This window comes from Cetorhinus maximus, chromosome 10, assembly GCF_964194155.1.
Source record: "Cetorhinus maximus chromosome 10, sCetMax3.hap1.1, whole genome shotgun sequence".
NCBI classification, from domain to species: domain Eukaryota; kingdom Metazoa; phylum Chordata; class Chondrichthyes; order Lamniformes; family Cetorhinidae; genus Cetorhinus; species Cetorhinus maximus.
The window spans coordinates 79,921,115-80,209,472 of record NC_135888.1 but is presented as its reverse complement, the minus strand read 5'-3'; the positions used below and the strand labels follow the sequence as shown (position 1 = coordinate 80,209,472).

Below are 288,358 nucleotides of genomic sequence, written 5' to 3'. Positions count from 1 at the left end.
AACCAAACACCTTTGTGCATTGCCCTATTGCCTGTCTTCTGCATGCCTTTGCCTGTCCTAATGTTCCTACCCAGCGCTACCCCAATGGCTACAGCCTGGCTTCAGGAACTTTTATTGGAGAAACTGCAGGTGGCCTTGGAGGGCAAGCTTGGGCAACTCTGGCCCTAGAAATCCTGGTTTTGGACTGCGCCACCTTGGCATGGATGGTCCAGTTTGAGTTGGTTGGCTGACAGGCAACAGCAGGAGCACTGGCAGAGTGGCAGTGGTGGGAGGATGAATGCTGCCATCCTAAGAAATGACAAGTTTGTGCTCCATAAAGCCACCGCCACTCCCTGGGCAACAGCTCAGCAATTCTAGTCATCTGCTAGAAAACGGATTGCTGGACTGTGGAAAGACCCTGTAAGCCCCTTTGCACTCTGATATCTACAACCATGGTGAGAGCAGTTTGAGCCTGCAGGGCAGCAAGCTGACCTTGCATGACATCACCTGAGATTCCACTCCAGGAACCAGGTATCACATGGCTGCCACTTGTGCTGCAATGGAAGTTGAGGCATTGACCACCAGACGATCCATCATGATCAGGTCCATCATGTGCTAATGGACTGGGCCACCACTTCCATTCTCAGAGTCCCATGCAAGTTGGTGCTGGACTCCTCCATGCTCCTTGACAGTGGCAGCAGGCTTTCTGACAGGCCTGCCAATGCACCAAGTCTTTCAGTGTGCCCCCTCACCTTGCTTTTTTCTGTTGCATCGAAGTCCTGATGCTGAGTCCTCTGCAGCAGAACTTGTGTGTGCTCTCGCCTTCCAGCAGGCTGGCACTTGCCCCCTGCATGCCAGCCATTCCCCATGACTCACCATGTGCAGATTTCACCTCAAAGTCATCCTCTGAAGTACACGCAGTGTCTGTATCTGAGCTGGTGGCTGTGAGTGTCAGAGTGATTGATAATGTTTCTTCACCATCAGTCTCGTCTTTCCCTATCACTTCTTGCTCCTGCACAGCTGTCTGACCAGGTTGCCGTTCTTGGGTATCTGAACAGTGAAAGGATATGATTGTGGCAAGGGAAGAGGGGAAAAGCTAAAGTTATGTCCTTAAACAATCTGCAGTTTGTAAATCAGAAGAGATTGTGTGAATTGGGATGTGAGAGGGTGAATTAAGTTTGACAATACTGTCATCTTTAATAGCTTCAGTACAACACTAGTCTTAGTCATGGCCATTCCAGCAATGACCAGCGCCATGAAGCCTGAAAATACTTGTAAGTTATCAAGTACCCTTGAAAATTATTCTTCTGTTGCTGTTTATGAGAGCAGTTCCATTCAAGGCAGAAGGATATGAATCATCGCTATGTAATCAGTCCCATGTATTGATGTTTGTGTCTACATCTGGCTGCCAGTTAGCCCAGAATCTGTCTTCACTTATCTAGAAGATCCATTTTTAATGGGAATTTTCATGGTCTGATGAGTCCAGTTATTCTGTTGCAATATCCAGTAATGCCTAGGGAGAAAACTCTTTTTTCCCCGCTTACATCTTTTCCAATGTTAGCAAAAGTCCCCTGAGTTCTGATTTTATTCCCATTCACTTTTGCTAGATTGCACAATTGTGTTTACAGGGAGGAGGAGAGAAATGGGTGTCATAAGTAATTGTTCTTCTACTTTCATTAATAAGTAAAGCCATTTGTGTTTTTATCAGGCATATTTATTGTGTTAGAAAATATAACTAGATACACAATCATACCTAATTTACAAATGGGATAATTTGAAGGTGGAAGTTTCTGTGCAGGAACAGCTCTTATCGAAGTCACAAATGTGTGACTGTGACAAAGGTAAAGTTTCCCTCCTCATCCTTCTCGATCTGTCTGCAGCCTTTGATTTGTTGACCACCCTATCCTCTTCCAACACCTCTCCACTGTTGTCCAGCTGGGTGGGACTGCTCTCACCTGATTCCATTCTCATCTATCCCAACATAGCCAGAGAATCACTTGCAATGGCTACTCTTCCTGCTCTTGCACTGTTACCTCTGGTATCCCCTAAGAACCTATCTTAGCTCCCTCCTATTTCAACCTAGATGCTGTCCCTTGGCAACACCATCTGAAAACAGTGTTAGTTTTCGCATGTATGCTGACGACACCCAGCTCTACCTCACCACCACCTCTCTCGACTCATCCCTTGTTGCTAAATTTTCAGACTGCTTATCCAATATCCATTTTAGATGAGCAGAAATTTCCTCCAATTAAATTTTGTGAAGTCTGAAGCCATTGCTGTTAGTCCCCGCTGCAAACTCAGTTCCCTAGCTACCAGCTCCATCCCTCTCCCTGACAACAGTATGAGATTAAAGCAGTCTGTTTGCAACTTGGTGTCACACTTAATGCGGAGATGCGTTTCTGACAACATATTCATGTCTCACTATGATCGCCTGTTTCCATCACCATAGCAATGCCCAACTTCACCCCATCTCAGCTCATCTGCTGCTGAAATCCTGAAAGCCTTTGTTATCTCTATACTCAGTTATTCCAACATATTCCTGGCTGGTCTTGTTCTACCTTCTGTAAGCTTGAGATCATTCAAAACTCTACTGCCCATGTCTTAATTTGCAGCAGGTTCTGTTCCACTATCACCCCTGTGCTGACTCACCTACATTGACTCCCGGTCAAGCAACATCTTGACTTTAAAATTCTCATTCTTGTTTTCAAATCCCTCCAAGGCGTACAGTGAGGGGAAGATAGAAAGGCTCCAAGCCTCAGGTTTGAAGAGACAAAAGCTACAGAAAGCAGATTTAAAGCGAGAACAGCTTGCAAGAGGCAAGAAGGTCCAAAGAGATGCCTGAAGGTCTGTAACTCTTTGCTATGGGCATGTGATGCAGTGGTCACACCTGGTGTACTGTTAACGCTGAATCAGCGAGAGAGAGAGTATGTGGGAGATAGCCTGAGTGCATGTGGTGACCCAGGGGAGAGGAACATCAGAAGGAGAGTTCAAAACCCTGGAGGTGAACCCTTGTGGAAGGTGTCTGAGCGAAAACGTCAGTTTGGGAGAAGATTCCAAGGAATCTTGGAGAGTGGAGATTGGAAACTCTTGTGTGAAAGACGGAGTGCAGTGAGACTAGTTGGCTCACGGTATGTTAAGCGTCTGGGGGGAGTTGAGGAGAGACTGATAGCATCTGGTTGAGGTGGCAACTGTCATTTGGTTTCAGAGTGTGGTGTGTCTGACCACAGGGTGCCTATTGGTTTACATGGGCTGGATATTTACTGTGAATATTAAAGTATAGGATAGCTTTTTAGTTTGTGTTGTCCTTACAAATCTGTATATATCTGTAAAGATATAGTTGTGGGTGAATGAGTATTATAATATAGTTCATCTTTACTTGTTTAATAAATGTTTATGCTTTTCATTAGCTGACTCCAGTGAATTTGTTCAGTAGCTATTCTCCACGTATCTAAACAAACAAATAAAAGTTAGGATCTATCAGCTGGGATCCGCCCTGGGATCAGGCTTGTCCAGTGGTAATGTCAGCTGGAGATCATAACAAAGTGGGGGCTCTTGCAGGGTTTCGAAATGTGGACAGCGGGTGATTGGATGCGGAATAATAATTGATTTGGGATTATCATTATAAGGTGGGATTGGAAATCCTTGAACATTGATGTGATCTGTGAATCCTTTTAACGAGTACATAGAAGTAAAGAGGTGCTGAATGTAGGAATTGGAGTTGCTGTCAGGTATAATATATGGGTTGGAATTCGAAATGGCTTTGGAAGTTGCTAAGATTTTTCTACAGATGGAAAATGTAACTATGACTGGTTTACAGAAATTAACCAAGAATATCGATGGATAAATTGGAGTTAGGATTACCTGAGGGGGCAAGGAAAGCATATATCATTGGGATAATAGCACAGCATTTAAAATTGGAAGGGGTACTAGGGAGGCCACATTCTCCAAGGAGTGAGTCACAGCTGGAGGTTGTGAGACTTCAGTTACAAATGAAGAAGCTTGAACTTGAAAAAGCAGTGGAAATGAAATAAAGTTGAACTAGAGGCAAAAGAAAAAGAAAAGGAAAGAGAAAGGGAAGAAAAGGAAAAAGAGGGAGTGTTTCAAAGAGAAATGGAAATGCAAAAACTCGACCTCCAGAGGGCAAAGTTAGCAATGAAGGAAAGAGAGAAGGAAGGAAGAAGGTCTGATGAAAAGGCTGGACCTTTAAAAAGAGACCTCAGAGACTGCGGAAAGTTCTGATGATGAAAAATCTTCAATCTTAAACCTAGTAGTGGGATGTTTAAGTTTGCGCAAGCTCTTCCAATATTTGAGGAAAGGGATGTAGAGGCGTTATTTATTTTGTTTGAAAAGGTAGCTAGACAAATGAAGTGGTTAAAAGAAATCTGGACATTACTATTGCAGAGTAGGTTGGTAGATAGAGCTCATGAGGCTAATGCTTCACTTTCAGAAGAGATATCGGTAGAGTATGATGCAGTGAAAAAGGCTATTCTGAATGCACATGAATTAGTCCCTGAGGCATACAGGCAGGAATTTCAGAATATAAGGAAACAGCCTGGGCAGACCTATATTGAGATTGAGAGGTTAAAGCAAAGCAATTTTGACCATTGGACATGGGCATTAAAGGTAGAGACGATGAATGAAGTTCTTGGGGAAATAACTCTCTTGGAAGAATTTAAAGATTCACTTCCCCTTGTAGTCAGAACCCATTTTGAAGACCAGAATGTTAAAACAGCTAGACAGGCAGCGGAGATGGCTGACAATTATGAACTGGCCCATAAATCTACACTCTTTATCCATAATCCCCATGAACCCAAGAAGGATAGACACTGTGAAGGTGAAAGGAAGGCAAGTAGCCAGTGAAGAGGAGGCACAGTTGGGAATTCTCAGGAAATTTCTCCTCAGACCAGAAAATAAGATACTGAGGGTGACAGTAACATTCAAAAGCCTAAGTGCTTTCATTGTAACAAGATGGGACATGTTAGGGCAGATTGCTGGAGATTAAATGGTCAGCCTATCGCAGTAGTAGGGATGCCTAAGGAATCATCAGGAAAAGTTGTGTCAACTGTAACAATGGTACAGGTGAAACATGTTCCCTCAGAACATACAGGAAAGGAGGATATGGTTCAGGATAGCCCAAAGAATTCTTCTTTGAATACTAATGAAAGAAGTCAGACTCTTAGAGGGCCTTTTGTGTCAAAGGGAGAAGTATTCCCTTACTCCTCCAGCAAAATAAGTAAACAGATTAAAATTTTGAGAGATACAGGGGCAGGTCAATCATTGATGGTGGTTGATGGTGCAATTTGTGTTCCAGGTAGTTTTATGAAACAAAAAGTATTAATAAGAGGTGTTAATAGAAATTATGAACCTGTTTCTTTGTGTAAAGTTAACTTACAGAGTCACTTTGTAAATAGAATTGTTACAGTAGGAATTATTTCTAAATTACCTATTGAAGGGGTAGATTTTATTATAGATAGTGATTTGGCTAATGGAGTCAGTAACGTGGTAATGACTGTACTACAGCAGGCAGCTGATCATGCTGATATTAACAAACTTCAGAAAAATACTGTGCCAAAAAAAGGTGCTTATTGCAGATAACAAGAAATTGAAGGAAAACCTGATTAATGTAGAGAACCAACTTTCATGTATAAAAGAAGAGTTTGCTAATGAAAGAAGAGAATTGGTGAGAACAATTGAGAGCCAGTCACAAAGGGCAGAGTTTTTCAGTTGGCGGGCAGGCTCAGCGGGAGCGAATGAGGGCAGTCGGGAACCTAACCACCGCCTGTAATCGGCTTTGCACTGCGATTTTACGCGGGCAGCCAATTAAGGCCTGCCTAGTGTACTTCATGGCCCCCGAGATCAGCGGGAATGGGCGGGTGGCGGCAGGAGGCCAATGTACGCCAGGTCCAATGGCAACCCAGCGGCCTATTCAAAAATGGCGCAGGCAGCCATCCTAAGGCTGCCATTGATTTCAGTCATCTGCAATGAACAACATCGTCAGAGAGCAGGCCAGGTGGGAGGGCAGGTCGGCAGGGCATTCAGCCCCGAGGTTTTCCGATGAGTGCCTCGCTGCCCTCCTCAAGGAGGTGGCAGCCCGCTGGGATATCCTTGTCCCAAGGGATGGGAGGAGGTGGCCTCCCCACAAATAACTAAACGTGCCTGGGAGGAGGTGGCATCGCGGGTCAGCTCCCAAAATATGGTGAGAGGCACATGGGTGCAGTGCCGCAAGCGGTTTAATGACTTCCGGCGATCGGGAAGGGTGAGTACTGTGTTGGCATGGGTCACTTAGCACAGAAGTTAGGTTGCACCCTCACCCTCATCCCCACCCTGCACCTCAGAATTTTGTATTTTCTTATTCATTCACGGGATGTGGGCTTCACTGGCTGGGCCAGCATTCATTACCCATCCCTAATTGCCCGTGAGTAGGTGGTGAGCTGTCTTCTTGAATCGTTGCAGTCCATGTGCTGTTAGGGGGCGAGATCCAAGATTTGGACCCAGTGACAGTGAAGGAATGGCAATAAATTTACAAGTCAGAACGCTGAGTGACTTGGAGGGGAACTTCCAGGTGGCGGTGTTCCCATCTATCTGCAGCCTTTGTCCTTCTAGGTGGTAGTGGTCATGGGTTTGGAAGAGTGTGAGTGGCAAATGTCAATGAGGCAGCATCTGGGCAAGGGGGTGAGCCCTGGCTGCTTGGAATGAGTGTGTTGCAGCTCCAGGGTCATGAATCGGATGAGCCCTGCAAGGTTTTCCTCAGGTGGGGTTGGCCAGGCTACAATGGCAATGCAGGTACTGGGTGGACTAATCAATGCTCCTCTCTCCTTTCAGGAGAAGACAGCACACAGTAATGCAGAGAGGCTGCGGACTGGCAGAGGGCAGCCCCACCTTCTCATCATGACCGGATATCAGCAGGAGCAATGGAGCTGGAGAGGCGCCATGCGCCCAGGTCAACCGGCCGCGGTGAGGTTGAGGTGCCAGTGGGAGGTAAGAGTGCCGTGCACTGATCACAATGTCTGTCATTGTAACCATTCCACTGTTGACTGTATATTGATTTCAGCCTCCAACATGGAATCCCCATTGATAATGGAAGGAGGAGTACATCCTGATCCAGGTGTCAGGCATGCACATCAACAGTGTAACTACTTCAACTAATCCAATGTCCTTGTTCTTCCTTTCAGTCTCACCAGAGCACATCCGCACTCAGGAGGCTGAGGGGCCGCCGCTGACCCCTGAGGGCACAGAAGATATGAATGCACCAGCGTCACGCCCTCTCAGCCAGGCAGGCACCAACACAGATACCAGCACCTCAGTGGGAATAAAATCGTCGGCTAGTATCTCGATGCACAACGGTGAGGGCACTTCACACTTGCTTGAGGTGCAGGCAGAGGCAGAGAGTGCCCAGGGCACTGGCAGTCGGAGGACTGCTGGGGACCAGGAACATGCTCAGTCGGTGACTGATGATGTGCCTCTGGAGTTGTCCCTGAGGCAGCAGATGCTGGAAGTCCAGCAGGGTGTGCGGGAGGATCTGGTGGAGATACATGAGGGAATGCGTGCCATGATCTCAGTTATGGAAGAGCCCTTGCGGAGCATGAGCAATGCAATGACCTTCATGGCCGAGCGCATTGCCTCCTCCATGGAAAGAGTGGCAACTCTCATGGAGAGGCTCCTCCAGGAGAACAATCAGGTCTTCCTGGGATTCCGTTCAGATCTGCAAGCCCTCACAGCGGCAATGACCTCAGGTGGTCAGTGTCAGTACTGGAGATGGATTGGGCATCCAGTATCCCACCATTCATCAATGGTGAGCAGGAAGGTCCAATGTGACCTGATGTTGGCGCACGAGTTGTCGTCACTGCAGGCTCCTCTCAGGGCGCTCCGGATGAGGGTAGCATCTCCTCCGCCCCTCTGCCAGTGACCGTGACATCCAATGAGGTTGCTGCGGCAGGGGAGATGCCAGCCGTGCCACTAGTCGCTCCCTCCCAGGCAGGGCCAGCACAGGCGCTACAGGCCAGAGAAAACCCGCCAAGGTCATCAAGGCCAACAGGACAGCAGAGTGAGCAGACTGTCTCCAATGCCTGAGGGTGGAGGGGGGAGCACCTAGACGTAGCACCCACAAACATAAATGTAAAGGACCTTAAGCACAACACGGGTTTATCTCTAGCGGTTTTCTTTTGCCCCACTTTTAAGTTACTGTTAAGTTGGTGTGAGGTTGAATACCTTTTCATTTTGTTTGATTTCTGTGTGCCAAGCTGCAATGCATTAAATGTGTTTGCTCTCAACAAGCCTCTGGGTGCTTCATTAGTTCTGCAGGTGAAGGGGAACCCATGGGGAAGAATTTTTCCCCTGTTGGGGGGGTAGTGCAGGAGCGGGCGCGGGCAGGCGCGCCTCCGATTGGCACCCCTGATTGGGGGCGTGCCACCATTTTACGCGGACGGGCCAATTAAGGCCCACCCAGCTATGGGCTCCCTGTGCGGGCGGTGGGGGGGGTCCCCTCAGCCAGGAGTGAGCTCTTTCGTACATGCACACAAAAAAGCGCATTCATCTCCCTAAGGCTAAGTGCTGCCTCACGGAGATCAGCGCCAAATTTAAAAATGGTGAATGTACAAAAACAAAATTTCCCTGACATGTCCCCTCATGTGACACTGTCACGTGAGTTGGGACATGTCCATCATTTTAAATCAAACATTTATTAAAATTTTTAAAACCCTCATGAAACCTCATCCCGCCGGTGGATGAGGTTTCATGCTTTTTCTGAAGCCCGCCAGGGCTCCCGGTCTGCCCGCCAACCCTAAGGTTGGACGGGCAGGTCCATTAATGATGTTAATGAGTTTGTCAATGGCCTCAATTGGCCATTGACAGGTTGGCAGGCGCACAGCTGATTCGGCTACACCCCCACCGACCTGAAAATTGAAATGACGCGGGGTGACATCGGGAGTTCCGCCTGATGTCATCCCGCATCGGCGAGCGGGCCCTGCCCCCCACTCACCAACCTAAAGATCTCGGCCATGATGTTCTGAGTGACTTGTTTGTCATAGAGCTTTATTGAAATGGCACATAGTGCATGTTGTTGACCAAGCAAATGTTGCTCTCAGTTATCAAGTATGGAGCCCGCAGCCCTGGCGTGTGTTGGTGGTTCACCTTTGGTAGGCTAGCTGAAGGAGCATTGGGTCAAAGTCTCCCAGGTGTCCCTGCCTCCCTGGAGGTTGCCCAGATCAGCATCTATCCCCTCAGCGTTCTCTTGAGCGTGCTCATCCTTGGCCTCACTACTGGACTCATCATCTGCTGTAAGAGCAGCTGCATCAACATCTTCTTCCTCCACTGCGTCCCCCCCTTTCCAGCGCCAGATTGTGGAGAGCGCAGCATTCAACGACTATCAGCGACACACGATCTGGGGGATACCAGAGTGCGCCCTTGAACGGTCCAGGCATCAGAAGCACATCTTGAGGAGACCGATGGTTCACTCTACCACAGCCCTTGTGGAGGCGTGGCTCCTATTGTACCGCTGCTCAGCTTCTGTTCTTGGATGGCGGAGAGGCGTCATGAGCCACCTTCTGAAGGGATATGCCTTGTCACCCAGCAGCCATCCATCAAGCCGGGCTGGAGCACTGAAGAGCCCCGGCACCTGGGAGTGTCTGAGGATGTAGGCGTCGTGGGAGCTGCCTTGGTACCTTGCACAGACTTGTAGAATCTGCATCCTATGGTCAAACACTATCTGCATGTTCATGGAGTGGAAGCCCTTCCTGTTGACGAAGGCACTGGGCTCACCCACTGGCGCCTTGATGGCCACATGTGTGCAGTCGATTGCACCCTGGGAGCGGGAGAACCCAGCAATCGCTGCAAAGCCTCTAACTCGCTCTGCCTGGCTGGCTTCATCCATGCGATAGTGAATGAAAGTCAATGAATGCCTGAACAGAGCGTCTGTCATCAGCTTGACACAACTGTGGACAGCTGATTGGGAGACTCCACAAAGATCACCCACCAACCCCTGGAAAGAGCTGGAGGCATGGAAGCTGAGGACCACCGTGACCTTCAGCGCCACTGGCATGGGATGTCCACCCACACAATTGGAACTGATCTCAGGGCCAATCATCTGACAGGTGGAGGTCACTGTCTCCCTTGAGAGATGGAGCTTCCTTCAGCACCGTACCTCGGACATATTGAGGTAGCTGCATCGCCGCCTGTAAACCCTGGCAGCAGCATAGTGGCATCTTCTGTGGCCCCTTCCACCTTGGACTTCTTGTTGGTCCTGCGCCTGTCCTCCCACAGGTGGCTCCCCTGGAGGCTGAATAGGGGAACCTGGCCTCCTCCCCATTCTGGCCCTATCTTCCCCCTCAGAGGAGGTGCCCCCAGCGGAGACCACAATCCCCATTCCAGGGCAAGGGAAGGCTGTCTGATACCTGAAAGGCCCCAAGTGTTATCACTCCTCCAGAGTCCTGAACTGAAGCCTGTTATTTCTGTCAAAGCAGCTCTGAAGCAAAATGAAGTTGTTCAGTTCACACAAGCAAGTAGCAGTAAATAAGAAACAAAAGTTCTAACAGCTCACATTAGCGAGCCCACTCACCCCTCTTATCCTGCCCATGGATGAAGTTTATGAAAATGTGACTTACCCGCCTACCTGTTGCGTCCATGCAACATCCTGAAAATCGCACGAGCTGCGCAAAATCTCTGTCAATTGTTACCTCAAGGGCCTTAATTGGCCCATTAATTAATGGTAGGCGTGTTTCCGAACTCATAGCGCGCCCACCTTCCGAAATATCGCGATGGTGCGCGGTGACGTCGGGACGCACACCCAACCTCATCCTGCGTCATTTTACGCACATATGTGTCGAGCCCACCCCCACATGACAACTTTAAAATCCTGCCCAAAAAGTAGAACACTTGACTGAGAACTTGAAATGTCTAAACGATAAACTTGTAGAAACAAATTTAACAAATGCCAATTAAAATTTGATGAACTTCAAGCATCACTAGTTACTATGAAATATCAGGGGAAAATGCCTTGATCAGGAAAAGGAATTGTTGGTAAATCAGGATAATTGTTTGCAAGCAGAATTAAAAACCAAAACTAACGAACTGTTAGAACTTTGTTGTGGAGAAAATGAAGGAGAGGATATGTGATATCGAGTGTCACAGTTGGAAAGTTGTTCCTGTTAATAAAAACTCTTTGCTGGATGGTGATCCAGCTGAGCAAAGAACTGATCCAAGTAACATTACTAATGTATCAACCTCAGTAATGAACAATATGAAAACGACTAATGTGCCTGCAGAATTGGAAATCAAGAATTGCCAATAAAATGGACTGAAAGTACAAAATGACTCTTCCAAGTAAATGGCCAGAGAGATGGATTTACAAGTGCTTGCTGGTGCTAATATACAAATACAGCAGTTGGAATCCAGGCAAGTGGACAGTTTGCAAAAGACCTTTCAATACCTGGAAAAGAGTGGAACGATACAGTTTGTGGATTATGCAAAAGAATTGAAGGATTGGAAGTCACTATGAAACTCCACAGGGAGAATATAATTGACGTTGCTCAAAGAGAAGTGGAAAAGATCTGTTCGAAATGGGATCTGGAGAAACAACAAGATCATAAGTGTAAAGATCAAACCAAGCAAGAATACAAAACCCTTTTGTGTGAGCACAAGAAGTATCTCAATAGCATCTTTGAAATGGTGAAAAGAGATTTTGACCAGAGAAGAAATGAGATGTTAACCCAGAAAAATGCCTTTTTGATTTTGCTATGTTGAAATGAGAATTTACCACATTTGAGTTTGGAAAATGAACTTGAGGGTTGAATTATGCCTACAGCTAATGAAAAGGATGATTGGGCTGTAGACTTAAGTGAAACATTCTTTGCTGAGTTAAAGACTGGGAATAAGAGGAAAAAGAATCATAAGGGCTGAGTTATGATGATGCTATTATGTACAAATTCTACTAATCTTGTCACATTTATTGACTTTGTTTAATTACATTTTTGTAATTGTACAACATGATGTGTAATTGTGAAACAAGATTGAAAATTTATTTGTATAGTATGTAATAAGCTATTGTTAGGATTTTATGATATTAAGTTTATGTGAGGCATAGGTAAGGCCATTGCAGAGAAACCTTCGTTCTTTCCTCCAAAGGGATGGTGTTAGGAAATAGAGATAGTTTAAGTAAGTTATATTTGTATTTTTTGAGTGTTAGGAATGAGTTTTAGCTTTAATGTTTATGTTTGATTTGTATTTCTCTGTCTGTATGTTAAGAAAAGGTCAAATTGAATTTTAGTTTCACATTTAAAAGGTGCCTGCATTTCTAATGAGGCTTTTAGTTGCAGCTAAGGTAAACAAACAAGGGTGGAAGAATTCGGCTGTGGCCTTGCAATAGGGTTCCAGAGAGGCAGGTCCCTCCCACAGAGACACACAAAAAAGCTAGAAACAGCAGTTTGTTTTGGAAGCTGTTGGAGTTCAGCTGGATTTGAAGATAGCTGCCAGAGAAGCAGCCTAGGGGGGGGGACAGATAGCAAGCCCCAAGCCAAAGAAAAACCCCAAGAATCCAGGGGAGTGAAACAGCGGAAAGCCCCAAGAAGACCTTCTCGTCGAAGAAAGGATAAGAACCTGGAAAAGGTCCTGGTAAGTGAAGTTAAGATTGAGGGGAAGAGGGAAAGGCCCCAAACTTCAGATTTAAAGAGACAAAAGCTGCAGAAAGCAGCTTTAAAGTGAGAACAGCTTGCAAGAGGCAAGAAGGTCCAAAGCGATGACTGAAGTCTGTAACTCTTTGCTATGGGCATGTGATGCACTGATCACACCTGGTGTACTTTTAATGCTGAGTCAGTGAGAGAGAGTGTGTGGAAGAGTGCATGTGGTGACCTAGGGGAGAGGAACATCGGGAGGAGAGTTTGAAACCCTGGAGGTGATCCCTTGCAGAAGGCACCAATGAGAAAGCGTTGGCTTGAGAAGATTCCAAAGCAAGGTCTTGGAGAGTTGAGATTGGAAGCCCTCGTGTGAAAGACAGAGTTCGGTGAGACCGGTTGGTTCACAGTGTAATAAGCGTCTGGGGGGTAGTTGAGGAGAGATCGATAGCATCTGTTTGAGGTGGCATCTGTCACTTGGTTTCAAAGTGTGGCGTGTTTGACCACAGGGTGCCTATTGGTTTACATAAACTGTGTATTTACTGTAAACATTAAAGTATAGGACAGCTTTTTAGCTTGTGTTATCCTTACAAATCTGTATATATCTGTGAAGGTATAGTTGTGGGTGAATGAGTATTGTAATATAGTTCAACTATTTTTGTTTAATAAATGCTTTACGATTTTGTTAGAAATTCATTAGCTGACTCTTGTGACTCTGTTCAGTAGCCCCTCTCCATGTATCTAGACAAACAAATAAAAGTTAGGATCTATCAGCTGAATTCCGTCCTGGAGTCAGGTTTGTCCAGTGGTAACCTCAGCTGGGGATCGTAACAGTGCTCCTTTAAAAATGAAGTTCCACATCATTGAACAAAGTGTAACCTTTTCATGGATTTTACAGCGAGACGAGGTAAGAGTGGTAGTTCTTGTCAGTTCAATGCTTTCAAATTGGTTACCTTCTCGGGGGGGCGGGTGGGGTGGGGGGGCGTGGAGGGGGGTGGCGCAACCATGCACTCCGGAAAATTATGGAATCACTTGCAGCAACTTCTGGATTTCCGGGTTATTCTGCCCATATGCAGACTCCGGAATTTTCTGTCAGTTTCAGAGGAGTAATGACATTGAACGCTGACAGATTCCCCATCATTATCAGTGGAAAATCCAAGCCATTTACTTTCCAAGCCATTGCAGGTACTCCAGGTACTTTTTTAATGCAAGCTGCCTTTGAGAAAACAAAAGCAATATTCCACAGGTGCTTGGAAATCTGAACTGAAAACAGGAAATGCTGGAAATATTCAGCAGGTCTGGTAGCATCTGTGAAGAGAGAAACAGAGTTAGCATTCCAGGTTGATAACCTTTCATCAGAACTCTTTCATCAGAGGCCTTTGAATATGCATTACAGATATTTACTATCTTTTCAAATACCACAACGAATTTTCGCTTCATATACAGCTATGTCTCTTTAAAGTTTCCAATCGTCCCTTGTCAGAAGCTCTTTAAGAGTTTGCATTGAGATATGATTTCCCTCCTCCACGCCATTCCTGCAACAGCATGTATACAACTCCTGACCCAACAAAGGTCAGGAACAATTTATTAAAAATAAAGCTGACTCTGAAATTTCCTACATGGTCGCTTCTAATTGAGACAGATTTTTATCTTGCTGGTAGACAAGACATGTGGTTTCAGCAATGGGCAACAAGCTGCAACACTGGGCAGTAAGTTGAAAATATACCCCATTGTCTCCCACCAGGTCTGAGCAAGGACACAAAATGGCTCCTGCTAGGTTACACACAAACACTTTAAAGGTAAAGTATTCTTTCTTCTCCTCCCCTTGTAGATTGTCAAATGGTAGAAGGTGAAGCATGTTGGCCTAAATTGATTCTTACTCATTCAAAGTTATAAAGGGACAGTCCTGTGCACATGGTGTCCTTCAGTTACCCTTATTCACATTTGAATTGCTGTTTGTAGAGAGCCAGGGAGCAATCCAACTCCCCCTATGAATATTTTGCAAATAGTGACCATAATATGATTGAAGTTGATTTGAGGTTTGAGAGTGAAAAACTGAGAGATACAAATCAGGTTTGAGATTTAAGGAGGGTAAACTTTGAAGGCATGAGAGATAAATGCACCAGAGGAAACTGGGCTTAGCCCAGATAAACCTACAAGCAGTGGGAACAAAGAACAAAGAAAATTACTGCACAGGAACAGGCCCTTTGGCCCTCCAAGCCTGCGCCGATCATATTGCCCATCAACTAAAACATTTTGCACTTCCGGGGTCCGTATCCCTCTATTCCCATCCTATTCATGTATTTGTCAAGCTGCCTCTTAAACACCACTATCATACCTGCTTCCACCACCTCCTCTGGCAGTGAATTCCAGACACTCACTACCCTCTGTGTAAAAAACTTGCCCCGCACAGCTCCTCTATAGCTTTCTCCTCTCACCTTAAATCTATGTCCCCTAGTAATTGACTCTTCCACCCTGGGAAAAAGCCTCTGATGATCTACTCTGTCCATGCCACTCATAATTTTGTAAACTTCTATCAAGTCGCCCCTCAATCTCCGTCGCTCTAGTGAGAACAATCCAAGTTTCTCCAACCTCTCCTCATAGCTAATAACCTCCAGACCAGGCAGCATCCTGGTAAACCTCCTCTGCACCCTCTCCAATGCCTCCATATCCTTCTGGTAACGTGGCGACCAGAATTGCACGCAATATTCCAAGTGTGGCCTAACCAAGGTTCTATACAGCTGCAGCATGACTTCCCAGCTTTTATACTAATACCCCTGCCAATGAAGGCAAGTATGCCAAATGCCTTCTGGACTACCTTATCCACCTGCGTTGCCACTTTCAGTGACCTGTGGACCTGTACACCCAGATCCCTCTGCCCGTCGATGCACTTAAGGGTTCTGCCATTTACTGTATAATTCCTGCCTGTATTAGACCTTCCAAAATGCATTACCTCACATTTGTCTGGATTAAACTCCATCTGCCATTTCTCCGCCCAAGTCTCCAACCCATCTATATCCTGTTGTATCCTTTGACAATCCTCTTCACTATCTGCAACTCCTCCAACCTTAGTGTCGTCTGCAAACTTACTAATTAGCCCAGTTACATTTTCCTCCAAATCATTTATGTATACTACAAACAGCAAAGGTCCAGCACTGATCCCTGCGGAACTCCACTAGTCACAGCTCTCCATTCAGAAAAGCACCCTTCCACTGCTACTTCTTCTATGACCAAGCCAATTCTGTATCCATCTTGCCAGCTCACCTCTGATCTCATGCGATTTTACCTTCTGTATCAGTCTGCCATGAGGAACCTTGTCAAAGGCCTTACTGAAATCCATGTATATAACATCCACTGCCCTTCCATCGTCGATCATCTTTGTCACTTCCTCAAAAAACTCGATCAAGTTAGTGAGACATGACCTCCCCTTCACAAAACCATGCTGCCTCTCACTAATACACCCATTTGCTTCCAAATGGTAGTAAATCCTGTCACGAAGAATCTTCTCCAATAATTTCCCTACCACTGACGTAAGGCTCACCAGCCTATAATTTCCTGGATTATCCCTGCTACCCTTCTTAAACAATGGAACAACATTGGCCATTCCTCTGGGACCTCACCAGTAGCCAGTGAGGATACAAAGATTTCTGTCAAGGCCCCAGCAATCTCCTCCCTTGCCTCCCTCAGTACTCTGGGGTAGATCCCATCTGGCCCTGGGGACTTATCCACCTTAATATTCTTCAAATACACATTCAAAGTAGTTTTTGGAATAATACAAAGCCCAGTCCATAACCCTGAAGAGCAAATGCTCCACTCATGCAGGTAAGCAGCCATGGTCAACAAATCAGCTCAGAGACAATATCAAACTAAAAGAAAAGGCTTGCACGTATGTATAGGAAAATGGAAATCCAACAGACTGAGACAGCTAGGAAAAGCAACAATGGGTTACAAAGAAAGTAATTAAAGATGCAAAACTGAAGTGTGGAAAAAATAGCAAAGAATATTAAAGCTAACAGTAAAAGCTTTTATTAATGTATTAAGAGAAAGACAGTGGTAAGGCGGAATGTGGCCCATTGAGGACAAACGCAGGTTGGACTTCAATGGATAATAAGGAAATGGCAGACTTGTGGAAGAATACATTGAATCTTTTTTCCCAGCAGAGAAAGAGGACAAAATGCCATTGGTCCAAGGAGCCTAAGAATATGTCATGGCTAGAAACTTTTTAAAATTCATTTACGGGATGAGAGCTTCGCTGACTAAGCAAGCATTTATTGCCCATCTCTAATTGCCCTTGAGAAGGTGGTGGTGAGCTGCCTTCTTGAACCGTTGGATTCCATGTGGTATAGGTATACCCACAGTGCTGTTATGAAGGGAGTTCCAGGATTTTGACCCAGCAACAGTGAAGGAACAGCGATATATTTCCAAGTCAAAATGGTGAGTGGCTTGGATGGGAACTTCCAGGTGGTGATGCTCCCATCTATCTGCTGCCCTTGTCCTTCTAGATGGTAGTGGTCGTGGGTTTGGAAGGTGCTCCCTAAGGAGCCTTGTTGAGTTCCTGCAGTGCATTCGTAGATGGTGCACATTGCTGCTACTGAGCGTTGGTGATGGAGGGAGTGAATGTTTGTGGAAGGGGTGCCAATCAAATGGGTTGCCTTATCTTGGGTGCTGTCAAGCTTCTTGAGTGTTGTTGGAGCTGCACTCATCCAGGCAAGTGGAGAGTATTCTTTCACAGTCCTGACTTGTGCCTTGTAGATGGTGGACAGGCTTTGGGGAGTCAGGAGGTGAGTTACTCACTGCAGAATTCCTAGCCTCTGACCTGCTCTTGTAGCCACTGTATTTATATAGCTAGTCCAGTTCAATTTCTGGTCAATGGTAATCCCCGGGATGTTGATAGTTGGGGATTTAGTGATGTTAATGCCATTGAATGTCAAGGGGTGATGGCTAGATTCTCTCTTATTGAAGATGGTCATTGCCTGCCACTTGTGTGGTGCAAATGTTACTTGCCACTTGTCAGCCCAAGCCTTGATATTGCCCAGATCTTGCTGCATTTGGACATGGACCGCTTTAGTGTCTGAGGAGTTGCGTATGGTGCTGAACATTATGCAATCATTAGCGAACATCCCTACTTCTGTCTTTATGATGGAAGGAAGGTCATTGATGAAGTAGCTGAAGATGGTTGGGCCCAGGGCACTACCCTGAGGAACTCCTGCAGTGATGTCCTGCAGCTGAGATGACTAACCTCCAACAACCACAACCATTTTCCTTTGTGCTAGGTATGACTCCAAACAACGGAGAGTTTTCTCCCTGATTCCCATTGACTCCAGTCTTGCTTGGGCTCCTTGATGCCACATTCATTGAAATGCTGCCTTGATGTCAAGGGCAGTCACTCTCAACCTACCTCTGGAGTCCAGCTCTTTTGTCCATGTTTGTACCAAGACTGTAATGAGGACAGGAGCTGAGTGGCCCTGGCAGAACCCAAACTGAGCGTCAGTGAGCAGGTTATTGCTAAGCAGGTGCCACCCAATAGCACTGTTAATGACCCCTTCCATCACTTTACTGATGATCAAGAGTAGATGATGGGGCGGTAATTGGCCGGGTTGGGTTTGTCCTGCTTTTTGTGTACAGGACATACCTGGATTTAGAATAAGTTTTGGAAATGGTAACGCCGAAAACTTAAGATAGGCAAATCTGCAGGACCTGTCAGATCCCATCCTTGGCTGTTAACATAAATGGATGAGGAAATTACAGATTTGTTAGTCATCATTTTCAAAGAAGTCTGGATTTGGGAATTGTGTTTTTGGATTGAAAATTTGGGGAAATTACAGACCTGTCAGTTTAAGGTCAGTTGTGGACAAGTTACAGGAAGCTATTATTAGGGACAGAGAAATTGTGCATTTGCTCATAAAAGACAGTCAGCATGGATTTGTGAAGGGTTGGATTTTTTGGGGAAGTCATTAATCTTGTGTCTAGAGGAGCATGGATGTCTCTATATGGACTTACAGAAGATATTTGATATAGTCCACAGAAAGAGATTATCAAGGAAAATAAAATTACACAGAACTAGAGGGAACTTTGTGATTTGGATTGGAAATTGTTTAGGAGACAGGAGACAGATAGTGCAGGTAAAGGGAATGTTCTGTGATTAACCAGATGTGACAAGTGGTGTTCCCCATGAATCTGTACTTTGAATCCAAAAAAAAAACGAGACTGAATATGTTCTAAGTGGAGAGAAGCTATGAACTTCGGAGGAGCAAAGGGATATGGCATTTCAGGTACACAGATCTTAAAAGTAATCAAAAAGACCAGGGGAATGTACCTGACGGGGACTGGAATACAAATGAAGGAAGTTATGCTTCAGTTGTATAAAGCCTTCAGTCAGAGTCAATCTAGTAATGTCTTCAATTTAGGGCACCTCCAATTAGGAAGGATATATTGGCCTTGCAAGAGTACAGTAGATTCACCAGAATGATATCTGAATTAAAAGGCTCAGTTATGAGGAAAGGTTGCATAAGTTTGGCTTGGACTCCCTTAAGCTTAACCCGTTGAGGACGATCTAAGTTGAGGCGTTATAAATTAAACAAGCATTTGATAGAGGAGATTTAGAGAAGTTATTTACTCTGCTGAGGAACCCAGAGCAAGGGGGCACAAAATTAGTGTTATGCCATTCAGGAGTGAAATCAAGAAGCATTTTTTTCCACACAAAGGCTAGTGGTAACCTTGCTCTATCCCAAAATGCTGTGGGTGCTGGGTCAAGTGAAATATTCAAACTGTGATCGAAAGTGAAATTTTCAAGACTGTAATTGGTCTCTGTTACCTAAAGATATAAAGGAATATCAATCAAAGGTGAGTAAAAGAATGATGGAACAGGTCTGAGGGGCTGAATGACCTACTACTGCTTTTATATTCCTATGGCATGAGGTTTTACACCATTAACACCATGAATGTGGATTGCTGCTTTCAGTCTTTCAGCCAAGCACTCTTATCCATGGGGAATAATACCATAGTGTGACATAGGGAGAAATCCACATAAAAGATACCTTTCACCAACAATTTAAATAACACAAGGAGAGACATGAATAACATTTTGAATGCCTCCATTGTAACAGCTGAGACTCTGGAGTTTCTTTGTTAAGTTTCTTACCTGACACGAGGTGGCTCTCTCCTAACCTGATCTGAAGTTCAAGGCCTCGATTCAAGTGAATACAGCTACCACCGTGGATGTGCAGCCCTTGCCCATAAATGACATACCGAGCTGAATTTTCAGGCCCACCAACATTGGGAACTGAGGTGGACAGGGCCCAAAGATTACAAGACCAGCTGGCCCACAGGGCAGGCAGCCAATCTGGTTCATTAAGAGTCTTGCTAAAGGTAAGCTTAGGAAACCGACTGGGATTTTCCAGTCAACTGCCAGTTTACCGATGCAATGGGTGGCAGATCAATTGCTTGGAGGTCGGCACCAAGCAGCAGGCTGGAGTGCCAGCATTTCAGGCAGGCCTATAAGCCTTCCCTGCCTGCCAAAGGCAGCTCAGTAGAGGTGCTCCCTCTTCCCCATCGCATGGTGTCCTGGCTTAAAGCCTCTAGCCCTCCAGCTTTGAGAGCCCAGCCACTGCCCTTAATTGGAGGGAGAACCTGTTGCCATAGCAATTAAGGGGGCGGCATGGTCAAAATTCCAGGTCAGTGACTCTTTCCCCAGGAATGGTTTCAGGACCCAGAAATAGCCCCAACTCCTGAAGTGAAAATTGAGCCCTCCATTGTGTGATTGAGCAGAGAAGAAGGTCCAAAATTAACAGTGACCCTGACTTTGCAGTCAGTAACAAGTGAACTGCATTAGCCTTTCATTACATTTATACTTACCCATGGACTTTCTGTGGGCTTTTGCACTGGAACTTTCTGCTATTAGAAAGTTAGAAAAGCATGGCACCTTATACTGGGGTCTGGGATGTGTATGAACAGGGAAAGAAATGCTATGTCTCCTTAAGCAATCAGGTTGAAGAATCCTTACTGGAACATGCATGGAATTAAATTGGATAACCCTTGAAAAAAGGGACAGGGGTCATGATGCCCATCGATTACACTGTAAGCAAGATGCCAACCTCATGCTGCCTGCTCATTCCCACTTCTGTATGCAGTTTTCCATGTGCAGTCGATGGGCTGCTCATACCAGCAGGGAGCCCAATGTCATTAGCGCCCAGCACTATTTAAAGCTAGCATGTCCTTCTTAAAGGGGTCGGTATATTGTATCTGCTAATTGTGCTGAGACCATTCTAAATATTGGGCTATGGAAGAATCAACATTGGCTGACCATGGTAGAGATCATGCACTAAGGTTTTGGGACACTGCACTGGACGTCTTGATGGAAGATTTGGAAATAAGGATTCTCAGGGGCACTGGATGCCCTCCGGACACATGATTAGAAATCAGTGGGGAGATTTTTCTTTCATTATCATGGTGAAGGGTGTCATAGTAATGAAAGAAAAACACTGAATTGCGCCCGGAAATATTGGACTTTAATAAATGAAACCTGAGTTTTTAAAATGCACACAAGCCACTGGCTGGAATACTTCAGGGTGACTCCCGAAGAGGTAATGGAACCCCACCCTGTTGCGAGACAAGGTACTTCTAAAGACATCCAGAAACTAATTGCTCCCTCCGGTAGAGACAATGGGACATAATGAGAGATGAATATCATCTCATCAAGAAATCCTGTGGGCAATGCCCAGACAGATTTCTGAATTCACTTCCCACTTGGAATATACAAAGAAGGGTTTAAAGTGAACTGAAAAGCTGCACCGGTGTCTGTCAGTGGGTGTATATATGCACTTACTTCAAGATAAATTCTTACTTTTAACCTGTAAAACCATATGTGCATGTGCTTTATCCTTTCTTGCCTTTGGTAGTTAATAAATTTAACCTTTTACCTTTAACTGAAGAAAGTCTGATCAAGTTGGCTCCTTCAAAACCAGAACAACTGGGTCTGGGAAAAAGGTATCAGTGAAAGGGATCCATCTTAGATTAAATCTTGTTGTGACCAACAGAAGGGGGTGGCGCTGAATAAGGACAGGGGGCCAGTTCATCCCTCCTCATCCAGGGCATAACAATTTCGGGGTGTCCCAGCCAGACGGTGACATATTGAGGGATCTCGTCAGGGTCAACAATTTTGGGGAACCTCACCCGAGGCTGAGTCGTAACAAGGGTGGCAGGTGGGTAGGGTGACAGGCGAGTGAGATGGCTGAGGTGGGTGAGTGACTAGGTGGATCGAGGGTGTAGTCGGGTTGGGGGTATAGTTCGGTGGTGGGGATAGTCAGGTTTGGTCAGGGGTTGGGATAGTCAGGTAGTTGGGATTAGAATAGTCGGGAGGGATATTCAGGTCTGGTCAGGTCGAGTTGGGTTGGAGGGGTTGGTCCGGGAATCAGGGGTGTAATCAGGGGGTCGGGGTGGGGAGCAGTTAGGTCAGGTCAGAGGGATAGTCAGGTCGGGTCGGGTGATGGGGTAGTCGAGAGGGGTGGGGTCGAGGGTGTAGTCAGGAGTCAGGGGTAGTCAGCGGTTCGAGAGGGGAGTTGGGAGGTCAGAGTAAGTGACTGGAGCGGGGGGTGAGGGTCGGGGTTGGGGGGTGGGTGGGGGTGGGGGTACGGGGGGCTGTTCTGTAGTTACCAAGGATTTTAGACTAAGATTTTTCTGTCTAACGTTTCCTGGGTAATTATCCAGTCATTGAAGCTGTCCAAAGTCTCCAACTCTAACTCAAGGTCGGAGATTTTTGCAGAGGGCCCCGGGGAACAGGGGAATTGCCCGTCAGAAGTTCAAGAAAACAATGAAGATGAAGGGAAACCATCAGCTCAGACACTGACATTGCGCATAAACAGAGAGTCAGATAGAGGCAGGACCACCATCAGTTATCTGCACTCCTTAATCTTAGTAGATGCTTCATCAGACATCTTTCAGCACATCAAGTGGGACATACTGGAAGCAACTTGAAGCTGCTCCAAAGTGCATTCATGGAGCATTCAATAAACATTCATCCTCTCTCCCTACAGCATGCCAAATTCGCTGTCACCGGCTGCCTGCACTAAACCACTCATCCAATGTCAATGGCTTCCTCCTCTATGGGCATCGATATTACCAAGCTGGACATTTCACCCCCGAATGATTCTTCTGGCAGACATTGTGTGATCTTTTCCCCTGCAATGTGAGGATGAGGAGCTACAGTTAACCTTCCATTTATCCATCATAATCCACAATCAGAGGTGATGACCCTTTCATTGCGCTGGCCCAGAGTTTACATTGCTATCCTCCCAAGTATACACATAGCTTTGATCCCTTCTATCGGGTGAGAATTGGCACTGGACTTACATATCCTCGGTGTACCTATACCCATTTTGAGGCCCTCCTGCTCAGAGGGATGCCACCCCTTGAAGACACTGGCTGATTGCTTGGCTTTGCATCTTACTCACCTTGCCAGACCTCAGAAGGTCATTGAAGCTCTTCCTGCGCTGGATCTAAGACCTACTAACCACACTGCGACTCCTAACCTCTCCGACGACCTCCATCCTCCTTTGTTTGCCAGGCAGGCCTCCTCCACCCACACTCTGGAAACAACATGTTTCTACTGGCTTGGCAGCCCCACAGCATCACCTCTAGGGAGGCATCGGAGAACCTTGGAACCACCGTGCCACAACATACTGCCATCATATTGACCTGAATACCTGTTCCCTCAGGCTTGGCACTCTCTGGTTGCATTCACTTTGAAGGCTGATGGGTTCCCTTAATGGTGCCCACAACTTCCAGTGCCAGTCTGCTGATCACAGCCACCATCCGTAATCGGACAGGTATCACGACTAATTGGTCACCTACCGTATAATGCTGATGTGCCTTCCAACCCTCAGCGGGGTCAAGACCCAAAAATGGTCTCAATGTCAAGGTGCCAATGAACTTAGGAAAATCCAGCCCATTGAGCACTAAAGCCAAGAAATTATGTTAAACTTATATTGAACATTATTTCCACCCCAGCTGGAGTATTGTGTCCATTTCTGGGCACCAGACTTTTTGAAAGGATGTGAAGGCCTTGGAGAGGCCCCCAAAGAGATTTACTAAAATGGTTCCAGGGATGAGAGATTATGGTTATGTGGATAAACTGTAGAAGTTGGGGTTGACCTCCTTCGAACAGAGACGACTGAGAAGATTTTAAAAATTAAAATTACTGTAAATCGTGGCATACAAGTCCAGTCAGCATATAAGTGACCCCATTTTATCAGGCCCCAAAAATCAAGTTTTTGCATATACTCAACGTATAAGTCGACCCTCCCCCGCCCCCCCATTCGCTCACCACCCCCCTTTTCAGCCACCACATGCTATACTCACTTTAGTAGTCAGCCTTAATTTTTCACCCCACAAATGCATGTTTTACTTACCGATACTTTGTAACTCAGGCAACACGGGTTGTTACAAAGATGTGCAGGAGCTTAAGACGCACTCTTTATGCCAATTGGTGATAATATTTATGAATGGCAACCACCTACATCCACACCAGCTTTTCACTCAGCATATAAATTGACCCCTGTTTAGGGAGGGATTTTTCGGCAATTCAAAGGCCGACATCTACAGTATGGAAGGATTTGGATAGGAGAAATAAAGGGAAACTGTTTCCATTGGCTGAAGGGTTGATAGCCAGAGGGCATAGATTTAAGAAGATTAGCAAAAGAGCCAGAGCGAGATGAGAAAAATTGTCTTTGCACAATGAATGGTTAGGATTTGGAATGCACTACCTGATAAGGTGATGGATTGAGAGTCAAGTCAAGCCCTCCAAAGGGAATTGGATAAATACTGGAAGGAGAAAAGGTTGCAGGGTTATAGAAAAAGAGCAAAGGAATGGGACAAACTGGGTTGCTGTATGAAAGAACCAGCACAGGCTTGATGGGCTGAATGGCTTCCTTCTGTGCTGTACTATTTAATGATGCTATATGTGCATGCTGGAAGTTGCTATCCAATTTACATGTAATAAGGGTGAGCACTGCCAGTCTCACTGCAAAAACTGGGTCAATATGTTCTATCGGGTAATAGATAACTTGCATAACATGGGCAGGGGTTCTGGGAAGTAACTTGAACTGATAATATTCCCCTGTTTATCTTTCCCCCTTGAAGAAAGCGGGAAAATAAATGACAGGAAATGTTACATGTGTGATCTGAATTGCTCAAGATGCAGGAACATGATGTTGGCCGTGGGATCAAATTCCCTTATCAGATTTAATGACGACAATTAAACCTGACACACATTCTCTCATCAGTGAGGAATCCTTCAGATTGTACATAACTTGTACTTCCAAAAAACTACAGGGATAACTCAGTGGTGTCTCATTGCCACTTTTTTATATACACACATCATTATTTTACAATATACTTTTGGGAAAGGGAGGACAAATGGAAACATTTTATGCTCGAGTAAAGGACTGTCCATAATTGTCATCCCTTACTCAATCGGCTAATAACCCAAGCAGCTCAGATCGAGGTATTTCTTGTTGCAATCAGTCATGTGCGTGAACTTCTAATAACCCTGCTGTCTGCATTGACCCTCACAAACTGATTCATAGAAACTGTCTGGCATGTGACTGAGACTTGCTCAAAATGTTTACAAAAACTACTGAATCCACAACCATAATGAGCTTGACCCGCAAGACCCAGCTTCAAGGGAGAAACAGAATAGACCACATCCTATCATATGAGGAAAGTTTTTGCTTTACTAGAGGTCACAGATGAAGCAAACCATCATTAAAATGAAACCTCAGCGAAAGGGGCTCAATACTTTGTGGGTCCCCATAGGTCTAGAGGGATTTTTATTTGCCTGTCTTTGATTCTGCTTCATCACCAATCAACTGGAGTTCTACCTTCCTGTCTGCCCACTTCCATCTGGTTTACAGAAACTTTATATGTTTGCTGGGGACTTGGTAGTGGTGGGTTATTACACCAACTGCAAACAATCACAGTTAGTATTTTTAAGACTGACATGATATATGTTTAAGAAAAAAAAAATCAGGACCATCAGGAAAGGACAGGGAAGTGGGAGTAATTGGATAGATCTTTCAAAGTGCCAGCACAGACTCAATGGGCTGAATGGTTCCTTCTGCACTGTAGGATTTTCCGACATCTGATGCACAGTCAGATGTTCACATAGTTTTTCTTTAAGTCCTCCCATCCAAGAGTATAACAAAGATATCGATTGAAAAGTATATGTTCCAACCATCTGAGGTATGTTTTATTTCTATTTAAAAAAGCAAAGACAATTTGCTTAAAAGATATTTAGGCCATATAGTTTTATCAACAGGCATTTCCTCATGTCTTCTCTCCATCAGCACAACTTGGTCTGTGTAGGCCCCAATGAATCAGGAGAGACGCTTTCCCTATACCTCATTCTATAGTTTCCTCCCTTTCTTCATCATTCTCCTCTTTATAACAGAAGAATAGAGGGTTTTCCATTGTAAAATCCATGGACAGATTTCAACGAAACCCCACTGGCAGATTTGCAGGCAGGGGGCCGTAAATTTACCTGGGTGACCTTCCTGCAGCCCTTCCGCCTGTCCACAACCTGTCCTCACTTTTATGGGGGTGGCAAGGCCCAGGGCAGCCTTGCCTATGTTTGACCTGGAAGTTTCCTTGCCCTTATTTGACCCAGTGCCATGAGACTTCATGGTCCACACCCTCCCAACTGCTCACCACTTTGCCGCCACCTCAGGTGAGTCTGTCCTGCTAGTGGAATAGGACAAAGCCAGGGATGGTAATGGAAGAGTTCAGGACATTGGCTGAAAGGCATGTGAGTATGACTGTGTCAGGCTGTTGCTTGACTATTCTGTGGGACAACTCTCCCAATTTTGATACATCACCAGATGTAAGTGAAAAGGACTTTGCAGGAATTGAATGGTTGGAGCTTGTCTTTGTTGTGTCCAGTGTCTAGGTCCATGCCTGGTGGTATTCTGATTTTATCCTAATCAACTTTTCCATAGCGGGTTGTTACCACTGAGTGGCTTGTTAGGCTATTTTAGTGGGTAGCTAAGAGTCAACCTCATTGTTGTGCATCCAGAGTCACATGTAGGCCAGACTATGTAAGGACGGCAGATTTCCTTCCCTAAAGGATGTTAGTAAGCCAGATAGGTTTTTACAACAATCTGGTAGTTTAGTGATGACCATTACTAATATTAGCTATTTTTAAAGAAATATGGATTAATTTAATTAATTAAATGTAAATTCCACAATTGCCAGGGTGGGATTTGACCTCATATCTTCAGAGCATTACTCCAGACATCTAGATTGCAAACCTAGTAACACGACCACCATGCTGCTATTCACAAACTGAAGTACATTTTGGACAATCTTAATTTACTCCTGCTGAGCAAGCAATATCAAATACAGTACAAAAGCAAGGAAACCATGATGGACTTTATGAAATACCGGCTCTGCCTCAATTGGGATGTTGTGCCCAAGCCAGGGCACCATGTTGTAGGAAGGATGTGAAGGCTTTGGAGAGAGTGCAGAAAAGATTTGCAAGAATGGTTGGCTCAGTTGGCTGATGTGGATCAAATTGGTGTCAACAGCATAGGGTTCAATCCCTGTTCTGGCTACGGGGGATTAGGGACCTGCTTCCTTGCCCCAGATCTCAGCTCTGTCAGTTGGATCCCCACTTCGGCAGAAAACCGAAGAAAAGATTTGAGTAACCAGAGAAGAAAGAATGTGTGAGGGATGTTATTAACCTTCAGCTTGATTACCTTCTGTCTCACCATTTATGTTCTCAATCTGAAAGCTCTAAAGTATGGCTACATATTGACATTGTAACCCCTGCCATTCAGTCTGTTTCTTTTTGCTACATGCTGCAAGTTTGTTACCTATCTACATACACACTCTCCAGCCTCCCTGTTGGTAAACTGTGGGAAGAATTAGCAAGCTGATTATCAACCTGTTGAATCACATCATGAACCCTTCCATTGTGATAGCCCTGGAGTGGGACTTGAACTCAGAACATAGGCAGGGGCACTACATGCTGAGCCACATGGCCTGCTAGCATACTGCACCATTGAGAAAGTGAAAATATCAGCGATACACATGACATCCAAGTACCTATGCTGCAGTTTATAGTGCTTGTGAGCAGCTATGATTTGATAGAAGGATATTGTCAGGAAAGGCCTTTTAAAACAGTCGCTGTGCCAACAGTTTCAGCAATGAGCTACAGCTGGAATTTGTGACCTTCAACAATAAGGGCAGCACAGTAAGCATTCAAAGGATTGTGAGGTTGGCTTTTCCATCAGAAAGCAATGTGTCATCAGGAAATGATCTTGCCAGAAATACTTGGCCGTTTTCTTTGATATAAAGTAGTGGTGGGTCAGTTTTTACCTTAGCTGTTTCCTTCAGGCCTGAAAATATTTTGTCTATTTGTTGTCAGTGTCTCTGATGTGTGTGCACACTTCATAACCCATAACACTAATATAACCCACATACCTTAATATCCACATACAACATGATATACATAATTTCCAATACTAGTCTTTCCCCTCCCAAATTCATTTACTCTGTTTAATTCTCATTACTCTATATTCCAGTATAACATAGCACACTATGCTTGATACTCACTAATATGCTATCCACTATATCATGTTATGATGCAGCAAATGATGTGTGACAGGTGGAACAAATTCACAAGAGAAACTTGACCACGCGATCACAATGATTTTGCAATTTGTATTTTATTTTGAGAGGCATGTCCTGAATTCAGTAGTAATAAGTCTAACAAGACTCTAGAGATTTTTTTTACAAAAGAAAATATTTCAAGCACATACATAGGTCCATAAATACTACTATGATAACTCATAAAACCCCTAATTAATTTGGCTTCCAGTTAGACCCCTGTTAAGGTAACAGTAAAAAATAGATTTAAATAGATCCAGGCAAGTCAAACACAATACCCTGGACAGTAAGATTCAAAGTGGCTTTTCCCAGCTTCAGTTTCTGTAGACAACAGCTTCATGCACAACTGCTGGATGCTCTTCACACTTCTGGTAGATATTACAATGCCTTTCCCCTCTGACAGATAGCCTCTTCTCCTTTACACATGTTTCTCCCTTTTAATGCAAATTCCATTGTTCCCATATGTCTTTGGAACTTTACCTTTCCAATAATATAAATCTTTTCATAGTGCTAATACTATCAGTAACCTTTGGGACACAGACACACACACAGGAACAATCCAAACCCCACTATGAGCATACTTTTACAATAAATCACAATAATATTATGAGAACTATTATACTCTCATGAGAGCCCCCTCCTCATGAGGAAATGAACCGCCATAATTTAAAAGGTGGTATGCATCAACAGAAGTCATTTCAGTTCAGCTCAGTCCTGTAATTATTTTGCTTGTCAGTTTTTGAAATGTTGCAGGTGCATTTTTCATGCCAAATGGTATGTCCTTAAACTGATATAGTCCATCTGGCATCACAAAAGCCGATATCTCCTTTACTCTCTCTGATAATGGTGCTTGCCAATATCTTCTCAGCAAGTCAATCTTTCTGATAAACTTTGATTGTCCAAGCTTCTCAATACAATCTTCCAACTGTGGTTTTGACCCACCAATTTCTCATGAATAATTTTCAGTGGTCCCCTTACCTCATGACCATAGGCTAATTCAAAAGGACTAAATCCAGTCAATACATTCGGGGCATCCTAATAGCAAATAACAAGAATGGAATTCCCTCATCCCAATCCTGTGAACAGTCCTTACAATACATCCTGATCATAGTTTTTAAAGTTTAATGCCATCTTTCCAAAGCCCCTTGTGATTCAAGATGGTAAGCTGTTGACTTAAACTGTTTTATCCCCAAACTGTTCATTACTTCCTTAAACAGCTGTGACATGAAAATTGAACCCTGATCTGATTGTATTTCTCTTGGTAAACCATATCTTGTAAAAGATTTAGTTAACTCTTCCACAATTCTCTTTGTTGTAATATTTCTCAAAGGCATTTTTCTGTAACTATACTAACTGCCTTGAGCTAAATACCTCAGCTGCATTATCCTCCAATCTTTCTTCCTAAACAATCTTATCAAAGACAGTGACAGCTATTTGAATTTCAACGCCTTCTCCCTGCCTTTTAACTTCCTCTCCTTCCTGTTTCAACCTGTGAGCTTGTGATCTTGTTACCACACAATCTGGAACAATCCAGGATACCCTTTCTGTAACATTTCTGTTGAAAACACCCCTATAGGCTGTGCAACTACCATAGGCATCACCCACATCTGTGACCTAGCTATTTCATTACCTAAAATAAATTGAACCCCTGCAATGGGCAATTTTTCCACTACTCCAGCAATCATCTCACCTGTTTTCCACTTACTCTTTAAATGTACCTTCCACAATGGAATAGGTTTAGCATCTCCATGAATCCCACTTATTATCACCTGTTCCTGCAATACACCCTCTGAACAACAAATATCACAATCCCACAACATTAAGGATTGACTGGCCCCCATGTATCTTAAAATTTTAATATTTTTGCCTAGTCCGCCCTGTACAGATGGAAAGACTTTCGCTTCACAGACAAAATCTTTAAACATTTCCGTAACCTGTTTCTCAGAACTCCCTTGGGTAAATTGTGAACACATTCCCACTTCAATGACCTATCACTGCTCCTTCCTGTTTTACCTCTACTCAAACCACTGTTTTTTCCTGTGCCTGAACCTCAGATCCCACAGTACTTTTACTTCCAGAACTTCTCTGCTACCCATTAATTCCAACAGATTTTCCCTGAAATTTCCAAAACACTGACTTTGTGTGCCCAAATTTATTACATTGGAAACAGCTCAATTTTCGAGTGTCACTTCTACCCTCAGCACCTTCCTTTTTAGTCTGAGAAAAACCTTCCTGGGAATTTCCACCTGCTCCTTCTCTTCCCTGACTACCCACCTTCCTTTCACCTTCCCACTTTCTATCCTTCTCTGATTTAAAAGGGTGATGGGAAAAAGGTTTAGATCTATGAACTAATTCATAATCATCAGCTATTTATTCTGTTTGTCATACCGTTTTAACCCTCTGTTCCTCCACATGAGTTCTCACTACCGAAGGAATTGAATCTTTAAATTCTTCCAAAAGAATTATTTCTCTAAGAGTTGCATATGGTGTCTCTATCTTTAATGCCTGCATTCAGTGGTCAAAATAACTTTGTTTTACTCTCTCAAACTCAATGTAAGTTTGCTCAGGCTGTTTTCTCATATTCCTAAATTTCTGCCTGTATGCTTCAGGAACCAACTCATACGCAGTCAAAATAGCCTTTTTCATAATCCACTGACATTTCTTCTGACAGTAAAGCATAAACCTCATGTGCTCTACTCACTTACCTAGATTATAACAACAATGTCTAGTTTTCTTATGGCCATTTAATCTGTTTAGTTATCTTCTCAAATGAAATAAAGAACGCCTCCACATCTCTTTCTTCAAACTTCAGTAGAGCTTGCACAAACTTAAACATCTCCCCACTGGGTTTTAGGTTAAAGGTTTCTTCATCATCAGAATTTTCCTCAGCATCTGAGGTCTCTTTTTTAAAGTCCAGCTTTTTAAGCTGATATGCTCTTTTTCTTTCCTTCTTTCTTCCTTCCTTTCCTAATCTCGCCTTTCAAATTCCTATTCCTTTCTTTTCTCTCTCTCCTGCCTTTCTGCCAGTTCCCTTAGGAATGCCCTTTCTCTTTCCTTCTCTTTTTCTTCTGCCTCTAGTTCAAATTTTTTAATTTCCTTTTCATATTCAAGTTGTTTCATTTGCAACTGGATCTTAACCAACTCGATTGACTCACCTCCTGGAGAACGTGATCTCTTCCAGTTTTAAATGTTGCGCAATTATCTCAACAATTCCCACTTTCTTTGCCCCTACAGGAAACTCAAATGCAATTTATCCACCAACTCTGCTAACTTAGATACTCTTTGTAACCCCATCAGAGTTATAGCTTCTACTCCCAAAAAAGTTTTAACCATGGATACAGCAATTTTTGCATTCTCACCACTTTAAAAATCCCTCACACCAAATCCTGAATTCAAAGTGCTTCTTGTACTCATAACCTTAAGATTCACCAACTCCAAACCAATCAAGGAATTTCAAACATCCCACAAAGAGACCCCAATTTTATATGGCAAGGCAGATGATGTGTGCCGGGTGGGTCAAGTCCATAAGGGAAGTTTGCTCACGTGGTCACAATGATTTTGCAATTTGTATTTTATTTCGAGAGGTGTCCCCTAAATTCAGTGGTAGTGGGCAGAATTTTCTGCCTGTTGGGCGGGCAGGCCCAATCCAATCTCCAGCGGGCGGGGAGCCGATCCCCGCCAGCGAAATGGGCCGCACCGCCATTTTACGGGGGTGGGCCCACCCTGCATGACATCCGGCGGGAAGCACTATGCTTGGGGGGGATTCCCTAAAAGTGAGAGTGCACTCTTCCGCTCATGCGCACGAAAGAGCGCACATCTCCCTGAGGCTGCACTTAGCCTCAGGGAGATCACCTGGACTTTGAAAAATATTAAAAATAGAAAAAAATCCCTTACATGTCCCCCTCATGTGACAATGTCACATGAGTTGGGATACGTTCATAATTTACACGATAACTTTATTAAAATTTTTTAAACCCTGCATGAAATCTCATCCTGCCGCTGGATGAGGTTTCATGTTTTCTCTATTTGCCACCGGGGCTCCTGGCCTGCCCGCCAACCTTAAGGTTGGATGGGCAGGTCCTTTAATTGTTTAAATGATCCTGTCAATGACCTCAATTGGCCATTGACAGGTCAGCGGGCCCACAGCTGATTTTGCCGCACGCCCGCCTTCCTGAAAATTTAAATGGGGCAAGATGATGTCGGGGGTTCCGCCCAACGTCATTCCGTGTCATTTTATGTGTCGGCGAGTGGGCCCCACCCCCTGCTCGCCGACAGCAAAGCTCTGCCCAGTAAGCCAACCAAGAATCTGGAGATTTTTTTTACAAAACTAAATTAAACATTTATTAACAAAGAAAAGATTTCAAGCACATACATAAGTCCACAAATTACTACTATAATAACTTTTAAAACCCCTAATTAATTTGACTTCCAGTTAGACCCTCATTAAAGTAATGGTAAAAAAAAAGATTTAAACAGATTCAGGCAGATTCAACACAATACCTTAGACAGTAGGATTCAAAGTGGCTTTTCCCAGCTTCAATTTCTGTAGCCAGCAGCTTAATGCACAACTACCAGAGGCTTATCACACCTCTAGTAGATCTTACAATGTCTTTCCCCTCTGACACATAGCTTCTTTTCCTTTATCCACGTTTCTCCCTTTTAAGGCAAATTCCATTGTTCCCATATGTCTGTGGATCTTTACTTTTCTCATAACATAAATCTTTTCATGGTGTTAATACTATCAGTAGCCTTTGGGAAAAATAAACACACTGCTAGGCCTAGCTTCTCTGGCTAGGTGTAACATCCTACCATCTCTTTGAAATTCAAACTGCCCTGATTTATCTAAAAATGCAAATTCTCCTCACTTCACCTTCTAAAACTTCAGCCATGTTTACGTATTAGCATTTCAAACCTTGCTTCTTTTTCATACGTCAAAGCCTCCAGACCAGCTGCCTCCAATTCAATTAAATCTCACACACACACACACACACACACACAGAGAAACTATCCAAACCCCACCATTAACCTATGACAATAAATCACAATAATATTATGAGAATTATTATACTTTCATAATGATCATTACATTCTATTTTTAATCATCACAAAGTGACAATCAACAATCATTGGCAGGCTGGTACAGAAGGTAAAGTCGCATGGGATCAGAGGTGAGCTGGCAAGATGGATATAGAATTGGCTTGGTCATAGAAGACAGAGGGTAGCAGTGGAAGGGCGCTTTTCTGAATGGAGAGCTGTGACTAGTGGAATTCCGTAGGGATCAGTACTGGGACCTTTGCTGTTTGTGATATACATAAATGATTTGGAGGAAAATGTAACTGGGCTAATTAGTAAGTTTGCAGACGATACTAAGGTTGGAGGAGTTGCAGATAGTGAAGAGGATTGTCAAAAGATACAACTGGATATAGATCGGTTGGGGACTTGGGCGGAGAAACGGCAGATGGAGTTTAATCCAGACAAATGCGAGGTAATGCATTTTGGAAGGTCTAATACAGGCAGGAATTACACAGTAAATGGCAGAGCTCTTAAGTGCATCAACGGGCAGAGGGATCTGGGTATACAGGTCCACAGATCACTGAAAGTGGCAACGCAGGTGGATAAGGTAGTCAGGAAGGCGTATGGCATGCTTGCCTTCATCGGCAGGGGTATTGAGTATAAAAGCTGGGAAGTCATGCTGCAGCTGTATAGAACCTTGGTTAGGCCACACTTGGAATATTGCGTGCAATTTTGGTCACCAAATTACCAGAAGGATATGGAGGCGTTGGAGAGGGTGCAGAGGAGGTTTACCAGGATGCTGCCTGGTCTGGAGGTTAGAAGCGATGAGGAGAGGCTGGAGAAACTCGGATTGTTCTCACTAGAGCGACGGAGATTGAGGGGCGACTTGATAGAAGTTTACAAAATTATGAGTGGCATGGACAGGGTAGATAGTCAGAAGCTTTTTCCCAGGGTGGAAGAGTCAATTACTAGGGGACATAGATTTGAGGTGAGAGGAGAAAACTATAAAGGAGATGTGCGGGGCAAGTTTTTTACACCGAGGGTAGTGAGTGTCTGGAATTCGCTGCCAGAGGAGGTGGTGGAAGCAGGTACGATAGTGGTGTTTAAGAGGCAGCTTGACAAATACATGAATAGGATGGGAATAGAGGGATATGGACCCCGGAAGTGCAAAATGTTTTAGTTGACGGGCAATATGATTGGCGCAGGCTTGGAGGGCCAAAGGGCCTGTTCCTGTGCTGTACTTTTCTTTGTTCTTTGTTCTAATACCCATTCCATATTAGTTTTCCTCCTCAATTCCTGCCATGTAATTTACCTATGTGGGCTGGCAAGAAACACATATCCCATTATTTAATGTCCCATTCTGTATCGTTTGCGGTACTGTAAATTATATAAGCCTTAATAATTGATCAAATCTGGCATCTGATTACCGCTCAATTGTTTCAAGGCTTACTTTCCACCCGAGGCTGATTAGACACACTGAGTTAAACTTGAATGACTGCTCAACATCAAGGTCATATACCCAAATGACGGAGAAAACTGCACATGCGTGGGCGAATGCAATGCGAGGTGACTGCCCGCATGCACATGTGCACAGGTGTCTTCAAGTCGGCATTAGGAAATACAACGTAAGAATAAATGGGTCCTGCATTGCTCCCAAACCAGAAATTTCCCTATGACTAGCAGGCCTGCTACTGGGAACTTGCTTGAATGAATAATGAGACAGGAAGCCAAAAATTAGTGTGGTAATGGTAGCACTGAACTCAAGCAGGCATAAAGCCCACTGTGCATTGTTCCCAGCCCTTGTTTTTTGTAATTGCCATTTCCAGAAATTATGTTCTCGACTGCATCTTTGCACAGCTCAACTCTGCATGCAATCCAACAGTATTAACTTATCTTTCCTGCTCATTATTAGCCTCCCATTAAAGAACTTCCACAAGCTCTCATATGTGTTAACCATATTCCATAGCCTCGCTTTATCAATCCAAGGTCATAAACACCAAAACGCAAAAGGATTTTAAAAAAAGAACTCAAAAAGAGAACTAAAAGAGAATTGTTAAACTCAAAGGGCTCTTCCCAAAAGCATTGTAAAAACACCAAACCAAAATATAAAACACAGTGTGAGCAGCACCCTTGGGGGGTGGGAATCACATTGTGTCATTGCGGTTGGGGAGAAGGAATAACGCACAGAGCTATGGAATCAACCTATCAAAATTATGCCTTCCGCATAATGGTCTGTCTACTCTAAGCATGGACTCTGCACCATATGAAAGTGAATTTCTAAATAGTCATTCACTGATCCTCAAGCAAAACTGCCTAACATTGACCCAACCCCACATCTCCTCTATCAAACATTTGCCTCCTTCCATCACAACTATCCTTTTAGTCTAAGGGCGGAATTTTATGTTCCCTGCCAGCGGGTTTGTGGGCAGGGTGATGGTAGGGTGGTAAAATTCTTTGGATGGCCCTCCCAATAGACTCTTGCCCGCCCTGACCTCTCTGCAATTTCACGGTGGGACGGGTGAGGAGGCTGCCCCCCACCACCCTTGCCCCAATGAGGCCTTCAAGTGGCCAATTAAAGGCCATTTAAGGGCCGTTTCCCACCAAGCCTCAATTTTCAGGCTGAGGGGTGAAAGTCCCGCCTCAAGCCAACTGACGTTCGTTTGAGTATTAAATGGCTGCGGGGCAACCAGTATTGGTGGCAAAGTATTCACCGCCAGCTCCTCTGATGGCAGGAAGGGAAACTCTGCCATTCAAAAAATCCTGGCCTATTACTGGGCTAACATTCTAATCCCATTTACCACCTTGATTACATATAAGGGATTTGGAACCAAGGCGGGTAATTGCAGTTCAGATACAGATCAACCACAATCTAATTGAACAGCAGGGCATGCTCAAGGGCTGAATGGCCTGCTCCATTTGGCATTAGTTTGTGGCTATACAAATAGGCACTGCTGTATATTGAAAGGAATGGCTGGAGTTCTCTCAGCTCCCTGATGCAAATTCTAAAAACATGAGGAAGTAAACAGTACTTCTTGGCTATAATTCAGGAATAAAAAGCTTCCTTTCTTCAACTTGAACAGCGAGTAGGTGTTAAGATCAACCCATTTGCCATGAGCACAGGATTCAGTCTTGTTTTCAATATGATGGGCTCTGAAACTAGATGTTCCAGGAGTAGAAGGAGTCCAGATCAGGAATAGGGGATTAGTTTTTTATCAGCTCTAAAGGAAACCTGAGTCAAATTCAAACCACAAAACTGCTTATTTGTTCCACTGTGTCATTGGCAAATATAACATGGCTCATATCCTGGGTTGTCTTTAATTACAAAACAGAACAGAAGTAAAAATTTAAAAAACAAAAATAGAGCAGGTTTTTATTGTTGAAAAGATCACAGAATGAACAGGTCTGAGAGTTAACAGGGCTGAGAGTGAGCAAGGCTCAGAGTGAGCAGGGCTCAGAGTGAGCAGAGCTCAGAGTCAACAGAGCTCCGAGTGAACAGGGCTGAGAGTGAGCACGACTCAGAATGGGCAGGGCTCAGAGTGAACAGAGCTCAGAGTAAGCACGGCTCAGAGTGAAGGGGGCTCAGAGTGAACAGGACTCAGAGTGAGTATGACTCAGAGTAAGCATGACTCAGAGTGAACTAGGCTCAGAGTGAACAAGGCTCAGAGTAAGCGGGGCTCAGAGTGAACAGAGCTCAGAGTGAACAGGGCTCAGAGTGAACACAGCTTAGAGTGAACAGGACTCAGAGTAAGCATGGCTCAGAGTGAAGAGGGCTCAGAGTGAACAGAGCTCAGAATGAACAGGACTCAGAGTGAACAGGGCTGAGAGTGAGCACGATTCAGAGTGAACAGCTCTCAGAGTGAACAGGGCTCAGAGTGAACAGGACTCAGATTGAACAGGGCTTAGAGTGAACAGAGCTCAGTGTGAAAAGGACTCAGAGTGAACAGGGCTGAGAGTGAGCACGATTCAGAGTGAACAGCACTCAGAGTGAACAGCGCTCAGAGTGAACAGGGCTCAGAGTGAACAGGGCTCAGAGTGAACAGGAATCAGAGTGAACAGGGCTCAGAGTGAACAGGGCTCAGAGTGAACAGGGCTCAGAGTGAACAGGAATGAGAGTGAACAGGGCTCAGAGTGAACAGGGCTCAGAGTGAACAGGAATCAGAGTGAACAGGGCTCAGAGTGAACAGGAATCAGAGTGAACAGGACTCAGAGTGAACAGGAATCAAAGTAAGCACGGCTCAGAGTGAAGAGGGCTCAGAGTGAACAGGACACAGATTGAACAGGGCTTAGAGTGAACAGAGCTCAGTGTGAAAAGGACTCAGAGTGAACAGGGCTGAGAGTGAGCACGATTCAGAGTGAACAGCACTCAGTGAACAGGGCTCAGAGTGAACAGGACTCAGAGTGAGCACAACTGAGATTGAACAGGGCTCAGAGTGAACAGGTCTCAAAGTTAACAGGGCTCAGTGAACAGAGCTCAGAGTGAACAGAGTTCAGAGTGAATAGGGCTCAACGTGCATCATGCAGAGGATAATTTGTCCTTGTGTTAAAATGCTCAATGCTTTCATAAAAAGAACAGGAAAAGAGGATACTTTGTTATCGACATGTCAAAATTCCACATGGACTGTTACATTATCCCCTTGTCCAGACTAATCATCTTAGCTTCCTTTGTGTTTTTTTTTAGCCCTAAATGGCTCCCGGTTTGCTTCCTTTGTGTTGCTGTTATTAAATTAGAACCGCGGTAATCACACTCAGGTTCTGCTAATTACATATCCCACAGTTACCAGGCTCTGGGGCCATTGTTGTAGCAGAGAGAAGCATGAAGATAAAGATCTCACTGGAGGCATCGAGCTGCGTTAGGCTGGCTCATTTGTGTAACTGAACAACTACCTCTATGTCTGTGAGCCCCAGTGCCAAAAATGGGTTGCTTTTTCTGCCTGAAAGTTAAAATCTACCCGAGTGCCATTGTTTATCAGTATATGCAATACTATTATATATGGAAAGATGACAGCTCGCCTAATAAGGAGAAGCAGTGGCATTAAAGCACTGTGAGGTGCAGATAAATAGAACCTTTTCAACCAAACATATCTGGTGGATTGATATTCTGGAAATATGAGATCACACAAGCTGAAAATTCTTCTTCGCCCGAACTTACCTTGTGAAATCGTTAGAAATCAGCATTAAAATAAAAACAACAATATCAGAGAACGTAATATCACTGACTTACAACTCATTCAAAACAAAGGCAAAAAGGTTAAGGCAATTTGTTTTATATTTTACCTTTTCTGTTTACTCAGGTGATAACTATCAGGCTTTGGAAATTAAACGTTTGTATTTTTTGTTTGTGTCAAGTGCTTCCAAGTTACAGGGCAGCATCACAGTTTAGCATGAATGCCCAAAGCAGTAGCAACCTCAGATGTTGGAAGGGTTTCCAAATTCTCAGATGCATTCTGCAAGCTCCTTTTTAACAAACGTCGTCATCGTTAAACAAAAATGTGGTCACTGGGGGCAGAAAGCTCCATAAGAGGGTGGTACAGGCTGCATAGTGGTAGATGGCAGGGGCAGTCAGTTCCACACTCACCAACCTACACAGTTCCAGAAGAAATTCAGTGATCTCACAAGGTTAACTGAGGTAAGTCTGGATACTGTTGCCAACACTTTATTTGAAATGACACTGCCAACTCACATTGCCTACCACAGAGGTTACAGCTAGTCTTCAAGGGTGCATGAACTAAAGGAGCACTGCACTTCTGCATCTCATAGGCATGGGGGAGCTCACCTGTGTAATTCAAGTGCCCTTAATAGTCTTTATTTCCTTCCAAATGGAAAAAAATCACCTTTTGCAGCTGTCGGAGGCAAAGCTAGGAGACATCAATATCAAACTGCCATTAATAAATCCAGTAGGAAATTCAGGAGAAATGACTTTACCCAGAGAGGGGGAAAAGTGGAAGTCGCTACCACAAGACATAGTTGAGATGAACAGTATAGATGCATTTAAGAGGAAGCTAGATAACCACATGGGAGAGAAAGAGTTATCAGGTAATGTTGATAGGATTAAATAAGGAGGAGTGGAGGGGATGGGAACTCATGTACAGCATAAACACCAGAATGGATTTTGAGCAGAAAGGATGGGCAGGATCATCCCAGATTTGCACTAAGTGCAGTAGCGGGCAGGTAAAATGACATTTTACCCGTCAGCCGCGATGGCGACTTTTCATACCGTTATGTTCCATACCCGCTGCATTACTTATGTATTCCTAGGAAACATGCCGTTTCCATGGCAGACAGGCTCTCATTTGCCCGCCACGCCATCATTTCATCTCTTCATCACACTGGGCACCATATGTAAAGTCCATCTCAGTGCTTCCAGCCCACGACTGCTGCAGGGAAGATGTCCACAAAAGGCAAAAAGTCTGCAACCCCCAGGTTTAGCGACACATCACTGGAACACCTTTTGGATGCCGTGGAGGCCCGCCACGATGTCCTCTACCCCCACTCTGGCTGCAGGATGGGCAGCAGCGTGACCAACCCGGCTTGGGAGGCAGTGGCAGCGCTGTGGTCAACACCAAAGCCCTTCAAAAGAGGACAGCCACCCAGTACCCTGCTTATACTCTCTCCATCTCTATTCATGCAGGACAAGCTGGAACGCAACAAGAGGGAGAGATCACAAACCGGTGGAAGAATGCCTGAAATCAAGGTCCTCAGAGACTTTGAAAACAGAGCCATCCTGCCTGCCGGCGAGGATCTGGACCGGTTCTGTGCTGACGGTGAGGTCGGCGGAGCTCTACCAAGTGAGGATCCAGCAGTGCAACATCCATCAGATTGTGATGGGTCATGCTTCACAGGCCACTTCCTTGTACTGATTATCTCTCCTTGCTTCCGCAGGCACATCTGGGAAACAGCCAACAGAGTCCACAACCCAGGGCCTCCATTCAAGCCCCAAAGAAGCCTCTGAAAAGGAATCTGATCCTTGAAGTCCCGTCACAGCATTCACCCACACCCTCCACCTACGCAGACCTCGGTGGGAGCTAGCTTTACAGTAGCCTCAGGATCACGATCTGGTGAGCACATCGCAATGTCTGATCCACAGCAGGCGGCGGCAGGGACTTCCCAGGTGTCTGGCACTCGGAGGACTGCTGGAGGCCAGAAATTTGCCGAGACCAGGTCAGATGAGGACCCTCTGGACTCAGTCATGACACTGTTGTTGGAACTGCAAAGGCAAGTTCGGGAATACCAAGAAGGGATGTCCGCTGCACTCCTCAGATTGCAAGGCATGATGGGAGAGTCCATCCACATTCAGGCTGAGGTGATAGGGCCAACATGCCAACAGACTGAGGGCAACACTGTCAGGATGGCGGCCGCCATGGAGGCCTTGGTCCAGAATGTCGCTCCTGCACTGCCACACGGGCTCAACTCCATCACTGATGCCATAGTTGGCCTCCAACAGTGCGTATGCGAGAGGGGTGTGGGGCAGCTTGATCTCACTGCAGCTACCCCTACTCCTCAAGAAGTCAGCCCTTGGGCACCCAAAGGGAGGAGGATTAGCAGGTGTCCCCCACCCTGCCCCCTCCTCCTCCCCCCCCCCGGTCCATTCATCCAGGTGACTAGGGGGTGTCCGGCCCATCCGAATCTCCTCTTCCTGTGACCTCAGCAACTCCATTTCCACAGGCCAAATAGGGTGCCACTGCCACTCAGCAGGATCCCAAAAGCAGGCCAGGGCCCTCCAAGTCTCGGCCCTCCAGAAGACACCCGCCAAAGTCATCACAGACAGGGTGTCGCAGACAGCAGGCTGCCTCCACCTCCGCTGTGGATGTCCAGAGAGCACCAAGACGTAGCACCAGCATTAGGAAAGTTAAGACCATAAGATGTAGGAGCAGAAGTAGGCATTCAGCCCATCAAGTCTACTCTGCCATTCAATGAGATCATGGCTGGTCTGATAATCCTCAACTCTACTTTCCTGCCTAACCCTTGATTCCCTTCCTGATTAAAAATCTGTCTACCTCAGCCTTGAATATACTTAATGATCCAGCCTCTACAGCCCTCTGTGGTAAAGAATTCCACAGATTGACTACCCTCTGAGAGAAGAAATTCCTCCTCATCTCTGTATTAAATGGGTGGCCCCCTAACTCTGTGATTGTTGCCGTCTGGTCCTAGACTCTCCCACAAAGGAAAACAACATCTCAGCATCTATCCTGTCAAGCCCCCTAAGAATCTTATATGTTTCAATAAGGTCGCCTCTCATTCTTCTAAACTCCAATGAGTACAGGCCCAACATTCTAACCTCTCCTCATAAGAAAAGCCCTCCATACCCGAGATCAACCTAGCGAACCTTATCTGGACTGCCTCCAATGCCAATATATCTTTCCTTAAATAAGGGAACAAAAATTGTTCACAGTATTCTAGGTGTGGCCTAACTAGTGCCTTGTGTAGTTTTAGCAAGGCTTCCCTATTTTTATACTCCATTCCCTTTGAAATAAAGGCCAACATCCCATTTGCCTTCCCTATTACCTGCTGAACTTGTATGCTAGCTTTTTGTGATTCATGCACGAGGGCCCCCAAACCCCTCTGTACTGTAGCTTTCTGCAGTCTTTCTCCATTTAAATAATACTCAGTTCCTCTATTCTTCTTGCCAAAATGCTTAACCTTACATTTTCCCACATTATATTCCATCTGCCAAGTTTTCGCCCACCCACTTAACCTGTCTATATCCCTCTGTAGACTTTTTGTGTCATCCTCACCACTTGCCTTCCCACCTATTGTTGTGACATCCGCAAGCTTAACGATAGCACATTCACTTCCCTCATCCAAGTCATTAATATATATTATAAATAATTGAGGCCCCAGCACTGATCCCTGTGGCACTCCATTAGTTACGGGTTGCCATCTTGAAAATGCCCCCCTTGTCCCAACTCTCTGTCTTCTATTAGTTAGCCAACCCTGTATTCATGTTAATATATTACCCCCAACACCATGGGCTCTTATCTTATTAAGTAGCCTTATGTGCGATGTCTTATCATTTGGAAATCCAAATATATTGTTTCCCCTTTATCTACCCTGCTTGTTACCTCCTCAAAGAATTCTAATAAATTTTTCAGGCATGATTTTCCCTACATGAAGCCATGCTGACTCTGCTTGATTAGATTATGCATTTCTAAATGCTGTGCTATTACATCTTTTATAATACGCTCGAACATTTTCCCAATGATGGATGTTAAGCTAACTGGCCTACAGTTACGTGATTTTTGTCTCCCTTTTTGAAGAAGGATGTTACATTGGCAATTTTCCAATCTTCTGGAACTTTTACAGAATCTAAGGATTCTTGGACGATTATTACCAGTGCATCCACTATCTCTGTAGTTACTTCCTTTAATATCCTAGAATGCAACTCATCAGACCCAGGGGACTTATTGGCCCTTAGCCTCATTAGTTTGCTGAGTACTTTTGCTCTAGTGATAGTTATTGTATTTATTTCCAATCCCCACCCCCCCACCCCCCCAACCCCCAACCGACTTTTGTCCTTTGATTGTTTAGTATTTTTGGAATGCTATTAGTGTCTTCTGCCGTGAAGACTGAGGCACAGTATTTATTCAACTCCTCTACCATTTCCTGGTTCCCCATAATTATTTCCCTAGCCTCATTCTCTAAGGGGCCTATGTTCACTTTGGCCTCTCTCTTCTTTTTCTATATCTTTAAAGAAGCTCTTACTGTCCATTTTTATATTACTTGCTAGTTTACTATCAAAGTTTATTTTCTACCTCTTTATTATATCGTTTGGTCATCTTTTGTTGGTTTTTATAACTTTCCCAATCCTTTGGCTTACCACTAATCTTTTCCACATTGCATGTTTTTTCTTTCAATTTGATACTATCCTTAACTTCCTTGGTTAACCATGGTTGGTTTATCCCCTTCCTATAATCCTTCTTCCTCACTAGGATATATCTTTGTCGTGAGTCTTGAACTATTTTCTTAAATATCTGCCATTGTTCATCAACAGTCTTTTCTGCTAAACTCCTTTCCCAGTCCACTCCAGCCAACTCTGCCCTCATTCCTTTGTAATTACCCTTATTTAAGTTTAGCACAGTTGTTTCTGACCCAAGTTTCTCACTCTCAAACTGAATGGTAAATTATACTATGCTAAGAAGATCTAGCTGCACAGCCTGGACACAAGTGTTAATCACTTGTACATACAGTTCACCATTGTCAATAAACTCCCAAGAATGTCTCCCTGCCTATGGCTCCTTGTTCTGATGAGCAGTATTCTTGTCACTCACATGTGAAATCTTTCTGCACAAGATAAAGGCAGGTATCTCAGTCCAGGGCCTCTTCCCTGTGCTTTGTGCAGCCTTCAGACCAAAGTGATGTTCAGCTTCACACTCCTTGGACACATTACTGATGCCTGCACCTCGACCGTCCTTGTCATTGCTGCCAGAATGTAGTGGGCAAGCGTCACAGAGTTCCGTCATTCTCTCTGTGTGCTCTCAGCACCTTTAAGTTGGGGCTGGCCCCCAACTCTTTAGCATCTGTGACCACTAACGCTGTGCTCCTGAAGGGCTCAGGTGCTTGTAAAGTTTCAAGGCTGCGTCTCTATGATATAACCCTGATCACAGAGCGCAAGCATGCTGCCCTCGGCCAGACAGGAGTCAGACATTCTCAGAGGCCATGTGAAGATCTATGAAGTGTCCTCACTGCATGTCGTCATCATCCTCCTGCAATCGAGTGACTATTAGGGCCTCCATGGCATCTCCATGATAGGAGCATTATTACAGAGGGTGTTCGCATTGCCATAAGCCAGACTGGAGCCAAATGTTCATTGATCCAATGTGAGGATCTACGGGGTCACCTCACTGCATGTCGTCATCATCCTCCACAAATCTAGCAGCTATGAGGGCCTCCTGAGCACGCCTGCCTCGTCTGGCCAGTGTGAGAGCCTCATCCCCATCATCGCCGCCCTTGAGGATCTCCTCACCCTCATCCCCATCGGCATCCTGCTCATCCGAGGAGACCTTCGGCTTTTCCATCTCCTCCTCTGCCAGCTCCTCTCCCCGTTGCAGTGCCAGGTTGTAAAGAGCGCAGCAGTTGACGACAATGTGTGACACCCTCTGTGGACTATATTGCAGGGCTCCACCAGACCGATCCAGACACCAGAACATCATTTTCAGCATCCCAATGGTCTGTTCCACCAAGTTACAAGTTACAGCCTGAGCCTTGTTATACCTTCGCTCTGCTGCAGTCTGAGATTGCCACATGGGTGTCATCAGCCACGTCCTCTGTGGGTAGCCCTTGTCCCCGAGGAGCCATTCCTGCTGCTTCTGTGGACCCTGGAAGACTTCAGGGATCTGTAACTGATTGAGAATGTAGGAGCCGTGCATACTCTCTGGAAAGGTGCGCACATTTGCAGGATGCATTTCTGGTGGTCGCACACCAGCTGCACATTCAGCAAATGGAATCCCTTGCAGCTGATGTAACTGACTGCTTTTTGTGACAGAAAGCTGAGCACCACATGAGTGCAGTCGATGGCACCCTGTGCCTGTGAGAAACCTGAGATCTGGGCGAATCCAATCACTCTTGCTGTCATGGACCCAGGAGAAATGAACGAAGTTGTGTGCCCTCGTGAAGATGGCATTCATGACCTCATGGATGTATTTGTGGGTGGAGGCTTGTGATAGCCCACAGAGGTCACCTGTGGGGCCCTGAAAGGAGCCACTGTCATAGAAATTGAGTGCTGCAGTCACTTTCACGGCCACTCGCAGTGGATGCCCTCCATGTCCATGTGGTACCAAATCCTGCAGCAGGTGGCAAATGCGACCGACCAGTTCCCTGGACATGCGCAGCCTTCGGCAACACTGGTTCTCAGTCATCTGCAGGAATGAATGGTGGCGTCTATAGACCCTGGGTATTGTTAAGCACTAACCAGCAACAGCTCGCTATGGCCCTTCAGTGGCGTGTGCAGGAGCCCCAGCGAGCCCTTCTTTCGGAGGGTGCTGCTCCTCCCTATGCACAGCCAGGCGCTTCTGTCGCTCTCTCCTCTGTCGTCTCTGTTCTCTGTACACCATAAGGCATACAGCTGTTCACCAGGCTCCATGATCCTGGTGCACTCCTCCTGCAGGATGAAAGAGAGAAACACGTGGATTAGCAGGGGTGCACCAGAACCTGTCCTGGTTAAATGTGAAGGCCCCTTAACACATTGCGGAGAGTGCTGGCCACCACTTGGATGGCCAGAGTTTAATGCGCTGCATGGCTGCCCAAAACCCCACCCTCCTCCGCCCCATTCCACCTGACTGATTGGCGGCAGCTTTGTCCACTGGACTGCATGCTGTGTTCTCAGTTCAGGCACAAGCATTCTCCTAACCCGCACTGCAAGGCTGCGCTGTTAGCTTGAACCATGGGGGAGACTGGTCCAAACCGGGATGATGACATTGCAAGGGGCTGTGAGAGCCTCCACCAGTGACTGCTCCATGTCCAGCTTTAGCAAGGAGATTGTATAATATGCCCAGCCATCCAACTGTCTTGCAGTCCACTAAAATGCTCATTGGTTTGCAGTCTGTGCCCGAAGGGTGAAAAGCTCTGGAGCACTTGGTGGCACTGTGATGCCTCTGCATTGCTTGAGTGGGCAGAGAAGCTACAAGCCCGACTCCAACCATATCAATGTGGCTGCACCTGAACTGTCTCAGTTGCAGAGGAATGGTCAGTTTATATAAGGTGTCCCTATTGCATGGCCACTTCCCTTGCCCATCCTACCCCTCACCCCGAATGCTTGTGTGCTACATTCAACCGCAGGGAAGACCTAACCCCCACACCCCCCACCAACGCGCCTCAAACTTGAAGTCCAACAGGCGGCCCTGGCGAGCGCTGCACAATGTCAGTGTGCACTCACCTCCGAGTTCTCCTCAAAGTGCAGCCTGCCAAGTGCAGGTCTTTTATATGCTGTTGTGAAACTTGTCGGCGTGCTTTCCCACCGACGTGTGCGGCCGACCCAGCAAAGCGGGGAGACGATTCCAGCGGGCTGGCCTGAAAATGATATGCTGATGCACTACAATAAGGTTCCCGACGTCCAATGGCGGGAAACACGACCCATTATTGGTGGGCTGAGCGGACAGTCACAAATTGGTTTCATGCCATCATGAAACAATCGTGCCATATTGTCCACTCACACCACTGAACACGCATGACGCTGGTGGACACGGAAAATCCTGGCCACTGTTTCTGTGCTATACATTCTGGTAGTTCTACACGAAACCACGAGAGCCAAAGAAATAAAATGGTGAAAGACCAGTGAAGCTGCAAACCCTGAGTGCACCTCAAGAGGAGGGAGTGCACATCCTGGGCAAGCAGGTGAGGTGGCAATGGAAGGTTAATAAAAATAAAAATAATAAAAACTGGAAAATGTTGATCAGAAGTAGTCTTAGCATTATGAAATTTCTCAAAGTATTGCAAAACCCTTATGCTCAGCACTATGTCTTCAAGGGCAAAATGTCACAGAGAGTAGCAAAGCAAACTTTTACATGGTTCATATCATAGGGAGTGCCACGCAGGAAGAGGTCAGCCACAATGATGAGCCACTTCCACTGGGGAATTAACGCCAGAACCACAGTCTCAACTGCTCTCATTTCCCCGCCAACTCCAGCATAGCATTTTACAAACACCAGCACAGAGGCATCCATTTGGATGGAAGTAGCTACTGAATCTGAACTCTGTCATTGGGTTAAACACTAGGAGCAGGATTTTCCCTGCGGGCTTCCAAAAGTTGCTATCAGATTCAAATGGGAGTCAAAAGCCTGCACTGTGTGGGAAACATTCAGTCATGTGATTCTCCCTGAATTAGCCAATAAGTGACCAGAGGGGATGCTTGCCATTCAATTTAGGACAGTGGACAGTCTCTCAAAGTAGGAGGGCCAATAGGAGGCCCTCCAGCACTGAAGAAGCAGAAGCTGCCCTAGGTAAGTGAGGATGATGACGTTCCAAGATGGAGTTGTCCTCTCTCCAGCTTTTTGAAATTTCAAGTAAAGAAAAGCCCTAGCAGCTAGGTCACCATTGTTGGGGGGGGGGGGGGCGGGGGAATGCTCATCCACAGGACGGCCTGCAACTGCAGCTAAAGCCAGGCAGGCAGGGAGAGTCTCGAAGCCTGCGTGGAGCACTGGCACCTTGGTCTGCTGCTAGAAGGCCACCTCCAAACAGCTACGCTGTTCACCAGCAACAGGCCTTAATAGGCCATTAATTAGGTCAATATGGCTACCTGGGACACTGCTATTCTACATGGAGGGTGTGGAAAGAATCATTCTGTACTCAGGAGCCTAGAGGCTCTGTCTTGAAAAGAGCTAGCAAGAATCCATCTTATGCAGTGGCAGATGAAATAATTTCCACAAATATGGTTGCGATGATGTATATAAGTGGGAAGAATCTACCGCTCACATTGCAAAACAGCATGGAGTTTTCCCACAATCTTCAGAACATGTCAGAGACTGTCAAAAGCCTGGGAGATTTCTGCCTCATCAAGATGACAAGAACAGCCTCTAAGGGCAGTGATAGTTGCTGAAGTGGCAGCGAACAGTGTCGTTGTGACTGTTTTGAACTGGGATTCTTTCATAAAGCTTTGAAAGACCATAGCTGGAAGTATTCATTCTGTACTGACACTGATCAGTGGTGGCTCTGAGCCTGTGTTCAATGCCAGTGGCCTGCAAGGTCTGGGTGCAAAGGTCACTATTTGTTCAGTAGAACCTGCTGTCTTAAGGCTTCTCTACAAAGAGGAAGCTTCAAACATGGGGCCAGCAATCTCTTCACTGCAACAGTGAACCTTCCTTCCCTACTGTTAAATGCAAGATCTGTTCAAGGTGCACTCCTGCGCTGGGTGAGCACTGGGACTTTCAAAATGGCCTGAACCCATAAATATAGGGCAATCAGGGATGTGAGACCTGATATTGGGCCTGTGTGATCTAACATCAGCTGTGTCAGGGCTACATTAGCCTTGTGTCAGATCCTTCAGTGTCCGTGCTGTCATTGTAGAGAGCATCAGTAATGTGGGCTGAATTGAGGACTGCTAGTGAGGTCAGAAATGGCAGCTGTTAACAGGATTGGGTGATGCTTTACCTGAAGGACAATAAAGTACATAGATCCCAGAGAGTAAACAAGAAGTAGGATCATTTACAAACAATGCAGTGTTTTCCTTACATTTAGGTAAGTAAGCTGCATTTCCAAACTTTTAATGCTTTTCAGCTGTGTTCACCTACTTGTTAAACTGGCTGGGGAGTGTGAATCTGACTATGGGTGCAAGGTGAAACTTTACACATTTTGTTGCTAGTTTTAATAAAAGAAACAAAACTGAAGAGTTGGATCATCTGCTTTACTGTCGTCCTCTTCTCCTATCTCCTCAGATCCTTTAGCCAAGTGGTCAAGCAGGCTACTCCTTCCCAAGTACATGCCAGGACTGACCCCTACCAAGTTGGCTGCTAACATGTGTGGTGCAGATTCTCTTTCCCCAACAGGGAATGACTCCCATTAGTCTAATGTCTACATGGCATGATATGGAATTCCCCATTTGTGGGGCATTAACTGAAGCAAGCAGCATGGAAAGAAATAGTTCCCTTGTACCTTTTCTTAATGTGCTGCAGGGAAGAGATAATTCTGTCACAACTAAGCCTCTGTGTTAATGAATCTCCCACCAGGGAGATTTTTTGCATGAATTGAAAGCATTACTCACTATCAGGAGATGTTTATTAGCAAATAGTTCAACAGGAGTCTGCTTTCAATTAACGAAATGACTGCTGATTACTACTGAATGGTATTCTTACACCCATCAATGGTAAGTGTCACATTGGTCTGACTAAACCATCAATTTGATCAGTGTCATTTGGAGAAAACTTTAACAGGTTAATCCCCCTGCTGTAGATATCTGATCAGAAACCATTTTGTCAAGTACCCCTTTGTTGCATCACCCCAGTCAACAGAGGATTTATTTATAACTTACTGCCCTGTAAACATCAATGTGCATAGAGTAATTACATTCTCAAGTGTGCTTATATAGTCACTTGCTTGGTCAGCTGCCTTTGTGTTGGACTGTGGTAAGTCTGTTCATTCACCATCAGAATACATTTCAACCCCCAACAGGCACTTCAAAAAGATCTGAGGATAATACAATATTTTCTCCATTGGATTCAGCTCATATTGATGGTTCAGTCACTTTTATTGCAGTTTAACAATTTTTTACCAAACAATGTGTAATTCACAGAACCCATGAGGGCGCTAAGTTTTATTACCTTGCAACTCAAGAATTATAGCTTCCTTTTTGATACATGAGCACGATGGTATTATTCAATCCACATTTGGCATTATTTTTGATTTCCATTGAAAGGTATTTATATTTTCTCTCTTTTATAACATTAGTATGAATTTCATACTCCTTGAAAAATCACAATATCCTATTAGTGCTGGAGTTATACAAAGCTAGCCATTTAAACTTTACATGAGCTCCTGTGAAGTAAATACAGCTAACAAACTTCTAACTTAGACAGAAACATATACTCTATAATCATAGGGTCTTATATCCAGGCTGTAGAAACATGCAGTGTTACTCCCATTGCAGTGGATCTTCCTGAGAAAGGGCATTTCTCTTCAAAGTCATTTTGCCTACAGCTGTGGTGCATGAACTATCATGATTTGTGTCATAATGAGATATGTGACTCAAAGTAATATGAAGATAATTCAAGAACAGTATAGCTTTAGTCAAGAAGCAACACTGAATTGGTCCAATTATTTTTGAGCCTTGGAAAAAGCAGTGTCTAATGATATACAACATACCAGGAATCACAACACCCACCACATTCTCCTGTCACCCCTCAATGATAGAGATTACCACCTAGCCAAACCAATTTATACAGGTTAAATCTAATGGTCTGCCAGTTTTGCAGACTGAATAATGCATAGAAGTTCTAAGGTGCCACAAGATTCTCTGATAATCAGTCCACACGAGTTTAAAAAATAATTTTATTATCTTGGTAACTGATAGGAATTATGGATGGAAATGGCTTTTTAAAGCTCTTCCTGATGCACTCCTGCCTGTGAATGTAAAGGGTTTGCCAATAATAATCATGGAGTTCAGATCAATAGTCAGAACTACAAATTCAAGCATCTGAGTGATTTTTGTCTGGAGAGTTCTTTTGTATTACAGTCACTCCTTTGAAAACAACAAACAAACTCAAAGTATATCGGAGGATAAATTCCTTGAAGTGAGGCCCAACCATAGGTTCTTTCTGCATGGGATCATTGATCATAAAATTGACCCTATTGTGTTAAGCTACCTATCACAAGCCATGATCCATTGGATTAAATTCTGTGAGATGGGTGTTAATGTCTAGGTATTACGATCTTCCTGCAAACAATCTACTTCAGCAATCAGAATGATTAATTTATCAATTTAATTTTTTTTAAATCAAGATACGTTAACATTTCTGACATACCTAACATAGGTTACCTGCCTAATTCTTCCAAGACACATTGGTGCTGGCTTATAAATCATATCAGTACAGATCAAGCACATTTTTACTGACTCCCCTTCTATCAGCAGTACAATGCTAGACCCCTAATTCCAAAATAACATTCAAAGGCTTTCAGCAGTAAAACAATCTGATGGTGGTGTTATCATTGCTGATCAGCGTTTTTGCTTTCCTAGCCCCTATCGTCCTTCTTATGACTGCTTGCAGCTATCTCTGGGAGCTTCAATGGAATCTAAAGCGAGACAAGAACTGGGAGCTCCCTCTCCCTCGGGGATCCATGGGGCTTCCAATTGTCGGTGAAACATTCCACTGGCTCCTGCAGGTATGCCTGCTTTCTCATTATACTAAGGAAGGATAGGGTAGAAAAATAAACTGTTTGTTGTTTGAGGTAAGTGTTTGTTTATTTTATTTTCTGTCTTTTTTCATAGTTCAGTCGATGTCCCAATTTGTGCCAGTGCTGCTGTTAGCAGTAAGGCTGGGGTGACTTGTATTCTACCTTCACTCGTCCCCTGTGAGGAAAGTCCTAAAAGGGAACAATTCACTGGGAGCTCCCTTTCCATCCAGGATCCATAAAGTCCTGCATTTGAATTCTAACATTGTTGAATCTGGAAAAACATCTGCCCCAAATGCATAATGCTTCACTCACTTGGTACTATGGTGCTGGCTCTCCCTTCCTATAAATGGACAATGTATGTGAAGTGCATTAGGAAGGTTCTGGGAGACATGATAAGGTGCCATGTAAATGCAAATCTTTCTTATAAGAATTTACATCATGACACAAGTTACGTATAGAACCGGATGCTGAGTCACAGACAAACAATACAGCGTTCAGTGGGGTCATGGATTCTTGTAAATACTGAACTATTTCTTGTTAAGTTCTGTTGCAATCTATGGAAAAATTAAGTAGAAACACACGGTAAATTATACTTTGAGAAGACATATGCTCTGAGACACGTTCTCCGGCTGCAGAAAATGAGTGAAACCTAACATTATTCTGATGTTTACAATGTCATCTTCTGAAGATGTAATGATTTAATAAAGCTTTTCTGAATATTTTCCAGTCGCTGGATAAATGTGAAAATAAGTTAAAATGTTTTGGCAGCTCCAGCTGCAACTTCAATTATATGTCAGTTGTTTAGATTTATTTATTATCCTTCCCTTTTTTCCCTCGTGCTCCCAACTATTCTTTTATCAACTCTCCCTATGCAACGAACGTTTCCTTCTACATTTGAGCTTCATATCTGAATTAATCTGTCAAAAGCGTCAGGAGTATTTCGTAGCTCCCACATAGCAGCCTTATTTTATAACTCATTTGCAAGAGTGGAGTGCCATCTTCAGATAATCACCGGGAAATTGACCTACCTTCAGACTTCTCAATCTCTCAATTTTTTCAAGATGATCACATCATCAGAGCAGACTCCTTTCCCCCCCTCGTGTTCCTAGAATGAGTGAGGAGTTGGAGAACGTGAATGAGAGAAGTGGAGGGGGTTGGGGGATGGGGGGGAGAGGGGCGGTGGTGGTGGGTGGTGGGGGGGGTGTTGGGGAAGAAATGATGCTTTGAGCACACTCATGTTAAATACCAAACCTCTGAGTATACTTTGATGCCTCTATATATTCAGATTATTTGTTAGTTTCACTTCAGACTTTACAGTTGTGTCCAGTGTGATGCAGCATCGCAAGACACCTAAACCTACAAATTGGTGTATTTGTCCAGTTTTGTTAGTTCTGTAGAGTACAGATCTGCTACGTTCACTGAATTTTTTTTGTTGAAACATTTGAGGATGGCCCTGATGGTGGTGTTATCATTGCTGATCAGCGTTTTTGCTTTCCTAGCCCCTATCGTCCTTCTTATGACTGCTTGCATCTATCTCTGGGAGCTTCGATGGAATCTAAAGCGAGACAAGAACTGGGAGCTCCCTCTCCCTCCAGGATCCATGGGGCTTCCAATTGTCGGTGAAACATTCCACTGGTTCCTGCAGGTATGCCTGCTTTCTCGTTATACTATGTAATACTTGAAGGATAGAGTAGAAAAATAAACTGTTTGTTGTTTGAGGTAAGCGTTTGTTTCTTTTATTTTATTTTCTGACTTTTTTATAGTTCAGTCCATGTCCCAATTGGTGCCAGTGTTCCTGTTAACAGTAAGGCCTGGGTGACTTGTATTCTACCTTCACTCGTCCCCTGTGAGGAAGGAAACAATTCACTGCAATCTATGAATTTATAGCTTTTACATATCTCAGTGTCAGGTATTATACGCACATAGAAAGACTTACATTTGTATAGTTCCCAAAGCACAATGAAGTATTTTTGAAGTATAGTCACTGTTATGAAAGTAGGAAACACAACAGCCAATTTATATGCAGCAAGGTCACAACAAACAGCATTGAAATAACAAGCAGATAATTTGTTTTAGTGATGTATGCTGAAGGATAAATATTGGCAGAACACCAGGGAGAATTTTCCCACTCCTCTTTGAAATAGTGCATTGGATTTTTTTCATGTCTGTCAAAAGGCATCTTGGTTTAATTTCACATCTGAAAGACAGCACCTCTGAACACAGCACTCCCTCAGTGCTGGACTGGAGTGTCAGCCAAGGTCTTAGGCTCAGGACTTGAACCCACAACCTTCTGACTCAGAGATGAGAGTGCTAACAGTGAGCCACAGCTGACATACCATTTATTTTAATCCAGTGCTGCACAGCTCAAGTTCATCTCATGTCAACTCCTGCACAAATGAAGTGCACAAGGGCAACAATACTCATTCAATGGGTGCAGCACAGCTTGAGTGTGCTTTATTAACTCCCAGAAACACATTGCGAAAGAGGTTGCAGAGCAATGTGCTTGTCGGGGTTAGACACTACTGGAAAGGACTAAGCTGCATTTATCAGGAAATTGCTAGGAAGCTGGCTGTATCGGGGTGTGCACAGAAAGAAAATCAAAGTGAGAGAAAGATGTATTTGGTCAGTTGTAATCTGGAAAAGACTGGCTAACACTTCACTTAAAATTAAAAGGCCGGGGTGGGGAGAAATGAGGGATGAACATCAAGCTACAGATATACTAGTTAATTTCACAAAGGGTAGCAAATGAGTTAATATTCTATAACAAATGCCAACACCAGAACAAAGAAGACATGCAAAACTCATAATGAGAGAAGAAACAGAACATTTTCAAAGATAGCACAATCAGTTTGTCTGGAACTTATTATGCAACATTTCAGCTTCAATAAATTCTTTATGAAAAACATATTTGAATTTCTTAAACAAAACAATGTGTTCATGTGACATTTCTCCAACAATTGTTTTAAAGGACATAACATCTGAATTAAAATAAATGGATTAAGGCCTCTGTTAAAATAGCAAACATGTGAGCATGTTAAAGATTCATACACCAAAATGCCAGACAGACACATCTAGGCTTCAGTCTTCTAGAACTGTATTGCCCGGTGAGCAAGAAGAAAGCTGCATTTTCCTGATTAAAACATACAAGGTCAGATTGTGTTATTAATGCACTGAATGTAAAGGATTGCCTGGGCACGGTGAATAAAGAAAGATGATGTAGGAGAGAAACATACACGGATAATGAAACCTGCCCGATTTTCAATCCAGTGCTGTGTCTTTTCTGTAATGAGAACATCTGGATGTTCAAGATTTACATTTTGTCACGTGTTGTTGGAGGTTCACATTATGCATAGGCATCCTAGGTAGTTTGGACATCTCTGGAGGACCTGTTCTATGAGTCTACATTGCCCTCCTTCACACTTTTTGTCATTATTCCTTCACTCTCTCCTTCTCCCTCTTTCTTACCACCTTGGCCTTTCTCTCTGTTAGAATTAGAGGGTGTCAGTGGTCAAATCTATTTGACCCCATCCTCACCAATCTACTGACATGGATGCATCTGTCCATTACAATGTTGTTAGGAGTGACCACCTCAAAGTTCTTGTGGAGATGAAATCTCATTTTCACATTGAGGACACACTGCATCATTTCATCTTGCATTATCATGTGCTAAGTGGGATAGATTCATAACAGAACTAGCAGCTCAAACTTGGCACCCATGAAGTGCTGTGGGCCATAAGCCACAGCAGAATTGTATTTGACCACATTTCTAGCCTCATGGCCTGCCATATCCATCATCCTACCATTACGATTAAGCCATGGTACCAACATTGCTTCAATGAAGACTGCAGGAGGGCATGCCAGGAGAGCACCAGGCATACATAAAATTAGGTGCCAACCTGATGAAGCTATAACAAATGACTACATGCATGCTAAACTGTTGAAGCAGCGTGCAGTTGACAGATAAAAGCAATTCCAATGGATAAGACCAGAGCTCTGGAATCCTACCACATCCAGTCATGAATTATGCAACTAATAGGAAGAGGAGGAGGCTTCACAAATATCCCCATCTTCACAAGAGTGCAAAAGACAAGACTGAAGCATTTGGAACCAACTTCATTCAGAAGTGGCAAGTGGATGATTGATCGCGGCCTCCTGCTGAGGTCCCCAGCACACAGATGCAAATTTTCAGCCAATTCAACTCACTCCACATGAAATCAAGAAAAGGCTGAAGGCACTGGATACACCAAAGATTATGGGCCCCCAACAACATTCCATCTGTAGCCCTGAAGACTTGTGGTCTAAAACTAGTCTTGCCCCTAGCCAACCTCCTCCAAGAGGAGGCGGTGGCATAGTGGCATAGTGGTATTGTGGTGTTGTCACTGGACTGGTATTCCAGAGACCCAGGGTAATGCTCTGGGGACCCAGGTTCGAATGTGGTGAAATGTTAATTCAAAAAAAAATCTAGATTTAAAAGTCTAATTATGACCATTACGATTGCCATAAAAACCCATCTGGTTCACTAATGCCCTTTAGGGAAAGGAAATCTGCCGTCCTCATCTGGTCTGGCCCACATGTGACTCCAGATCTGCAGTAATGTGGCTGACCCTTAAATGCCTTCTGAAATGACCTAGCAAGCCACTCAGTTGTATGAGACCACTGCAAAGTCAGCACTGTGGTTGTACCTACAGCAGTTCAAGAAGGCAGCTCACCACCACCTTCGCAAGGGTAATTGGGGATGGGCAATAAAGGCTGGCCTAGCCAGCGACACCCACACATTGATATGTTTCACAACTATACATAAGTGAGGTGCACCTGGAAGGCTGTCCTTCACTCAGGACTTCGAGGTTTGTTTGCCTACCTTGCTTCAGTCAGCATTCGCAGTCATCAATACCAGGCTTCACAGGCAGCATCACATCACTTTTAGAGGGGGGTCATGGGCAGGCCTCTATCTACCAGACCTGCCATAAGGTGAGGATGGCTTTTCAATGGCTGCAGGGCGAGGACTTGCTTGGGGAAGTGGGAGAAGTGGCCTCAGGCAAGAGAAAAGGCTGCAGGGTGAGGACTTGCTTGGGGAAGGGGGAGAAGTGGCCTCAGGCAAGAGAAAAGGCTGCAGGGTGAGGGCTGTACTGGGGAAAGGGGGGATATCCCAGGATGTGATGTTGAGCTGGGCAAGTGGCTTCATGATGGTGAGGGTTGGGGATGCAGTCTCCAGAGGAGATGAGGCCAGATGGAGATATGAGGTTATGTGTAAGAGTGTGAGTGTTGATGTGTGGTGAGCTGGCAGTGGAGTGAGATGCCAGTGAATGTGTGATGGCCTTGTGACTGTGTGAGTTTAGAGCGATGAGATGGCTACCTTACCGTAGCGGCACAGATGAGATCATTCAACCTCTTTCTGCATTGGATGGCCAACATATTCTGTGCAGCATTGGCACTGACCACCACTGCCACCACCTCCCAAGCTGGAGTGGTGAGACTGCTGGAATTCCTGGGCCAGAGTGGGGGTGGAGGACATCACGGCAGGCCCCCAAAAAGCATTCCAGTGATGGGCCACTGAAATTTCCTTGGCTTTCAGAGCCATGTCTTCACTGGAGCAGTCCTGGGATTCAAGCATTGAGAACTGTGTGGGGAGCTGCAATTTAGATATGGCATCCCGAGTGAGGAAATGATGAGATAACGGCATGGTGGGCAATTCAGGGCCCGCCTGCTAGCGAGACAGCCTGCTCCCTGTGGCTGCATAATTAATGAGTCTGGAAGCGGACAATGCGGCATGAAAACCCACCATTGTGGCCGAATGGTAAAATTTTATTTTTCATGCCCACTACCAGACTTAGTGCAATCCTGGGATGATTCCGTCCTGTGGTTATAAAACCAGGTCAGAGGCTGGGAACTCAATGGTGAGTAACTTTACTCCCGACTCCCCAAATCCTGTCCACCATTTACAAGGCACAAGTCAGGAGTGCAGTGAAATACTCTCCACTTGCCTGGATGAATGCAGCTCCAACAACATCAAGAAAATCAACACCATCCAGGACAAAGCAGCGCACTTGACCAGCACCCCATCCACCACCTTCAACATTCACCCCCTCTGTCCCGATGCACAGTGGTGGCATTGTGTACCATCTACAAGATGCACTGTTGCATCTCCCCAAGTTTCCATCAATAGCACCTTCCAAAGCTACTTCAATGAACAAGGGCAGCCGATGCATGGGAACATCAGCACCTACAAGTTCCCATCCACATCACACACTATCCTGACTAGGAAATATATCGCCGTTCATTCACTGTCACTGGGTCAAAATCCTGGAACTCCCTCCCTCACTGCACTGTGGGTAGTACCTACACCACATGGACTGTGACGATTCAAGGAGGCAGTTCACGTTCTCAAGGGCAATTAGGGATAGGTAATAAATGCTATCCTTGTGAGCGATGCCCACATTTCATGAACAAATGAAAAAGCGCCATTTTGGATAATACATTTGTTAAATAAAGTAGAAATTTGACAGTTAGAAAGAAGTAAAGTAATCTTCACTGCATACGCTTTTTATTATACTGTATGTAAAATTTTCCCCTACTCGTTACAGGGCTCTAATTTCCATGCCTCCAGAAGGAAACAACATGGTAATGTGTTCAAGACACACTTGGTTGGGCGGCCGGTGGTGCGCGTCACTGGTGCGGAACATTTGCATCGGCTGCTGCTTGAAGAGCACAATTTGGTTGGTGCCAACTGGCCACAGAGTGTCCAAGCCATCCTGGGGCCCACCAGCCTGGCAAACTCCATTGGGGACATCCACCAGCACAAAAGAAAGGTACTGATTCCACTAGGAAACTTCAAACCTCCAACTGTTTCTCTCAGAAAGGGCAAAGATTTTCAAGTGAAATATGCAAGCAAAGATTTTGCGTTTAAATGCCAAACGAATTGAAACAAATTTACTTCATGCTTCTGAGTCAAATAATTTATAGTCTGACTTTTGACTGTAACTACGTAAGCGTTTGCATTTCTTCCAAGCGAAATGACGTTTATCATGCAGATATGTTGTAGACTCATTCCACAACATTGTGTCCATTACAGCTGAACCAAAAATGTAATTAACCTGGGGTAGGGGCATAAGCTGTAGCATTCAGCAGTTCCCTTGCTTGAGGCTAGAAAGCTATGACTACTTCTAAGTAAGGGAAGGGTTACTCATTCATTGGTATTTATATGTCAAAAAAAGGGCACAGAAGTGTGTTGTAAATACTGTCGGTAAAATTTCAATGTAAATATTCTAAATAAAGGCTTTATGTCCCTCTTCTATTATCTGAAGGGGCTACTCTTCAATTTCTAGTTGCACCAGTCCCACATTCCTGAGCTTTGGTGACCCAGTGTGGGCGTGGAGGGGTGGGGAGGGAGGGCGTGGAGGGGGGAGAGAGGGGGGACAGTGGGAAGATTGGGAGACCTCTTCATCAGATTGTTCCTGGGCCTGGTCAAAGTGACCATTAGCAGGTCCAGGCGGGAGATGGTCAAGGGGGTTGTTCACCTCAACTGCCTGCCTCTCTTCCGTGGCTACGTCCATGCCCAGGTGTCCTGGGAGAGGAAACACATGATGTCTACTGGTGCGCTTGAGCTTTTCCTTTAACAGTGTGGGCAACAGGGTGACTGGAGTGCATCATCAGCACCGGGAATGTTATTTTATTTTGATTTGTTAAGTTTCCTTTAAAGTTTTGGGTTTTTGTTTCAGTGAGGTAGCGGTGTCCCTTTCAAATGGGTCCCCTAGTTTGTCTTAACTGGCAACCTCTAAGTTGCTTCAAAAGAGGTATAAAGTTTTTATCAACCTGCCCATCATACATTCAAATATTCACCTCATAACACCTTCAGTCAACAATATCTGAGCAAAAACATTTTCAAAGTTTTACCAGCCACCGTTAAATTCACAATGTTTTGCGCGGCATCCCAGTTCCTCCAAATGTAAATGCAGAATATGGCATGATCCTGAGCAATGAGATCATGAAATCCCAACTCTTTCTGTGGCCTATGTTAGGGCAGCAGAGGCAGTGTTACAGTCAATATTAGCACCAATCAGCCGCTGAAAGGTGTATGCATGCGGAGGTCAATGTGAGGGCAGATTCAGGCTCCATTGTGATACGACTACTTTGGGTAGACTGCAGGTACTCATTCCCCTGGCTACACAAGTGCCAGGCCATGACCATCTCCAACGAGAGAGGCTCTAACCATCTCACCTAGACATTCAATAACGTTACTCTTACTAAATGTCAAAACATCAACATCTTGGTGGTCAACTTTATCCAGAAAATTAACTGCTGTCACTTCTTGAACCAAACCCCAGAAAGACTGACTAAAGAAAAGAAGGAGGGGGAATTGTTCTGTGATTTTCAACATTTTGTGTTGTAATTGTACTTCTACCCCTTGGCTTAAGGATTTTCCCAGTAACCTGTTGTCTTGTATATGTATACCTGAAAGTCAGAAGAAAATAGAGAGAGGATAACATTTAAAGTATATTGATCCAAGGTGCCTATAAAATATTTAGAATATTTTGTTTTCCCTGACTTGAATTTGACCCTTTAATTTTCTGATTGTCCATTTTGATTTTCCCAAACTCTGTCACATTTAATTATATTGTGTAGTTTTTAAATGTTTAGCTTTCTAAAGCTAGTTGCTTTTTATGTAAAAGTGGAATACTGCAAATGCTGGAGGCAACATCTGTGGAGAAAGAGGGTTGACTAAAGGTGATTAACCTGAAATGTTAACTCTGTTTCTTGATCCATAACTGCTTTTTAAACCTTCCAATCAATATATAACATGTACGGATGAAAGCAGGAATAGAACTCTGCAGCTGGCGCCAAAGAGGTTTGCCTGTAGAAGCAAGACTATACATTGTATTACAATGATCTCCTCATGGAGAATAAGGTGCTTTTTTGTGCTGTTAATAAGCCTTTTAGGGGTTGCACTAACAGATATTAGAGAGTCATCTTATGGTTATCCATAGGGTTCGTGTACATGAATCCATTATAAAAATATATTTTGCAGTGTTTGAGAATGGTGCATTCACGATGAAAGTTGTGGATTCATTTCTTTCATCTCATGTCAAGCAGCTGATGTTCATAGGAATCTTTATTCATTTGGGGGGAAAATGCAGACAATGGATAAATAAATACAAATGTGAAAATGTCTAATTCTATGAAATTTATTATTTAAAATCTGATCTATAAGGCACACCTTCCCATCTCCTTGTATTTTATTTACTGGTGCAACATATAGGATTTATACAATATTGGTGACTGTCGAATATGCAGCAACTTATGTATTGGATTTTACTGTAATTGCTAGACTCCAGTCTGCTGAAAGTTCCTCAATCTAAACCCTGTCCCTTCAACATCATTTCTGTTCCTCAACAGGTCTATGCAAAGGTTTTCAGCCATTCTGCTTTAGAGAGTTACATGCCACGAATCAAGCAGGTGGTGGCAGAGACAGTGAGGGACTGGTGTGCCAGGGAACGCCCTGTCACAGTGTACCCAGAGACTAAGCAGCTCATGTTCCGAATAGCTGTGGCGGTTCTGCTGGGATCCTTGCCAGACGAGGAGGAGGTGATCAACTTGTTCACTATCTTTGAGCAACTTACCAAAAACATTTTCTCGCTGCCCCTGGACGTCCCAGGCAGTGGCTACAGAAAGGTACGCTTAATTCTTGCCATCCAACATATTCTCCCACAAATTGAGCAATGTTGCTGAAGGGCCTCTTAAATACTGATGCAGCTTCACAGGGTTCTCACTGTAATGGCAACTGTAAAATAGCTCTGTGCCAGGGTAAAATTTTGAGCAGAGCTTCAGGGGTATGTCGTTCTCCAGTTATCCAATGAGCCTTCCCCTCTTTCTCCTTGCAGGGAATTGTTTGGCACCTTCTCTGATGGTACGACTGAGAGCTGGAAGTCACCTTATGTGTTCCCCACTTCCTATTGTAGCCTGTTGGAATGATAACTCACAATCCCTCTTGTACATGTCAATTATCAATTGGCAAATGCCAATTTTCTGAGGCCAATTAGAGAGTTCCAAGCTCTGACGGACTGGGAAATTCAAGTTTCCTTAAAGTGTGGCAGTAACACATTGTGTAAATGCTCAAGCACTTACTTTATCACTGCAACATCAACTTTGTATTATAAAATTAAACATGTAAAACCCAATCTCTAACTCCAGCTTCAGTTCTACTACCGTCCATAATAACAGCACTCATTCCAGTTCTGGAATCTTGCACATCCCAAGTTTTCATCACTTCAAAATCACTTAACATAATGTACCTTGTTCTATCTATTGTACAGCCTTTTTCTTTAAGAAAAATGTTTAAAGTACTTCCTTCCTTGGTTTCTACTGTCTCCAGGTCCCACTGTTCATTTTGGAGGTGAGACGCACATCGCAAAAATTAGCTCTGGAGCAATGGCTCTCAAATTGTGGCCCCTGGATCACTGGTGGTCACAAAAGACCTCCAGGTAGTCCATGGGCTGGTCCAAAATGCAAGTTTCTGGCGTGCAATGCCATAACTGAGGCCATACGAGAGAACAAGCCAGAACCCCTACCCCACCATTCTCGTGACGTCATACAACCATCATAAGTGCAGGTCACAACAATGAAGTTTTATAAAGCAAGATTTATATTACTGTTGATTTTCTTTGAGTAAGGTAAGTATTAGTTTCTCAGAAAAAGATTATCACAATGATCTTAAAACAAATATATGTTTAAAATGGATAAGTCACTGGGTCCTGATGATTTGCATCGCAGGTTGCTGAAAAAAATGAGTGGAGGTAAGGGAAGATTTTGCCATAATCTTCCAACCTTCCATGGATACAGGGGAGATGCCAACAGATTGTAGAGTGAGAAATATGACACTCTTATACAAGGAAGGATGTGACGACCAGGAGTGTAGTGCCAAATTTTGAGGTGGAGGAGCTCTAAGAAAATGCATTGGCCATATCATATCTAAATCTACTATTGCATTGTTTTCCTATGTATTAATCATTTGAGCCCCCAAACATCAGTAAAACTATGCTTTTTAAGTGAAAAATACTTTGAACTTTGTGTTATTTTGAATCATGTGATTTCATTGTACAACAGTTTAATTATTTAATTCGAGTCGATTAAAAACATGAATTACAGAAAACTTTATTTACTCCTGTCTGGGGAATGGTATATAAAGGGACACTGCTTTTCTTGATTTATATTAATAACCTAGACTTGGGTGTATGGGACATAATTTCAAAATTTGAAGATGATGCAAGTCTTAGGAGTATTATGAACCGTGAAGAGGATAGTGATAGACTTCAAGAGGACATGGCCAGGCACGTGGCAGATGAAATTCAATATAGAGAAGTGTGAATCTTTTCACAAAGTCCCACATAAGAGGTTAGTGTGCACAATTAAAGCACATGGGTTTGGGGGAAATCTATTGGCATGGATTGAGAATTGGTTAGCAGACAGGAAACAGAGAGTAGGAATAAATGGATCCTATTTGGAGTGGCAGACGGTGACTAGTGGGGTACTGCAGGGATCAGTGCTTGGGCCCCAGCCCAAGCTCCCTTATCTTTTCCCCTCCCCCAATCACCCATTTCCTTTCCCCCATCAAAGTTGACCATCCCCCTCAGCATTAGCTTCCACCTCCCCTCTGTGACCTACCAGCCACAACCCTTTTCCTTCGGGGATGTCTAGGCAAATGTGCACACTCACTTCCTTCCCAAAAATCCCACCCCCATCCACGTTCACCTCCTCCTTCTTCCCACCCCCAGGGTCCGTGTCTACCTCTGAGTCCCCAACAATGACCCTCATCGTCCCTTCTAATGCCACCTTCGAACTCTCACCCTCCCACCCTACCGCCTCACTCTGCCCTCGGTCATTCTCACCATTCCCTCATACCATGCCCACTTTCAGTTCACTCCCCAGTAGGTAGACATCTATCAGACCCCTCCTTTGCATGTTCAGCTGCACATCCCCTGCCTCCAGACCCCTTACCACCTCCAGACCCCTTCCCCCCTCGCACCCCTTCCCCCCCCGGAACCCCTTCCCCATCTTAGTCCTCCCACCCCCCCGGACTCCTCCCTGCTTAGCCCTTTCCCCCTCCTGACTCCTTCCTCTAGCCTCACTTCTTCCTCCAGCCTTACTCTTTCCCCATTCCTGACTCCCTCAGGCACACTTACTTCTTCCTCCAACTTTACTCCTTCCCCCTCCCTGACTCCTTCCTCCCCCTCAACTCCCTCCCCTGTCCGCACTTCTTCATCCCCTGGACTCCCTCCCCTCTCCGCACTCCTTCCGTTACACCTTCCACCCCGTTACACCTTCCACTCTCCCTTACACCTACCTCCCCAGTTGCCACCTTCTCCCCCATTACCCTCTCCTCCTCCCGTACTCCTTCCCCCCGCTCGCAAACTCTCTCCTGAAACCTTCATTCCCTCCCCCCCCACCAACCTCATCCTCCACAACACCTCTTCCTGTCCCAGCCAATCCTAGACATTCCTCCCCAATCCCCTCAACTGCCATCCGTTGTGAGCATCAACGGTGACTTCCCACCTTCCATGAGCTGCTTCGCAGTGGAGCCATGCCCATGAGGATCCACCCAGCATGCCATGCACGTTCCTCCAGGATCCCATTGCTGTTTAGCTCCAGCATTTTCTGCTCCTCAAATGTCCGCAGTATGAGCAATGCCCTGGTTGTAAGTCCTGAATTCTGCACGTCACAGTTGTCAAGATGTGTTCTACACCGACATGTTTTCCAGCCGACGTGGTCAGACGATCCAGCGGGAGGTGGGATGATGAGTCTGGCAGGCTGGCCTTATAACGATATGCTGATGTGTTAGAATGAGGTTCCCGACGTCCGATGGTGGAGAACACAGCCCACCATCGGCAGACTGAGCGGGTGATCACAAACTGGTTTCACGCCATCATGAAACTGATCGCGCCATATTGTCCGTCCACACCAGCATACACACCTGGCGCCAGCGGGCACGGAAAATCTCAGCATATGTTTCTATGGCCTGAACTTTGCGCTTGTCTGGCGTGCGTGATCGAGCACAGAAGTGGATGGGAAACCGTCCCCCAACCCCAGTCAGCCTCTGATCGCGATTTCATGCTGGCTGACCAATTAACAGCCAGCCAACGTGAAACATGGCCAGAGAAAGGCTCAGCACTGCCAGTGGGGATGGGAAGAGGGTGGGCAATGATGTCACCACGGGTGAGCACTTCCAGTGAGCTCCCTGAAGGCAGACCGCTACCTCAGGGAGCTGCAGACCTCCAAATAATAAAAGAAAGCACAAAAAAGCTGCAAAAAGATATCCATGCAGCACAATCAAGCACCTGGTAACATATATCATGAAAATGCTGTCCCCAAATATTTCTTTTTATTTTAAATCCTAACGGAGATTTCATCCCGCCCTTGAATGAGGTTTCATCAAAAATGTAAAGCCCACCCAGCCGATTGGCCCATCTGCCTGACCGGAATGTTGGATGGGCCACGAAAAATCGCTGACAATTTGGCCGTTAATGAGCTTAATTGTTGGCGGACGCTCTTCCGACTTTTGCACGCGCCTGCCGAACGCAATATCGCGCGAGTGCACAATGACATTGGGACGCTCGCCCGACGTCATCTCGCACAATTTAACGTCCATTCGGGTTGGGTGCGCACCCACCCGCAAGACATAAAATTCTGGCCTATGTTTCTATGTTTAAGTGATACATTTTTGTTAGCAGAATGAGGAAAGGTGACATAAAATAAAGGGTACAGTTCTGAAGGAAAAGAAGGAGCAGAGGGGCCTGGGTGTATACGTGCATAAATCATTGAAGGTGGCAGGGCAGGTTGAGAAAGCAGTTCATAAATTATACTGAACCCTGGGCTTTATAAATAGGGGCACAGGGTACAAAAACAAGTAAGTTATGAACCTTCATAAAACACTGGCTCAGCCTCAACAGGAAGGATATGAAGGTTTTTGAAAGGGTGCGGGCAAGATTTACGAGAATGGTTCCGAGGATGAGAAGCTTCCATTATGTGGATGGATTGGCAAAGCTGGGACTGTTCTCCTTGGAGAAGAGAAGGTTGAGAAGAGGTTTGTTGGACGTGTTCAAAATCATGAGGTGTTTGGCGAGCGTAAATGGAGAGAAACTGTTCCCATCGGCAGAAGGTCGAGGACCTGAAGGTGATTAACAAAAGAACCAGAGGCGACATGAGAAAAATTCTTAATGCAACAAATGGTTTGAATCTGGAATGCACTGCCTGAGCATGTGATGGAGACATATTTGATTAGGGTTTTTAGAAGGAAACTGGATAATTATCTGAAGAGAAAAGATTTTACAGGACTACAGGGAAAAGATGGAGGAGTGGGCCTAGCTGAGTTGCTGTTGCAGAGAACTGACACAGAGACAATGTGCCAAATGGCCTCCTTCTGTGCTGTAACCATTCTATGATTCTGGTATAGACACATTCAAGGAACTTGATCAACACAAGTGGAAGAAAGAAGCTGAAGGTTACCCTGATAGTGTAATCAAGAAGGGTGGAAGGAGGCTTGTGTGGAACGTAAACACCAACATAGATGGGGTGAGCCAAATGTTTCTGTGCTGTAAATTCCATGTAAGACTCCCGCAGGGAATACATACACTATACTGCATTTCATATCCTCAGGCCATCACAGCCAAGGAATTAATGTTCAATAGCCGAATGCAGCAGGGTGTTTGGGGATATTGATGCTGTTTTAGATCCAGGGAACCTTGAGCTTCAACAACTGTGAAACGCCTGTTTATGAGAAAGCTCTGCACAGGGAGTTGTAAGGTCTGTATTTTTTTACAGTCAGGAGGGTTACTGCTGTTGCTGCACATTGACTCAGAGACATTCAGCAGAAGCAATGTGAGGCCCTGGACTCTGAGCCAGCCTTCATTCCGCCACCTCTTAACCTCCCAGGCTCTGGATTCACAGCCACACTGCGAGCTCCTGACATTCCGGTCAACCCTCAACATCCAGCCTGAACTCAAACTCCAGGGGTAGGATTTTCAGCTCAGCATGCCCAAGCGTGAAATAGCGCACGATGACGTCAGGCGAGTGTCCCAATGTCGTCACGCACTTGCACGATATCTTGGTCAGTGGGCATGCACGAGAGGTGGCAAGGTGGGGAAGGTAGCACAGAACCAAAGCAATGAGAAATTTAAGCATGACATACACAGTAAAGCTAACACAGTGTAGGTGACACGGTATATGTGCAAAATTTCGGCGGTGGACCCTGTTGGGCTCTGGGAGCCATTGTTTTAGAGACTGGTCCATTATCTTTCCAAGTGCAGGGGGGAGATATAATCACCTGTAAGCACGTAGATCATATTAATGCCAGGGAGAAATTCAACAATTAACTGATCAACCTGTGATTAACGTTGAACCGTCGACTTCTGAGGTGTGTGATCAACCTAGAACAGACATTCCAGCTGTTTCAGAAGAGTTGCCAAATCATGAACTGCCCAGTTCCGAGGATGTGTCTCGCAGTGCAGCTCCAGATCCTGTCAATCCTGTTCAGGAACCTCCAGTGGTAGAGCTACACCGCTCTAGCCGTGTACGAAGAGAACCTCAAAGAATGATTCACAATCACCTGAAATTGTATATATATGTTTGTTGGATGTTCAAATGTGTTTTGTAAAGAGTAATTGTAAAAAAAACTAAAGGGGGAGGAAATGTAACTGCATGTATTGTCCCTCTCTCCTGTCAATCGCAGGTCATGTGATGTACTGCAAGGGTTTCAACCAGTGAGCTTTTAGCGTGGGCAGTCCAGGGGGTGGCGGCTTTTGGAGGAGAGATCAGGTCTAGGTGTAAGCACTCCGAGATGTCTCCATAATAAAGTTTTGCATTTTATTCACGAAACCTGTCTGCTCCATCTCATCACAGTGGTGTTGGATTTTGACAAGGAGGTCAGATGAGTTGTTTGGCCTGTGCTGACTGTCCGTGCGAGCCTAGCAAAGAGGGTCAGAGTGAAGGTGTAAAAATTATGAGTGGAGACATGGAGAAAGTGAGAAATTTCAAACGTAAGGTTGGATGGGCAGCGAAAAATTCAAATTAATTAATTGATTAATGTGCTTAATAGCCCTCTTAATTGTCAGCGGGTGCACTGCCTACTCACGTGCACACCCACCAACCGAAATATCGCATGAATGTGCGATGGCATCGGGATACTTGCCCAACGTCATCGCACACTATTTCACGTTCCGGCATGTCAGGCACGCGCCTGCATACCGAGCTAAAAATCCTGCCCATAAAATTCTCTGGTGCCACATAGAATTGAAACTAATAATGAAAATCACGTTATTTTTACGCTGCATGGGAACACCTTCCACCTGCAAGTCCCCCTCCAAGTTGCTCACCAACTTGAAGTGCAAATATATCCTCGTTCCTTCACAGTCGCTGGGTCAAAATCCCGGAACTCCCTTCCTAACAGCACTGTGGGTGTAGCTATAATGACATGGACTGCAGCAGTTCAAGAAGGCAGCTCACCACCACCTTCTCAAGGACAATTAGGGATGGACAATAAATGCTGCCAGCAATGCCCACATCCTGTGGATGAATGAATACATTTTTAAAATGATAATTCTAGAAAGCAAAGCCTCTGTTTGATATACTGGGTACCAGTCAATGACTGGTGGCAGTCAATGACTAAGAACATAACAGACTACCCAGCTGGAGAACAGAGCTCCAGAGGGCTGTGGAGCCTCAGGCATTGAGTATGTTCAAGACTGAGATTGATAGATTCCTACATATTAAAAGCACCAAGGGATTTTTAAAAATCATTCATAGGATGTGGGCATCACTGGCTAGACCAGCATTTACTGCCCATTCCTAATTGTCCTCATTCAGAGGGCATTTTAAGTGTCAACCACATTGCTGTGGATCTGGAGTCACATGTAGGCCACACCAGATTTCCTTCCCTAAAGGGGATTAGTGAACCAGATGGGTTTTTACAACAAACAGCAGTGGTTTAATAGACATCATCAGACTTATAATTCAAATTGCACCATCTGCTGTGGTGGGATTTGAACCCAGGCCCCCAGAGCATTGGCCCTGGGTCCCTGGTCCAGTGACAATACCACTAGGTCACAATGGGGACAGTGCAGGAAAATGATGTTGAAGTGGAAGATCAACCATTGAATGGGGAAGTATGCTCTAGAGTTGAATGGCCTACTCCTGCTCCTATTTCTTATGTTCTTTGAAAACAGAAAGAACGGGAAGTAAAAATGTGAAAATTCACAAAGTGTTCTCTTCCTCCAGGGTATACGAGCTCGGGACAGGCTGCATGAGTACTTTGAAAAGACCATTCAGGATATGCTTCAGTCTAGTCCTGAATATTCAACTGCCCTTGGCATCCTAATAAAGAGCAGCAAAGATCGCGGGACGATGATGACCATGCAGGAATTGAAGGTAGCAATTAATGAACTTACAGACCAAAGCGGAGCTGGCTTTTTTCAGGGGTAGTGGAGGAGATTTTCACCCCATCAAGTTCAGCTTTCCAGCAGTAGGAAATAAACCTTTTGCACCCAGTGTCAGAGTTAAGAAGGCCCGAGTTAAGCCTGACACAGGGATTACACATAGGATAAATGTATCTTCCCTTCTACCTTCAAACAAACTCCCACCCAACTCCTGCTATCCCTTTCAGCCATATGTGATTTTCATAAAAATAAGTGAAACTCAAACCAACGACAGTTCAGATTTGACTCAGTTTAATTTATCTGTGAAAGTGAGGGGTATTTGAATGGCGTGTTGAATCAGCCCTCTGCTCGGGTTTGCTTCCAATAAAGTGAACGGGATGGATGCAGGTCTCACTCAGACAAATGCCTTAACTGCAGCAGTCTAGTGACATCTATTGGCATAAAATCAGTGATGTGAGCATTCGAAAACAAAATCTCTGATGCATTCCTGCTAAAATAAATGGCAGCTGTAACTATTAAAAAACAGAAGTGCTCCCATTGATACGCCACAATTTCATAGGGGTCAGCTGCCCTCTTAGTACTGAAAAACCTGATCCCTTCATTGCAGGAGGCCATGGTGGAGCTGATGTTTGCTGCTTATGCCACCACTGCCAGTGCCTGCACTTCTCTCATCCTGCAGCTGACGAAGAACCCGGCTGTCCTTGATAAGTTGAGGGTGGAAATCCAGACCAATGGATTCTGGCCTGAAAGCACCACAAAGGAGAACTTGCTGCATCTAAGCGATATCACCCATCTGCGGTACCTGGACGGTGTAATAAAGGAGGTGCTGAGGCTGCTGCCGCCTGTATCTGGAGTATATCGGATGGCGCTCCAGACCTTCGAGCTGGGCGTAAGTTAGTTTATCTTAAATTTAATTCTATTTCCTATTTAACTACCAGACGACATCGGTTTGGGAAACGCACTGATATTCATCTGAAGACTCTCCTGTGAAGTGCCTTGGTTCATTTTACTATGTTAAAGGCGCTGCACAAATGCAAGTTGTTGTTGGTCGGCACGGATGATTGAAGCAGGAATTCAAGTACAACTCTATTTAATGAGCATTTCAAAAAGTTGGAATGGTAATTCTGTACCAATTCCCTCGTTTCTCGGCAGAGAGGGTATGAAAGAAACACTGCCACAGTCTGCCCATGTTCTAGCCAGTGCCAGAGAACAGGGCCAGGTTAATTGATCCTTTGAGCTTCTTGCTTTTCGTTCACTCACCATCCGCCAGTAGCCTGAGGAAAGACATTAATTCTGTATGAAGAGCTGTACCAGTGGACCAAAATGCTACCATCCCATTAACTCACTTGGTACCTCCATAATCCTTCTTCATTATTTTTCATCAATGTGTCACAATCTTGTAAAGTATGTCCAGTTCACACGAGAGTCACTAAAGTAAGCTGAATGCATTGGTCAGAATTCACTATTCCTTGGTTTAGCACCCAGTTTCCATTGCTTACTGGGAGTTGTAGCTAATTCAAATTCTGAATTTGCTGGTGAAGAGGAAAAGTACAGAATCATACTGGGGCTGAGAAAGTTAAATTACGAGAAAAAGTTATATAAACTTAGCTTGTGTTCACCTTGAGTATAAAGTATCAAGGTGTTTAAAATGTTAAAAGGTTTTGATAGAGTAGATAAAAATAAACTACATTGTCTGATGAGGGAAGCAAGAGCAAGAGCCCCCTCCAAAGCTCCCCAGCATCAGAGTTGCCAGTTTTCAGCCAATTCGATTCACTCCACATCATATCAGGAAACGGCTGAAGGCACTGGTAATACTGCAAAGGCTATAGGCCCTGTCAATATTCCAGCAATATGACTGAAGACTTGTGCTCCAGAACTTGCCATGCCCCTAGCTAAGCTATTCCAGTACAGCAACAACACTGGCATATACCCGGCAATGTGGAAAATTGCCCAGGTATGTCCTGCACACAAAAAACAGGACAAATCCAACCTGGCCAATTAGCGCCCCATCAGTCTATTCTCAATCATCAGTAATGGAAGGGGTGATAAACAGTGCATTCAAGAGGGTTCTGCCAGGGCCAGTCTGCTCCTGACCTCATTATAGCCTTGGTTCAAACATGGACAAAAGAGCTGAACTCCCGTGGTGAGGTGAGAGTGATTGCCCTTCACATCAAGGCATCATTTGACCGAGTGTGGCATCAAGGAGCCCTAGCAAAACTGGAGTCAATGGAAATCAGGGGAAGACCCTCTGCTGGTTGGAGTCATACCTATCACAAAGGCAGATGGTTGTGGTTGTTGGAGGTCTGTCATCTCAGCTCCAGGACATAATGCAGGAGTTCCCCAGGGTAGTGTCCTCGGCCAAACCATCTTCAGCTACTTCATCAATGACCTTCCTTCCATCATAAGGTCAGAAATGGGGATGTTCGCTGATGGTTGTACAATGTTCAACAACATTCTCAACTCCTCAGATACTGAAGCAGTCCATGTCCAAATGCAGCAAGACCTGAACAATATCCAAGCTTGGGCTGACACATGGCAAGTAACATTTGCATCACACAAGTGCCAGACAATGACCATCTCCAACCAGAGAGAATCTAACTATCACCCCTTGTTGTTCAATGGCATTACCATCACTGAATCCCCCACTATCAACATCCTGGGAGTTACCATTGACCAGAAACTAAACTGGACTAGCCATATAAATACTGTGGCTACAAGAGCAGGTCAGAGGCTAAGAATCCTGTGGCGAGTCACTCATCTCCTGACTCCAAAGCCTGTCCACCATCTACATGGCACAAGCCAGGAGTGTGATGGAATACTCCCCACTTGCCTGGATGAGTGCAGCTCCCACAACACTCAAGAAGCTGGACACCATCCAGGACAAAGCAGCCTCTTTGATTGGCACCCCATCCACAAACATTCACTCCCCCCACCACTGATGCACAGCGGCAGCAGTGTGTACCATCTACAAAAGGCATGACAGGAACTCACCAAGGCTCCTTAGACAGCACATTCCATCTAGAAGGACAAGGGCAGCAGATAGATGGAAACACCAATAGCTGGAAGTCCCCCTCCAAGTCACTCATCATCCTGACTTGGAAATGTATCACCGTTCCTTCACTGTCGCTGGGTCAAAATCCTGGAACTCCCTCCCTAACAGCACCATGGGTGTACCTAAACCACTTGGGCTGCAGTTGTTCAAGAATGCAACTCACCACCCACTTCTCAAAGGCAATTAGAGATGGGCAATAAATGCTGGCATAGCCAGCGACGCCCACATCCCATAAATTAATTTTTAAAAAGGGAAACATAATGTTAAAATTAAAGTTAGGCTATTTAATAGAGAAATCAGAAAACTCTTTTTCACACAAAAGTTACTTACCTGTAAGTTTCTGTACAAAAGGCTCTGGGCGCTAGAACAATTGGTGCTTTCTAGACTGATTTTTGTTAGGAAAGGGTATCGAGGAATTTGCAGATAAATTAAGTAAAAGTACAGATCAGCCATGATCTAAGTGAATGGTAGAGCAACTCAAAGTGTTGGATAATCTATTGCTGTTCCTATGGCTCTATGTTCCTAGGAAGAAAGTTTTGTTTTTAACCGGCATATATCCAGCTAGCCTGTATATGATGTGTGTGTGAGTGCATGTATGTGTCTGTGTGTGTGTGTGTGTGTTTGTGTCTGTGTGTCCGTGTGTGTGTGTGTATGTGTGTGCACGCATCTGTGTGTCTGTGTTTGTGTGTATGTGCACATCTGTTTTTTTTATGTGTGTGTGCATCTGTTTGTGCGTGTGTATGTGTCTGGGTTTGTGTGTGTATGTTTCTGTGTGAGTGTGTTTATGTGTGTGTGTGTGTTTCTGTGTGTCTGTGCCCGTTATACCATCACACAACACCTGGAGAAATTGACCTTTTTATTCCACAGTTAGGCCCATATGTTTTTTGGCTGCAGTCACCTCTGGTTTCTACTATTGAATGTAGAATCATGTGATGTCAATTTTAAATTGCATGATTTTACTACAAAAAGGATTCTATGAACAAAATGGACAAAGATGTGTTTATGTGTGAGAGAAAGAAATGGTCAAATATATAATCATGCCAATATTTTATTTCTGACAGGGCTTTCAGATCCCCAAAGGATGGAGTGTGATGTACAGCATCCGAGACACACATGACACTGCCCCTATATTTCAACATCCCGAAGTATTTGATCCCGACAGATTTACCAATGATCAAATGAAGGAAAAGAACGCACGTTTTCAGTACCTTCCATTTGGAGGAGGTGTTAGACGCTGCATTGGCAAAGAGCTCGCCAAACTCATCCTCAAAATTCTTGCTATTGAGTTGGCCAGAATCAGTCATTGGGAACTAGCGACCAAAACTTTCCCAAAGATGTTGCTGGTGCCAGTTGTTCACCCAGCTGATGGACTAAAAGTGCAGTTTTCAGCTCAGCTTTGCAGCAAGAGTAGAGTTGCTGAGGTTAGTTTGGAATAGATAAACTCACAATCAAAACTGAGAAATATTTATCTTAAGTTGCGGTTGATCATTTATAATCCAATAATATGATAATTAATACACTGTTATTTTAATGGCTCAACTTTCTATCAACATTTTTCAATTCCAGTAGGATTCAGAGATGTAGAATTGGTTGATTCAGAGCACATTTTTGATGATGTGCTGCTCATATAAAATTACTGCCATGGATCACACTTCATCGTCATGGAATTTATATGAGAAAGACATGAAACACTTGTTTTTGTGGGGGAGAAAAGCTTTTACTTTGGACCCAGTGTCAGCATTGAGCACTTCCAGGTCAGAAGCAGCCCAAGTTAAATGCAGAGTACACTTTCTCAAGACTGTGTGTTAACACATTCAGAAGGGTACTTTATTGTACAGAGTGATTTTTGGATTTTAGACATTATCCAGTCTCATAAATTGAAAATGTTAATTTAGTGCCGAATTACAAACGGTATCATGCTGTAGATCCTGAGCCCCACACTAAGAACTAGGTTAAGATATTCCAAATTGATTCCAGGTCAGACCCTGGAAACCAATCGAGAAAAACGATGTTTATCTCATTAGGCTAGATTAGATCCACCATCCTACCTAACCAATTCTTTCATCCTTTTACACGAGCTGTTTAATGCCCTCACTAACAGCAATGTTGCCTATGTCTCAATCAGTGGAGTTAGTCAAGAAGAATTAAAAATTATTAAAACCTTGCTTCAACTCACATCCCAGAGTTGAACATTGTACTATGGTGATTGTGCCTGTCTCCTTTTCTTACACGTGTGAATATCAGAAATTTTTCATGCTAGGAAGTTACAGAACTGTTCTTGAACATTTCATTTGGCACTGTAGAGCAGAGTAATTTAATAAGTGTTCAGTTATATAGGATTATTGATGTTTGATTATGCTCAGTACCCAGGTTGCCTGTGGCAGACAGATGTTACCTGTTGGTCTGTCTTTGAATAGATTGTCTACTTTTATCTATTTGTGATGCTAATTTATTTGTATAACCTTAAGAAGATTAAACCTTTTGTATGTACAAGATTCTTGTCTCATTACTTGGTTAGCGGGTCTTTAACCATATAAAATTGAAATAAAAACTAGACAACAATGAAAGATAAAATAAGGAAAATGTATTTCTCCAATCTAGCTCACTTCCCCCCCAGGTCCACATTACTAAAATCTGTATGAATTATCTTCATCTCTGCCTGAGTTGGGGTCATACTTGTTCATCCTGTTTATCGACATTGGAGCAAAAACTCAAAGGTCTTCCTCATCCACTAAGTGTAGTAACACAGCAGAATGCAAAAAAATGAACATCTTGTAAGGGACATTGGTAAAGTTCATTCAACAAGTCTAAATGAAAAATTATCCTGATAATGCAAATCTTTCTTTTCCATACAGCAAAGAGACATGTTTACAAATGAATCGATAGAAAAGCACTGGCACTATCATATTTCCTAATTTATGCAGTAGTCAAGTAAAGCTTGACAGTATGTATATCATACACTCTGTATGTACAGTGCCCAGTGTATCCTCATATAGCCTCTGCACAACTAATACCCCCATATTCCTTCTATGCTCTTCATATATTCTTGTGTGCCCTCCATACACCTCGCATGCAATCCATACACCTTTGTGCCCTCATAAACCTTGCGCACACACCTTGGATCCCCAAAACCTTCATGTGCTTCATACACCCAGTACTTACTCACATTGCCCCCATGTACCCTCGTATTCCATCATGCACCTCATCTACTCAGACACCCTCATTCAGCCAGTACACCCACTATACATCCTCTTTATACCCTGTAAACCCTTGCACACTTACCATAGACTCTGTAGTTCCCCATGCATCTTCCATGCTCCATGTAGTCACTCATACAGCCCCCAGGCACCCCATATACACCTCCTACATACTTTGACACTCTCCATAAAACCAATATATCCTTGTACAGCCTGTACAGACTGTAGTGCTGAAGACCTATGGTCCAGAACTAGCCATACCCCAAACTAAATTATTCTGGCATAGCTACAAGATTAGCTTCTCCCTATCAATGTGGAAAATAACCCAGGCCTGTCCTGTCTATAGGACAAATCCAACCCAGCTAATTACTGTGCTACAGCTTACTCCCAATCATCACCAATGTGATGAAAGTTGTTATCAGCAGTGCCATCAAGCAGCACTTATTGACTGATAACCTCACAAAGGTTTGAGGATCACTTGATCACCAGGATCACTTGATTCTAGACCTCATTAGAACCGTGGGCCAAAGCACACAAGAGCTGAATTCCAGCGGTGATGTGACAGTGACTGTCCTTAACATCAAGACAGTATTTGACTAAGTGTGCCACCAAGGAGCCCTGGTAAAAGTGGAGGAAATCCTCTACAACATCACAGAATCACAGTGCAGAAGAGGCCCTTCAGCCCATCGAGTCTGCACCGACACATGAGAAACACCTGACCTACCTACCTAATCCCATTCACCAGCACTTGGCCCATAGCCTTGAATGTTATGACGTGCCAAGTGCTCATCCAGGTACTTTTTAAAGTATGTGAGGCAACCCGCCTCCACCACCCTCCCAGGCAATGCATTCCAGACCATCACCACCCTCTGGGTAAAAAAGTTTTTCCTCACATCCCCCCTAAACTTCTTGCCCCTCACCTTGAGCTTATGCCTCCTCGTGACTGACCCCTCAACTAAGGGGAACAGCTGCTCCCTATCCACCCTGTCCATGCCCCTCATAAACTTGTACACCTCGATCAGGTCGCCCCTCAGTCTTCTCTGTTCCAACGAAAACAACCCAAGTCTATCCAACCTCTCTTCATAACTTAAATGTTTCATCCCAGGCAACATCCTGGTGAATTTCCTCTGCACCCCCTCCAGTGCAATCACATCCTTTCTAAAATGTGGCGACCAGAACTGCACACAGTACTCCAGCTGTGGCCTCACTAAGGTTCGATACAACTCCAACATGACCTCCTTACTTTTGTAATCTATGCCTTGACTGATAAAGGCAAGTATCCCATATTCCTTTTTCACCACACCACTAACATGCCCCTCTGTCTTCAGAGATCTATGGAAACACACGCCAAGGTCCCTTTGTTCCTCAGAACTTACTATTGTCATGCCGTTCATTGAATACTTTCTAGTCAAATTACTCCTTCCAAAGTGTATCATCTCACACTTTTCAGGGTTAAGTTCCATCTGCCACATATCTGCCCATTTGACCATCCTGTCTATATCTTCCTGTAGCCCAAGACAGTCAACCTCACTGTTAACCACCTGGCCAATCTTTGTGTCATCCACAAATTTACTAATCCTACCCCCCACATAGTCATCTATGTCGTTTATACAAACGACAAATAATAGGGGACCGAGCACAGATCCCTGTGATACGCCACTGGACACTAGCTTCCAGTCACTAAAGCAGCCTTTTGTCATCACCCTCTGTCTCCTACAACTAAGCCAATTTTGAATCCACCTTATCAAATTACCCAGTATCCCATGTGAATTTGCCTTCTTTATAAGTCTCCCATGTGGGACCTTGTCAAAGGCTTTGCTGAACTCCATATAAATTACATCAACTGCACTACCCTCATCTACACACCTGGTCACCTCCTCAAAAAATTCAATCAAATTTGTTAGGCATGACCTCCCTCTCACAAAGCCATGCTGATTATCCCTGATCAAACCTTGTCTCTCCAAGTGGAGATAGATGCTTTGCTTCAGAACTTTCTCCAATAGTTTCCCTACCACTGATGTGAGACTCATTGGCCTGTAGTTCCCTGGCTTATCTCTACAACCCTTCTTCAATAGCGGAACCACATTAGCCATTCTCCAATCCTCTGGCACCTCCCAGAGAAGAATTAAAAATTTGGGTCAAAGCCCTTGCGATCTCCTTCCTTGGCTCCCTCAGCAGTCTGGGGAACAAATCATCTGGACCTGGAGATTTGTCCACTTTTAAGCCTGCCAACACCTCCAATACCTTGTCACTCTCTATATCAATTTGCTTAAGAACCTCGTAGTCTCTCTCCCTGAGTTTGATATCTTCATCCTCATTCTCTTGGGTGAAGACGGATGTGAAGTATTCATTAAACACTCTAGCGATGTCCTCTGGCTCCACCCATAGATTGCCCCCTTGGTCCCTTTTGGGCCCTACTCTTTCCCTGGTTATCCTCTTCCCATTGATATACTTATAGAATATCTTGGGATTTTCCCTACTTTTACCAGCCAGAGCTTTCTCATATCCCCTCTTTGCTCTCCTAATTGCCTTTTTAAGCTCCACCCTGCACTTTCTGTACTAATGCTCTGCTGATTTCCTTTCCTTGTACCTGCTAAAAGCCTCTCTTTTCCTTCTTATTGTAACCTGAATATCTCTGGTCATCCATGGTTCTCTAGGCTTGTTACTCCTTCTAATCATCCTAGAGGGAACATGTTGAGCCTGTACCCTCCCTATTTCCTTTTTGAACACCCCCCACTGTTCCTCTGTAGATTTCCCCATGAGTAACTGTTCCCAGTCTACCTTGGCCAGATCCTGCTTTATTTTACTAAAATCCACTCTCCCCCAATCTAAAAAATTTTTTTGGAACTTGCCGATTTCTTTGACCATAACAAACTTAAACTGTACCATGTTGTGGTCGCTATCGCTAAAATGCTCGCCCACCACCACCTCAGCCACCTGTCCGGCTTCATTCCCCAGAATTAGGTCCAGCACTGCGCCATCCCTTGTTGGACCCTCTGCATATTGACCTAAAAGGTTCTCCTGTACACATTTCAAGAAATCCACTCCATCCAAGCCCTTAGCACTATGCCTATCGCAATTAATGTTGGGAAAGTTGAAATCACCTAATATAATTACCCTATTGTTATTGTTTTTACACACCTCCACAAATTGTGCACATATTTGCTCTTCAATTTCCCGCTGACTATCTGGGGGTCTATAATAAACACCTAACAATGTGGCTGCCCCTTTTTCATTCTTAAGCTCTACCCACAAAGCTTCATTCGATGCCTCCTCCAAGATATCATCTCTCCTTACTGCAGTAACTGACTCCTTAACTAATAATGCAATGCCTCCTCCTCTTTTACCCTCTCCCCTCTCTTGTCTGAAGATTCTATATCCCGGAATGTTAAGCTGCCAATCCTGCCCTTCCCTCAACCACGTCTCAGTGATGGCTACTCTATCACAATTCCACGTGTCAATCCTCACCCTTAACTCATCCGTTTTACCTCTGTTACTCCTGGCATTAAAGTAGAGGCCATCCAGCCTTGCCTTTCTCCCTTGAAGCTTAATGCAGCTGTATTCCCTCTGACTTGATTGTTCTACTGTATTATGATGTGTCCCTATTCTGCTAACACTCTGTGTCCCCTCCCCACGCCGAATTAGTTTAAACTCCTCCCAACAGCACTAGCAAACCCGCCCACAAGGATGTTAGTCCCTCTCTGGTTCAGATGTAGACCGTCCTGCTTGTACAGGTCCCACCTTCCCCAGAAATGGTCCCAGTCATCCAGGAATCTAAAACCCTCCCTCCTGCACCAACTCTTAAGCCACGTATTCATCTGCACTATCCTCCTATTTCTGAGCTCGCTAGCATGTGGCACTGGGAGTAATCCAGAGATTACAACCCGAGAGGTCTTGCTTTTTAGTCAACTGCCTAACTCCCTGAATTCTTGATGCAAGACCTCCCCCTCTTTCTACCTATGTCGTTGGTACCAACATGTACCATTACCTCTGCCTTATCACCCTTCCCCTTCAGGATGCCCTGCAGCCATTCAGTGACATCCCGGACCCTGGCACCAGGGAGGCAACATACTATCCTGGAGTCGCGTTGACGGCCACAGTAGCGCCTATCTGTTCCCCTGACTATAGAATCCCTATTACTATTGCTCTTCCTCCCTTACTCCCCTCCTGTACAGACAGGCTGCTTGTGGTGCCAGAAGCTTGGCTTTGTCCGCTCTCCCTGGAGGAATCAGCGCCCTCATCAGCCTCCAAAATGGAATACCGATTTGCGAGCGGAACCCCAGGGGACTCCTGAACTACCTGCCTGTCTCTCTTGGACTGCCTGGTGGTCAGCCATTCCCTTCCTTCCTCAAGTCCCTTCATCTTCGGTGTGACCACCTCTCTAAACGTGCTATCCACGATGCTCTCAGACTCGCGGATGCTCCACAGTGTCCCCAGCTGCCGTTCCAGCTCTGAAACCCGAGCTCCAGGAGCTGCAGCTGGACACACTTCCTGCACACATGCTGGTCCCGGGCACCGAAAATATCCCCGGCTTCCCACATGGAGCACGAGGAGCACACCACGGCTTTGAGCGCTCCTGCCATGACTTATCCCTTTAAATTAAACCTTTTATCAATTACTCTAGGGCCCTTCTTTCCTGATCCTCGTTACTGTAGAATATACAAACTGTAAACCACAAAAATACATTAAACTATAAGCGATTAAGGTAGTGAATACCTTACCCACTACGTACCAGTGATTCCTTTCCCTTGTAACCTCTCCTGCTGCAGCATGCTCTGAAGATTTAAGAGGTTGGATAGCAAGGAAAAATTGCAAAGAGCACCTCGCCCCCTATGCATCAATTCCCGCTTTGCACCAAATTGCCAATACCCACTCTGGCTGTGCCCCACTCAGGATGTGCTCTCTCTCCTGTTTGTGTTTAAGCAATAATGAGAAGAGTGATTGTCAAAAGTGTGCACATTGGCAGTTTTGTATGTTTGGTTCATAAATGAATGCTGGACAGCTTGATTGGCACCCCTTCCACAAACATTCGCTCTCTCCACCACTGACACACAGTAGCAGCAGTGTGTACCATCTACAAGATGCACTGCAGGAACTCACCAAGGCTCCTTAAACAGTACCTTCCAAACCCACAACCACTACCATCTAGAAGGACAAGGGCAGCAGATAGATAAGATCTCATCCAAGCTACTCACCATCCCGACTTGGAAACATATCGCCATTCCTTCACTGTCGCTGGGTGAAAATCCTAAAACTCCCTCCCTAACAGCACTGTGGGTGTACCTACAGCACATGGACTGAAGCAGTTCAAGAAGGAAGTTCACAACTACCTTCTCAAGGGCAACTAGGGATCTGCAATAAATGCTGGCCTAGCCAGTGAAATCCACATCCCGTAAATAAATACAAAAAAAATTTAAGACCTAGAAGAGGAGGTGGGGGGGCGGGGGGGATGCGGTTGTTGGGAGGAGTGGCATGGGTGTAGTGGCAATGTGAGGATCATTAGAGAAATACTGTCCCTGGGTATAACGGATGGAGCAAAGGTCTTCTCCCACCTGAAAATATTACACAGGATTAACAAAAGTGTTGAAGTCTCTATTTTTAATTGAAGCACAGCCTGTGGAAATATCCAGGTTCTTTTGAGATTAAGGAGAATAATAACATTTAAAAATACGGCAAATATAAGTCATTGCAACAGAGTGGAATGTAATGCCTTCCCTTAATGGAGGTTGGTGGAGGATTAAGTCAAGTGAACAGCCTTCCCACCAACAGAGGCCCTTATGTGGACAATTAATGCCCAATAAAGGGCTTCATCCCACTGTCGTTGATATTCACCAATGAGGGGATTCGCCATGCGGGAAGCCCGGTTTTCTGATGGGGGGGCCCCATGTACAAAGACAGTCAGTGCCACCCCCTTGTCCTTACTGCTGAACACCACCCCCCCCACCCCTCCCCCCACCACCCCCTCCCCACCATCCGGCAATTCCTCACAACCCCCCCCACCGCATCATACACCTGTGGCCTGGATCCCTCAGTGTCCCTGGGCCTTGAGTGGGCACATTATTGGCAGTAGCCACTGCCTCCCCGACAGCGCTACCAAGTAATGCACAGCTGCTGGCCTCTGAATGGCCAGCAGCTCTCGGCAGACAAGATTTCTACATGGGGCCTTTGATCATGGACATGGAAGGCCCACCGCTGCCCAGTTAAGTGCCTGATTGGGGCATTTAATTCTGTGGCTTTCCTGAAAGTAGGCAACCCAGGGCTCTTGCCAGCGTTCCAGTCACCTACGTTAAATTACGCCCACAAAGACAAAACCAAGTGCAGGGCATGAGGATAGAGGGACAGGGGAAACATGGAGCCAGGCACACAGATGTAACTGAGGTCTCCTTTAAAACAAAGGTTCTGTTATCAATCGTACATAATAACTGGATTTAATCACTCTTAACTAGTTATATTGAAAGAGCAATTCTGGGAAGGAGGGTGGGTAAGAAGTATATTTGTACAATGGACAATATCCTGTTGGGTGCTGACTTAATACAGTTTCGAATCATATCAGACACACAGCTAACTTGTTATGTTCTTGGATTTCCTGACATTATTAATAAACGGAGAAACTAGTGGCAATTTAAGATGTCTAAAAATGGAATATTTTGCAGAAGTAGAGTCTTGCATGAGATGATTTAAGGTCAAGAAACCAAGTGCCTCACTCCTACAACAACAGCTTGCATTTATATGCCACCATTAATGTAGTAAAAAGAACGAAGCAGGGACAAACAAATTGCGGCTTTTATTTTGATAGGCAATGATAAATTTAAGCTTACAGCATAATTGTTCAGAGAGCACCCATTTGTTTACGTCCATGGAAAATGTTTGTGCCACCTCTTTGTTTAACTTCATTACTTTCAGAGGAATTGTAGGAATGGAACTGTTCTTCTGCCAGATTAGCAATGTTGTTGCCTCTTATTTAAATGCCCCAGAAAGATGACACTGGATTTCCCAGAGAAACAAATTTTCATGTACACACTTGTTTTCAGGAGGCACAATTAATAGAAAGAAATTAGAAACAGAAAATTTATAGCAGAGAAGGCCATTTCAGATCACCGGGTCCATTCCAGCCAAAGGAGACTTATCCAGCCTGATCCCACCTTCCCACTCTTGGGCCATAGCCCTGTAGGTTACAACTCATTAAACTACATTTTAAATGTGATGAGGGTTTCTGTCTCTGCCACCTTTTCAAGCAGTCAGTGCCACACATCTGCCACTCTCTGGTTGGAAAAATTTCTTCTCAACTTTCACCACCCCTCAATCTTTCTACCAATTACTTTAAATCTATGGCCCCTGGTTATCATTTTTGCTAAGGAAAGTTGATCCTTTCTAGCTAGGCCTCTCATGATTTTAAACCCCTCAACTAAATCTCCCCTCCACCTCCTCTGTTCCCCAGAAAACAACCAAAGTATCAAATCTTACCTCATAGCGTAAATTCTCCAATCCTGGCAACAACCTCATAAATCTGTTCTGTACCCTTTCTAGTGTGATCACAGTCTTCCTATACGGCAGAATTCTTTCTCTCATCGGACAGGCACAGCGGGTGGGCCCAGGAGCAGTTGCAAAGCCGACTGCCAACCACGATCGGCCCCTGGCATGGATTTCTTGCTGACTGGCCAATTAACGGCCAGCCAGTGTGAAACGCGTGCTGCAGTGCTCAGCGCTGCCAGAATGGGGGGGTGGGTAGAGAAGGAGGAGTGTGAGCGACCGGAAGGTTGGGAGGGCAGCGAAAATTTTCATTTAATTTGAAGGGTTCTCAAAATTCCCACATTTTTCATATCATCAACAAGGATAGGACTTTTGGACTTTTACCAGAAACCAGACAACGAGAGGAGACAGAATACGTTTTCTTCCCTTTAAAACAATCAACCCAGAGAAAGGCACAAAACTAAAGCCCATCAAAATCTTGCATAAATAATCGCTACTAACTACTAAGGCAGGAAGACAACAATCAATGCAATTATGCAAACCCATCAATACTCCACACATACAATGGCTTTCAGTTCAAGACTAGTTACAGGAGCAGGAAGACAATGATAAACATCATGCAAGCCCATTAAAAACAACAAGACAACAATCACCTGAAAAGGCCCACCAAATTCAAACAAAGAACTAACCTTGATTTGGATTGAGATAAGAAATTTGGAAAAAAAACAGTGTAACTGGGCCCACATACAAAGGTAAAGGGGACACAGGAGGGTGAGCAGAGTTTAAGCAGGGAGCTGAGCCAAGCAGAGGAAGGAGATCTGGAGGTTTGCAGGCCCGCAGGCAACATCACGGTGAGGGCCACGGGGTGGCAGGCTCAACCAAAGACAACAAGGCCACAACCGCAGCCCTCCACGAAGCTGGACCACCCACAACTGCGCCCTCCACCCAACTAAAGAACCTTTGCAGATTCCACAGACCAGGACCACATGGGAATGGCAGGCCCCAGAGTACACAAAGAGCGTACCCCAAAACTGCATCCGGCTTACCTGGCTGGATTTCGAACTGTCAAGGAACCCTGGTTGGTGAGCATGATCCCTGACCTCTCCTAGTTCAACTTAGTTAGATTTTGTGGGTGGAACAAGGGTAAGGGGATTAGTAGCGTGATTTTCTGTCGTTATGCCGTGTGTTCCCCATTCTTAACTAAGTGTACTTTGTAAGTCTGTATAATCTCAGTGTAATCCTAATGTTATAAGTTCATTTGTGACTTCAATAAACACAGTCTTTTTCTTGCACCAAAACCAGTTGTCTGCTGCACTTTGTCACAACCCCCAAATAAGTCTAGAACCCAGGGAGTGGGAGCGATTCGGACCGCTCAGAAGTCAGAGGTGAAGCTGACACACACACCACCACCCCCTACACATTAGAACTTTAAAGGCTTTAATAGGCCTTTTAATTGTCAGCGGACACTCTGCCAATTCCCACGTGCACCCACCAACTGAAATATCATGTGCGTGCACGATGACATCAGGACGCTCGCCCAAAATCATCGCACGTCATTTTACGCTCGTTCCAGTCGAGTGCGCCCCCATCCAACAAGCACATCCTGCCCATAATGTCGTAACAGGAACTGTATCTTGTACTCTAGCTGTGGCCTAAGTAGTGTTTTATACAGTTCAAATATAACCTCCCCGTTCTTACATCCTATGCCTCAGCTAATAAAAGAAACTATCCCGAAAACTTTCTTCACCACCTTATCTAACTAACCTGCTCCTGCTTTTGCTTCAGCTTTAGTTGTGTTGGCATCACAGACCACTATTCTGCCAACATTTATACAGGTAGCACTAGCTGAGTCAGGCGTGACCTGCTGAGATGGTCGCCCTGATAATGAAACATTTCTAAATGGAAATAATCCAAAGATGGGCCTTGAAGATTTCCAGTGAATGGGGCTGCGACTATTTCTTTTGGCAGCTTGTTCCATTGTGGGATTGTCCTCGAGAAAAAAGATTGTTGATACACTGCTTTGGAAACCAATGGCGCTTGTAAGTTTTTGTGGATGGCTAGCTCGTGTTTTGTCATTGCCGGAGGACACCAGGTACTTGTTTCTGTCAATCCCCACCAGTTCATCCTTTGGAGTCATAGAATCATAGAGTCATAGAGGTCTACAGCACAATAAAAGGCCCTTTGGCCCATCAAGCCTGTGCCGGTCAAACAAGTACCTAACTCATCTAATCCCATTTTCCAGTACTAAGCCCATAGCCTTGTATGCCATGGCATCGCAAGTGCACATCCAAATATTGCAGTGAATTGCTACAAAACTGAGATTTCCCTAATGCGTAAACCATGTAGTCATCTGCAAATAGTCGCACCCTGTTTTTTAACTTATTGGGAAGCTTGTTTTCTCTTCAGGGATCTGTGGAGATGCACCACATTTAATCCCCCTTGCCCTCCGCCTGACCACAAACCTTCCCTTTTCTACTTCTCATCCTTCCCCTTTTGACTTCCTAAAAACCTATTAGATTTCTAACTTTTCTCAGTTCTGGTGAGAGGTCATTGGCTTTAAATGTTAACTCTGCTTCTATCTCTACAGATGTTGCCAGACATACTGAGTATTTCCAGCATTTTCTGTTTTTATTTCAGATTTCCAGCATCTGCAGTACTTTTGCTTTTGCATGTGATTCAGGTGCCTGGGTAGATCTGGGGCATCCTTCAGTATGCACCAGCAAGAGTATCCAGAATGGCTGTCATCTGCTGTGCCTTGCACAACATCGTGCTCCTAAGAGCTGCAGGAGGAGGAAGGTGGATGATTGCTCTGCATCCTCGAACATAAGAAATAGGAGCAGGAGTGGGCCATTCAGCCCCTCAAGTCTGCCCCACCATTCAATAAGATCATGGCTGATGTGCCCCAGGCCTCCACTCCTCTCATGCCAGCTCCTCATAGCCCTCAATTCCCCAATATTTCAAAAATCTATCTACCTCCTCTTTAAATATTTTCAGTGATCTAGCCTCCACAACTCTCTGGGGTAGAGAATTCCAGACATTCACTACCCTCTGAGAAAAGAAATTCCTTCACATCTCAGTTTTAAATGAGTTCCCCCTTATTCTGTAACTATGTCCCCTAGTTTGAGATTCCTCCACTAGTGGAACAACTTCTCAATATCTACCCTGTCAAGCCCCCTCAGAATCTTGTATGTTTCAATAAAATCACCCCTCATTCTTCTAAACTCTAATGAATAAAGGCCTAACCTGTTCCGCCGTTCTTGATAAGTCAACCCCTTCATCCCAGGAATCAGCCTAGTGAATCTCTTTTGAACTGCCTCCAATGCCAGTATATCCTTTCTTAAATACAGGGACCAAAACTGTACACAATACTCCAGGTGCAGCCTCACCAACACCCTGTACAGTTGTAACAAGAAAGGAGGAGGAAGAATAGGAAGAGGGGGAGCAGGATGAGGAGGAGCCAGATGGGGCCAGGGTGCTTGCAGCAGCTCTCCTGGCTGCCAGAAAAGCCCGGGGCAAACTCATCTGGGCACGGTTCAGATAACCTGAGTGTGTGAAGCTTTCTGGCACAGCAATGCTGAACCCGCTGCCCCTCCCCACAACACAAATCATTCCCACGGTCAGAGATCCCTCCATCTCATTCACACCCTTTGCATGTCTTCCATTCTAGTTAGACCATTCTCCTGATGGCTCATATCCATTTGGAAAGTGGGAGGCAACAATGGAGAAGAATGGATGATGGAAACTTGAAATAAAGCGCTTACTTCACCTACATTTTGTAATACGTTAATGTACAGATTTGTATAATCATCCAAGTGAATCCCCTTGTGCAAATAAGAAGTATTTTCTTTTTCCGATTACTTCTACATGATGCTATGCTTGTGGTTTCAGCAGAGCTAGAGGAACGCTGTCGTTCCCCTGCTGTGATATCTGTAGCTGACTTACTCTGGGTTTGAGCAATGCTGCCCCATCCGTACCTTTCCAGGGGCAAACTTGGTCATCGGAACAGGAGGAAGCAGGTGGGGCTCCCACTTCCATCTGCCCTTTCTCCATCTTCCCTCTCATGGCCCACCCACACTTTCCTGCTGGCCAAGATCTGGAGGCCGCTCGAATGAGATGCTGAAAGACTACGGCAAGGCTTTCCTCCATCCTGTTTAAGCTGCTGGCCGGCCAGACTGGGGAGATCATTGGTGAGGGCCAGTGTGCAGCCAGCTGTCTGACGCCTCTGATGTTCCATGTGGGTGACCACTCCTTCTGTGGAGGTGGTTACCAGCGCAAAAACCTGAGACATCATGGTATTCATGGTGCTGACTGGTCCTCTGATTGCTCTGTAGTGGTGCACATTGCCCCTGGAAATGCTGAGAACCTCACACATTGTCCGCTGCTTAGCATCTGCATCCATCTGAGCAGAGCTTGGAGGGGTCCTGTACCCTCTGATAGGGACTGTCCACAGCTGCTCCTGTCTCCAACACCTGTTCTTGCTCATTTGGCGATGTGTGCCTCACCATGTGACAACCTAAATATCTCTCTTGATGGCCCTACCAAGGTGTGTAGAGTATGCGCATGAGTTGCAATGTGCTTCCTCAGAGTACGTAACCTCCTTGGCCTCTTTGGCATCCCCGTACTCCAGCTCCTATGTCACACCTGATGGATCTGTGACAGATAGGACACGAATTAGAGCTGGCATGGGGCAAGTGTAAAATGTTAGTATTGTCAGACGTTCATATTTCAGTCAGTGGTGACAGCAATTTGACATTTGGGATGGGTATGAGCCAAGTGACAGTGTCATTTCTAATTCTGTCACCAATTATCTCAGAGGCCCATCTCTCCAGCGTCAATGGCCAGGCACTCTGTCCCTCTGCCAAGGCCTCCTCCATGCCAGTGGTGAGGGTGACAATGACCGGCTCTGTGCCTCTGCCTGGAGTTGTGCACTCTCTTCTTCTGTAATCAGAAAAAGCAGAGTTAGGAGTGTGGGAAATGGATTGTGTGGAGAGAAGGAATGACAACATTTGTGGAGGATGACTGGAAGGGATGGGTGCGAGGTGGACATAGTTGAGGTTGAGTGTGCGTGCCAAGTGTTCAGATGGGGACTTAAGTCACTGAAAGCTAATGTGCAGGTGCAGCAAGCAATTAGGAAGGCAAATGGTATGTTAGCCTTTATTTTCTGGTCCAGCTGATGTCAGGCATTTCCGGTGGTGTGAGAGGACAATATGGCAAGAAGGCCAGTTTGCGATCGTCTGCTCAGCATGTCGATGATGGGCCGCATTTCCCGGGAACTTCATTGTAATACATCAGCATGTTATTATAAGGCCACCCCGCTGGAATCATCCCTCCCTGCTGGATCATCCGCCCATGTCAGCATCACAACAGCATATAAAAGGCGTGCACTTGGCAGGCTGCACTTTGAGAGGAACTGGGAGGTGAGTGCACAGTAACGTTGCACAGTGCTTACCCAGGTCGCCTGTTGGACTTCAAGGTTGAGGTGCATTGGGGGGTGCACAAGGGCTGCCCTGTGGTTGAGGCAGCTTGTGGGTGGGGGCAAGGGCTGCCCTGTGGTTGAAGGTAATGCACAAGCACGTGCGGGGTGGCGGGGGGGAGTGAAGCGAGTGAAGTATTAGGGAAACCTTGTATAAAGTGACCATTCCTCTGCAGCTGAGACAGTTCAGGTGCAGCCACATTCATATGATTGGAGTTGGGCCTCTAGCTTTCCTGCCCACTCAAGCAACGTAGAGGCATCACAGTGCCACCAAGTGCTCTGGAGCCCTTCACCTCTTGGGTATAGACTGCAAATTAATGAACCGTTTTAGTGGGCTGCAGATCAGTTGGACAACTGGGCGTGTCGTACAATCTCCTTGCTAAAGCTGGCTGTGGAGCAGTCACTGGTGGGGGCGCTCACAGCCCTTTGCAAGGTCATCATCCCGGTTTGGACCAATCTCCCCATGATTCAAGTTAACAGTGCAGCCTTGCAGAGAGCTGAGGGCACAGCATGTAGTCCAATGGGCAGGCTGCTGCCAATCAGTCAGGCAGAGTGGGGCGGAGGTGGGTGGGGTTTCGGGCAACCATGTAGCGCGCTAAACTCTGGCCATCAAAGTGGTGGCCAGCACTCTCCGAGATGTGTTAAGTGGCCTTCGGACTTAACCAAGAGAGGTTCTTCATCTACCCAAGCGAACCCACGCATCTCTCTTTCATCCTGCAGGAGGAGTACATCAGGAACATGGAGCCTGGTGACCCAGCTATATGCCTCATGGCTTACAGAAAGCGGAGACGATGGAGAAGAGAGCGACTGAGGCGCCTGGCTGCACAAGGGGAGGAGCAGCGCCCTCAAGAAGAAGGGGTGGCTGGGGTTCCCACACACACTGCTGAAGAGCCACAGCGAGCCATTGTTGGTCGGTGCCTAGCTAGACCAGGGTCTATGGACACCACCTTTCATTCCTGAAGATGACCAAAGCCAGAGTCTCTGAAGACTGCGTATGTCTAAGGGACTGGTCGCTCACATCTGCCACCTGCTGCAGTATTTGACGACACGGGGAGATGGAAGGCATCCACTGCCCGTGGCTGTGAAAGTGACTGCAGCACTCAATTTCTACCCCAGTGGCTCCTTTCAGGGCTCCACAGGTGGCCTCTGGGGGTTATCACAAGCCTCTACCCACAAATGCATCCATGAGGTCACAGATGCCACCTTCATGAGGGCACACAACTTTGTGCATTTCGCCCGGGACCAGGACAGCCAGGATACAAGAGCGATTGGATTTGCCCAGGTCTCAAGTTTCCCACAGGTGCAGGGTGCCATCGACTGCACTCACGTGGCGCTTAGATCTCCATTGCAACAAGCGGTCATTGGTGTCAACAGCAAGGGCTTCCATTCGCAAATGTGCAGCTGATGTGCAACCACCACAAACGCATCCTGCAGGTCTGCACGTGGTTTCCAGGGAGTGTCCACGACTCCTACATCCTCAGTCGATCACAGATCCCTGATGTCTTCCAGCGTCCACAGAGGCTACAGGTGTGGCTCCTCGGGGACGAGGACGTGGCTGATGACACCCGTGCAGCAGCCTCAAACGGCAGCAGAGCGAAGGTACAATGAGGTTCTTGCTGCAACTCGCAACTTGGTGGAGCAGACCATTGGGATGTTGAAAATGAGGTTCTGGTGCCTGGTGCCAGGTGGAGCCCTGCGAAACAGTCCACAGAAAGTGTCACACATCGTTGTCACCTGCTGCATCCTTTACAACCTGGCATTGCAACTGGGGAAGTAGCTGGCTGAGGAGGAGATGGAGGAGCTGGAGGTCTCCTCCGATGAGGAGGACATCGACGATGATAAGGGTGAGGAGGCCCTCGGACTGGCCAGAGGAGGCAGGTGCATTCCGGAGGCCCTCATAGCTGCTAGGTTTGTGGAGGATGATGATGACATGCAGTGAGGAGACACCATGGATCCTCACATTGCATCTATGAATGTTTGACTCCACTCTGGCTAATGGCAGCGCACAAAGCCTCTGTGATAATGTGCCTGTCGTGGAGGTGGATTTGAGGCCCTAAGAGTGCCTTGCAATCTGAGGAGTGCAGCGGATATCCCTTCCTGATGTTCCCAAGCTTGCCTTTGCAGTTCCAACAACTGAGACATGACCGAGTCCAGAGGCTCGTCATCTGACACAGACTCAGCAAACTTCTGGCCTTCAGCAATCTTCCCGAGTGCCGGGGATCTGGGAAGTCTCTGCTGCTGTGGATTGGAAAGTGCAATGTGCTCACCAGATTGTGACCCCAAGGCTACTCTAAAGCTAGGTCCCACGACGTGTGTGTCTCTGCACTGGTGGAGGGTGTGAGTGAGAGCTGTGATGGGACTTCAAGGAGGGTTTCAGCGGATTCCTCCTCCGAGCTTCCCTAAGGGTTTGATTGGAGGCTCTGGGTCATGGACTCTATCGGCTATTTGGCAGATGTGCCTGTGAAAGCAAGGAGAGATAATTAGTGCATGGCAGTGGCCTGTGAATCAGGACACATCACTCACGGCATGGTTGTCTGATCGATGTTGCACTGCTGGATCCTCACTTGGTAGAGCATCGCCACCCTCACCATCAGCACAGGAACAGTCCAGATCCTGGCCCAGACTTTGATTTCAGGCATTCCTCCACCAGTAAGCGACCTCTCCCTCTTGTCGCGTGCCAGTTTGTCCTGCATGAATAGAGATGGGCAGAGTATAAGCGGGCCGCCTGTCAGACCAGGTGATAAGTATGCCTGGCCTGTGTGGGTGGTGAGTGGGCCCAAGGACGGGACGAGGACAATGACGGTGATTGTGAGAGAGTGAATGGTGATGTCCCGTGAACTGGCAGTGAGTGAGATCCCTGTGTATGTGTGATGGGTTTGTGAGTGTGTGAGTTTGAGTGATGAAAAGAGGGACTTACCCTGGCAGAACAGAGGATCATTCATTCTCTTTCTGCACTAGATGGCTGCCCTCTTTTGCAGGGCATTGGCATTGACCACCAATGCCTCCGCCTCCCAAGCCAGATTTGTGATGCCACTGCCCCTCCTGTGGCCAGAGTGGGGGTCTTCCACGGTGTCCAAAAGGCGCTCAAGGGACACATCATTAAACCGGGGTGGGGAGGGCACTACAGTATTTTTGCCTTTCGGGGCCTTCTGTGCTTCTGTGCAGCCGTCCTGGGCTGGAAATGCTGAGAGGTGTGCGCACGGCTGCACTTTAAATGTTGTGCCCTGTCATGAAAGTATAACAATTCTCATAATATTATTGTGATTTATTGTAATAGTAGGTTAATAGTGGTTGGATAGTTTCTGTGTGTGTGTGTGATTAATTGAATTGGAGGAAGCTGGTCTGGAGGTTTTGATTCATCAAAAAGAAGCTCGGTTTGAAATGCTAAATATCTAAACATGGCTGAAGTTTTAAAAGGTGAAGTGAGGAGAATTTGCATTTTTAGATAAATCAGGGCAGTTTGAATTTCAAAGAGATGGTAGGATGTTACACCTAGCCAGAGAAGCTATGCTAAGCAGTGTGTTTATTTTTCCCAAAGGTTACTGATAATGTTAGCACCATGAAAAAGATTTATATTGTGAGAAAGGTAAAGTTCCAAAGACATATGGGAGCAATGGAATTTGCATTAAAAGGGAGAAACATGTAAAAGGAGAAGAAGCTATATGTCAGAGAGGAAAGCATTGCAACATCTACCAGAAGTGTGAAAAGCCTCCAGTATTTGTGCATTAAGCTGCTGTCTACAGAAACCAAAGCTGGGAAAAGCCATTTTGAATTCTACTGTCCAGGGTATTGTGGTGATTTGCCTGGACCTGTTTAAAATCTACGGATAGAATTTTGCCCTCATTCGGTGGGCTCGGCAGAGGTGGTTGGGGTGGGCGGGAGCGGCGGGAAGCCAACCGCCTGCGATCAGGGCCAGACAGCGATTTCAAGCTGGCGGGCCAATTGAGGCCCACCCAGCGTGAATCGTGTGCTGCAGCACTCAGTGCTGCCTGTGTGGTGGGCGGGTGGGGAGGAGGAAGGCAAACACGAACTTCGCACAACCGCCCGTGGATGGGGTTTCGCAAAAAATGCAAAGGCCGCTTGGCCTTTTCACCTGCCCGCCAACCGTAAGCTTGGATGGGCAGTGAAAATTTTAAATCAACTGGATTGATAATGGCCTCAATAGGCCTTTTTAATTGTCCGCGGGCGTGCTGCCAACTCCCGCGTATGCCCGCCGACTGAAACATCGCGGGAGTATGCGGTGACAGTCGGGACACTTGCCCAAGGTCATCGCACGTCATTTTACGCTCAAGCAGGGCAGGTGCGCACTTACCCGCTCAGCAAAAAAATCCTGGCCTATTTGTTTTTTACTGTTGCCTTAACGGGGGTTTAGTGGAAGCCAGATTAATTAGGGTTTCAGGAGTTATTATCGTAATAATTTGTAGACCTATGTGTGTGCTTGAAAACTTTTCATTTGTTAATAAAGATTTAATTTAGTTTTCTAAAAAATCTCGAACTCTTGGTGGACTTATTACTACTGAATTCAAGGCACACATCTCAAAATAAAATACAAATTGCAAAATCGTTGTGACCACGTGATTCGGTTTCCCTCATGGATTTGAACCACCTGACACACATCATCTGCCGCTTCCTAACAGCCCAGCGTGATGAAGCAGTCAGGTGATGGCGTGGCGGGCAAATGAGACCCCGCCTGCCATCGAAACGGCATGTTACCTGAGCATGGGTAATTAATGCGTTTGGGATGATACAGTGTGAGAAGCCGCCATTGCAGCTGGCGGGTGAAACGTCGTTTTCCCCGCCCGCTACCGCACTTAGTGCAAATCTGGGACGATTTGCCCCAGGTTCAAGGGATCACGTGACTGCCGCTCACTTCCTCGACCGCCTCCAACCATGGCTGCTTGGTATGATAGGCTGGCCGTTTCCTCTCCTCTAAGGGAGCAGCACTTCTGTCCCTCTCTCAGCCTGCAGCAGAACTTCCAGACAAGAGCCAGTGCCTCAGAAGGCAGCCTTCCCACATCTCACATCCATTCCTGTGGTTGCTGAAGCCTTAAGAATCAAAGCAGAATTCAATGTAGAACTCTGATGCCGGCTGGGGTCCATTTAACTAGAAATTCTTTCATTGACAGTGATGGATTATCATCATGCCCACATTGGCAATGAAACCCATAAAGGTGTTGCTAAACTCATAGCTGAGTTAAACAGCCACAGCTAAACTCCCACCAGCAACATGTTCCAGACACTCCCCCCTTCCCCACTGAGGGTGGCTCTGTTTCATTAAAGTTCTACCCGGATTTCTGCTAGCCTGAAACTTGCCTCCTACATCTCCATAAGACTTGAGCCACACAATCCAGGCTGACACTTCAGTGCTCAGAGAACGCTGCATAATCGGATGTCCTGTCTTCATGATGTGTCGCTGAACTGAAGCCCTATTCGCTCTCTGAGGTGGATGCAAAAGTCACAGGACACTATTGGAAGAAGAGATGAGGTTGTCCCCCGTATTCTGGCTAATGCTTATACTTCAACCAGCACCAGATTCAAATGCAAATTACTATGGATTCTTGAAAGCTGAAATAAAAAGAGAAAATGCTGGAAATTCTCAGCAGAGCTGGTAGCATCTGTGGAGAGAGAAATAGAGTTAACTGGTCTGAGCTTTTCCAATGTGGTGATCAGTGTCAGATTTCCGCTCTGTGCCCAATTTCTTACTTTAATATTTTTCCCAGCCTATCTTACCCGACATCCCAGCTCAGGTCGGGCAAGATCCAAGCAGTGCAGCACGTTCCCGGGCCTAGCATCGTAGGGCAGCTGAGTCAAAGGGAAGGAGGCCATGCCCCCTTTTTTACAACACTAGCTGCCGTCAGTCAGATAAGTAAAAGGTCCATTGAAGTTTAAAGGTCCGTGGCAGGTCAGTGAGAAGGTATGTGTCTAAGGTAAGGATAGGATTTGGGGGGTGTGGAGGGGTCAAAGGTCAGTGCCGTTGGAGGTCCGGACGTCGAGGTCAGAGGTAGGGGATTGGAGGTCAGGGATTCAGAGATCCGGTGGGTCGGAGGTCAAAGATGTCAGTGATGTAGGAGATTGGAGGTCAGTGGGGGTTGGAGGTCGGGGCTTTGGGCCTTGGGTTGGGTCGAGGTGTGCCTGCGAGGGGGTGGGGTGAAAGTTTTGGGATTCCATAGGGATCATTCCCTCCGTGACACCCTGGTCCACTCCTCCATCACCCCCTACTCCTCAACCCCCTCCTACGGCACCTCCCCATGCAAACGCAGAATATGCAACACCTGCCCCTTCACTTCCTCTCTCCTCACCATCCAAGGGCCCAAACACTCCTTTCAAGTGAAGCAGCATTTCACTTGCATTTCCCCCAACTTAGTCTACTGCATTCGTTGCTCCCAATGCGGTTTCCTCTACACTGGAGAGAGCAAACGCAGACTGGGTGACCGCTTTGCAGAACACCTGCGGTCTGTCCGCAAGCATTGCCCAGACCTCCCTGTCGCTTGCCATTTTAACACTCCACCCTGCTCTCTTGCCCACATGTCTGTCCTTGGCCTGCTGCATTGTTCCAGTGAAGCCCAACGCAAACTGGAGGAACAGCACCTCATCTTCTGACTAGGCACTTTACAGCCTTCCGGACTGAATATTGAGTTCAACAATTTTAGATCTTGAACTCCCTCCTCCATCCCCACCCCCTTCCCGTTTCTTCCCCTCCTTTTTGTTTTTTCCAATAACTTATATAGATTTTTCTTTTCCCACCTATTTCCATTATTTTTAAATGTATTTCATCCATCGTTTATTTCACCCCACCCCCACTAGAGCTACCTTGCTTGTCCTGCTCTCCATTCTTAATTAGCACATTCCTTTAGATAATATCACCACCTTCAACACCTCTTTGTCCTTTTGTCTGTGACATCTTTTGGTTATCTCCTCCTATCACTGCTTGCTTGTCCCAACAACCGCACCCCCACCCCCCAACCCCCCCACCCCACTTCCACCAACCCACCCCCACCCTTAAACCAGCTTATATTTCACCCCTTTCCTATTTTACTTAGTTCTGCTGAAGGGTCATGAGGACTCGAAACGTCAACTGTGCTCTTCTCCGCCGTTGCTGCCAGACCTGCTGAGTTTTTCCAGGTATTTCTGTTTTTGTTTTGGATTTCCAGCATCCGCAGTTTTTTGTTTTTATCTATTATGAAAGTGTTGGGTCTTGGGGCAGGCCTCAGGCCTAATTAAAACCGGGGTGGTTTTAATCTTTCTAACTTTATCTAGGGGCAGAATTTTACCCTTGATGTGTGGGCTCAGCGGGGGCAGGCGGCAGCGGTCAGGAAGCCAGCTGCCTCCCGCAATTGGAGGCGCACTGCGACTTCATGCTGGCAGGCCAATTAAGGCCCGCCTAGCGTGAAAGGCAGCTGGGGAATCTGCGAGAAGGGGTGGCGGGGACGGGGGCATGATGTCTGCCGTGTTCAGTGGTGACCCGGCGGCCGATTCAAAACTGGCCCGGGCAGCCCCTGGAAGGCTGCCACAGAAGGATGCTGAAGTCTCCATGGATCCCTTTGTAGTTGGACATAGCAGGCGGGGGGGGCAGGTCAGTGGGGCAGTCGACCCCGTGTTTCTCGGGTGAGTGCCTCACAGCCCTCCTGGAGGAAGTTGCAGCCAGGAGGGAAACCCTTGTCCCCGGAGGCGGGAAGAGGAGGCCCCCGCACCACATCAAAATGGCCTGGGAGGAGGTGGCATCCAGGGTCAGCAGCCACGATGTGGTGAGGCGCATGTGGGTGCAGTGCCAGATGCGCTTCAACAATCTGCTGCGATCGGGAAGGGTGAGTACCATGTTGGCATGGGTCACTTTGCAGAACTGTTAAGAGCTGCCCATCCCCCTGTGGACCTCAGAGGTGTTAGAGTGTGAGTGGTAAATGCTAATGAGGCAGGAGCTGGCCAAGGGGGTGAGCCCTGGCTGCTTGGACTGAGTGCCTTGCGGCTCCAGAGTCACAAATCGGCTGAGCCCTGCGCGGTGTTCCTCAGCTGGAGTTGGCCAGGCTGCAATGGCGCTGCAGGTACAGGCTGGACTAATCAATGCTCCACTGTCCTTTCAGGAGAAGACATCCCATAACAATGCTGAGAGGTCACGGACTGGTGGGGGACCCCCACACCTCCTCATCCTCACGCATTACAAGCAGGAGGCCCTGGAGCTCGAGAGGCACCATGCACCTCGGTCAACCGGCCGCAGTGAGGCTGGGGTGCCAGACCATAGAACCATAGAACCATAGAACCATAGAAAAGTTACAACACAGAAGGAGGCCATTTGGCCCATCTCGCCATGCCAGCCCGAGGACACCCAGATGCCCTTTCTAATCCCACCTTCCTGCACCTGGTCCATAGCCCTGCAGCTTACAGCACTTTTAAGGTATAGATTCAGGTACTTTTTAAAAGAGTTTAAAGTTTCTGCCTCTACCACCAACTTGGGCAGCGAATTCCAGACACCCACTACCCTCTGCGTAAAAAAGTTCTTCCTCATGTCTCCCCTCCACCTTCTGCCACTTATCTTGAATCTATGTCCCCTGGTTCTAGAATTCTCCATCAAGGGAAACAATTTTATCCTGTCCACTCTATCTATTCCCCTCATAATTTTGTACACTTCAATCAGACAAAGGTAAGAGTGCAGTGCACTGAGGTGAGAATGTCGGCCATTGCAATCATTCTAGTGTAGTCTCTATATTGATATGAGCCTTGAACCTGGAGTCCCCATTGATCATTGAAAGACGATGGCACCATGATGCATATCTCTGTCTCACCAGGGTGCCCGGCATGCCCAGCAACAGTGTGATGACTTAAACATGTCCTTCTTCCCCCTTTTAGGCTCACCAGCAGGCTGTCACTATGAGGAGCCTGAAGGCCCACCCCTGACCCCTGAGGACCACCATGCTCACCAGTGTCACACCCTCTCCGTCAAACAGGCACTAGCGCCGATCCCAGCACCTCGGTGGGCATAAAAATGCCGTTTAATATCTCGGTGCACATTGGTGAGGGCACTTCATAAGCGATTGAGGTGCAGACGGAGACAGAGAGTGCCTAGGGTTCCAGGAGTCGGAGGACTGCTGGGGACCAGGACAATGTTCAGTCGGTGGCTGATGATGGGCTTCTGGAGTCGTCCATTATGCAGCAGTTGCTGGACATCTAGCAGGGTGTACGGGAGGGTCTGACATAAGGGAATGCGTGTCACGGTCTCCATCTGGGATGAGCCTCGGAATTTGGGAGTATGATGTGATGTATGGATCATGGGAGCTGCCAGGGTACCTAGCACAGACTTGCAGAATCAGCATCCTATGGTCACACACTATCTGCATGTTCATGGAGTGGAAGCCCTTCCTGTTAACAAAGGTACCCGGCTCACCTGCTGGCGCCTTGATGGCCACATGTGTGCAGTCTATAGCAACCTGGGCACAGGGGAACCCAGCAATGGCCGCGAAGCCTCTGGCTCGCTCTGCCTGGCTGCCCTCATCCGTATGGTAATGAATGAAAGTCAATACCCGCCTGAACAGAGCATTTGTCACCAGTTTGACGCAACTGTGGACAGCTGATTGTGAGACTCAACACAGATCCCCCACTGAGCCCTGAAAAGAGCCGGAGGCATAGAAGTTGAGGGCCACTGTGACCTTCAGAGCCACTGGCATGGGGTGTCCACCCACACAGTCGGAGCTGATTTCAGGCTCGATCCTCTGATGGAGGTCACTGTCTCCCTTGAGAGATGGAGCCTCCTTCGGCATTGCATCTTGGACATATTGAGGTAGATGCATCGCTGCCTGTAAACCCTGGCAGCAGGATAATGGCATCTTCTGCGGCCCTTTCCGCCTTGGACTATCTCTTGGCCCTGCGTCCCATGGGCCTGTGCCTCTCCTCTCATAGGTCCCTCGCCTGGAAGCTGCATTGGGACACCTGGCCTCCCCTCCTTTCTGCCCCTCTCTTCCTCCTCAGAGGAGGTTCCTCCAGCGGAGACCACAATCCCCATTACCAAGGGCTGTCTGATACCTGGAAGGGTCCACATGGCCTGAATCCTCCAGGGGCCTGGAAGACACCAATGACTCCTGAAATGAAGCCTAGATATGCTCAGAATGTAGCTCTGAAGCGAGATGAAGCTGTCCAGTTCACAGAAGTAACCAGCAGCAAGTTTAATCTTAAACTCCTCACTACTCACATTGACAATGCCACTGACCCTTCTTATCCTGCCCGTGGATGAGCTTTTGCTAATTGTGGCCTGCCTGCCTGCCCATTTTGCCTGTGCGATGGCCGAAAAATCGCACAGGCTACGTAAACCCGGAGACAATTGGTGTGACAAGGGCCTTAACTGGCCTCTAAATTAATGGCGGGTGCACCTCCATCTCCATCACACGCCCGCCTAGAGGAATATCGCAACAGTGCATGTTGACCTCAGCACGCCCAGCCAATGTCATCGCGCATTATTTCATGCTCGAGCAGGTTGTGCGCGCGGACAACTGCCGAGCAAAAAATTATGACCGAGGTATCTATTGATGTAACCCAGTCGGAACCATCTGAAGTTTATGATTTAAATCACATTTCTGGATGGTTCCCAATGCAGGGTAATTTTCCAGGGGAAGTTTACACTCTGGGCAACTGGCATGCAAACCATACCTGGGAACTTCCGAAGGGGATTCTCCAGCGCATCTTTGGAGTACCCCACACAATGCAATGCTGGGAGCTCAGAACTGATGAAAGGTCAGTTTCCACAGGGGCTACCAGACCTGTTAAGTTCAGCATTTTCTGTTTTTACTTCACTGAACAGATTATGTGGCCATTATTGCACTGCTGTTTTTTTGGACGTTGCTGTGCGTGGATTGGCTGCACAATTTCCTACATTACAACAGTGACTAGATTTCAAAGGCTTCATTTACTGTAAAGGACTTAGTGATGACCTAAGATGGTGACAGATATAACAAAATGGCAACACTTTCTTTCATTCTGAAACTTTGCATGAAGTTGGTGTGTGTAACTGTGATAATTTTGACTTACTTCCTCATAAAAGGGAGAAGTTATTGAAGTATTTTTGGAAAGTAACAAGTGTGGTCAGCAACCCCAGGACTGGAACATTGATATTTCTCCTAAGTTGCTAATCCTGTGGTTTCTATTCACGTGCATAGATATATATGTCCACATTCATATATTTCTGAGAACTTGCCACTTTGCAAGAATTACTTCTTTATGTTAAAGTTTGTCCAGAAGTAAAGTAAATGTTTCCAATAATCAGATTCTGTTTGCAGCCAGGGTGTCATGTGGATAAGTGGTGAGGTGCCCCTCTAAGACTGCTGGAGAGGGCCTTTTCTTTTGGATCTTAATACAACTTGCTAACAGCAGTATAACTTGGATCTGTCAGCTCCATGTCATAATCGAGAAATAAAGAAAATGGATTCGTAATTTTAACAGAATAAATTACCAAAACGTATCTTATAAAATAATTACAAATGAGGAAGGACATTGGTTTCATCTTAATTCACCCACCCAGAGAGATCCTCCCAATGCAGTATCCAACTATCCCTCAGATTCCCATGTTTTTGCCTTTACGACTTTATCTGGAAGTTTATCCCCTTGATGACTCTTTACATGAAATTTCCTGATATCTGTCATAAACTTACCTTTACGACTATTAACCAGTACCCCTTTGTTCTGCTCCCACAGTTTAAAGGGCAGAATTTTCCATGTTTGGAGCTGGGTTGTGGTGGGCAGGTTCCGTGGTGTGTTTTCTGCTAGTCGGAGTGGTGGGAAATTGGGCCCGATTTCGCACTCAAAACCTCATGAATTATGCACAGGCAAGTGACTTTCCGAATCACATGGCGGGTTGCAAACTCGTTCGTCAGCCCCGTCATTACCTAATGGATTCCAAGTTCCGGGCACCATGCTTAAACGCCACCCGAGCACACACATCTCACTCTCTCCAGCCCAGCTGCCTCCAGGAAAACCTTGGAGACGGCTGCCGAACAGAAGAAGGTGGGTGCACCCCACTTCTGCCACAATGCCCTCCAGGCCTTGATATAAGGAGTGGGCAGCATAGAGACATCTTTTACCCCTGGAATGGCTCGAAGAAGCACACCAGCCTCACCTCTCTGGCCTGGGAGGCCATAGCAGAGCAGGTCAGCCCGGCTGGCATCCGCATGCAGAATGCTATCCAGTGCAGGAAGAGGATGAATGATCTCATCCGCTCCGCCAGGGTAAGTCAACATTCAACTCCCACCAATATCAAACTCTCGTCATGCCATCACGCACTCACAGGGCAACTCTCTTCAGGGATCTCACACATCATTAGTGGGGACACATCACCACTGAATATCTCACAGACACCTTCACATCACCGTTATCTCATCTATCATACTGCTCACATTCCATCCTCAGCCCCTTCTGAGCATGCATCTTTCCAAACCTCTGCTCCATCCCTTCTCATCGCATTCCTTTCTTTTGTCTTCATGCAGTCCAAGTTTGCCCACAACAGAAAGGAAAGATCCCAGACTGGAGGAAGGTCGGCCAACATCATACCCCTCACCAAATTCGAGGAGGATGCTGCCAAGCTGGCCGGGGGGGACAAGGATCACTCATGTGGGGGGAGGGAGATCAGATCGTCCCAGCAACCCAGCACAAATGACACCTCCATGAGTTCATCACATCCTGACATTCACAGTGAGTGACATGCAATCTTATGTTATGTCTGCTCATGAACAAAAACTGTCTTCTCTCTCTCTTATAGGCACCAGCAGATCTAGGTACAGGCGGAGGGCCAACATAAACTCCAGCCCACAAACCACCTCAGAGGAGGAAGCAGAGGAAGCCATTGAAGAAGAACCATCACTGCACTGACCTGCACCCTCCGCCAGTGCAGAGGCACACACCTCGATGGGGTAAGTTCTGGATTAGGCTCAGGCTCAGGCTCATTCTGGAGAACACCTCACTGACACATCCCTGCAGCAGTCTGAGGCAGGGACAGCCCACGTCTCTGGAGCTCGGAGAACTACTGGAGATCAGGCACCCACTGAGTCTGAGTCAGATGGCGAGCCTCTGTGAAAGGCCGCCAACACAACGCTGGAGATGCAATGACAGGCGGTGGAGCGTCAGGCAGAGACACGAGAATCACTCAAAAGTCCAGAGTGAAGGACGGAGGGGTCCGTCCGCATTCTGTCTGATGTCATGGCTCTGACATGCCAGCACCACAAGGTCACAATGAGAAGGTTGGTGACCTCCTTGGAGCCCTTGGTCCAGCAGCCTTCGCCAGATTTGCGTTCGGTCCTGGTCTCCATGGCCACATTCAGTGGTAGGAGCTGCCAGTGCCTAGGCGAGAGGGGGTGGGGCACCTTGACCCCCCTCCAGGTGCCCCTTCTCCTCAAGGAGTCAGAGAGGGGCCTTTGGGCACCCACAGGAAGGATGAGCATCAGCTGGACACTCCGGGGGCCTCCACTCAGGACACTCCGAGGGTGTCCAGCCACTCCAAATCCCTTCTGCCTATGACCCCATTCACTCCAGCTGCTCAGGCCAAAGAGGGTGGATCTGACACTGAGCAGGAGACCCTTATCAGGTCAGGGTCCTCCACGCCTCGGGCCCCCAGAGGACACCTGCCAAGGTCATCTCAGACATCAGGACGTATTAGTCAGCAGGCTGCCTCCACCTCTGCTGCAGATGTTGGGGCTGCCCACAGGCGCTGTGGTAAGGTTAGGAAAATTAAGAAATATTGAACTCACTTTTGGGTCATGGGTGTGCAACTGCTGTACAAATATTGCACATTATACATCTGATATTAATGTGACTGGCTTGGTCAACTGAAGGCATTGCGATTATTTACATATGAATCCTCTTATTACGAGGTTTGGCCATCCTCCCACTCAGTGATAGTCTCCCTTTCTGAGATTCACATTCATGTGATGTCAGCCTCACTGAAGATAGTTTCCAGGCCCTTGTGTGATATCAGAGCACCCTTGTGTGATGTCAGGGAGATGTGTTAAATCTTTATTGGAAATGTGTGATTAATGCGCTTGTAAACATTTTGTGTGAGGGCAGCTCAGCAGCCTTGAGGGATTAGCAGCTGTTATGTCTCCTCAGTGATAGTGCCAAAGGACAAGACATGGATGGGAGGATGATATCCCCAACTATGTCCGCATCTCACTGGCAGCTGTAGTTTCTCATTAATGTGGCAACAACGGCATCAAGTAATTTGCCTTAGCGTTCTCTCTGTTGTGTCGACTTTCACTTCCCAGGTCGAGCGCATACAGGGTGCACCACTGACCTTCTTAGAGGTCATGGCCTGGTGAGTCATGAGGCATGAAGGTACAAGTCTGAATGCTAAACTTGCTGTCCATGTGACTGGTTGGGCCTCAACTTCAATGTAATGAAATGGCATTAAGAGATAGGAGGAATGTGGCCATCTCCCATTGCCTTCACTTCACTCCTCCCAGAATCTAGTGGCAATTTAAATGGCACTGGCATGTCTTCCACATTGTGCTTCCTCGATGGCATTGTCCCATGGAAGCTGACCCTCATCTCCCTCTTCAGGTTCCTGGCCCTTCTGCTCTTCATCCTCCGAGGATCTCTTGCTCTCCGCCATTTCTCCCTCTGACATGGCATCATCCCTTTGTAGCGCCAGGTTGTGAAGGGCACAATACACAACATGATGTTGGAGACCTTCTGTGGAGAGTATTGCAGAGCCCCACCTGAGCAGTCTAAACATCAGAAGCGCATTTTCAGGATGCCAATGGTCTGCTTGATCAGGGATCATGTTGAGCTATGAGCTGTATTGTACCTCTCCTCCGAGGTACTCTGAGGCCGACATAGGTGTCATGAGCCATCGTTTCAGTGGGTACCTTTATCCCCAAGCAACCATCCCTGTATTCGCTGAGGTCCTTCAAATCTGTGAGGCACTGGGAGTGTCTCAGGATGTATGAGTCATGGGAACTCCCAGGGTACCTGGCACAAACTGGCATTATGTCCTTCCAATAATTACACACCAGGTGAACATTGATGGAATGATAGCCTTTGTGGTTGATCCTCATTGTTGCTGTGGCTCCCCTCGACCATGGACCTCAGGTGGGGCCCTTACCTGAAGCAGTGATCAGTGGCGCCTGTCCCTTCTTCTCCTCCTCCATTCTATTAGAACCCTCAAGAAGGCAGCATTGAGCCCAGGCTCCATTATGTACTTCTCTCTGTGAAATGATAGATTCAAAACATTCATGAATAATGGGTAAAAACAGTGAAGGTCACAATCTTGAACCAAAAGCCACTGTAATGGGCTCAAGCAACTTCTTCCCCACTAGCCTTGTTGCTGATGCAGCCTTGTAGCTGAGGCACAATCAGACATATCGAGGTGACCAAGATGTCATCCTTGAGGCTTTACATCTCAATCCCACAGAGGTTGGAGAAAGTTTGAATAACATGCACGGCCAGACCTAACTCAATGCTCCAATTCAGATGTGGCATATTGATTAACAAGAACTTGCTCATGATTAATGACTGGATATTATTTGCTCTGTTATTCATGCCAATTGTGGAAATCACATGAAAGCCTTTCATTGATGGGATGCCATATATACAGCAGCTGAGCCTCCTTAACGGTTGCCTGCATTCCTAAATTTCACATTCCTGTGTGTTAATGTGGAAATGGAGCCACTGTTATGTGAAGCCAGTGACTCCTACATTTCCCTGTTACTACACAGTAAAAGGCATGGGTCCCAATGGCAACTTTCTAGATGGGGAGGGTAGAGGAAGAGGTAGTCTTCCTACTTTCTCTCAATTCTGACTCAATTTCAATCTTGTGGCACTAACAAGTTAGGGGGAGCCCCCAGCAAGGGCCCCTTTGTCCAGCAGTGCGCTCCTCCCAGACTGCCTCAGACCCCTCCCATGCAGGTTTGCTTCTAGTTTCAATTTTAAACTGCGCCATTACTTCAAGTGTGCAATATGGTGGTTCTTCACTATTATTTTGAGACTAGCATCGAACACCTGTCAGTGTTCAGGTCCCTCCAATTTACTCACAATGTGCAGATAGAGCTCCCTCTTGTTTTTCTCCATACCACCCCCTCCCCCCCTCCCCCTTTACCGCCCCCTCTCCCCACCACCCCCCCACCCCTCCCCAACCCTCCCAGTAACCCTGGATCCCATTGTTGTTGTGGTCGACATTCCAACTGCCCCCCCCCCACCTCCCCGATCCCATCATTGTTAACATGCCCAAGACCCATGTGGACCTCTACCCTCCCCATCTGCACGGTCATCTTCAGAGGAGATCCCCCAGCAAGAAAGCTTCTAACGCATCCCCCCCCCCTCACTTTATTACATTTTCCCCAAATACAGGCTGCAGATGCTTCCCATAACCATTATCATCCCATCTGCAGACCAGTACAGAGCCAGACAAGGCAATAGGCACCGACTGTGAAAACGTCCTGCACACCAAGTTGTGCTTTTTCCCATATGAGCGCACAGCACTTGCCCCTCCGGGGAGCAGGAGTATAACCTGAGTGCCATGCATAACCCTGTAGCATGGTCTGCTGCACCCCAGGACTGTCTCTACTCTTTCACCCCTGACTGTCAGGTCCGCAGAGCCCAAAGACTGTTTCTACTCTCTCACTCCTGACTGTGAGCCCAGACCGAGGACTTTAACTTCCAATGAGTTCCTCATTGCCCTCATGACAATCACCACACTGTCTCTCTTCCTACCTCACCAGCCCCACAAACCCCACACCCTCATGAGTGTCTGTGCGACCCATCCCTCTTGTGCCATACTGACACACCACCCCCCACTTTCCTATTCCATACATGTGATATCCCATCCATCCCTTGTGTATCAATGTTTCAGTTTCACTTGACGGGCTCCAGCTTCCCATCCCTCAGTGTCCCCTCTGCCTGCCATCATTCCTGCCCCCCCCCCCACCCCCTCGCAATGCCTTCCTGTTCTTTTGCCCCTCCCCACCCCCACCCCGTGTATCCATCATCCTTTCCTCCTCCTCACCACCTCCAGCCCCCCTGCCGCAACATTACAATGCTGGTCTCTGTTTGAGTGGAGACCCCTGCCTGAGAGCCACTGCACAGTGGTGTTCTGCAGGGCTATGAGATCACCCACCGGGAGCAGACCAACCCTACAGCCCCAGCAGTGTGGCGTTCCACTGGCAATGCGACATGTGCAGCGCCGTGGCAGGTAAGATATGAATGTTGCACTCACCTCGAAGTCATGAGCAAAGTGAGGTCTGACCGCTGCATGGCGCTCTTTTTCGAACGTGAATCAGACCGGCGTGATTTCCTTCGGGCATGACACAAGATTGGAAGGCGCAATGTAATTCCAGCGAGAAGCATATTTATGAGCATTCATGAGATGGTAATGAATGTAAATGCTGTTCACGTCACTAATCAGCACGATACCCGAACCACCATCAACCCGCCATTAAAGAGTTGTCAGGAGAATTGCAAACTGATTGCACACCAGCAGGAAACTTATTTTTGGTCTCCCTCCAGATTCTCTACTCCTGCCTGCAATGAAACCTGCCATGGGCATGTTGGGAAAATTCCGCCCAAAGTGTTTGCTTAATTTTTTCTAGACATATAACATTTTTGTATAAATTCATTAGATCACCTCTCAGGTGCCTCCTCTCAGGTTGGGAAGCCCAAGTTTCTCATCTCTTCCCCATAACTAAAATTCTTGACTCTAGGGATCATCCTCAGAGCTTCTCTCTGTGTTGGCTTCAGTGCATGGCAACTGAAACTGGTTGCACTATTCATGGTTCAGTCAAAGCTCTGCACAGTTTGATAATTCTACATTACCAGACCATACCTACAATGGTCAGCTTAGATTTGACTCATTTCTTTGAACTATAGCGGATATGTGAACATAACAAAAGCGCTTCATTGTTTTTTTTACATAAAAGTGACCTTACATTGTAATTCATTCAGTTCTCAAAGATGTGGTAGCATAGTGTTTAGGTTACTGGACTAGCAATCTATAGGTCTGGACTGATAAACTGAAGCCTTATTTGCTCTCTCACGTGGATATAAAAGACCACATGACATATTCAAAGAAGAGCAGGGGAGTTGTCCCTAGTACCCTGACCAATATTTATCCCTCAGCCAACATCACTAAGACAGATTATCCAGTCATTATTACATTGCTGTTTGTGAAACCTTGCTGTGCACAAATTGCTTGTTGCATTTCCTACATTACAACAGTGACTACACTTCAAAAGAATTTAATTTACTATAAAGGACTTTGTGATGTCCTGAGGTAGTGACAGTTGCTACATAATGGAAAGACTTTCTTTCTAAAATTTTGCGCAAATTTTTTGTTGGGGGTAAGTGTTGCAGTTTTGACTCTGCCTCACAAAGGGAGAAATTCATGAAATATTTTGATAGAGTAACAAGTGTGGTCACCAGTCCTATAGTTAGTGTGGGTTCTAAACATTGATAAATGGCTTCTTCTATTGATTTCAATTTTGCTAAGCTTTTTTGATGCCACATCCTCCATGCATCATCAGCATGACATGGTGGAGAGGCTTGTGCATTCTGGCGATCGTTGAGCAGTGATGTTGGGAGCTCTTGGCTCCAGGTAAGGCTACCCATGGCAAAAATGTCGGGAGGAGTGAATGACAAAATGCAGTCCCAAAGGTTCTCAATAACAGGGCTGTGAACCTGGAAGTCCCTAAAGATTCTGCACACAGGCAACAGATGCATGAAGGTCATTGGACACCTGTATTGCTGAGCAGTCCTCTTCAAGATACCCTCGGCGCACCCCAAATGGAAAAGGTGTGAGAAATGCCAGGGATGGCTGTGACTTTGATGTCTGGAGAGGAACCATTGGGAAAAACAGGGTGGGAAAAGCCAATGCAAATGGAATCCTCCTGCTGACAAAGTGTGCTCAGCATGACCCCACTAAAACACCCTCTTCCACAAAAGAACAAATACAAAACTGCATGGAGGCATCCCAGAGTAAATCATTGGCACCTCCTGGATTATGTCATTGTTCGAGTCAACAATCTAAGTGATATTTGTATCACTCAATCCATGTGGCAACTGACGTTAGCTGGATGGATCATCAACATGTTCAATCGGTGATGAATATCCAACTAACACCAAGACATCACAAGACCCAAAAGCCCAAGAGGAAGAAGATCAATGTCTCAACCTAAAGCAGCCTGACTGAAGAGATGAATTCCAAGTGCAGCTCACAACCAATCTGGAAAACCTTCACACATCCAACTCAATTTAAGAACAGTGGGATCAAATAAAGTCAACTGTAGTCAACTGCTGTGCCCAGACCATTCAATTCAAGTATCATCATCAAGAGGGTGGGGATGGAGGAGAGAGTTCATGATCTGAAGTTGTTGAACTCAATATTCAGTCCGGAAGGCTGTAAAGTGCCTAGGCGGGAGATGAGGTGCTGTTCCTCCAGTTTGTGTTGAGCTTCACAGGAACATTGCAGCAGGCCAAGGACGGACATCCCCACCCACTTTCCGATCCCCCTTTTCCAATAATTTATAATTTTAAAAAATATATATATGTTTCTTTTCCCACCTATTTCTATTATTTTTAAATATATTTCCATCCATTGTTTTATCTCTACCTTTCTGCCTATTTTGATCCCTTCCCCCCCCCACCCCACCCCCACTAGGGCTATCTGTCACTTGCTCATCCTGCTTTCTACCCTTAATGTCATCATTAGCACATTCCTCAGCTAATATCACCACCGTCAACACCCTTTTGTCCTTTTGTCTATGACATCTTTGGCAATCTCTTCTTTGCCTCCACCTATCACTGGCCCTCTATCCAGCTCTACCTGTCCCAACCTCCTCCCTCTATCAGCTTATATTTCACCTCATTTCTATATTTCTTAATTCTGATGAAGAGTTATACAGACTCAAAACATTAACTGTATTCCTCTCCGCAGATGCTGTCAGACCTGCTGAGTTTTTCCAGCTATTTTTGTTTTTGTTTTGTTTCAGATTTCCAGCATGCATGCTTTTATCTCAATGATACCAAACTTGGTCAAATGCTGATTTGATGTCAAGGGCAGTCACACGCACCTCTCCTCTTCAGTTCAGCTCTTTTATACATATTTGAACCAAGACTGTATTAAAGTCTGGAGCCGAGTGACCCTGGTGGAACCCAAACTGAGCACCTGTGAGCAAGTTTTCAGTGCTTGATAGCACTGTCAATGACCCCTTCCATCACTTTGCTGTTGATCGAGAATAGACTGATGGGGCAGTAATTGGCCAGATTGGATTTGTCCTGCTTTTTGTGGACAGGTCATCCCTGGGCAATTTTTCACATTGATGGGTAGATGCCAGTGTTGTAGCTGTACTTGAACAGCTTGGCTAAGGGGACAGCTAGTTCTGAAGCACAAGTCTTCAGCACTAAAGCTGAGATGTTGTCAGGGCCCATAGCCCTTGCTGTATCCAATGCCTTCAGCCATTTCTTGATATTGAAATGGCTGAAGTCTGGCATTTTTCTTTTTATTCATTTACAGGATGTGGGCTTCGCTGACTGGCCCAGCATTTATTGCCCATCCCTAGTTGCCCTTGAGAAGGGGGCAGTGAGCTGCCTTCTTGAACTACTGCAGTCCATGTGGTATAGGAACACGAACAGTGCTGTTAGGGAGGGAGTTTCAGCATTTTGACCCAGCGACAGTGAAGGAACATTGATATATTTCCAAATCAGGATGATGAGTGACTTGGAGGGGAACTTCCAGGTGGTGGTGTTCCCATCTATCTGCTGCCCCTGTCCTTCTAGGCAGTAGTGATCATGGGTTTGGAAGGTGCTGTCTAAAGAGACTTGGTGAATTCCTGCAGTACATCTTGTAGATGGTACACACTGCTGCTACTGTGCGTTGGTGGTGGAGGGAGTGAATGTTTGTGGATGTGGTGCCAATCAAGCGAACTGCTTTCTCCTGGATGGTGTCCAGTTTCTTCAGTGTTTTAGGAGCTGCACTCATCCAGGCAAGTGGGGAATATTCCATCACACTCATGACATGTGCTTTGTAGATGGTGGACAGGCTTTGGGGAGTCAGGAGGCGAGTTACTCGCCGCCCCCTGACAGTGCCACACTCCATCAGTACTGCAGTAAAATGTCAATCTAAAATACAAGTTCAAGTCTCTGGAGAGACAGAGACAGACAGACGGAAAGGATTATGATATGATAAATCATGATAGGTTGTTTCCATTAGTCAGTAAGATGTTAAAGGGAGGAGACAAATTTAAAACAATCATAAAAAGATAAAGGGCATTAGAAAAAGTTAAATACATGAAGTGTGGTTAGAATATGGAAATTTCCATGTAAACCTTTGTTAAAACCAAATTCTTATAATCAGGGAACTGATTGAAAAAGTAGAGTGTAAGCAGGAGACTGGGATTAGAGCAAGTCGTTCATATAGAGAAAAACACCAGTATATACTTACTAATGAGCCCAATAGTCTCTTTCTGTGCTGTAGGGTTCTGAGACTGTAATTCAGGCCATCTTCAGGATGTAGTCAGAACAAGGTTTTCTGAGGACTACTGTGCTCTAATTTTATGATATGATTCTAATCTGCATTACACACGATCAGGTGCAGTGGTCGATGGATTTGTTAGCAATGTATTGAAAAGTCATCACCTTTGAGCAACTCAATTTTATTTATATGAATGCAGTGTACAAACCAAGCATGCTATAGAACAGCTGATATGATCAGCAGCATTGGAAAAATCCTGTCCCCAACTACTGCAAAATGAAAACAGATAATGCTGGAAATGCACTATTGGTCTTCAACACACAGATTACTGCCCTCAGCCTTCTGTATCACTAATTGCTCTTTAATCACTCAGTGAAATTATATTTAAAAGCTTGTACAATATTTATCATTCCCTGCAGACACAGGCAGTGCTTGTGAATGGAACGGGGGACAATATTCATTATTCTTTCTCAACCAACGCTGAGGTCTGTTGGATTGTTTTCAACAATGAGAGGCTATTCCTCTCATATTTCATTGATCAGTTCCCAGATCAGACTCTCCCCTGCAGCCCCTAGATTTTTTAAACTGTTTTATTTAGAAAATAACGTTCACAGCAGGAGCTTTGTCGTTTTAAGCAGTTCATCAAGAATCGCCTTATTGTACAATCATGAAACAAGCCAGCACTTCAGTATAAAGAGTTTCAGAGGGAATGAGGCACATAGTTCCTGGTTCATATTTACAATGAGCTGACTGATTAGAGCAAGGGATGGTGGGAGGGCACCAGTAATCTGATTCTCCTTAACATAGAGGAGAAAGGCATCACAGTTTACACTTGAGGCAAATAGCTCAGGTGCTTTCTAAAGGAAAGGAGATGAGTACATGAAGGCTATCCTGAAAAGCTGATATGAGGTCGATAGAGTGAGAGATTTGTGTGGAGCACTGACTAGTTGGGCCAAATGACTTGTTTCTGAATTGCATATTCTCAGCAATCCAAACATTAACCCATGAATACCTGAGTATATTCTTCACAATAATGTGAGTAAGTGGCCAATAACAACAGGTGTAAGAAAGCCACAAACATTTCCATAATTCTGACTGAGCTGTGACAGGTAAACAGAGTGTGTTTGCAAAATATGATAAAGTTTCTCTATCGTTTACTGTTCCCTCAAATGGGTTTCACTGAAATAAAAGAAAGATCTTTAGAAGTAAGCCTAGGAAACAATAACCAGATATTTTAAAATATCTGCAAATGCTGGAATCTGAAAGAAAAACAGGAAGTGCTGGAAACACACAGCAGGTCAGTCACTGTGATGAAAAAAGATAGATAGGTATGGAATTCTTGGCAAGCTGATGCATCCGAAACATGAAGCTGCTTTCTCTTTTTCAAATGCTGGCTGACCTATTGTGTTTTTCCAGCATTTTCTGATTAATATTGTGTCAAAATGATTGAAAAAAGTACCAATACCAATTGTACTTATTTTATTATTAAAATTTCTTTAAAAGTTAAGACCAAGAAACCTTTGTCAACGACATAAGCATAATGGGGGCTGTCACGTTTTTAGGTTTCTAAGTGAACTATTTTCTGGAGTTCAGGTTTTTGTGCTCAGCTCCCGGGGTGAGACATAAACACACAATCTTCTGACTCAGTTACAACTAAGTGATGGCTGACGCAATTCCCCGGCTATTGGTACCAACAGTGAAGGATCCAAGGATCTGTACTTTATGTGGATGCAAACTAATATCTAGACTACTCAGGGTGATAGTTGTGATCTAAACGTTCAGCTCTTGTCCATGTACTATGTAACAAAGGTTCGTGTAGGTGGATTCCAGTCTGGTATTCGGGCTCAAAGTCTCCCTGAAATTTAAGAACATGAGGTAAGAACATAAGAAATATGAACATGAGTAGGTCATATAGCCCTCGAGCCTGTTCCAACATTCAATAAGATCATGACTGATCTGATCTTGGCCTCAACTCCACTTTCCAGTCTGTTCCCCATAACTACTGGTTCCCCTATATTTCAACAATCTGTCTATCTCAGTTTTGCATATCGGTCTCCACTGCTTTCTAGAGTAGAGAATTAGAGATTCACAACCCTCTGAGAGAAGAATTTCCTCCTCATCTTGTCTTAAATGGGCATCCCTTGATTCTGAAAGAAACATCCTCTCAGCATCTACTCTGTCAAGCCCACTCAGAATCCTACATGTTTCAGTCAGGTCATCTCTCATTCTAAACTCCAATGAATATAGGCTCAGCCTGATCACCCTTTCCTCACAAGACAATCCCTTTACCCCAGGAATCAACCTAGTGAACATTCTCTGTACTGCCTCCAATATCCCCCCTCAACTGGAGACCAAAACTGTATGCATTACTGAAGGTTTGATTACACCAATGCCCTGTACAGTTGTAGCAAGACTTCCCTACTTTTATACTTCATCCCCCTTGCAGTAAAGGCGAACATTTAATTTGCCTTCCTAATTACTTCCTGTACCTACACATTAACTTTTTATGTTTCATGTACAAGGCACCCAGGTCCCTCAGTACTGCAGCATTCTTCAGTCTCCCTTCATTTAAATAATACTCTGCTTTCTTGTTCTTCCTACCAAAGTGGGCACCACACATTTTCCCACATTCTCCATCTACCAATTTTTTGCCCATTCACTTCACCTACCTATATCCCTTTGCAGACTGTTTATATCCTCCTCACAACTTGCTTTCCTACCTATCATCACTAAATTTGGGTGCATTACACTTAGTCCCCTTTATCCATCTCATTAATGAATAGGCGGTGGCATAGTGGTATTGTCACTGGACTGGTCATCGTCATGGCAGATGATGGATTTGGATGGTGGATGGTGGATTTTGAATTCAATAAAAAAATTTGGAATTAAAAGTCTGATGATGACCATGAAACCATTGCTGATTGTCACAAAAAACCATCTGGCTCACTAATGTCCTTTAGGGAAGGAAATCTGCCGTCTTTACCTGGTCTGCCTTACATGTGACTCCAGACCCACAGCAATTTGGTTGACTCTTAAATTCCCTCTGAACAAGGGCAATTAGGGATGGGCAATAAATACTGGCCTAGCCAGTGATGCCCACATCCCATGAACGAATAAAAAAATTTGTTGTAAATAGTTGAGGCCCCAGTATTGATCAATGCGGCATCCCACTAGTCACCATTTGCCAAACTGAAAATAATCCATTTGTCTCTGTTTTCTGTTAGTTAACCAATCCTCCATCCATGCTAATATATTACCCTCAACATCTCACCTTGTGCATTAACTTTTTATGTGGCACCTTACTGAATGCCTTTTGGAAGTCCAATTACACTACTTACTGGTTCCCCTTTATTCACCCTGCTCGTTACATGCTCAATGAAATCTAACAAAGTTGTCAAACACGATTTTCCTTCATACTTCATAAAATATATTTGCCAGGATTTTCCCCTCGGCGATTTGTGGGCAGGGCCCGGTCGCCGAGGGGAAAATGAAGCGGGATGACTTCGGAAGGAATCCCCGACGTCATCCCGGGCCATTTAAATTTTTAGGAAGGCGGGTGGACAGCGAAATCAGCTGTCTGCCGGCCGACCTGTCAATGGCCAATTGAGGCCATTGACAGGCTAGTTAAAGTAATTAAAGTCCTGCCCGTCCAACCTTAAGGCTGGCGAGCAGGCCAGGAGCCCCAGTGGGCTCCAGATTATTGATGAAACTTCATCCACTGGTGGGATGAAGTTTCATGTCCGTATTTTAAAAAATTAATAAAGTTTATGTGGTCTTTTTTTTAATTTTTGTATTTTTAAAGTTTTTCGGACTGTCACTTCGTAAGAGCGCACATTGACAGATGGGGATTCCCTCCCCCCCTGCACAGGAAGCGCATAGCGCTTCCCGTCGGGGATGCCGCTGGGCGGGCCTTAATTGGCCCACCAACTCAAAATGGTGGCGGGCCCCATTTCACTGGCGGGAATCAGCTGCCCACCCACCGCCAAGTCGGTGGGGCCCGCCCGCCATCCAAGGGCAAGATTCTGCCCATTGACTCTATTTGATTGTATTATGATTTTCGAAATGTCCCTTTACCATTTCCTTAATAATGGGCTCCAGCATTTTTCCCAACGACAGATGTTAGACTAACTACCCTATAGTTTCCTGCTTTCTGTTTCCCATCCTTTCTTGAATAGCGGTGTTATATTTGTGGTTTTCCAACCCACTGAGACCCTTTCAGGATCTGAAGAATTTTGGAAGAATACAGCCATCACATCCTCTATCATTGCAGCCACTTCTTTTAAGACCCTAGGATGCAGACCTTCAGGTCCCATAATTTTGCCCAGTACTTTACCTCCCCTGATAATAAATTGCTTTAAGTATCTCCCTCGCTAATGCCCTCCTATTGGCCCTCCAGCGTTGGGAGCCCACTTGTCAACCTTAACTGGACAGTGACCGCATTCTCTGACCATTCCTCAGAAAATTGTGTCAGCTGACTATTTCTGACACCAAGGGGTTTCAAGGCCCTGATTTGATCCCAATGTTGGGATCCTGACCCCGAAACAAAAACTTAAACCATGAAATTCCTTCGGTCTCATTCTGTGGATGTTGTTCCAATAATTCATGTTGGCATAAATTTATCTATAGAATGAAACATCAAAACAGTGGGCTGGATTATCTTTTTTAAACAGCTCATGAGCCAGAGCACTGAAGATTAAATTAGACATGAGAATTGTACAAAACCGGTCCCATTTTCCATTCTTTGATTCACATGGAAAGAAAATCAGGTTGGTTCTGTCGGGGATATGTCATCCTCCCCTTCTGATATTCCACTCTGTGCTCAGCCTGACTGAGCTATAATATTCAGGTAGTAAAGACAAAAATTTACACCAATGGGTATTATTTATTGGCAAGATCCTATATATATTATATATATACAAAATATCTATACATCTATATTTTACATATATATAATATATATTATACAAATAATGTGTATTACGTGAGAGAGAGCAGGAGGGCAGTGAAGCTAATCTTACCAGTCTCAGTGCAGGAGGAAGAAGTGTTTTTCTTGTAGATAAGAATAACGGCAACAAAAATTAAAAGCAGACATCCCACAACAGCAACAATCCACAGCACAACCATCTTTCCAGGGGTTTGGCTGGATTCCACTGCTTTTAATGCAAGTAAAAGAGAAAATAAATCTCCATTGAAACAAAGCAGAGGTACAAGGGTTGTAATATAATAAATAGTGCAATATAATAAAGATAATCATTTCATGATGGCATGATGGCCACTGCGATACAGAATGGTGCCTTATCAGATGCCATTCCCGTCATTAATGCCATCAAGCAAGGTGCATAATGACTTCAGTGCTGTTTGCCATCTACTTTTTGGTCATGCTCTTGTCTGCACTCAAAGATCTCAAAGACATAGGAGGACATATTCAGTTGAGGACAAACCTCTTCAATCTGCAAAGACTAAAGACACATACAAAGATCACTGAACAGCTGCTAAGTTAACTTTTGTTTGTGGATGACTGTGTTCTCATAGCACACACCCCAGGGGACATCAAGCTGCTTGTTGACCGCTTTGCTTCAGCCTGACAATAAGTTTGAAAAAGACAGAGATCTTGTACCAACCTGCCTCTAGTCACAAACTCTAAGACCCCAAAGGCACAGTCAACAATACATCCCTCAACCCAGTTCTGAGTTTCTGTTATCTTGAGAGTATCCTCCCCAACAACACCCCGATGAAATCGCCCATCACCTGATAAAAGCAAGCTCAGCATTTGGCAGGCTCACCAACATGTTTTGGAGAGAGCATAGAGTTTGTCTCAAAATAAAGATCAAAGTCTACCAGGCAGTGGTTCGCACATCACCACTCTACGGCTGTGAGGCAATGGCAACCTACTGACATCACCCAGAGCAACCGGGTGCTTTCAACTTCACTGCCTAAGATCTATCTGCAACGTACATGGTAGGACAAAATCCCTAACACTGAGGTTCTTGCAAAGTGCCACATACTTCTTATCAAGAACATGCTCATCAGAGCTCAGCTTCGCTGAGTTGGCCATTTGAACCACATGGGGAACTCCCACATACCAAAGGTGGTGTTCTACAGAATCACAGAATCACAGTGCAGAAGAGGCCCTTCGGCCCATCGAGTCTGCGCTGACACGTGAGAAACACCTGACCTACCCACCTAATCCCATTTACCAGCACTTGGCCCATAGCCTTGAATGTTATGACATGCCAAGTGCTCATCCAGGTACTTTTTAAAGGCTGTGAGGCAACCCGCTTCCACCACCCTCCCAGGCAGCGCATTCCAGACCATCACCACCCTCTGGGTAAAAAAGTTTTTCCTCACATCCCCTCTAAACCTCCCGCCCCTCACCTTGAACTTATGCCCCCTCGTGACTTACCCTTCAACTAAGGGGAACAGCTGCTCCCTATCCACCCTGTCCATGCCCCTCATGATCTCGTACACCTCGATCAGGTCGCCCCTCAGTTTTTTCTGCTCCAACGAAAACAACCCAAGTCTATCCAACCTCTCTTCATAACTTAAATGTTTCTTCCCAGGCAACATCCTGGTGAATCTCCTCTGCACCCTGTCCAGTGCAATCACATCCTTCCTATAATGTGACGACCAGAACTGCACACAGTACTCCAGCTGTGGCCTCACTAAGGTTCTATACAACTCCAACATGACCTCCCTACTTTTGTAATCTATGCCTCGATTGATAAAGGCAAGTGTCCCATATGCCTTTTTCACCACCCCACTAACATGCCCCTCTGCCTTCAGAGATCAATGGACACACACGCCAAGGTCCCTTTGTTCCTCAAAACTTCCTAGTGTCATGCCGTTCATTGAATACTTCCTTGTCAAGTTACTCCTTCCAAAGTGTATCACCTCACACTTTTCAGGGTTAAATTCCACCTGCCACTTATCTGTCCATTTGACCATCCCGTCTATATCTTCCTGTAGCCCAAGACACTCAACCTCACTGTAAACCACCTGGCCAGCTGAGCACAGGAACCGGCACCATAAGACTTCCCAAATGTAGATACAAAGACATTCTGAAAGCCAATCTCAGAGCCTGTAAGTTGGACTCCAGCACATGGGGGAAGAACAACTCTGGAAAGATCCAAATGAAGAAGTCTCTATCATCGAGCAATCTCAACACTTGAGGAGGACCCGGCAGGATCTCAGATTTAACAATCCACAGCTGGGAAAATGTCTTCCCCGAAACCACAGATCTCCGCAAATAGTGCGATTGTTCTCCTGTATATTTCCAAGGGATTACTGATAAACACTTCGTAAGCCCCATAAACATACACACACTCCATGCATACCTACTACCCAAACAAGCACACGCGTACCACCTGACAACATTGACAACCCACCCACGCATTCACAGGTTCACTCGGCTGAATCCTGGGACTTATGAGGAAAAGTTGGTTAGGTTGGAATTGTATCCATTGGAGTTTAGAAGAATGAGAGGTGATCTTATTGAAACTTATAAGATCCTGAAGGGACTTGACAGGGTGGATGCTGGGAGGATGTTTCCCCTCTTGGGAGAGGCTAGAACAATTTAAAAATTGGGGGTCTCCCATTTAAGACTGAGATGAGGAGAACTTTTTTCTCTCAAAACGTTTTTAGTCTTTGGAATTCTCTTCCCCAGAGAGCAGTGGAGGCCAGGTCATTGAACATTTTATGGCTGAGCTAGATAGATTTTTGATTGACAAGGGAGTCAAAGGTTATAGGCCAAGGTTAGGCAGGAAAGTGGCCTAGTCCTGCTCCTAATTTTGTATGTTCATATGTTCACAGCCCAACAACACCACACACACACATCCACAAACTGCTCCCTCCCACAAACACACACCCAACCCAGGCCCACACACATATCCCCACACATACATATCCCCGAAACAAACACCCCATGCACATCGATACCCACACAGGTTCATTCCACCCATTCATTCCCAAAGCACGCAAAAACACACACGCGCACACACACACACACACACACATGACCTTACCCAGATCCTTACTGATTGCTCTCCGTATTGGTTGTCCCAGGGACACGTGTTTCACCTCACACCAGTAAGTACTGTTACTCTCCCACTCTGCTGTTGGCACAGTGAGCTGGCTCACAGTCCGATAGGTGCTGTTACTGCCCAAAGCCACTCCAAACTGTGTCACTCCTGTATCCACTGGGCCATTCTCATCTCTCCATGTCACAGAAATATCCGCAGGGTAAAAGTCTGACACCAAACAAGTCATTGTAACAGTTTGTCCTCCAGAGACAGTGTCAAGTTGGGGAGAGGTCAGATGCATTACAGGCTCCTGAATGTAACCATCTACGCAGAGACAGGAAACAGATCATTTGATCAGAGATTAAACAAGTATTTATAGCTTCATCACATGCATTCGATTAAATGCATTTAAAACATGTGAAGTGAAGGCAGAGAGTAGTGAGTATCCTGGTTAAATAGCGCCAATAATTTTGGAACAAAGCAGAATCAATCAGACATTCAGAACTCTAGAAACAGAACATGGTAAAGATTAACATTGGGTCCATTTTGGCACAACCTGATTATTCTAGCAGGTAAAACACTTAATGGTTTATAAACTGTTAAAGCACAAGATAGCAGACGCAGCACAAGATGACACAGCTAATACGAAAGCTTATGCTATGCTTGATAAATAGACTTTGCAGTTATTTAACTCAATGGTACATAATAAGCTAAGAACATGAGATGAAATGGAGAGAGGTGAGAACTTTCAGCTCATTCGGGGAAGGTGATCACAGGCACGGCTTTCAGGAAGTAAAACAGTCAAACTTTTTCCTGCTCCTACTCCGACCTTCCAAAAATAAATGATAATAACTGCAAGATAACGATGTATTATTAAAATCTACCTTACTTGAAGTCAGTGTATTTGCGGATGATAGGCAGCCTATTATCCAATATTTGGTACAGAATCTTCTTTTGTCAATACTTTACAGACCAATCCCACCACGAAAAATAATCATCCAAAAGCCTCCTCAATTTATTTATTGAGAAAACAAATGTATTTGATAGGAATGTATTACATGGAATGAATTCTTGCTCTATCTTTCAAAACAATATAAGATTTATATAGTACCCAAGTGGTAGAGTCTGAGCTAGACAACTGTGATTAACAATATTAAAACAAAAATATTACTGTACTTCAAAAACAAAGTAACTTATAAGTATATTAACATATTGTAATTATATAACATATCTATGTAATTATAAAGTTATTTTGATTTTAATTTTTTGGTAATTTGATATACAAAACTAAAATTATGGAGAAGCATTCAGATAGTCCTTTGAACATGCTTCATGCCTGATTTAAGGTTAAACTAATGAATGAGTTAACTCGACTGATTCCTGGGATAAAGGGGTTGTCTTATATAGAAAGGTTGGACCTACACCCATTGCAAATTAGGAAAATGAGAGCTGATCTTATTGAAGCATATAAGATCCTGAAGGGACTTGACAGGGTGAATACTGAGAGGATGTTTCCCCTTGTGGGGGAGTCTAGAACTAATGGATACATTTTTAAAATTAGGGGTGTTCCATTTAAGACTCTAATGAGGAGAATATTTTCTCTCAGAGGGTTGTTAGTCTGTGGAATGCTCTTTCCCAGACTGCAGTGGAGGGTGGGTCATTGAATATATTCAGATCTGAGGTTGATAGATTTTTAATCGATGAGGGGTTTAAGGGCTATGAGGGATGGAGAGGAAAGCAGAGTTGAGGCCACAAGCAGATCAGTCATGATCTTATTGAATGGCAGAGTAAGCTCAAGGGACCGAATGGCCTACTCCTGTTCCTAATTCTTATGTTCTTGCATTCTTAGGATTTCCCACACCAATGCTCACTGTGGTCTGGAGGAGATGCTGGTTTGAAACAGGTTTATGAAGTACAAATGGACAATGTCAGCCATGTTCGGCACTAGTCTCAGAAAAAAAAGCATTGCAATGATCTTGTGGACAAAACTTCTGCAACATGACTAGGAGACTGGTCAAAGGAACAGTGGTCTCTTTTCAGTTAAGAAAGCTCTCCAGCAATTTGTTCCTATGTCACATGGACCCAAATTTTAATAATATAGATCTTGCTAACTTAAACTGAATTGAAACCAAGTAAAGATGCAAATGAGAACTTCAGAACATCAGTGTTTAATAAATTTCCAAGTAGAGATTCACTTGAGGTACAAACATCAGCTGTAGAATAAGTTAGTTCACTTTCCTCCTCAGTCATTGAGAGTCGCACAGGAAAACATTCCACTTTGGACCCTGGGTCTGCTCTGATGTAAAGCATTCACTTCGCAATGTGCTGAAAAAATCTGCTCAGATTTCTTAGCAGTGAACCTAACAAGATCTTAAGCAAGAATAAGATTTATGTCTACATGTCCCTAATGCTCCTCAAATCCATTTTATAATGAGGAACCCTCAGAGCAATGTTTGTCATGGGCAAATAATCATGAGTACCCTGCATGCAGACTGCATCACTGTTCGTTCTTATCTCCTTTATCAGCAAAAGGTGATTCAATTTATTCAGCTTATGTTGGATTTTCCACATAACTTAAGGGTCTATGGAACCATTGCCTATAAAACTACAACACAAAACTGGTCTTAAGAGGGCGATCCATTTCTGAAATAAAAACAGAAAATGAAATACTCAGCAGGTGCGCTAGCATCTGTGGAGAGAGAAACAGAGTTAACATTTCAGTTGATGATCTTTTATCCGGACTGGGAAAAGCTAGAGCTGTAAAAGGTTTTCAGCCAGTGAAATGGGGGAGGGTGGGAAAGAGAACAAAAGGGGAGGTTTGTGATAAGATGGAAGGTAGGAGAGATTAACTTTACTTATTCCATTACCACTCCCTTTGGCCTTGCACCGAGTATCCTTTTGACATTTAATCTCTCTTGCCTTCCAATCTATCACAGACCTTCCCCAGAAGGGCAAGGACAGCAGGTGCATGTGAACACCACCATCTGCAGGTTCGTCGCCAAGCCAAACACCATCCTGACTTGAAACCGTTCTTTCACCGTCGCTGGGTCAAAAACCTGGAACTCTCTAACAGCACTGTGTGTGCATTTACAACAAGATGGGCTGCAGCAGTTCAAGAAGGCGTCTCATCACCACTTTCTCAAGGGATTAGGGATGGGCAACAATGCTGGCATTGCCAGCGATGCCCACATTCCATGAATAAATAAAAAAGAGGGACCTTCAGGTGACCTACTTCAAATTTTGAAGAGGATGAAGAGCCTTGACAAATAGTTAGGGGACACAAGGTTTAAATTAGATACAAGAAAGGAGGCCAGACAAAAACCTTTTCAACCAAAAGCATAACAGAGTTGTGAAATATTGTAAGCTAACAGGGCAAACCATTAAAGTGAATAAAAGTCAAAAGGAAATGAAGGGTGTTTATGGGTGGAGAATGGTTTGAGTCAATTGGTGAGGTCAATGGGGTTTAGCTTCTAAGAAAGGAAAAGTTTATTCTGCTCAATCATCCTTTCTTACACCTAAAACTGCTTATAGGTCTTATGCCTGATTGGAACTATATTATTTAAATGAGAACCAGCCTGTGCTTTTGAAGTTTTATATACTGCATTAATAAATATTACAGCCTGTAAACATTACTACAGTTGCAACAGCAACCCTGAACCAATAGTGTTGATAAAGGCACATTGGCTAAAAACTCTTGTTCTGTTAAAGTGGTGAGACTTAATTCGAAGCCAGTAATAAATAAAGATGCCATAACGGATCTGGAAACAGCCTGTTTAATGAACGTACCATCTTTACTGATCTTTCTGATGATTGGAGAAGACAGGGATTCATGAGAAACAAGGCAAGTGTAATGAGAGCCACTGAACCATTGAGATGTTGAAATTGCTAATTTACTGATCATGGTGTAACAGTCTTTCGAATCCACCAGTGTAAATGAGTGTGTAATCCCCGAAAACAGCTGTATGCCTTCTTTATACCAAGACACAGATATTTTTTGGGGGTAGAAACCTCTTGACACACAGACAAGCGTGCTGCCAGTCTGCTGGGGAATTTTCTCAGGAGGTGCATAATGGACATCCACTGAAGGTGGCATTGGTAGAATGGCTGAAATTAGAAGGGGAAAAGGCAATTAATTTCAATTCTCTTTTACCGCATTAAAACAACATGGACTATTACAGCTCCAATTAAAGGTAGTTGCATTGTATCTCTTAAGAGTTTTCCTAAACTGGTTTTTGTGCAGCTTTAAAATGAAGCATTGTGTTTGTTCTCCAACCAGGCTCTTCAAAATACTTTCATTTGTATTTTCCCCATATTTGTTCTTTTAATTATGTGACTGAGCTGGAGATTAAATGTATAAATGGCTGGTGCCTAGTATCAGAAGATTGATGAGGAAACATGAGAAAACTTGGGTTCTTCAGTTTTGAAAGGAGATGTAGGAGAAGGGTCCTTACAGAGATATATAATGTACTAATAGAATAGAAAAGTTTCATCCTTTGCAAGCAGTATTTTAAGATTAACCAGGAGCACAGGCCAAGAGATAAAGGTATAAATTGATTTAAAAAAGCAATGTCAGGACATCAGGAAGTACTTCATGTAAAGCGTAATGCCTTAAGTGATCTTTGAGTTTGGACTGTACAGCAAAATATTTGAATTCATCTGGCAGACAGTTGAATGTTGTGCTAAGGAATTAGTAGATTTCTATGGTTGCCATGGATTGGTTGAACAGCCTCCTTCATTAGTTCATATCATTGTGAAATTTAACACATCCTGAATAAATCTATTCAACTTACATTCATAGTACACATTTCAAAGCAAGAGAACATTTTGTCATCTAATTTGGGAAAACCAAACACAATATCATTGATAAATGTTCAACTAAATGACATAGTACAATAAGTTGCTTGAAATGGCATCCTTAACATTCTCAAAGGCTGATCCATCTGTACCAGCTTCATCTCATTGGCCCAACCCTGCTCCATCTGTACCAGCTTTACCCCATTGGCTTTGTCCCTGATCCATCTGTACCAGTTTCATCTCATTGGCCCAGCCTTGATCCATCTGTACCAGCTTTACCCCATTGGCCCAGCCCTGCTCCATCTGTATCAGCTTCAGTCCATTGTCCTGCTTCATCTTTGGCAGGAAGAATAAAAAAAAGCATATTATTTAAATAGAGAGAGATTGCAGAACCATGAAGTACAGAGGGATCTGGGTCTCCTGGTACATGAATCACAAAAAGTTAGTATGCAGGTACAGCAAGTGATTAGGAAGGCAAATGGAATGTTGCTGTTTATTGCAAGGGGAATTCTATATAAAATAAAAAATAGGGATGTTTTGCTCCAGTTGTACAGGGTGTTAGTGAGACCACATCTGGAGTATTGTGTACAGTTTTGGTCTCCTTATTTAAGAAAGGACATAATTGTATTGGAGACAGTTCAGAGAAGATTTAATCAACTGGGAGGTTCCTGGGAGGAAGAGGTTATCTTATGAGGAAAGGGTGGACAGGTTGGGCCTATATCCATTGGAGTTTAGAAGATTGAGAGGTGATCTTATTGAAACAAAAAAGATCCTGAGGGGACTTGACAGGGTGCATGCTGAAAGGATGATTTCCCCTTGTGGGAGAGACTAGAACTAGAGTGTCCTCGGCCCAACCACCTTCAGCTGCTTCATCAATGACCTTCCTTCCATCACGAGGTCAGAAGTGGGGATGTTCGCTGTTTATACAATGTTCAGCACCATTCGCTGCTCCTCAGGGACTGAAGCAGCCCATATTCAAATGCGGCAACACCTAGACAATATCCATGCTTGGGCTAACAAGTGGAAAGTAACATTCACGCCACACAAGTTCCAGGCATTGACCGTCTCCAACAAGAGAGAATCTAACCATCGCCCCTTGACATTCAACGGCATTACCATCGCTGAATCCCCCACTATCAACATCCCAGGGGTTACCATTGGCCAGAAACTGAACTGGACTAGCCATATAAATACTGTGGCTACAAGAGCAAGTCAGAGGCTAGGAATAACGTGATGAGTAACTCACCTCCTAACTCCCCAAAGCCTGTCCACCAAGGCACAAGTCAGGAATGTGATGGAATACTCCCCACTTGCCTGGATGATTGCAGCTGCCACAATGCTCAAGAAACTTAACACCATCCAGGACAAAGCAGCTGCTTGATTGGCACTACATCCACAAACATTCACTCCCTCCATCACCAACGCACAGTAGTAGCAGTGTGTACCACCTACAAGATGCACTGCAGGAATTCACCAAGGCTCCTTAGACAGCACTTTCCAAACTCATAACCACTACCATCTAGAAGGACAAGGGTAGCAGATAGATGGGGACACCACCACCTGGAAGTGCCCGCCCCCCCACCACCCCCCCTCCCCCCACCAAGTCACTCACCACCCTGAGTTGGAAATATACCACTGTTCCTTCACTATCACTGGGTCAAAATCCTGGAACTCCCTTCATAATAGCACTGTGGGTATACCTATGCTACATGGACTGCAACGGTTCAAGAGGGCAGCTCAGCACCACCTTCTCAAGGGGAATTAGGAATGGGCAATAAATGCTGGTCCAGCCAGTGAAGCCCACATCCCATGAATGAATAAGGGAACACATTTTAAAAATAAGAGGTTTCCCATTTAAGATGGAGACGAGGAGGAGTTTTTTCTGTCAGAGGGTTGTGAGTCTTTGGAACTCTCTTTCCCAGAGAGTGGTGGAAGCAGGGCCATTGAATATATTCAAGTCTGAGTTTGATAGATTTTTGATCGACAATGGAGTCAAGGGTTGGGGTGGAATATGGAGTTGGGGCCACAATCAGATCAGCCATGATCTCATTCAATGGTGGGACAGGCTCAATGAGCCAAATGGCCTACTGCTTCTAAATCTTGTACTCGGATGTATCTACACCAGGTCTAAGCCAGTGGCTGTATCCCATTCCATCTGTACCAGGTTTATATAGTTGACTTTGTTCCATATAAATAAATTCCAAAATGCCAGGAAGAAACCACCAAGACATCCCCAATTACCACATTTAAAGAGAAATACCTCAGAGCAGTACAGTAACCAATATTAGACTCAGTAGAATTGATTACCTGTAAATGAAATGCTTGTAAGACATTGAAGAGGGAATAGATCTATCTCTGGTGACGTCTAGATCACCCCTCCTCAGCAAATAGGTTCCCTCTTGGCATTTGGAGGAAAGTAATGCACTTGTCTCCATCTCACAGCCAGAGTAAACCATCCTACCTGTTTAAATGTTTCCCATCACTTACTTGGTTTCACCTTCAGTGTAGTTCCACACCCACACCAGTCATCACCTTCATTCCCATTTTGACAATAATATCTGGCTGAATCTTTAAGTTTCAAGTTGTCAATTTTTAAAGCGTATTTGCTCATTTTGATTCCGGAAAAACGGGGTTCGATCCCTGACATTCGAGTAAAATTTGTAGATTTGGGGCTCCAGGACACAAGCCATTTGATCTTTGAAGAGCCAGGTGGTACATAACCCCACTTCATGAGAGGTTTGTCATTATTAGTTGCACACTGAAGTGTCACCGATCCTCCCTCCTGGCTGAGTACAGTAGCTGAAGGTATATGTAGAGCAGTATGAGATATCACTGGCTCTGAAATGAAAAAGGAGACAGAAAATGTTCAGGTGAATTCCAATAACGACAGCGTGAAGATAAAGACATACAGGGAGATTGACTCCTCACCCATTTGGAGGACAATCAGAAGAAACGTGCAAAACATCCCCTGCATTTTCAGCTGGGTTGTGCCGTTCAGTGCTTTTCCTGTACAGTACTGAGGAGCTCAAGTGAAGCTTTATTTCTCAGAGGAGGGTGGGTCATGTTTATCCTTTGTGGTTTTATCAGCGTTATGAATAAAAGAGGAACAGGCCACGAAGGCACTGCTATTCTGCAGCCATGGGCTACAAATCTGCAAATTGATGCTGGGCGTGGTACTTCTAATCGCCATCCCTCCCCAAAAACTGTTCCCCGAGGTCAGGAATGTGTTATCAGCAAAAACTGGAGAAATTTGGACTCCTCATCCTTGAAAGGATACACCCAAGGTGTGATCTTATTAAAGTAAAAACAGTAAATGGTAAATCCGGAAAATTGCTTGAACAAAATCGCAAGAGTGGTATAAAGGTAACACAGATCCATGCTGACCAAGAAATGTAATTAGGACTGAGTCTGGGTAGTTTTCCACAGAAAGAGTGAACAATATGGAAATGAATCCCCAGGAGAGATATAGAACTATCTAAAAAGCAATTGGATACTGGAGTAGAAGATTCTTTTTAAATTCAGTAAAGTTATGCTGAATTGGCAAAACTGCTCACAAACTGAAAGGAAACGATTACCAGACTAATGGAATACATGAGTCAGTTTCTGGAGATGTCTTGCAAGGGTTTTACACTTTTCGGTGTTATATATTCCATGTTATTCCAAAGTTTTTAGGGAACCTATGAATTCATTTACTAGGTATCTGTTATGAATGAATTCACTAGCTGCTGGGTGATTGTGTTAAATTATCCTAAAGGATATCAAACTAGCACTTTTTACTTTAAACATATAAATTACTACAATTGCATTAACAAAGCATTAACTTTGTTTCTTTATTTGGAACATGCAACTTTGTACAATATGATGTATGTTAGATTGGGTATAATCTAACAGCAACATTTTATATTTGTATAGCACCTTTAACATAATAAAACACCCCAAAGTGATTCACAGGAGCATTATAAAATAAAATTTGACACCGAGTTGCACAAGGCAATATTAGGGCACACGGAAAGATGCTTGTCATAGAGGTAGCATTTAAGGATATTGTAAAGGAGGAAATAGAGTCGGAGAGGTTTGGGAACACCAGAGCTCAGACTAGAGGCTAGGCAGCTGAAAGCATGGCGACCAATGGCAGAGTGATGTTCAGTAGGCCAGAACTAGATGGGCACAGACATCAAGGAGGGTTGTGGGACTGGAGGAGATCACAGAGATAGGGAGGGCCAAGGCCATGGAGGGATTTGAAAACAAGGGTGAGAATTTTCAAGCTGAGGACTTGCTTGACCAGGGGCCAATGTGGGTCAGCAAGCACAGGGGTGATAGGTGAATGGGGTTTACTGCAAGTTAGGACATGGACAGTAGAATTTTGGATGATCTGAAATTTACAGAGGTCTGTCACAATCGGAACTCTCAGCACAATTGTGTAGTGGGGAGGTTGTGCTGTCTCCCCAGTTTGCACTGGGTCCGGTGGTTGCCATGGTGGCTGTCAGCCAAGTCCATACGGACAGGTGGTGCTAATTCTGGAGAGTGCAGGGTTCCCCAGGGTTTCCCTGGGTGAGGGAATGGTTTATTTGGCAGGCTGGTGGGCTAAGCACAAGCTGAAGTGTGGTGAAGGAGCCACTGAGAGAGGCCCAAAGTCTATGTAGGTAACTTGGGAACCGGTGCCAGCTACTATGGATTGATGAGGACAGACTAGAAAGCATGAAATCCCCCTGAGTTCAAGGAGCCTCAAGATGCTGAAGATGCCATTCATGGTTTGAATGGTAAAGTAATTTGTGGCTCAGGGACTATCAACAGGACTGCCACGAGCTTGGTACTCTTCGGATAGGGGGTGAACTATCAATATGTTTGAAATTTTTTTTGCACCTTGACACTTTTTTTACTTAAAATTTTTGGTATCAGTGCAATAAATAGTCACTGAGCTGGAACTTTCAGTGTGCTTTGTTCTACGTGACATTTGGAAAGCCACTTAAGCCTTATTTTAAGAATCTTTATCAGCACATGTTTAGCTACTTAAGTCTTTTAAACAATAGAATCCAACTATTCCGGATGAATTTGGAGTGGTCACGGGTATAGGGGACAAAGAAAATATTGTTTCAATGGTGAAATCTTATAGTCTGTGATGAAAGGAGTGATGCGATCTAAATAAAACATAGGGTATAGATGGAGGTGAGACCTTAATCCCTTTTATAGTTGCCAGAGACAGCAGGGAATAGGGACCAGAGAGCTAGAGAATAACATCCACAAGTAGTACTATATTTTTCCTATTCTGTAAACTTGCCTGTAGAATAATATTTACATGTTAAGTCCTGATCATACAACTACTTCGTTTTGGCATGTTGCTTGCTTACGTTGTCAATAGCTCTTTTTTTGGTGCTGTTCTCCACCCTTCAAACTGTCTCACCTCTCCTTCCTCGTGAAGCCCACTACCAACCACTTTCCGATTAATGCCTGACTTCTAATCTTCTTTATCTCTCCGATATGATGCTGAAAGAATGTTTCCCCTTGTGGGAGAGACTAGAACCAGGGGACATGCTTCAAAAGAAGGGGACTCCCATTTAAGACGGAGATGAGGAGAATTTTTTTTCTCTGAGGGTCATGAATCTTTGGAACTCTTCCTCAGAGAGCAGTGGAGGCAGGCTCATTGAATATTTTTAATGCAGAGGTAGATAGATTCTTGACTAACAAGAGAGTTAAAGATTACCAGAAGTAGGGTATGTGGATTTGAGGCCACAATCGGGTCATTCATGATCTTATTGAATGGTGGAGCCGGGTTAAGGAGTTGAATGGCCTACTCCTGCTCCCAATTTGTATGTTCATAATATCTTCAACTGCAACATCACTACCAAATACGAACATATGGATCCTCAGCAATCTGCTAGTATGTCAGCTAGAGAGAGACTTAAACTGCTTCCTCCACCTTAGAGCATAATCACCAACTGAACTCAAGCTGCTTTCGGTTTCTCTGTGTCCCTGTGTGGGCCTCCTGTTGCGAAGCAACCATAAGACCATAAGACATAGGAGCAGAAATTAGGCCATTCAGCCCATCAAGTCTGCTCCACCAATCAATCATAGCTGATAAGTTTCTCAACCCCATTCTCCCGCCTTCTCCCCATAACCTTTGATCCCCTTACCAATCAATCAACAGCCCAGGCTTTTCTACCTTATGTTGGTTTTAATTCCCCTTCAAGAGTCATAAAACCTCATTATAATGCAGGCATCTTTTAAAGTGAAACTAAAACTCAAATTCCCCCCTTAACATATAAATACAAATTAAACTTAAAGCTAAAACTCATTCCTAACACCCACAAATACAACTTACACAAACTACCTCTAGTTCCTAACAACTACCAAAGGACTATCCATAGCCACTGCTGTATCAGCCAGCTTCTTATCTGAATCAGTTAGGGACGTGTCAGAGCTTTCTCTAACTTAGCAAAACTTCACCTATCTTTCCTTCAGTTCTGCACTGTATATCAGTGTAGACATTTTCATGGAGTGGTGCTTGAATCCACAACCTTCGGACTCAAAGGTAAGAGAGCTACCAACAGTTGACAGTTGTGTCGGACATGAGTTGAGCTTTCGTCGGCCAGGATTGCAGAACAATTCGTTTAGGACCTGCTGATATACCACAAAGGAAATTCATAACCCAGCCTCCTCTGAACAACAGGACTTCACTTGAATTCTCCTGTGGGGCGGTGTCAGACCAACCGAATACACTGAACCAGGCCAACCGAATTGAAAATGCGGGGGGTGTTCTGCAGCTTTCTCCTGATTGCCCTACAAATGGGTAAGGGGCCAGCCTTCCCCCGCACCCAAATCCTTTTTTTTTTCTCCATTCGCCCCTATCTGCGTTTGGCTGAATATTTCTGTCTCCCTTCTTTTTCAGATCCAGTGTTAACGAACGCTAATCTGAGAATTGACCAAGCAATTGTGAATGGTCGAGAGGGAGAAACGGTGAGACTGGAATGTCTAAGCAGCAGGAAAGGAGATGATCGCCGAATAAAATGGGGTTATGTACTACCTAACTCTACCATCAAATGGCTCCTGTCCTTGAGCCCAGGGTCTGCAAACTTTACTCGAATGTCAGGGATCGAACCCCGTTTCTCCGGCACCAATGAGAGCAAATTCACTTTAAAAATCGACAACTTGAAGCAGAAAGATTCAACCAACTATTACTGTCAGAGTGACGATGTTAATCAAAATGCTAATGACTGGTGCGGGTGTGGAATTACCCTGAGGGTGAAACCAGGTAAGTGGAGATTCACCAGTAGGAAATAGTGACCGATCTCAAATATTTACTGCCCGAAATTGGGAATTTAACGATGTTCGTGTGTTCGCGATTTCCTCCCAATGGCCAAGGGGATGAGTCTGATCGCTGAGGTGGAATGATACACAGGTCACCAGAGGGAGGGTCTGATCTCGCTCCGTTATCGGCACCGTTTTAACAATGTGATCACTCTTCGACAAGCGGATCAACTCCAACAACTATTAACAGTTTTTTTTTCCACCCAGTCACGGAATAGTTATTGCTCAGGTTTCAATGTTCATGAAGCAATCCACTGTTTACAAGTAATCAATTCTACACGATCTAATGCCGAATGAGATTTTCTGTTTTTGTGGCTGATTGTCCTTTCAACCCGTCACTTATTATGGGATAGAGGCAATGGCATAAACCTAGTGCAAATAGAATTGTGTGTAAAGCCCTTCCGGAGAACACCCTGGCTTGAGTGGCCTCTTTCTGTGCGATAATTCCATGGCCAAATATTGACATTAATACCCACCCAAAGCCCCAACATCTGAAGTGTACAAACAAAAGTTAAGACAATTAAATAAAGACTCAGATCATAGAACAAGCACAAAATTAGACTTAATTTTAAAGAGGTGCTAAAGTGGGGTTAGAAAATGCGGTGACAAAATATAGTAAAGTTACACACAAAGAAATGGTATGAGCCCGTGTGTTGTTAGTGTTACAGTAGAAGGAAATTAAGCTAACTGCTTTTAGCTTTTTGTTTTTAACTGTTCTTTGCCTCCTAAACTCAGCCATCACACCTTCAGTTTATCTCCTTTATCCATCACCTGAGAAAGCGTCCCAGCAGACTGACAGAAAACTCGTTTGCGTGGTGAGCGATTTCTATCCGGAGACTGTCTCTGTTTCTTGGTACATTGGCAGCACCCAGCTATCTTCGGGGATCTCTAATTCGGGGATACTGATGGCATCTGAAGACAGTTTCACCATTATCAGTGAACTGACAGTATCAATACTTGAGTGGATCAGTGGGCTTCGTTACACCTGCGTTGTTTCACACAAAGCCCTGTCTTCCCCCATCAGAAAAGTGATCAGTATTGATGGTAAGTTAAATAAACAAATTTATTTGCGATCTCTTACATATTAATTATTCACAACTACCTTTTAATTAAGTATGTAGAACGCAATATCAGTTAGAGAGCAAGACTCTCTCAGGAGACTCCTGCACTCCTTTGGTCTGTCTGGCAGTCATCCAGTCCCTCTCTGCCTGCACTTGCTTAAGCTATGGGGTGACCACCTCAGAAAGATGCTATCCACATAGCTCTCAGCACCATGGTGAAGGCAACTGCTGCTCAACCTCAAATATCTCTTCCAGCTGACGACACTTTCTGTGCATGTGGTTGTGGAGGACACAAAACTCTGTCTCAGTTTGTTTTTCATATGCAGAAGTACATAGAATACACAGCAGGAACAAGTCATTCAACCCAATCAGTCCATGCCATTTATGCTCCACTCTAGCCTCCTTATCTATCAGTATAACCCCCTATTCCCTTCTCCCTCATCTGCTTCTCTAACTTCTCCTTAAATGTGCCTACGCAACTCAGCTCAGCTACTCAGCGAGTAGCTCAGCTACTCAGCGAGTTCCACAATCTCATTATTCTGTGGGAAAAGAAGGTTCATCTGAATTTCCTTTTGGATTTATTAGGGACTATCTTATACTTATGGCCTCTAATTTTGCTCCTCCATGAAAGTGGAAACATTTTCTTTGTGTCTACTCTATTTAAACCATAAAAGGTTTTAAATTTTAAAGGTCTCTAGTAGGTCTTTGTTTCAAACCTGTAATTCCAATCTACACAGCACTGCTATTTCCAAGCATTGTTTAACTGTTTCTGGCATCTGAAAAATGTGTTCCTATAAATATGGTTTTGGTTCTTTGTGTAGAACATTGTATAAAGAGGAAAATACATCTAAAGAGAATTCCCCCCTCTGTGGCTGCTCAATTAACTCACATAATCTTAATTGTGCCATTAGTATATTTTTATACTATTTACAATGCATTGTTACTAATTTATAACAATGTTTAGAAAGGATTGAATTAATTGGATCCCAAGTAACCTTCTCTGTCATGCACAGAATTAAAGCACAAGGTCACATTTACAAATTAAGGACAACATAAAAAAGGGAATGCAGGAGGAACTTTCTTCCTTAAAAATGAAAGTATGTGGAATAGATTACTGGCATGTGTGGTGGAACAAGAAACCTTCATGGGTTTTAAGAAAGAAAGGGACAGTTTCTTGTCAACATATGGGAGTCATTAGAAATGCATCATAGAAATACTTAATTAGTAGGCTAGATGGATCCAAGGCCTTCCCTTGCTTGGAACTGTTATTATGTTGGTATGACATAGAAGCTGCCTAGAAAATATTGTTTTTGTACTTATACTAATATTTAGTATTTGAAAAATCATTCAAACAAATAAGATTTATTTTCTTAAGAAGATTTTACGAGACATTCTTCTCATTGCAAATTGTGGGATTTCACTGTGTGCAAATTAAATCCCACATTTGCCAACAAATGCCGTTCTGAAGTGCTTTGGGGTATTCTGAAGCTGTGATATCTAAATGCAAGTTCTTCCTTTATCATTATCTGAGTTCTGTAAAATACTATTCTGACCATTAACCGTCTCTATTCATTTAGATCCGATTCCACCATCCATCTATGTTTTGCCACCAACCTTTGCAGAGATTGATGTGAAGAAGGCAGCAACAATTGTGTGTCTAGCTGTTGGATTTTATCCTGAAAGCATTTTCTTTAAGTGGCTGGTTAATAACCAGGTGAAGGCAACTTTCAATTTGCAAACTCTTCCATCGATTCTAAATACAAATGGGAGCTACACTTCCAGAAGTGAGTTTACAGTTGTTGCAGATGAGTGGGAGTCTGGCTCTGTGTACACTTGCGAGATTCAACATGTTTCATTGTCATTTCCTGTGAGACACAGTTTGAGGAAAAGGAATGGTAAGAACATTGCAGTCTGATTGTCTTTAACTATTTACTCCATATATCCTAATTAATATTTAATGTCTTAAAACTACGCACAGTCTCACTTTAATATTGTGACAAAATTTTTTCCAGAGATTTCAGTTCCTCTTTCCTACCAAAGAACACTTCTTTTCCACTCAAAATGCTTTCATTTTCTAAAAGGCTTAAGTCCATTCAAGCATGAAATCCTCCTTCAGGTACCATGCTCCAAGAGGGTGACCATAGACTTCCATTGGATTGATCCATGATTATGCTTGGCAAAGTACTGCCATTGCCTTCTGCTGTATGGCTGACCAGGAAACTCTCCTGCTCTTACCACCTGCCATCAGGTGTATTGGAAGGATTTACAGGCTGATAATCAGTCTGTTTGGCCACAATGCACCTTCTATGGTCATTAAGTCTTGACGTGGGACTTGAACTTGAAGCTCCTAGTCTAGGGGTAGGGACACTACCACTGTGCCATAAGACCTCCCTAAGCATTCCCATATCTGAGCAGACTGAGATCATCTCTATTGAATTTCTGAACATGATAGGGAGAATAGCTAATAAGTACAACCTTTCTTGTCCCAATGATAATATAATTCTTCTCATGCTAACATTAGTGAAGAAGTAGAGGTAAATAAACAGTGAGACAATATGGATACAAATTACTAATCAACTATATTTTAGCTTTAAATCCTTTTATGAGGAGTCATTTTTATTAAAAACAGTTAGTTAAAAAAGTTTTTTAAATTAGTTACTCAGTTGCCTTGAAAGTAGTGGATTTGGTCACTCATTCAGGGTAGTCATAAAAGGTATGAAAAAATAAAAATAAAAATAAAAACTAGTCTTCTATAGTTTGGCAAACTGAAATAATGTTCCCATGAAATAGATTTCCAGCAGATGTAATTGTTAAATTTAAGAAGGGTTTGGAGGATTATTTGTTGTGATAGAGATTGGTCAGTCAAGTGTTGACAAGAGGTCAGTATTCTGTACCAAGCGCTGGATTGATGGGATGACAGCATCATAGCAATGTCATTCATGAACATACTGACTTCAAGTAGCATTGTGAACTGTGAGGAGGGTAGTGTAGAACTTCAAAAGGACACAGACAAGTTGGTGGAATGGGCAGACATGTGTCAGACGAAGTTCAATGCAGAGAAATGTGAAGTGATTCATTTTGGTAGGAAGAACATGCAGAGACAATATAAAATAAAGGGTACAGCTCTAAAGGGGGTGCAGGAGCAGAGGAGCTTGTATGTACATGTACATAGGTCATTGAAGGTGGCAGGGCAAGTTGAGAGAGCAGTTAATAAAGAATACAGTATCCTAGGTTTTATTAATAGGGGCATAGAGTACAAGAGCAAGGAGGCTATGTTGAACTTACATAAGACAGTAATTTGGCATCAGCTAGAGTTTTGCGCACAGTTCTGGGTGCTGCACTTTAAGGACGTGAAGGCTTTGGAGAGAGTGCAGAAAAGATTCACAAGAATGGTTCCAGGGATGAGGAATTTCAGTTGTGAAGAGAAATTGGAGAAGTTAGGACTATTTTCCTTGGAGAAGAGAAGGGTGAGAGGAAATTTGACAGAGGTATTCAAAATCATGAGGGGTCTGGACAGAGTAGACAGGGAGAAACTGTTCCCAGTTCTGAAAGGATTGAGAACAAGAGGGCGCAGATTTAAAGTAAATAGCAAAAGAAGCAAAACAATATGAGAGAAAACATTTCACGCAACAAGTGGTTAAGGTCTGGAACGCACAGCCTGAGAGTGTGGTGGAGGCAGGTTCAATTGAAGAGTTCAAAAGGGAATTAGACTGTTATATGAAAAGGAAGAATGTGCAGGGCTACAGGGAGAAGACGGGGAATGGCACTAAATGAATTGCTCATTCAGAGAGCCAGTGCAGTCATGATGGGCTGAATAGCCTCCTTCTGTGCTGTAACAATTCTGTGAAGTAAGGAGGATTTTATTATCACATCCATGATCTGGATTTTTTTACTCATTTATCTTCTAGGAGGTAGGAGTAGGATCAAGAGCAAAGTTTTATAGTTTCTCTTCCTGGAAGCCAGGCCTGATTGTTCACCTTCCTAACTGGTTTATAGAAATCAGGAAGAGTCAATTGTACTTAATAGGAAGAGAATGAATTGAAAAGCCCTACCTCCCTCCATTCTACCTTGCACTCTTTGCCTATTGTTTCCCAGTGAGTTACATAATTGCAGTCCACTTATTAGGCACAGCGTAGGCTGTGGTATTAGCTTGTGTCATGTTATACTGTGTCCGTCAATGAATCATTGGCCCAGATTTTCACCCCCTGCGTTGGGTGTGCGGAGATGGGAGAATTCCCAGCTCTGCAAACCCGACCTGGAAAGTAGCCACCCGCAGGTCTGATTTTCGTTTGGAGAGTGCAGGCTGAAATTGGAGTCGGGGTGGGCCACACAGAAAGTGGTGAGGGGTCGGAGGCAAGCCTGGCGCGGGTCTGGCAACTCCGGCACATATAAAAAGCGCCCCTTCGGAGCTGTCGGTCGGAATGTTACTACATAAATGCAGCACATCTGGAACCTTGGAGGAGACGTTATTGAGTTGTCAGGTGTGTGCCAAAGCTGTAAATGTTGTCCAACTGTTAGATTATCCTAGAACGGTGGCTTATCATGGACTTTTCCTATGAGACAATTGTTGTTGATGCTTCCGAATCAAAAGTGCGCTGAACTAAACCACTGAGTGAATTCTCAAGACACAGCCATGGAGATGGCATTGTCTTGCCACCACTGCTTAATGCAGATAAGATGCAGTAAATTAGTAAGATGGCTAAACTCAGTAGAGGAATGAACAACACTGCCTTGTTCATTATCCCATCTACTTGCCCTATTGCCACTTGTCTCTTTGAATGTGTCCATACTGTGGATCCTTGACCAGGTCCCTCACATTTGTACAGGGTAGTGGCATAACAGTCTGAATAAGGCAGAGTAAGCCAACAGGGCTGTGGTTGTTGAGCACCGCATGTTATCTTGAAGCGACTGCTGCAACACACACAGCACCAAGCGTATGTGCAGAGCCCTTCTCTCAACCACCCCATTCAGAGTATTCATAGATAAGATGATGTGAGTGGTTAGTGCATGTAAGCGCACAAAAGTGAATTATAGCAATGTATTCTGATGATCCTTCTTGCCTTACACTCTCATTAATTCATTTATTAATTCATAGAATGTTGTACAGAGGAGCCAACCAGGACCTGGAAGTCCTGGTAGACGAATTGCAAAGGCGAAGGGACCTCATGTACCCACCTGGCCATCGCAAACCTCCTGCCACAACCAAGAAGGCATGGGTTCGATTGCGGCAGTGGTGAGTGCCACAGGTGACCATATGAGATTGCGGACCCAGTGCCACAAAAGGTTCAGTAACCTTTTATCTACATGCTCCAGATAAAATGCAAGATCTGGCACATACACATTCCTCTGCTTCAGCATTGAGGATTGTATTCAGCTCATTTGGCTGTGTGCAAAACAGATGTGAATGGGCAGTATGATGCACAGGCACATTGAAGAACACCTCTGCATGCATTATATATGAGGATGGCATAAATTCATGTTATGGTTGCAGAACAAAAGAGTGAAGAACGTGAAAGAGGTGGCCCGGGCTGGGGTGAGAGAGCCTACCTGAGGCCATGCGACCCATGGGGTAAATGGCCCTGGAAGTTGCCAGGGTGCCGGAGCTGCTGGTTGTTGGTGCTGGTGAATCTCCAGTACCAGGTGATAAAGGAGGTGTCAAGATTACCTTGGAACATGGTGGTAATGGTGGAGGTCATGCTGTCACTCTGAGCACAATGGAACATTAGCATGAGAAAGAGTGGAAGAACAGGGTGGAGTCATATGGGCAGCGCAAGCATGGTTATGGCAATGGCATGAATCAGAGCGTGATTTCACTATGAGAAGAGCTATACCTAAATATCTCATTTTGTGTCTCGCACAGGGCCCAGCTCTGCTCATCCTCCCTCTGAGGCCGTATCATCCCTCGGGCTTAAGAGGAGGAAGAGATGACGCAGCATCACATCATACTAGCCCACACTTTGCCAACACAGATACAAGCAGATCAGAAGGAAGTAGCAGCGTGTGGAGCCAGTGGCACAGGGTGAAAGTCACCACACCAGAGTGTAGGAGAAGGTGTTGGAGTCAGAGACATCTGTGCACAGTCCCTATCAGAGGAGGGAGGAAAGACATGATGATGCTCCAGTGGGCAGGAATGTGGAGCCTCAGGAGTCAGCTCTTAGGGCACAGTATTTGTCCAGTCAAGAGCAGATTTTTTAAAAATTCATACATGTGATATGAGCGTGGCTGGCTGGGCCAGCATTTATTGCCCATCTCTAATCACCCTTGAGAAGTGGTGGCGAGCTGCCTTTTTGAACTGCGCAGTCCCTGTGGTGTAGGTACACCCACAGTGCTGTTAGGGAGGGAGTTCTAGGGTTTTGACCCAGCCACAGTGAAGGAACGGCGATATATTTCCAAGTAAGGATGGTGAGTGGCTTTGAGGGGAACTTCCAGGTGGTGGTGGTGTTCCCATGTGTCTACTGCCCATGTCCTTCTAGATGGTAATGGTCGTCGGTTTGGAAGGTGCTGTCTAGCCTTGGTGAGTTCCTGAAGTGCATCTTGTAGATGGTACACACTGCTGCTACTGTGTGTCTGTGGTGGAGGGAGTGAATGTTTGTGGATGTGGTGCCAATCAAGCAGGCTGCTTTGTCCTGGATGATGTCAAGCTTCTTGAGTATTGTTGGAGCTGCACTTATCCAGGCAAGTGGGGAGTACTCCATCACACTCCTGACTTGTGCCTTGTAGATGGTGGACAGGCTTTGGGGGGTCAGGAAGTGAGTTATTCACTACCGGATTCCTAGCCTTTGGCCTGCTCTTATAGCCGCAGTATTTATATGGCAAGTCCAGTTCAGCTTCTGGTCAATGGTAACCCCCAGGATGTTGTGGACATTTGACAGAGTTCCTTGAAGCAATGGGAGCTCTTGGACTGCAAAGGAAGAGTCTATTGCTGTCATGAGCTCCACATTGTTCTAGGGACTCAACCACATGAGCTCTGACCATGAGAGATTGGTTAATCTCATGGAGAGCAGAAACACTCGGAGTGGATGCAAGAGCAACATCTTGGCCAGGAAAGGCTGCAAGCCTTCCTCAGGATGGATCAGTCTGCTCAGAGTATGAGTGCTGATATCCATGGAATACGTGAGGAGCTGCATACCCTTAACAGGACAGTCTCACTGTTGGCCCAGTGGTTGCTGGATTGGACGACTGCTGCGCACCAACAGCCAACCCCATCAACCCCTCTGAAGGCGAACCCAGGGCTGTTGAGGTAACTGAGGAGGGTGAAAGTGCCCAGAGCTCCTCAGCACCCTCATCTTCCTCCACCGCCCCAGTCCCTCTGCCAAAGCCCCTGTCTGCTGCCCATGCAGAGATGCAGAGGCCACAGTGTGAGGGTGGTACCCAATGGGTGCCTGCATAGTGAGGCAGGCCACCACACTCCTCATTGCCCTGTAGGCAGATAAAGTGTACAACCTGCCTCCATCTCCTCCAAGGCAATATGGGAGGGCACTTCGTAGGAGCATGTGCAAGCACAGGGCGCCTTCTCACCTAGAGCACTAATGGATCACTGTGGTTACTGTATTCATATTGTACATATCACATTTGAGTGCTTGTTGACGATATTTCATTTCACTTCTATATGTCTTAGTGTATGCATGTACAATAGAGAGCTCAAAAAGAATGATAAAAATGTGAGGCCACTTCTTACCAGTAACCAGAGTGCTGAGTTGCATCTCAATATGGCTTCACCAGGGGCAATGATGTGACCTGATTGGTGAGGTATATGAGAGCTTCTTCCTTTTCTGTTGTATCACATAAGACTCCAGAGGTCAAAGGATCAAGCACGAAGATGCTCCTTGTATCTTTCAGTTTCCACGTAAGCATGACTTTAAGGGAAGCTTAATCGTCTGATTCCATGACCAGATGCTGGTCAGCAAGTGCATCTGAAGCATGAGGTGCTGGGTGAAAGACATTCATCCGCATTGCAGTGTTACACTTTGGCCTTGGTGTGGGCAGTGCAGCTCGTAAGCCACGTATTGTCCAGTTAATATAGCTCATCTGTTATCGCCACTAGAGTGGTTGTGTTGTCATTTCTGGTGTCACAGGATGTGGTTTGTGCAGTTTGCAGAGGTATATTTAAGCCAGGACTGATGCATCTGGCAGCTAGTTCTTAACTAGGATCAGAATGGGTTTTAGCAAAAGTTATTTCAATGAGTTATTACGGCACAGTTATTTAATCAAGCGTGAGATGCCATATCTGCATTAATGATGCAAAATACACTTGTTTTGGTGAGTATAGGGTTTTACATCTTCATTTGTGCCATTATCTGCATTGTGGGCATGGCATGATGATGGTTGATTTGGCAGAATGGGTGCATCATTCATGGTCAATAGCCATGGGGGCCAAGATGAAAGGGACTTATAACCCTGTGTGTTTAAAAGATGCTGACGACCATATTTATGATGGAGAGGGTAGCTACAGTTTGAATGTGACTGAATCAAACTCATTGATGTTGCTTCGCTCCCTTATGATGGATGAGCAGTCCTTTGAAAGACTGTGGTAACAAGGTACAAGGATCTTTATGTGAAGATATGTCACCAGGGCCTGTCAGATGGCAGTTATTATTTTGGAGGACCTTATGAAAATATTTTCTGAACAAGGCCCCATTGACAAGGACCCCTCCTTCATGGAATCAGCCCTGGATGCATGTCTATGCCTCCCTGCTGCTGTACCATTGGCGGGGTCATCACCCTCATCTCTTCTGGAATGGCCTGAATGTACGTGGGCTTCCTCTTCCTCCGTGGCTGCTCATGGCCTCATCATTATCTAGCTGGAGGCCCCTCCGCTGTGCAATGTTGTACAGCATGCAGCATACAACAACTATTCTTGAAACCCTTGCTGGGGCATATTGGAGAGCTCCTGCTGACCAATCGAAGCATTGGAACCTCATCTTTAAAATGCCAATGGCCTACTCAATAGTGCTCCTTGTGACGACATGGCTGCTATTGAAGTTTTGCCTTGCATCTAACTGGGGGTTCCTAAAGGGGGTCATTAGTCGTGTTCTTAGGGGCTAGACCTTGTCTTCTGGGAGCCAACGCCAGATCTGCAGAGATGGCTGAAATAGATTGAGGAGTTACGAATTCCTTAGTATGAAGGAATCATGGCAGCTGTCAGGGAATCTTGTACACACTTGGAGAAAGACCTTATTGTAGTCACAAACCACCTGCACATTGATCGCCTGAAATGACTTGTGGTTCGCGAAGGTGTCTGCATGCTGATTTGGGACCTTTATGGAAAATGTGAGTGTAGTTAATGATGACCTGCCCCTGAGGGAAAACTGCAACTTGGGCAAAGGCCATGATTCAAAATCCATGTGGAAACGAATGTACTCCCCGACATGAACCTCTCCATCCCCTCACACACTGTTATTCTCATGCACAAGAGTCCCTCTGTCATAGCACAAGTCTGGGTCATCGTGTGTTTTACCTGCTGTTAGAGTAATCAGGTTGTAACCAGAGTGTGCCCCAATGTTAACCGTTCACCATGTCTTGTGTCTACAGTTCTGAATGTCTAATTGATTCTGCTTTATTACAAAATTATTGATGCTATGTAACCAGGAAAATCACTGCCTTCACTTCATATTTTTTAAATACATTTAATCTGACGCATGTGATAAAGCTGTAAATATTTTTTTAATCTCTTATCTAATGATCTGTTTCTATCTCTGCTGTAGATGGTAATATTCAGGAGCCTGTGATCCGCCTGATCTCTCCCCCATTTGGCCCAGTCTCTGCAGGACAAACTGTTGTAATGAGTTGTTTGGTATCAGACTTTTACCCTGCAGATATTTCTGTAACATGGAAAGATGAGAATGGCCCAGTGGATACAGGAGTGACACAGTTTGGAGTGGCTTTGAGCAGTAACAGCACCTACCGGACTGTGAGCCAGCTCACTGTGCCAACAGCAGAGTGGGAGAGTAGCAGCATTTACTGGTGTGAGGTGAAACATGTGTCCCTGGGACAACCAATACGGACAGCGGTCAGTAAGGATCTGGGTAAGGTTTATGTTAGTGTGTGCGCAAGAGAGAGTGTGTGTGTGTGTGTGTGTGTATATATATTTATATAGGTATCTGAGTGGGAGGGTGAGGTGTTTGTGTGTGAGTGGGGAGGTTTGCACTATGTCGAGGTGTTTGAGTTGGTGGGTTGAGTGAGTGGGGTCAGTGCGTGTAGTTGGAGGGGGTGGGGTGTGTGGGTGATTTGTTAAGGGATAGGAGAGTCCACAGTTAATTAGTAACCTGGTCCATGGAAATATCCCCGGGAACAATTGTACTTTCTGCACAAGTCTGTGGTTTGAGGGAAGGGACTATCAAAGCTGTGGAGAGGAAGCAGCTGCTTATCAAGTGTGAATGACTGTTAGTTTCATACACATTGGTTATACAAGGAGATTATTAAATTGTGAAGATCAAATTAGGAGAATTTGTGGCGCAGTGGCAGTGTCCCTACTTCTGAGCATGAAGCTCTGGGTTCAAGTCCCACTTCAGGAGTTGAAGGCCATGGAAGGTGTGTTCATAATGTGGCCAAACAGGTTGATTATCAGCCTCTAAAACCTTCCAATGTGCCTAATTGCAGATGGTAAGAGCAGGAGAGTTTCCTGATCAGCCATACTGCAGAAGGCAACTGCAACCCACTTCAGTACTTTGCCAAGCACAATCATGGACCAATCAAATGGAAGTCCATGGTCACCAACATCCTCTTAGGGCTTTGAATCTGAAGGAAGAGGAAGATCAAATTAAAGCCAGTTTGATTGATAGATGTTACTCTACCTAAAAACCTTGCCACTTATTCCTAAATCAGAAAATTATTTAATTCCTACCATAACTCTGCCCTGTTTCAATATAGATTTATTGTTTCCTTTACTTATATTAAAAGCAGTGAAAACCATTGGAACCTGGGGAATGATGGCTCCGCTGTGGATTGTTGCTGTTGTGGGAGGCTTGCTTTTAATTACTGCTGCTGTTATTCTCATCTACAAGAAAATGACTTCTTCCTTCCTCCGTGAGACTGGTGAGACCAGTTTTACTGCTCTGTATGTATAGTTGAAATGTTGCCACTATTTAACACAAGTGTTGCACCAACTTGTTCTCCTTCCAGCAGAAGAAGCTTAGAGGAGATTTGATAGAGCTGTTTAAAATCATGCAGGGTTGAGACAGTAAACAAAGAGAAACAGTTTCCAATTGCTGAATAAGGAGATGGCACAGATTTAAGATCATTGGCAACATGAGGATAAACTTTTTTATGTAATGAGGATTTGGAATGCACTGCTGGATGGGATGGTGGATACATATTCAATAGTAACTTTAAAAGGAAATTGGATAAATACTTTAAAGCGTAAAAATTTGGAGAAATAGCCCAGCAGTGGAACTAATGGGATTGCCCTTCAATAAAGCTGGCGCAGACTCAACAAGAAGTTTTATTTATAGAGTGCTGATAACATAATAAAACATCCCAAGGTGCTTCATGGGGCATTATAATAACAAAGTACAACACCATGCCACATAGAGATATTATAAGCTGTGAAGATGAAGGCAAAACCAGTTTGATTGACAAATGCTACTCCACCTAAAAAAAATTTGCTCAGGGCAGATGGCCAAAAGTTTGGTCAAAGAGATAGTTTTTAAGGAATACCAGGAATGGGCGGGTTGTCTTATGAGGAAAGGCTGGAGAGGTTAGGCTTGTATCCACTGGAGTTAGAAGAGTGAGAAGTGACTTGATTGAAACCTTTATGATCCTGAGGGGTCTTGACAGGGTGGATGTGGAGAGGAAGTTTCCTCTTGTGGGAGAATCTAGAACTAGGGGTCACTGTTTAAAAATAAGGGGTCACCCATTTAAGACGGAGATGAGGAGAATGTTTTTCTCTCGGAGGGTTGAGTGTCTTGGAACTCTCTTCCTCAAAAGACAATGGAAGCAGTCTTTGAATATTTTTAAGACAAAGGTAGATAGATTCCTGATAAGCATGGGGGTGAAAGGTTATTGGGGTTAGGCGGAAATGTGGAGTTGTGGTTACAATCAGATCAGCCATGATCATACTGAATGGTGGAGCAGGTTTGAGGGGCTGAGTGTCCTCCTCCTGCGCCAAATTCGTATGTATCTCAATAGAGGGAAGAGGTAGACTGGCAGAGAGGTTTAGGGAGGGACCCAGACAGCTGAAGGCACAACCGTCAATGGTGGAGCAATTAAATTCGGAGATGATCAAGAGGCCAGGTTTACAAGTGCGCAGATATCTCAGTGGGCAGTGGGTTGGAGGGCATTACAGAGATAAGAAGGGTTGGGACCATGGAGGGGTTTGAAAACACAGATAAGAATTTTAAAATCAAGGTGTTGCTTAACCAGGAGCCAGTATAGATCAACAAGCACAGAAGTGATGGGTGAAGGGACTTGATGCAAGTTAGGATAGGGGCAGTAGAGTTTTGAATTAACTCAAATTTACGGAGGGTAGAGTGTGGGAGGCCAGCCAAGAGCACAATAGAATGATCAGGTTTAGAGGTAAAAAGGCATGGATGAGGGTTTTAGCAACAGATGAGCTGACACAAGGGCAAAGTAATGCATGTAGAATTCGGTGGCTTTAGTGATATATAGGATATGTGGTTGGGTGCTCAAGTTAAATATCTCAAAGTCAAATATGACATCAAGGTTACAAACAGTCTGATTCAGTTTCAGAATTGCCAGGGAGAGGGAAAGGGATGAAATTGGTGGCCTCCTTCAGTTCTGTGCTATTCCATGATTTCATTAAACCATTGTTTTGAAACCTGACTGTGAAGAGAAAGTTACATCAATACACATTTGTAAATTATTGTAACAACCTTCACTGAATGACATAGAAAAAATATTAATATAAAGCCTATGTTTCAATTTCTTAACGCAGCAAATTTCAGGGAGACATTAAGCTTGGAAACTAGACAGGAATCCATCTACGAAAACATCTATTACAAGGTACTTGGACAAAAGCCGTACTTTTGAATCATGGGGAGGTGTGTCTGTATCATACATTTCAGGGAAATCGCTTATAAGTTTAGGACATGATCGTTAAAGTCATAGTGATTTACATTTCACTCAGTCTTGCGCAGATCTAGTGTGGTCTTGTCAGTGGGGTGCACTTCATATAGATTTCAAGGGATAATTAAAAATAGCCTGATCAATTTTTAACCAATAAATTTGCACTTTGTTGTATTAACTCAAACTATGGGTTAATTCACACTTTTATCCAAAAAATAGCGATGAATTTCTAACAGATGGTAGAAGCCATTTGAATGGCTTCTAATCTATTAAATACAAAGTCCGTTCATCTTAACTGTTAACCTTTTGAATGCTGCTGTTCTGTTAATTCCAGTGTGGTCTGGTTCGAGCGTAGCTGCCTGCTCTCTGACCTTCCTCCTGCCTGAGGATGGGAGGGTCATTTAGCTGGTGTGATCATAGTATTTTTTGTGGATCACTGCCATTGTCTACGCCACCCCCTCAACCCCTCCTCCTGCTAAGTTCCTATAATATTGCTCTGTCCTTTATTTTAATTAATCATGAAAAATGGGAAGCTCTGGCTGACAATCAATGCAAATGGCAACACCAGATGTGGGCCAGAATTTGCCACCACCATGATGTGGTTTCAGAAGCTCCAAAGTAGATGCCAGCCCTGCCAACAAGGTGTCAGCAAAAATCATCCCGCACCACTGGCAAGGGACAATTTCATGTGTGGTGCTCATGGCAGACTTTGTCTTTCCAGAATCAGCTTTTTCAGCCATTAGAGGTACAGCAGATGATCTCATCTGACCTAGTCCAAAATTCTGAAGCTGCACTCCCATCATCTTTAGCAGATCGATAGATGCCAATCCTTTATTTTAAACACAGGTGTTGTACAACTTATTTGAGATGAATTAACATCATCACTAAAATAGGAAGCTGGGGAGTGTCATACAAATTTGCTGGTGTGTTCAGACCGCTTCTTTATGAGGTGTAGTGTTTTAAATAATTTCAGTTCTGTTATAGTAATGGCTGCATTAGATATAATTTGGAATTATTATGCTTTTCAACCATTATGAAACAAATAATGCGATGTTGGATGAAAACAGGAAGCTGGGAAAACACAGGAAATTAGACAATTAGGCAAAAATGCATTAGGCAAAAGAGAAGATAGCTTCACATTTTGGGTGTTAGCTTCCCAGAATCTCAGAACCTATGTGTTTCCTCTTTACAAATACTGATCTATTTCCAGCATTTTCTGCTTTTATTTCAGACTTACATTGTGAGGAGATATTTTAAAATCTTGCTATTATTGTTTTCTAGGTTTACTTCTAAATATCTTTCTTTTCTTTCAGTGAAACACAGTTGAGGGAACAGCAAAGGTTGGTGACTTTGCCTGAAACCACATTTTGGAAATGTACTGCATTCAACTGTATAATTCAGTGGGAGCTGCAGAAATGTTTGCTGATTTCTTACAGCCTGTTTTTATCAGTCATTTTGAAACATTGGTGCAGAGGTGTGCAGCAGACCATTTTTAGCCCCCCCGAGTCATTCAATGGCTGAACGGCGATCTAATTCCAGATATCCACCTATGCCTCTCACTTTACTGTGAAGTATATACACAGACATTGATGGGTTATCCCACTCTGTGCATGGATTCCTTTGAATCTTTCATTATGTTAAAAGACAATCAGTGAATAGCCCGTTTCTAAGCTGTAAATTCTATCTAATTCTGTTTGGATTCCTTGTGTCCTCTCTCCATCCAGGACTCTAATCGGTCAGATCTTTGTAAATGTGAACTGGAGGTTGTTTGCCTTGTTTGTTTCAGATTTTCATTGCTGAATAATAATTGTGCAGAAGCAGTCAAAGAGATGGTTAGTGCATTGCTGAAAACTACAAGGAATGGCAAATCAAAACAGCTCCTATTACCAGGGTTTGATTTTAGCAGATAAGACAAATGAAAATCTTGAGAATTCATCAGGGGCTATGGAATATTAGTTCCAACTGAGAGCTGGGCCTGAGAACTGATTGGGAGAAGCTGGTGATGTACAGCCTCTCTCTGTTGGAAATAGTCAGATCCTGGTGCCTATTAAGCACATTGCAGTCTGTGTTTGAGCGATAAAATATATTACCCACTGCTTGCTCTGTTCACAGCATTTTTTTATGAGGAATAATGAATACTGATCTAGGATTAATTGTCTCATTTCAATATATGCTTGCACAGAAGCTGTTATGTATAAGGGATGGAGGATAGTTGTTCGTCTCTATCCAGTTGTCAACTCACTTTGAGTGACTATTTTGGAGATGGATTATACACTGAGCATTGGCTATTTACTGATTCCAAGTCCCTGATTTGAAGAAAAGTGCTTTTCTATAATTGAGATTTGGCACTTATCCCAATGATGCTGAACAATGCCACTCCTGTTTCAGTGGGAAACACTAACTCTCATGCTCCAGGCACATCCCTTCTATTTCCTCAGCCTATTCCACCCCATGCATGGTTAACATCAGTAAATGGTTAGTGAAACTCTTTAGTGCTGGTCACTCTGCCTGAGACAGTGTTTCCAACAGGGAAACAGAAACTGCAGTTATGGCTAATAGAAAAGAATTCTACCCCAGAACTGAAAGGTTATACCTATTTGGAATCATCGAAGAGACTGAGGCTCTCTTCCCTAGATAAAGGTTGGGTGAATGACGAGAGGTCTTTAAGATTATGAAATGATTTGATAAGGTAGGCATAGGGATGTTTTCATTTGTGGAGGAGACCAAAAATATAAGATATTTATTAATATGTCCAATAAGGAATTCGGGAGAAACCTCTCTACCCAGAGAATGGTTATAATATAGAACTCACTATCACAGAATAGCTGGGACAAATACCATAGATGCATTCAAGGTGATAAACACATGAGGGAGAAAGGTAAAGATTATGTTCATGGGGTTAGATGAAGGTGAGGACACTTGTGTACAGCATAAACACCATCATAGGTCAGTTACACACCTACAGCTGTTCTGAGTTTAAGGAAAGTTTCAATGGAATGTAATGGGAAAGGTAAACAAGGTGAGATCATTAAACCTAAATTAGAGAGCGGATCTATGATTAAAGAAAACAGTAATTAAACCCATATTAGACAAGATTAATAATTAAAGCCAAAATATGAGGATTACTTAAATCCAAACTTATCAGCAAACTAGAAAATTAACAATTAAATTTTAAAAATTAGCAACTCAGCTTTTTAATAATTATTGTACTCAGCTTGAACATTAATTTAATTTAAACACGGGATCACTATTATGGTTCCATTTTTGTAGCTAGCAGTCAACCAAATATGACTTTTCGATAACACATCTGTTATAGTTTTACCTGAATTGTTTAAATAAAATGGAATTTCTCAAAGGTATGGATTTGATTTTGAAAGCATTACAATTGAATGAAAAACATGAACCAATTCACAAGGCTGTGAGCAAGTCAGATTGGAATTGCATATGTAGAGCACAGCTATCCTCAGAACACCTGGCTCTAACTAGTGTTTTACATGTTACTTCGATTAGAATGTAAACACTTCAAATGTGCTTCAGTGTCACCACCTATGGTGTGTATAGCAGGGTGAAGATGAAAGCCTTATGGATACCCAACACACTATTACCTTACATTGATTGGAGATTTAAGTCTGAAATGGTAAACTGATTTTTGAACCTGCAGCTTTGAAATAGGGAAGAATTCAGACAATGTGGATTAGTGATTTTGCTAATCTTAGCCATGATGCAGAGGGGAACTGGGCATTGTAATGAAGAGTGCAGTCTGATGTTTATGCTAATGGAAATTAGCAAAGCTCAATGATGAAGAATGACTGTTTTGGTGAGTGAGGTATGAATAAATTTGAAAGATTCAAATTACAAGATTCATTATTTGATAAATGACTAATGGCAGATTATAGAAGTGTTGTACATAGAAAACCGTTGATGGAAGAGAATGAATCTGAAAAACAGATATGGACTTAGTGACAGATATGGACTTAGTAACAGGCAACCAAAAGGCGATATTCACAATTTGCAAAGATGGATGGAGGGCAAGCATGTGTGTTTGAGAGATATAGGATGATGCATTTATGAGACTCGATGGCTTTTATGTGAACATAGAAAGGAAATTTTGAAAAGAATGAGGGTGTATAAAAGGATGTATTTGATGTACGTTGGTAACTTATGAGATTTCATATTCTTGAGATGCAATAATTAGGGGATTGAATGAAAAAGGACATTTACAAGGCTGAATTGATTGTCAGATGAAAGAATGCTTCACATTTTCAAATGTCCCAAAGTGCTTCACTATCATTTAAGTACTTTAAAAATGTAGTTAAAGTTGTAATGTAGGGAAATGCAGCAGCCAATTTGCTCATAGTAATTGCTGTTGGTAAGCTCTAAATGTATTTTAATGATATTGATTGAAAGTAAATATTGGTTAGGACACCAGAAGCTTTCCCCTACTTGTCTTCAAATTACTCCAGGGGAGAGAAACATCAGAAGCAGAGTTCAAAACTCTGGAGGTGGACCCTCATGGAAGGTGTCTGAGAGAAAGGGTCGGTTTGGGAGAAGATTCCAGTGAGTTCTTGGAGAGTTTGGAAACGCATGTGTAAAAGACGAAGTTTACTGGTCGGCTCACAGTGTGACAAGTGTCTAGGGGGAGTTGAGGAGAGATCCAAAGCATCTGTTTGGTGTGGCATCTGTCACTTGGTTTCAGAGTGTGGCGGCTGACTACAGGTCACCTATTGGTTTACATGGGCTGTGTACCTTGAACATTAGAGTATAAGATAGAAGCAAAATACTGAGGATGCTGGAAATCTCAAATAAAAACAGAAAATGCTGGAAAAGCTCAGCAGGTCTGGCAGCATCTGTGGAGAGTGAAACAAGAGTTAATGTTGAGTCTATATGACTCTTCAGAGCTTAAGTGGAAATGTGATGGATTTTATACTGTTTAAGAGGGGATGGAGCAGGTGGAACAAAATAAGTCAGGGATAGGTGATAGCTAAGGAGAGATTGACAAAGATGTCATGTTATTTGTTCATTTTTTAAAATCCATTTTCCCCAAACCCCCTCTCCCCCCACAGGGCCATCTGCCACTTGTTTTTGTTTTGTTTTCCAGAGTGCTGACCCTTGTTCTGCTATTAACACCTCCTGATACCTTTTACCTTTATGCCACTATCAGCACCTTCTTTACTATTTACCAATACCATTAACACTTCATTGTCGTGTCCATGACACCTTTGTCTACTGCATTCGCTGCTCCCAATGCGGTTTCCTCTACATTGGAGAGACCAAACGCAGACTGGGTGACTGCTTTGCGGAACACCTTTGGTCTGTCCGCAAGCATGACCCAGGCCTCCCTGTCGCTTGCCATTTCAACACACCACCCTGCTCTCATGCCCGTCCTTGGCCTGCTGCAATGTTCCAGTGAAGCTCAACGCAAACTGGAGGAACAGCACCTCATCTTCCGACTAGGTGCTTTACAGCCTTTCAGACTGAATATTGAGTTCAACAACTTTAGGTCATGAGCTCTTTCCTCCTTCCCCACCCACTTACCGATCCCCCTTTTTCCAATAATTTATATATATTTTTCTTTTCCCACCTATTTCCATTATTTTTAAATGTATTTCCATCCATTGTTTTATCTCTACCTTTTAGCCTATTTCGATTCGCCCCCCCCACCCCACCCCCACTAGGGCTATCTGTCCCTTGCTCGTCCTGCTTTCTACCCTTAATGTCCCCATTAGTACATTTCTTAGCTAATATCACCACTGTCAACACCTCTTTGTCCTTTTGTCTATGACATCTTTTGGCAATCTCCACCTATCACAGGCCCTCTATCCAGCTCTACCTCCCTTAAACCAGTTTATATTTCACCTCTTTTCTATTTTTCCTTAGTTCTGATGAAGAGTCATTCGGACTCGAAACGTTAACTGTATTCCTCTCCACAGATGCTGTCAGACCTGCTGAGTTTTTCCAGGTATTTTTGCTTTTGTTCTAGATTTCCAGCATCCACAGTATTTTGCTTTCATCTTTGTCAATCTCTCCTTAGCTGTCACCCATCTGACCTTTTATCTTGTTCCACCTGCTCCACCCCCTCTTAAACAGTATAAAATCCATCACATTTCTACTTCTCTTTGCCTCTGAAGTCATAGACTCGAAATGTTAACTCTTTCTCTCTCCATAGATGCTGCCTGACCTGAGATTTTCCAGCATTTTCTGTTTTTATTCCAGATTATAAGGTAGCTTATGTAACTTGTGCTATCCTTACAAATCTGTATATACCTGTAAAGGTATAGTTGTGGGTGGAGTATTGTTCATCTTTTGTTTAATAAATATTTTATTCTTTTGTTAAAAGTTCATCAGCTGAGTCCCGTGACCTTTCAGTAGCCACTCTCCACGTTTCTAAACAAAAAATAAGTTAGGATCTATCAAGCCGGGTTCCACGCTGGGATCAGGTTTGTCCAGTACTATCAGCTGGGATCGTAACAGTATTGTGGGGTGTCCAGCTCAGGTGGTAAGGCTCTCAGGGCTGTTTTTTTAAATCTCTTTTCTTTTCATACATAAATACATTGATATTAACTTACTTTGACAGGTGGAGTATAATGTAGGGAAGCATGAAGTTATCCATCTTGAAAGGAAGAGAGCGCAGATTTTTTGTAAACAAGTTGACACCAATAAATATTGGTATCCAGAGGGATTTAAGTGTCCTTGTACATGAACCACAAAGTTAACAAGTAGGTACAGTAAGCAATTAAGGAGGTAAATGTTATGTTAGCCTTTATTACAAGGGGATTGGAGTATAACAGTAAGGTAGGGTTATACAGGGTTTTAATGAGATCAATTTGGTCTCCTTACCTAACAAAGGATACATTTGCCTTAGAGGGAGTGGAACAAATTCACTAGCTTGGTTTCTGGGATATGGGGGTCGACCTGTGAAGAGAGATTGAGTAAAATGGGCCTATATTTTACCAGAATTTAGATGAATGAGAGGTGGTCTCATTGAAATATATAAAATGCGTAGAGGGCTTGACAGGGCAGATGCTGACAGTTTCTCCTGGCTGGAGAGACTAAAACTAGGGGACATGGACTCAGGATCATAGATTGACCATTTAGGATTGAGATGAGGAGAAATTTCTTCACTCAAAGGGCTGTGAATCTTTGAAATTCTCATTCCCAGAGGGCTATGGATGCTCAGTTGATTACAATATTCAAGGCTGAGATTGAATTAATTTTGGGCAGAAAAGGAATCAAGGGATAGGGAGATAGTGTGAAAATAGAGTTGATGGAGAAGTCCAACCAATATCTTACTGAATGGCAGAGCAAGTTCGAGGGCCATGTGGCCTACTCCTGCTCCTATTCTTATGTAGATTTCATCAGTTCTATCAATTCTTCTGGCCTGGTGTGTTCATGACAACGTCCACACCAAGAGCTTTTTCCGGGCATGGCTGGAATATCAACCAGCTCTCAGAAAGGGATTTGACTTAATTGTACAAATTAGGTCTCAATATTCCCTCAATGCCTCCATCTAGACAAAGGCTTAATGATTAAAACATCTTCCATCTCCTAAGCACCATTAATGTACTCTCAATTAGTCCCAGCAGGCTGGATCCTACTCATAGATAAGCCTAGAGTTTCCACTAGTTGGCACATCAGATACCAGCATAAAAAACACTGCAGAAATTTTAAGCAAGTTACAATGAGCGTAAATCTAGTTTCTGTGATCTTTATAGCTCTATAGCTCTTGGGGTGAAAGGGATCAAAGGATATGGGGAGAAAGCGGGAGCAGGCTATTGAGTTGGATGATCAGAATGAATGGCGGAGCAGGCTTGAAGGGCCGATTGGCCTACTCCTGCTCCTATTTTCTATGTTTCTATAAGACTGTCCTTAAAAAAAGTTACACTGCAAGGCCCCAGATGGAAAAAAGAGCATGATAAAAGTTTCACTAATTGTGCCTGTTCAAGGAGACTCTTCATCATCAATAACTTGAAGTCAAATTATTACAGGTAGTGGACTAGACATTTATTAAAAATGAACTTTCTTATGATAATCTCATTTTCAGTTGTAAAAAAAATTGCATTCTATTAAGATGTCCAATTGCACTGGTTCATGGAAGATTTTACTTTGTGATAATGCAAATGAGTGGGATGGAAATTTAAACTTTAACCTCACTTTGAAAAACCAGCATAATTTATACCCAGATTACCAATTGCACCCAAAGCAAAAACTCTAGCCTGCACTTTTTAAATAGTTTAAGTAATTAGTTGATACCTAGATCTTTATATGAATGAATGGGTTTATATCTTCTGTTCCTCCCATCCTATACTTCATTTTCTGTAACTAGAAGTGTACATATATAATGTTTAATTTGCAGTACTAATATTTATCAGCCAAGTTTTTCATCGACACAAGTGTACAGACTGGGACTGTGTCTAACATTTAATAATGGTACAATAACCAGATAATCTGTTTTTATAATGCTGCTTAAGTAGAGAATATAGCTAAGGCTCCAGGAAAACATTATGCTCTTTTGCATAATCCACCTAAATAGGTGGACAAATCACAGTGCAATGTCTCCTCTGTGCAACACTCCCTCAGTGCTGGATTGAAATGATAGCCTAGATTACATGCTCAAATTCTGCAGTGGGACCTGAATTCACACACTGTTATTCATTGGAGAGAAAATAGAACTAAACTGAGACATGCGGGATGCACCATGGGTCTGTTTTTGTTTGGTTTTGAGATTTTCTGTTTCTACACAAACAAACTCTCCTCCCCATTTTTGTTTCTGTCTTTCTCAGCACTACAAGCTTTATCACTCTTACATCTGCTAGACAAAAAAAAGATTTAAGGAGTCGATTCTCCTAACACCATCTTTCACCAATAACAATATAAAAATTTTATTGTGTAGTGTTCAGGCATAACAGGCTCTCCATTCCAGCCAACCTTCTCAACAGCACAATTTTAAACAAACAAAATAAACCAACAATTTCACATTTTATCATTTAAAGCTTGTTTTCCAACTGATCCTGGACACATCAAGGTTGAAGAAATAGTTTAAAAGCAAACAGTTTTAAACAACACTGCAATCAAACATGAAATAAAAGGAAGCCGGCCCATTTCATTAACTACCCCATTTTTCAAATCACTAATTTAATCTCCAATTTACTGCTTGTTGCAGTATCCTGTGTTTAGCTGTTCTCAGAAATGTCACACATCACTTGGAAGTCATATATCACTCCCAAGAGGGGGCAACTTGCTTTCACATGCTGCCCAAGAACTGAGAACACTCCCCTAACTAGGCCAGGCATATACTACTGATGGGAGGGTAATCTAGTAAGTCAATTCTGGCCATCTGTTTGGAAGGCAAGTGATCTACCAAGGCTTCTTTGTACAGCATTTGGTTCATTAGATTAAAATCAAGGAAAAATGTTTAAACAGTTTGAATACAAAACAATGTCTTTACTAAAGACCACAGATTTAAACGAGAAGCAAGAGTACATCACAGTTCTAATCGGCAATGATTTAGTATGTCTGAATACTTTAAATACCAACACCATCTCTCAGAAGTTTACTAAATACACTCGTAGATCTAACAGACAAGCAGGCTGGCTTTTAGAAATGCAAAAGTAAGTATTTGAGTTCAACTGCAGATGAAGACAAGGATCTGGTTTTGACTCTGAGGCAAACTGAAAACAAGTCACTTTATATAAATTTAGGACAGTGAGACAGAAACCTCTTAATGTTCTCAAATCTGATCTTTGACACCTTATCAACAGCAAAACACAATAATCATAGCTTTTGTAATAATTCTGTGAGGTATTAGACTTTCAGTACGCCACTGTTGTATGTTCCGCATAGACAGTTAAAATGTTTTTAAAATATCTGTTTAAATTTTCTACTTTCTAAATAAACCACAAGACGGTATTTAGAAAATGTGCAACGAACAAAAAAAATCAGATGTCTGAGGCTTAATTAGTCCAATGGTGTCAAACTGTTATTTTGAGTTATTTTGGTTCCCTTGGGATTTTCAAATTTTTTATTAATGGCAAAATATTTAGAATATCTTTACAACACAATATGCAAGAATTTACACAGTGACCTTTCTGAGTCCATGCATGACACCACTGATGCATTAGTAACATGAATATCTAAAACTGAGCTGCAATTGCACAAGACTTTGGATAATGTGATATCTGAAATGACCAAAGTAGTTCATGCCTCTTAATTATCCATTTGGCAAGTTCATACATCGAATGCAGCATACAATCCAGTGAAATAAAGTTAGCAAAAAAACCCTCACTTATCCATTCCACTTCTGTCTCTGTGGGTTTTCATGCAAGTATAATCCTAATATCTAAAGTCTCTAAAGCAGTCATGTTGTATGGAGACTCTGATTTCACCATGCATGTCAGATATTTTGCTGCAATCTGTATGATTGAATTAAGGTACAAAGATCTAAAGAAGCCAAATGGAGTGCCCATACTAGAGTCTAGATAGTGTTCTGAAAGAATCTACTTCAGTCTACAAAACACAGTAATGGGGACTTCCAAAATACACATTTTTTATTGCATTCCAGATTTAGAATGTTGATTCACCCAGATTCGGTGAGGTTGCCACATATCACTTTAGAACTAGACAAGTTAACGGAAACTGCAGCATCATGTACAGTTTAAAATTCATACATTAGAGATCTTAAAATAAAACTGTTCCACTATTCAATCACTGACCAAACCTTCTACAATTATGGTTATGTGCCGCAAAAAAAGGCTGTTACATTAACTGATTCATTGGTCCTAACGAAAACTGCACATGACGGTAGTCAGTAAAATGAGCTAAATAAGATCTGGTTTAAACAAAATTCATATGACCAAGAATGATATTTGTAAAAGACTCTTCATTGCAGAATAAGAGTTTGCTATAAATTATAACTAACTGCATGTTTACCTAACGTCACACCAAGTGTTGGATATGGTAATTCAGCATGCTTACAAAAGTAAAAATGGTAGAGTACTTACTATACATAACTTTATTCTCCAAAAAAAAAAATGAACATCCACAGAAAAACATGAATTACTGCTAATCCATGGAGATGGGTGGAGGCCAAACAACCTCAAGTATGCTGCACTTTGTACATGTAGATTGCCCAATGACATTTCTTAGAGCTGATTTATGCTTCAGGGTGACAATTCCTACATGTAGATGGAAATTCACTGAATTGAATGAAGAAACAAGTATTTTAAGACAAGAAAATAGGATGTGTTGCATTTTTCCAATGTTTATAGGTGTGTTAAAGGAAAACTCTCAAAAACATTTGCTTAGTTTAGGTTGAGATGGATCGATGTCAGTGTTGGTCCAATACATCACAATCCAGATTACAAACTCCCTACTTATGGTTTTACAATTGAAAACATAACTTACACAACTCAATATTCCAATTTAAACTAGCAAAGGGACAATGATGGATGAGATTCATTCTCATTTAACCTTTCATTCATTTCTCAAAATGGATTTCTGTCTAAAAAGTATTTCACTTTTTCTGTCACTACCAGTTACATTGTTAACATTTATATTAGCTCAACAAAACATAACTAGCACTTTATCTCTCCACAAACCAATTCCAGATGTTTAACCAGAGACAAATACTGCATGTTAGATTTTTATACAGGAGTTAACAAATCAACCTTTTAAAAAAAGTTTTGAAGCTTCATATTGTTAGCACTGAAGGCGTCATCACTGTTTTATATTTAAAAAAATGTAAGTAGTGGTGAGAAGCAGCTCATAGTAAGAGACGATACTGTGTTCAAGATCATCACTAAAGGATAATCAGATTGAAGCATTGAGACCTGGATTTCACGGTTGAGGGATATGTGGTTTGCTGCAACCGGAGTTACGCTTAGTGAAGCTTCAAAACTAAAAAGAAACATGAACATGAAAGTTGTGACATATCATCAATGTTTCAAAACTCAAACTTTCTTATAGCCCTAAGTTTTTCAACATTAGAGCACGATACTCATGTAAATGTTTCCAGTTTATAAACCGCAAAAAGACCACATCTGGATTATCCGTTTGCATTCAATGTTTTGGGTAATACTGGAATTATGCTTCTCACTGGTTGTTAGGATCTTGTTCAGTTACTCCTGAATGATTTGCTGCTGCTTTTCTCTCCAGTAGTCCATAGCTTGCTTGGCCAGTGCTTTCTTTAAAAGTACAACAAAAAAGTGTGTTAAACAGTAATATAGTCATTGCCACATAAAACACTCAACCTGGTTGAATGACGATGACAAGCAGGGTCAGTGATTTATAGTGCACGAATACGTCACATTCTGTTTTTATTACAAATAGTCATGATGAATTTCACAGTAAAAATAAATATGAAAATTTATACAGCCACATAGAAATCCTGGTCGGCAGCAAAATGCATTGAGGATTGCATCATATTTACCTATATAACAATCACTATACTCCTAATGCAATTCAATGAACCAGATTTTGTGAAAAGGCATGTAAACAAAGCATGCCATTCTTCATGCACAAATTGGTCAGCAAATTGTAGTGAGGATGAGATATTCCATAAATTGTGAACTGCCACAAGTTTCTGGCTGATTTGTACCCATATACTTTAAGCTTTGCGAAAACAACATCTCACACTTAACCACCCATAATTTTCATGGAGTTTATGCATTTTCATGTTAACTGCCCAGTAAACTCAAACACAGTTAACAGTAAAACAACCCTTTTAATGACATGACAATTACTAATAGCTGCCAATCAACCTCACTTGCACAAAAAATAAACAATTAAAAGCAGACTTTCATTACTTCAGGTTGAAAATTGTTCTAGGAGATTTAAAATGTGTAATCTTATATCTTAAATATTTTTATCTTTTTCTTTATGTCTCTCAATCTAATGTTGCCCTCACTTTATGTACTTTATGTGTCTTGACAGTGAATTCACCTATTCTAATTCACTTTCTCAGCCTTTCCTCTGTATATTTCTCAATCCTTTAATTTCACCGATTAAAGAGATATATTTTGCCTACTGATCGTCAAGATCCCAGATGCTCTGTTGCCCTGTTATCAGCTCACACTTCAAGCAAATTTTTAAAACTTAAATATTCAAGTATAACTAATGGCCCATGCTCTACTGCAACAAAAGCAGACATATATATAACATTTGGGATGTTTCAATGGCATGATGAGGTATCATACATATACACATTTTCCATATCAATATAGGATAAAAATTACTCAATTAAGCTGCTCAGTTTAACTCTTGCTGAGTTTAATTGTAATAATCCAGGCGGAAACATAGCTTCTGAAAGCCTATCTCACCAAAAAAGTGTATTGCTGCCAAAAACAACGATGTAATGGTTTTCTCATTCTTCAAACTGTCATTCTCCACCTAATGGGATCCCAGAGATGGTCTGAGATATTTTATTTTTGACATGAAAAACATGCACTATTTGACTCTCCCCCTTCTGACAATATAGAACTCCACACTTGGGCTACCTCATAGGCCTCACCTAAGGGAATTAACTCTGAAGAACATCTGGACCGCCAGAGATGGCAGTGCTCCACATTCTGAAACTGCCTATTCTTACTGCCTAGCTGATATTGCACGACTAAGAGTAGAAACTGGAAAATATTCAAGCTTTCAGTGTGTTCCATATTCTGAAAGTTACAACTTCTTCAAAACAAGAGACTTCTTCAAAAACATATGGAAAGAAAGAAAAACCTGCTTTCCTAAACATCCAGACTTACCTTAAGTCTCTGGTAATGATCAATGGTGCCGCAGTGAGTCTGCTTTGCTGTCTCCTCACTTGTGTAGAAGAGACAGCAGAGTTTGCAATAGTAGCCAGTTTTTGGAACCACATAATCTAACCCTGAAAGAGAGCATAGTGTATCATAGTCTTTCCGATCCTTCTAGTGCAAGTACTTAAATAGTACCAAAGCAGACAATGCAGTTATTATTCCTGGATACACTGCACAGCAGATGCTAAACACACTGGTATAGAATATATAGTAGAAGGGGGAGATTCAAAGGTAATGCAGCTCAGACGTTATACAGGATATATACCAGCTTACAGAAATCTCAAATATAAAGGAAGTACTTATTAATAAAAACAGGACACCAATATGGGCCAATATGCTTAATCAAGGACCATGCATTTTCTATGAAAAATGCAAGTTGTTATTGGTATAAAGATGACGCGGTGCATCAGTTCACAAAATATTAAAAACAGTTCCCACTTTGATGCCTGACACTATGAAAGATGATGGACTACCATTAGTATGGGGCTTCTACCAAGCACTCTGCTAGTTATTCAATGGTTGGTAGAATTTGAACTATGAAGAAATTGTTTAAAAATCTAAAACGTCATTGAAACAAACCCTGTTTCAGTCCTTGGATGGGGCAAGTTGACCTTTCTGAATCCAAATAATCTTAATATTAGGCTACTACTTCTTAATTCATCTGTTACTAAACCTGTTCAACTAAGATCTATTACTGATAAACAGTCCCAAGACCCAGATAAGTAGGTCTACAGCTAACTCAAATACATAAATCAACTACGACAATGGACCAAAATGTTTTGTCCTCTTAAATCTAGGATTTCTATCGTGTAGTCTGGTTCCTGCTTGGTGGACGTGCCATTCAAGACACGTTCAATTGGTACAAGAATTCCAAACAATGAATCTGGCAACAAATTAGTCTTATTAAGAAAGTATCTTGTGAATAACAGTTCTGTCTCCAAGTTCAATTTGCACTCTGGAGAAAAGGGCTTTACCCTAAAGGTCACTTTCTAAAGTTACACTGCAATTACCCCATCTGCACTGCACAACACTGCAGTTGTGCATGAGCCAGGGTTTTCTGCTCAGAACTTGCCAGGTCACAATTTTCTGCCCAATCACTCTTATTGCTGGAAAATCACAGGTCGGTAGGCATATCAACACAAAACTCAGCTACAACCTCGAGGAACCTGCTGGATGTTGTCAAAGAAAGATGACATTCTTTGCAAAGAGATTCAATGGTCATCAATATAAAATGTCAATGGAAACCATGAAAAGATGTAATGGTATTTTTACAAGACATTTAGTAAGTGACTTCAGACAACATAAACCATAAGAAATAGGAGTAAACCATATGGCCCCTTAAGCCTACTCTGCCATTCAATATGATCATGACAGATCTTCTACCTCAACTCTACTTTCCCATCTGCTCCCCAATCCCTTGATTCCCTGAAAAATCAAAGACCTATATATCCCAGCCTTGAATATATTCAGTGATGTTGCATCCACAACCTGGAGTAGAGAATTCCAAATTCCAATTCACAACCCTAAATGGAGAACTTTTTCTTCATCTCAATCCTAGGTGAACAACTCCTATCCTGAAACTCTGCCCCAGTATTCTAGATTCCCCAGATAGGGTAAGCAACCTCAGTGTCAACCCCCTTCAGAACCTTAACAAAAATAAAAATACCTGGAAAAGCTCAGCAGGTCTGGCAGCATCTGCGGAGAGGAACACAGTTAATGTTTCGAGTCCGTATGACTCTTCAACAGAAGAGCCATATGGAGTCGAAACATTAACTGTGTTCCTCTCCACAGATGCTGCCAGACCTGTTGAGTTTTTCCAGGTATTTTTATTTTGGAGTTCCAGCATCCGCAATTTTTTGCTTTTCCCTTCAGAACCTTGTTTGTTCCACTGAGATCGCCTTTCATTCTTCTGAACTCCAAAGAGTATGGGCCCAATTTACTCAGTCTTTCATCATAGGACAACTCTTGCATCCCAGAACCCAATCTAGTGAACCTTCACCCCAATGCAAATGTATTCTCCTTAAATATGGAGGCCAAAATGGTGCACAGTACTATAGGTGTGGTCTCACTGTACAATTTTAGCAAGATTTCCTTGTCCTTGCACTCCAATCCCATTGCAATAAAAACAGCATGCCATTTTCCTCCTAATTGCTTGCTGCATCTGCGTGCTTTGTGTTCCTTATACGAGTGCACCCAAGTCACTTAGAAGTTTTCTATCTTTTAAAAATATTCTGCTTTTTGATTAATACTAACCTTACACTTCCCACAATATACTCTATCACCTGCTCACTTAATCTGTCCATATCTTTTTGCAGCTTGTGTGCTCCTCAAAGCTTAACCAATCTTGTATCCATGCTAATATATTACCCTCAACCCAAGAGCCCTTATCTTGCATATTAACTTTTTGCATGGCACCCTATTGAATGCCTTTTGGAAATCCAAGTACACCACTTCTACTGGCTCCCCTCTATTGATCCTACGGTATCCTCAAAAAACCCAAATAAATTTGTTAAACTCTATTTCCCTTTGCAAAATCACGTTGATCATACATTGATTTTTCTAAGTGCACTGTTAAAGCTTTATTAATAATAGATTCCAGCATTTTCCTGATGACTGATGCCAGGCTAACGAGCTTTAGTTTTTTTTCTCTCCCTCTTTTCTTGAAATGTAACAGTGAAATTAGATTTGCTAACTTCCAATCTGCAAGGACCATTTGAGAACCTAGGGAATTTTTGAAAATCACAATCAGTGCATCCACCAGAGATGAGACTGGATGAAGCCAAAAAAGTTTGAAAATTAGTGGCCAAAGACAAAAAGATCTGAAAATTTTGTGCGACAAGGAATCATGTACACATTAGAATGCAAGGTGGCAAAGGCACTGCAGCATGAGGGGCCAGAAAATTATAGCACTTTTAACCATCTGTAGTGAAATGCAAATGCTTCAAGGCTACTTCAAATGGGTGGAATTGCAGTTGGGCTCATTTTTGGACTCTAAATCTAACAGCCGCCGAGGTCAGTCATCTCAGTCCCAGGGCATCACTGCAGGTGTTCGTCAGGGAGGTTTCCTAGGCCCAACCATCTTCAGCTGCTTCATCAATGACCTTCTTTCCATCGAAGGGTCAGAAGTAGGTATGTTCGCTGATGATTGCACAACGTTCAGCACCATTCGTGGCTCCTCAAATACCAAAGCAGTCCATATCCAAATGTAGCAAGGCCTGGACAGTATCCAGGCTTGGGGCTGACAAGTGGCAAGTAACATTCGCGCCACACAAGTGTCAGGCAATGACCATCTCCAGCAAGAGAGAATCTAACCATCACCCTTGACATTCAATGGCATTACCATTGCTAAATCCACCACTATAAACATCCAGGGGTTACCATTGACCAGAAACTGAACTGGACTAGCCATAAAAATACTGTGGCTACAAGAGCAGGCCAGAGGCTAGGAATTCTGCAGCGAGTAACTCACTTCCTGACTCCCCAAAGCTTGTCCACCATCTACAGGGCATAAGTCAGGAGTGTGATGGAAAGATGAATGTAGCTCCAACAACACAGGAAATTCAACACTATCCAAGACAAAGCAGCCCGCTTGATTGGCACCATATCCACAAACACCCACTCCCTCCACCACCAACGCACAGTGGCAGCAGTATGTGCCATCTACAAGATGCACTACAGGAACTCACCAAGGTTCCTTAGACAGCATCTTCCAAACCCACGAGCGTTACCATCTGGAAGGACAAGGGCAGCAGACACATGGGAGCACCACCAACTGGAAGTTCCTCTCCAAGTCACTGACCATCCTGACTTAGAAATATATCGCCGTTCCTTCAGTCACTGGGTCAAAATTTTGGATCTCCCTCCCCAACAGCACTGTGGGTGCACCTACACAACAGGGACTGAGGCAGTTCTAAACGGCAGCTCACCACTACCTTCTCAAAAGGAATTTGGGAATGGGCAAAAAAGGCTGGCCTAGCCAGCAACTGCCAGATCCCGTGAATGAATGAATGAATAAAAAAAAAGTTTTGTTCTGAAAAGAATTGTTTCTCTCTCTTTCTCACTCTCTCTTCTACCCAAGGAAAAGTTTCTTTTGGTTTTAATCCTCCCTGTCTCTCCCAAGCTCGCTGCTCCAGCTCCTCCAAACACAGACTCCCTCCCTCCTGCTCTTGCTGCTCCTTCAATCTCAGATTCCGTCTCTGGAGGAACAAGGGACAGACACAATCTGTGATTGAAGGAGCAGCTACTCACAGATTCTGTCTCTCCTGCACTTGCTGCTCCTCCAATTATAGCTCTGCATCAGTTCCTGCCTCACTGACTGGCAACAGAGGTACAATTTTTTTTTAAACCCCCCTATCTTGGACTAGCCCAGAATAACATCACATATATTTAAAATGGCAGATTTGCGAGATGTCACTGTCAGAAATCCACAGAACAGCGGAAATTTCTCATCGCTGATTCACTATATTTGCTGTTACCTCTTTTAGAACCCTAGGATGTAGGCCAGTGGTTCTGCAGATTTGTCAATTTTTAGTCCCTCCAGTTTCTCTAATATTCTTGTTCATCCTCATTACCCTCTATTTCTGGTATATAATTTGCCTTCTATTTTGAAGACAGACACAAAGTATTTGTTCAATTCTCTGCCATTTCTCATTCCCATGATTATTTTTCCTGTCTCTGACCTATGTTTACTTTAGCTACTTTCTCTTATATCTTTTAAAAGCTCTTTCAATCAGTTTTATATTCCTGGCTAGTTTACTCTCATTCTATTTTTTCCCTTTTTGATCGCCCTTTGCTGGTTTCTAAAACCCCCAATCCTCAGGTTTACTACTATTCTTCGCAACATTATAAGCCTCTTCTTTTCATTTAATACCATCCTTAACTTCCCTAGTTCTTTCTCAGTTTTTCTAATGCGATGTAGTGTGATCTGGATTTTCAGGACATTTACCACCTGGCACTAAAGCAAAGAAAATCTATCAAAGGGTTTAACAGTATGAGAAATGGACCCAAAATTACTCAACAGTTCTTTTCTTTCAAATTGCCTTAAACAAACTTGGATCCATTTGGGAGGTAGACTAATCAAGCATGGCCAACTCTGGCAGTTTTTTTCTTTGGGGGCTTGAAGCAAATCATGACCCAGGAGTAATAATAAGGAAACAGAGAGTAGCACTTTGCATGGCATCACACTACCAACATTTTGAAGCTGCCGGCAGTTCTCCACCATACAAAGCAGAAAGTCCTAGGTTTGACTCTCAAGTCAGTGCTGAATTAGCTGATCTCCGCCAGGGAAAGGAGTTGTTACAACTAGCTCCTGAAGGTTGGGGTTAGGAAGGGGAAAATCATTCAAGGTTTATCACGTGATTGGTTATCACTGATCCTGCTAGAAAGTATGCTTGTATAGACTGAAAACCTCCTTTATTATGTAGGCTAAACCATGAAGAGTTAGCTCTTAGCGGAGGTACCAAATGCCTGTTAGTACCTGTTGAAAAACACTTAAAGAATCAGTCGTTGCATGGAGAGAAAGTAAAAAATTAAGGAAGGAATTAATGTTAAGGATACTGAACTAGTGATCCTCAGAAATTAGTCCAAATCCCACCACAGCAGCTGGGAAATTAAATTCAATTAATTAAATAAAAAATCCAGAATAAAAGGCCAACACCAGTAATTGGATTTTCATAGAAAAATTTGGTTCACTAACATCATTTTGGGAAGAAAGTCTGCCACCCCTAAGTGCTCAGGCCTAAATGTGACTCCATAACCTACAACAATGTGGTTGACTCTTAACTGCCCTCTGAAATGGCTTAGTTAACCGCTCAGTTGTATTCAAGAAGGTGGCTCACCACCACCTTCAACGGCATTAAAGGATGAGCAATGAATGTTGGCCTTACCAGTGACACATCCCATGAATATTAAAAAAAACTTACCTACAGGATTGTTGGGTTTATATGGCCCAAGCTTGTATTCATCTGGAAGAGGAGAGAGAGCCTGGATCTGTTCACTTGATGGTTCTCCGAATGTTGTGGAACTGTTTCCCTTTGCTTCTTCGCTTGTTTTTATATCAACTTCAGTGTTTTCATCCATATTGTTTCTTAGATCATAACTTTGTCTTTCAGCATCTTGTTCACCTTTGCTGACATCAGCATCCATTTTGTCTGTTTGGGCAGATTTTATTTTCTGAGCCAGGATACCATGCGGATCATCAACCTCATCGAGGGCAAAAATTTCATCCATATATTCTGGACACCGTATGCCTTCTGATCTCTAAAGTGGAAACAAATTACAAATACAAATAAAATGTCATAGGTTCACAATGTGGTTCAACAACTTCACTGTACAGACAAGTTAACTTGTAAGATATTTGGCTGCTCCAATGTCATTTTTGGCTAAAGTAACAGAATAATGGGGCACTGGTCATTTTGAGTTTGATGATCCAAAGGAGCCCTGTAGAGATGCAGCTGTCTCTAGACCATCACCGCATATAATTTTATTTTGGAATTAAATTTCAGCCATTCTGAAAGCATGCAAATAAGCAAAAAACCAAATTCATACAGTGAGGCAAGGACTCAAAAAGAATTCAGAAAAAACAGGCAGGGAAAGAAGGGATGTTTCTACAGAGGGTGAAGACCATATAAAAGGTCATTCAGACTTAGTATTGAAATCCACCTGGACCAATGCCAGCTTTGAGGCAGCTTCTGCTAAATAGTGCTAAAGACAGCACCAACAAGTAATGAAATGATCCAAGAATAAGTCAGAAACTCTTACGCTCATCACTCAAAACTAGAAAGGTCATCAAGCAGCATTGGATTAACGGCCAAATGAATGACTTTTTCACTAACACTGAAGAAATCTGGAGGACGTTCATGTCTTTTGTTTAGCTATACAAACCAATGTGGCTCAAGTGATGCACCTGTACGAATATTATTTTCTTTGAGAGTTCCTGTGTGCTAAACTGGACTCCCAAGTTTTCTATAAAAGCAAAATACTGTGGATGCTGGAAATCTGAAATAAAAACAAGAAATGCTGGAAAAACTCAGCAGGTCTGGCAGCATCTGTGGCGAGAGAAACAGAGTTAATGTTTCGAGTCCATAAGACTCTTCTTCAGAGCTAAAGAGAAGTTGATGTGAAAAGACAATGCCACAATGGTCCAATACAAAGAGATGGATAATGCAGTTTCAGCCTGGTAGCTGTGGGACTGCTTCCCTACGGATATTCTGCCTTGCTTGCTGCTAACCACATGCTATAATATAGACAACTCACTATAAGAAGCCATCAAGACTCCCAGCACACATGTTGGAAGAACCATAAGGAGAGATTTTTCAATGTAAGGAGCGCTCAGAAGGCTGGGCACATGTAGTTTTCCAAAATTGAGAGAAAAAAACCTTGGAAGCAGACAGAAAAATGAGAACTGTCCCATCTAGTGATGTAACATCAGAGGAACTAAAGAGAATGATGGCTTTCTGGTACTGGAGGGGATCTTCTTGAATCTTTGTTTTGTTTCTAATATAGAATATGGCATATATCCTTACCTATTATCACTATATTACAAATACGCTCTGAACTGAATCCAGACTGAAAAATGACTGAAATGCAAGAATTCAAAAGCATTGATAACAGCCAAATAAAAACAGGATGGGGAGGCATGAATCCATAAACCAGTTTAACCTTATACTGTAATCTAAATCATAGAGTTTAAGACTTTAAATTGTCAGAATATTTAAATGAACTATGTGCAAGTCTCAAACCTTTGAGCTTAATGCTTACCTTCTCAGATAATTGTGTTGAGATTTGAGAACCCAGTTCTCCATCATCCGACTCCTCTTTAGTTTCACATTCGTTGAAGTGCCCAACTTCCATATCTGGTTCTAATTCCATCTCCATATCGTCCTCTCTGTCACCAGGTTCAGACTTGGCCTTCATTGATTCATCATACGTCAACAGCAAGTCTTCTCCAGCTTCCTCATAGTTTTCAGTGTCTGAGGAGGGGCTACCCTGTGACTTTATTTTTGCAATATTCTCTCCTTCCACCTGTTTGGGACTTTTGTTCTCTTCCATTGAAGGAGAACCCATCTGTGTACTTTCATTGTCTGTTTCCTTAGAATTCTTGGATTTATCTTGAGCCTTTCTCTTATTGCTGGGTGATCGTGCTCTTTTTGAAGGAGGGCTGTGAGAACGACCTCTTTTCCTGAAATCAAACATTCGCAAAAATATGAATTTAAGTATCGGATATTTCAAAAAGTACCACCATTAGTGTTTTCTTAAAGAAAAAGGCCAGAGTTTCTACACAACACTGTTGATTTGTATCAGTGATTACTTGGATTATAAGATCCTGATTTTAGCTGGTATTAAAAGAACAGATGCTAAGCATCTGGGAAATTAATGAAATCTGATAGAGAATTGGTTTTCATGCATTCCCTATAAGCTGGTGACACTGGCAGAGGCATGGCAGCAGGTCACTCGTCTTTTCAGTTAATGATCACCCATGGCATTAGGAAAATAGTTAAATACCAAACAAAAAATACTCATTACTCAGCAACAACAGGGTTTGAATCTACTCTCGGGTGATTACATTCTCTTTCTGCTCCTGTCATAAGGATGCAGCATAAAATGATAATTCAAAGTTACTAAGTTGTCCATAATTATGAGCTAATTAGCAACCACACATAGAAACTCTGAAGATCAGGTGACATGTAAATGTATGTCGTAATGCTCCGGGAGAGTACCCTGCTCTAAGGTTAGAAATATATCCGTTATTTAGCCTGCAAAGAATTGGTGCACGAGTGGAGAGAGTGTAACAATTTTTTAAGGTCTTTAAATTTTTCTCTCCTTTCCACATGCTACAATCCATCTATGATGGCTGTCACCTAACCCACAAGGCTTCACCCAAAGATGCCATGAAATTAGCAGCAGAGACATGTAAAGCAATGCTGCCCTTTGTTATCTCTGCTTAATTTCTAATGCCGGAGTGTCAAACTATCTTCATACTCCAAATAGCCATTTGCAAAAATCTTAAATAAAAACAGGAAATGCTAGAAAAACTCAGCAGGTCTGGCAGCATCTGTGGTGGGAGAAACAGAGTTAACGTTTTGAGTCCGTACGACTCTTCTTCAGAGCTAAAGATTTCCAGCATCCGCGGTATTTTGCTTTTATCTTAAAGTGCAAAAATCTTAGTATGGTTATTTGTAAAGGTAACTGTTTATAATTCTAAATAATTAATAACTAAATGATCAGAAGTTATTTAAAATGTAGCTTGGTCACATTTACTTAACTGCCCTTCAAACAAGTTTGAATAATTTTAGGGTTACTGTTAAAATTTAACCAACATACAATAGAATAGGCTTCATCTTTACCCTTTTAAGCACAGAGCTTACCGGTTTTCCCGCTCTCTGTTTCTTAACAGTTCATCAACTCCTTTGCCTTGTTTCTGAAAGAAGAAATAAATATCAATTCCCCTATTGCCACCTGTGTTAATTCTTGAAGTAGGCAGGGAATTCTTAAAAGTACAATACTGACTCCTTTATTTAGATGAAGGGACTTTCATGCTAGACAGTTTAAATAACTTGCTTGTTAAAAGTAGACAAAGTATGCCATCATCATTCTATTATACATCAAACCTAGCAGCAAGTTCTATGTTTGTGATACAAAATATGAGGAGGTCAATGTGCATGTGCAATCCACTTGTTCTGGCGCATGCTGTGAATATCTACCTGCAACCATTTAGTTATTTAAATTACCAGTCAGTGCTGCCCAGCTACTCAGCAATGCTGCTTACTGGAACAGTGCTGGTTCTGCTCAGGCAGCAGTATCGTGTTTTGGTTGAGGTAAATGATGCCACAGTGGCAATGCAAATTGAAAGAGCATGTTTGTGTGTCAGCAAAAACAGTCTGATTTTGCTAATCTCAATGTCAAAAATTTCAACCATATCCAACTACTCACTAGCCTCAATCCTTATAATTATAATTTAACATTAACCACATGACTTACCCTCAACACTAGGTTTTTGTATTTTTGAGACAAATAAACTTTCAGCTCTCTGCCATGAAACATCAGAGGTATTTTCTTGAACTTTTCAATCATGGCCATTGCTATTTCATGTGTTTCCATTTCCAGGAAAACCTGTAGTTGAAACAAAGAATCATTAGGAAATGTAACTAAAACTTGAAATACTCAGTGGTTCAGCGCCACAGCAGATATAGGTTACTTACTGTAGGCAGCCATATAAACAATCTTTGAAAGAAATTCACTTATAATTAGGAATGGCCGTCTATCTTACCAGAGAAAGACCATTAACACCATCTTTCCAAGAAAATGTATCATTAGGCAGCAGGCATTCCTCTCTCCCACTGTGTTAGTTCATAGTCTTCATATTAAACTGGCCTTCATTTGAATCCTTTAAGGACTTGCACTTCTGTAACTATTTTTGGCTTTAACTTTATTACTATGCATCTAATGATACAATGATCCTTAGAAAAGATTCAAATATTTAATATCATTTGTGAATAATCACTTCTTAAATCTAACGAAGTATCATCCCTAATATCCCTTTATAGTGTGCCGAGAAAAAAAATTCTCACCTCATTTAAAGTACTTATGTTTTCACGTTTCTTTGATCATCCACCATCCTAAAATGCACTGACTCAGACGTTTACAGTGCAGGAGGCCATTCAGCCCATCATGTCCACGCCAGTCAACAAAGATCTGACAACACTAATCCCATTTTCCAGCACTTGGCCCACAGCCCTGGAGGCTATGGCAATGCAAGTGAATATCTAAATACTTCTTAGATGTTACAAGAGTTTCTGACTCAACCACCTTCAGACAGCGAGTTCCAGACTCCCAACACCCTCTGGGTGAAATAATTTCTCAACTCCCCTCTTAGCCTTCTACCTCTTACCTTAAATCTATGCCCCCTGGTTATTGACCCCTCCACTAATGGGAAAAGTGCCTTCCCATTCACTCTATCTATGTCCCTCATAATCTTATACACCTCTATCAGATCCCCTCTCAAACCTCACTGCTCCAAGGAAAACAACTCCAGCCTATCCAATCTTTCAGTTGAAGGTCTAAAGAATTTGCCTGTGGTTACTCTGCCTTCTTAGTTTCTACTTCTGCTATTCCTATTGCGCCCACTTTTGCAATGGCTCTGATGTCATACTTCAATATAGGTACTCTTCATAGATCACTGGATCTATTTTTACCAAACTACATACATACTTTTACTCCCCCGCATCTCCCATTTTCTACTACGTTTGCGATGTCAATATTTACATATAGCCCTGTTGGCAATAATTCATTCCGAATTCAAAACTGGGAGCAGTGAAGCTATTTTCTGTCATGTTGCAACAGCTAGTGCGGATGAGTGTAAAAGCTGGGGAGGGAGAGAGGCAGGGCTGGATAGAGTACCTCCCATTTACAGTGCTGGTGCATGATAGCACGATCACTTTCAATGCCCCCTCCAAATTGTATCCCTATCCTGATTTGGATACATTTAACCATTTCTTCGTTATGACTGAGTCGTAATCCCTGCCTAACAGCATTGTGGAATGGACTGAAATGGACTGCAACAGTTCAAGAAGGAGGCCACCACCACTTTCAAAGGCAAAAATGACGGTAAATGCCGGCCTTGCCAGCATCACTCATATCCCAAGAATGAAAAAAAAATATTGTTTGCTGCTTAAATGGCAGCAAATTGCATTCAGCACCAAATGGGGAGGAGGGCTACCAAAGGCAAAAAAGTCTGAAAATTAGTGGCCAAAGGCATCAATGCCTGAAAATATTCTGTGACAAGGAATCATGTAATTATAGTACTTTTCATGATCTGTAGTGAAATGCAAATGCTCCTAGTTCACTTCAACTAGATGGAATTATCACACTTCAAGTGGTTTTCCCTTTGCTCATCCTCTACTACTGCCAAAACAGTAGACTAATGCAATTGTATAAAATCACCAAAGTGACCTCTTCATTTCAGCATTCAATGCAGTTAGTGCATATAATACAGGATCAAGTCCATTCTAACAACAGAACATGACCTTGCTAGGTTAAGTACATGTAAGTGAAGCAAAGGACTACGGACGGCAGTGCTTCATAAACCATTTCCCAATGTGACCCCATTTTAACTAACCACCAACTTTCTCAAGGGGATTTTGGATAGGCAACCAATGCTGGCCTTACCAGTGAAGCCCACATCCCATGAAAGTATATATACAAAAGAAAAAACTTGAAAATTAATGTGATTCCAGATGCCAACAAAAATAAAACAGCAATAAAGCAGCACCGCATCATTCAGCATATAATTATTAAAGTTTGCATTTTACATATCAACATGCATCATATAAATATAAAAATGTGAGTTATTAAAGTACTTTGTAAAAATATTTTTAGGGGCTCCTGTAGATTTCAGTCAAGCTCTCCATATTCCGTGGTAACAGAAGACTCAGTGAAGCCCCACTGCCGCCCCCTTCCTCCAGACACACATTGTGCTCAGCCCCTCTTCCCACCCACACACGCCCCTCTTCTCAAACCCCCTACCTCCCCACACTCATTCACTTGACAGCTCCTCTTCCCAACCACCTTCACCCCCCACCCACTTCACTGATTCACTCAGCATCTCCTCATCCCAAAACTCAACACTTTCCCACCACACACTCACAGCAGCCCTTCTTCCCAAACCCAGTAGAGACTCGGGCTCCAATGCTCTCCCTCCACATCTGCAGCCCCACGGAAACTCAAGCTCCGCTGCTCCCTCCCCATTCACCTCCCCTCGAACCCAATGAAGACTCGGGCTCTACTGATCCCCTGCCTCCCTAACCTGCCAAACCCAGCAGCTCTACCAAACAGCCAGCGTCCTCCAGTGGGATGAGTGAAGGCTGCTGGGCCCAGACTGGTGCGAAGCTGAGTGGCAGCAACCCTGGGCCTGCTCTCAGCTTTATTATTAGCAGAGATTTTCTGGGATTTCTGATGCTCCCCCCTCCCGGTGTTGGGGAGGCATAGGTCGGGAAAAAAAAATTAAAAGGGCGGAATTCTATTATCCAAAAGTCAGAATCCTGTCAAACAATGGACGTTTCTCCTCACTGTAAATACCTGCTCTGTCTTAGATCCTGAAATGCCAAACAAATCCAGAGTTAAAATTAATGCCAATTCAATTCGAACGATCCAAATAAATTACAACTGTCAAATGTTAACAGGCAATGAGGAAGTAAGCTTGCAACACAATAACTCTTTACAGATGGCCCGAAAGTGAACAAGATGAGTCCTGTACCATTTGGAACATACAGCACGGTATTAATTAAAATCTTGCAACTATTGCAATGCCAACTAGTCACACCCCCAGTATTTATTTGGAGGTTATTATTTAAAACCAAGGCCATCTCTCAAAAAAGTAGTACAGTAATATAGGGTGCCATTAATTTAATTTATTACTCAGTCATATAATTTTTCACATTACTGCTAACATTTTTAATCCCAAAGTACCTGATTTTTAACTCTCATCAGTAGATAGTTGGTCACTTTTCCAAAGGGAATACCAAGACATACAATTTCTGAATCAGTGTAGCCAACAGAAGGTAAGTTGCTGATGTGGACCACTCGGCTACGCTCTTCACTTTCTTTGCCCTAAACATAAAAGAGTGAAAAATACATTATTTAAACTGCATAATCCCCAGCAGCTTAACTGTTGTTACTTATCAAGTATTCTTCACATAAAAACACTCATCATCTCACTATCTCTCCACCATCATTCCAATACTGCAAATGAGATGATGATTCGATTTTGAGCCCAACTGATGGACACAGGAGTAATCAAGTTTTTTAAGGGTCATTATAATTTTGGGATCTCAATTTAGTGCAACATTGTGAACTGCTGTTGCAATGGGTTATGATCAGAAAGAAATATGGCAGGCAGAATTGCTGAACATCAATTGTTTGTCATTTCAGGGGGTCAACTCATTGGCTTCTCTGACCATTTTCTTCTGAATTTTTAATCCATCTCAATTTGACTTGAAATATGATGACTGAACCTAATTGCATCTATGATTATGATGGCTTTTTTTAAGGTAAAATTTGTTCGAAAATTCCAAGGAGATTGTTATTGCACATTTCCATGGACCATTTAAGAAGTTCTGCTCTTAAGTCATGGGCCTGAATTTTCAGGATGGTGGGGGCTCGACCGAAGAATTGGCGAGGAACACATCCCCAGCAACTCCAACAGCCCTAATGCCATATTACGCTCTAATGAGCATTGATTGCTTTAAGGCAGGACACCAAGGCAATAATACCCTTCCTAAGCTACAGGGACCAAAACTGCACACATTACTCCAAGTGTGGTCTAACCAAGGTTCTACATAATTGAAGCAAGTCTTCACTACTCCTGTACTCATATCCTCTTGCGATAAGGGCTAACATACCATCAACCTTCCTAATTGCCTGCTGCACCTGCATGTTAGCTTTCAGTGACTTATTGATGAGGACACCCAGGTGCCTTTGTACATCTACACTTTCTAATCGCTTACCATTTAAGGAATACTCTGCACACCTGTTCCTCCCACCTCACATTTTTCCACATTATATTCCATCTGCTATGTCCCTGACCACTCACCAAGTCTATCCAAATCCTCTTGAAGCTGCTTTGCATCTTCCTCACAACACATATTCCCAACTAGCTTTGTGTCACCTGTGAACTTGGAAATATTACATTTGGTCTCCGCATCCAAATCATTGATATATATTGTGAACAGCTGGGGCCCTAAGTACTGGATCGTTGCGGTACTCCAAAAGTCACAGCCTGTTTATTCCTCGTCTCTGTTTCTGCCTATTAGCCAATCCTTAATCCATGCCAATATATTACCTCCTATCCCATGTGCTTTAATTTTGCTAACCAACCTCCTGTGGGGGACTTTATCAAAAGCCATCTGAAAATCCAAGTTACGTCCACTGACTCCCCTTTTTATCAATTCTGTTAAGTAACATCCTCAAAAAACTCCAACAGGGTCATCAAACATGATTTCCCATTCATAAATCCATGTTGGCTATGCCCAATCAGATTATTATTATCCAAGTGTCCATTTATCCTCTGTAATAGATTCTAGCATTTTCCCTACCACTGATGTAAGGCTAACAGGCCCGTCGTTGCCCATTTTGTCCCTCCCTCCCTTCTTAAATAGTGAGGTGATAATTGCTAACTTCCAATCTGCAGGAACCATTCCAGAATCTATAGAATTTTGGAAGATGATCACCAATGCATCCACTATCTCCATTGCCACCTCTTTCAACACTCTGAGATATAGAATAAACAGGCTCTGACTTTTCAACTTTCAGTCCCATTAATTTCTCCTGTACAGCCTTCTTACTAACACTAATTTCCTTCAATTCCTCATTCTCCCTAGTCCCTTGCACCTCTAATTCTGGGAGAGTTCTTCTATCTTTCCTCAGTGAAGACAGATACAAAGTGATCATTTTACTTCTCAGCCATTTCTCTATTCCCCAATATAAATTCTCCTGACTCTGCCTGTAGTGGGCCCACATTTGTCTTAGCCAAACATTTCCTTTTTACATACCTATAGAAGCTTTTACAGTCTGTTTTTATGTTTTTTGCTGGTTTACATTCATGTTCTATTCTCCCTTTTATCAGTTTCTTAGTCCTCCTTTGCTGTATTCTAAAATCCTCCCAACCCTCAGGTTTACTACTATTTCTGGCAACTTTATAGGCCTTTTCTTTTAATCTTATACAATCCATAACTTACTTTGTTAGTCACAGTTGACTGACTTCTTTTTCGAGTTTTTGTGCCTTGAAGGAATATATAGTTGCTGTAAATGATGTAATAATTCTTTAAAGACTATCCATTCCCTATGTACCATCATACCTTTTAATGTATTTTCCCAATCCACCTCAGCCAATTTGTCCCTCACACCTTCGTAATTTCCTTTGTTCAAATTTAACATCCTGACTTCAGGTTGAACTACCCCACTTTCAAATATAGTGCAAAATTCTATAATATTATGGTCATTCAACCCTAAAGGTTCTTTTACAACAAGATTATTAATTAGCCACAGTATTATTCATGATTCTGGTATCATGCTTGTAACTCTGGCACCTATTCCAATGCCTCTGTATAATGTTTCTAATATGCCAACCAGAACCATGCCAACCAAGTGTGGTCTAACCATGGTTCAATATAAGTCTAGCATAACTTCTCCACTTTTTAATTCTCTTTAGAAATAAATCCAAGCACTTTTTAAAATTCCTTATTAACCTGCAATGCTACTTTTAGGGATATGTGTATTTGCAAAAACAGTATAACATTATCTGATCTTCTGTTAACCTGGGCCACAAATCTGCATAACATTAAATGAATTGTAACAATACCCAAACTCCAATGTGTACAAGACAAAACAAGCACAGATGGGAATTACCATCAGTATAATATTTTGAGGATTATAACATTATGCAAACTCAAATTGTATACAGTCTGCCCAAACCTGCTAACTCGAGGTAAGTATTTTGCATCAATACAAAGTCAGTATACATTTTCAACTATTAGGATCAATTAATGAAAAGTACAATGTAATCACGAGACAACTTCCAGAATCTGCAGCAATGCCTTGATATTGCAATTGCATAATTCTGGAAGATAGTGAGGCTGTACATGATATGCATGAAGGCAAGAAAAAAATGTCACCAATTAAGTTTCAGATCAGACATGAAAATAACCTTATAAAACAACTAAATTAGGTCCAAAATGTTATTGGGGAGTATAAGTCCTGCTTATTTAAATTAGACCTACGACAATTGAGCAGATTCCTGTGTCTTTATTTATTATCTGGGGCTCTGAAGCAAATGTAACTGTACTTATAGGAAAGCAAACCTATATAAATATGGATGAAGCTATTAGCTCCCTTACATCCCATTATGAAGAAAATACCTTTATAGTCAACTTTTTGTATTTCTGAGAGTGTTCTGCTCTGATGACATTGCCATCAACAAAGGTAGGTTTCATCTGGTAAAACTTGACCATGGCTTGAGCCGCTTCAGGATAAGCCAATTCCACAAATCCCTATAATTAAAAATACAAATGTTGAATGCAAATAAGATTTTCACAATCACCTCTAATTTTTTTTGTACGACCAGCTTCAAATATAGATATTCAAACCTAATGGCAAGCAAAGGGTTGTACAGTGGGGGGAGGGCCAGGGGGAAGACAAACACCAATACACACTGAAGGAATGGAATTAGCACAGGGAGACTTTCAATGGTATGAGGCTGACTGCAGACCATCAGCTCTAATGTTGAAACAGTGTAGGGAAACAATTGTTTAAAATAAAAATGCTTGCATACCCATCAAAACAGTACAGAAAAGTTTACAGAGGTTCATTAGTGATGCACATTTTTAAGCACTGCATAATTTTAGTTTTCACACTTCAAAAGGGAGATACATATATTGGTCAGGGGGCAGAAAAAAGAATGATGCTAAATGTAATGGGACTGCATTAGGAGGCAAGATTCAACTAAATTTCTAGAAAGAAAATTAACAAAAGGCTTCTCTACGATTTGCAAAGCATTAAATAGTTTAGATAAGGTGAAAGCAAAACAATAAATCAAGGTTAGACTGGCCAGTAGAACAACAGCAAGGGATTACAGCTAACGTCAAGTCAAAGACAGTTTAAGTGATTGGTTGGGTAAACTGGAGTACTGGAAGGTTGAGCTTCAATGAGCTGACCAGCCTTTTCTCATCACGAGCATTTTACGTTCTTGTATCATAACTATCAAATTTCTTAAACGGATTCTGTCCTTTCTGTTCTCATGACACAAACTTATAACACAACCAGGAACCTGGAATGATTGTTAAATTTCCACAGGATTCAATACAATGCAAAGAAAGGATTGACCGTCTAGCCATGGCTTATGCTTACCTCACCCTTTGACTTTATCAACAAGTAGTTTGTAACCTTCCCAAAAGGTTCAGCCAGCTTGATCAGGTCACGATTCATACATTTACCTCGCTGCAACTCACTAATGTGAACTACTCGCCCAGGTTCTTCGTTCACATTCTAAGATAGGAGAAAAGGATTAGCAGCAAAAGGCATTTATTAATGTTACAATACATTCAAGCTTAAGTTTATACACTGTTCCAAAATTAAAGCACTGACTAGGTCAAGCAATGGTCTCTGGTTGTAATGGTGTGCTCAGTCAACGTAGAATTCCCTTGGTACACTGTATTACCAAGCATGGTCAAGCAGTGACAATTATTCCTCCCCATCACCCACACAAATCCACACGACAAATGCAATTCACTGCTCAGGTTACATCATGCTTCCTAATGCGATGTATGTTTAAACCACACAGTATTTTCCATGTGCAACGTACTGCTCAGGCACATAGTGCTTCCTGGGTAATATTACAGTAAAAACTGCATTCTGTCACATCACAAGACATAGACTTTTAACTATAATGGGCAGAACATCCTAACTGTACCAACATTTTCTGCATTTTGCACTCTTTGAATTCAAGATTGAACTAAAAGCTTAATTCAGGAGTCTGAATTCACTCCTAGTTTCCGGACATGGATCTTAAAATTTAGATCCGTTTAATGTGATAGGAGGACATTTAATGCAGGATTCCTCTTCGAAATCTCTCACTTTGTTGATGTCCAAAAGTTTGTGGAAATGCAATTTAAAAATCCACCCCTCTTGAAAAATAAAACAAATTCTTGGCGTATTTTTCTTTCCTTCTCCAAAACCCTCTGAACATACATTTTCATTTATAACTTATCAGTTAAAGGAAACTGGTATAATCTAATGGCTTTCTGGTGTAGTTCAGAGATGATACTTAAAATAATAGAATCCTTAACCAAATAAAACCTTGATCTCAATGGGCATTCAAATTGGAAAAATCTCACCTATAAATATACCAACAAGCTGAGCATCAAGTATAGTACTACCTAATTATACATAGAGATTAACTTGTACAAAACAGACATTTGCCCTTTTAAGTCTAGTCATAATTTCCACCTATTTCACAAAGTATGGAAGAGTGATCACTAAAATGATGATGCTAAGCAAAGGAGTATTCTTTGATGTACGCGCAAGTTATTTTGTGAACAGACACTAACTGCTAACTGATGAGGACTCGAAACGTCAACTCTTTTCTTCTCCGCCAATGCTGCCAGACCTGCTGAGTTTTTCCAGGTAATTCTGTTTTTGTTTTGGATTTCCAGCATCCGCAGTAGTTTTTTGTTTTTACTAACTGCTACCCCACCATTCTGAGTTTACTCATACTGCATGCACAATTTTGTGGAGATAGAACACGAGTAGGCTGCATCAGGTCTCTATCAACCCTGTTCTATGTATATGTACAATTAGGTACAGGGGAGTAGCTCAGTGACTCACCACTTGCTTTCTTCACCCCAGTCATATGCTCAGCATTTCAACCACAAATATATTTCAAGGTCAGATGCTTACCACATGGATAACTACAGATATTCAGTCACGACTCAGTGTGTTGATCATAACCAGCACCACTGCAGTGGCCCCCATCCCCCACCTCACTATGCAGATCAGCTAAAGGTACTGAAAGTACAGCCATTTTGTTGATCTCTCATCAAATGATTAGCTAGCTTCTTCAAAACTAGATTTTATTCATGGCAATGAGTAACTTTCGTACAAGAATCTTACAGGAGTATGAAATACTAACCATTCTGGGTGGCTTCTTTAGCCTCTGAACATTGTTCCCTTGCTTGTTATCCATAGGACCTTTGCGACTGGATGCTAAAAGAGAGAAAGAATTAAGCAAAGTTACTGCCAAAAGGTTTCATATTTACGTCTTTGTGTTCCTTTTGTCTTCTTTTATTTTCACTTCCCAAATAATTTTTTTAATTAAACATTGTGGCGCAATGTCAACAGCTTGGCTGAAAATGATAGACAACCAAAACAAATTAGATCAATTATGTCATAGCTTTGAACTGTTACATAAAGTTGACCACAGAGGTACTAGCTTATCAAGGGGCCGAAACACATTCTAACCTATGTGAAAGGAACCAGCTCATAAAAAGATTCAACAAAAGTGGCTACATAAACACGAATAAAGAAGCACTATGCTGCATATTACCTCCTGCCTGATTCACAGGGCATTCCCCAACACTTCAGTGTGGTAAACTTGGCTTTTTGGATCAAAATAAGGATTGTGCTGTCTGTACCAGCCACTTCCCCCAACCTCACTTGGCAAGGACAGGTTTTCTGTTAAGGAGCCCCCCAATGAATTATAAAGTTCTCCCTCTATTTCATCTGTTGAGGGTAACCTTATCAGTTACCCATGCTGCTGAGTAACAGGAAGGTTGCAGCACAGATAGATGTTTAATGAAGGTCTTAGGCATTGAGATCTGGTTAAGTAGCAGTGTGCTGTATTGCAAGTGCACCCTGCTAATTTGAAATAATCTCTATGGGATTTCTCTGATCTAAATGTGAGCTTTCATGTCAACTGAAGCTAACCAATACTGTTCAATCAGTCCATGGATATGGGAAAAGAGGGGGGCAGCTCCTTAGTCATTTGGCTTAATTTACCTCTGCTCTGAAAGACATTGCCTTTTTACATGAAATGGGTCTTAAAAGCTTATTTAGCTAATATTGACCATATTTACAGGATCACCAGTTGGCTGCTTCTTAAAACTTTCCAGTGTTGTCTTGACCTGCTTTCTGTTAGAATATCTTAAAATGTTTTAAACTGGTCAAAGTATCCCCATCATACTTTCACTTTAACATTTTAGCTAGAGAATAAATGTGGAGGAAAGAGAAAATGTATGAACAAAAGACAGTTTGGAAAACTCAAAGGCAAACAATGATTTATGCCCAGGTTAAGAGACAGGCCCTGTCTAGATAAAAGGGCAGTTGTTAAGATATCACATATGATAAAGTCTGGCAAAGCCATTTGTCTTACTCATTCAAATGACTAGAAACAAAGCTTGTAGAACAAAGATGAAGGTTAAAAGATTAGAAGCGTGATAAACAACTAAACATGGCCTTAGTAATCGTGCATCTGCACGTGCGTTGTGCATAGATGTCCTAAGTAGCCAAATAGTATAAGAATGGGACATATTTCTTTTGAAGAATAGAGCACTGTTGGGGTAACTGGAAGTCATCCATGAAAGATTACAAGTCTGATCAACTTTATCGAGACTTTGTAGATAAATAAACGGGTATTAATTGCTTACCATTCAATATAAAACTGCAGAATAGCTACATAAAACCAATATTATTATTAGTCAATGTCTATTAAAAACCACTCAGGCCTGAATCTGAGCCGAGATTATTGTTCTAGACTAACAACCTAAATCCTATGTTTTATAATCTTTTGTTGCAAGTTTCCAAGGGAACAACTCAAAACATAGCCAAGAGGGCGAGGATCATTCAACAACTCTACCTGAAGCCTGGATTAATGCCTTGTGAACAAAATTAACCCACAGTGCTTTTTAAGAAATTATGCAAATCTCAAGCATTCCTGCAAGTTAAGCTTCTTATGCAGTGGGCCTGCTTTGACCCCTTTCAGGAGACTCCAAAATTTGTTCTGCAGGGAAAAATCAATGGGTAGCTATGCTTTGAGATACCCAATAGGTCATATCTGGATGGACGCTAGTGAACAAGCTACTGTCAACTAGCTGGCAGATGCATCTACAATGTCCAGTATGGCATCTTTGCTACTTGCCACTTAAGCCTGAGGTTGGGTTATAACTGGAGATTGTTTTCCCCTCCAGCTAGACTGAACAGGCACAGAGGTTGATGCATTATGTGATGTAGAATATGAAAGAAAGAGAGGGAGTGTATATGTGTTGCTGTTTCCTTGCTTCTGCAAGTAATATCTTCAAGAACTAGCAACATTATGACAATGTTGCAGTCTTCAAATTACAACTCGCTCACCTATGTTCATGCAACTCAACCTCGTCTTAGTTGTGTCAGAGTTCTTCCATGCGTCTTAGATCTGAGTAATCTGGGTCCTGGTTCTCAAGAGACTAAACCTGCAATAGTCATTAACATTGAACCAGACCCTTGAGCTCCCTTTTGCATTTGTGCGGAATAGTTGGTCTACCTGTTGTGTGCAGCTTAGAGGTACAGTCTTTGTCACCAAGCTCCTCAGGTGATGTAGGTGTCTATAATCTATTAGCTTTAGCAGATTCTGAATTTAATGTTCTCTGCTTTAATGAGGAAAAAGTCCTAAAGATATGGACTACAGACATGAAGCCTTTATATAGGTATATAGCAGAGATTTACTGGAGTGGCTCCAGTGAAGAAGGATTATAGTTAGGTGGGTAAGCATACATTAAGTACAAATAGGAAACCATTGATATAACACACTGGTATTGTAATAATAATTGGACCAGAGAAGGTTAAGACTAAGTTTCATAGAGGTGTTTAAAATCTTGAAGGTTTAGATAAATAAAGAGAAACTGTCTCCATTATTTGAGGGCTTGATAACTAAAGGACACAGATATACGGTAATTGGCAAAATAACCAGAGGCGACAAACTTTTTTACACAAGGTGGTTAGGATTTGGAATGCACCGGCCAATAGGGTGGTGGGTAGAAAGGTAATGGTAGTCTTCAAAAGAGAATTTAAGAAAAAACTGCAGGGATATGGGAAAAGAGCAAGGGAGTGGGATTAATTGAACTGCTCTTTGAAGGAGCTGGTGCAAGATCAATGAGTTGAATGGCCTCCTTCAATGCATTATTTTATAGTTCCATTTGTAAAATGCTTTCCAGATCAGTTGGTCAGCAATCATTTACTTATTTCAGTTTTAGATTCAGACAGAATTTGGTGGTCTTCAACTTTTTTTTTCCTTTCCATCTCTAATTTTTTCAATTTCTCCTTCTTGGCTTGTTTACATTATGCCTCATGTCTTTGCTGTGTAAGGGTGTGAAAGGATAGGATTGTCCAAAGATCACCCTCCTCTGTTCAGGAAGTGGCAGTATTAATGCCCTGACACATTCCCCTTTCAAATATGCTTGAGACAGTCATGAAGATTTGTTATATGCAGCTTTACCCTTAATTTCATTTTCTTTACTTTCTGTTTTTGTGAGTTCCTAATATATTGGACAGCATTCAACATTTATTTTCTGTCCAATTATTATTGCAATACCAGTGTGTTGTATCAATGATTTGCTATTTGAACTTTATATTTGCTTCAACACATTTTAAATCTGAATGCTTAAAGCAAGATTTTAATGAAAATAATAACAGCATTTAACATACTGTTTACTTATTCAGTCCCACTGCTTACTGCGATGCATTCACGCAAAAACAATTTGTCCACTATACATAATGGCTGATATAGCATGGCAATGGCAATAACTCATTGCACAAATAATATTGAGGTGCTGTCACAGTCTAGGCCAACATTATTATTAACCTAAACATTTGCCAGAAAGTCTTTTATCACTTCCGTGGGTAGGCAAAAAATAAGTGAAATAAAATAACTGATCAATAGTCTCCTCAGCTAACAGAATTAATTTAGTCTTGGCTTATGCAAGACCTATTCTGTGCAATAAATTATGAAGTGTCTAAAAGATTTCCTGTAGAAGACATTGCAGAATCTTTGCAATGCTACCCAGACCTGTTTTGCATCCATAGCAGTAAATCACAGTCACTTTCAATGCCTTAGGTTTTGAGCAACGCACATAGCCTTTAGTTTAACATTATATCAGCCATAAAATGTCAATGGGATGAAAATAAAAAGTTAATTTTCTAAAAGAATATACTTAATTAACGATTGTGAGAGGTTCTTTTTATTATATTTAGTGCACCTTAACAAGGTGCGAACAAGAGTAAACACAGCTATTTCTACACAAAATAAATGGAGCACTCATGATACTATAACCGGAAACTGTGCAATTAACTTTAATGTAAAAAGTATAATGGTTATCACTTTTTGTCTGATATAACCTTTTAAATGTGGATGTTTTAAGAGGTTGGATCTACACTTCTAACCTGCTTTTTGCAATAGCTACATTCAAGTTTGCCGATAGAAGCTTAAATCTGGTGCATTATTTAATTCCATCATAAGTTTTGTCATTTAAACAAAGATTCAAGCCCGAGATGAACTGCTTGTAGACAACAAAATACACTAGTTTTCAGCACTGAGCACAATGCTGAAAATTACATTCTCCCCTGCAACTTTAAAATATAATAATACAGTTGATGATCATTACCCCCATGGGGTTCCATTCCTCCCATGCCTCTGCTGGATGAAAGGAAGGATCCAGATGGTGGGGGACCCAGAATACCTGGTGCCAGGTTTGTTGACTGTAAAACCAGCGGATCGGCCCTGGAAGCAATGAAAAAACTTAAAGCAAAACTCTCACACACACAAATCAGAAATTATGAAAGATTAAGTGGTTTCATAAGCATTAATTCTAATGTAAAATAATTAGTTAAAACAAAAAGTGTCTGTATATCTGTTGCTTATATGCAATATAATGTCTGAGGTTTTTAATTGGTTACATTGAAACAATGTGCTAGATGGCAGTGGTTCAAAAGGATGGTTGAGAAGGTACCATAAAATAATTCTGTTGTTTTTACAGTCCTTCCTCTTATGCGGAAAAAAGAGCACTAGCAGCTTACTGATTCCAGGCAGCAAGATATTAAACAAGAATTATTAAGGTCAATAAAATTTTGGAAATACAGGGTCTTGTCCAAGCTTTGAGAGAAAGCTACTCCTCAAAAATTTTATAAACAGAATTAACATGAGTTTCATGAAGGACTCTCAAGCGTTGATTATTAAAGTGCACTTCCAAATTTAAATGTCCATGAGCATCAATTTACACAGAAAATACACTACATCATAAACTGTATCAGTAATCCAATCTGTGCAAAATTTAATAGATTGTACAAAAAAATCTTACTTGTAGCTACTGCTGTTAAAAGACCATATTGTAGTATATAATCTAACATTCTCATTCATTCAGCCTCCAAATTGTACAAAAATAACTGGTCATAAGGAATGTTAGTCACGTCAGATCAGAAAAACAGCTTAAGATGGTGGTTTACATGTCATTTCTGAAAGGACCTTCCACATATTAACCTATGAAGCCATGAGTGCATGCGCAAAAGGAGCTTTATTTTCCTTAGTAAGCTTGATTTTCACTGTTGAGCTTTCACCTCCTAAGGAGTTTAGGGTCTTAATGCAAAACAACACATTTGTTCACTGATGTGAGCTTCAAATCATTCAACTGTGATGAATTTTATTGTTTCTATAAATGTTACTCGATGGTAGACTCAAACATTTTTAGTTTACACTACAAGAAATAAAAGGCTACACTTTTCTGTCATAAACAAAACACTATGGGGCTTTTCCTCAGCAATGGACCCTGAAAATGATGGACAGAAAAGCAACATTGTAGATTCCTTGGACATTGGTCCAGTGTAATTTATCTAGCAGTAATTATAGGATGTGCAAGGGATCAAAATGTAAAATCAGGCTAATGATGCTGCTGTACCTAGGGTCCAGTATAAAAACTGGACTAAAACAAATATTTGAACACTTGTGTACGCGTGAAGTGAACACTTACATTTGGGGTGGAAAGGCATCTGGGTTCCATTCCGGATATCTAGAAATGAAGGCATTATAAATCACTACAAAGCCCCCATCATTTAATTTACAGTAATCATTAACAATTTTATCAGAATGAACAGTTGATACTTCAAAGCTGTTAAGTATATATCACATGGATCTCAACTTTACATCTTTGAAGAACCAATCAGGTGCAGAATAGATCATGGCCATAGGATAAAGCTTCAAACCATCATGTAAAATGTTTACAACTAACTTTTTCCTACAAATCCTCATTTTATATTTCTAGAAACAACCAGATATAACTGATATAATTTAACTAACCAGGCAATGCTACAATAATGTGGCTGATTAATGCACTTAAGTTAGTAAAAGTATACTGTACAACATCATTAGCAAACAAAAATCTCCATACATTTCCACAAGGAGGTCACAAAGCCGTCTGTGTGTTGTACTATTTTTGTGCTGATTCCAATCCTATAAAGGAAAAAAGAACATTAAGAAACAAACTAATAGAAATTAAAAATCCAATTTGTAATACCGACATGAAGTAATAATTTACAAGCTTGGTGACTTCCCAGAGCTAGTAGTACTGTATGATAATAAAGTAAAACAACAGAAGCATGGATTTCCAAAAAAGTATTTGCATTATATTTCACTATTAGTAGAAAGGTAAATTCATCGAGCCATATTCCTCAGCTTAAATATTCTCTACATATCGTCAATGAAGAAAGACCAATCATTTCATTGATAAGTTACAGGAAATGTCATGACATCCAGAATTCAGTTTCCTACAGTTTTATAAAGGTAATTGCAGGCCACTTTCATTGTCGCTTGCCGATCAGAAGAAGATAGACATTTACCAAATAAATCAGATTCTACTCTGATTGCATCTGATTTCATGAATTTTACATGTGCTTTGGCAAATCGACAATTCTATTAAGCTCACTGTTTTATGGTGAGTAAATAAATCAAATTCTGTTTTAAATGATGTAGGAGCACAAGATTTTTACCAATGTTTTGGAGATCACATTCCACAATTCCACATTCCATGAAAAAAGATCTTGAAGATATGTAGCTTGAGGGGGGAAATCACAAAAGGATTCCATTTCCTTAACTCACTTCACGAACCACGAGGAACTAACTTGTTAGTCAACCTCTTTCAAAACCATGTCATGTTCCAGTATATAATGGACTTTCAGTCAATATTTATATTTTTAAAAAACACAATAGGCTACAAAATGATCGCCACCCAAGGATTACCTGACTTCTCTTGTTGATTGAAACCCTCCCATCTCAAGAGGAAACAAAAGGAACTTTCCAGACTGATGTTGACTCAAAATCCTTTTCCCGAAGCTAATTCAAAAGGTTAGTTTCAAATTGAATGGGTCATTCAGATAGAAAGGCACAAGCTGCCTCAAACTCTCATGGTGTGAAAACCATCATGCAGGATAATATAATCAATCTGGCCACCCAGGAAACAACTTTGTGAACTTATAACAGGTCACATGGTCAGACAGCCATATTTGTTGTCACTTTTAAAACAGCAAGCTGTTCTACAACAAAATCCATCAGACAGCCATCGAACCAGTTCCACGTCAATTAAACAACCAAGGTAGTAAACAACCATACCTTGAAGGTGGGAGAAGGAATCTCCCATACCTGTTCCAACATCAAGTTCGCCTGAGAACCAAGCTCCTGGAAAATTGACTAGAAGAGGCTTCACAGCTTACTGAAAATCCTCTGCTGTAGAAGACCTTCACTTCAACTAAAGCATCAACTCATCTAAGAAACTACAGGCTACATTGTAACTGTATTGTATTTCCCTCATTTTTATCTACTCTTTGTCTGACTGATAGTGTGTGTGAGTTGAATGAGTGAGATGTTGCGTTTTAAATTTCCGGGGCAAGCGTGTAATAATGAATAACCTTCCTTATTTTTAAATTCACAAAAAGCTTGCTTTTGGAATTACTTAAATTGGGACAATCACCCACCCCTCACATGCAAAACACACTGATCATGGGCGGTAAGAAAACACAAATTCTGCCCATGCCAACCATATTAAATGAAAATGAACAAGTTTAAAGTATTTTGCGATAATGTTCATAATTATCTGTGAATCTAAAAATTAAAAGCAAAGATATAACGGAATTTCATTAATTACCATTGATTATCATCCTCATACTTTGCTTTTTGCAGAAATGTAAATATAAAAATGGAATACAAAACTTGCAAGAGGCAGTGGGACAGGGCATGAAGGGGATGAGGTCACACAGACAGTGCCTTCAAGAAATTTATGGCATATTATTTCTAGTGCAACAATATTGCATATTGAGGCTTGCTCTGAACTCCTTTAATTCTTTGAACCCCAATGGAGGCAACGTAAGCAAAGTAATAATTTTTTTTCAAAAAAAGCTCTACGTGTACCAAGTCAGAAAAAGAATTAAGCGGGATGAATGGTAGATAGGTATTTTGTCGGCAGAGTTCAAATTTCTTTCAAAAAATGAGTTTGATAATGCCATCACAATTCATCCTCAGTCATGCAACTTCCAGGTAAGACAATATGCTAATAACTTAACAAGCTTCTTTATTTGACAACTTTCACAAACAAATAATAGCATGCCAAAATAATTTATAACTAGCACTGCGATTCTGAGAATCTACACATTAGGCTGAATTTTAGCACTACATGCTGGAGCGTTTTCGTCATTCAGGTATATGAGGTTACGAGAACAATGATTTCTATAAGTACAAATTCAGTTCTACAATTTATCCTTATTCTCACTTGAATAGGATCAAGACTTTCTGAAGGACAGCCAAAATGTGGACCAGGAGGCTGCCCAAAAGTAGAAGGCGAGGGGGAGCCTAAAATGGTAGTCATAGGGGACAGATAGCATTTTTTGTAAGCAGGATCATGAGTTCCACATGGTAGGTTGCCTTTCTGATGCTAGGGTGAGAGACATCTCAAAGGCTGTGTTTATTTGTAGTGCGGGTCGAATGCGCATGTGCAACTGTCCTCATGTCTTTCCAGTCAGTGCCAGGAGTCAAACTAGCTGAAAGGGTATTGGAGAGGGAGCGGGGAAGGATCCAGTCATTGTGATCCATGTTGGGAACAAACCCATAGGAAAGAGTAGGCAAGAGGTCCTACTTGAAGAGCACCAGGAACTAGGAGATAAAATTAAAGAGCAGGACTGCAAGTGTTATAATCTCTAAATTATTGGCATGGAGATAAACAAATTAGGGAGGTGAACATGTGGCTGGAAGAGTGGTGTGGGAAAAGAGGGGCTCCATTTCAAGGGGCATTTCCTGAAGGACAAACTAGAGAAGGAAATAAGGTAAGAGTCAGAAATTGTGCTTTAGGCACTTCAGGTAAAGGGAAAAACTAACATTTTTAAATTATTCGTTCATGGGATGTGGGCGCCGCTGGCTAGGCCAGTATTTATTGCCCATCCCTAATTGCCCTCGCTCCACATTGCTGTGGGTCTGGAGTCACATCTAGGCCAAACAGGACAGCAGATTTCCATCCCTAAAGGGCATTAGTGAACCAGATGGGTTTTTATGACAATCTGCAATAGTTTTGTGGTCATCATTAGACTTTTAATCCCAGATTTTTATTGAATTCAAATTTCACCATCTGCCACAGTGGGATTCGAACCCGTGTCCCCAGAGCATTACCCTGGGTCTCTGGAATACTAGTTCAGTGACAATACCACTATGCCACCGCCTCCCCGCATATATGAAATCATTAAACCAGGAGAGACAAATAAGGAATGTGTGAATTAAGCATGAGAGCAGAAGCACAAGTTAGGCAATGTGGCCCAAATAAGCATACTTTATACAACCACGAAGGCTATAAAGAACAAATTGAATGAACTGCAGATTCAAATTCAACTTGGAGAGCATAACAAGGTAGGCATGACTGAGACATGGCTGAAAAATGACGACGACTGGGAACTATATAGACTAGGCTATAAGCTCTACAGTAAAGACAGGGAAACTGGTAGAAGGGGGAGTGATTAAGGATTAAGCCTTAGTGATTAAGGATGAAATAACTTCCAATCATTTGCAAGGGTATAATATGTAGACAGTTGAAACTTAATATGGGTAGAATTAAGAAGCGAAAAAGAATCTAAGACTGTAGTTGAAGTTCTGTGCAAGCCCCTTGGTAGCAGCTGTGAAGTGATAGATCATACAACTGCAGAGATTGAACAATGATGCAGCAAAGGAAGAAGTTTTAATCAGGGATTTTAATTTTAATATGGATTGGGGTAAGTAAACTAGTACGTCTGAAAGGCAGTAAATTTCTTGAATGTGTCCGGGATAGTTCTCTGCAGCAATATGTCCTAAAGCCACCAGGGGGTTATGTGTATTAGATTTACTAGTAAGTAATGAGCCAGATACAGTCAACAGCCTAACAATATGCCAACATTTAGTTAATAGCAATCATAACGTGATCCAAGTTCAACATAGTGTTTGAAAGGGAGAAATGTGAAAGATACTAATATTCTAGATTAAAGCTGACTCCAATGGGAAGAGACGGAAAATGTCCAGAGTAAACCGTGCAAATCTGTTAATGGGTAAAACAACAGAAGCTGGGGGTTGGCGGGGGGAGGGGGGGAGGAGAGAGAGAGAGAGAGAGAGAGAGAGATGGCAATGGCTGTGGTGGTGATTGGTGTTTTAAAAAGAATTTAAAGTGAATGTAAAGTGATACAGAACCATTTGATACCCCTAAGGGGCTCTATTTGCTGGATAAGACAGCCAGGGACAAATAAAGAGGGGGGAAAAACAACATAAACCAAAAAGAAAAAGCATACAAAAATGCAAAAACAGCACACATCCTGGAGAATGGGAAAAATAAAGAAAAGCAAAAGGTGCAAAACAGCTACTGTAGTAAGATTTTTAAAAAAATACGAAAAGAAACTTGCAAGGGATCTCAAAATCAACACAAAATATTTTTACAATCACATTCGTGAAAGAGTGGTCAGGTGCAGAGTGAGCCCTTTAAAAACTGACAATGGTGATATTGCCAATGAAAATAAGGAAATTACAGACATATTGTTTACTTTCTTTGCGTCAGTATTTATAGTGAAGAGGTTAGCATGCCAGAAATCCCAAACGAACTAACATTGAATTAGGGACAGGGACTCATCCAAATTAACATAATCAAAATAACACATGTAATGATGAAAATAATGCCACTAAAGAGTGACAAATCCACAAGCAGTTTCGTTTCCATCCCAGAGTTTCAAAGGAAGTAGGTGAGAACATTGCCCTACCTATAATCTTCCGAAGCTCTCTTGATTTGAGGACTGTTCCTTTAAATTGGAAAACTGCACATGAGAAGTGAGAGGGGGAAACCAGGGAATTACTGAGCAGCTGGTCTAACATCCGTTGTCAGGAAATTCCTAGAGACTATAATTAGGGATAGGGTGAGTGAACAACTCCTGATCAAGAGATAGCCTGAATTGGTTTAAAGAAGGTAGGTCATGCCTGACGAATCTGAATGAACTTTCTGAAGGTGACCAAAAGCAGTGGATGGGTGAATGTCTATGGGTTTATTTATATGGACTTCCAGAAGGCACTTGATAAAAAGTCCTTCAGGAGAGACCTCTAGCTAAAGTTGAACTTCACAGAATTTAAGGCAGAACACACACCAGGTTAGGAAAATGGCTGTGTGGGGGGGAAAACAGAGAGTGGGGCTAAATTAGCAGAATGACTAGCATTGTCCCACAAGAAGCCCGAGTTGGAGCCTCAAATGTTCACCATATTTATTAGTGACTTAGACCAGGAGTCGGCAACCTATGCCACATGTGCCAAAGGTGGCATGCAGGATGACTTTCAGTGGCACGAGAGATGATCATCCAGTCTGAGCAGCCAGAGCCACAGACCTGACAGACCAGCTTCAAAAAATCAGAACCAGAGAATTCCACCTTTTTAAAGCCGCTCTGTCAATATCAATTTCACTGAATTGCTGCGCTGCTGCTTCGACCTTTGGGCAACAGCATGGCTCCAATTTTGTTTTTGGAAAAGCCAGCCAGAAAGCCGAAGTTGCCCGAAGGTCAGTATCAGTGAGGTAACTGTCAGGAGAGGGCTCTCGTTTGAAAAATGGTAGGCGAAATCCCTGTAATTTTAGAACCAATTAGATGCTGTGTATTGGGGTTGGGGTGGAAGTATCCAAATACATTCCAGACATTGGAAAACTCAGCAAGGAAAAGCAAAGGCAAGGATCTCACTAAACTGGTACGGTTACAGTAATTATATATAGAGACTTTATAAATGTTAAAATGTATCACTGGCACGTAAAACCTTAAGAATGAATAAATCAGCACTCCACTTCTGAAAGGTTGTTGACCCCTGACTTAGGATAGATCACATAGCCAAATTTGCTGATGGCACAAAGATATGCAGCATTGTAAGCAGTGTATACGGAAGTGTAGCATTACAGAGAGATATTGTTAGGTAAAGTGAATGGGCAAAACTATGGCAAATAGTTTTCAATGTAGGCAAATATGAAGTTGTGCACTTTGGAGCTAAAAAGCTAGAAACAGTGAGGTCCAATGAGACTTGGTAGTTCAGGAACCAAGATCATTAAAATGATATGAACAGGTATAGAAAATAATGAAAAAGGCTAACAGAATGCCAGCCTTTAAATATCTAGAAGACTGGAATATAAGGGGATAAAAGTCATGCTTCACCTATACAAAGCCCTGGTTTGACCACACCTGGAGTACTACACATAGTTCTGGGCATTACACCTTAGGAAGGCTTTCTTAGCCATGGAAGGAAATTTTACCAAAATGATATCCAGACTCTGAGGGTTAAGTTATGAGAAAAGATTACACAAACCAAGGTTGTATCCTCTGGTATTTAAAACATTAACAAGTGACTTGATTGACGTTTTCAAAATATGCTTTTTAACAGACAAAAGTGTAAAAATGTACACTGTGAGCGGAAGAATGAGAAGAGGCAACACAAAATAAGTACAATTCTAAAGGGGGTGCAGGAACAGAGAAATCTAGGGTTATATGTGCACAAAGCTTTGAAGGCAATGGGGCATATGGGGTCCTGAGTTTTAGAAATAGAGGAAGAGAACAAAAGCAATGAGGTTATGATGAAACTTTATAAAACATTGGTTCGACCTCAATTCTGGGCACTGTAATTAAAGAATGATGTGATGGATTTATAGATAGTGTAGAAAAGATTGATGAGAATGGTTCCAAGGATGAGGGGTTTCAATATCTGAATAGACTGGAGAAGCTCGGGTTATTCTCCTGAAAGAAGAGCAGTTTGAGAGTAAAGGTGTTCAAAATCATGAGACGTCAGCACAACGTAAATCGAAGGAAACTGTTCCCATTGGCAGAAAGGTCGAGAATCAGAGGATACATATTTGAAGTAATTAGCAGAAGAGCCAAAGATGGCATGAGGATTCTCACAGAGCTGGCGGTTACAATCTGGAATGCACTCCCTGAGAGTGTGTTGGAGGCCGATTAAATCGTGGCTTTTAAAAGGAAATTGGGTAAGCACCTGAAGGAGAAAAAAATACAGGGTTACGGGAAGACCAATGGGGAGTTGGACTAGCTAAATGGCTCTTGCAACAAGCTAGCACAAACTCGAAGAGCTGGATGGTCTCCTTTGCTGCTGAACCATTCTGATTCTATGCTACCATTCTATGATTCTGTATTAAGAGGAATAGACAGGATATATATAAACTAGTTTTGCTGGCAGGTGTGTCTAAGGCTACAGGGAATAGTCTAAACATTAGAACCAGGCCTTTCAGGAGTAAAATGCATCCATGCTAATCATCTTAACTATTTCCTATAGTAGCAATTTCCATGTTCAACCACTCTCTGGGTAATCTAGTTCCAAAACTTCTCAATAGTTCATTCCTCCTGAATTCCCCTTTAGATTTATTTTCTTTCTTAAGCTAACCTTAAGGATTTATTACAATGCATGAATGAACACAAAGACTTCAAATCAAGATCTGCCGTAACATCCTGGTAACATGGCTGAATTTGTCAGAAGAATGCATTGTTGCAAAGAGTCCTCTCAGCAAAGCTCTGCTATAAGTAAGTGGTTGCATGTGATAACTGCCCTTCGAGGCAGGTAAACAACACATTTAAACCCATATTCTGCCACATTGCAGTGCAAGCTATCGCATGGACCTGCAAGTGGCTGGGCTGACTTCAAGTGAATTGTTTTCAGCCTACTTGGTAGATAATCTTACCTTGTTTACCATGCTCCGACTCTGAACAAAGTGCCCACTGAGTCCTCCACCTCCACAACAAATATCTGGAACTGACACCAACAAAAGAGACGAGCAAGAAAGAAGGTACTGTGGAATCTGGTGCGTACTACTTGGCCAATTACAGATGTTGCTCTAGCAGTGTCAAAAGCAGCCAATCTGGCGCGTAGGTCATTCCAATTGGCAAACTACTCAGCCAATGGCCGCTGTTGCCTGGCAAGTCTCCAAAGAAGCCGATCAGCAGTGGCAATGGGAGGAGGACTGGCAGGAGAACAAAACCTATACTGGATTCTGGACATGTGATATGAAGCAAACGATTAGAGAGAGGGAGAAGTGAATGTCAGGAAAACACTGAAACAGTTGGAATTCTGCCCAAAGTCAGAAAAGTCTCATCCTTGTCTTTATAAAATTCTAAGACTTTTCAATCACTGAGACTTTTTTGGAAATTTCCATAACTTTTCCAAGCCTGGAAAAGTCATTTACAAATTCCATGACTCCCAGGTTTTCCATGATCTGCAGGAACCCTGTGGAGAGAGATGTGGAGTTAATGTTTCAGGTCGATGATCTTTCAGCCAAAATCTTTGAAGCTCTTTCCACTAACTTATAATAGTGTCCCAAGAAGCACTGCATAGTAAAGACCTCCACACAATCTCTCGCTCACCTCACATACCAACAGGCAAAATAGAGCGCTGAAAATCCATGAACTGTTCAGAAACAGTGCTAGTTTTTTTTGTCAATTGACAACGAATGGTTGAGAAATATAGCCACACGATCTCTCTCTGAAGTAGAGGTAAGCTTCTTAGAAGAACTCAATTCATTGTCAATAATCTAGTAATCAGACTGGTACCCAGTTCTACCACTAAGTAGTTATAATTTAAGTTATCTGTACACTGCTATGGAGACCACAACTACAACCTGTTGTACATATATCCCGGCAATTTTACTTTCCAAATACCGTTGATCCAAATATTCTCCCCAGCTCATTGACAGTCAATGCTGCTTGGCCCTCGATTATATATGGTGGTTTTGGTACCCAGCTATCTTGTGCTTGGTTCAAGGCATTACTTTTTTCTCTGGCCTCTTATCTGGGTCTCTAAAGTTCTATTAAGGTCTCCTTTGGGTCTCATTCTGCTTAAATTTCTGCTCAAGTTTTTTTGACCATTTGTTTCACTTTAACATTTGGAGCCAATAAAACATTTGACCATTGAAGATGTTGGCCATAATTTCTGATGGCGTCACCTCTCAGCTGCTTCTAACCGGGGCATATTACAAGTAGAGTTAAAAAATATAGTTTAGAGTGAGCATTATCGTCACAACCATTGAAAACTCTAGTTTATAGTCAGTTGGCTTTTGTTAATTAGAAAAAGTCTAAAGTGGGGATTTCCTGGGATTCTTACAGTGGGACATCATTTCCTCCATTCAGATCCTAGAAAAGAGAAATTGAGCAGAGAATCATTGAAAAAATGCATATATAAGCTTTTCATTCTGGGATATGGCAAACTTCTAGTCAAGGAATATTCTACAGGGTATAAGAACACAGAGACCTGAGAGTTCCCATATGTGGATCTCTGAAGCTGTCAGGGCAAGTTATAAAAAGCCATAGAGGATAAATGTCTTTATAGAGAGAGACATAGAGCACAAGACCAAGGAAGTTATGCTAATTTGAATGAATCTGTCCAATAATGGGTATCACACTTAAGGAGGGCTATCAAATCCTTAAGGGATGAAGAGATGTGACAGAACGATACCACGGATGAAAGACTTTAGTTATTGAGACACTACAGAAGGTGGGATCATTTTCCTTAGATCAAATGTTAAGGGGAGATTTAATAGAGGTTTTCAAAATTATGAGGGGTTTTGCAATAATAAACAAAGAAAATTCTAGACCTGCAAAACTGTTATCAATCAGCCAAAATCACTGGCAAAAACCATGCACTGAGGAACCATGATCACTTATCATCCTTTAGAAAAACTTGGTTTTAAATAGCGTCTTTAAAAAGAGTAAAATATTCCAAGGCACTTTGCAGAAACAGAGCGCAAAAAAAATAGTTAAGGAGATATTAGGACAGGTGGCCAAAAGTTTCGTCAAAGAGGGGAGTTTAAAGGAGAGGGAGGTAGAGAAATAGAGGAGTTTAGGGAGGGAATTCCAGAGCTGAGGGCCTTGGCAGCTGAAAGCATGGCCAGCAATGGTTAAGCAATGAAAACCGGGGATGCTCAAGAGATTAACTGCATTAAAAGGCAAACACCCACATTTAAAGCAATTTTGAACAACAATGTAATCAAGGTTTCCATCCATTTCTGGGATTACGGTGTGTGCTGCCACTGCTGCTAAGATGGCCGCTGACATTTAAGATAGCCACTGACATCGTTCTGTGCATGTGCAGTGGTTCGTGCCTGCATGGAGCGATTGCTGACATCATTCCAAAGTGCACAGGGTGGAAAACTGCCAGTACTGATTTGCACACGCGCGGATGATGTCATTATGCATCATTGGCAAAACGTGAAGTCAGGTGCCTTTTCCATTCAGTGAATCAAAAGTGGTCATGTGACCTAATGGATAAGGTATTTGACTTTGGTATAACTCATGATGTTATCAAAGAATTGAAGGTTTGAGTCCTGCCATGGGCATTTACACAGAAATCTGGTTCGACTTCATAAAACCAAACTGCATTCCTACTCGTGAACTGAAAACACAGATTTTCCTACCAAAAACTGCAGGGCTCTTTAGTAAAACAGAATTTTCGTGCTGCTTTTGAGATTTATTTCTCACTCATCTTTGTATTTTGTTTAGTTTCTAGCAAATAAACAAAATCTAATTCATCCCGATAAATTATTAATGATTAGGGTGTCAGTCGTGCCACAGTTGGCAGCACTCTTGCCTTCACGTCACAAAAACAGATTGTTTTGTGTTAACACAGTGTTATTTGTTTTTCTTGACTGTGAACAATTGAGCAGCATCATCTTTCTTACTGGCAGCTGCTGAACTGTCACTGGCAGTGACTTTCACTCAAACACAGCAATACGCCACCTAGTGGTTGCATTGGCGTTAGGTGCAGCCTTCTGGGATAATTCATCTCCATGCTCTAACACAATATTGGTCCATAGGAATGCATTCTTGTCTTCTAATATCATCAAGGTGCTTTAATCTCCACTTGATTATCTAACTGCTCCACATCAGGAAGTTGGTTGGTTAAGGGTTTACTTCTGAAAACCAATCTCTTTTCTAACCCTAAGACTTCAATGAACTTAATATTTACTTTTAGGGTATTTTAATAATTACTTTTGAACATCAGATCCTGAAGTAACTGTTGCAAGATGTGACACAAAGTTTTCAGCAAGTACAAAGGCAGAAAAGGCCACTGCTCTCCATTCTTCTGTAATGATTACATCTGATTTTCTTCTGTCTTTCCTCTGCTCTGCCAAATACATGTGCCATCTTCTAGGACAGCTGGTTTATAATGCAGTGATGACAACAGCATGGGTTCAATTCCCGTACCGGCTGAGATCACCCATGAAGGCCTCACCTTCTCAACCTCACCTGAGGGGTGGTGACCCTCAGGTTAAACTCACCACCAGTCGTCTCTCTCTAATGAGAGAGCAGCCTATGGTCTTCTGGAACTACAGTGACTTTCTAAGTGCCATCCTCTGTTATTTAAAATCAGCTCAGCTACAGAAGATACATGGTGAGTGGACTCAGGGGAAATTAACTTGTGTGGGAAACTCCCGTGTTAGTTTGAGAATATAGGGGGCTCTTCATTAGAACATTAGATTTAAAAAATACAGAAATACAGATTGGAAAATGTTGAGGAAAATTTCATTGGTTGCATTTTGCTCATTTGAACACAAAATACTTCCAAGGTCCCTGAAACTGACAAAAACCGAGAGCCTTGCTTGATGGGGAACTGGGAGCTTGTGCCAAACTTTTGAAAATCATCATTTAAATTAATATACCAGTTTTCGTATCAGCTTAGCTGGTTTGATTGCATGTTTGCCCTCCTCTGTCTGTCCCAACAGGTATTAAATACTTTGTAACATTATTCAAAGAAGCATGGAGTTCTCCTATGTCCTGGCTAACAATTCTCTCAACCATAAAACAGAACTGGTCATTCATCTCACAGCTATCTGTAAGATCTTGCCATGCTACATTTGCCTACTCAGCAAGTCACTAAACTTTCAAAGTAATTTATTGTCTGTGAAACTTCTTTTACATATCAATGTGAACTTATTATTCTTAATAATTACATAGGAACTGAAATAGGAATGTACATAACTGGAAATGACCAAAGTGAGCCAGGCATTAAGATTTTAATTCTTAGGCACATGAAGACTTGTGGCTATGTTCTCCGGACAGCACAATGTAAGTAATTGTTTAAAAATTACCACATGCCAGTTCCCTTTAGAGAGTTTAAGTATTTCCCCTTCCCCCGAGTACACTTCATTGACTCAACACTGTGCTGTGATTGGATGCTTCAATCTGGCTTCCTGCCAGCTCCTCCTTATCCACAGAACAAATTTGATGGCTTGAGGTGCCAAGAGAAGTAGAAAACAGAGTCACCAGCCATGTAAAAGGTCATCCTTAGATGTCTCGTTTTAATAATGGTAACTATTTGATTTTTTAAATTATTTTGTTAAATTTGACTAGCTATAAGTCTTACACATATAACTTCCTGTTTACATTATTATTGACAGCTTTCAAACATATTAAAGGCTTTTTGCTCATGTTTATTTATATTAATGTATCTCCTTAAGTATTTTTGTGGGAGGTCAAGTCAAACTCAATTTTCCAGAGTACATTTGATTTACAGATTTTATGCTTTGATCTTTTATTAAAAATATTAACTTAATACTTAATACAAAACAATGCCCCAGCATACAGTATTGAACCATGAAACTTAAATCATTCCCAATGCTTCATTCTCATGATGGAGCAGCAACCTGTTGCCCTGAGGGTTGCCTACTTGATTTAGAAAATTTTCTTTGGATTTGAGCCTTGGTTTGGACTGATCCCTAAAGGTCTGGCATGTTCCCATTCCTGTAATCTCCTCAGCCCTACAACCCTCCGGGGTATGTGCAGTCCTCCAATTCCTGCCTCTTCAGCATCCCCAATTTTAATCATTCTACTATGCCTTCAGTTGCCTAGGCCCTAAGGTCTGGAACCTCCTCCCTATACCTTTCTGCCTCTCCCTTGCTTTTCTCCTTTAAGACCTAGCTCTTTGACCTATCCCCTTATGTGGCTGTGTCACATCTTGTTTAATAATGTCTCCGTGAAACACCTTAGATCATTTTATTACATTAAAGACACCATATAAGGAGTCAGCATGCGTACCCATTCAAATAATACAGCCATCTTACCGACTGACATTAGATGATTTTGACAGGATTGAACTTTATCCTGTTATGGAGTTTGACTGCTCATAAATTTGCATATATCAGCCTTCCCCTTATCAACACAAAATCATTTCCCGAAACAGAACCAGTCCAAAATATCTAGTCTCCTTCTCCCTTCCCCTGACCTCAGCATCACCATTACCAATCCCACCAATATGAAATTGAATGGTGACACGACACAACATACTTAATAAATTACAGGATATTTCTTGAAAGAGTTTCCTCTTAAATAGCTCTGGAATTCCTTAAACACTATAACATACTTCAATAATCTTTTTGAAGTTTGCAGTTAACAGTCTCACTACTGATACTAAATCACATACTTCACCATGACTGTTATTTTTTATTGCAGCTTTATTCACTCAACAACCACCACCCCACCACTCTGTTCAACAGAACTGCAAAGCATTATTCAACAGCTGAATTTCTTTCCCTTCTCTTCTCCTTTAAGCCTCATGCTTTGTATCCCAACACAATCCGATCAAAGGCATAGCCATGTCAGTGACTTCATACCGTGTGGATTAACACAGCAATTTAGTTTCATAATTCCTTGCAATCAATATCATGATGTTGTTGTTAACTTTCTGTTGATAATTAACAGGGATCAGAAATAGCAGACTACAAACTGGACTGAGGGGCAAGGCATATTCACAACTTAGAACGGGTGGCAAAGTGGTTAAGAAGTGGCAGGAAGATTTTGCAGCTAAGAATATGCTTCTGAAGCTGGGGGTGGAGGGTCATGGAGGTGAGGACAGGGAATTTTATGCCCAAGATCGAACAACTGAAAAGCTGGAGGTGTTCAAGGCTAAGAATAGGACACCTTAAGGTGGAAAGAGGGATAACGAAGCAACTAAGAAGTTGGAACAAGAAGCATTCACAATTGAGAACAGATGCAAAATTTGCTTCAAGGGCATTGGGCTAGCCAGCAAGTGAAATTTCTTGAGACGACTTTTTTAAATCTTTGTTCTCTCTCTCTCTTTCTGAAAAGTGAAGGAGACTCAATAAGATAATAATTGCAGTGTCACATGACACCTCTGAATACATGATCTGTATGCAGTCAGATGCAAGGTGCAAAACTACTATCACAGTGTCATCTACAAGCATCACAGATTGAAGGATGTATAAGAAATGTGGGCTTGAATGGTGACACGACATAACATATTTAATAATCTGTAGTTAATATAATTAGAGACAGGTAATTTGCACGTTAAGTCAATTCATTGAAACTAATAACATTCTAGTTTGTGCTTTGTATCTAATTACAAGGGAACACATACATAAATCTCGAGATAAAGAAACAATATGAAGTCAAATAACATTTGCAAAATGTTGAACAAATGTTTCAATGAAAGTTTTTGTCAGATGTTAAAGGATAACTGCTTAGCAGAGTCCATTTTACCTAAAGTTTTACTTACACTTCCTTCATAATCAGAAAGGAATAAATAGGATTTGAAGTTTCCCAACTATAAGCTGTTTTCTCTAAATCGACTTTGCTAAAATTATATTTTTAGTATGCATCATGTGAAGCAAGGCAACTGACAATGATACTTATTCTAAAATGTGGTTGCTTATGATAGTAATTGAGAATGTTGCTGGTTATATCTTGGCTGGAAAAATCTTAATGACAAACAACTTCCAGAGCAGGGGAAATAAGAGTAACAACCTTGTGTTGTATAAGGTCAGTCAGATAATAAATATACTGTACAGTCAACATGAATTCCATTTCAATGCATACTGAAATCTTTTCAAGACTGATACTAGCTAGCTAAGGACTATGGTCTGCAACTGGTTTCAAATTCCAAACCCCACCTCACATTTGCTCAGGCAGTCCGTTGGCACTCTTGGCCAGACTAGTGTTCTCCTTTACTGGCTCGCCATATGGCAATGGTTGTAGAGATGTCAACAACTGCCCAAAGGCCTGCAAAGAGTGTAAAAAAAATTTTGGAAAACAGATTTAGCTGCAGATACAACTTTATGTTGTGATGCGTTCACATGAGTTGTATATGTCATCCTAAGTCCTTGGTTAATTTTTTTTCTAATTATTTCTATGTTGTCAATTTAGCCGAAGGAAGATCAGTCCAGCTCTTTCATCAGGCATGCAAGGTAACTGAGTGAAATTTTTAATGAAATAATATATCAACCAACAAAAATCATGAAACCGATTAGAACTGAAGTTGTATCTTTCTGCAAGGTAGTCTACTCATAGGCAATTTTTCAGCTATATGTTGGCCACTATTTGAGTTCTCTTCTGTTAGGTGTGTTAAAAAAAAAGGACTGGAGAAAGACAAATCCAAAGCAGGATGTAGTGTGAACAAAACAATCATGTACATTACCTACGCAAATGTCTCAAGTTAAGTGAGCAAACTGTTGCTTTAAAAGATCCATTTTGAACTTGAAGATATGAAACAAAACTAAAAATGATTAAGTTGTTGACAAATCAAATAAAACCACGCAATAGCCATGGGGAAATAAGAAATGTATACAGATATGAAGTAAAGCTTTAAGAGTCGAGGACAAAATGCAAGGAAACTAAATAAGGAAATAATGTAAACTTTCTTTCCGCTGTTTTAATAACACTCATTTGTATAGTGTCTTAACTCAAGGTATGTTATATCCCAAACATCAAATGTCCTAAGCTGAAATAAATCTAACCACAATGAGACTTCTTTAAATTTCTACTTATATGATATGGTCTTATAGAGAAGTGTTTATTATAAACTGTATTTCACCATATTGCAGAAATGATTCTGAATGTGAAGGAGCTTAGAGGCCATATGTGAAAAACCAAGAGGTGCAGGAGAGAAAAAGATTTGAGTTTAAAAAAAAGCTGAGAGACAGGGCAATGAGGAAGAAATGAAATGAGGAGAAAAAGAAAACTTACTATTCATTTCATTCTATACATTGACAAGTGGAAGCATATTTTGTGAAAATTGGGAAAAAAACATTAAAGTCATCCTACTTTAGACCATGGAAATACAGCTGTAACTGAAATAGACAAGGTGAAAATGAAAACCTCACAATCCTCCGATTATGTGACATTATGTTACCACATGGCTTTTCTGAACCAGTCTTTCTATAATTTGGTTGCACACTATATGGTCCATGGTACTTGCAACAAGTTAAACTTCATCCCCTCAAATTATATGGCAAATTAATGTAGCACAACTGCATCCTTGTACTTATGAAGTACCAAAAACATTATGAAAAATCAAGTTTCAAAATCTATTCTGTTTCAGTCTTTGTAAAAATTCCCACCTGTTTACATTTGATTTCCAAGGATATCTATATCACGGGTTATATTACTGTTATCATGACTTGGCCACACAGCATCTTTATTTTTGATGTTATTAAAGGACTGTCTTTTTTCACAATTACTGGGACTTTAAAATGTGGTTCAATCTAAAAACAGCGGAGATGTTATTATTGGACACAATTTTGCTACTATAAACTTTTGGAAAAGCAGAGGAATGTAGCCTTTGCAACAAGACATTAAAGATTTAGTAATATACCGTTTATTTCCACCAACAGTGCTCCGACCTATTGGCTGAAATTAAGTCAGAGGTTGTTAAATGCAGAGATCACGGATTATTTTTAAGTGAATATAATCACTCACCTTTGTTGATGGGTTCAGTTTTACCATTACTTTATCAATCAATGCATTAACTTGTCACCACCGGCTCCTCACCAGACCACAGGATTCTGCTCTTACCATTTAAATTTTAGAAGCTAAATGCTTATAAGCAAAGTTAAAAGGTTTCAGGGACAAATGCAGTTTAATTTGATATGGGCCTATGCTAAAAATATCACAATCATAGAATGTAAATGCTGTATTGTAAATAGAAATTCACAATTATACTTCCTTTTTCATTTGTAAACCATAATAAATGTAATTTGGGTGGCAGAAAACCAGTCACCAGCCACCCAATATCCTCTCTTTTTAGTACAACTGTCTGCTTTGGCAAAGCTTTGGTTATGTTCAAAACATTTCCCCCATTCCCTATGAACCTGCAAAGCAAAACAATGAAAGCATCACCCATGGATCTTGGTACAGCTGAAACTCTACAATTCCTAGCAAGCAAGTACACCTATGCTAAGGAGCACAGGGAAGAAACACCATCACTGGAGATGGAAGGCTGATAGGGGCAAAGACAGAAGATAGGAGAAAAAGAGAGGTTGAATAGAAAATAGACAGTCATAAAAACTGTCGAAAAGCCAAATATAATGCCGGACTTTATTTTGAACAGCAAATTTCAAATGTTGGCAGCTTTGGAAAATGAGTTCTGCTACCACATGTGACAAAACAGAACAATGTTTAAAAGGATAATATAGCCCTTATATGGAAATATGACTATACAGTCAGGAAATCTGGTAAAATACTGTCCACTCAACAAAAACAAAATCATACCTTAAAACAGATCAAAAGTAGTGACTTAGAAAACGTCATAAGGCTTTCTGAGTTTCTAACCTAGATTGATGTTGCATTACTCAAATTTGACTAAAATGAGGTTCAAGCTCACAGCCAGGACTGAGCAGAAGCTAAACCTAGCTGAAACACTATAGCCAATCCAATATTCAATAAGAGCTTAATTTACACTGATACATTTCATTGAAAGAAAAGCTTGTGTAGAAAGATTTAATTGCATCATATTTTTGAATAAAGCATCAGAAGTAATGGTTATCCATAAAGTCATCTGAGAGAATCTTAAAACCAAATGATGTTTTCCAAGTCCAGGGAGAGCTGCAGTTGTAATAGTTTTTTTTTATTAAGCAATTCTTAAAGAAGTTAGAGGTCACTCACCTGTACAGAATGAATGGTTAGATCACACAGCGAGCACAAGTAGGGGAATACTGCTGGCAAGAAACCATGGTAATCGTTTATGTTGTTCAATGAAGGAGATCCTCGTTTTCTCTCAAAGAGAGACCTTTCATGTGTACGAGGAGAAGGAAGACGAGCAGCTCTTCCATAATCAGAATCAAATTTATTGAAATTGTGTGAAGGATCAGAGAGGTGCATATCCTCTCCGGAGAAATCATCATTGCCTCTTAATCGTTCACGTTCATAGTCCTTCCGGTCATATCTAGAACTTGACTCTCGAGAAGAATGACCGTGGCTATATTCAATCACTGAGTCAAGACTGGAGTCACGACTTCCGTAATTACGTTTCCTAAAGTGTCTTTCTTCCTCCCAGTCATCATGGGAGGCTCTGTAGGAACGGTCATGTCGTAAAGAACCATCACCTCTGTTGTATTTTGAAGCTGTTCCTTCATTAGCTCGTCTCCTCTTTATCTCCGTAAGAATCTCTGGCAAGGATTCAGGTGTAAGCTTATCTTCAGGGTAGTGGCTCAGTTCATCCAAATCTCTGGATGAAAGACCAAATGCAGCTAGAATATTACTGGCCCTGTCTGCATCAATCTGTTTCTGAACAGCATGAGATTGTTGATTCTGATTTCTAACTCCAAACAAGGAAGGCAAGCTACTGCTAGCAGTATCGCTGTATCGTGAGGGCCCACCAGCTGAAGACATCAAACCTTTAGATCTCTGTCCCACACCTTGCGGGCCAAAGTTCTGCCCCTGTCCCATACCTTGCGGACCAAAGTTCTGACCTGGTCCCGCACCTTGTAAGCCAAAGTTCTGACCCTGTCCTGCACCATGAAGGCCATAATTCTGGCCCTGTCCAGAATTTATTAAGCCAGCCAAGTGTGGATTCTGGCACAATGTCCCAAGAGCTGCTTGGATATTCAGAGGTGGACCTGCAGCAAGACCTCCAGCATCTGCATCATGAAAACGACTCTTCCTCTTAGTACGCATTTGATTGCTCTGGCCTCTGCCAAAACTTGCCATTTTGGCACAAGAGAATGTCTATTTCAATACCGGTCAAAGCAGGCTAGAAGTTCTTTCTTGGTTAGTAGAAGTTCTAAAAAAGTTGTTTCACTGTCTAACTTGGTCTAAAAGATGGACGATTTCATAAACTACAGGGATGTAATTTCTCCAAGAATTTTTGTCAGGCTGAAAGTTAAAAGAAAAACATTAGATCCAAGAATACGAAAGAATCGCAAGGATAGAGATTAGAGTCAGCTTCAAGTTCTGAAATTCAAAAATGATCTGTAGAAAGGTAAGTAGCTTAAAATAGGATTCAGTGCAATATTTATACAGCTGTATGGCTGAAATGTATGGTGTAACCCATTTTTCTGCCCTTGAAATCAAACTCTAAAAATAATTCTACAAAACTTACCTTAATAAAGGTATTTTGCAAATATGCAATCAAGGACAGAACAGTATGAACAAAATTATATGCATTGTGCATATAACACAATGGTGTACAAGCACCATTAATACATTAAATGTAAGTCTTTCTAGGTGTAGAAATAAAAGGCTTTAAATGTTCCACCTAGGATATTTCTAGAAGAAAATATGATTGCAGTCTACATTTTTTTTTATTCCCAGTGCTTTCAACAGCCACATGAATCACGTTAAGACTCTACCCTTTTGAAATGTGTCATTCTGGACCAACAGTATTGGTCACCAAGCATGTGAAGTACATCACCGTAGTAATTTGATGCAAAAAAGGTTGTAGGTAACACTTCAACACTGGCATACATTGCTCAGTCAATTTAAAAGCATAGATCTGCAAAATACACAAACTTCAACAAATGCAAAGTAAGCTAATTTTTGATGACAATACATAATTTATCCTTACTAAATGTGCAGGCCAGGTTTGTTCAGAAATAAATTCATTATTTCAGGGTTTTTCACAGCACTTCAACTCAGAGGTGGTTGCTGGTTTTGTTTGTTTCTTCAAAAGATTGGGTAGATGCATAATAATTTATACTAAGAGAAAATAAGCAGTTACACATGAATAGACCAGCGACAAAAAGGCAGAAATAAATATTCCAATGGCTTTACAGTGCTCTCATTGTAGAGAACATTCATTTTGAGCAGCAAAATTGGTTACTTCAAAGCAGTTTTAAGGTTCACCACCTTGTTCTAATCTCCAAAATGTAAGTTACCAGCCGTCATAGTCACAGAAGAAAACAGTTTTCACAATTTGACCAGTTGGGCTTTCAAAACAAAATCTAGTATTTATGTGACAAGAAGCATGATAGCATTCATGAGAGCTGGGTAATCTCTGGAAAAGCTGGTGAGATTTTTATTAAAATATAACAAAGGAATTGTACACTGGAACAATGAACATGAAGCAAGTGATCAGAAAATGTTCAACAAGAGTTGAAAAGAGAATTCATAGTGTGGAGTATTAAGTCAAATGTGAAAATGCTATCAACAAGACTAACAGCAGCAGAATGTATCAGAAGGATACAAAGTTCTTCTAACTTTACATGCACATTGGTGATGCAAAGTTTAGGATATTTTGTGCAACACTGGGCACACTACATTCAAGGGAATACTGATGTGCTGGAAAGGATTCAGGAAAAGAGTAATGAGCATAATTCCAGGACACTGGAATCTGAATTATAAAGAAAGATTCAAATACTTGTTTTCACTGAAAAGATAAAACAAAATCCATTTTTTAAAATGCATACAGGAATGAAAGATGAGATGCAAGTAGGATATTTAACTTGAACCATGAGCATATGTATATAAATAATGTCTTGAGCAAGATATGATATTAGAAAGGTTTGTTTCCTCCTTGCAGAGGTGTGGAAATGTGGTATTAACCCCCAGTTAAGTAGATAATGCTGTTTTGATTTTTTTTTTAAAAAGCAAGTACAGATGGAGCGAATCAAATACGCAGTGGAACATGGCTCTAGCAGGTCAGAAGCTGTCATGCTTAAAAATACTCCAGCACGTATATTGCACAATGGATGGTTACACAAGTAGCCTGGAGCTCATCTTGATATACTTTTGAGGTTAAGGAGAAAATTCGAAAACTTTTCCTCAGGAGATTAAGTTAGTCAGGTGGAGTACATGATACAATGTTAATAAAAGGAGCATGCTTGACGATACCCTTCATTGTTCCATGCTTTATAATCTTATAATGGCCGTTGATGTGCTAAAGGTGCTTTTACATCAGGACTCTTTAGTTTGGATTGGGGAGGAGCAGCCTTTGTGCCTGCTCTTTGCATTTACACTGCAAAAATCAGCTCTCTTATCCCAGCATTTGAATCTCCTACAATCCAAATTATACAAATATGATTATAAAAAATGCCAAAAGGGAACACAGTACTGCGTATTCTAAGTGATCTGACTGGAGGAATATGCATTTTATAATTGACTGAACAAGTGTGTTCCTTTCTTAAAGATTGCACAATAAGTTTCCTGTTAACTCAAATTATAGAAATTGCTGTTTGTAGCAATATTCAGTGCTTCATCAGGAGCTGAAATGTTTCTTCCTCATCTTTAAATTAAATTGAGCTTATTTCAACACCTTGATGTTACAAATTGTCTGCTACATTGCCTATAAAATAGTGATTGCATTTCGAAAGTAATCTATTGGTGGAAAAATACTTTGCTTACCTTAGGGTACAGGAAAAGAAAAATAAAAGAAATACTTGCATTTATATAACAACTTTCACAACCTGAGGATTTCCCAAGCCACTTTTTTGTTGAAATAAGTACTTTTGAGTTGTAGCCACTGTTGTAGGAAACATGACAACCAATTTACACACAATAAGGTAATGACCAGTGTTTTTAATGTTGATTGAGGCATAAGTACGAGCCAGGCCTTCAGGGAAAATTTCCCTATTTCTCGAAGTAGAGGCATCAGAACTTTTATGTCCACCTGAGCGGGCAGATGGGGCCACAGTTCAACATCACACCCAAAAGACAACACCTCTGATACCATCTCACTCCCTCAGCACTGCACTGAAGTGTCAGTCTGGATTTTTGAGCCCAAGTCTCTGGATTGAGACTTGAACCCATAAACTTTTGACTCAGGTGGTGAGGGTGCAACCCACTGAGCCACAACTGACACCTTTAGCTTTGATAAAAGCACAATTTTTAAAATTATTTCTGCAGTTAAATTTGTCTCAACCAAGCAAGCATGCTGCAATTAATCTGACCCTTAACTTACAAGTTTTAGTAATTTTGGTTAAATATATGACCAAAAAAACAACCACTCCTCATTCAAAAATAATATAAGGGAAGCAAAAACTATGGAGGTGAATTTGCCCAGAGCTACTACCACTTTGCTACCATAACTTCTGCCAAAGGTATGGCTGGCTGCAAAGTGAAAGAGGCTCCAAGGAAATTCATCCCATCGTGCAATAAATACATAACGCTACAATTTTGAACTCTGAGACAAGTTTAAATTCAGCATTGAATTAAAAGCTCTTTCTTTATCATTTGTAAGAAAAAATAAGTGAATCAATGTGAGCTGTCTCAACTCAAATTCAAAAGGCTGCAGACTTACACAGTAGCAAGCATTCGCAGTGACTTGGAGGACCTTATGTACACAATGGGTCCCAAAATGGTTTCATTTCCCAGCTTAATCGGCACAAATTTCTGCCACTTTGAAGAGTGATTGCTATCTTGAGTAAAAGTTGGAATTCCATTTATCTTGGTACAATGTGAACTCTCAAACAACACATTACAATTACATTAAAAAACTGCATTAAAAGTACATTTGGATCAGAGCAATGCTTGAGAGGATGTGGGAGGGTTTAGCAAAACTCAGCAGACCCACGCAGCTTGCAGAACCAGTGAATGCCTACCAATATGGGTGAAGTGTTGCAGTCAATACTTGAACAAATAGAAAGGAAAATACTGCAGATGCTGAAGTCTGAAATAAAAACAGAAAGAATTGGAAACACACAGCAGGTCAATTAGCATCCGTGGAGAGAACAGATAACATTTCAGGTGTGTACCCTTCTGGAGAACTGAAAAAGAAGATGACAAGCATATTAATACGGTCAGAAAGGGGGAGGAATATATATAAAAATGACAAACAGAGAAGGAACAGAGTGCACTGAGAACCGATTAACTCCCAGTCAAGTAATTGACCAAAGCACCAAAGAAATAAAAAAAGAAAAAAAGCACATGTAAATGGTTAAGGAAGTGAGACGCTTAAGGAAAGTGCGAGAAAATGGGAGATATTGAAAAATCAAGGAGCTAGTTATGAAATTACAAGAAGTTTGAAAATGAGAATATAAAATCTGAAGTTACTGAAATCAATTCTCAGGCCAGAGACTTAGAGAGTGCATGGTATAAAGAGATTATTGTTTGGAACAGGACAGCAGGTCAATGATAGAGGTAAGAGTGGAAATGAGCGGATCGGTTTAAGTGATGAGCCTTAGCCAGTTCAGAGTCACACAGATAAATGGAGGTACTTGGCAAAGTGATCAACTAGTCTACATTTGTCTCTCCAATGCAGAGGAGACCACACCATGAACAGTAAATACTGCATACAAGTTTAGAAGAAATACATGTAAACTACTATCCCACAGAAGGTATTTCTGGGGCCCAGACAACCATGTATAAAGTGGTAAATGGGCAGGTGTTGCATCTCCTAAATTTGTACAGGGAGGTGCTAGGGCAAAGGAGCAAGTATTTTTCAGAGGGAACAGTTCCCCTGAAAAGTGGAAAGATGATAGATTTTGCGCTTGATCATGTTGTAGGTGGCAGATGATGTTCTGGTAAATATAGAGACAGCTGGAGTGGAACATGAGAATTAGGAGACTGTCTCTTGGTTCCGAGAGGACAAAAGCAGCAGGCAGAAGAACAAAAAAATGAGGTTGACCTGATCCAGGACAATGTTGACCAGTGCATAGGATGAAAATTAAGAATTTCTGGTGCAAAAGGTTAATTAGCAAAGCAGATGTATTGAAACGGAGAAGGAAATGAAATTGCTACAGGAGGCAGGGTAGGAAGAAGCATATTCCACATAGATGTGGAAGTCAGTGTGTCTGTGTAAGAGATTTATGGAAAGCCCACTGCCATTGATAAAGAGAAATCCAGGGGGGACAGAGAGAATATAGGAAATGTAACATGAGGGTGAGGGATGAGCGGAAATTGGAAGCACAGTTAATAAAATTCTCAAGATCAAAGTGACAGCAGAAGCAACATCAACAGTCATCAGCATAATGGAAGTGATGATCTGGAAGTGGGCCTGCAACAAAATATACCTACAAAAGAATGGCATATGCTAGAACCCATGCTGCACTCACAACTGCACTTTATCTGGAAGTGAGTGAAGTTAAAAGAGAAGCTGCTCAAGGTGAGAAAGAGTTCTGCCATGTGGAGGGTGGCAGATGGGGGCTTTTTGGGACACAAAACAAGGAAGGGTCCTGCTGGCAATGCTGATGAGGGATGGAGATGTTGTGACCGTAGGTCCGCAGTGAAAAATATAATAGGGACTAAAGAATCTGACATCAGTGAAATAGCAACTGGTAACAATGTTGGCATGGATGTGGGGAAAAAATAACAGTATCTTTTTAGAAGGCATTGAAAAATTACCACAGCCTCTGACAATGCATGCAAATCGGGCAACTTTGCATCATAAGGATCAGACTGTTTATGGTAATTGCTTTTTAAGGCAGAGCACAGCTCATTTGGTTATAGTCTGTAACATAATAAAAATAAATTGACTAGTGTTTAATTGGAGGAGACAAGTTCAATTGCGGCATTCCAAAGGGAATCAAGACAGTTATCTGAAAAGGGAGAATGTGCAGGGTTACGGGGAGAAGACGGAGGAAAGGCATGAAGTGAATTACTCATTTAGAGAGCTGATGTAGACATGATGGGCCAAATGGCATCCTTCTCTGCTGTAACAAATCTCTGAAATGGGGGTGAGGGGCACCATTGGGGGCAAAGGTCCTAGTTGAAGTTGAGTGCTAGCTTCATCTTATGCAGACCATCAGATGTTGCAACCATGTGAAAAGAAAGTGAACTGAAGTGAAAACAGACATCCCTTTCAAAGGAGCAGCTTTTTTTCCAACTGAACACCAATGTGTGTATTTAGAAGATTGATTAGTTACTAAAGTATATAGTTTGGAGACTATTTCTCAGGCACAAATGACTCCTAAAGCATTTAGTCACTGGATTTTCTTAAGGCGATCCATGGTAACATGCTGTAGTTGATCTCCTTAATTTGTAGTGCAATGATCTTGTTTTACAGATCTTTCAAACATTTAAAAGTTATGAGCATTGATTTGGTGGAAATCACTGTTTAACTCTCCACTTCAGATCCATTAAGCATTCAGCTGAAAATATAGGTCAAGCACAAACAAAACTGTTTTTTGTAGCAGCACAGTAAAAAAAATTGATGAGACTTTTTCTAAATGGTGCCTTTTCAGCTGCAGCCTTGTTTCATACAATAGCAGAGGTGTTCTGTCATTAATAAATGTTTGTCTTAACAATATAAAATATTCCCAGAGTTTACTGATAATACATTTTTAAAAGAAATTTTCAATTAATTATTCACTTTCTTTTAGGTGTGCAAACCAAAATATTTTAAAAAATGCATGGGTATATTTTAACCACATGCCTTTCAGAGCAATTTTTGAAAATAAATGTTAACTCATTCCAGCCTACAAACCTGCATCCCTCATCAGCTGGAGTGCGCCTATTGCATATGTCACAGTTGCCACGTAGTTAGCCTGCTCTTCCAAAAAATATCATGCCCTTTTAGGATAGTAAGAACATTCCAAATCTCCACTGGAACTTTTAAAGCTATAGCAGATTAGAATTGCAGCAGAAGCAATTTTACTACCAATGCCAATGGAGGAAATGTAAGAGCAATTTATTTGAAATGCACATACCCATTTTTCATTAACATAATGAAAAAATATCTACTTGTTAAAGAAATTTGTTTATTTTCACCCCAACAAGCGCAATCACCTTTTTCCATCTCTACCAAGACCCCAAGCCACTTCAGTAGCATCTAATTACGGGCAGTATACATGCACCCCAGAAAGCTCTGATTTTTTGGTACCATAATCTGGAAACAATCATCTCTGAATATGCTTCTGAACGCAGTCAGCAGTTGGGAGTCTACATCCCCAAGTGGCTCAATTGGTAAATTCACTGACCTGTGTACAGATCAGCAAGGTTTCAGGTTTAACCTATTTTCTTAAAAATGCATGTACATATATGTCACGCAAAGACAACTTTAGCTGTGTTGACCAGTATTGTAAATTAGCCAATAAAGAACATACTAATGGACATCAAGTGAGGAAAAAAGTATCTTACATTGATTAGTGATTTCTTACTGCTTCACCATAACCATGAGCCATGGTTATTTGGATGAGGTACTGGAGATGGCACGCGGTGTGTTATGCAATATCTTTGGGAAGAGATTTAGAGGAGCAAAGAGCTCAACAGAAACACTACAAAACAAACAAGGGCCATTAAAGTGGCTTGGCAAGTGAACAAAGATGTTAGCTGCTCAAAAATATCTTGCTTTAATCAAGATATCTCAAAAGGAATTCCCTCCCCCCACCATGAGGTGGAGAATACTTTGTGCAAAATGCATCTGGACTCTTTGAAATAAGCTGTTCCTAAAAAAAAAGTCAATGCTTCAAGACAGTGAATGTCTCTCTTGGCAGCCTAAAACTAGAGCCTACACGTTGATTTAGGAAGTAAAGTACGGGCGCTATTAAAAACTTAATTCACTTGTTTATCCACATCCATGAGGCTAGTATACATGAGCATATAAAATCAACAATGTTACAATCCATCTTTAAAAAATGTAAATTTCTTCAACTAATCAAATTTTAATCTCTTTAAATGAAATTAATTGGAAATGTGGCCTATGAAATGTAATTATAACTTTCCAAATTGGGTGGAATGGCTTTATTATGTCTACAACCTAATCTATTGTCACATTTAGTAAAATAGAATTTGCCATCTATAAATAAATATTTTGATTTTCAATCCAACCTGGCCTGAGGGCAGTTGCATCAGGCCATGCCCTCAGCAACAATACCTGGCTGCCCCACTATCCCCACCTAAACTGTATTCCTCAGATAGGATTTCTCGGACACAATAGGATCATAGAATAGTACAACATAGGAGGCCATTCAGCCAATTGAGTCTCCGCCAGCTCTATCAAAGCAATCCAGTTAGTCCCAGACCACCACTTCTTTGCATATCCCTGCAACTTTTTTTCCCTTCAATTCTCTTTTGAAGGCTACAAGTGAATTTTAATCCACCACCCTATCAGGCATTACATTCCAAATCCTAATCACTCATTGAATAAATTTCCCTCGTGCTGCCTCTTGTTCTTTTGTCAATCACTTTAAATGTATCCTCAAACAATGGAAACAGTTTCTCTTTTTATTCTATCTAAACCTTCAGGACTTTTAAATACCTCTATCAAATCTCCTCTTAGCCTTCTCTGCTCTAAGCTTCTCCAGTCTATGCAGGTAACTCTAATCCCTCATCCCTGGAAACATTCTAGTAAATCTCAGCTGTACTTTCTACCAATACTTCATGTCCTTCCTAAAGTGGTGCCCAGAATTGGACAGAATACTCCAGTTGTTGGTACACTGAATCTCGCTTGTTCAAGCCCAAGGATACACAATCCCATTGTTTTTGTTTCTATTCAAAAACAAAGCTCTTCTCATTTCAGGCACCCAGTATCAGCACCAAGTGCTTGTAGGTAAGGTATAGCCTAGCCGAGTAAAGTTTCCTCTACCCTGCCTCACTCTCACTTATCAGACCTTAGTGCATCAGTGCTATTTTTTTCCATTTTCCAAACCAGCCATCCCGTGTCCTCTTGGAGTAAGCGATCCAATTAATAACAGCTTACGTTTATATAGCACCTTTGATGTAATGAAACGTCAGAAGTAATTTCACAGGACCATTATAAAACATGACCCACCCAGCCATCCAAGGAGATATTAGGACAGTGACCAAAAACATGATCAAAGAGGTAGGTCTAAAAACGTCTTAAGAGAAAGCAAGGTAGAGAGGTGTAGGAAGGGAATTCCAGAGCTTAAGATCTAGGCAACTGAAGTTATAGCCACCATTGGTGCAGCAATTAAAACCAGTAATGTTGGCGAGACCAGAAATAGATCAGCGCAGATAACTCAAAGGGTTGTGGGACTGAAAGAGATTACAGAGATAGAGCGGTTAGGCCATGGAGCGATTTTAAAATCAAGCTCTAAAGATAACACAGGACAGTTTTGTGCTGTGACCCATGCTCTCCAGGCACTGGTTTAAGGTCACTCAAGCTGAATTTATCTTACTACCAAGGGAACCTTTCATTCCATCTGTCTGGGCTTGATTTGAATTGGCCCTGATTGCTGGGGATAAGAATGGAATTGGTCCCAGAGGAAATGTTCAACTTAATGCACCACAAAGTTACAATTCTATTCTTAACTCCTTTTGTAACTACTGTCCACAACCACCTCCCATTTTCCTAGAGGAACAATTGTCTTTACAACCCCTTTTTAAAATGCCAGACAAGATTCATGATCTTTCTTAAAATACCATATTGGGTTGGTTCCGCTTTTAGCTTTTCCATGTTACATGGGGTCACCACATTGAGTTTTGGATTTAGCAAATGATTTTACAGCCAGATGCCCTTCCTGCTGCTAACCCTCCTATCAATCCAGACTGGGGACTGGCATCAATATATTAAAATACCAGGTAAAACTCAAAACAATAGAGGCATGAAAAGTCAAAGATATGGAAGATCTTCATGTAACTCATTTCTTAAAGTCCTAAGGTGAGGCTTACTTCCATATTTAAATTAGTCACTATTTTATATATTCATATTTAGGCCCACTTAAGCCTAATGTGTCTTAATTCTTTTGTACTTTTATTATTCTCTTGCAGCCATATTACTGCACCCTTGCTTGTGAGCTTTACAGGTCCATACCCTCTGACGCAGATCTCCCATTCCACATCATTATCTTCTTACGAATTTTCTGCTCACTAACCTATTGTGAATATTCATTTCCTTAAAGGTTTCTGATAGCCTTATTTTCTCAGTCAGAAGCCCATTATTCTCTTGTTCACTTAATTATCACTGCTAGTGTAAGAAATACGTTTTATATATTTTTCCTTGTTCTATGAATTTGAGAAACTGCACTTCATAAATGTTTGGGTGGGCTTTTAGAAAGCAAAAATTTAACTGCTGGGTTGTCTTCTAATGGGGATTACTGCTTGCATTGTTTAGGTTAGTTGTAAATAAAGAATGTCACATAACGATTAGAGATAACCTGTTGTATGTAACTATACATGTATAGGGACAACAGGTAAGAAGTTAGAACAATTCAGAATGATTAGATGGAAATTATAAGTTTAAAATGATTCCGTCTAGAATGTACAGTTTAAAAATATGAGACAGGAAAATGACAATTCAAAATGACTAGGCTGTTTACATATTTTGATAATACTGCTAAACTTTTAGATTGTAATTGTGTTACCAAAGAACAATTTAGATTCCAAATCGTCTGCATGCCTTAGACTTCGTGTTTCTATTGGGTATGGGGAGAGCGTGGGAGTACGGCATTGAGCTAGAGGATCAGCCATGATCATATTGAATGGCAAAGCAGGCTCGAAGGGCCAAATGACCTACTCCTGCTCCTATTTTCTATGTTTCATTGATTGTAGTTCAGGGTGTGGCTATTAATTGTGTATTGATGGTCTATTGATGTAACTGTGAATGGTGTACTGATCATATTGATTGCGTTATAATTGGTGTCAATCAATTGCTTTTACCAAATATAGTAGGGAAAATCCTGGATACCAGAGCTAGAGAGGGATAAAGAGGGCTCTCCAAAGGGTCCAGCAGACAGCTGCACAGATTCACAGGAGAGAAAAGGAAAGAAACAAAGAAAGGAATCAGAGCAAACCAGAACTAGCATTGACCTGTAACTGAGCTGCTCCAGAGAGTAAAGGCCATGTGTGGCTCATAAACTATCACCTGGTTGTGAGTTATTGCTTTATTATTTAATAAATCCTCTTAATTTGTCTCTAGCAAACTTATTGCAACGCATCCACTCAGAGGCAGATTCATTATGGCCTGTTCATGTTTTTGCATGATTACTCATCCTTACGTTTAAATCTGTCAAAGGCCTCACTCCTTCCCACTTCTGAAATTTTGTGAGACAAACCCTGAGAACCCCAAATTCATCTGACACTGGCATTTCCCCATCCCCAATACCACCCACCCTTTCGGTTCATCATTGGAAGCCATACCTTCAAGCTCCTAGAGCCCATGCACTGGAATTCCCAACCTAGACCTCTTTCTTTCTTTAAGACCCTCTTTAAAACTCAGATTTATCACCTCTCCTAATACTTCCTTCTTTGCTTTGGCAACCATTTCCTCCTCACACTTCTGAAGCAGCTTGGAATTAAATGTGTTATATACACGCTGTTGCTATCAGTCTCATCAATCCATTAAATAGCTTTCCAGTTTCTCCATAAAATTGCTTACACTATCGTTTATTTTCTCTCTACTTGTAAAGTTTAGTGTTTGACATATTCTCTGAAAATTGCCATCTCTGAAATCAGTCAGGATTTTTATTCTCCAAACCAGATTCTTTGCTCCCAAGATTTCTCAGTTTCTTTTTTAGTTTGTCTCTATCGATTCATTTCCTCACATCAATTAATTATTTTACTGTGAGAAATTTATTTGTTGCACAACTTTCAAATTTCCTCTTGCTCCCTGAGATTTTTTGCCTGTCGTTATTTGCAACTCCATAAGATTCATAATTTTCCTGTGTTTTTAGATTCAAGTCTAGTTATTGCTTCTTACAGATTTTTGGTCTATTCAAAGTTGTTTTTTTTGAGGACACGAGAACATAAATAGGAGTAAGCCAATGGCCCCTCGAGCCTCCGCTTCCATTCAATAAAATCATGGCTGATCTCATCTTAGCCCTCTTTACCCAATAATTCACAAATCCATCTATCTCAGTCTTGAATTAATTCTATGACTCAGTCTCCACAGCTTTCTGGGGTAGAGAATTCCAAAGACCCTGAGAGGTGTTCTTCCTCATCTCCACCTTAAATGGGCAACCCCTTATTCTGAAACTATGCCCTCGAGTTCTAGATTCCTTATGGGGGGGGAAGCATCCTCTCTTCATTTACCTTGTAAAGCCCCCTGGTGTCCTATGTTTCAATAAGATTACCCCACCTCCATTCTTTTAAACTTCTATGGGTATAGGTGCAACCTGCTCAACCTTTTCTCTTAAGACAACCCCTTCATCCTATGAATCAACTTAGTGAACCTTCTCTGAACTGTCTCCAATCCCAGTATATCCCACCTTAAATGAGACCAAAATGGTATGCAGTACTCAAGGTGTGGTCTCAGCAACAATCTGTACAGCTGAAGCAAGCCTGCCCTACTTTTATACTTGACCCCCTTGCAATAAAGGCCAACATGTCATTTGCCTTCCAAATTACTTTCTGTACCTGCATGATAACTTTGCATTTCATATATGAGGACACCAAAATCCCTCTGACCCACAAAGCGTTCTGTAGTCTCCTCTCCACTTAATGATATTTTGATTTTCACCCTACCAAAGTGGATGACCTCACTTTCCCACATTACACAACATCTGTTAATTTTTTTGCCCATTCACTCAAACTATCTATGCCCCTTTGCAGACTTTGTGTCCTCCTCAAAACTTGCTTTCCCACCTATTTTGTATTATCAGCAAATTTGACTGCAATGCACTCAGTTCCTTCATCCAAATCATTAGTTTAGATCATAAATAGTTGAGGCCCCAGCACTGATCCCTGTAGCACCCCACTATTTGCAGTTTGTCAAACTGAAAACGACACATGTATCCTGATTTTGTTTGCTGTTAGTTAGCCAATCCTCTATCCATGCTAATATATTACCCCCATCACCAGGAGCTCTTGTGCAGCAACCTTTTACATGGCACCTTATTGAATGCCTTTGGGAAATTCAAATACACTCCATGTACTGGTTCCCCCTTGTCTGCCTGTTCGTTATGTTCTCAAAAGAGCTAATAAATTTGTCAAACATGATTTCTTTCATAAAACCATGCTGATGCTGCTTATCTTGTGTTTTTCTAAATGTCCTGCTACTACTTCCTTAATAATGGATTCCAGCATTTTCCCAATGTCACCGACATTAAGCTAGAGTTTATATATATTTTATATATCGTCTATAGTTTCCTGTTTTTTGTCTCACTCCCTTCTTGAATAGTGGTGTTACATTTGCGATTTTCCAATCCACTGGCATTTTTTCAGAATCTAGAGAATTTTGGAAGATTACTACCAGCGCATCCACTACTTCTGCAGCCACTTCTTTTAAAACCCAAGGATGCAGGTTATCATGTCAAGGAGCTTTGTATGCCTTTAGTCCCAATAGCTTGCCTAGTACTTTTTCCTCTGGTAATAACGATGTTTAAATTTCTCGCTCTCTTTTCCCCCAAGATTCTGTTATTTAAATGCTTTTAATATCTTTTACTGTGAAGACAGATATGAAACACTTGTTCAAAGTCTCTGCCATTTCTGATTACCATTATTAATTATTTGTTTACTTTTAGCTACATTCTTCCTTTTTATATATTTATCAAAGCTCTTACTGCTTGTTTTTATATTTCTTAATAGTATACTGTCAATAATTTTCTCCATTATTTTTTCTGAGTTATCCTTTGCAGGTTTCTAAAACGTTCTGAATCTTTTTCCACCACAGCTATGTTAACTATTAATCTTATTTTCCCAGTCCACTTTAGCCAACTATATTCATACGTTGTAATTGCCTTTATTTACATTTATTACACTAGTTTCAGACCTATGTTTCTCACCATCAAACTGGTGAAATTCTACCATGTTATGATCACTCTTCACTAGAGTACCTTTTACTATGAGATCAAGAATTAATCCTGTCTTATTGCACATTACCAGATCTAAAATAACCATTTCCTGGTTTGTTCCAAAATGTAGTTATAAGAAACTGTCCTGAATGCACTCTATGAACTCGTCCTCAAGGCTACCTTCGCCAATTTTATTTGCCCAATCTATCAGATGATTAAAGTCATCCATGATTAATTTAGCACCTTTCTTACATACCCCCATTATTTTATGATTTACACGTGCTTTACCAGTGCAATTGCCCTATAGGCTACTCCCAGCAGTGACCTCTTTCCCTTACTATCTTTTATCTCCACCCAAATGGATTCTAATTTTGATCTTCCAAACCAAGATCATTTTTCACTACTGTACTGATCTCATTCTTTATTAACAGAGCTAGCCCATCTTTCCTTTCTATGTCATTCTGTCCTTGTAAAGGCCTTGTACAGCATTCCTGTCTCTCCAATTTTGGTCCTCTCAATGGTGGTTGATATAGAGGTTAAAAAAGTGCTGGAAATACAAAGGTGGTCAGGCGGGAGCTGTGGAGAGAGAAACAGAGTTAACATTTCAGGTCGATGGAAAGGTGATGCACCTGAAACGTTAACTTTATTTAACTAGCCGCAGATGCAGTTTGCTTTGCTGAGTATTTCTATAGATTTCTGTTTTTACTTCCGATTTCCAGCATTTTGCTTTTGTTTGGTTTGATGCAGAAGTCCTGGAAAAAGTTCAAAGGAGTTTAAAGACCTTCAGTGCAGCAGAAGGAACACCACAATTTGATTTCAAATCTAAACATTCAGGTGGGCATTAAAAAAAAGTGGGCATTGGGAAATTTCCCAGTGACCTAGAATTTTTGATCATCTTCAGAATTGGCCTTTGAGCAGATGGGAATAAACCTAGTTTCCTATGCTCAAATTTTTGCTCCTTGTGGCTAGTCTCTTGCTCCTGGGGGTTTAATCCACTCATCTCCCGAGACTTATTTGCCACCTGGAGATTTATTTGCTGCTCCCCATGGGATTTGCATTTGTTCCCTGTGGCCTATGTTTGATTTCCTGTGATTTATTTACAGTTCCATGAGGTTTATTTGTTATTCCCTGAAAAGTATGTCACTCCCTGCGATTAATTTACTGCTGGCTGGCAGTTTTCTTTTAATTTTGCTCCTTAAGGTTAATTTACAGTTCCTTAAAGTTTATTTGATGCTACCTGAAATTTATATGCTGTTGAGAGGTATATTTGTCGATGCCCGCGAGGGTTTTTTTTTGTTCTGGAGGTATATTTGTCGGTCCCTGAGGAGAATTTTTTTTTGTTCTCAGTGATTTATTAGTTGATCCCTGTAGAACTTTATCACCGTGAGTATTTTTTTTTGCTTTGGTCCTGAAGGTTTAGTTATTAATCTTGGAGGTGTTATTTCCTCCCCTGCGACAGGCCTATTGCTGCTCCCTCTAATTCACTATTTTCTCTGCGTGTCTTCTGCAGCCTTTCCCTTTGATACAAAATGGCGGCGGCTGACAAACTGCCGCTCAAAATCGAGCGGCCGCCCTGTTAATCAGCAGCAACCTCCGTGGACTCTCTCCATACCCGCTCTCGCCCGCCTGTCAGTTACATTCCACCCAACATATTCTTTGGAAAGGATTTTAATCTCTTTCCTTCCTCTCCCTACCCCGTCACCCATGTCCCTCTAACGTCGCTTTCTTACCTCCAGCAGCCGTTCAAGCGAGTGCAAGCAGGCCAGATAAACTCCCACAATCCACCGCGCGCCCGCCACCGCCGGCCTGCCAGGACTACCAGTCTCCACCGCGCGGCGTCTGCCTCCGGCTTGCCACGACTCCCAGCCTCCGCCGCGCGGCGAGTGCCTCCGGCTTGCCAGGACTCCCAGCCTCCACCGCGCGGCGTGGGCCTCCGACTTGCCAGGACTCCCAGCCCTCACCGCGCGGCAACAGCTTCGCCAGCAATCCCATGCTGCATTGCGAGGCGTCCCACTCCGGCCCCCGCACCTACGCGTATGTGCAGTGGGTGGCGTTTCCCGCCAGAATCCCCCACCTTTGCTCCAAGCGAGGCGACAAGCATGTGAAAGAATCTAAAAGATTCCAGGACCTAAATATAGAGAAAGATGTCAGGGAATGGTGCTAAACCTAATTCTGTTTAACAGGAGTTCGGAAGGAGGCATGTTATTCTATTGCTGATGATCAATAAACAGAAGAAGAATTGTGCAGGTCATTAGGGAAAACCGCAAGTGTGGAACAATGGGCAACTTGGCAAAAATTTAAAGATAGACTGCGGTGACGGTAATGCAAGTGGCAATGAACAGGAGACGATTCTACAATGTGTCCAGGTCTACTTTCTCCATCAGTATGGTTTTAGTCCAATAATGAAAAGGCAGTGCAAGATCTAGTTCAGGAAACTGAAATGGGACATATAGCTAGTGATTGGAAACATCTTGGGAAATGGTGATAACACAATTACTGAGAATAGTAGCAAGTGGTTAGGTTACAGGACTAGTAATCCAGGCAGCTGGACAAATGACCTGAAGACATTGGTTCAAATGTCATCATGGCACCAGGGGAATTTAAATTCAGTCAGTTAAATAAATCTGGAATAAAAATCTAGTACTAGTAATGGTGACGTGTAACCATGGAATTGTTGTAAAAACCTATCTGCTTCACAGGTAGGGATGGAAATCTGCCATCCTTACCTGATCTGGTGTAGATGACTCCAGATTCAAGGCACTGTGACTCTTATTGCCCTCTGAAATAACTAAAATCCACTCATTTGTATCTCAAAAGTAATTAGGGATGGGTAATAAATGCTGGCTTATAACAATGCCTTTGTACGTTCCTTGAATTAGTTAAAAAGAATAGATTCAATATTAAAACTGAATAGAGAGATGATAAAGGTGCTTGATGAGAGAAAAAGCTAATTTCAATGATATAAAGGGAAGTAGGACAAATAAATTGCCAAATAAAGGTAGAACACAAACAATATGAAAGGTTCAGACATGGTAGGGGTATTTTAAATTATTGGAAGGCTTTAATTATGGATGCAGAGAGTGTTTCTTCATGTGGGGAAGAACATAACTAGAGGCCATCAATATAAGATAGTCATCAATAAATCCAACAGGAAATTCAGAAGAAACTTCTTTATCCAAAGAGTAGTGAAAATGTGGAACTCACCACCATAGGGAGTGGTTGAAGCGAATAGTATAGCTACATTTAAGGGGAAGCACTTGATGGAGGAAATAGAGGGTTACAATGTTAGATTTGATGTGGAAAAATGGGAGAAAGCTTGAGTGGAGCATAATCACCGGGATGGACTGGTTGGGCCAAATGGCCTGTATCTGTGCCATATATCTATATATGATCCTATGTGATGTAAGAGACTACTAGGGTACAAAGTAATGGCATTAACGGTGGAGATCCTTGGACAAGTAGATTAAAATGGCAAAAAGGGCCAAATGATAAATCTAAAGCAAATAATATAAATTAAAAAGGAAATCTTATAGAGGATGAATAAGTGGTTGAGTTTTTCAATAAGTACAATGCCTTGGTTTTTGCAGAAGAATGTGGTAGTGTGAAAGATAGGATACATAGAACATACAGCACAGAAACAGGCCATTCAGTCCAACTAAACTGTGCTATGTGTTTATGGGTGAGTCTCCCCTCACCCCCCCACTCCCCCCAAACCCCACTGTCTTCTCATCTCAGCCTTTTAGAATATCTTTCTGTTCCTTTTTCTCTCATGCTCATCTGGTTTTCTTTTGAAATCAGCTATTTACCTCAACTACTTCCTGTGGTAATGAATTACCCATTCTAACCACCCTGAAAATTTTCTATTGGATTTATTAGTAATTGTCTTGCATTTATGGTCCATAATTTTGGATTCTCCCACAATGGAAACATTCTCTCCACATCTGCCCTAACAGATTCATAATTTTAAAGACTTCTATCAGGTCACCTCTAGATCTACACTTTTCAAAATGATAAAGCTACAACCTATTCAGTCTTTCCCAAGAGAAGTAATCTCTCAGTTCTGGTACCATTCTTGCAAATCTGTTTTGCACTTTCTTCAGAGCTTCGATCACCCTTTTATAGTAAAGAAATCAGAACTTGTGCACTGTGGCCCAAATCTGGTCTGAGTGGTTCAACAATTTAAGAGTTGTTAAACTTTATACAAGTTTAACAAAATATCACTACTTTTGAATTCTATTACCTAGTAATAAATCCTAGTGCTTTGTTAACAATTTTAATCATGCTATTGTCTTGCAATACTTATTTTAATTATTTTTAACAATTCACCTGTACCCCTAGATCTCCTTGGTCTTCTATCCCAATCAATTTCTTATTTTTGAAGTGTTATGATCCTTGGCCTGACCCCAAGTTGTTGGTGAGATCCGGTTAGGGACCAATAACGTTTTGTTTAAAGTAGACAATGTTTGAGATCCAAGACACTTAGTAAGTGAAGAAAGCCACACAATTCCATGGGTTTTGAACAAACAAAAATAAACTTTATTAAACAATTTACAATATCTATCTTATAGTCTAACATTCAGGGCAGGTATGAGGTACATGTGAATTAACAGGAAAACTGTGGTCATGCACACCTCACTACACAATAAATGACAGATGCGACCAAAACAGATTCCATGGATTTCTTAACAACCCACCCAGACATTAGTCATACTGTGAGTCAACCAATCTCACTGAAACTCCGTCTTTCTCATGAGGGTTTCCAATCTTCCGCTTCGAAGATCTTGCCTTGGTATCCTCTCCAAACATCGCACCAACTCAGACTGCTTCAACGATGGCCAACTTTGCAGGGTTTCAACCTTGCCTTCTGAGATCCCTGGAATTTTGAGTGCACTCAAAGACTTCAGCTCTTCAGCTGCATCAAGCGGAACACCACTGCTCCATAGGGTTACTTTGCCCCAATGGTCCACATCACAGTCACTAACCTCTGCCTGCTTTCATGGATCTTCCGGGCTTCTTTCAAGCTCCCCATCTAACTTGGAGCCCGTTTCTCTGCTCCCCTTTTTTTAACTTCTCTGGGACCTGCTGCTGTCCATTGTTTTTGTCCCTCACCTGGGATACTTGCTGGCTGACTAAAAAACTGACAGCTCACTGAAACTTTAACTGATCTGCTGATCTATCAAAACACTCCAAGGGGGTTCTGCCCTTGTTACTAGGCAGGAACAAATGTAACAAGCAGTGGAACATCCTGTACCTTAAATGTTACAATCTTCATAGTTCGCTAACTTGGCACATAGGGACACAGAAAAAAAATGGATTTCATAACAGAAGATGTAGGTGATATTTCTCTTTTCCTTAGCAAAGTGCACCACCTTACTTTTATCCTGCCACTTTATTTGCCATTTAATTGATCTGTCTGCAAATTTTCTAATGTCTTCTTGCATTTATCTAACCATGTCCCACTTATATTCAACGGTATTATCAGCACTGGATCCCCCAGTATCAACATTCTAGGGGTTACCATTCACCAGAAACTGAGCTGGACTAGCCACTGTGGCTATAAGAGAAGGTCAGAAGCTAGGAATTCTGTGGAGAGTAATTCACCCCTTAACTCCCCAAAGCTTGTCCACTACCTACAAGGAACAAGTCAGGAGTCAGGGGAGGATGCAATCCTCTCCACTTGTCAGGATGAGTGCGGCTCCAATAACACTCAAGAAACTCAATACCATCCAGGACAAAGCAGCCTAGCTGTTTGGCACCCCATCCACCACCTTAAACATTCACTCCCTCCACCACCGACACACAGTGAGTGGCAGCAGCATCCTCAAGGTGCACTGCAGCAACTTAGCAAGGCTCCTTTTGATGGCACCTTCCAAACCCGCGACCTCTACCACCTAGAAGGACAAGAGCAGCAGATGCTTGCAAACACCACCACCTGCAAATTCCCCTTCAAGCCACACACCATCCTGACTTGGAACTATATCACCATTCCTTCACTGTCACTGGGTCAAAATCCGGGAATTCCCTTCCTAACAGCAATGTGGGTGTACCTACACCACAGGGACTTCAGCAGTTTAAGAAGGCAGCTCACCACCACCTTCTCAAAGTCAATTAGGGATGGGCAATAAATACTGGCCAAGCCAGCAATGCCCACATCCCAAGAACGAATAATTTTCAAGAATATGTCGCATTTTTCTGTGTGGGCTATACCTTCCAGTTTGGTATGATATGCAAATTCTAATATTCAGTTACTTTTTCCCAAATCAAAATCATTAATGTAATTTATGAATAAAGTACTCTATGTTTCCCTTGGAGGTGATACAGTGAAGATTCATTAGACTGGTTCCTGGGTTGAGGCAGTTGTCCGAAGATGAGAGGCTGCGTAAATCTGGAGTTTCGAAGAATAAGGGGGAAATCACGTTAAAACATAGAAGACTCTGAAGGGACTTGACAACATAGACACAGAGGTTGAATTCACCAAGGCTCCTTCAACAGCACCTTCCAAACCCACAACCACTACCATCTAGAGGGACAAGGACAGCAGATAGATGGGAACACTACTACCTGGAAGTTCCCCTCCAAGTCACCCACCATCCTGACTTGGAAATGTATCACCGTTCCTTCACTGTCGCTGGGTCAAAATCCTGGAACTTCTGAACAGCACTGTGGGTGTACCTACACCACATGGACTGCAGCGGTTCAAGAAGGCAGCTCACCACCACCTCCTCAAGGGCAACTAGAGATGAGCAATAAATGCTGGCCCAGCCAGTGACGTCCAAATCCGGTGAATGAATTTTTAAAAATGCCCTGTTTGGGGAATCTTGAACACCCTTAGGATAAAAGGTTGATTATTTAGGATTGAGATGAGGAGAAATTTTTCCACCCAAAGGCTTTTGAATCTTTGAATTATCTACCCCAGAAGGTTGTGGATACTCCATTGTTGAGTATATTTGAGGCTGGGATAGATAAATTTTGATTCTCAGGAAATCAAGAGATATGGGAAGCAGGCAGGAAAGGAGTTGAAGCAGAAGATCAGGTATGATCATATTGCCCACCCCTAACTGCCCTTGAGAAGGTGGTGGTGAGCTGCCTTATTGAACTGCTGAAGTCCCTGTGATGTAGGCACTGTTAGGAAGGGAGCAAGCACCAAGGCAGGCTCAAGGGGCCTTATGCTCTATTTCTTTCATTCTTATATACCTGAAAAAGAAAAAAAATCTGCAACGCTACAAGGAAAGTATAGTAGTTGGATAGCTTTTTCAAAGAGCCATCACATGCAGAATGGGCTGATTGACCTCCTATACTATGTTATTCTGTATGTTGCTTGGTTCAAGTGTGTTAGCCTGTTGTCCCAAGTACGTCTAATTTCATACACATAACGCAAAAATAAGAAGTTAGTGTAATTTTAAATAGTCACTTGGTAGTACAGAACATGAATAATGCTGAAAAATACACAAAAATAGCTCTGCTGAAAAACAAGTTATAAAAACACTTGTTGGACTTATGTTGAGTAACAAGCTGCTGGTGGTGTATATGATAGGATTTGTCCTCATGGTTCACTGCATCCGTGTTTGTATGGGCAACCCAAGACACACAAAAGTGATGTCCCTTCACACCCTATCTTATCTATGACAGGTTCTGCACAACATGAATTGGCCAAATGGTTGAGCGAGCTGTTACAACCAGTTCTGAGCAAGTTTTCCACATACAGAGTGAAGGATTTCTTCACCTTTGTGAAGACTATATAGGACTTGTATATTGACAGCAATGTCATGTTCACGTGCTAGTTCGACATTAGTATCCACTAATGTACCACTCAAGGAAGCCATAGACATTTACACCATGTCATTATATCATGGCAATCTAGACATGCTGCCGTTGTCTGAGTCTGTGAATGAACTTATGAATTCAGCAACTTGTATAGTTGAGTTGTTTTAATAACTTTGTGTATGCCCAAAGAGATGGTTTTGCCATGTGATCCCCTCTAAGCCCAGCTCTCACCAACATCTTTATTGGTTTCCACAAGAAACACATCTTCGATGGAATGACCCTAAACCTTCTATCCCTTGCCTATTTCCAATACACAGATGATAAGTTTGCCATATTTGAATCTGCAGCTGCATTCAAGAATTTCCTTACACACCTTAATGGGATCCATCCTGCGTTCAAATTCACCTTTGAAATGAAACAGTCAAATGAGCTCCCTTTACTCGATGTGCTGGTTGAGAAATCTGCCAATGGCTTGTCTACTACTGTCTACCAGAAGCCTACTTTCACTGGTCAATATACCCAATGGGATTTATATAGTTCCACGCATTATAAGATTGATCTTATTGGTAATCACGTAAATAGGACCCAAACCACTTGCAAGCTTGATGTCAAATTGGGTGCAAAGCTATCCTGCAGAATAATGGCTACTCCAATTAGATCATTGCTCACTGTATATCACGCAAACTCATAAATGAGCCAAAGGCCACCACTTTCGGACCTGAAAAGTCTGCAGTCTGCCTCAGATTACCCTGGGTGTCTCAAAAATTTGAACAGATAAAGCTAGTCGTTTCACGCTGCTACAACGCAGTTGCAACACAAGTGCTATTATCTACACCAGCAACCAATTTAAGGTTATCAGTCGGGCTAGTGGTGTGGCTCACATACATGTGCTAGAAGCTACATATATTCACACACATGGCCCTGTCCTTTGAAAACAGAAAGAACAAGTCCATGCATTGCACCTTTTCAACTAAACAAAAGCTTGGGGGACAGACATTCCCAGTTCATTCTCCATGACAATGCCTTGAACAATCATGCCTGGTTCGAATTTAAAAAGCTTGGCTTAACTGTTCCCTGGTGCATTCGCCATGACAATGCCTCTACCAAACAGAGTCCACTTGCCAACCAATCATCAACTCCTCTCAGGCAATATAAATTGTTGTTCCCTTTGAGATTTGGTATTCTTGCAAATCTGTCCTGATGAGTGCAAGATGAAAAGCTTCGACAGCATGTCTCTTTAAGCAATAGTGTAATTTTCTTTGGTAAATGCATTAAAACATTAATATTTTAAATTTTACCTTAGGTTTCACCCTTCACACAGGATTGTTGGGAGCATGGAATGTTTTGCTACAGGGCATAATTAAAGCAGGGATATAGATTAGTTTAGGATTGCTTCAAAGAACTGGCACAGACACTGAGTCAAGCCATCTGCTTCTCTACTATAAATGTCATTGGTTCTTACGTTTTAGAATTCTAACTTCCCCTCTACTCTTTTTTACTGGAAGAATATATTAAGTAATTTACATCTTTTGCGGACTTTATTTCTTAGGTCCTTTTCATACTTCTAAGCTAATTTCTGCCTGCTAAGATTCCCAGTGTGCCACATTTATTTGTCAGGTAGCCTGTTCCACACACCTGTATTCCAGTATTCTGATGGGGCACCAGAAGTGCCACAGTTCAAATAAAAGTACCAACATAGACATTACTTCAACTTTGTCATATATTGATCAACCTAATGTGCCATTCAAACATTCTTTGTATATTGCAGCAATCTTAGAACTTAGAAATGAGTATATTATCAGCTGTGCAGTAATGAACATACTTTGTAAGAAGAGCACTGGGGTCAGAATGCTAGTGCTGCAGCCACAGAGTGTGTGGATATTGACCCGAATCAACACCTGGCTTGGAGATTTGGCAGCTATCAGTAACATCCATTTCAGTGAATAAAAATTACCCAAAGCATAGCTTGCTTTTTATTTTGGCTGGAGGGCAGTGCAGGACATCACAAGACACTCTGGCCAATATATAACCAGTCTGGGGTGAAAATGGTACATCACTGTTACTGAAGAAGCTTAAAGCCCCACTTGATACCTCCTCCCCTGGCGTTTAAACCAGCCAGCTGCATGGCTCTAGAAATGCATCTTTGTGCCAAATCTTATGAATGCGTCACTCAAGAAACGCCATCTGCGAAGTCAGAAAAAGGCTTCACTTCCTGAGAAACTGTGTCCTGATGAAAGTCACCAGTGACAGGTGTCAGAGAAGTCAATCACCACTAATAATCAGTGGCACTTCATGTAAATTTTAAAACATGGGCTTGGAAACACTGGAGGCTACAAAGAGACAAAAGGGATCAGCTTTGCCAATTAAGTCCAAGATGATATTTTTTAAAAAGCACAAATACTTTTATAATTAAAACAGCTGGTAGGCTTCACATTCAAACAATCTCTCTGTAAATCCACCAACTCAGTAAGCGGAGGATTAAACACCAAAAAATGTAACAATCAAAACTCAGAACAACAGCAAAAGAAACTTTACTGTTTGGGGAAGGCCGATTATAAACCAAGTTGACAGTTTAGAGTGGAGCCTCAAACAGTGGATCAGGACTTCATGTGATCATCATGGATGATAAATTTCCACCTTTCAGCAGAATTCTGTCTTTTTTATTATGAAATTGCACCCTTTGAAATGTTTTTCCAACCTCTGCCTACCCCTCCCCATATTCCTTGCTTCGCTTCACATGCACATAATCCAGCAAAGTTACATTCTGTTATTAGAATGGACGTCATCCTGTATTAACTGTATTGAATGCTGAAATGCTGAGGTCACCTTGGTGATTTTATACAAATGCATTGTCCACAGATTGACAGTAATAGAAGGTACACAAAGGGAAATAATGTTTCTATCCACTTGAAGTTTAACAGTTCCATTAGAAGTAGCTGAGAAACATTTGCATTTCACTACACATCATAAAAAGTGCTATAATTTTCCAGCCCTTCAGGCTGTAGTAACTTTGCCACTTTGCGCCACAATGTGTACATGATTCCTTGTCGCAAAAAATCTTCAGATCTTTTTGTCTTAACCCACTCTCATCCCTGTATCATTAAAAAGCACAGTTTTTATTCAAGATGTCATGGTGGAAGTGCCATTTCCTGAGGCAGTAGACATCTGAAAATAGGAATTATTGTATTAACACTTCTGCATTCTACAGGCAAGTTGAACAATAAAACTCTAAAATTCCCAGAAAGAATATATTACAATTTTCACAGATTTATTAATGACATATTATCACAAGTTTGTTACACTCAACATTTATTTAATCACATCACTTTACAATGTTAACAGAATTCTATTAGCTTAAACATCATTGACTTGGGGTATAATACAAGGATAGAAACATAAACCCACAAAACACGCTAAACAATCTCATCCTTGCATTGGAAGGAGTTGCCAAGAGGACAGGAAGGGTGCAAAAATTAGATTGAGCTGCCCTAAAAAATTCTGGTTGTGTTCCAGCTTGAGAACATTGGCAGATGCTGCCTGTAACAAAATGGTACATGTTCAAAACAAATCATTAACTCACCATTTTGACTAGAGAAGTGTGTAGCATGGGAAGGTCATAAGTTTTAAATTCCTACTCATACAACAATAAATGCAAGAAAAAATGACTTTTTGCCTGTTGTAATTGTGTTTTTTTTAAAAAAATCCGACTTAAACTTGATATTCAACTAACAAAACTGTTCTAAAATATTGAGATTCACAAAACGGGAGGATTCCTTCTGCTTCAATCCAGTGCACATCATCGTGTTTTTACTGGTTTCAAGGAATGAAGATGTTCTTAAAGATAGGGTGTCCTCTAGGATGTCCTCTATATGATCTTCCTGTAATAAAACAATAAGGGATATTAATATAGATATTAGCAAGAGGCACTTTAACATTTGGTAAAACTTGTGATATGGCATCATGGTATATCGAGCTGTCTCAAAGTAGATGGTTATAGGCTTGTATCCATGTAATTCTGAACTCAAATTCATTTGAATTTTTGGGGATAGATTGTAAATGTTAGGTACTGTATTCTTTAAAATTTTTCAACCTCTACCAGAGAATCCTTGTGACCAAGAGCACTCCTCCTCTCCCCAGCTTGGGCTTGGGTGGAGACGGAGTGGTGGTGTTAGGGGGAGGTTTGGCCAAAGATTGAAGCAAGCAACCAAGAAAGCAGTACCCTCTCAAGGGCTCAGACATGAGGGGAGCCTAAAAGTAGTAAAGAGGCCAGGAGGGAAACATGGAGAGGCTCAGGACTACATGGAGCATACAGATGTCAGCAATAAACATGAATGGAAAGTGAGGCCCAAATATGAGCTTTATTGCAATAATTATAGCAGTATTTCATTTTTAATAACACTGTGGCTCCAGGTACATCATGAAGTAGTTTCTTTCCAAAAAATGCAGCTTACTTATTTTTACAATGATACTAGTGTTGAAATTTCATCTATTGACATATTCCAAGGGACTGCAGGCCTCCTTAACCTTAAACTCAACCCTTCCCCTCCTTCCACAAAATCAGAATTGGAAAGCGGCAGCCAATATTGCCACTGTGCAGGGTCTTTCCCGCCCTCCTGGTTATAGGCTAAATTTTGCTGCCTTTGTAGCGATATCTCCTGTGTTTTCTTCCCTCAAGTCTGGGGTACATAGAAGAAAACTTTATTTATTTTCTTGACAACACTATCATAACAGCCCCATACACTGTCATTCACTCCCTCTTTCATGCTGGATCTCCTGACAGATAGGCTGCTCTCTGCTTCATTGATCCTACCTGCTCTGGTCTCAGGTCACACTGCACAGCACCAAACCTTGTTGATTGCTCCAAACAACCTCATATCTAGATTTTGACACTCACTTCCTTTATTTTCCAAAATTGATTGATCCAATAATAACTTTTTTAAAAAGTTATACTGCTAGAGGTTTAAGTAAATTTAAAAGTTTTTTCGCAAGCAAATATATTTTTGAAGCAAAAAAAATCATGAAAGAATAATTACAGCACAGATGATTGCAAGCCAAATATTATAAAGAGGTTACATTTATATAGCAGCTATCATGTTCTGCAAAACACTGATGTAAAACTATAGATGTTTCTCATATAACAGGGTTTCACAAACAGTAATGAGATGATTAGTTTTGAACCACAGGAAACTACAAGTCCAAATTAGATCAATCCATCTGGTCATCCCTCAAATTGATACTCTTCAATCATACACTCCCTCAAATATTTAAAGTATCTGGGCATCTTCTGTCTTCCAAGTCTGAGCTCAGATCCCCTTGTTCTAGAGATTGTTTCTGACAGGCATCAATTTATTTTCTTAAGCATCGTGAATTCTTGAATTATACCTTGTGTGCCTTTCTTTTTCCAGAATAAGCTTCAACCTATGCTGTAAATTAGCTATCAGTTTGGATGCCCTTTCTTCTCCGTTAGAGTACAGTAACTGGGTGTAGGAACAGCAATACTTTGTTTTCAGGATGTGGGTGACCCATACATCCCTACTGCTGAGAACAGCAGAGGGTCTATTATAGCTAAGTTGCTTCCTCAGCCAGAGTCAACCACATGATGTGGTGAGGCTGGCGTCACATATAGGCCAAGATCCTTATCTAAGGAGTATTAATATATTCAATATTTAAGACAATGCAACAGCCTTCACGGTCATTTTCTGGTGTCAAATTGACAAATGCCCAAATTTACAGAATTTGTCAAGGGATTTGACCTTACAATCTCCACGTTCAGTACCATAACCATAATTGCATCATCACCTTCTGTAGTTTGTACACTATACCTCTGGCTATATTTCCAAAGATCCAATCAGCTTTCATTGGTACATTAAACTGTTAGCTTCAATGAGTTATCCACCAGGGTCCACATACCTCTCCTGTGTTGTGTCCTGTAGTCAAGAAACATTTAGTTCATACTGTCTCTGTTTATTTCTTGTTGCCATTACAACCTTTATCCTTCAGTTTCCTAACAATACATTTAAACTCCTCCTACTTGTCACATGGGCAACCGTCTATCCTCCTTCATTCCGTCCAATTACTGCTGTACACCCACAACCATAGCTCCTGGAAGACTAATCACTGCTCTATTTACTTCATCTTAGCCATAAAATACATGATTCACAACTTTCATCACCAACAACTTGCATTTATATAGCGACTTTAAGGTAGTTAACTATCCCAAGGCTTTGATACCAAGCCAAATAAGGAGATATTAGAGCAGATGGCCAAAAGCTTGGTTAAAGAGGTAGGTTGCAAGGAGCAAATTAAAGAAGAAAAGAGAGGTAGAGAGGCAGAGAGGCTCAGGGAGGGAATTCCAGAGCTTAAGGCCAAGGCAGCTGAAGGCATGGCCACCAATGGCTGTATGATCAAAATTGAGGATGCACAGGAGGCCAGAATTGGAGGAGCATAGATATCTTGGCGGAGTGTAGGGCTAGATGAGATTGCAAAAATAAGGGGGACCACAGCCATGGAGGATTTTGAAAAAATGGTGGAAAATTTTAAAATAGAGCCATTGCTTAACCTTGAGCACAAGGTGATGCATGAGTGGGACTTGGTGAGAGTTAGGTTATGGATAGCAGAGCTTTGGATGACCTCAAGTTGAGGATGGGTGGAAGATGAGGGGTTGACCAGGGGAGTATTAGAATAGTCAAGTTTAGAGGTGACAAAGGTATGGATGAGGGTTGCAGCAGTAGATGAGCTGAGGCAGGGGCAGAGTTAGGCAACGTTACAGGGTGGAAATAGGCAGTATTAATGATAGTGCAGATATGTTGTCAGAAGGTCATCACTGGGTCAAATACATCACCAAGGTTGCTAACAGTCCGGTTCAACTTTAGATAGCTGCCAGGGAGAGAGATGGGGTTGGATTTCACAGAGTGAAGTATTGCGAATCACCAATAAAAAGCCCAACACACTGCCAGTGGGCTAAACAGGCTGAGAGTGGGACTTTGCCCCCACAGTGGGACTGCAAGCAGGCTCACGCAGAACTTGGATAGATCCCAGAGCCAGTTAAGTTACTTGCTTTGACGGCAGGGAGGGATTGGGCAGCTAAGGGAAGGGAATGGGATGACAGGTTTTGGAGGGCAGTATGGAAGGAACAAAGGGGGGGATGGGGTAACCCATCTTGGGGGTAGGGATGGCAGGGGGGGGATCACGCAATGCACACAGGACACCCCCCAAAGGATGTCCACCCCTTCTTGCCTTTTACCCAGTTATGTTAAAAATAATGGCCTGCCCACTCCCAGCTTATTATGGCATGGGCAATGTAATGAGCAATGTAAAATTTGGGTCAATTAGCTAGTTAGCAAGTTCAATTACCCATTAATTATTTATTTTAAAATGGTGGGCAGACTGCTGGTTTCAGCACCATCTCACCTACCGTATTATGGGGGAGAGCTTGGGGTGGGTGGAAAGGTGGTGGCTGGGCACCCCTTGTATCTTATATGCCCCTCCATCAACACCTCCCCCCGTAGAAAACACACCCGGTGGGGGGCCATAAAATCCAGCCCATGGAGTCAGTGGCTAGGGAATGCAGATTAAGGCATCACAGAATCCCTTTTTCTCCCACAGTTTTTGTCACTATGCTGCTCAGGCTTCAATTCCTGTGCTACCCTCCTGTTCTTGCTTTTTTTCTTTACTGTTCTTTCCAAGCCCATTTTCTCACTCTACTACAAGCACCACCACTTTCCTAATGATTTCCTTGCTCCTTCCCTCCAGTTGTGCCCATCCTGAGCAGATCTACATCTGAATCCAATGTATACTCCCCTTTTATTTCCTACAAACGTATCGATAAACCTATGATATTCATTAATTTCTAAAATACACATCAATTCTAGTCTTTAATTAGTAAAGATTAACTTCCCTATTGCAATGATTACATATTTATTATAGCTAGGAACTGATCTTTACTGCATATCTATACACAAGATTAATATTCACTAAAGCTTACAATTTTTCCATTCGATTTATTTTTTAAAGTACAATATTTCCACTCAATTGCCAATAACAGACTAACTTCCATTTAAATGTAATAGTAAAATTTAGAAAACTTTTCCTGAAGTGAAAACATATTCCATATTCTTTAACAACCTTTGCACAACTTGATCTAACCGTGATCTTGTATATATTTGTTTTTCAAATCAATCTTCAAGTTTATTTTGTTCTCTTTTATTCCCAACCCCAGCCAATAAACAAAACAGAAACTCACCACGGCCTCTGGATGGATTTGGGTTGCGGTAATATGGTTGCTGCTTCCTCTGCTGTCTTTGGAAAGCTTTTTTCTTCTTGTTAGCATTGGCGATCAACTTTTTCTTCACTGCTGGTACAGGGGTCACACGCTTCAAAACTTCACCCTTCTTTTTTACCTCTTCTACAACTTCTGCACCCAGTAGGTCAGATGATGTCATATTTGGATGTTCTTGTGGTTTTACAGGCGTTTTGAATTTGAATAACTGCAACAAATTGTCAGCGCGAAGACTGGTCAACCAGCGATGAGTCTGTCCAGCGCACACAATCGATTGATGGCATGAAATTACAGTAGACTGCAGCCTCTCTTTCAGTTGCTCTGTAGTAAGGGAATCTAGTTCTCCAGACAACTCATCCAATTCATACTTCTGTATGGCAACTATAAGCGGACCGACAACTTCTGCTACTTTTGACTGTGCCTTACATAACACCTTCTCTGGTTCACCTAACTTTTTATCTAGATCCTCACGTGAACGTATAACTTTCTTACCAATCAGCAGTTGAATAAATGCATCATCTATCTTTGGTGTATCTAACTCATACATGTCAGGAGTTCCAGTAATACTTTGTAAATACCGTTCATGAGTTTCTAGCATTGGAACTTTGAAAGCATATGGTAACAATCTGAAGCACTCAAGTTCTTTCCCCTCATAGGTTTGAGGAACCCACAATTTATTTTTAAATGGTGCCTTGCCCTCCAGTGGCACTTTGGTCCACCTCAGCAGCTGTGGTGAATATTTAGCCCTGAGTTCAGCTAAATTTGGGGTACACGTTGGTGCAAATATGTCTTCTTCGGGTGCAGAGGTATTTTGCTGAACACCAAATTGTCTGTACAGAGATGCTGCAAAAGGAGGCATACCACCAGCAGTTGGATCCCAGTCAGGAAACTGTAATGACAAATCAATAAAAATGTTACCAACCATTCACTGTCTAGCATAAATTAACATGTGGTGCTAATGGACACCTAATGAGCAACAGCTTCAGTACTATGTTATTGCTCATTTAAGAATACTCTCCTCCTTGTTGCCTTTCAGTCTGACAAAAGCATTCTGCAGGGTTGTAGAAAATAAAGCTCAATTTTGGTCTACTTACGCTTTTCTTAGTTTTAGTTTCCCAAACAGGATCTTAACTCAAGCTATAATTATGCTTTCTCCATTGGCTACTATTGGCAATAAAATGTTAAATCCTCGTAGGCCCATGTCAATAATATATCAAAGCTGAAACTGCCAGACTAAATGCATGCTTTATTTATCCTTTCGATAAAAAATAACTTGGTTCCTTTTCCCCTACCATTTAAGTAATAGAAATGTCAGGCATTGTAGCCACAATTTTAACAGGCATGGGAGGGTGGTGGGAGTCGGGAAAGCGGGACAGGGCGTGTGTTCCAGAGGTGATGGCGATCAGGGAAGGAGTCACTGCAATGAAGATCCAAGGTTCCCTTGTGGTATCCAGAGGAGCACTCCTAGTTCACAAGGAAACTGAAAATGATCGGCCCTCCTGGTCTTCTTCTGGACTTGTTTCTGCCTTGTGCCGGGCTGTCCAGCAAAGTTGACTGTGAATAGTGAAAGCACGACTGTGCTTATTTATATCACAGGACCCTGAAGTTTATATATTTATGAGACCCTAGCCTACCTCCAGCGAGGGAATTGAGACTATTCAAAACACACAAGTGCGGTGTGAACAAGGTGAGTAGCACACTCCATTGATTTTAATGACCGCACTCCCTGTTCTTATCGAGCATAGCAGGTTAAAATCTGGCCTGATAATTTTCTTCAACCAAGCATTATTCTGACATTTCACATCTACTTCCTGCTGCCTGCCATTCACCATCCCAGTTGGTGGGGCAGATGGTTCAGAGTTCCCCATTTTTGCACCTTTTAAAAACAATGTCCAGAAAAACCTTTCCTTCTTATAACAGGTAAAGTACATTGCTTGCCGAGCTAAGCCAAATGACTTGGTTATCCTGATCAGATAATTCTCAATGTTGCCCATCATTGTTACTCTGCTTGACTAAGTCCCAGGTTTACTGTCATTTTTACATTGCCAGATCAAACTATAGCACTGCTTCTCATTTAGTTTTCAGTAGATAATGCACTTTATCCCCGTTATTAACATTATGCACAAAGGAGAAACAAATTTTGTGTAATTTAGGGTGCAGGTAACTGAGTTGACTGTTCCACATATATAAATAATGTAAAATACCTTCACGTTCAGCTTCTTATATTTCTGGCACATTTCCACTCTGATGATATTGCCTTGAATAACAGGTGGTTTTGTTTGGTAAAACTTCACCATGGCTTGAGCTTCTGCACTTTTGGACATCTCCACATATCCCTTAAAACACACACATTAAATACAGGCATGGAAGCATATTCAAGTCTAAATAACAATACAGAATGTCAATTCAAATACCATAAATATCTGCCACTACACAGAATAATAGTGTGGGTTTATAGGTCAAGTGATTTCATCAAGGTTTATATGACGAAGGGAATAGATTGTTTTTGCATCGCCAGTTTGTTTCAAGCTTGAAAACCCACGAGGTCTGTCCAAAAAATCAGAACTGTGCCCAAGTATCAGTGCTCGACTAAGTTTAGCCAGTGCCTATTTCAGTTGTCAGCCCTTATGGTGCCAAGCCAGAAGTGAAAAAAAATCACCATTTCAGGATTTTAACTGGTTTATTAATTTCATATTATCCTCCACTGTAAGAACAGGCTACTGAGGACTACACCTAGAAAAATAACAGAGCCCAAACTTTCTTTTAAGTTCAATGGGCAAAACCTGACTGGTAAGCCAAAGGTTTTGCACTTAGGATGGTCCTTCCAGACTCACGGTGTAATTGACAGATAGCACGTGGCTACATCATGCTCACATGAAAAGCAGCATAGCATGCACTGCGAATGGTTATTGATGGCCAATGTGGCAATTGGCATATTGTTCAGCAGTGATATATAGCACTTCAGGAAAGATAAACTGAGTAGATTGCCAGATGCAAAAGTCACCAATGTAAGACAATGCAAAAGAGTGTTTTGATAAGACAATGGAGAAATTATGCCAAGGGCATGCCTTTTACACAGTGCAAAAGAAAGAGTTATAGGGCTTGTATTCTAATATCGTCAACACTCAAAAATGTCTATTTTTGGGCTCTTCGAGGTAAAACATATCAATATTGGTGAATGAAACATGAGAAGAGCAACCTCTATTGTAACTGGGAATATTGATCTATTTCCCACATAGTCATTCTTATGATAAGGTCATGACAGCTACTTCCCATGGGCAATCATGAGCTAGGAGTTAGGTTAAGACTGTCCAAGCTGAATTTAATAACTGCATGCAATACAATAGAATATTTAATACTTTAAGCAGTTTTATTGTTTGATCTGTCAAATAATCTAGTCTATTTCATACATATTCACCCAGGAAGAAACACAAAATGTCCTTTTCCTTAAATTGTATTCTCATTTAATCTGCCTGTCATATACAATTTGAAAGGGACTGTTATAATCACATGACAGCTGGATTTTCTCAGCCTCTAAGCAGTAAACAACTTAACATGTGGATGTTTGTTAGCCTGATGCAACCATATGAGATACATATTTACATCCTTTGCTGTTGACTAAGTTTTAAATGAGTTCAAACATGTATCTCAGGCAGGCTTCCCTTTATCCATCAAATGTTCTGAAGGAGGAAGACACTGAGGCAGATAGATGGCATGAACTGCATTGGAGGCCATTCAGAGGGGGTTTATTAGACTGATACCTGGAATGAGTGGGTTGTCTTATGAGGATAGGCTGGACAGGCTGCGCTCATTTCCACTGGAGTTTAGAAGAGTGAGGGGTGACTTGATTGAAGTATATAAGATCCTGAATGGTCTTGACAAGGTGGATGTGGAAAGAATACTTCCTATTGTGAGTGAGTCCAGAACTACCGGGCACTGTTTTAAATTTAGGGGTCGCCCTTATAGGATAGAGATGAGGAGAAATGTTTTCTCTCAGAGGGTTGTGCGACTTTGGAACCCTCTGCCTCAGAAGGCAGTGAAGGTGGAGTCACTGAATATTTTTAAGGCAGAGGTAGATTGATTCCTTTGCCTAAGAAGAATCTAAGGTTATCGGATGAAACTCAAAACAAAACAGATCAGCCATGATCTTATTGAATGGTGGAGCAGGCTCGAGAGGCTGCTCCACCATTCAATAAGATCATGGCTGATCTGTTTGTGTTTTGAGTTCATCCTATTTCGCATGTTTATATGTATCAGAGGAGTCACAAATACTATTAAATATTGTGCAATCATCACTTCTGACCAGTGAGGTCCAGGTTTACTGTGAGTACTAAGCAGGGTTTCTCTGTTTAGCCTTTAAGTTCAAGAAGTAGAAGATACATTCTGTGCATTACAGTAAATTTGTTGTGGCCTTTGCTACAGTTAATTTATTGGTAATAAAACTGTTTTGTATTTTATAGCCTGAGCCATGTCTTACGCTTTTCCAAGTCGATAAAATTATCCAAGGGTACATGATATAGCCAGCAAGCTAATACAATGACAAAGGTTGCTGTTCGACCTCAAGGCTCACTACAGTTAGCCAGATATTGGATGATGAGCTACTAGCTCGCTGTGCAGTTTTCTAAAACATCTAAATGGGATATCATTTCTGCTATTCTATTTCTTATATTCATGGGCTTATCCTCATGATATGTGGGGACTATGAAGCCAAGCTGTTCCAGTACAGTTACAACGTTATCTACCCAACAATGTGGAAAATAGCCCAGGTATGTCCTGACCACAAAAAGGACAAATCCAACCAGCCAATTACTGTAGCATCAGTCTATTCTCAATTATCAGCATCAGTCTATTCTCAATTATCAGCAAAGTGTTGGAATGAGTCATTGACAGTTCTGTAAAGCAGCACTTACTGAGCAATAACCTGTTCACCAATGCTCAGTTTTGGTTTCACCAGCAACACTCATCTGCAGATCTCATTACAGCCATGGTCCAAACATGGATAAAAGAGCTAAGTTCCAGAGGTGAGGTGGGAACGACTGCCCTTGACATCAAGACAGCATTTGGCCAAGTGCAACATCAAGGAGCCCAGCAAAATCAGGGAGGAAACTATCTGGAGTCATGCCTAGCACAAAAGAAGATTGTTGTTGTTGTTGGAGTCCAAACTTCGCTGCAAATGTTCTTCAGTACAGCATCCTAGATCCAATCTTCAGCTGTTTCATCAACAACCTTCCCTCCAACATAACGTCAGAAGTGGGGAAGCTCACTGATGATTGCAGAGTGTTCAGTACCATTCACGACTCCTTCGATACAGAAGCAGTCCATGCCAACATGAAAACCTGGACAATGTTCAGGCTTGGGCTGATAAGTGGCAAGTAACATCTGCGCCACATTAGTGCCAGGAAATGACCATCTCCAACAAGAGAGAATCTAACCATCTCCCCATGACACTCGATAGCATTACCATTTCTCAATCCCTCACCATTAACATCCTGAGGTTGCCATTGGCCAGAAACTTAACAGGACCAGTCATATAAGCACTATGGTTATAAAAGTTGCGGTTGGGAATTCTGCAGTGAATAGCTCATCTCCTGGCTCCTCAAAGCCTGCTCACCATCTACAATGCACAAGTCAGTAGTGTGATGGATTCCTCTCCACTTGCCTAGACGAGTGCTGCTCTAACAACACTCGAGAAGCTCAACACCATCCAGGACGAAGTGGCCCGCTTGATTGGCACCCTATCCACCATCTAAAATATTCACATCTTCCACCAACAGTGCACAGTGGCAGAAAGCTACAAGGTGCACTGCAGCAACTCACCAAGCCTCCTTCAACAGCATCTTCCAAACCTGCAACCTCTACCACCCAGAAGGACAAGGGCAGGAGACGTGTGGGAACACCACAAGCCGCAAGTTCCACCCAAAGCCACGCTCCATCCTGACTTGGAACTATGCCACCATTCCTTCAACGTCATTGGGTCAAAAACTTGTAATTCCCTTTCAAAGAGCACTTTGGGTGTACCTACATCACATGGACTACATTGGTTTAAGGAAGGCATTTCACTACCACCTTCTCAAGGGCTATTGAGGGTGGGCAACAAATAATGGCTGTGCCAATGAGGCTCACAACACATGAACAGAAAAAAATTACACTTCCTTCCACTGATGTGATTCAAACTGATCCCAGTTTAGTCAATGTTTGTGCTTACCTCACCCTTTGCTTTGATCAGAAAGGTGTTATTAATCTTCCCAAAGAGCTCAGCAAGGTGGATTAAATCATTTTTCGTGCATTTGCCCGGTACCAGGTCAGCAATATAAACTACTTGTCCAGGCTCTTCCTTCGTATTCTAGGAAACAAGAAAACGTCTTATAGTAAAAGGACACCTGTCACGATGCAAGGCTCTGTTGAATTAATTCAGCACTCATTCTGCACAGTGCCACTAAGGCCAACATACTGCTCAGATCACAGAGCACTACATGGGTGCATTATGCATTTGCAGTTTACATTTATTGGCAACTTTTAGACATATTTTCAAAAATACTGACTTACGGAAATATTGTCTGAATCATTCCTAGGAGGCCTGCATGCAATATCTCAGTGGTTAACCAAGCATTCTACACCTCCCCACCACCCTACTGATTCACAGGTGCTGAAATGTACAAGTTAGCAGAACTTGGGAAGCATTATTTTCAATAATTTGCAAAGGAAACAAATTGCATTTGTGTGCAATAGTAGATAAGTGCATAATGTGAAGTTGAATGTTGACATTTTTGTGTCTTATTTCACTGTTGCACCATACTTGCTGCCAGAGACAATTGCCATTGTTAGAACTTATATTGTGTAGTAAGGAAAACAGAGCAGTTCCAGAAAAGCAGAGAAGAGGGGCTATCAGGCAGGAGGAAAGATAACAGCAATTTCCTTCATGCAATCCCAATGTATGCCATTGAGTACATTAGAAATAATCAGATACAGCATCATCATGATCTCTGAGATTCCAGGAAAAATATTCCAAGGAAAGAGAAATAACCATATGAATTTCATGTTCAAAAATAGCAGCAAATATATAATTCACTCCAAATGCCATTTTTTGAACCAAAGAGAGCTTGCCTTGCACCAAGGGCAGCATTTGGAAATAAGGTGAGATGACTGAATGACCACACTGAAAATTCAGAGAAATATTGCCAGACAGCCCACAAAATAAGCCTTTTTAAGGGTGAAGTACAAGTTGTTGCCTAGGTAAATCAATAACTTCAAATGTCACAAAGTTTACTGCTTATAGAAAGTACATTGCAGAATTCATTTTCTCCCACTTGCCCTTATATATGTGATATTCAATGTTCCTACACCACTGCAATGGAATTGAGCTACTGCTTACTAGTGACACAATCAAGAACTCAGAATTAGGCAAAATGGCTTCTAACAGATATAAGGAATCAAGCTTCAATTTTTTTGTAGGAAATATTATCTTCCACTAATTAATTTGGTCATAATGAGCTTTAAATTTTAAAAAGTAATTCACAAAACCCAGCCATTGATTAGGGCTTCTGGACATTTTTTTTCCCCCAAAAGAATTTCTCTTATAATTTAATTTGCTATGTAAATGATATTCCTCCTTACAGCCTCAGTACATAGGAAGAGGTATAGGCCATTTAACCCCTCGAGCCTGATCCACCGTTCAATTTGATCACAGCTGAGCTGTACTTAAAATCTATTTACCTGCCTTAGCTCCGTATTTGTGGAAAAGAATATATCAATCAGTCTTGAAACCTCCAAATGACAACAACGTGCATTTATATAGCACCTTAAATGTACTAAGCCATTTCAAGGTGCATTGCACAATCATTATCAGACAAAATTTGACATGAAGCCACATAAACAGGTATTAGGGCAGTTAGGTAGGTTTTAAGCAACATATTAAAGAAGAAGAAAGTTAAAGAGGCTTAGGGAGGCAACTAAAGGCTCTCGAAAACACAGGTCGCATGCCTATTGGAAAGCACCGCTTCCTCCTCATAAGTAACCAAAACTACTTAACATTTGAAAGACTTGACCTTAAAATTAGGCCAAGGTACTTCTTCACACAAAGGGTAAATAGAAATCTGGAATTCTCTCCCCCAAATGGCTATAGGTTCTTTCTTAGCTGACATCCCCATACCAACACTTTGTACACTGCAGTTCATCCAAAACTCTGCTGCCTGTATCCTAACTCACACCAAGCCACATTCGCCCATCATTCCTGTGCTTGCTGATCTATGTTGGCTTCCAGCCAAACAAGACCCTGAATATAAAATTTTAATCCTTGTATTCAAACTCCTCTGGGGCCTTGCTCTCTCTATGTAATCTCCTTCAGTCTTATAATCCTCCAAGGTCTTCATGTTCATCCAATTCTGGTCTTCTGTGCATCCCTTATTTTGTTTACCCCTCCATTAGTGGACTGGGAGCCAGGGTAGGTCAACAAGCACATGAATCAACAAGACTTGGCGAGGCTTGGAAGCAGGACAGAATTTTGGATGAGCACAGGTTTACATAGAGCAGAAAATGGGAAGTCAGTCACGACAGCATTGGAGAATTGATTAATTGAAACAGAGGGAACAAAGGCATGCATGGAGGTTTCAGCATCGGATCAGCTGAGGCAGAGTCAGAGTCGGGAAATGTTATAGGGGTGGAAGTAGGCATTCTTGGTGATGGAAATATGTGATCAGAAGCTCAACTTGGGGTCAAACATAACACCAAGAGTGCGTAAAAGCCAGTAAACAGCGAAGAAGAGTAAACGGGTCATATTCGGGATGGCAAGATATAACTAGTGGAGGATCGCAAGGATCAGTGCTTCGGCCTCAGTAACTTACAATCTATATCAATAAATATAATCAACACTGGAGCATCCACAACCATCTAGGGTAAATAATTCCAGAGACTTACAACCCTCTGAGTGAAGAAATTTCTCATCTCAGTCCTAAATGATCTTCCCATTATCCTGAGGCTATTTTCCATGTTTTAGATTCCCCTGCCAGGAAAACAAACTCTCAGCGGCCATCCTGTCAAGTCCCTTTAGAATCTTAAATGAAAACAAAAAATGCTGGAAAAACTCAGCAGGTCTGACAGCATCTGTGGAGAGAGAAAGATACAACGTTTTGAGTCCGTATGACTCTTCTTCAGATCTAAAGTGAGGTAGAGATGTGGTGAAATATATACTGATTCAGTGGGGGGGAACCGGTGAAGCCGGATAGAAGGCCAACGATAGGTGGAGGCAAAGGAGAGATGGCAAAATATGTCATAAACAAAAGGTCAAAGAGTTGTTGATGGTGGTTGTACTGGCTAAAGGAGGTGCTAATGGTGACATTAAGAAAGCAAAATGTGATAATGGCCGGACCAGGGTAAGCACTCTGGAAAGTGGCAGATGGCCCTAGTGAGGGTGGGGTGGGGGAAGAAAGATCAATAATAGGCTAAAAGCTGGGAATAAAACAATGAATGAAAATGGAAATAAATTTTAAAAAAATAATGAAAATAAGTGGAAAAAAAATTTTAACGTTTGGAATAATCAGCACACTTCCAAAGAATACCAATATAAGGGGAAAACAACAACTTATACTGTATGTGAAGAGTGTGCTGACTGGTTGGCAAGTGGACTCTGATTGGTTAAGGCATTGCCATGGAGAATGCACCAGTGATGGTGACTGACAGTTAACTGCCAAGCATTGTTTGAAATTTAAACCAGGCTGCTTGACTCTAATTGCTCAAGACATTGCCCTGGGGAATGAACCAGCGAATGGCTGTCACTTATTTTGTTTAGCTGAAACAGGCACAATGTGCGTACATGTTCCTTCTGCCTGCAAAGAACATGGCCCTGTGTATTAATATATGTAGCTTCCAGTACATGCAAATGCGCCACATTGCGAGCCCAACTGACAATCTTAAATTGGTTGTCAGCGTAATTCTTAGCACACTGAGGACTACTGAGCAAATGTTGTCCAATCACGGAATCATATCTAACATTGGACACTGTGTTTTGAGTTTTTCAAGCACAGGCTGGTTTGGTACAGTCTGTACCTTGCCCGTTGCGAACAGTGGCTGGGGCATGCTGTTTGATACGATCTGCCAGTCTTTGTGATGTACGGCCTACATACCTAGCATCACACTGGCACTGAAATTCGTATACCACATTACTCATTTGTGTGATAGGCAGAACATCTTTTTGGCTTGACGGCAGCATCTTATTGGAACAAAGAACAAAGAAAAGTACGGCACAGGAACAGGCCCATCGGCCCTCCCCTGCGCCAATCATATTGCCCGTCAACTAAAACATTTTGCACTTCCGGGGTCCGTATCCCTCTATTCCCATCCTATGCATGTATTTGTCAAGCTGCCTCTTAAACACCACTATCGTACCTGCTTCCACCATCTCCTCTGGCAGTGAATTCCAGACACTCACTACCCTCTGCGTAAAAAACTTGCCCCACACATCTCTATAGTTTTCTCCTCTCACCTTAAATCTATGTCCCCATGTAACTGACTCTTCCACCCTGGGAAAAAGCTTCTGACTATCTACTCTGTCCATGCCACTCATAATTTTGTAAACTTCTATCAAGTTGCCCCTCAATCTCCGTCCCTCTAGTGAGAACAATCCGAGTTTCTCCAACCTCTCCTCATAGCTAATAACCTCCAGACCAGGCAGCATCCTGGTAAACCTCCTCTGCACCCTCTCCAACGCCTCCACATCCTTCTGGTAATGTGGCGACCAGAATTGCACGCAATATTCCAAGTGTGGCCTAACCAAGGTTCTATACAACTGCAGCATGACTTCCCAACTTTTATACTCAATACTCCTGCCAATGAAGGCAAGCATGCCATATGCCTTCCTGACTACCTTATCCACCTGCGTTGCCACTTTCAGTGACCTGTGGACCTGTACACCCAGATCCCTCTGCCCGTCAATGCACTCGTGTTGCTACTGCATAGCAGCAGCATGAAACAGCTAGCTTCACCTGTTGCTCAAATTTTTGAGATGCCTTGCCCTTCCAGGGTAATCTGAAGTAGATTGGGCACTTTTCAGGGCCAAAAGTGATGGTCTTCGGCCCATGCATGAGTTTGCGTGATATACAGCGCGAAATGATCCGGTTAGGGTAGCCAATATCCTGCAGGCTGCCTTTGATGCGTCCCATTTCAGCATCAAGGCTACATGGTGAGCAAATGGCTCGGGCCTTATTTACAAGGTTTGCCAAACGAACCAATCTTATAGCGTGTGAAACTGTAAAAATCCCAACGAGTATATTGACCAGTGAAGGAGGGCGGCGGTAGACTGTGTTAGAGCCTGGCAGATTTCTCAACTGGTACATCAAGGAGGGGGAGTTCATTTGACTGCTCCATTTCTAAGGCAAATTTGACTGCAGGATGGAGCCCATTAAGACATGTAAGAAAATTGTTACCTGCAGCTAAATTCACCTGTTGCTCAAACTACTGAGATACCTTGCTCCTCCAGGGTAATCTGAGGGAGGTTGGGCACTTTTCAGGATCGAAAGTGATGGCCTGGGCCCGTTCATGAGTTTGCATGAAATACAGCGTGAAATGATCTGATCAGGGTAGCCATTATCCTTCAGGATGTCTTTGATGCACCCTATTTCAGCATCAAATAATTGGGCTCGCAGTGGCACATTTACATATACTGGAAACTACATATATTAATACACAGGGCCATGTGCTTTGCAGGCAGAAGGAACATGTACGCACATTGTGCCTACTACAGCTAAACAAAATAAGTGACAGCCATTCACTGGTTCATTCCCCAGTGCAATGTTTTGAGCAATCAGAGTCAAGCTGCCTGGTTTAACTTTCAAACAATGCTTGGCAGTTTACTGCCAGTCACCATCAACTGGCGCATTCTCCATGGCAACGCCTTTACCAGAGTCCACTTGCTAACCAATCAGCATTCCCTTCTCATTCGGTATAAATATGTTGTTTCCCCTGACATTGGTATTTTCTTGAAAATTGTGATGAATGCAAGACAAAAAAATGTCTCTTTTTTCAGCAATACTCAAGTTCTACCAAACGATTAACTATAGAGTAATTATAATGGGGGACTTCAATTATCCAAATAAAACTGGGATTGGAATAGTGCAAAGGGACAAGAAGAGCGACAGTTCCTGGAATGCATTCAAGATAATTTTCTGCGGCAGTACGTTTCCAGTCCAACAAGAGGACAGGCACCGTTGGACCTGGTTCTGGGGAATGAGTTGGACCAAGTGGATCAAATATCAGTGGGAGAGCATTTAGGGGACCTTATGTATCATAGGTTTTAGGTTGGTCATGGAAAAGAACAAGGAACAATTCAGAGCAGGGGTGATTAATTGGGGGATGAAAATGCATCTGAGTCGAGCGAGTTGGAATCAAATGTTAGCAGAAAAGACAGTGGCTGAATAATGGTGCACCTTCAAAGAAAAAGTAATGCAGACAATATCAAGGTATGAAGGGAAAAGGTAGGATTAATAAATCCAGTGCGTCCTGGATGATGAGAGAGATGGAAGCGAAGATGAAAAGGAAGAAGTGTGCATATGACAGATGTCAGATAGAAAATGCGAGGAAGAATCAGGCTAAACAGAGTCACTGTTTAAAAATAAGGAGTTGCCCATTTAAAACAGAGATGAGGTAAATTTTTTTCCACTCAGAGGGTCATGAGTATTTGGAGCTCTCTTCCTGAAAAGGTGGCAGAAGCAGAGTATTTGAATATTTTTAAGGCTGAGGTGGATGGATTCTTGGTGAGCAAGAGGGGTGCTAGGTTATTGGCGGTAGGTGGGATGCATATTTCAAGCTACTATCAGATCAGCCACGATCTTATTAAATGGCGGAACAGGTTCAAATGTCTGAATAGCCTACTCCTGCTCCTTGTTCGTATGAAAAGAGATAGGCAGTTAACATTAAAGGGAGTCCCAAGGTCCTCTATAAAAATATAAATTATAAAAGGGTGGTATAAGAAAGAGTAGGGCCGATTGGGGATTAAAAAGAGGGGAATTGCATGTGGAGGTAGGAGAAATACTGGAGGTATTAAACGAGTACTTTGCATCTGTCTTTACAGAGAAAGATGATGTTATGCAGGCTGAGCTAAGAGAGGAGATAACTGGTACACTAGAAGGATTTACAATTGAGAAAGAGGTGTTAGAAAGGCAATCTTTACTTAAAATTGACGAGGTACCAAGACCGGATGAGATGCATCCAAGGATACTGAGGGAAATGAGAATGGAAATTGCAGAGGCACTAGTGATAATCTTCCAGTCTTCCTTAGACACAGGGATAGCACCAGAGGACTGCAGAATTATGAATGCTACACCCTTGTTCAAAAAGGGGTGCAAGGATAAAGCCGGCAACTACAGGCCAATCAGTCTGATTTCAGTGGTGAGAGAAACTTCTGGAAACTATAGTTCGGGACAAAATCAATAGTCACTTAGACAAGTGCAGGGTAATTAAGGAAAGCTAGCATGGATTCATTAAGGGAAAATCATGTTTAACTAACTTGGAGTTTTTTGAGGAGGTAACAGAGACAGTTGATAAGGGAAACACTGTTGATGCAATGTGTATGGATTTTCAAAAGATACAGTGCCACACAACAGACTTGTAAGCAAAATTCTAGCTCATGGAATCAAAGGGAAAGTCGGCACTTGGATCAGAATAAAAGCAAAGAACTGCGGATGCTGGAAATCCAGAACAAAAACAGAAACAGAAATACCTGGAAAAACTCAGCAGGCCTGGCAGCATCGGCGGAGAAGAGCACAGGTGACGTTTCGAGTCCTCATGACCCTTCAACAGAACTAAGTAAAAATAGGAAAGGGGTGAAATATAAGCTGGTTTAAAAGTGGGGGGGGCGGTTGTTGGGACAAGAAGCCAGTAATAGGTGGAGATAACCAAAAGATGTCACAGACAAAAGGACAAAGAGGTGTTGAAGGTGGTGGTATTATCTAAAGGAATGTGCTAATTAAGAGTAGAGAGCAGGACGAACAAGGTACAGATAGCTCTAGTGGGGGTGGGGTGAAGGCATACTAAAAAGGCTAAAAGGTAGAGATAAACAATGGGTGGAAATACATTTAAAAATAATGGAAATAGGTGGGAAAAGAAAAATCTATATATATTATTGGAAAAAACAAAAAGGAGGGGGAAGAAACGGAAAGGGGGTGGGGATGGAGGGGAGAGTTCATGATCTAAAATTGTTGAACTCAATATTCAGTCCGGAAGGCTGTAAAGTGCCTAGTCGGAAGATGAGGTGCTGTTCCTCCAGTTTGCGTGAGTTTCACTGGAACAATGCAGCAAGCCAAGGACGGACATGTGGGCACGAGAGCAGGGTGGAGTGTTGAAATGGCAAGTGACAGGGAGGTCTGGGTAATGCTTGCGGACAGACCGAAGGTGTTCTGCAAAGCGGTCACCCAGTCTGCGTTTGGTCTCTCCAATGTAGAGGAAACCGCATTGGGAGCAACGAATGCAGTAGACTAAGTTGAGGGAAGTGCAAGTGAAATGCTGCTTCACTTGAAAGGAGTGTTTGGGCCCTTGGACGGTGAGGAGAGAGGAAGTGAAGGATGTTGCATATTCTGCAGTTGCATGGGAAGGTGCCGTGGGAGGGGTAGAGTAGGAGGTGATGGAGGAGTGGACCAGGGTGTCATGGAGGGAACGATCCCTACGGAATGCCGCTGAGGGGGTGAAGGGAAGATGTGTTTGGTGGTGGCATCATGCTGGAGTTGGCGGAAATGGCGGAGGATGATCCTTTGAATGCGGAGGTTGGTGGGGTGATAAGTGAGGACAAGGGGGGCCCTATCATGTTTCTGGGAGGGAGGAGCAGGCGTGAGGGCGGATGCGCGGGAGACGGGCCGGACAAGGTTGAGGGCCCTGTCAACCACCGTAGGTGGAAAACCTCGGTTAAGGAAGGAGGAGGACATGTCAGAGGAACTGTTTTTGAAAGTGGTATCATCAGAACAGATGCGACGGAGGCGAAGGAACTGAGAGAATGGGATGGAGTCCTTACAGGAAGCGGGGTGTGAGGAGCTGTAGTCGAGGTAGCTGTGGGAGTCGGTAGGCTTGTAATGGATATTGGTGGACAGTCTATCACCAGAAATTGAGACAGAGAGGTCAAGGAAGGGAAGGGAAGTGTCAGAGATGGACCATGTGAAAATGATGGGAGGGGTGGAGATTGGAAGCAAGATTAATAAATTTTTCCAGGTCCCGACGAGAGCATGAAGTAGCACCGAAATAATCATCGATGTACCGGAGAAAGAGTTGTGGGAGGGGGCCAAAGTAGGACTGGAACAAGGAATGTTCCACATACCCCATAAAGAGACAGGCATAGCTGGGGCCCATGCGGGTACCCGCAGACACACCTTTTATTTGGAGGAAGTGAGAGGAGTTAAAGGAGAAATTGTTCAGTGTGAGAACAAGTTCAGCCAGACAGAGGAGAGTAGTGGTGGATGGGGATTGTTCGAGCCTCTGTTCGAGGAAGAAGCGGAGAGCCACCAGACCATCCTCATGGGGGATGGAGGTGTAGAGGCATTGGACGATTGAAGAGGAGGCGGTGGGGGCCAGGGAACTGGAAACTGTTGATGTGACGTAAGGTGTCAGAGGAATCACTGATGTAGGTGGAAAGGGACTGGACAAGGGGAGAGAGAAGGGAGTCAAGATAGTGAGAAATGAGTTCTGTGGGGCAGGAACAGGCTGACACGATCGGTCTGCCGGGACAGCCCTGTTTGTGGATTTTGGGTAGGAGGTAGAAGCGGGCCTTCCGAGGGTGGGCGACTATCAGGTTGGAAGCTGTGGAAGGAAGATCTCCAGAGGAGATGAGGTCAGTGACAGTCCTGGAAACAATGGCTTGATGTTCAATGGTGGGGTCATGGTCCAGGGAGAGGTAGGAGGAAGTGTCTGCGAGTTGACACTCAGCCTCCGCAAGGTAGAGGTCAGTGCGCCAGACAACAACAGCACCACCCTTGTCTGCGGGTTTGATGACAATGTTAGGGTTGGACCTGAGAGAACGGAGTGCAGTAAGTTCAGAGAGAGACAGGTTAGAATGGGTGAGAGGAGCCGAGAAATTGAGACGACTAATGTCATGCCGACAGTTCTCAATGAAAAGATCAAGAGAAGGTAAGAATCCAGAGGGAGGGGTCCAGGTGGAGGGAGAATATTGGAGGTGGGTAAAAGGATCCGTTGAACGGGGAGAGGACTCCTGCCCAAAGAAGTGAGCACGGAGACGAAGGCAGCAGAAGAAGAGCTCAGCATCATGCCGAGCCCGAAATTCATTGAGATGAGGGCGTAAGGGTATGAAACTAAGTCCTTTGCTGAGCACTGAACGCTCAGCGTTGGAGAGGGGAAGGTCAGGGGATATAGTGAATACACGGCCAGGGCTGGGATTGGAAGACGGGATGGGGACAGAGGGACAGGCAGGGGTGGAGGGTCCTGGTTGGGTGTTGGTGTCGATGAGTTGTTGGAGCTTGCGTTCCTTAGCACTTGAGAGAAAGAGAAAAAGTTTCTTGTTGAGGCGTCGGATGAGACGAAGAATAAAATGAAACTGGGGGCACGTACAGCTTTGAAAAAGGGTGCGGTGGTGCTGCTGGAGGGAGAGGTCGAGTGTGTTCATATGGCGGCGCATGGCACTGAGTGTGGATCTTAGAATGCGACGGGAACAGCAGCCCAAGGAATGTTGTATGTCCCGGAGATACCTGTAATCCTGGGTGGGTTCAAAACATGAGGGATGGAATTTCAGTTGAAATCCACGTGGGGTAAGTCGGAGACGGAGACAGTCACTGAGAAAGGAAATATGGCTGTGAAAGCGGGTTTTAGTAAACACCTTGTCGAACACCAGGAGAGAAATGGAAAGCAATGAAGGTGAACAAGGCAAAAGAGAGATACGAAAATCCTGACGGAGAGTAGTGCAAAACTTCTTCAAGGTAGGCATTTCTTGAAGAGAAGTGGCAGTCAATTAAACACAGAGATAAAAGCAAAGAACTGCGGATGCTGGAAATCCAAAACAAAAACAGAAACAGGAATACCTGGATAAGAAATTGGCTGAGTGACAGGAAACAAAAAGCAGTGATAAATGGTTGTTTTTCAGATTGGAGGAAGGTTTGTAGTGGGGTTCCCCAGCGGTCAGTGCCGGGACCCATGCTCTTTCCAAAATATATTAATAATCTATACTGTGGTATTCAGAGCATGATTTCAAAATTTACAGATGATATGAAGATTGGAAATGTTGTCAACTGTGATGAGAGCAATCTGGAACTCCAAAAGGACATAGACACGTTGGTGGATTGGGCAGTGAAGTGGAAGATGAAGTTCAATGCAGAGAAGCATGTAGTGATTGATTTTGGCAGGAAGAACATGAAGAGGTGATATAGAAAGAGAAACTCTAAAGGAGGTGCAGGAACAGAGGGACCTTGGTGTGTATGTACACAAGTCAATGAAGATGGCAGGGCATGTTGAGAGAGCAATTAATTAAGTATATAGTATCTTAGGCTTATTAATAGGGTCATTGAGTACAAGAGTAAGGAGGTCATGTTGAACTTGTACAAGATACTAGTTAGGCCTCATTTGGAGTACTGCGTCCAGCTCTGGGCACCATACTTGAGGAAGGACGTGAAGGCATTAGAGAAAGTACAAGGGAGATTCACAAGAATGGTTCCAGGGATAAAGAACTGTAGCTACGAGGATAGATTGGAGAGGTTGGGATTGTTTTCATTGGAGAAAAGGAGGCTGAAAGGGGATTTGATAGAAGTATTCAAGATCCTGCAGGGTATGGACAGGGTAAATAGTGAGAAACTATTCCCACTCAAGGGAGCATCAAAACTAGAGGGCACAGATTCTAAATAATTGGCAAAAGGAGTAAAAGCGATGTGAGAAAAATTTTTTTCAACCAGGGGGTGGTTGGAGTCTGTAAGAAACCTCCTGAGTGGCTGGTGGAGGTAGGTTTGATCGAGATATTCAAAAGGGAATTGGATTTTTATCTGAAAAGAATGAATGTGAAAGGCTATAGGTATAAGGAAGGGGAATGGGACTAGGTAGAGTGCTCGTTCAGAGAGCCAATGCAGACTCGATGGGCCAAATGGCCTCTTTCTGCACTGTAAAGATTCTGTGATTCTATCTAAAACCTTTTTCCAAGGGCTTCATGTAATACAGGCTATTTTCTGTAATAAATTGAAACATTTAGAGTCAGAAAGTTTCCTTTTTGTTGTTGAAGTGCTTCTACCCGTGTATGAACTACAGATAATGTTTAACTCCAGGTCTATAATTGTTTGATATATAAATTATTTCCTTTTAAAGCCCTGGTTTATGGCTGCAGGTTCTTAATTGAATAAAGAGTAACTTTTATATTTAATTAAATGAAAAGTGTGTAGTTGTGTGTTGCATTTCCCTAAATTAAAGAATAAAATCAGCTTTTCCCTCTACACAGAGTACGGGAATACAGCAACCTTATATTTACTATGTTACACGTAATTTTTCCTGCAGAAATATGGTAATTTCTATTTGCTGCTAGACAAGCAAGAAATAACAATTCTTGGTTATACCTGGCTCACAGGCCTCATCGCTGCATAATTCTGGACTTTTCCAAATTTAGCACCAAGTTTTCCAATAGCAACATTTGGATAACCAGCAGGAGGCAGACTCTCATGTAACACCGTCTGGTTCTCTGGGCAAGTCTCTTTCTGTTTCTGGATAGAAAGAGAAAGAAAACATATTAGAATCAGGTATGGGCTTAACTATTGTTTAACTTCTAATTACTTTGTCTTTTTAACTTTACAGTTTCACCTATTTAGTGGAGTGCTTTTTCTGAGGTTGTGACTGAGTAACATTACTGCATTAAAGCTAACTGAGCATGGTCCTGTTATACCTGACTTGGGCACGGTGATACTGACATGCAGAGGAAAATCCGGAACAGTGTTGCATTCTCCAACAGCAATTGATATCCTCACATTTGTCAAAAGAAAAATAAATCACCAAAATATTAAGAATTAAGACCAGTATTATTTGGGGCTAAAACTGCAACGGTTTGTTGGCATCATTCAAATATAATTGTTTGATTTTATAAGTAAGTCTTACATCCGTGTGTTGTACTGCAATGATGGCTGCAGCTATTCAGTAAGTGTTTAAAGGCAATTTTTCAGGAACATGATTTTAAGACCAGTTTCATTCCAGATGTCATCTAAAAAGGTCCTAAATTCCAATTGTACAATATTTTGTCAAATAATGATCCCATTCACAATAATGTTAAGTGTTAAAATTATATTAGTCTTAAATTAAGTGTGACAAGTATCTTGACATCAAGACACATGGTTGCAAAGAACTATGAACTGCTTCCAACTCTTTTTGGTGGATTTCTGCTGATTTATAAGTAGGTAATTAAAACTTAAATCAGCACACTATTTACAGCATATGTTCCATTGAACCTTTCACTTCTTCCTTCATATCAGTAACCTCTTGCAACCAAAATATGTAGCATAGCTGAAGAATGGAGCAAAAACCCCAAAAATATAATTTAAATAAAACAGCCCAGCATCTTTTACCTTCACTGGCACTGACTCTTGTCGATGCATTTTTACGTCAGCTCGAGTATCAGTTTCTTTCATTTCATCCTTGGATTCATTCTGTGTATCCTCTAGAATGGCATCATCATCTGAATCAGACTTTCCCATCAAAGTTTCAAGTTCTGAATCACTTCCCAGAAATGGAATAGCAGTCTCCTCTAGAAGTTCCTCTGATTTCATTTCTACATCATTGTTTACTTCAGACTCCATCCGAGCCTCCGAAATATAGCGGTCATAATTTTCCCACCCTACACTCTCTGTGTTCACATAGTTTTCCCGGTATCTCTCTTTGCTCTCAGTCCTTCCCCGCTGCACCCTGTCGCTGCTGTCCCTCCAATCTACCCTCTCGCTGCTGTCTCTCCAATCTACCCTCTCGCTGCTGTCTCCCCACTCTACTCTCTTGTTGCTGTCTCCCCATTCTACCCTCTTGCTGCTGTCTCCCCACTCTACCCTCTCGCTGCTGTCGCCCCACTCTACCCTCTCGCTGCTGTCGCCCCACTCAGCCCTCTTGCTGCTGTCGCCCCATTCCGCCCTCTTGCTGCTGTCTCCCCACTCTGCCCTCTTGCTGCTGTCCCCCCACTCCGCCCTCTTGCTGCTGTCCCCCCACTCCGCCCTTTTGCTGCTGTCCCCCCACTCCGCCCTCTTGCTGCTGTCCCCCCACTCCGCCCTCTCGGTGCTGTCTCCCCATTCCACCTTCTCACTGCTGTCTCCCCACTCCACCTTCTCGTTGCTGTCTCCCCAATCGAATCTCTCGTTGCTGTCTCCCCACTCCACCCTCTCGCTGCTGTCTCCCCATTCCACCTTCTCGCTGCTGTCTCCCCACTCCACCTTCTCACTGCTGTCTCCCCAGTCGAACCTCTCGTTGCTGTCTCCCCACTCTATCCTCTCGCTGCTGTCTCCCCACACTATCCTCTCGCTGCTGTCTCCCCACTCCATCCTCTCGCTGCTGTCTCCCCACTCCACCCTCTCGCTGCTGTCTCCCCACTCCACCCTCTCGCTGCTGTCTCCCCAGTCGAATCTCTCACTGCTGCCTCCCCGCTCTCTGCTGCCTTCCCGCTCTCCCCTCTCGCTGCTGCCTCCCCGCTCGCTACTGCTTCCCCGGTCACTGCTGCTTCCCCGGTCACTGCTAACTCTCCGCTCTGCTCTCTGGCTGCTGCCATCCCTTTCCCTTCTCTCACTATTGGCTCCCTGCTCTCCCCTTTCCCTGCTGCCTCTCCGCACACCTCTTTCACGGCTGCTCCTGCGTTCAGCCCTCTCGTGACTGCCCCTGCGCTCTCCTCTCTCACGGCTAGCTCTGCGCTCTTCTCTCTCACGTCTGGCCCTGCGCCCTCCTCTCTCACGGCTGCCCCATCGTCCTCCTCTTTCACGGCCACCCTTTTGCATTCCTCTCCCTCGACCTGCCCTCCGTGCTCTTCTTTCGCGGCTTCGCCACCGTATTCTTCGTTCTATTCTTTCTCGGCTTCTGCGCTGCATTCTTTCACGGTTTCTGCGCCGTATTCTTCCAAAACCTCTCCATTCTGCTGTTTCACCACTTTCATCAGAGCTCTTTGACTCTGCTCTTTCACTACTTTCTGAGCTTTTTCTCTCTCTTTCAGATGTTGAGGACTTTTTCAAATCACCAGGTTTATGCTTCATGATAGGACCCAGAAAACATTCTCTTGTGCTGTAAAGGAAAACAAACTGATTGTACACAACATTATACTGTCTTATTTTTGTCGTTATACAGGGAATGGAACTGAAAAATATACAACATAGTACACCACTACTAAAAAAAAATCTCCAATTTATATTTATAATATTCAACCAATGTCCATCTACCTTCACCTTTAATGATCATAATTCCAAGGCTTGAGAGAACACTAAAATACACATTATCTTTAAAATGTATGATGTGGATCTGCAAATCTGGTTAAGCACACAACTATTGTATTTACCTGATATCTGCTTGATTTACTTTCTTCAACATTTCTTCAATCTTTGCAGATGGTTTCTGAAAAATTAAACACATTGGTTGTGAGTATTAAAATGGCATGATGATATGGGAATCTGGAGCACTTGTTTGGAGCATGGGTGATTTCACTTTGCAGGCATTTCTCCAGAGGTTAAAAAATTAGAGAAAGTTCATGGCAATTGAAGTTGTGGACTGTAGATCGGAAAGAATAGGCACAAGGGGCAAAATGCCGTTCCTTATTCCACAAATTATGTGTCTAATTTTATTGCATCATTCAAGGATTTATATAACACTATGTAGGAACAAGGAATGTAAAACTTGCAATGTTTTGATTTTGAAACAAACAATTTCAAAACTTTCCTTTGAATGGCAAGTTCTGTTTTAGTTTCATCAACATGCAGGGAAATAAACTATTCAGTTTGAATCATTCTCAAGTAGGCTTGTTCTGCATAAGTTACCAAGTCCACTAAGATAGTGGCTTCCATTTTTTTTTAAATTATGGAAAACCCCTTAAAACACTGACACTCTTTTGGGACCTCCTGAAAATATTTGCATTGTTGCAGGAACCCATGGCAAATAGTAATATGCTTCTGGTCACCCTCTGCTCCAAAAGAAGAATGAAAATTGGTAAAATACCATCAAAAAATACGCTATAAAGAACATAATCACAGTAGGAAAAACCATGCTAATCTTAAATGTAAAAAGGAAGAATTTTGATGGAAAAAGTGGGGTCTACAAATGCCAAAGTCAGAACTATGCGTGGTTGTCAGAAGTAATTATTATCCAGTTTCATAACCTGAGATTTAGGATGACAAAATGTTGAATGTGAACCAAATTAAGAACAATTAGCCTGAAGAGGGAAAGTTAACTCTGCCAAATGGAACAATAATTATTCATTATAGGAATTGAGAACGGGGAGTATGAGCTAACAAGTAGTCAGTGAAATCAAAGACACCTGAAGGGAAAACCAAAGTTAAAGGAATGTAACTGAGCAAGAAACAAAACACAATATTAGAGTACATTCAAACTCTCAAATGCAAGCAGCTCATGAGAAAAACAAAGTTAAAAATTTACTTCACTTGGTTATGACTGAAATATTCCAGCTTTTATCTCTCAGAACTCTAATAAAATCATTTTCTGGTATAACTTTTAATGAAGATTAGGAGGAGATTGCAGAGGCATTTTATATTTTAAGCTTACCTGTATATTTTGCACCTCCATGCATTTGTCAGCTTTTCCATTATAAACTCCTAGGTTCACATTTATAATCAAAACTGTGTATTTAAACATGCCTATCTGTAATTACATCCTCCCACCAACTACAGTGAAACAAGTTTTACACAGGTAATTTCTATCACAAACCTGGATATTATTTTCTGTAATTACAATTTCTTATGAGATTTTCTATGGGTATGATTATATCATGTGTGATGAAACCTATATTTACCTCGCTGAGTTCGGAGGTCGGGAACTCCAATTCCTGACGATCCTCGGACCTATGCGCGTGCGCCAGCCGGGAACTGGCCGCATATGCACAATACTACCATTTTCACGCTCTTCAGGCCCAGAACCAGTCCTGCGCACCAGCGCAAAAGAGAGAAAGAAAAACGACGCAAAAACCCAGGTCAGGTGATCTGGTGCGGAGCGCCATCGTCAAGTAAGTGTCCCAGGGACATGGATAAGGGAGGGAAACAGGGAGAGATCCCAAACCAGGGAGGGGGACAGGGAGGGGTCCCAAAGGGAAGTCCCAGGTAAGGGATAAAAGACAGGGGACAGAATTAGGTCTCGTTAAGTTAAAGGAAAGGAACAGAGAAGTAAGTTCCATGTTAAAGAAAGAGCTGCAGGGAGCAGACTTTAAGGGAAATGGGCACGAGAGAAGCCCTGAAGATCCAAGAAGGCAGCCGAAGGTTGGTGACTCTGTGCTGTGGGCTGCTGGGGCAAAGGTACCTGCTTTGGAGCAGTGGTGTTTTGCTTGGCATGGCCAAAGATCTGAAATTGTGCTTGTGAGAAGATGCTTGTGTGTACTTGGAAATCCAGGGGAAAGGAATCTCAGAAGGTGAGATTGAAACCCTGTGAAGTGGGTCATCATTGAAGCTGGCCAAATGGGAGTGACCTTTGGAGAGAATTCCAAGGTGAGATTTTCAGAGGTGGGGATTGGAAACCCTCATGAGAAAGTCAAAGTTTCAGTGAGATTGGTTGGCTCACAACGTGACAAACATCTGGGTGGGTTGTTGAGAAATCCATGGACAGAATCTTCTGCCTGTCAGGCGGGCCGGTCGGGAGAGGGCGGATGTGGAGCCAATTGCCACCCGCGATCGGCTGCGCGCCACCATTTTATGTGGGCGGGCCAATTAAGGCCCGCCCAGAATGACGCACTTCCGGTGGCGCTCAGCGCTACCTGTGCGGGCGGGGAGAAGAGGGAGAGTCGGGCCTGCGCTCTTATGAGCACATAAATCTCCCTCAGGCACGGAGCTGCCTCAGGGAGATTAAGTTCAAATTGAAAGTTTAAAATAAAGAAAGATTGAAATTATTTAGACATGTCCGTTCATGTGACAGTGTCACACGAGCTGGAGCATGTTTATGAAATGTTTTAAAAGTATTTATTAATTTAATAAAACCGTCATGAAATCTCATCCCGCCCGTGGATGAGGTTTCATGAAAAACGCGAAGGCCGCTTGGGCTCTTCGCCTGCCCGCCAACCTTAAGGTTGGATAGGCAGTGTTGAGAATTAGTTCAATTGGTTTATTAATGGCCATAACAGGCCTTTGACAGTTCGGCGGGTGCGCAGCCACCTCCGACGCGTGCCCGCCTAACGGAAGATCTGAATGACACGCTGTGACGTTGGGACGCATGCCCAACGTCATGTGTGTCATTTTACACGTCGGCATGCGGGGCCCATCCCTGCACACCGAAGAGAAAATTTTGCCCATTGGAATCGGGATTGGTCACACTTGTGATTTATTCTGCAGTGTGGTACTCTCGACCACAGTTCATCTGTTAATTCACATGTGCCTCATGCTCACCCTGAATGTTAGAGTATATGATAGATTCTGTAATTTGTTTTATCTTTTTGAACTCATATAGTAAAGTTTTTTTTTGTTCCAAACCCATGGAATATTGTTGATTTATTCACTTCGTAAGCGTCTAGAATCTCAAATTTTGCCTACTTTAAAGAAAATGTTATTGGTCCCAAACCAGATCGCACCCCCCCACAACCCAGGGTCTGGCCAAGGATCATAACATAAGGCCATAAGATGTAGGAGCAGAAGTAGGCCATTTGGCCAATCGAGTCTGCTCCGCCATTCAATTAATCATGGCTGATCTAATAATCCTCAACTCCGTTTTCCTGCCTTTTCCTGATAGCCCTCGATTCCCTCACTGATCAAAAATCTCTCTACCTCAACCCTGCATATAGTTAACGACCCAGCTTCTACCACACTCTGCGGTAAAGAATTCCACAGATTGACTAGCTTCTGAGAGAAGAAATTCCTCATCTCTTGTCTTAAATTGGCGACACCTTACTCTTAGATTATGCCCTCTGGTCCTAAACTCTCCTACAAGGGGAAGTAGCCTCTCAGCATCTACCCTGTCAAGCCCACTAAGAATCTTGTATGTTTCAATAAGATCGCCTCTCATTCTTCTAAAGTCCAATGAGTACAGGCACAACCTACTCAACCTCTCCTCATAAGAAAATCCTTCCATACCCGGGATCAACCAAGTGAATCTTCCCTGGACTGCCTCCAATGCCAGTATATCTTTCCTTAGGTAATGAGACCAAAACTGTTCACAGTATTCTAAGTGTGGTCTAACTAGTGCCTTGCATAGTTTTAGCAAGACTTCCCTATTTTTATACTCCATTCCCTTTGAAACAAAGGCCAACATTCCACTTGCCTTCCCTAATACCTGCTGAACTTGCATGCTAGCTTGTGATTCATGCACGAGGACCCCCAAACCTCTCTGTGCTGCAGCCTTCTGCAGTCTTTCTCCATTTAAATAATATTCAGCTCCTCTATTCTTCCTGCCAAAGTGCTTATCCTCACATTTTCCCACATTATATTCCATCTGCCAAGTTTTTGCCCACTCATTAACCTGTCTATATCCCTCTGTAGATGCTTTGTGTCACCCTCACCACTTGCCTTCCCACCTATTTTTGTGTCATCCACAAACTTGGCTATAATACATTGACTTCCCTCATCCAAGTCATTAATATATATTGTAAAGAATTGTGGCCCCAGCACTGATCCCTGTGGCACTCCACTTATTACAGGTTGCCATCCTGAAAATGCCCCCCTTATCCCAACTCTCTGTCTTCTATCAGTTATCCAATTCTCTATCCATGCTAATATACTACCCTCAACACATGTAAACACAATGCTTAATTCTGGTGCTAATGTGTATAGACCTTCGGCGCTAAAAAAAATGCAACTATTAAGTTAACCTTGATTAAATTAAGAACATCCTGTAGTTAAGTAAACAAAAAATAATTTGGTGCAGAATAAATGATAGTAAAAAAGCTTGTTCAATGAATATGAACAGTATTTTCTATTATTTGGTTTCTCACACATACAAAATGAAAATATAATGTTCAAATATTCATAAAATTAGACATAAATATGTCTACATTTACTTACCTTTAGCAATGGCTGTATTTGAGCAGAGGACAGACTTACAGTCAGTAATCTCCCATAAAACAAAGGTTTCCTCTTGAAGTGTTCAATTAAGTTATTGGTCGCAATCTTAGAATCCATTTTCAGGAAAGCCTATTCATATGAACATAATCATTCAACAATTCACAGAAGAACTACAAATTATTTACCATTTATTACAGCAAAAACATTAAAAAGTTTAAATACCAGCTCGGAGTCCTCATTGACTGAAGCTTATCCTTCTCACACCTAAAAATTAGGCTCATTTACCCAATAGCAATCATGGTAGCTTAGTTACTTAAGACTCCTTAATGTGGTATCCACCACATATCATTAAATTATCAACAACATCTTCTCTTTAGCAAGGTACCACTTTAATCAGTTTAACTTAAGGTGTATTACTATCTTCGCTCTCCTCCATGCCTCGTGATATATGAGTCAAACCATTTCTTTCACTGCTTTAAATCCTAGGTACTTTCCGTCACAAAGATGGGGCAAGTCATGAGCTAATTTACAATTCCCAACATTTTTTTTGATTCATTCATGGGATGTGGGCTTTGCTGGCTGGGCCAGCATTTATTGCCCATCCCTAGTTGCCCTCGAGAAGGTGGTGGTGGTGAGTTGCCTTCTTGGGCCACTGTAGTCCATGTGGTGTAGGTACACTCACAGTGCTGTTAGGAAGCCAGTTCTGGGATTTTGGCCCAGCGACAGTGAAAGAACAGTGATATATTTCCAAGTCGGGATGGTGAGTGGCTTGGAGGGCAACTTCCAGGTGGTGGTTTTCCCATCTATCTGCCGCCCTTGTAGATGGTAGTGGTGGTGGGTTTGGAAGGTGCTGTTGAAGGAGCCTTGGTGAATTCCTGCAGTGCATTTTGTAGATGGTACACACTGCTGCCACTGTGCGTCGGTGCTGGAAGCAGTGAATGTTTGTGGATGTGGTGCCAATCAAGTGGGCTGCTTTTTCCTGGATGGTGTCAAGCTTCTTGAGTGTTGTTGGAGCTGCACTCATCCAGGCAAGTGGGGAGTATTCCATCACCCTCCTAATTTGTGCCTTGTAGATGGACAGTCTTTGGGGAGTCGGGGTGAGTTACTCGTCACACGATTCCTAGCCTCTGACCTGCTCTTGTAGCCACAGTATTTATAGGGCTAGTCCAGTTCAGTTTCTGGTCAATGGTAACTCCGAGGAGATAGTGGGGTAATCAGTGATGGTAATGCCATGATGGTAATGCCATTGAACATCAGGGGGCGATGGTTGGATTCTCTCTTGTTGGAGATGGTCATTGCCTGGCACTTGTGTGGCGCAAATGTTACTTGCCACTTGTTAGCCCAAGCCTGGATATTGTTCAGGTCTCGCTGCATTTGGGCCTGGACTGCTTCAGTATGAGGAATCGCAAATGGTGCTGAACACCCACACTTCTGACCTTATGATGGAAGGAAGGTCATTGATGAAGTAGCTTAAGATGGTTGGGCCGAAGACACTACCCTGAGGAACTCCTGCGGTGATGAACTGGAGCTGAGATGACTGACCTCCAACAACCACAACCATCTTCCTTTGTGCTAGGTATGACTCCAACCAGTAGAGCTTTCTCCCCTGATTCCCATTGACTTCAGTTTTGCTAGGGCTCCTTGATGCCACACTCTGTCAAATGTGGCCTTAATGTCAAGGGCAGTCACTCTCACCTCACCTAAGTAGACTAGCTAGATGTGATGGGGGTTCACCACTATACTTCCATGTGGCATGAGCATTCTACTAAATGTCAATGCAGTATTTAATCAGAGCACTCAGCTCACTTGATGGAATGGGGTTCAAAAACTTAACCTTCTGATTCAAAGACAGAAACGTTTCCACTGAGCCACAGTTCATTCTTTTCCTATCCCATTAGGTCAAATAATTTACAGTACTTTATTTATCTCTTTGGTCTGTGAACTTAAAAAGTGTTCTATGTACACATCTATTAAATCTGCTATGTCTATTACACACTACATATTTGGGCTATGTTTGGAATTATAGATTGCCAAGCATTGAAGATGCAGTTAAACACAAACTGTTCATCGCAGTACTTGCAGCAACTCTTTACTTTAAGTGGAGAGAATTTTCTACCCACTAAGAAGGCTTGCTATCACAATAAAGAACAAATCCTTCACTTGCTTCTCAATTGGAACAGCATCTGTTGGAAACTCTTGGCTGCTCCAAGAAAAGCAGTAGTTTATTCCAATTGAAGCTTAATCCAAAAATCAGACTTTTATTAGCCAATAGAGTTATTCCTTCTTAATGGTTTTCTACCTAACTTTCAGCACTATAGGACAGTAGTTCTCAAGCCTTTTTTTGTCAGAAGACCGCTTAGGCAGGGCAAAAAGCCCCACTTCATTCGTCTCCTTAATTACCCTGCTTAAAACCCAACTCTTTGACCAAACTCTATTTCCTTTTTCATAGCTCCTTCTTTGGCTCAGTGTCAATTTTTGTCTGATTATGCTTCTGTGAAGTGCCTTGGGAATCTATTTCTACTTATAAGGTGCAATGTAAGTACAAGCCATTGTTATTGATGAACACTGACCACAGCTATAAGCAGCTCCAAATGCAGAGATGACAAAATTAAGGTTGCAATCTGTTTTGTTTCTCAGAGCTTGAAGGGGAAGGAAAATGAGGAAAAGCATCATTTTTATTCAACCTCTGTTTCACCACTGTCTCAAAAAAAACCTTAACTGGTTACGCTACCAACAAGGATCCCTTACCTCCTGTTGCCACTATTCTTTGGCATGCTACCTGGTACAGCTCAAATAAAGAACTGGGCAAAACTACAACTTTTCAATAGATGGAACTGAACATTAATAGGTTCAAATCCAGGTGGACCTGATCTGACAATTACATGTCAAGCTGCACAACAGACTTAACTCTTTCTTTGAAACAGTTTAACAAATAAACCAGGGTGTTACATTACCTTTTCCCCCACTTTTAAGTACTTGAGTACCTTCCCAAAAGCAGAACCAAGCCTCACAGTATCAAAATCCGAAAAACCAGATGAAGGTAGATTGCTGAGGACCACAACCCTGCTCTGGGGTTCTTTCTAGAGGAAGCAATGCAAAGAAAAGTACAATGAGAAACAGGATGTATTAAATGTTTAATTTTTCTGAGTCTAAAAGCCAAAAATTTGAATCAAATTAGTGTTGTAATGAAGATTACATCAGCTCTGCAATACATCATTTAGTTCCCAAGCACCAAGAAAATATGAAATGCTTCCTCAAAGGGAGAAAGATCGGAGGAAACCAAAGGTCAAGGAAACCTAAAAGTTTCTTTTAATTCATTCATAGGATGTGGCATCGCTGGCAAGGCCAGAACTGCCCTTGTAACATGGGTGGTGAGCCGCCTTATTGAACTGCTGGAATTTGTGTGGTGTAGGTACTTCGACAATGCTGTTAGGTAAGGAATTCCACAATCTTGACCCGGTGACAAGGATAGAATGGTTATATATTGCCATGATGGTGTGTGCATTGGAGGTGGTCATGTTCTCATATGCCTACTGCCCTTGTTCTACTAGGCAGTAGAGGTTGGAGGTTTGGAAGGTGCAGTTGAAGAAACCTTAGCAAGCTGTACCTTGAAGGTATATGCTGCAGCTTTGGTACACAGATGATGGAAGGAGTGAATTTTTAAGCCAGTGGATGGGGTGCCAATCAAGTGGACTGCTTTCTCCTGGATAGTGTTGAATTTCTTGAATGTTATTGCAGCTGCACTCATCCAGGCAAGTGGATATTATATTGGTCACACTCCTGACTTGTGCCTTGTATGGTGGGCAGGTTTTGGGGGGTCAGGGGGTGAGTTAGTCATTGTAGAACTTCCAGCCTCTGACCTACTCTTGTAGCCACAATATTTGTGTGGCTACTCCACAGACATTGCTGGTCAACGGTAACACCCCCCACCTACTTGATGGTGGAGGGATTCAACTCTGGTTACGTCATTGAATGTCAAGGAGATGTGGTTAGGCTCTCCTTGGATAGAGATGGTCATTGTATCACATTTACATCACGCAAATATTACTTGCCATTTACCAGTCCAAGTGTGAATATGTCCAGGTCTTGCTCCATGCAAGCACAGAAGGCTTCATTATTGGAGGAATTGCAAATAGAAATAAAGGCTCTGCAATCATCAGTAAAAATCCCCATTTTTTGACCTTTGATGGAGGAAAAGTCATTGATGAAGCAGCTGAAGATGGTTGGGCCAAGGAGACTGCCCTGAGGAATTCCTGCAGCAATGTCATGGGCCTGAGATGATTGGCCTCCTAAAATCACAACCATCTTCCTTTGTGCTCGGCATGACTTCAGCAGTGGAGAAATTTCCCCTCCCATTCCCACCGACTTCAATTTTACTCGGGTTCCTTAATGTCACACACAAGCAAATGCTGACATGAGGTATACGAGAATCCTAAACGTCACCTCAAACGTTCTGCTCTATGTTTGAGCCAAGGCTGTAATTAGATCTGGTGCCAAATCGACTTGGTGGAACCCAAACTGTGCATCAGTGAGCAGGAAGTGCCACTTGATAACACTGTTAACAAAACCTTCCATCACATTTTTGATCATTGAGTTGACTAATTTGGCAGTCCTTGGCCAGATTGTATTTTTCCAGCTTTTTTGTTGCTAGGATATACCAGGGCAGTTTTCCACTTTGTCGAGTAGATGTCAATGTTGTAACTATACTGCTGTAACTACAATGAAACAGTGTGACTAGAGGTGCAGCTAATTCTGCAGAACAAACCTTCAGCCAGGATGTTGTCAAATCCCAAAGCCTTTGCTTTGTCCAGTTCACTCAGCTGTTTCTTGCTATCACATGGAGTGAATTGAATTAGCTGACGACTGGCATGATAGTGGGAATCTTAGGATGGAGCAGAAACTGATCATTCGCTCTGGCTGAAGATGGTTACAAACTCTTCAGCCTTGTCTTCTGCACTCGCCTACTGGGCTGTGCTATCATCAAGGATGGGGATGTTCATGGAACCCCTAAAAGATCGGAATCCCCTTCAACTGGGAAATTTATGGAGCATGAAACCCAAACCCACGGACATGTATTTTTACCACAACACAGAAACCAAGCTGCAGCCAACAGCACAGGGCTGTGCGGCAAGGGGTTAATTCAGACATTTAGTAAAAGACAGTGGCTCAGCAAAACGGTTTGGACATTGACTGATTGCTATCATGGAACAATGGTACCAGGGGAATGTCATTACCTACCATTGACTAATGCAATTAAGAGGTTGATGACCCGATACAATGGCACATGGAACAGGTCATTAATAGTCAAACTTTCATTGACCTTGGAGCCAGATGCTGTATTGCCTCAAAACAGCAGGAAAATTGTTTAAACAATGTAAGAATTGATCATATTCGCCTGGGATATATTTTCCATGGAAAGATTATTGTTTCAACCAGCATGAACTGATCATATTTGCATGCACTATGCAAAGAATAAACTAAGAGTGCTAACTACTGGGCATTGAAATGAGTTGGCAGACCAAGAGCAGGAATGGTGTAATTGGGGGCAGAAATTGTAGGAAGCCACTGTTTTCTGCAGTCAAGGAAATTGGCAGATTCTGGTCAACTCCATCGAAGGACCTACAACACTATTGGAAGACCAACCAAGGGGTGATTGTAAGTTTTAAGTTAGGGATATAAAGATTTAAGTATTAAGTTAAGAACAAGGTGGGGGTTCCGGGTAATTGCAATTGTAACCGTATTTCGTGATTGCTGAATGCAGTCCTTCGCTGAGGACTGTGGGTAATTCAATAAAGCAATTGTGAATTATAAGAAGCTTGTCTCGCTGGTCATTCTATTCAAGCCATACACTTGTGAATCTGGTGTCACGAACTTGAGTGTGGGGAGGGTCTCTGAGGGAGGAAGGGGGCAACCCCCTTACACTTCTTCCATTTGTTAGTTGTTTAATTGTCCACCGTCAATCACAAATGGACTGCACAGCTGTGATGTGATTCCATTGGTTGTGGGACCAGTCGATTCTGTCTATATTATGCTGCTTCCGCTGTCTAGGACGCAAGTAAGTCCTGTGCTGAAGCTTCACCAGATTGGCACCTCATTTTTAAGTATCCCTGGTGCTGCTCTTGGCATGCTCTTCTACACTCCACTTTGTACCAGGGTTGACTTGATAGTATTGATAAAGTGAGGGATGTGCCAGGCCACAAGGTTACAAATTGTGGTGGAATACAATTCTGCTGCTGTTGACAGCCCACAATGCTTCATGGATGCCCAAATTGGAACTGTTTTGAATCCATCCTTTTTAGCACAGTGGTTGTGTCACACAACGTGATGGAGAATGTTCTTAGTGTGAATCAAAGAATCGTAGACTTTACAGCACAGAACAAGCAGTTCCCTGTGTGGTCGGGGGTGTTGGGGTGCCCCATTGCGGCGGCAGGGGGTGCGCATTGGTCTGGGTCTTCACAATAGTTGCCCAGAAGTTAGAAGAGGTTTTAATTCTTCTAACTTTTTCTGCGTAACTACTGGTGGAACCCTGACGGAACCATCCAAAGTTTACATTTTAAATCGCATTTTCCAATGGCTCACAACACAGGCGAGGAATTGCCCAGAGGGATTCCCCAGTGCCTACCTCCCCCCCCCCATACATGCTGGGGAGCTTGGAAGTTAATTAACAAAGATCTCAGAACAAGTCACCACACTTCGCTTCTTTGGCAATAAGTGGTACAGTGTGACGTAAAAAGTCCATCTTGGCACCCTATTATTTGGGATCGGGTTAGAATCACTCAAACCCTCATTTAGGTCCTTGCATGACCCACATCCGAGTGACGTACACTGAAAGGGAATGGCTTTCTTCAGCTTCAAGCAAAAAAAAAATGGGGAGACGTTTGGAAGAACGTGATTTGATGTTAAAGCTCATCAACAAGACAAAAAAAAACTATTCAAAAAATGGGAAGCTACGAGAGCTGAGGTCAAGTTAAGTACTGCATTTCCATTTGGCCTGCAATTTAACTGAGATAAGGAACATTCTCAAGGGCTCAGTGGACAAAAATGAAACGGAAAGTCACAAAGCGTGTTCTGTCAAAAGTCTCTTGCCAGTCTTTTCAATTTCAATTCATCCATGCTCTTCTCAATTCAATTCTATGCTCAATTGTGATGGCATAAGAAAACATTGTACTTTGAAGAACTGAATTTATGTTGTGATGAAATTAACACTGACCAGGTTTTCTCGTTTGCTCTGTTCAGGAATATCTGAAATTAAAAAGAAATCAATAAGGTTTGCATTCAATGCAGTTATTTTCAAGAGATTAACTCAAAGAGTTGGTGAATATTAATACTGCCAGTAAAATAACTGTCGGGCTTCCTTTCCCTAACCTTCCAATACAATGCACTGCCACTATAACATGCAATTGTATCATGACTAAATTACAGGTATTAATAAACATCACACCGTACACTTCCCCACAGGTTGCAATCAAGTAGTAATCGCTGAACCAACAAGAACTTTGCTTTTATGTTGTTAGAGCTTGTAAAAATCCTTGAAAAAGATGCACCTTGTTGAATGAGGTATAACTGGGTTTTTAACAGCATACTATTTTCAGAATTGCTGCTGACAGCCCCACTTGCCCTGAAAAACGAATTTTATTTTTGTGGATTGTCAAGTTTCTCCATTATATTAAAAAAGCCTCTGTGAAATATTAAAATTTTATGATATTTCAGCTCCTATCTTAACCATACAGGTATATCTCAATCATTTATTTTGCTCTCTAAACTTTGAACTGAAAGTGAAAAACTCAATGCATTTTGTGTTCTCATGTATTCTCAGTTTACTGTCTGAGAATACTTGAGAACACAAAGTGTTTGAGGCTGCTTTCCCTACTTGATGACATCACTGCTGCTGAATGACTGGTGATCCCCTTGACTTGGTTGTAGATTTAAAGTGACATTGGGAAGAGGGAATTCCACACTGAAGAGATCACTAAATCTTTGTGGACAGCTTTCTTTGAGGTCAATGGTAAGTACCATTGCTTCACCACTGACTGCGACATCTGTGCCATTAAATTACTCCAGCTGGGTTGCTTACCTCTAGAAAATTTCCAGAGAAAGCACCTCCACATATTCAGAACAGCATCAGTAGCATGGGATCAGATTCTACATAATAGTACTTGCTTTCAGCAGGAGCAGCATTGGATGGCAGGAAGAATTTTAGTACTGCTGAAATAAATTAGGTTTATACAATAATAGGCAAAAACAGCAAACATGACCTTACCTCAGCCAAACGCCAAACAACATAATCTGGATCAACCATCAAAACATGACACTCACTACCCTTTGTATGGAACTATCAAGCAAAATGACCAGTTTAAATGTAAAGATGATGACAAGAGGCATTATCTTTTGAAGAAATGGCTTGATTTCTCAAATGAAACTAAATTTCACTGGATGTGCACCAATCACATTTCCTGTCAAAGGTAGGTGGTAAGCTGCAATCTAAATGAGTTAGGTGACAAAGCCTATTAAAGCTGCAAATAGGACAGGAATAGGCATATCACAATAGCTCAAAGGTTTTATAAGCTTTTAGGATGGAAACTCTTGATATTAGCTCCAACTCAATGGGTTGCACTCTCCCTTGAAGAAGGTTGTGAATTCATATCCCACTCCAGAGAATCTAGGCTGACATTCCAGTGCAGTACTGTTAGATGTGCCATCTTTTAGGGGAGACATTAAATCAAGGTCCTGAAGGTTCTCTCGGATTAAAGATCCCATGGCACTTTTTTTTGGGAAGAGGGACAGAGGAGTTCCGACATAAGATATCACAACAGTGTGGGACAGTTGAACACCTTCTGTCCTACATTTTCATATGCAAGCTGCACACTATCTTGTCTTGGACATACATCAGCATCCACCATTCATCAGGTCAGATCTGGAAATCTCTGTGTAACATCATATGAATACGTCACTACTAGAACTGCAGTGGTTCAAGTAGGCAGCCCACCAGTCTCTTCCCACGGTAACAAGAGTTAGGCAATAAAGGCACCTCTGTTAGCATCTTCCACGTTGTAAAAATAAATTTAACAAAAGCAGGACAGCCAAATGAAAAGTTCTTCCTGAATTTACAGCAGGTTTCATATTTCCCCAAGTTACAAAATGTCAGAAAAGCAAGAGGGCCAGTGTAAGGGGCTTAAATAATGGGCTTAAGTCACTTGGAGCAATCTGTGATGGTGCAAAAGTTTAAAACTGGAGCTAATATCAGCTGAAGGTGAGCCAATTGGGTGCAAACCAACTGACAAAGGTCTTATTCAGCCAATACATAACATGCTAGAGTACCAACTGAGAATATCCGTTCTCTATCAAACACCCCACAGAAAACTCAAAAGTTTTCTGAAAATTGAAAAGCCCAAACGACAGGAATATTATTTCATAACAATTCATGAAGTTACTTGTAAACAAACAATGCATATTTATAGGGCAGACGAATTCCAGAGGTGAGGTAAGAGTAACTGCCCTTGACATGAGTGACAGCCCTAGCAAAATTGAAGTCAATGGGAATATGGGGCAAAATTCTCCACTGATTGGAGAAAGCAAGATGGTTGTAGTTGTTGGAGGTCAGATATCTCAGCCCCAGGATACTGCTGCAGGAGTTCCTCAGGGTAGAGTCCCAGGCCCAACCATCTTCAGCTGCTCCATCAATGACCTTCCCTCCATCACAAGGTCAGAAGTGGAGATGTTTGCTGATGATCGCAAAGTGTTCAGTTCTATTTGTAACTCCTCAGATAATGAAGCAGTCTGGGCCCACATGCAGCAAGAACTGGACAAAATTCAGGATGAGGCTGATAAGTGGCAAGCAACTCACAAGTGGCAGGCAATGACTATCTCCAACAAGAGAGAATCTAACCATCACCTTTGACATTCAAAGACATTACCACTGCTGAATTACCCCACCATTAACATCCTAGGAGTTACCAATCTCTAGAAACTTAACTGGACTAGCTATATAAATATTGCAACTACAAGAGCAGGTCAGAAGTTGAGAATTCTGTAGCGAATACCTCATCTTCTGACTTCCTAAAGTCTGTCCACCACCTACAAAGCACAAGACAGGACTATGATATAATACTCCCCACTTGGTTGGAGGAGTACAGTTCCAACAGCACTCAAGAAGCTTGACACCTAACAGAACAAAGCAGTCCATCTGATTAGCACTCCATCCACCAGTTTAAACATTCATGCCATTCTCCACCAGCACAACATGACTCCAGTGTGAACTATCTATAAGATGCACTGCAACAGCTCACCAAGGTGCCTTCAACAGAACCTTCCAAACCTGTGATCTACACCACCCAGGAGAACATGGAGAGTAGGTGCATGGGAACACGCCACCTGCATGTTCCTCTCTTGGTCACACACCATCCTGACTTACTACATTGTTATTCCTTCACTGCTGCTGGGCTAAAATTCTGGAATTCCATCTCTAAACAGCACTGTGGGTGTACCTACACCAGATGGACTGCAGAAGTTCATCACCACCTTTTCAAAGGCAGTTAAGGTTGGGCAATAAGTGCTGGCCTTTCCAGCAATGCCCACATCCCATGAATTAATAAAAGGATAAAATTATAAAACTTGAATTTTTTTCCATTATGTATGGACAACAATGGTGTGCGGTGGACCTCATATGTAACAGTCTGACACAATTTATCTGACCAAAATGGCAGCAACATGGTGTGAATTTCCTGAAGCATAAAGGTCCCTGGGTGATATTTTCCCCCTCCTGGAATGATTGCAGTACCGGTATTTTTCTCTGTGGAGGGTGAACTAAAGAAGAACATTTTGACACCTTCCCTAACTGAATTTGTAAATATTTTTTCAATATGATAGTCTCTCCCATGAATGGAATGGTAGAATTGTGACTTATGGTTGCAATCCTCACTGAGAAGGAAAGGGAGAAAAATCACCCACAAGCTGAGGAGCGAACAAAATTTCACTGAACTGTCAGAGGCAGAAGAGGAGAAGATTACCACTGAAGTTAGAAGGACGAGGGAAAAGCAAAAGAAAATATTGAACTGGGGGAGTTGAGATGAAGGACAAATCACTGCTGAACTGGATGGCGGCGGGGTGGGGGCACGGGACATTCAATTAGTAAGGTGATTGTATTAAGGGGTAAACTAAATGACTAACACAAATAAAAATGAAACAAAACAACATCATTAGTGGTGTTAAGTGAGTTTATTTTTACCTGGACTTCTTTTGATCTTCACCTTTTTTTTCAGTACAACAACTGGAGCTTTGGGCTTCTCGACCGGATTTTTCCTGCATGCAACCAAAAAATAGCTGCAATACACTTTAATAAGCGAGTAGCAGAGCTTTCAATTAGGAAGGAAGTTGCAACCATCATAATTAAAATAAAATGAAGACTAAAGTCAATAATTTGCATAAATCCAGAAATAATTAAATATTATCTAAACCTCCTACCAAATTGGCTACCTACCATAGGCTTTTCTGGTTACTACATACATTTTCAACAAATTGGATGATTGCACAATGTACAAATCAAATATAATTAGTCTTGTAAATTTTACAAGTGATGCTTTTCATAATCCTGGCAAGATATTAACAAAGGAAGAAACCCCTACATACTTAAGCTGAACTTTTTGAAGACAAAACACTGAAGGTGTTGGAAATTTAAAATCCAAACTGGAGAAATTGGAAATACTCAGGTCAGGCAGCACCTTTGGAGAGAAAAGTAAAGTTAACATTCCAGATCTGTAACCTTCCGTCAAAACTGGAAAACATTGACCATTATCAGGTTTTAAGCAAGTACAGACAGGGAAAGACGTTGGGGGAGGCAAGAACAAAACAGAACTTCCCCTCACTGCTTTCTCAACACCTGTACCTGCTTAAAGCCTATCAACATTTGTCATAGCTTCCAGTTCTAATGAAAGATCACACACCTAAAATTGTATTTGTTTTTTTCTCTCTGCACAGGTTGCCTGGCCTGAGCATTTCCAGCATATTTAGTTTACTTCTCAGGAGGCAGCCTGTCAAATGGAGATTCTGAGTGCTTTATTTAGCCCTTGGTTTGCAATAACTAATTCTCACTGCACAGTCGGTCCTGACGAAGCATTAGAAGGTTCAAGAACTTGCTTTCCTTTTGCCCACTATGGGTTTACAAACTGAACTGATGTCTTCTGTGCTTAGATCTTATGCATGTTCCTAAGTTTGAAGGGATGCTGGCTCACATGCCTATTTGACCATTTTAACTCCAGCAGAAAAATCCCAATAGTCCTTTCATAGTCTTTGACCCCAACATCCATGTCAAAGTTAATGTACCTTGATGGGAAATGCAAACACTTTGTTAAATTCTGTCCTTGCTCAATGTTGCTGAACATTTTGCTAGTCAGTGACAGCAAGCATCTTATCAAGCAAAGGATTCACCCATCAAATAAAAAAACAGTAAAATCAGGATTTGAGAGTGCATGTCAACCAAGGACCAATTGAAATTAGAGCACACAAGCCTGAAATGAAAAGCAAAAAATTCAGCCCATTAAGTTTACTCCTTTCACTGACCATGAAAATACATAAGAACCTAAGAAGTAGGAAGAATAGGCCATTTGGTTTCAAGCTGGCTCCACTATTCAATACAATCATGGCTGAACTTCTACTTCAGTTACTCCTTCCCACACTATCCCCACATCCCTTACTATCCAAAAATTTGTCAATCTCAGACATGAATAGACTCAACGACTGACCATGATTGTTCGCTGCAGTAGAGAATTCCAAGGGTTCACAATTGTGAGTGAAGAATACATCCAATCATGGACACCACTCACCCAATAGTTTAACAGTTCAGTAGTATACCTACCATATCGTTTTAATACCTATGAACTATTGTGGACTAGCTCTATCCTCACCAGTCTTTCTGAATGTAGTTTCACTTACTTTGCAACAGGCAGTTCTCCGGGGTTCCAATCAGGGTAGCTACAAATTAACATGGAAAATGTTAACTTGATTAACAATGGAATGGACACTATAATGAAGCACTCTTAAATAAATAATCACATGACAGGAAGGGGAGAAAAATATTCGCTCCAAAGCCATTAATTGTCTACAGAAATAATACATAACAGCTGTTAAAGCTTTCCATGAATCAGAGAACTTTTTAAAAAAAACTTGTCCTTTCTTAACAGTCAATGTATCTCTTCAGCCTGTCAAACTGAATAACCAGCTTACAATAATATGTTAGTCAACATGTTGAGCACAAAAACAATCCAGTTTGTGTTGTATAATTCGCCACTGCAAAGCGTAAAATATCAATAATGCTCTTAGTACAATTTCAGAAATTAATGTCACGGGTCTTACCCATGTATCTTATTTAAACATCCTGTTATCTCATACACCCACCCATAAAAAAAAATACCGAAGAAAACACAGAAGTCAGAGATCAATTCCTAATATTAATACATACACTCTCTGAAGTAGCAGGCAACGTAGCTTGTGTAATGGATCATTCATATGGTCATTCCAATCCTGTATGAAATGAAAAAGGTTAGATTGTTTTGATAACAAAAGATGGTACAATTATAAACAGCTTACATTTTTAGCCTCAAAAGAAATCAGAATTATACATAACAAAGAATCTACGAAGTAGAATTAGTTTTATTCACGTACAGCAAATTGAACATGAACATATGTGCATTGTACAGAAAATTGAGGATAGCCGGCTGACTAACTTAAATGTGGGGGTCCCTAGCCAGTCATCAGAATGTTATTTAAAAATCAAACCAATTTTACAAGACAACTGATCACCTGAACTTCCTGTTGATTATAACATTGGATCTTATGGTTATTTATTTATTATTCTGTATTCCGATTGGACAAATCTGGATGTGCAATGTCTGAGCTCGGATATCTAATTCACAATCAAACCAGATGCTTGCAAAGTTAAATGTAATAAATTTGTCAGTGCCATTTTAAATGCAATTATTTTGGTTTGTTCACTAGTACAATGAAGAATGCAGTAATAAACTTATAACTATGAGCTGCAATGTTAGAATCTAATGAAGGAGAACAGGTGATGTCAAATTATTGATATCAAATTATTGATATCAAATTATTGATATTATCAAGTGACTCACCTGCAGAGTATCAATTATTTTGTCACATAAAGAGCAACAGTGCGGAAGCACTACAGGCAAGTAACCAAGAAAATCCTTTATATTTTGTAGAATAGGAGTTTTCCTTTTGGTCTCAAGAAGGGATTCTTCTTCACACGGAAAGGGAAGCTCAACTACTTCGTAATCTGATTCGGTTTCGGAATCAGAATCAAATTTACTTCGATAATTTGGTGACTCAGTGAAATGCCTCTCCTTTTTACGGAAACTATCACCACTTTTTCCTTCCTGTTCAGATCCAGGACTGGACTCTCCAGAGGAAGGATCATAGCCATAGTTGACTAAAGGTTTGAGCACAGTGCCTTGATTTTGAGAACTCCTTTTTTTCATTGGTTTTTCTTCAATCCCATCATCACGAGAACTCCTGGTGGATTGGTTTTGCTGTGGAGAACTGTCACCTTTGTTGTGTTTCAAAGGTGCTCTTTTCTTTTTAATCTGTTTAAGAATCTTTGGCAAGGAGTCAAGTGTAAGTTTGTCTTTAGGATAGCTTTTTACTTCATCCAGGTCCTTAGATGAAAGGCCAAATGCAGCCAAAATGTTGGTTTTCTGTGAACTAACTGGTTTCTTAACACGTGACAACAGTTGGTTTTGCCGTAGAGGCCCAAAGAAAGGCAAATTGCTTTTAGCAGTGTTGATTTTGTGAGAAGATGCATCACCTGAAGTTTGACATCGAGATTCCGCGTCTCGCTCAGTTTTCTGATCTCTTCCTAAATGTATTGTACCATATGGAATGTGGCTCAGTCTCTCAAATTCTAATTGAATTGGAGAGTGGTCAGATGCAGAAGAGTCAGCATTTGCATCTTGAAAATGAACCTTTTTAGAACCACCAATTATGTTCTCGCCCTTTGACATTTTGATAGTGTGGCTACATCAAGTCTGTTAAAAGAAGGCTGGACCTTCGGTAGCAACAGAAAATTGTAGAAAAGTTGTCCAAGCTTGAGAAAATATGGCTAAATAATTTTGTCAATGTTGCCAAGCTGAAAGTCAAAGAATAAAAAACAAAGTCAAGAACAAAGCTTTCAAATCATATGCAAGTTCAAAATTTTTAAAATAGGTAACTGCAACATTTACAGTGGTTTGAACAGTATTTAGAAAAAAAACTATAAAAATTCAAAATGTTTGATTTACAGCAATTTCAATGTTTCCAGACAGATATCCATAAATTGAGACTCCAAAAGGTAATAGAAAGTATGGATGAAAGTAGTGCAGTCGATATAAAAATGGAAAATGCTATATCCACAATATTTTGCTTATGTAGTCATTCAGTTGATGCTGCGTATATGAACATCCAAAGGGCATTGGATAAAGTACTACAAAGAACGCTTTTCAGCAAAATTGAAGCCCATGGGATAAAAGAAGCCGTAGCAACATGGATACAAAATCAGCTAAGGGATAGAAAAAGGAGTTATGAATATCTGTTTTTTTGTCTCCAGACTGAATGGATGTATACTATGACATACCCTGAGGTTCAGAACTACTGCTGTTTTAATAACTTGGATATGGGAACAGAGGGCACAATTTCAAAATGTGCAAATGACACAAAATTTGGAAGTGTATTAAACTGTGAGCAAAATAGTGTAATTGCCAACAAGAGGGCATAAACAGTTTGGTGGAATGGGTAGATAATGTGACTGATTAAATTCAACGCAGAAAAGTCTAAGGTGGTGTCAGAGAAGAAATGGTACAATTTTAAAGGGGGCACAAGAAGAGAAAGATTGGGGGTGTTTGAACACAAATCTCTGAAGGTGACAGGACAGGTTACTGAAGTCATTGATGAAGTTTAGGGAATAATGGGCTTTATAAATTTGGGCATTGAGTTCAAATGCCAGGAAATTATGCTGAACCAATGTAAAATACTAGTTCGGCCCCAGCTGGGGTAGTGTGTCCAATTCTGGGCACTACACTTTAGGAAAGCTTTGGAGAGGATAAAGAGAAAATTTACTAGAATGGTTCCTGGGATGATGGATTATAGTTATGTTGGTGGACTGGAGAAGATAAGAGTTGTTATCCTTAGAGCAGAGAAGGCCAAGAGGAGATTTGATAGGTGGTTAAAATCAGAGTTTGGACAGAATAAAGAGAAACTGTTTCCAGTGGCTGATGGGCAACAACGAGAATTGATTTAAGGTGATTGACAAAAGATCCAGAGACAACATGAGCAAAAACTTTATAAAACAAGTGGAGATTTAGAATGTCCCCGCTCATAGGTAGATCAATAGTCATCTTCAACAGGAAATTGGATAGATAATTAGATACTTAAAGACAACAAAAATTCAGGGATGTGGGAAAAGAGGAAGGGAGTGGGGCTAACTGGATTGTTTTTGAAAGCTGATACAGGCTCAAGGGCTGAATGTCCTTCTGTCCTGCACTATTTTATAATAGAGATAATTAGAAATGAGAGCCAGAATGATCAGTCCATTAACATTACTTTTGTCATGGTGTCTTCATGCAACATGAGATGCTAAAAATGCAGACATCACAAACTACATCACAGATTTCTGTATTTTTCCAATAATGTAACACAATACCAACAATAGGGAACTTTCAATATACTGTACGAATAATGTTTGTGAGGTCTCGAAGTAAAATAATCTTAACCAGGTTAAACAAATATACATTGCTATTTAATGTAACTATTGAACAATGTCATAACTTAATTGTGCCACTCTTGTGGTTCATTTTATATAAAATACTCAACATCGCTCATATGCAAATCTTATATGCCAGACTTCTCAACAGTATCAATGTCCTAGTAAAAATTTCAGTTTATTCCCTATGAACTAAATATGAGCTAAATATGAACTAAAACTATAAACCATGGAGTGCACCTTCTAACAGATATTTTCCCTATTATTTACAGGCCCAGTCTCCTTCACCCTTGATCAGTCCTACACTTGATTCCTTTGTGCAACCCTGGGCATGCATTAGTAAAGACCACTGGGAAGCAGGAATAACACAGTCTTCTTGTTTTACCCCAATGCTGGGGCTCATGAGTTGGGGACAATTTTTTTACAGCACAATTGTGTTGTATTGTATTACAGCACAATTACCAGGTGCTTATTTTCTTACCTCAGAGAAATTGGCTGGCTCCAAAAAGTGAGACACACAAAGGGAAAATCAGTGATGCTGTGGGAACAGCAGAAGCAGTGAGGCTGAGGACGTTGTATCACAGATCCTTTTTCGGCTTACACTGAAAATTCATGATAAGTAACAGAAAGGTTGACTTAGTCAATGCAAAAACTGAAGAATTTCATTACTCAAGCATTCCTTTCCCACAGAAAAGGCAAAGAAAAAGTTAAAATGGAAAACCAAACCTCTTGGGTAATTCAACCTGCTGCAAACGTTCTCCCAAGACTGAGGAAAATCTCCAGGAATGAAGTCAGATACATGAGAAATGTTTGTGACTGGATGCACATGTTTGCAACGTGCATAGTCATTTCCATAGCAACCCTGTCTGGATGTGCAATTTGATTGAATTCAAAAAAAAGTACCACCGATTTTTCTTACCAAACAGAGGGAGAACGAATATCAGAGACATGTAAACACACAAGAGAAAATTGAAAGAGCAAATTCAGAAAAACAAGGAGACCGAAGTACAAGGTAAACAAGTACAGAAAGTGCAGGGCAAAGAATTCAGAAGTGGGAAACAAGCCAAGACACAGTTCTGGAAAGTGACACCAAACTTTGTACTTTCATTTGTATGTGGTAGTTTAGGATTACAGATAAATTAGGACTTCAAAACAATTCTGCAGCATTGTTTTTAGACTAATCGCAGACACACTTGAGACAATTCAACATAAAATGTTTCACATAAATATGATGATTACAACAAAACTAACATGAAATGCAAGGTCTATTAAAAAAAACCTAAACTGTGTTAAGGTGAATAATGCATATAGTACACCAAAGGCCAACCAGGAGTCAGATGGCACTCAACTACACCTGTTTAAAGTTAAAATTGTCACCATAAAAGTGAGGTAATTTAATAGAAAAACAGCAAACGTGAGTTAGCATTCTGAACACAGGGAGCAGAAATTGTCTTTCAGTAATTTCTACCAAGCATTTTTTCCCACACGCCCTACATTTCTCTTCTACACCAGCAGCAATCCCACAGCCCACAAAAGCACTGCTGTCACTCCCCAGCGCAGTGAAGGTATTGCATTCATTCCCACCTTCAGTAGGGGTATTACCATCCTGCACCTACCTCCCAGTGGGGTATCTGCCTTTCCAGTGAAAGTACTCCTTCCCCCCCCCCGCCCACTCCCCAGCGGTAGTAATGCTCACCTCTATCGGGGTACTGTTGTCCCTTGCCCCCAGTGGGGGCTATTACCATCCCTATCCTTCCCCCTCGGAGGGGGCATTATTGTGCCCCCCCCAACCACTACGGTGGGGCTATTGTCTCCCCCATTGGGCGCACCAGCGCTCCACTCAGTGGGGGTGTTCCCGCACCACCCAGTGGGGGTACTACCACCCCACCCAGTAAGCAGCAAACAATAGACAGAGCTTAGGGATTCCACAACCAACGGATCAGATCCAAGCTCTGCAGCCGTGCTACATCCGGTCGTGAATGGTGGCGGACAATTAAACAATTCACTGGGCTCCTCCAACCTCAATCTTGGAGCAGTCCAACACATTGGTGCAAAAGATAAGGCTAAATTATTCGCAACAATCTTCAGCCAGAAGTGCCGAGTGGATGATCCATTTTGGCCTCATCTGGAGGTCCCCAGCAACACAGATGCCAGTCTTCAGCCAATTCGATTCACTCCACGTGATGTCAAGAAACGGCTGAAGGCACTGGATAGTGCAAAGGCTATGGGGCCTGACAATATTCCGGCAATAGTACTGAAGACCTGTGCTCCAGAACTTGCCACACCCCTAGCCAAACTGTTCCAGTACAGCTACAACGCTGGCATCTACCCAGCTATGTGAAAAACTGCCCAGTTATGCCCCGTACACAAAAAGCAGGACAAATACAACCTGGCCAATTACTGCCCTGTCAGTCTACACTCGATCATCAGTACTGTAATGGAAGGGGTCATCAATCATGCTATCAAGCAGCACTTGTTTAGCAATATCCTGCTCACTGACACTCAGTTTGGGTTCCACCAGGGCCACTCAGCTCCTGACCTCATTACAGCCCTGGTTCAAACATGGACAAAAGAACTGAACTCCAGAGGTGAGGTGAGAGTGACTGCCCTTGACATCAGCAGCATTTGACCAAGTGTGGCATCAAGGAGCCCTAGCAAAACTGGAGTCAATGGGAATCAGGGTGCACAATGTTTAGCACCATTTGTGACTCCTCAGTCACTGCAACAGTTCATATCCAAATGCACCAAGACATGGACAATAACCAGGGTTGGGCTGGCATGTGGCTATTACAGTCCTGCCCAGCAAGGGGATTACAGCTCCAATCCGCAGGGGTATTACTATCCCGCTCAGCAGGGGTGTTACTTCCCTACTCAGTGGGGGTATTACTGCTCCAGTCAGTAGAGTATCATTGAACATCAGTGGGGGTATTATTACCCCCTCAGTGGAGGTATCACTCCTTCCCTCACTGAAGGCATTACTATCCATGTGGGGTATTACTCCTTCCCTCAGTGGAGGTATTACTATCCCTCTGTTAGGTCTTACTCCCCTCAGTGGAGGTATTATTGTCCCTCTGTTGGGTATTACTCCTTCCTTCAGTGGAGGTATTACTGTCCCTCTGTGGGGTATTACTCCTTCCCTCAGTGGAGGTATTACTGTCCCTCTGTGGGGTATTACTCCTTCCCTCAGTGGAGGTATTACTGTCCCTCTGTGGGGTATTACTCCTTCCTTCAGTGGAGGTATTACTGTCCCTCTGTAGGGTATTATTCCTTCCTTCAGTGGAGGTATTACTCCTTCCCTCAGTGGAGGTATTACTGTCCCTGCGTGGGGTATTACTCCTTCCCTCAGTGGAGGTATTACTGTCCCTGTGTGGGGTATTACTCCTTCCCTCAGTGGAGGTATTACTGTCCCTGCGTGGGGTATTACTCCTTCCCTCAGTGGAGGTATTACTGTCCCTGTGTGGGGTATTACTCCTTCCCTCAGTGGAGGTATTACTGTCCCTGTGTGGGGTATTACTCCTTCCCTCAGTGGAGGTATTACTGTCCCTGTGTGGGGTATTACTCCTTCCCTCAGTGGGCTTTATTGTCCCTCCCCCAGCTTCCTTCATTTTCCCTGCGCCTCTTTCCCCCGGATTTGATACAAAATGGTGGCGGCTCTGCCCCGGAGATGACAAACCGCCATTTAACTCCGGTCAGTTACCGACACTGACTCCACTCACATTAGTCCTCCGATGGCACCAACCGTCCTGATATATTAGCTGCAAGAGTTTAAAACCTCTTACTTCCCCCTCCCCCTCTCCGGTTGCTTTCCTACCTTCCGTTCTCCCTCGAGCGGTTACAACCAGGCCTGACAAAGCCCCACACTGCACCGCGCAGTAGGCACCTTGCCAAGACTCCCACACTGCACCGCGAAGCACGCTCCTTGCCAGGAGTCCCACACTCCACCGCGAAGCAGGCTCCATGCCAGGACTCCCACACTGCACCGCGCAGCAGGCTCCTTGCCAGGACTCCCACACTGCACCGCGCAGCAGGCTCCTTGCCAGGAGTCCCACACTGCAGCGTGCAGCAGGCTCCTTGCCAGGAGTCCCACACTGCACCGCGCGAGCTCCTACTTCCCCTTGTCCTACAATGCCTCCTCCTTGTCAGGGCTGTGTAGTCAGCTTGGTGTCTGAGTACCCCCTGTGTGATCCATCTTTCTCCCTCCAGTAAATCTGTGGAAGATAGAAACAGGACAGTCCATGCCACCATTCAGTCAGATAATGGCTGATCAGCAACCTATCTCCACATACCTGCCTTTGTCCCATATCCCTTAATATTTTTGGTTAACAAAAATCGATTAATCTCAGATATAAAATTAACAATTAATCTAACATCAATTGCTGTTTGCAGAAGAGAGAGGCTTTCTATGAAAGCAAAGTACTAAAAAATAAAAAATGCTGGAAATTCTCAGCAGGTCACAGCATCAGTGTTTCAAGACGATAACTTTCATCAGAGAATGGTCATCGACCTGAAGTCTTTCCTCTATTTTTCTCTCTCCACAGGTGCAGTCAGACCTGTTGACTATTTCCAGCATTTTCTGTTTTTATTTCCTAATTTCAATGTTGACAAGTCAGGCTCTCATTTTGAAGCTATGCCAATTAGTCTTAGATTACCCAACCGGCAGAAATACTTTCTATCTAGTCGCTATTTGTTCCCTTTAACATCTTGAAAACTTAAATCACCCCTTAATTTTTTAAGTTCCAGGAAATACAACCAAAATTCTCTCCAATTTCTATTTACTCTTTGCAGCCAGTTAGTACCACTGCATGGCCCTTTAAAGATTGTTGCACATGCACCCGTCTTAAAGAGAATGTTGTTTGTGTGCAGCCTGTTTTTCCCCTGAGCAGTAAATTCTGGACAGCTGCATGGCCTCAAACCTGTACAGAGAGAATTTGAATACACTCTTTGTTGGAAATCTCTCCTTGTAATTTAACCTTTGGTAATGCTGCACTCCTGCCAAGGCCAATGTATCCTTCCTAAGGTGTGATGCCCAGAATAGCTCACATTACATGTGAGCTAACTGGAGTTTTGTACAGTTGCAGCATTACTTCTATTCCCTTTTATCCTTGACCTCTCGATATAAAAGTCAGCATTCTATTAGCCTTTTTGATTAGTCTTGGGACATTTTCATGATTTATGTACTGACCCCCATGTCTCTTTGGAGCTCCAGTGCTTCTAGCTTTTCATCATTTAGAAAGTACTCTATACTCTCCTTAGATCCAAAGTGGATGACCTCATATTTGCTTACATTGAAATCCATTTCTCCATTCACTTAATCTTTTAATATCTCTTTATCATTTTACACTTCCGACTACACTGCTTACAATGCCGCCTATGATTGTGTCAGCGAGAAACATGGATATGTAACTTTTAATTCCAACACAGGTCCTTGTGAGAAACCATTGGTCACATGCTGTCAGTTAGAATGCTAGCTCATCACCCCAATTCGCTGTCTCCTGCCTCTCAGCCAATTTCTGAAACAGGTCCAAAAATTTGTCTTCAATTCCACAATCTTCATCTTTAGCTAACAATCTCTTTTGAGGGATTTTATCAAATGCATTCTGGAAGTTGATATAACTAACATCCATAGACATTCCCCTGTCCACTACTTCAGTCACCTTTCCATAAAATTCAATCAGGTTCATCAGGCATGGCCTAACCTTTAGAAATCCGTGCTGGCACTCTCTGATCAGCTGAAAATTTTCAAGCTGTTCAGTCACTCTGCCCCAATTATGGTCTCTAGTAATTTCCCGACAACAGATGTTAGGCTAACTGGCCAACAAGCCGCTGGATTCCCTCACCTTTTCTAAATAATGGAGTGACACGCACAATTTTCCTATTTAAAGAAATAGTTTCCAAATCAAAAGAACTTTGGAAGATTATAGTTAGAACATCTGCAATGTCCTTACCAATTCCCTTGAAACCCTGTAATGGAAAACATCTGACCCAAAGGATTTGTCACCCTTTAATGCCATAATTTTCTTCATTACTATTATTTTGCTTACATTAATCAGATGTTTAAGATAGTCCGACCAGCTGCATCTGCTGCTTCCCTCCCTCCCACTAGCCAACCAGCCCAAACTTCCTCCAAGGCTCCCCCTGCCCTAACCAGAACTCGCATCTTTCTCTACCTTCCCTTAGGTTCCCTCATGCTCTCTCCAAGCTCATCTTGTCCATGAGACCCACCCTGTTCCCTCAATCCTATTCCTAATGAACTGCTGACCACCCAACTTCCCTTCCTGGTCCCCATGTTAGCTGATAGACCTCATTCTCTTCAGGTCTTTCTCTGCTTTAAATCTGCCGCTACTCTCCTCTCCTCATAAAACCAAGCCTTGCAAACTACTGCCCCATCTCCAACATCCCTTTCTTCTCCAGAGTCCTTTAATGGGATGTCACCTTGCAAATTCATTCCCACTTTTTCCAGAATTCCCATGCTTGAATCTCTGCAATCAGGTTTCCACCCCTGCCGAAAATGCACTTATCAAAGTCGCAAAATGACATCCTATATGACTTTGACAAAAGTAAATGTTTCCTCCTTGTCTTTCTCAACCTGTCTGCAGCCTTTGACATGTAGGCCTCTCCATGGTTGTTCAGCTGTGTGGGACTGCAATTGTCTGGTTCCATCCTTATTTATCTAACTGTAAACAGATAATCACTCGCAATGGCTTTTCTTCCTTCTCCCACTCCGTTAACTCTGATGCCCCTAAGGATCCATCCTAGCTCCTTTTTTCTGATCTGCATGTTGCCCTGAGTATCATCCGAAAGCATAGCGTTAGTTTTCCCAGGAATGCTGACGTCGCCCAGCTCTACCTCACCACCACCTCTCTCAATCCCTCTACTCTTGTTAAATTATCAGAGTGCTTGCCCAACATCCACTACTAGGTGTGCAGAAGTTTCCTCTATTAAACACTGAGAAAATTGAAGCCATTGTCTTCGGTCCACGCCAAACTTTGTTCCCTAGCTGCTGACTCCATCGACCTTTCTGGCCACTGTCTGAAGTTGAACCAGACTGTTCTCAACCTTGGTGTCACATTTGACCCTGAGATGAGCTTCCGACCACATATCCATGTCATAACTAAGACTGCCTATTTCCAATTCCGTCTCTTCCTCAGCTCATCTGCTGCTCAAACTCTCATCCATGCCTTTGTTAACTCTAGATCTGTCTATTCCAATGCATTCCTTTCTGATCTGCCTCATTCTAACCTCCATAAACTCAAGCTCTTCAAATATTCTGCTGCCCAGGTCTTTACTTATTCCAAGTCCCGTCCACCTATCATCTCTGTGCTCACTGACTTAAATTGGCTCTTGGTCTGGGAATGCTTCAATTTTAAAATTTTCATCCTGTTTTCAAGTCCCCCCCCCCCCCGGCCTTGCCTCTCCCCCCCCACCACCCCACCCCCACATCTCTGTAATCTCCTCCAGCCTCTGAGATATCTGCCTCTTGAGGATCTGTGATTTTAATCGATCCATGACTGGGGGCTGTATCTTCAATTATCTAAGCCATAAGCTCTGGAATTTGCTCCCTCCACCTCTCCAACTCTCTCTCTTTAAGATGCTTCTTAAAACCTGTCTCTTTGACCAAACTTTTGACCACCTGCCCTAATATCTCCGTATATGGCTTGGTGTCAAATTTTGTTTTATAATGTTCCTGTGAAGCACCTTGTGACATTTATTATGTTAAAGGTGTTATACAAACACAGGTTGTTGCTGTTGTTAATTTTGGTGAGTCCCTGTCCTTGATTAAATATTAATTTCCTTTGCATGTCCAGCATACTAACTTTTTTAGCCCACTGTAAATGCTGATGCAAAGTCATTATTCAATATGTTTGTCATTTCCTTATTTTCACTGACAACACCACCAGTATCAGTTTTCAAGAGGCCCACATTGTACCTGGTCAGCCTTTTCTTCATAATATAATTGTAAAATTGTGTGTTGATTTTGATATCGCTTGTCAGTTCCTTTTCATACTCCCTTTCTATAACTCTTATCTGTTTTGTTATCCTTTGCTGTTCTTTGCGTCTCTCCCATTTACCAGGATCTGTGCCTTTTTAAAAGATTTTGTATACTGTTTCTCCTTTTCAAGACTTTCATTGAACTCGATCGTTTTACGATTGCTATTTGATCATTTTTCACAGACTGTCAGGCTAGGAACAAAATCTGGCTCATTACTTATTACTATACTTTATGTGGCATGCCCCTTTGTAGGTTTTAGGACATTTTGTTGCAGAAAACCATCATGAACACATTACTCTGATGTGTTATCATCATCCCAATCTGTAGGCAAGTTAAAATCCCCCACTTAAACTCATGCTTGTTACTACATCTCTGCATTTATGCAATCTACCACTTCATAACTGCTACCAATGGGCCTATCTACAACTCCCATTATACTCTTAAATCCTTTTCTATTTCTAAATTCTACCTATAAAGTCTCCGCTTACCTCTCAATATATCCTCTCTTATCATTGAAGCAATTTCATCCTTTATCACTAAAGCTATTCCTCCCCCTCTACCAGTTTCCTTGTCTTTCTGGTAGAGCTTACAGCCCGCTATATATAGTTCCCAGTCTTTATCATCACGCAGCCATGTCTCAGTAATGGCTGCCATGTCAGATCCTCTCGGTTGAATTTGTACCTGTAATTCATTCATTTTGTTCCTTATGCTCTGTTTGTCTAAAGAATGCTTATCGCATCATACACCCTAACCTGGGACTCTGCTGTATCTTGAGTATCTTGAAACTGCATTATAGGTGAGAACTACATTATAATGAAGTCCGTCCAAAAGCACCAAGGCAGTAGCTAGAATAATGCAGAATATCAGATAAACTGGTTAAAATGGCCTCATAAACAGATAAATCACCTGATGTGTTGTAAACAAACAGACCTCCGGTTACAAAACAAAGGCAACCAATTCAAACAAATACAATTTATTTCTTCTGGTAACAAAAACGTGAATATACACATATCATCAGATTTGTTCAAATCCACAGATGGTTAGCTCTCACTCAGACGGATTACACAAAAATCCACAAAATCATACTCCATTTATTGAACAGATGAACCTATGTTAAAGAAATGAGTCATGTTTAGCTGTTTGCATTTACACCTCCTCTCTGCCTTTGCTAGATGTGGGATGTTCCGAGGTCGTTCCTCAGAGAATGGGACAAAGGGGGTTGGTGAGAGACAGAGAGACAAGAGGAAGGAAAAGAGTGAGGCAGCAGTGCTGGTGTTTGGCGGTCTGCTGCCTCACTCTTTTCCTTCCTCTTGTGTCTCTCTCTCTACCCTTCTTTGTCCCATTCTATTCGCCGTAGACTTGGTGGGTGGAGGTTTGCAAGTCTCCTTGGCGGTAATCATACTTGTCATTCTGTCGGCTTGCCCCTCCTTGGTTTTCACTGCCTGTGCATAACTGAGGCAGTGTTTGGGGCAGGTCTTGTAGAGATGGCCTGTCCCACCACACAGGTTGCAGCACTTAGTTTGCTTGCTGTCCTTTGTCTGATGCCCTTCCTGCTTGCAGGTGGCCACAACATGACCAGATTTACTGCAGGAATGACGAACTATGGGCTGCCCGGCATAGACAGGGTAGCCATGGCTTCCCCCAATAGCAAAGCTGGAGGGTGGAGGGTTGGTCCCTTATCACCCATCTTAAAAGCCACCTTAATCTGCCGTTTAACGTCCAAATCTCAAAGGTATCCTTGATCTCGGTGCAGTTGTTGATATCTCTGCCAAGGAAGGTGAGCACATCGAACAGGGGGGTTGTAGAGGTGCACAGTCACCACACGGTCCCGTTGCGACGGCAGAGTAAACAGTGGCTCTGCTGTAAGGAGTCTCAGCTGTGGCAGATCCCTCTTCTCCTCAGACACCTTCAGAAACTTCATGCCCACAGCAACATTCTTGAAGGTCACGTCAAAATATCCAGTGCTGGGGAAGTCTTGCAGACAGTAGATATCCGCAGCTTCGAATCCACAAATTCCAAAAGGATTCCCTTAATGAAGAAGGCACAGTCAATGGGCGTACCTCCTTCGCTGTCTTTCACTGCCTCCCTAACAGTGTTACTTACCCGCTGGTTTGGGGCTTGACTGGTTGCAGTCATCGTCTCTTTAAGTTCCTGATGTTAAGCACTGAAGCCCCTTCAAGGTAGAACAAACAGCCAGAGAAGAGCTTCCAATACCAAAGGGCAAAAGGCTGAAGCCTTCGCTGAAACCCCCCAGTAAAAGAAATGAAGCCCACAAAAAACACTTCCATAATGTAGGGACAACCATGATCATGGTCTCTCCCCTGCTTGTGGAATGCTTTGCAGCGCCAGACAACCATATCTGCCATAAGTGTCTGCAGCTTGAGCGACTTTGGCTCAGGGTTGCTGAGCTGGAGTCGAGCTGCAGGCATTGAGGGACAACAGGGAGGGGGACCTGGACACTATTTCGGAGGCAGTCACACTCCTTAGGTTCAGTAGAATTTTGGAGTTAGTGAATGGTCAGGGACAGGAGGGGGTGACTGGGAGTTAGGCAGGTATAGGGATCCAGCATGTAGTGATGGAGGAGCCTCAGCCCTTACTTTGACCAACAGGTGCGAGGCAATTGCAACCTGTGTGAATGAGAACAAGCACTGGAAGGAGGATGAGAAAACTGACCATGGCACCATGGTACAGGAGGCCATTCAAGTGCAGTGAAAAGAAATGTGGTAGTGATAGGGACAGCATAGTCAGGGTGATAGATACTGTTCTCTGGAACCAACACACGGAATTCTGAATGTTGTATTGCCTGCCTTGTGCAAGGGTTAGAGATATCACCTCCTGGCTAAAGACAACTTTGGAGTGGGAGGGGGAGGATCCAGTTGTCATGGTCCATTTAGAACTAAGAATGATATTCTGCTGGGAGAAATTGAGGAGTTAGGATCCAAATTAAAATGCAGAACCTACAAACTAATTGGGATAAGGCTGGGATCAGTGTTCTGGTGAAACATATAACTGGGGCTGTGGATAGGGCTTCAAACCAACAGGGTTCTTTATCTGAATGCATAGGGTATTTGCAGTAAGATACTCCCTAACAGCACTGTGGGTATACCTACACCACATGGACTGCAGCAGTTCAAGATGGCAGCTCACCACCACCTTCCCAAGGGCAATTAGGGATGGAAAATAAATGCTGGCTCAGCCAGTGAAGTCCACATCCTGTGAATGAATAAAGAGAAAGTAGTTCTACTGCTGGAAAGTGCATTAAGCAAGAAATAATCAGAACTTGTAACAAAGGCAATTAAAACATTGGGGACTTTAATCTTCATATAGACTCAATCAATCATATTGGCAAAGATGGTCTGGAAGTCAAATTTGTAGGATGCTTTCATGAGTTTCCACGAACTATACATTTTGGAACCAAGGAGGGATAAAGCTATTTAAAGATCTAGTTTTCTGCTATGAAGCAGGATTAATTAGTCACCTCAAAAGGTCTGCTAGGAAATAATGATCATAATAATTAAATTCCAAATTAAGTTTTAAAGCCAGATCCTCCAGTTCCTAACAAGAATCTTAAACAAAGCCATTTACAGAGGTATGAGAAGAGAGTTGACTAAAGTTGTTTGGGCAACTAGACTAAAAGGTATTGTGATAAATAAGCAGTGGAAACATTTAAAGTAAAACACAAAATGCTCAACAAAAATACATTCCACTTATAACAAAAACTCAGCAAGAAAGATCCATCCTTGGCTCCATGTTGCTGTCATTGGCTGTCCCTCGATTCCAGGAAGACATCTACTCACTGTCGTGAGTTTCTGCCATGGGTCTTTATCATGTGACTAAACGAGCTGACCCGCAGATCTTTCAGCATATGGGACAGGATGTCCCACAAGGTAGTGGAGTCCTGCGTGCTGGATTTGCTTCCTTTTCTTTCCTTCTGAGTCGCTGCTCTGCCTCATCATTAAGACATTGTGATTCAAAGTATGATGCAGCTTGATGGACAAGTCACCATTTTGAATGATTGGTAGCAAAATAGTCCTAGGGTGGAATTTTATGGCCTCGTCATGGAGGGGGCAGGGCCGTAAAATGCAGAGAGCCATTCAAGAGTCCATTGACTTTGGCAGGACTGGAAAATCCTGGCAGTGGGAGGGGCCATAAAATTCCACCTCTCATCCTTAATGACAATGTTGCCGAGCTTTAGAGTATCTTTGAAGTGTTTTCTTTCTCTTCCCCTGGAATGCTGGCCATTTGATAGTTAAGAAAACAAGACTTGGCAGGGAAACGCTTTTTGGCTATCTGGACACAGTATCCAATCCATCAAAGTTGATTTTGCAGGAGTTTTGTCTGAATGCTTGTGGAGCTGGCTTCAAGAAGGCCACTAGCATTTGTTTGACGGTCCTCCCATTGAACACAAAGTTGGGGTGGAGGCATTGCTGATGACATTTCTTTAGTGCTTTTATGTGTCGCTGATATACAGTCCAGGTCTGACTGTATTACAGGAGTGTGGTGATGACAATTGCTCAGTACACTAGGACTTCTGTTGACCTGCAGAGGTCTTTGTTGTAAAACACTCACTGCCATAGTTTGTAGATAGCTGAACTGCTGCAGCCGATCCTGTGTTGGATCTCCTCATCAATGGTGGCTTTTTGAGACAGGAGGCTGCCAAGGTATGGGAAGTTGTCAACATGTTCCAGAGTTTCTCCTTTAGCCTATATGGGAGGTGGAATATTTGGCTGACCAAGTGCAGGTCATATAAGGACAGGCTGAGTTTCTTGTATGAAGAATTGAAGAGATTGAGACCATATCAGAGGTTCCTATGGAAGGTCCAAAGCCACACTGTGTCATTAGGAGGATTGTCTCAGTCACAGGAAGTAGACAATTCAGGAGAAAGTGTGTCAGGATTTTCCCTGCTGTGGATAAGGGGGAAATACCTTGATCGTTTCCACAGCTTGAAGTATCTCCCTACTTGAAGATTGACTCACCCCTGAAGTCAGGGGAGTGCTTTTCCCCCCCAAATCCATAGGATGAGTGCATGGAGTCTTGATATGAGCAGAAGCCGCCAGGGCCATCTATAGCCCAAGGTCTAGCTTTGGAATACCATCAGGCCACAGGCTTTGTTGTCTTGCATTGTTTGATTGTTTGTTGCAGCTCTCCCATCAATGGTGGTTCACCCATGGATTCTACCACAGGGTACTGGGGGATAGTCTGGAGAATATCAGCTGCCACTGGGCATTCACGGTTGAGGAGGGTGGTTGAGTCAGAAGCTTTCGTAACATTTAAGTATTTAGATATTCACTTGCATTGCCATAACCTCCAGGGCTATGGGTTAAGCGCTAGAAAATGGGATTAGTGTAGTAAGATCTTTGTTGACCAGCACAGACAGGATGGGCCGAATGGCATCCTGTGTTGTAAATGTCTGAGTTGTTAAAAATGTTCTTTCCAGCATTGATTGATGTCATGTCATCCTTAAGAAATACTGCCCTGTGAGCGCAGAGGATTTTGTCCATTTGA

At 42.6% G+C, this 288,358-nt stretch overlaps 3 protein-coding genes and 1 gene segment (V, D, J or C); 2 read left to right on the top strand and 2 right to left on the bottom strand.

Annotated features, from left to right (window-relative positions):
• The first annotated feature begins 52,515 nt into the window (after nucleotides 1-52,515).
• LOC144686098 (cytochrome P450 26B1-like) lies at nucleotides 52,516-73,591 on the top strand. The gene is made up of 6 exons (XM_078551248.1): nucleotides 52,516-52,713; nucleotides 57,650-57,874; nucleotides 60,459-60,734; nucleotides 68,328-68,477; nucleotides 69,093-69,374; nucleotides 72,599-73,591. The coding sequence occupies exons 1-6, from the start codon at nucleotides 52,516-52,518 to the stop codon at nucleotides 72,971-72,973; spliced, it is 1,506 nt and encodes a 501-aa protein (XP_078407374.1). The 3' UTR covers nucleotides 72,974-73,591.
• A 55,647-nt stretch (nucleotides 73,592-129,238) lies between these two features.
• LOC144686097 (Ig mu chain C region secreted form-like) lies at nucleotides 129,239-146,727 on the top strand. The segment is given in 6 exon segments: nucleotides 129,239-129,248; nucleotides 129,957-130,265; nucleotides 131,860-132,177; nucleotides 139,987-140,307; nucleotides 143,175-143,242; nucleotides 144,619-146,727. Coding segments are annotated over 6 exon segments (1,029 nt in total).
• A 5,432-nt stretch (nucleotides 146,728-152,159) lies between these two features.
• LOC144685788 (matrin-3-like) lies at nucleotides 152,160-217,823 on the bottom strand. 2 transcript variants are annotated; one of them, XM_078550662.1, is made up of 15 exons: nucleotides 217,694-217,823; nucleotides 201,067-202,275; nucleotides 183,054-183,115; nucleotides 182,637-182,675; nucleotides 181,278-181,393; nucleotides 176,777-176,850; nucleotides 174,997-175,134; nucleotides 174,009-174,140; nucleotides 170,563-170,703; nucleotides 167,077-167,208; nucleotides 166,464-166,516; nucleotides 164,857-165,277; nucleotides 163,020-163,356; nucleotides 157,048-157,169; nucleotides 152,160-155,484 (listed from the first exon to the last, which is right to left on the bottom strand). In XM_078550662.1, the coding sequence occupies exons 2-15, from the start codon at nucleotides 202,108-202,110 to the stop codon at nucleotides 155,419-155,421; spliced, it is 2,877 nt and encodes a 958-aa protein (XP_078406788.1). In that variant the 5' UTR covers nucleotides 202,111-202,275; nucleotides 217,694-217,823; the 3' UTR covers nucleotides 152,160-155,418. The 2 variants fall into 2 exon arrangements, with proteins under 2 accessions (XP_078406788.1, XP_078406789.1); XM_078550663.1 differs by lacking the exons at nucleotides 157,048-157,169; nucleotides 217,694-217,823 and having other exon boundaries at nucleotides 201,067-202,263.
• A 9,151-nt stretch (nucleotides 217,824-226,974) lies between these two features.
• Nucleotides 226,975-278,803, bottom strand: LOC144685789 (uncharacterized). 2 transcript variants are annotated; one of them, XM_078550665.1, is made up of 16 exons: nucleotides 278,675-278,803; nucleotides 275,345-275,465; nucleotides 272,243-273,255; nucleotides 271,573-271,634; nucleotides 271,047-271,085; nucleotides 269,344-269,417; nucleotides 265,330-265,361; nucleotides 261,074-261,199; nucleotides 258,120-258,248; nucleotides 253,472-253,527; nucleotides 251,517-253,200; nucleotides 250,521-250,664; nucleotides 238,211-238,348; nucleotides 234,210-234,341; nucleotides 231,970-232,894; nucleotides 226,975-227,605 (listed from the first exon to the last, which is right to left on the bottom strand). In XM_078550665.1, the coding sequence occupies exons 3-16, from the start codon at nucleotides 273,128-273,130 to the stop codon at nucleotides 227,544-227,546; spliced, it is 4,491 nt and encodes a 1,496-aa protein (XP_078406791.1). In that variant the 5' UTR covers nucleotides 273,131-273,255; nucleotides 275,345-275,465; nucleotides 278,675-278,803; the 3' UTR covers nucleotides 226,975-227,543. The 2 variants fall into 2 exon arrangements, with proteins under 2 accessions (XP_078406791.1, XP_078406790.1); XM_078550664.1 differs by lacking the exon at nucleotides 275,345-275,465 and having other exon boundaries at nucleotides 278,675-278,782.
• Between the last annotated feature and the right edge of the window lie 9,555 nt (nucleotides 278,804-288,358).

Bases quoted from the DNA above. Each gene is read 5' to 3' on its own strand.
- LOC144686098 (XM_078551248.1), top strand. From the start codon at position 52,516: ATGGCCCTGATGGTGGTGTTATCATTGCTGATCAGCGTTTTTGCTTTC. The intron at 57,875-60,458 runs GTACTGATTCCA...GTTCCTCAACAG, and splicing joins TCCACCAGCACAAAAGAAAG to GTCTATGCAAAGGTTTTCAG. The intron at 69,375-72,598 runs GTAAGTTAGTTT...TATTTCTGACAG, and splicing joins TCCAGACCTTCGAGCTGGGC to GGCTTTCAGATCCCCAAAGG.
- LOC144685788 (XM_078550662.1), bottom strand. From the start codon at position 202,110: ATGGCAAGTTTTGGCAGAGGCCAGAGCAATCAAATGCGTACTAAGAGG. The intron at 181,394-182,636 runs GTAAGTGTTCAC...CATTGCTTCCAG, and splicing joins GATGCCTTTCCACCCCAAAT to GGCCGATCCGCTGGTTTTAC. The intron at 166,517-167,076 runs GTAAGTCATGTG...TTCTTCTTTCAG, and splicing joins ACAAAAACCTAGTGTTGAGG to AAACAAGGCAAAGGAGTTGA.
- LOC144685789 (XM_078550665.1), bottom strand. From the start codon at position 273,130: ATGTCAAAGGGCGAGAACATAATTGGTGGTTCTAAAAAGGTTCATTTT. The intron at 271,635-272,242 runs GTGAGTCACTTG...CATTTCATACAG, and splicing joins AAATAATTGATACTCTGCAG to GATTGGAATGACCATATGAA. The intron at 253,528-258,119 runs GTAAGTAAATGT...TTAATTTTTCAG, and splicing joins AAATACAGCCATTGCTAAAG to AAACCATCTGCAAAGATTGA.